This window comes from Cynocephalus volans, chromosome 3 (genome assembly GCF_027409185.1).
Source record: "Cynocephalus volans isolate mCynVol1 chromosome 3, mCynVol1.pri, whole genome shotgun sequence".
NCBI classification, from domain to species: Eukaryota; Metazoa; Chordata; class Mammalia; order Dermoptera; family Cynocephalidae; genus Cynocephalus; species Cynocephalus volans.
In genome coordinates this window covers 86,908,520-87,196,877 of record NC_084462.1, presented here as the reverse complement: position 1 = coordinate 87,196,877, position 288,358 = coordinate 86,908,520, and the positions used below count along the sequence as shown (strand labels likewise).

The following is a 288,358-nucleotide window of genomic DNA, read 5'->3' as shown; positions in this document are numbered from 1 at the left end:
TTTGTTAGTGGATCACTTAAATTGCCTTATGGAATGTCACTTTGTTTTACTGAATGTCACCAGCCTATACTGTTAAACTATAACCCCACCTGTGTTCTCTTCCTGTAACTTCCTGGTCTGGAGAATAAATGCAGGAAGAGAACCTCAATTCATGGTTAATTTCCCAAATGAAAGGAACGCCTCTCTCTTGAAGGTTTTGAGAGATTAACCACTTTGGGGCTTCTCACTGCTCGGAAGAGATGGGCTTTGAGTAATCCTTTCTGGCTCTGTCACCCAGGGGAAAAGGGGTGACAAATCCATGGGAGGCAAAGCAACAAAATGGTGCCCCATGTGAGGAAGTTCTCAACGGATCAGAGACTGACCTGCCAAGCATTGGAGAGGAAAAGGACATCTGACTCATCCCAGCAAGGGAGTCCTGTTAAAGGGAGACACATCCTGGAAAGGGAACACTGGTGGCTTTTGATTAATGATTGCATGCCTGCGGCAGGTCAAAGTTAGGTCTTTTCAACCCCAAAGATATTTTTCCCTTCTCTTTACTTTTAAAATATGGATAATTCGTTAACAAAAGGGGAGACTGAATATACATTACAACTCCAATGTCTCCTTAAAGCAGCAGGCTGTAAGTAACTGAACGGCAGCTTGTAACACTGTTAGTGGATATTAAACAACCATGTCCTTGATACCTCAAGGAAGGGAGCCTTAATGTAAGAATTTGGGAACAAATTGGTCACTGGTTAATTATGCAATGGGTCTCATTAAGGCTTCCCCACCTAACAACTAGGAATCTACGTCAAGTCACTCTGAGACCTATTCAAGACCTTAACAAAAAACTAAGATGTGTTTATGACACCAAAAAAGGATAAAACTTAATCTTTGCTAGTGATTGAGAGAACTTTAAATTGGACAATCTAAAGTAAAAGAAGTTAATATTTCTTTGCAGTGTTGGTATTGTTTGAGCATGTTTTTCTTTCTTATCTGCACAATGTTTCTCTCCTCTCTTAAAAGCAGTGGTTCTTTTCTTAACTGCATGTACTACTCTTTTTCGCTGAATACTCTAGGGTTTTATGAAAAAAGGCAGTCATGGTACCAACCAGAACCCTTTTAGGTCTACTGCTCTTCTCCTACAAACCTCAAAAATCAAATGGTTTCATCTCCGATTGGTGGCTCAGCTCTGGAGCTCAGTAACCCATTTGAGAAACAAAAACTAGACTAAAATCTACCTGTTTAACTAGATGGTCTCAAATTTCATGACATCCAGCTGGTTATCTTAAACAGACTTCTAAATTCTCTTCTAGTCTCATCTATGTATTTCTTCACAAAATCCATTGGTAGAATTCTATGCTATTTTCTTAAAAGGAAGAAAATCTTCTCTGCATCTTCTTGAAAAGGCTTGCATACTTTGCTTTACAATGTAAATTTGTTACCTTGCTTTCTTTAAAACAGGGTCGCAATCTAAACCTGATTGTCCTTTTTACTAGTGAGCTTTTTTTATTACATTTTAAACAAAACCTATAAGATCCTTATTTGTTCTTGTTGTTTATGTCTGCATATGTGCATATGTAAGCTGTATGTTAGGTCTATATGTTCATGTCTGCATGTGTATTTGTGTATCTGCATGGTACCAAATTGGCTTATAATTAATGCACACTCATTAAATAAATAAGCATACTTTTCAAGTTCACATGACAAATTTTCTAAAGTTTTAACAAAATAAATATATTTTCAAAATTTGATTTAAACCTTTTACCTAAATCTGTCTCTAGGTCAATATGTCTCCTTGTTATCTCAGCTCTGCCTCCTGGCCATGCTGGGAGAAGCGATATCTTTTAGACATTATCTTTGTGAATACTGCCTTCCCCCTCTCTGGATTCCACTTGGCTCTAAATGCCACTTGGAAACCTGGGACCCAAAATGGCTAGTGAAAGAAAACCTATGCCCAATATTGCATAGGCCCTAGTAAACATTAACTGATAAGGGTATAGATATAATACATCAAGTTTTTTGGCTGGAAAACCATAAATATTTATTTGGTAAAAATAGCTAAAACTCAAACTGGGTTTTGTGTAATCTGCTGTGACAAATGGATGCCTTTTTACTAACCTGTAAAAATGTTCTTATCAGCACACATTGCTGACTGGGTTTACTAATCACACAGGATTACTAAAGGCCTTTTCACTTAACTGCTCTTAATACAAACTTGTAGAAGGTTTTCTTTGTCCTTTAGATAACTGCTTTAAAAAACTTATTTCATGATAAGTTCTTTTGCTCTCTGCCTTTGAAACCCTTTTTCATTTTGGTTTTATTTTTTGTAGCTATTTGTGATCTTATTCAACTAAATGTTTTAAACCTTTTATTATTTGACAAAACTTTCCGAAACCAAATTCTGAAAGCTCAACATTTTGACTTAAACTAACTTCGAGGAGTTATAAAGTCCAAGGGCCCTGGAGCTTCTCAAAGGATATATAAAAGATGGATCAAAACTAATTGGCTTATTTGATAAATTAAACTATATGGGAAAGCATTGTCAATACTAAAATGTTATTAATATGTGTTCCAAAATCTTGTAAGGTTCTTAAAAATCTGGGTCTTTATATAAATGCTACTGGTCATAATCTTGGCTCAATTATAATTTTAAAATGTTATGTCTTCAAATATTTCATAAAAAAAACTTTGATAGGTACAGTTTCCTGACAAACTTTAAGTTCATAGCTTTAAACTAAATTTCCAAAATTCTAATGAAGAAACTGATGGGTTTGTAAAATTGTTCAAAGGTCAAAACAACAAGATTCTAGTTAAAAAGAATTAAGGGTTTTAGCAATTTCCTTACTTTGAAACACTGCTGGTTCTCTAAATGTTTAATTTTCCAGATTTAAGAAAACTCTCTCTCTGAACTATCTATAACTGACAACAGTTTGGTAAAATATCATTTAAAACAGAAATAAAGCATTGGTTTTCGCCCTATTTGATCCCCCAAAAAGTTTAATAACTTTAAGTATCTTCATGATTATTATGACAATGTGGCTATTTTTATAAGTTTAATGAAAATTCACTCTCTTTCTCTTTATAACAGGATATAATTTAAAACTTTGGTTATAAGATAGCACGTCTCATTTCTAAGCTGCTGACCCCTCTTTTATGTTACCCTAATTTGGCCTAACTACTGCTTCATCTTGCTGCTTCATCTTTCCCCCCAATGTGTGATCAGACAACCTAAAAATCAGCTTTCCTAGCACTGAGAGATCTATACAAAGAAAAGTAAGACCTTTTCAATCAAGATATTGATCATCAATGCTTTTATGAGGAATGCCTTGATCATTAAGGGGGAAATAACATCTTCTCTACAAAAGCAGTTCTCTAAATTTTCTTGTCCTTAAGGAGGGTGTTTGTAACTTGGATGAGACATCCTGTTATTAAACAAAAGATTTGTAATTAATCAAAAATTTTACAAAAGACTAAATGCTTTGAATACAGTAATGTCCTGGACAGGTGAACACTGACAAACTCTCTGGACTCAATCAATTATTATATGGAACAAAATCCCATTCTGGAGTTTCAACAACTGGTAATTACACCTCAATTCACAGCACCTGGAATGATGCCGATGTAACAGCTCTGGGAGACAATGCCATCATCAGTCCCCACCTGAAAGAAATTAAAAGGACTTGCCATGCTAAATGATACTAACTTTGCTTTAACAAAATGCTTTTTGTCTTAACTGTAAAATCCTGATCTACAGCTTTTGCTTTTTCTTTTAAATAAACAAAATGGGGAAGATGTGGAGTATACTATAAAGCAAATATATTTCACAGGGCCTAGTTTCTTGTACTTTCAGTTTTAGTCTAACTTCTTAAAAGTACATATAAAATGTTGACCTTGCAAAAAATAGGAAGTTTTCCCCAGGCTATAGTCTCTGTTGTAAGGTAAAGAATTGTAACACAGCAAGGTTGCTGGTTCAAAGACAGACAAGTTACTGATTGATATGTAAACATACTGGGAAGCTGCTGTAGGGAGAATGAATGTTTGCTAAGATCAAGCTTTTGTTGGTGGATCACTTAAATTGCCTTATGGAATGTCACTTTGTTTTACTGAATGTCACCAGCCTATACTGTTAAACTATAACCCCACCTGTGTTCTCTTCCTGTAACTTCCTGGTCTGGAGAATAAATGCAGGAAGAGAACCTCAATTCATGGTTAATTTCCCAAATGAAAGGAACGCCTCTCTCTTGAGGGTTTTGAGAGATTAACCACTTTGGGGCTTCTCACTGCTCAGAAGAGATGGGTTTTGAGTAATCCTTTGCAGCTCCATCACCCAGGGGAAAAGGGGTGACAAATCAGTGGGAGGCAAAGCAACAGCCAAGTCTGCATTAAGTTTTTGGAATATAATGATGAGCAGGGTGTAAGCCTGTCCTCAAGGAGCTCACAGCCTGGCAGGAAGATAGATAGGTAAAAATGCAATTATAAAATGATGGGATGGACACCAGGATGGGTACACACAATAACAGTGGGAACACAGAGCCAGGGCAGCTAATCCTCCCAGGGAGAAGGGGCTAGGGCTCAGGAGGGCTTCCCTGAAGGGATACCAGAGGTGTGTTTTGAAGACTAAATTAAAGTTAGCCAGGCAGAGAAGGGGAGAGGGGAAAACAGAGAGATGAGCGCTGCAATGGCATGAAGCAGGGAGGGAGTAGGCACCTGCTGGAAGCCAGAAGAAGGAACACAAGGCACGAGTGTGGGATGGTGAGAAATAGGCCAGAGAGGGTTGGCAGGGTTCAATTCATGAAGCGCCCAGTGTGAGCCATGCCAGTGGTCTTGGCTTTCACTCTGAAGGCAATAGGAAGTCATTGAACTATCTTAAGCAAGGGAGGGCAATGTACATGTCACACAAACTGAAGAATAGAGTCTGGGTGCACAAACAAGCAGACTAGGAGCAGGAGGAGCACTTGGGAAAGTGTTGCAGTCATCTAGTTGCGTGTGGTGGGAACCCAAATTAAGGTGCAGGACAGCACAGACGGGGAGGAAGGAAGGGGCATAAGGAATATCAAGTGGGGAAAGAATTCACACACACACACACAAAACGGATCAGAAAACATGACAGAAAATCTTGCCTTAGCTAATAAAGCAATAAATAAAATGACATGGTACTTTCTTTCATCAATTTGATAAGGTTTGTTCGTTTTCTTTTCCTTTGGGGGGGGGAGAATACAAGAAGGTTTTACATGTGTGAGTCTGAAGTCCTCATGGGCCTCCAAGTGGAGCCACACCATTGGTAGTTGGCCCTGGGTGGCAGACGGGACTTGGGTAGATGGTGGGCAGAAGCTTCAAGAGTACAGAGAAAGAACAGAGAGAGGATGTGGGGAAGCCTCCTGGAGAACACTAGCAGTTGAGGTGAATAGAGGTTGAAGAACAGCCAAAGGAAGGCTGAGAAGGAACAGTCCGAGAAGTAGGAGGTTACGAGAGAAAGTAATGCCATAGCAGCCAAGAGAGGAAGGCGTGCCAAGAAGGAGGAAGTGATGAAGAAAGGAAAGGATGCAGGAAGTTCAAAGAAGATTGACCTTTAGACTGAAAATTGTTCATTGTGTTTAGCAAATAAGTCATCAGTGACCTTGGCAGGATGGGTTCCATGTCTGGGGGGAGTAGGAGCTACATGGCTCTGCTCTGAGGAGTGACTGAGGGGGGGTGAGGCAGTGGAGATAAGAAGCATAGCCACACTCAAGATAGCTGGTTGACATTTAGAAGCATAAGAGGATGTTGGAGTTTCAAGGAGGCCCCCCAAATTCAGCTCCTGTCTTCCTACCAAAATTCTAAACCAATTGAGTGGTAGGACAAAAGAGCAAGGCAGGTGGACATCAAAATGTCACCTTCATTAGGAATAAAGCTGATGTGGGAGAAAAGGGCATTAAGTGTCCACCAACAATTTTCCAGAATTAGAAAGACCCACTGATTACAGGCAGCACCGGACACCCCACACCTTCCTGCATAGAGGCCGCCCCCAGAGAGCTTACACCATGTGAGAGTGGACCAGTATGAGAGCTCGCTGGGGCAGGCTGGCTACCCAGAGGAAGGAAGAGAGGGGAAGAAGATGCTAAGATATTCCTCCTTTCTGGGGAGAAGCAAGGGAGGGAGGGGGCAAGAGGACAGAGGTATTTTAGGAAAATCCTTCCTCATGGAAATAAGGAATGGGGGAAGACTTCAACAGGCAAATCTATACACACCAGCCCAGAAGTATGTAAGTATTGCACGATTGCATCTTTGCAAGAGTGTACGTATGTATATGACCATGAATGTTTATTTATGGGGTGGAATTGGACGGAATGGGGGAGCATGTCCAGGGGGCACAATTTCTTGCTATATGTAAAGGAAAAAGGTACTGGAATCATGCGTGGTTTTACTGTTTTTCACATTTGATTTTTATCACGTAATGGCTAATGACTTCTTTGTAAATTATCTTATCATTACATAGCAACTCTATCTTATTTCGTGTGTTTTTTTAAAAAATTTTGTCGGGTAGTAATATATAGTAATCCTTTCCTGCTCTGTTATTTGCATTTACCTGGTATCTTCCCCCCCCCCCCTTATTTTCAACCCTTCTTTATCACGTTTGTTAAATGTATTTCTTTTTTTTTCCCTTTGTTTTCCCAATCTGATAGTGTCTCTTTTAAAGACTAATTCTGTCTATTCACATTTAGTATAGCAAACAATACACTTAACTTAATTTCTTCTATTTTACTTAGTGATTATTTTGCATTTAACTCCCTTTCCCGCGTCCTCTGTGTTACGTAGCTGAAGCTGTGACTCAGTTCTTCTACTTCTCTTGTTAATTTGAGATCTCTGCACCATTCTTCCATTCTACCAGCTGCCCCTGCCTTTCTGTCACTTGGGCTGAAACTCATTCTTTTCTTCCATTATACGGAGAGGCGAGGCCAGCTGTTTCCCCAGCGTCTCTCTTCTCCCGCCGTTCTCCCCGCAGGAGGAAACCTTGCACCTCCCACTCTCACACGCCAGCGGGAGACCTGTGGAAAACGTTAACTTCCCCTCTTTCCCTTTTCGTACTTTTAATTCCAGGCTATTATTAACACTTCCCTTGAAATACGTCTCTTCTGTTTTCAGCACTTATATTGCACACTCCTAAATGGTCTATTATTATCTGTCCGAATTTAACTAATGATGAGGATCCTTGCTTACTATAATTTTTTTTTTTCCTTTCCATCCTCCATCCTGAAGCCTTTAAGCTGATTTGTTTATGGTTTAGTTAGATCTTGTCTTAACCTATCTTTCTGTGATGGAAGACGTGGGTGACGTGTCCTCTGAATCTGTGCACTTCACCCTGACAGGCCAGGGGGGGACTTGTAACAGGATTCTTGGTATTTGTCTCTCAGTAATAGTCACACAATTTGCCTCAATCTTCTCTGCTTCGAGTGTTATAGAAGAGAAGGTTGTTGCCCCACGATCCTTCTTCCTCTGTAAGTAACTTGTACTTTCTTTCTGGACGCTTGTAAGATTTTCTTTTTATCCTTAGAATTCAGGAATTTCCCAAGCTATGAATCATTTGTCCTGCCCAGAACTTGCCAAAACCTTCTGATCAGCAGACTCGGGGCTTTTCTTTAGCTTGGGAAATTTATTTCCTATTACTTATTACCTCCTTTTCTTCCATCTACCGAATTTGTCTGCAGACAATGCCTTTGGGTTCCAGAAAATCTTTCTGTGCTCTACCGGAATCTTCATGCCCTAATGTTACTATTTTTCAAACTTGTCACTGTTCTCTAGTGGCTTGGTTCCATGTGAGCCTCTTCTAAGAGCATTGCTGAGCTCCTCAGGTATAATGGCTGTTTCCTTTTGTCTGCTCTCTGGGCTCAGTGCCAGAAGCTTAGGTACCTTAAAAGGGACAGACCCACAAATGGTGGCTGTCAGTTGGCGGACAAGGTACCAAGAGGAAGACTCTCATTCACCTGTATTCTCACATCTCCCAGCCCCAGGAGTGGAGACAGACTCAACACACCTGTACAACAACTCTCTCCCTCTCCTCCAGCCAGGTCCTTTTGCCAGGATCCCCACTGGTGCCCAGATACTGGTATTCCCTTATGATTACAGGATCAGGGGTGGTTCGGAGACCAGGTGTTTTAAGGAAGTAGCACAGGTCCCACTCAATAAGTCATCTCAGTTCACGGGCCACAGTCTGAGCTGGGCTCCCCCTTGCTGGCTTGGATCTCCAGGCTCTGCCGACGGAAGGGCATCTTCTCCAGGCTTGATATTGGCAGGAATTTCTTTTGGTTCCTCCCACCCAGCCTCTGGAGAGCTGAGGCATATCTAATCTTGCCTGTCACTCCAGCTTCTGAACACAGGGAGGAAAGGTCTCAGGCTCTCGGGCCCCAAATTCACCTTTCTTTCAGGACCCATATCCATCTATGAGCTACAGAGATGAGGGCTCCTCAACCCACTCTCTAGGAAGTCATGTTCTTACATCGCTGTTCTCTCAATACCCTCCACAAAGTGCTAGACCCAGCCCGGCTTTCTCTCTGGCCCAGCTCACACATTCTAGTGTTCAGTGCTTGCCTTGCCTTTGTGTTTAAGCCCTGAAGTCCAGGGCTGCTCTGAGCTCTTTCACACTTCATCAGTTTGAATCCTTTCCCTGCCCCATTCTTCCACTTCCTGTCCATCATTGGTTCCTGACTGGCCCAAGAAGCTTCCTACTTTCTGTGAACAGGGCATGGGTGAACGCTGCTGAAGTTTCAACAGTAGGACCCTGGGCAAGTCACTCAACCTTCCTGAGCCTTGGCTTCCTCACCTGTGAAACGGTTATAAGACCTGCCCTGCCCACTCACAGGCTTATGATGGGACTCAAATGACATGAGAAAGTACTTTGAAAACTGAAGCGCTCAACACAGGTAAGGATTTGTTTTATCCTTTCACAACAGGGGTTCAAGTTTCCTCAGTGGGGCTTTGCAGTATTAACTTACTTCTGTGGAGTTGGCAGTTTCAAATCCATGAATAATTCTCAGGATCTCACAGAATCCACTCTTAGAGCTTCTCTTTATATTTTCACTGTTTCTGAGGATAATCACTTTTTTATTTACTGAAAAGCCATAATTCCAGGTGAAAAAGGGAAAGGCCTCTCTTCGCAGTCTGATGTGGTTACTTATGATTTAAAGTCTACTAATGTTGGAATTGGCAGACTGTATCCAACACTAATCAGGTGGTTGATGTGGTAATCATGGAGGTGTGCCCCAGTTCCCCCCTTCAAGAAAGAATTTGCTGTCCAGCTGCATGGATCAAGGTTAGGGTGTGCCTCAGGTGCACAGAGCCACCTGGCCCAAGGTCACACCCTTGCGGGTGAACCCACATCTGCTCTGTGACTGAGTGAGACGGGGTAAAAGCCCAGCCATTCCAGCCTGACATGGGACACTCTGATGGGAAATACACAATCAAGAGCTCCTCAGTGGGTTGGCCAAGGCTTTGCAGAGCTGCATTAAGTTGGAATTCTCCCTCTGCCCAATCCTGCCTCCACTACGTTTCCTTCACAGGTGCTGATATCTAATAAACATCTTACACTCCAAATTCCATCTCAGCCTCTGCTTCCAGAGAACCCAACCTGTGACAATTGGCTAGCTACAATGCACTAGAAAGGTAGGGTGGGGTGGGAGTGTATCCCTGTTGCAAAGAAAGAAAGAACAGAATGGGTAGGGGGTATTTGAAATGGCACAATTGCTACAACCATGGACAGCTCCACATCTAACAATAAATGGGTGACTCCAAGGTCTAAGAGATTATAATGATGATAGGTGGAAATCAGTTATCACCTGCCCAACTTAGACCAAAATCTCACAAGGGAAGCAACATCATCTATTCTTATCCCTAACCCTAGAGATAACCTGATTTTGTGCTATCACCTTGAAGCACCAACGGCTGACTTCTAAGAAAAACCCCAGCAAGTATCAGGATTACCCAGATAATCTAAATGTTAGTCACAGCTCTGTTTTTCAACAATCTTCATATGTGCAACTGAAAGACAAAGTGGCATTCTCTAGAACCCAACACCCTTATTTCATTCGGAAAGGTGAGTTTAAAGGCTAAGGTTGAGGCTTCCAGTCAAGATAGCAGAACAGATAGTCCCCAGCATCACTCTCTCCCACAAATCAGCCAATTTACAGCTATAAAAAAGCAACAACAGCCAAGCTGGGGCTGCTAGAGTTCAGGGGAAGAGGAGGAGAGACCTACAGAGTTCACGAAGGTGGGAGAAGCCATGATGAGAGAAAGAAGAAACTGCTTGGAGTGTTTCGGGCTGCAGCCACATTAAGGCTCAAGCTGCTGAGCACATGGAGCAGGAGCCGGCAGAAGCTGCAGCTGTGCCCTTCAGATGGAGTTGCTTAGAGACAGCAGGGAGAAGAGGGATTTGGTGGCCCCCAGGGCAGCAAGACCACTAATAGGGTTCCCGTGGGCCCACGCAGGAGCAAGGAGCCAGAACAACTGAAAAAATGGAGCCACTCAGAGGCCGGTGAGTCATCACAAGGGACCTGTGCATGGCCTGTTCCATGGGAAATGTTTGGAGCATGGGCAGTGAGGGAGACAGGCCCACCAAGGGAACACTGGGGCACAGCAAGGACAGCTGATCTGCCCCCCAATCAGCACAGGACCACTCAGAGGAGACTGGTCAGGAATGCAGAATTGCAGGGAGTGCAGTTTGATGAAAAGACTCAGGCCCAGATCAGAGTTTCTACACAACCCAGGTGCACCTGGTCTCTGGAGAGCTGGAAGTATCTATAAGGTCAACCATTACACCCTGAGCTGCACAAAAAGCCTTCCCTAGGGAAACAGCAGCAAAGCAGCAATTTAGCTCAATCACAGAGCTCAAATACTGTTTCCCACAGGAAATTCCCCCATTTTAGGAGTAAGCAAAAGGACAATTAGATCCTGCCCAGGCATACCACCAGTGCCTTGGAGCCTTCCAGGGGACCTGAAGTATGGAGCTGGGGATCGGACCCCCACCCACAACCAGGCACACTGCCAGTGCCAAGAAGCATGACAAAAACATCACCTCCATGTGGGTGGCCCACCACAGCCACCACAGTAACCATGGCTGCTGTGAAAGTGGCTAGACGTCACAACCACCACTCAGATGGTCCACCAGCCACTGGAGTGCATTGACACAAGGAGAATCACCAGCAGAGACCAAAGGAAAGAGGAGGATGTCTCTCTCCACAAAGCCCATTCCAGAGTGACAGAAGAAGCATCTGCTCTACAATAATATTGGGAGACCTGAACACACATCTCAGCATTGGACAGATCATTTAGGCAACAAATCAACAGAGTAACCATTGCTCTTTCAGAAGGAGAGAAGAAATCTAGGGTAATTAGAGGGGGGAGGGGGAAGAAGAGGGGGATGGGGAGAGATTGGACAAGGGGCATAAAGAATAATTGTGATTTGTAACAACATATATGCTAGTAATATTGATTTGATCAACATATGTCAACATTGAACCTCAAAAATACATACAATCAATTATGATCCAATTTAAAAAAAAAAGGCTGAGGTTGACCCTGGTGCAGTCATATGTCGTTTCTGTAGTGACAGCACCACTGCACTCGTGGCAACTGTCATCTACTCACCTAACACCCCCACACACATAAAACTCCTCATTGGTTTCCCATTGCTTTTACAGTAAAGATCCCAACCCTACAATGTCCCACCCACAGAATCTGGCCCTGGGCTTGGCCCCAGCCTCACTTCCCTCCCTTCTCTTTGCTCCTGATGCTCTCTACAGTACCGCAGTGCTCTTCTCCTGGCTCTCAAATAAGCCATGGTCCCTCTGCCTGCAACTCTCCCACTCTCACCTCTGCCTTGTTAACAACTGCTCATCTTCAGATTCCAGTTCAAGCCTCATTTCCTCAGGAAAACCTTCCCTGACTCCACACCCCAAGTCTAGGACAGGTTCGTCAGTGATGTGATCTCACAGAATCATGGTCCTTTCCTTCAGAGCATTTATCTCATGGTTTCATTTAGAATTATACCCTTACTTGGTCAATCTCTGTCTCCCACTTAGACTATAACCTTCAGGGAGGCAGGGATGTGTCTGGTTTCACTCTCCATTCTATTCCTAGTTCCCAGCACAGTTCCTGGCAGATAGTAGGTACCCAATTACCATGTGTTAAATAAATGGATAAATGAACTAACAAATGAAAGAAAAAGAGAAAGTTTCAGACTTTGGTTGGGTGGTTTGACGTTTCTTGGGGTTAAAAAGTAGGCATGGGCAATTGAGATCTTTAAAAAAAAATGTAGGCATGGGTAGGAGGTCAAGTGGAATCTGTACACAGCGGCAACTTTTAGGAAGACTTTCTCCCTCATCACCTGCAGGGAGGAACGGCAGGGGTGAGAAGATAGCAAAGTACCCTCAGAAGTCACAGCAGAGCTGCCAGCCACGACACCGAAGACCACAGTACCCAGTGCCAGTCTCAGAGTAAACGAAAATTATTCACTTCACGATCAGGAGGAAATGCTGTGGAATTAAAGCTGGAGTATATTCTGGAATTGGATTTTGTTCTCCAGAACCCTAAAGTTAACCAGCCGGAATCTTTTTTTAAGGACTTCTCTATTTAACCTTTGGAAATGAAGCATCTACCTTTTAATGGAAAAACTTCTTCTCATTGTAAAGATAGCACACAATGTTCTTGGCTTCTGCGGTCTCCACAAAGGGGATTTCAGATATCTCCCTGTGTCTCCACTGAATCTTGAGCCCCCTGTGTCAACAAAACAGTCCAGATTGATAGCTAACTTTAAAAAAATAATAATAAGTAAAAAGTACCAGCCCATCCTGAGAAGTACCAGGCAGAGCAAACTATGTAGATATATCTGCCTTTCAAGAAGTCTCAGGAGGCGTAAGAATCCACAGACTGAAGGGCCCCCATAACCAACCACAAAGCCACAAGAACCCAAGTTTACCATGCATTCAAAAGTTCTGTTATTCAAAAAGCGTGAACGAAGTATGATTAGCTAATCGATCAGTTAATCAAATGTTCCTACTTGGCACAAATCACTGCTGTGAAGAACACAGTGAAGATAGGTCCCTGCCTTAAGCATACCATAACGCAACTGAAGAACTACAATGTGGAAGAACTAACGTGTTAGTCAACAGCACAAGGCACAGTTTAAGTGTCAGCAAGTTCACACAGCCCATAGCCAACAATACTAACTTACACTGGACCTTTCCTATATGCCAAGTGCTTAAAATGTATTTTCCCAATAAATCTTCACAACCCTATGAAATAGATACAATCTCTTGAGAGAAGATGCATAATGTACCTAAAGTCACACAGTTAAAAAGCAGCTTCGAGCTCAGGTCTAACTGATTCCAAAACCCGTGTTCATAACCACAGTCCCTGGGACTTGCAGAGTCCAGGGAGAGGGAGCACTTGGGGCTTGCATAGGAAGCAAAGTTTGATGAAGACAGAGGAGACACGGAGCCAGGCCAGAGAAGAGTCAATGTGTGGCAATGTGGTGGAAAAAGGGTTGTAGACAGAGAAGAAAGGGGAAGGAGAAATGAGCAAGGCAGCTGCTTGAATACAGCCACTCTGGGGTGAGGGGTGAGGGATGAGTGAGAATACCTACCTTGTAGGCCTAACCAACATGTCCCACTCTTTTTCCTTGTAAAATGCCATAATCCTACACAGAGACTTGGGGAGGGCTCTGAGAGAGGGATCAAGTGGGAAAGGAGTCTGGCCTTTCCTCTGCCTTCCTTCTGTCCCTCTCTTGGCCCCAATGCAATATCCCAGGTGTTCCACCCTCCCCACCCCCACCCCCCAGTCAACTGGGTGGCCATGACACAAGCCTTCTGTGAAAATACCTACAGAGGGACAGCTTCTTGGCCTGAAGTTGTCTGATTGAGCCTGGCTGGCTCCAGGTAAAATCTACACTCTGTCTATTGCCTCTGGGCTCTGAACTCTGGGTGGGGGGTGGGGTGGGGGTTCCAGGCTACCACTCTCCTAACAATTGGACAGTCAGCCTTGCAAGGGGCGGAGGGGCAGTTCTGTGGCATAAGAATAGTTTAGTTCTTAAGCCCCACCACGACCATACACACACATTATTCTACATAGAAATGCCCTCACTAATAAGAACAATGAATCTGACCAAGCTGTTAGATCCTGAGGTCAGGATCTCATATATATTATATATCTCTATATATCCAAGGCCTATATATGGTAGACATCCAACACCCAATTGTTGATGAAAGATAAAATTTTTTAAAAAATGCCCTCACTATACAGTCTTTCATTCATTCACTCACTCATTCAACAAGTAGTAATTGAATGCCCATTTTGAGCCAGGAACTCTGCTATGTGATGAAGGTGACAGGGTCAAACAAGATGTGGTCCCCAACTTCAGGAGCCTTATGTTCTGCTGTCAATGGTGCATATTGGTGACAGATAGTCAGTCAACAGTAACTGTAATGACTGTTAGGTTAAAGAGAAGCCCAGAAGGCTCCATGGAGTTCCAACTGCTCACACTGTAAGCCACTTTCCTTGTTCATTCCTGTATCTCCAATGCCCATCACAGCACCTGACACACAGTAAGTGTTCAGTATTTACTAAATTAAATGAAGATCTTACTGGTGCTGAGCTCAACTCTGCCTCTCAGGGGCTTCTCCCCACTGGCCCTAAACCTGAAATCCACATGAAAAGAGATAAGGATACATGACAATTCAAACAGGTCACAGCATGTTTGAGTTGGGAGGAATCTGACACAGTTGTCTACCTCACTGCCATCCCCTCCCAAGCACCGTGTCTCCATGGTTGGGGTCCTTCATACATCACTTGTACTTTCATTCTTTTCTAATTCCTCCTTATCCTGGATGCTCTTCTAAGAGTACTCAAGGTGATCACTGTTTTTATTAAAACTCAGGAATCCAGACCTTGACAGAACTTCTGACTGAGATGTCACTTCAATGTTCTTGTGCTTTCTCAGAGGCTCTACTCTGGCTCACCCCAGAGAGTAGGGGCAAGAAGTCTCACACCGCCCGGGCTTTCTCTCCTGTGCCAAAAAACCTACCTGCCAGAACTGGAATGCAGATCTTTGGGAAGCAGATGGTTACAGAGCTCCTATCATTAAGTTAAAAGGTGCTTGCTCCCCTCATCATCCTACTGGTCTCCCGCAGCGCTAAACAGTTGTGGCCCTAGAGGAAGTCATTTTTCCTTGACTACTGCCTTGGTGGCAGGGAGCCACCTCCTCCTTGAGTTATTGGACTGTGAAAACAGCAATCTTGGCTTCTGGTTGGGTCTTCCCATACCATCAGGGAAGCAGAGCCACTGGAAAAAGATAAGATCATGAGGTCCTCCGACCGAGGAGGCTCAGAAATGACAGCATTTGAGGGACAGTGGCCCTTGAGGCAAAGCAGGTTTCTGAGTTGACAGGAAAGCAAGGGTGATATGAAGGGGTAAATAAGAGGCAAGGGACAACTGCAAGGCAGGCTAAGTAGGGTCCCAGCCCTGGCCAGGCACTCCAACTCTTTGTCCAAAAAGCATTGCTCTTGGTCTTGGGACATGCTCAAAGCCTCCCAGCTGGGTACTGGAGAGTGGCTTTAGAACCAGGTCTCCTGATTCCTGAGTTTCGTTCTCATCACCCTGCCACCTCCCATGTATGGCTCTCATGGGAGAACTCTTGGCTTGTCAAATACTGGAAGTCTCCCTTCAGGGGTCACTCCTGCTTCCCAGGTAAGCCTGGGCTTTTCTGGTTTTGATGAGTGGCCTTTTTAACTCTCTAATGCCAACCGTCTCCCTGTCTGTGACCATCTCTTTCCTGGGAAAGATCTCGTGGGGATCTCGTGGGGACCCTTGGCCATGGGTCGGAGTGATGGGCAGCCTGGAGCTGGGTCCAGCAGCCGATCTTCCAGGGACAGTGGGCAGTGCCTCGGCATCTGGGCAGGCTGATCCTTTTCTCCAAAGAGGGTAGTGGGGGGGGGGGGGTTGGAATCCAGAGACTGCTCAGGCCAAAGGAATTCCTTTCTCCCCCTCAATCTGACCGTCGCTCTGCCCGTCTGGGCCCACGGCAGAGAGCGGGAAAGGGGGGCAGAGGCGGCTTTGCTCGGCCGGCTGGGCTCTGGGGACTTGAGCTCTGCCCGCCCCTCCTTGGAGGGCTGTCTCCCCTGGCTCCTGTCCCCCTCTCTGCCCGCCTGTCCCTCTGGGCTACCCGGGCGCCACCAGTGCTGTCCCCAACCCGCCCTGCCAGCCAGGCCAAATGGTGACGTGACTCACGGCGCTGCCACCAGCCCACGGCTTGCCCGGGACGTATAAAGGCTGCCCAGGCGGGAGGCGGCCGAGCCCTGCCCTGCCCGAGACCGCACAGCCAGCATGGCCCGAGGCGCGGAGCGAGGCCGCGGGGACGCGGGCTGGGGGCTGCGCGGCGCCCTGGCGGCCGTGGCGCTGCTGTCGGCGCTCAGCGCGGCGGGCACGGTGTTCGCGCTGTGCCAGTGGCGCGGGCTGAGCGCGGCGCTGCGAGCGCTGGAGGCGCAGCGGGGTCGGGAGCAGCGCGAGGACAGCGCCCTGCGCGCCTTCCTGGCCGAGCTGAGCCGCGCGCCGCGCCGGCCGCCCGCGCCACCCCCGGACCCTGCGAGCGCCGCGCGCAACAAGCGCAGCCACGGCGGGGAGCCCGCGCCGCACATCCGCGCCGAGAGCCAGGACATGCTGATGATGATGACCTACTCCCTCGTGCCGGTAGGCGGGGGCTCGGCTTCCCGTGGCGCCCCCGCGGGGTGGGCGCCCGGGCTGCGGAGAGAGAGGCCCTTGTAACGCTGGAATGTTTAGAGTTGGTATGAGTCTGACTAGGGTGTCGCCTCGCCAAGCACCTTAACCCTCGCAGTCAGTTCCCTCATTCATTTAACGGGGAGCGTAAATAAGGGGCATAGGTCGTATTTTTAAAAGTCCGCTTTGCTTCCTAACATTCGACACAAGTTTTAGCCTCCTGGTGCGAACAGAGGCACCGCGGCCTCGGGGCTCTGCCTGTGCCACTCGCCTGTGGCGGCGGCCCTCTGAGAGGATGGCGGCGGCTTTTCCGAAAGAACGCGGTCTGCTACAATAAAGAGATTCTTTCCCTGGCAGAATCTGGTGGTCTGGCTTTTCATCTGCCTCGGCTCGTCCGCACGAGATTGCTGGTCTCCGTTTAAGCCAAGACAGTCAGCTCTAATTTTACCGCCCACCTGGGACCTAGATGCCGAGAAAAGTTGCTCCTCGGTCTCAAGCGGTTCCAAATGGGAGAAATCAATACAGAGCAATATTTCTTAAAATGCAAAGTCGAGACTGAAGTTGTTAATATGGGGCCAGCGAATTGCTCTCCACGTGGGCTCCGGGGAGTCTGTGAAACTCCCTGGAAAATCGCCAGTGTGTGCACGCGCGCATCTGGCGGAGGGTCCATAGTTTTTCACTAGATTTTCAATGTCCCCCGCCCCCCTCCTCCCCGACCAAGAGGTTTAAGAAACACTGCTCTGAAGAAGGTCTTTAAAGCAAAGCCTCAAAAGTATTTTTTTCCAGTCTTAAGTTTCTTTGCTTTTGCTGATTTTAACCCAATAGTTATTTAACAAATATATTTAGATCACGTTGCAGTTCCGCATTCCATTATCCATTACAATTGCTATGGGCTTATTTTACTTTATAATTAGGAAGATTTCAGTTCTGTCACCACTGGTCAAGTGTGAGCCATACTTTGGAAGCTGAGGTATTTGAAGATAAATACACCTAAAACTTCTGTTATCACAGAAGCTTTTAAATCTCTTACATGAGCTGAAATGCTTTTTAAGATACATGGAAATACTACACACTTCAAAGTACATCTTTTGAGAGAGATCAAGTTTTCCATTCCTGGGTTCATTTTTTATCCATGTTAGTATTTAAAAATCTGGGCCTAAATGACCACTGTTATTATTTAAAAGTCTGGGCTGAAAAACCTCTGTGAAATGAAGACATCTCCATAGGGGAATTTGCTCTTGCTTTCTTGGCTCTCTACTCTGCATTTTAAGGGGTTCTTAAAAACCTCAAAGAGGGATGCATCTGAGCATCAGCATTTTATATTTTTAATCCTGCTTTTAAGGCTGAATTTTTAGTATCCAAATTGCAGCCTGTTCAGTCACTAACAAGTTGAATGCAGAGACTCATTTCTGTGTCAGTCTGAAACCTAGATTTAACTCTAGGTGACCTAGTAGTGCCACCACCAGCTCTGCTACAGGTCAGAGAGCAGAAACATGACGTTTGTCAGGAAGCATTTGTAGATTGTCACCAACTCATTCCCCACCTGCAATGGGAATGTTTTGACCTTTTAGAGTCACTGAGGGAATTTCCATGAGGCCAGGTGAAGGCAACCATCATACCACTGGCTCCTCTTGGGAGTAGTTCTCAAACAGTAGGCTTAGGAATCACCTGGAAGCACATTTAAAAATCCAGATTCCAGAGCATCAGCCTCAGACCTACAGAATCATCATCTCCAGAATCTGCTTTAAGTCCCCTGACCCCCATTCTCCCACCCTCCCATCCCAAACCCACACTTTAAGAAACACTACTCTAGAACACTGCGTCTCTAACTTTATTGTGCACATGAATATCTTGGGGATCTTGATAAAATGCAGATTCTGATTCAGGAGGTCTAAGGTGGAGCCTAAGATTCTGCATTTCCAACAAGCTCCCACTGATACCAGTGCTACTGGTCTGAATACCACACTTTGAGTAGCAAGGTTCTAGAGCACTGGTTGCACACTGAAATCATCTGGGGAGCTTTGAAAATTGCTGATGCCTGAATCCCACGCCCAGAGATCCTGAATTAATTGGTTTGGGGTGGGGCTTAGGGGTGGGGTGCTCACTCACCAGCTGAAAGAACCTTGGCATGACCTAATGAAAGTCAGGTGTGTTAAGCATCACACTCTCACTGTGTCCCCATCAAGGCCTTTACTTCAGGCAGAGGAGTGAATTTTATTACTGAAAAGCCTTTTATTTTATTCTAGCAATGTTTTCACCATTCATCTTTGAAAATTTTCTCATCTTTGCTATCTGCTTTTCTCAGAGAATTAGTCACATAAGAAAACAATTTAAAAAACCACATCATTGGGCACCTCTAGTACAGAAGTGGTTAAGAGAACAATCTACCATATATTGTGGAGATAGGTGTGCACACTTCTTATGGCTGAAATCTACATCTTCCCCAGCCTTTTTATACCGCACCAGATCTTGAGTGAGAGTGAGATCTGAGGTCCTATGTCCTTTGAGATCTAGGAACAAGGAAATGAGCTCTATACGACATATGTTAGGATTTCAAAATGCTTTCCAGAATGGTTCCTCTATCCAAGATGAGCCTCTTCAAGCTGACACTTCAAGTTTCTGTGCTTTTGGCTGACGGTACATCAACTCAGCATGGTAACTCTGATTAGTACATTCTGACCAGAAGCTGGTTGGCAGCTGTAAATGACTTTGATAAAAAGACAAGATAATTAATTATGACTTAAGTATGGTTACTTTGGTACAGCCAAGCACGGTAAACCTTTAAAAGCAGTGGGTAGCTTGGGAGAAAAGTAATAAAATGGGCCCTGGGTGGGGCTTGGGGACCACTAAGCTAGGCCAATAATGGGAACAAGGACCTGGGGAAGGGTGGGGAAGAGAGAAAATTTGACCTATCTGCCACTGACTCCTGCAGGAGATGTACTTCTGTTTACTCTTTTTCTCCTGACCTAGTATTCTTCTTCTCTTTCCATCAACTGTTCTCTCATTCCACTCTTCATATCTCACCTTTACTGATGTTCTGGTAGCTTTATAGTCCTATCTTTACTTGCCCAAAATCTAGAGTCTAGTACCCAGAAGGAATTTCATAAATATCACATTAAACAAACATAGGGAAGATACAATGAACTGAGACTGGTGAATATGTATGTATCCACAGTAATCGCTGTCCTTAAGGGACCATACACATTTCTTTTCCAAGGACGTTATTCAAAATGTCCTGGGTACCTCTCTAATGAGAATATCAATCTCACTATTTTAAAGTAAGTCCGCAAATTGAAATGATTTATTCAGGGAAGGCAAATATGATTCAGTGACTGTCAATATTGAAAAGGCATTTAACAAATTTAACACCTATGCTTGATTTTTAAAATATGCAGTAAAATGGGAATCAGTGGATTCTTCCTTAACATGATAAAATACAATTTTTGTCTCTCACTCCCATAAACCAGCTTTCCACTTAACAGAGAAACCCTGGAGATGGGCCTACTAAAGTCAATATTAAGTCAGGGATGCCCGCTGTTACCGCTAGTATCTTAGATTGTCTGAGAAGGATTAGCCAGAGCAATTAGTCAGAGGAAGTGGAAGTCTGATTATATGCACATCACATGATTACATACCTGAAAAATGCAAGAGAATCTGTTGATACCCTACTGCAAACAAAAACAGAATGTAGTGGGGAACAAGATACAAAAATATTGCAAAGAAATCAATGGACTTCTTATATCCAAACAACAATATGTTGAAAGATATAAAGGAACCTGTGTGCGTGTTTATATCTTTATCTTTTGTGTTAAGAAAGGGCTGGGGAACAGTCTCGAAGATCAAAAAAGATTCAAACAAATGGAAAGAAATAACATGGTTTTGGATAGAAACTTAGCATCATAATGAGTTAACTCTACTTAAGTTAATATATCAGTCTAATGGCACCCCAACACAAAAATATCCATAGGTTTTGTTTTTCTTCTGAGACTAGACAAACCAATCCTAAATTCATGGAAAAATAAACATGCATGCATGGCAAGGAAATTTCTGAAATAGAAGAGCAAAGAGAAGAACTAGTTCTACCAGATATTAAAATATAATTAAAGCCTGAATAATTAAAACAGTGTAGGATATGAATAGACAGACAAATAGGACAGAATAGAAAGTCCAGAAATAGTCTCAAACACATTGCAATTTAGTACATGATAAAGACAGCATCTCACATCAATGGGAAAGAATGGATTTAATAAGTGATGTTGAGACAATGGACCAGCCCTCTGGAAAAAGGTAAAGATTAAGAAAGGGTAATGTTATTCTCACAATGTGCACCTTAACGAGCTGTAAATGAATCAAATTTACAACCATTAAAAAGCAAAGACTGGGCCGAGCCCGGGGCACACTGGGGAGAGTGCGGCGCTGGGAGCGCAGCGACGCTCCCGCTGCGGGTTCGGATCCTATATAGGAATGGCCAGTGCACTCACTGGCTGAGTACCGGTCACGAAACAGACAACAAAAAAAAAAGCAAAGACTGCCAACCTGGGACCCCTGGACCTTGGCAGAAGACGAGGAGAGACCCACGGAGTTTGTGAAGACAGAAGCTACAGCAAGAAGAGGAAGGAGCGGCTCTTCAGGGCCCATCCAGTGAGCACCCAGAGCAGAAGCTGGCAAACACCACAGCTGAGTCCTTTGTGTGAAGTTGCTTGGAGTCTGCAGGTGAGAAGAGGGCCTTGGAGAGCACCACACCAGCTCCCAGGCCAGTGAGAGAAGACACAGGGTTCCCGTGGAGCCACTTAAGAGCAAAGGGTCCAGCCAATGAAGACAGGAGCCTCCCAGAGGCCAGCGAGTCATCGCAAGGGACCTGCCCATGGCCCACCCCACGGAAAGTGTTCAGAGTGCAGGAGGAGGTTGGCCCCCAGGGGGAACATTGAGGCACAGTGTAGCTAGCTGATCTGCCCTCCAATGGCACAGGCCCACTCAGTGGAGACTGGTCAGGGCAATAGAACTGCAGGGAGCACATTTTGCTGGTAAGACTAAGTCCTGGGCCAGAATTTCCACACAGCCCAGGTGTATCTGGCCTCACAAGACCAAGAAGTGATTAAAAAGCCAACAATTAAAACTGATATGCACAAAAAGCCTTCCCCAGAGAATTATATGAGTATATCTGATATACTTATATCAGATAAAATATGAAATAGACTTCAAGCCAAGGAAAGTAAAAAAACATAAGGATGGTCATTATATAATGATAAAGGAACAAATTCAACCAGAGTATACAACAATCCTAAATATATATGCACCCAACTCTGGAGCACCCAGTTATATAAATCATTTACTATTAGATTTAATGGTAGAAATAGACTCTAACACAGTAATAGTTGGGGACTTTAATACCCCACTTTCATCAAAGGACACATCATCAAGACAGAAAATTAACCAGGAAACATCAGAATTAATCTCTACTATAGGCCGTCTAGCCCTAACAGACGTTTATAGAACATTTCATCCAACAGCTTCAAAATACACATTCTTCTCAGCAGCACGTGGAACATTCTCTAGAATTGATCATTACATTAGGTCACAGAACCAGTCTCAACAAATTTTTAAAACTTGAAATCATATTGACTATCTTGTCTGACCACAATGGAATAAAACTAAAAATCAACAACAAAAGGGACACTAGAAACCATACAAATACATAGATATTAAACAATATGCTCCTAACCAACAAATGGGTCAAAGAAGAAATCAAAAAGGAAATTAAAAAATTCCTGGAGACAAATGAAAATGTAAACAGAACATACCAGAACCTATGGAACACAATGAAAGCAGGTTCTAGGAGGGAAGTTTATAGCAATAAATGCTTACATCAAGAAAGAAGAATGGGCTGGCTGGTTAGCTCAGTTGGTTAGAATGCAATGTTATAAACTAAGGTTAAGGGTTCAGATCCCCGTACCAGCCAGCTGCCAAAAAATTAACCACCTAACATTACACCTCAAGGAACTAGAAAAACAAGAACAAACCAAACCCAAAATGAGTAAAAGGAGAGAACTAACAAAGATCAGAGCAGAAATAAATGAATTAGAAATTTTAAAACAATACAAAAGATCTGTGAGGAAAAGGGTTGGTTTTTGGAAAAGATAAACAAAATTGATAAACCTTTGGCTAGACTAACAAAGAAAAAAGAGAGAAGACTCAAAAACATAAAATCAGAAATGAAAAAGGAAACACTACAACTGATACCATAGAAATAGAAAGGATCATAAGAGAGTACTATGAACAACTATACCTAGAAGAAATGGATAAATTCCGGGACGCATACAACTTACCAAGGCCGAATCATGAAGAACTACAAAACTTAAACGGCAATAATGAGTAATGAGATTGAAGAAGTAATCTCCCAACAATGAAAACGCCAGGACCAGATGGCTTTACTGCCAAATTCTACCAAACATTTAAAGAATTAATACCAGTTCTTCTCAAGCTCTTTCAGAAAATTGAAGAGGAGGGAGTACTTCCAAACTCATTCTATGAGGCCAGCCTTATACCAAAACTAACAACACTTTTAAAAGATCATTCACCATGACTGAGTGGGTTTCATTTCAGGGATTCAAAGATGGTTCAAAATGCACAAATCAATAAACATGATACATTGCATCAACAGAATGAAGGAAAAACAACATGATCATTTTAATAAATGCAGAAAAAGCATTTGGTAAAATCCAACACCATTTCATGATTAAAAACACTCAACAAACTAGATATAGAAAGAATGTACCTCAACACAATAAAGGCCATATATGACAAACCCACAGCTAATATCATATTGAATGGACAAAAATTGGAGGCTTTTCCTCTAAGATCTGGAAAAAGACAAGATTCCCACTTTCCCCATGCTTATTTAACACAGTACTAGAAGTTTTAGCCAGTGCAATAAAGCAAGAGGAAGCAATAAAGGGCATCCAAATCAGAAAGGAGGAAGTCAGACTTCCATATTTGCAGATGACATGATCAAATATGTAGAAAATCCTGAAGACTCCACCAGAAAACTACTAATACTAATGAATTCAGTACAGTAGCAAGATACAAAATTAACACACAAAAATTCAGTGGCCTTTCTATACTCCAGTAACAAAATAGCTGAAGAAGAAATCAAGAAAATATCATTCATGATAGCTACCAAAATACAAAATACCCAGGCGTAAATTTAAGAAGGAGATGAAAGACCTCTACAATGAAAATATAATACATTACTGAAAAAATTTGAAGAGGACAAACATAAATTGAAAGATAGCCCATGTTCATGGGTCAGAAGAATTAACATCATCAAAATGTCCATGTTATACAAAGCAATCTACATATTCATCAAAATCCCTATCAAAATACCAATGACATTCTTCACAGAAATAGAAAAAATGATCTTAAAATTTGTATGGAACCACAAAAGACCTCTATAGCTAAAGCAATCTTAAACAAAAAGATCAAAGTTGAGTTATCACAATTCCTTACCTCAAAATATACTATAAAGCTATAATAACCAAAACAGCATGGTACTGGCATAAAAATAGACAAATAGACCAGTGGAACAGAATAGAGAGCCCAGAAATAAATCATGCACTTACAGCCAACTGATTTTTGACAAATGTGCCAAGAATATACAGTGGGGATAGGACAGTGTCTCTAATAAGTGGTGCTGGGAAAACAGTATTCTACATGCAGAAGATTGAAATTAGACCCCTATCTCTCACCATACACAAAGATCAACTCAAAATGAATTAAAGAAAATTTAAGACCTGAAACTATGAAACTATTAGAAGAAAACATAGGGGAGAGACCGGCCCATGACACACTTGGGAGAGTGTGGTGCTGATAACACCAAGGCCATGGGTTCAGATCCCTGTATAAGGATGGCCGGTTAGCTCACTTGGGAGAGCGTGGTGCTGACAACACCAAGTCAAGAGTTAAGATCCCCTTACCGGTCATCTTTTAAAAAAATAAGAAGAAAATATAAGGGAAATACTATAAGAGATGGGAGTGGGCAGCACTTTTTTGAGTGAGACTACAAAAGGCACAGGCAACTAAAGTAAAAATACACAAATGAGACTACATCAAACTAAAAAGCTTCTGCACAGCAAGTGAAGAGATAACCTACAGAATGGGAGAGAGTGTTTGCAAACTACACATCAGACATGGGCTTAATATCCAGAATATATAAGGAACTCAAACAGCTCAACAGCAAAAAAACAAATAACCCAATTAAAAAATGGGCAAAGGACCTGAACAGATACTTCTCAAAAGAAGACATGCAAATGGCCAACAAGCACATGAAAAAACACTCAAAATCACTAATCATCAGGGAAATGCAAATTAAAACCATGATAAGATAACATCTCACTCCAGTTAAAATGGCTATTATCAACAACACAGGAATTAACAAATGCTGGAGAGGAAATGGAGAAAGGGAAACCTCCTACAGTGTTGGTGGGAATGGAAATTGGTACAGCCATTGTGGAAAACAGTATGGAGAGTCCTCAGAGAACTAAAAATAGATCTATCTTACAACCCAGCTGTCCCACTACTATATACCCAAAGAAAATAAAATCAATAAATTGAAGAGAAACCTGCGCTCCCATGTTCATTGCAACACTATTCACAATAGCTAAGAAATGGAACCAATCTAAATGTCCATCAATGGATAAATGGATAAAAATGAACTGTGGTGTATGGAATACTATTCAGCTGTAAAAAGAAATGATATCCTATCATTTACAGCAACATGGATGGAACTGGAAACCATCATGTTAAGTGAAATAAGTCAGGCAGAGAAAGACAAATACCACAAGATCTCACCCATATGTGGAATCTAAAAAAAAAAGTGGTTGTCATAGAAGTAGAGAGGCCAGGAGGGGAGAGGAGTGGGTGGGAGGAGAAATGGTGGATTAATGGGTACAAAACTGCTGTCTACCCTAAGTGAATCATTGTGTGGTGTATTCATGTACTGAAACAACACACTGTATCCCACAGAAAATAAATGTAAATAAAATGGGAAAAAAGTGAATAAAAAAATAAAAGCACATGAAACAACAAAACTTCTACATGTCAAACAACAACAAAAACAATCAACACTATAAACAAAGGCAAAAAATAAATGACAAACTGGAAAAAAAGTATCTGCAACACATTTCATAGATACATAATTTTATAAGGGTACTTCAAAAAGTTCATGGAAAAATAGAATTAAAAGATAATATGAATCTCTCCATGAACTTTTTGAAGTGCCCTTGTAGCCCTCCTAAAAGTTGATCAGAAAAAAATAAAAATTCAAGGAAAATCAGCAACAGAAATAAGAACGATACAGGAAAATGGAACAAAGTTCTCAGGAAAAGAAATACAAATGCCTCAAACACATGGGAAAAGATTTCAATTTAAAAGTATACATTATGACTACCCTGAATTATAATTTTCACTTGTCAAAATGAGAAAACTACAAAAGTTCGATGACATACTCTGTTGGGGAAGCTGAAGAGAACCAGACATGCTCTTGCATTGCTGCTTGTAGTGCAGAATGGTATAATCCATGTGGAAGGCAATTTAGCAAAATCTAGAAAAAATAAAAATTTACTCTTTGACCCAGCAATCTCACTTGTACATAGTCATTCATTGCATAATATTTGTAAAAGCAAAAGATTACAAATAACCTGTGTTGATGAGTCCAGGACTGGTTAAATAAACTAATCTATACTCTGCCCCCATCCCCAAAATACTAAGTAGCTATGAAACAAGAATGAGGAAATTCTCTATCTACCACTTGAATAATCCCCAGGATATATTCTAAGTGGAAAAAGCAAGGCAGAGAAATGCGTATGTTGTATGACCTTGTGCAAGCAGAAGGGGAAAAGAAATGAAGAAACTAACAAAAACGCTTACTTATGGAGGGCGGGGATAAGGTGGGAATGTGCCTCTTGCTGTATAGCTTTTTGCATTGTTTTTGACTTTGAAACCATGTGACTGTGTTACAGACTTCTTGATATGAGTGAAAAGGCCCATAAGCCGCAGGTTACATGGCAGCTGCTGCTGGGCTGAGGAGCAACAGGGCATGGTAGGGATTGTGCCAACCCGAGGTTCATTTTTTTCTGTCTAAAGGGGAGGCTCTCGCTGGTTGTTACTGTACAAGAACCAGAGCCCAGTTTGTGTGATCTTTTGATTTTTTTTTCAAGAGAAGTAAAAAATCTGACTTTTTATGTGAAATCTCTGGGCTTTTAAATATTGGCAACAATTCAAAAAAAAGTTTTCAAATTAGCTGACAGTGTGTGAACCATACAACGCTCACATTGTTAGGTGCCATGTTAGGACTTCCAATCATATGTTTGTAGCAGTCTCATCTCATAATCATGAGTGGTTTTTAACAAAAACAGCTTTATTTAGCTTGACCATAACCTCTTTATTCACCAGCCTGATTCTGAAAGGACAGTAGTAGTTAGGCACTGTTACTGTTATTACTGGTTGAGGTAGAAGTGACATTTTGCGTTAGGTTTGGTTTGGCTTTTGTTTTGTTTTGTTTTTTTGTTATCTCTAAAAATAAACTCCATCTTCAGTGGATGGAGATTTCCTGTCACTGTGGCTTTCCAAAAGAATGTGCACCCAGTTCTGAGGGAAGTTCTCAAGGAGGAGATTCCAGCTAGTTTAAGTGGTAACACATTATTGTAGCAAACATAAAGCTTTTCATGAAAACTGCTATAAAGTACATTTACATGGATCTAAGTGCCTCTCCACTGTGGGGAGACAGCAGAACTCCACAGACCAGCCAGCCAGCCCGTCACTGAGCTAGACCACAGGCTGAGAGATCTTTGGGCAAAGGGCCCTTTCTGGGTGAGTTCCAGCACAACTCTGATCCTCTAACACCAAGGTCCTACCAAGGGCTGGTTCATGCTTCCCAGTGTCCTTGTCCTTGGATCTTGCTATGGTGGGCCCAGGCTCACCTCCACATGAGCAGCACGATGGTTGATCCTTTGGAGAGCCTAAGCTACTAAATCAGGGTTGTTCCAGCCTTGGTTAACTCTTGGGTCTAAGACTTCCCTCAAGGAGACTGAATGTAGGCCAGAGATACCCTGAGAATGTAGTTCCACTCTACAGGGAGGCTGTAGGCTACTGGCTTCCGAAATCAAGAGCAGTCAGTGTTAGGGCAGCTTTTAATCACTCTTTAACCTTCTAGGCCTTGTTTCAAACTCTGTTCTCTTCCATTGATGGGGAGAGACACCCCATTAGGTCCTGCAGTATGGAGAGGGCCTAATGAGAGATTAGAGGCCTAATAAAGGAGGAAAAAAAAAACAGGGTAGCCAAAGTCACAGACACACATGCAGAGCCTGAGAGGTGGGTTTCTGGGTCCTTCCTCACAGCAGCAAGTGCACACGTGCACTTGGGATGTCAGGGTCATGCACTCAGCACACCTAACACTGAGTGGTTGGTTTGTATGTCAGAAATCATCTTTAGGTATCAGTCAGGGGTGGGGAGGGAATCCCTCAGACCAGCCCATCATTTAGCCTCTAAGCCTAGACCTCAGACCAGCCCATCATTTAGCCTCTAAGCCTAGATTGGGATCACACCAACCTAAATTATCTAGTCATTTACAGCAAAACAGAGTTACCCTTGATGTGACAACAGGCTTCTTTAGCCATTCAGGATTTTCTGGCTCCCCTCCCTCTGTAGAGCCACTGGTTTGAACCCACTGAAAGGGAGTCCATCTTCATCCCCTTCTGACTGGCTTGGCTATTGTTAACTTCTGTTGGTTCCTGTTGGTGGAATTCCTGAAAAAAGTTTTGCATGCATTTATTTGGAAAATTGAGAAAATGTGACTGGAAGGTAGAGCAAAAACAATTTCTAAGAAAGGATAACAATTTACTCCTCAAGGATCTTGTGTCCTCCACGATATGGCTACCTATGTGGGAACTATTAGAATAGTCCTTGGATTAGATAAAAACACATTTACATGATTTAAAAAAAAAAAGATATTTTTTCTCTGCATTCCTGAAACACCCCACTACCACCAAAAAAAAAAAAAAAAAAAATTCTCAGCAAAATCTAGTTGACATTCAAGCTTAATTTACATGCATTTTATCTACAGACTAAAGGTCATGTTGTGTGAAACAAGCTGAAACAAGTTGAAATTCAGCTACAAGGGAGCATTTTTCAACCCATCAGTTGCTTTTATGTAGATTTTTGCATTCTAACAGCTCTATATTTTAAATAGATCAAATTTACCTCTAGTTTAACTAAAGATCAAGACAATTTTCTTTCTACTGAAAGGTAGAGTTAAAACAAGACCAACTAAAGGTCATTCAAAATGCAATTTGGGGAATTTGTTCTGAATGTAGTAGATTGAGTAACCCCTTCATCTACCACTAAGTTTCTTGTGCTGATCAAAGTACTGGGGACTTTGGAGGCCCTGCCTGGGCTCCATATAAAAACTGTCAAGTACTCCGTAGTGAGTTGTGAATAACTGCACCCAAGCTAAAATGTTGAGCTGATGACCACAAAATAATTCCCCAGGTTTTCAGTAACTCAGCAGGTGAGTGTTGGAGTCTGGAATCCTTTTCACTAGAAGATGGAAACTGCCCTCTCCCCATAGGCAACACTTGAGGACCTTGGACTCAATCCGTCTGAACAGGAGGACCTTAGAGGAAAATCCTTTATAGTAAGTTGTGTGATGAGCATAGGGCAGTGGAGAAGAGAGAAAATCAATCCTCACTAAAGTGATGGAGGAAGGCTTCAAGAGGGGACTGAACTGGCAACAGGCAATGTGGAGTTGGTGAGCTTTCGACAGGCAAGAAGGGTGAATCATTCCAAGCACAGGTAATCACTTGAGCCAAGGTCTAGGGACTGGAGTGGAAATAGTGTTAGTCTGGAAGAGCAAGCAGCCAGGCCGGCCTTCCTACACTGGAGCAATTGAGGTGGAGAGAGGGCAACTAAGGTTGGCTAGGTTAGAGAGAGCCTTGAATTTCCAGTTTGGAGAAGTTGAGAATGAACTAATGAGCAAGTGGGAGCCACTGTAGACCCATTACCAAGGGGTAGTCACAAAGAAAGCTGTTATACAGGAGGACTGACGTGGAGGTACAGTGCAGAGAAAGGTGGAGAGGAGAGAGACTAGAGGCAAGAAGACAGGAAGTCATTGCATTAATCCAGGTGAGAAGTGACTCATGCCTGGCCAAGGGGTTGGCATCAGGAATATATCCTAGAAATATCAAGAGAGAAGACTGAATTGAACTTAGTAGCTAACTGGACATAAGGAAAAGGAGCCACCTGGTCCAGATCCATTCAACACTGAGAGCGATGGTGGCATCATGGACAGAAATGAGGAAACACAGAAGCAGGTTCATTTAGAAGTGAGGATGTGAGGGGACTGAATAGGACATGAAAAAAAAAAGAGGAAAGGAAAACTGAGACAAGAAACAGTATTCAGGGAAAGGAGAACATCCTATTTCCAAGAACTCTGTCTTCTCTGTGAGAGGCCTTTACAAAATCTAAAAAGTAAAAGGCAGACTCCAAAATGATCTAAGCCTTTATAATGGTTAAGAGCATGAGCACTGGAATCAGACTGCGCGTTTACTCCTGGCTCCTCTGTTAGCTGTGTGACCTTCAACAGGTCACTCAACCTCTCTGTATCCCAGTCCCCTCATCCTTAAAAAGATGGCGATAGCAGTGTCTAACCTAAGTGTTGCCATAAAAATTCAATTCAATAATCTGTGTAAAGACCTTAGCATGGTAAACTCAGTTATGTGTTTATTCACTGTTACTGTTATTTTAGTATTTCTCAAATGCTCCCTTTCTGTGCTTTAGGGAACTTCAGAGCCTTGTAATAAAAAGAATTTGGAGATAGAATCAAAAGAACTTGCCAGAGGGTTGGCTGGTTAGATCAGTTGGTTAGAATGCGGTGTTATAACAGCACAGCCAAGGGTTGGACCCCTATCGGCCAGCTGCCAAAAAAAGAACTTGCCAGACAAAGGTCAGATTCTAGAGTGATTCTAAAGTTTGGAATCTCAGGCAATTGGGGCAGTGGGGCAACACACAGACCTCTAGAAAAAGTGCTGTTTCCCAGATAGCTGCTTTGACGGTAAATGGGTTCGGAAAGAAAAGATGTATTTTAAATATTGGATTTAGGGAGGTTAATGATACCAAGCATAATTTGCAGATATGTTTATTCATTAGGGCCAATGTGAACTCATGCATTCATTCTTTCATTGACAAAATCTGCATTCTCGTTGGACCAATAGTCCCATCCAGCTAGTGTTGCAATGATAACAGCATCAACAATTGTTTTGTGGGTGAGCAACTCACTACACCCCTAAGGATCTCATCCAAATGTTTTCTGGAGTATCCACTTGTAGGTATTCCCTGTGCCAGGGGAGGAGGGGCTGAGCAGGGAGTAGGTTAACAAAACATCTTCACAAATGTTTTTGCTATGTACGAAGAATGCCGCAGGGAAGAGTTTGGGGATAATGGTTCGATTCTTTGACCATTCCCCCTAACATCAAACAAATTGCTTAACTATGAGTATAAGAATGCTTAGATAAAAATCAAAAATTATCTGAAGATGCTTCTTGAAGGGAACAATGTGAGCACAAAACATTGTTTTTAGTGGTTAGTGAAAGATTTTTCCAGCAGCGCTCCTGTTTCAGAAACTCCATTAGAGGCCTTGGGGAGACAAGTGATTCTTGGCTCACTTCAAAACAGTCATCTCTTCCTACCCTAACTCCTTCTGCACTTATTTGTCTGTATCATACAACTAAAACTTTGTGTACAGTCTCTACTTTGTCGCTGTTGGTCACCTTGTCTCTTTAAATGTACTTCATAGTTATTTATTATGCCTTTAGTGGGGTATTGGATGGATACCTCTTGACTGATAGATTGATCCAGAATTCAGTGAATGCAAAAATAAACTCAGGTATTTGCCAGTTTTTGAACCTACTTCCTTGCCATACTAAGAGTTTTAGAAATGGGTCCTGGAGCATTTTAAAATTTCTTCCTAGAAATTTATGCTACCCACCAAATAGGGGATAACATCAGTTACTGGTAAGACTGACTTAGAGACCTGCTTACCTGTCAGAGATTCATTCATTCATTTGATATGTAATCACTGAGCTACTGTCCCAGCTGCTGTTGTAGGTGCACAAGAAACAGTATGAACAGAACGTATGAATGGCAGTTCACTGCAAAATAACTTCTTAAAAATAAAGTATGGGCAATGATTTGAGATTAGTAACTTGATTTATAGCTGCTGCTTTTTTTTTTATTACTGTGAGATGCTGTCTCAGAGTCAGATGTGGTATTTTAGCAGATAATAAAGTCAAGTTTTCTCTGTGTCTGTATCCCATTTGGAGGAAGAAAGATCCAAGCACAGGAATACAGGGAAAACACGGTCTGAGACCTCCTTTGAAAGAGGCCCAGCATTTCTGGTTCCGGAGCTGAGTCAGCCAGTTAGTGTAAGCAGGAGTCCTTGCCACAACTGCCAACTAACCAGGCAACAGGGGAAGAGCAAAAGGACTTGTTGTTACTGTTGCTTGAACTGAAGACAAGATGAGGCTGAGAACCTGGGACTTGATCGAGCCTGTGGGGCTCTAGGTGGAAGAAGAGAAAGGTTTAGGAAGGAGGTTATAATGGCCAATGACAGCCTCGTATGTAGTGGGTTAAGGCACTTACCCATTTGTGCCTGGCTGTTTCTATAAATTTTACTCTGTCTTACATTTTGAACTCAATTGATAAACTGAGATAGTAATTAGACTTTAATGAAATGTCTCTATTAAATAAACAGTATGAGTTGATGATTTTTCAGAAAGCACAATCAGCTAATTTACATTCAAGTCATGACCAAATAGGTTTCTATAACACCAGTACAAACATGCAAGGTTGTTTTTATGAGGACTTCATTTAATTCTCACAACCACCCCCTGGGTAAGTATTGTCATTTTTCCTGTTCTGTTACCTATTTTGTCAGAGAGGCTGGGGCACCTGTCCAGGGTCCTACTGCAGTCAATAGAAAAAACAACCAGGTTGGAGAGTTAGCTCAGTTGACTAGAGCACCATGTTATAACACCAAAGTCAAGGGTTTAGATTCCCACATTCGCCAGCTGCCAAAGAAAAAGAAAAAGAAATAACCAGGCCATCTGCTTCCCCAGCCAAGCTTGACCCACCTCCCCTTTGGCCTGGGGTCACACCCTGCAGAAGGCCTTGAAGGACCAGGTGGGGGAGGGAGAGGGACTTCAACTTCCAGGACTTCAGCCATGCATTTTCAGATGTTCCCAGTGTTAGTCAATGTCACACAATTTTTCCCAAGGTCCTGCTCTCAGCTGAAAGTAATTTTGCCAGAGACAAAATGGTATGCAGGCATTTGCTGAAACTGCTCCTCTCAACTGAGATTGTTGACAAGACCTGAGCAGAGCCTGAGCTGCTCCAGTTCCTGTGACTCCACAGCCCTTGCATATGAGAAGGCTGGCTAAGGCTCGTGGGTGGACTTTCAAACCAACGCTTGATAATTACTTGTTCACCATTTTGCTAGAGAATCCAGGCAATTACTGAGACAGAGGGGGAAGGAGACCGTTCCTTTCCACCCTGAAGTTCTGAAGGCTGCACTCAGTCTTAGCAATTCAGTCCAGCTCTAGGGACTTGACTCAGCAAAATAAATGCCTTGGAGAAAAGCCTTACCCTTTGGGAAAGGCAGGCTAGCCTACACCCCCATCCCACTCCACTTACCAAAACAGAAAGATCTGGTGAATCCCATGTTTTCCCCTTGCCATTGCATTTCCAGTGATGTCTTAGCCTCCTCCACACATCAACACCCCAGGCTCTGCCTGGCCAACCCGGCCCTCACGTGTCCTAGGTGCAGAATTCCTAATGGTGTGAAAGGTTCATATATTATTATTGTATTAGTCTGTTTCCATTGCTTATAACAGGAATACGTAAAACTGGGTAATTTATAGAGAAATAATATTTATTGCTTACCATTTTGGAGGCTTGGAAGTCCAAAGTCGAGAGAACACATCTGACGAGGGCTTTGTTCGTGTTGGTGGCTCTATTCCGTGATTTGGGGTGTCACACAGAAAACTGGCAGAAGCAGTTTTAAAGCCCTCAGAACCACTCCCATGACCACAACTAAACCATTAATTTATCCATTTACTAGGGCATGGTCCTCACAATATAATCACCTCTTCAATACAATCACCTTTAAATTACCTTAATAGGATTCCCCATCCTCTTAACACTGTCACAGTGGGGGTTAAGTTTCTAATACATGGATTTGGGAGGACACAATTCAATCCATATCAGTTACCCTCCAGACCAGGGCATATGGAAGGTTTCTGGTTTTGCCGTGATATTAATAAGGCGGAAGTGGGACAGCCATGTCTCAGGACCCAAACTAGATAACCCTAGCATCTCCAAGGTCCTGTTTTCTAGGGATTATTGGAGTATCTGCAAAAAAATAAAATTATCCTAAACAAGGAGGCACAAAGAGAAACAGGTAACCACATGCTAGATTTTCAGTTTCAGAGGCCGGCCAGTTAGCTCAGTTGATTAGAGCATGGTATTGATAACACCAAAGTCCAGGGTGCAATCCCTGCACTAGCCAGCATCCAAAAAAAAAAAAAAAGATAGATTTTCAGTTCCTGTAAACAATACAATATTACTGCCAGTCGGAAAGGAATAATATCATTGGTTGAAGAGCACACGCTCCTCCCAGTTGAGCAAGTAATCAACACTGAAGTACTTGTTGTGTACCTAAGATGTGCTTGATGCCATTCTAATGCCAGTAAAGAGAGTGGATGAGTTAATGGGGCAAACAGAAAAAAGATGAAATAGTCCCTACCAGTAAGAGCTTGGTTGAGAATCCAGAGTAACAGTGAAAAGGGAGGCGACAGATGACCGCACCTGATGCTGTTGGCTTCGGAAGGGGGCAGTCAGTGGGAAGGCTGAGCAGGTTTCAGCGGGGCTCTGAGATCCCAGGCAGGATGAACTGACAGCAACACTTGCCCCCCAGGCCACTGATATGGGATGGCAGAAGATGCCCATGATGTGCTCACTTGATCTTAAAAATAAATGCCTGGCCCTCGAGCCACTGGCAGATCTTCCTGTGAGGCTGTAGCTCAGCACTAGGTGGGGCCTAAGAGATCATGCCCCAGAATCTCATTGTTGTGATCAAGTTAGAGTTGACTGTGCCTACAAAGATCTGTTTACAAAACTGGGAGATCTCAAACCAAAAAATGACACAAAGCCTCATTTTTACAGCAGTTATAGCATAGTTTTTAGAGCATAAAGGAGGAATTATTTTGAGCTTTTTTCATATATTCTTTTTTAAGGCAAACAGCTATTTAAGCTGATTTGTCTATAGTTGATTGGTTTGATTTCATTGAGCCATGCTGATAAGGACGAAAAGCTTTACTTTATGTTTTGATTAGGGTTAGGGTTAGTGTTTGTGGTGAAGGAACCAGGAAGACTTAAGTTTTGGTTATGTGACTATGGGTGTTTGGACTTGGATATCTTAACTGCGGCCTCTATTTTTATTTATTTATGTTTAACAAAGTCAAAGTCCACATTCCTGTTGAGGTTTGCAGATTTCATCAACCACATCATGGCCCCAGTGTGAACAGTGTGAATGAATTCCTGCCTTTCCCAGGGATGAGTCCAGGGTGTCTGACCCCAGCCTCCCACCCCCATGAGAGATTTCTGAAGCATCTATGGTCTAACCCTCCAGGGACATGTAGCTGGGCTATCACCTTCCCAGCCCAGTCTCTCCAGTCCAAGGAATCTCAGTCAACTGCAGGCTGATTATCAGCTCCCTGGAGCTTTTTCTAACAGGATCATTTGCATGCACATAATAACAGTAATTTGCATAATTAAGGAGAACCATAAAGAGTATTCAGTTGTCTAAGAGAGATGGAATTTAAGTTACAAAATAGGTCAGATCTGGAAGGTGACTTTGAATTTAAATAGCGTTCCAGCTAGCAAACTGGAGCTTGTTCTTGGGCAAATTCAGAGACAACAGGACAGGACACATTGTTTTAGCAGCATACAAACCAGAACAAGCTGGTGAGGTTGTGCAGATTTGCTCTCTTTTGCATGAATTAGTCCTGGGAGTAAAAGATGAGAGGGAGGGAGTTCAAGAGGGCAGCCAACTAACCACTGTGAGGTTTTGAGTTCGGATGAGCAGTGGCAGCTCTCATCATTTTGTTCTATTTATTTTGATAAGAAAGACACACTTTTGATCAAACCTTTCACTTTTACGTAGACATTGACACGTTTTCAATTACACATTTATTAGCAAAAACCTAATATCCTGTTCATGTGCAAAGTCAACTAAAGCAAAAGTTTGCCTTTCAAGTTGAATTAAGACCATTTCTTTTGCAAAGGCTAAGCAGTATGAAAGAGTAGATGAGGCGAAAATAGTCTCAGCTCTGGAGGCCAGCTGGGTGAGCCTGAGTCAGCTACCCCACTCGTTCTCAGGCTCAGCTTTCTCCTCCTTCCTCCACTCACTCCAGGGCCTCTGAGTGTCCCTCCCCACCTCCTACCTTGAATCCCCCATGGGAGCAGAGTTTGAAACTCATCTATCTAAACCAACCTTCTCATTTTACAGATAAGGAACTAAGGTCAACCGCACCTCAGTTCACCGAGAGCAGCTCCATTTTTATTTGTTTTATACTTTGAGGTTTGGCAATTTATTTAAGAAAAAGAAAATCATGGCTAATGAATAATTTGAAAATTACTGGACTAGACAACTGTACTAGTTCATCCTGTTCATTTGTCTACAAGCAACAAAGCTCTGTCCAAGTTATTTCAAGTGATGGGGGTGATTTTGAGGGCATGATGCCTAGGTTCACAGAGAAAGTTTTGTCATTAGACCCATCATTTGGGTTTGCTTAATACTCACATGCCCCCACCTCCTGAATTACTAAAAACCTCTGAATTGTTATAGGCGTCGGGAGAAAAATACACCCTTGGAGACCAATATAGAAAAAGAGAAAAAGATTTTTACTTCCAGCAGCCGGACTGCACCAGCCAATTCAAGGTGCGGCCCCTAACCGTCTTTGTTCTCGGTTTTTAAAGCTACAAGCGCGGCAACTCGGTCGCCTGACCACCGCACCAAGAGGTATTAGCCAATTGCAAGCAAGCCAACAGTACATGAGCTAATTTTACAGTTAGCGGAGCTCCTCTCGTCCCACCCTTTCCCGCCTAACATTCACACAATGGAGGGGCTATCTTAAGTGGCGTCAGTCCTGCTCTTAGAAAAGAGGGCATTACTTCAGCATTACTAAAAATACAGCAAAGCAAAAATCACTCATTATCCCAATATATCTTTTAAAACTGTAGAAACTAAGAAATGGAAAAAAAAAATCCCTTTTTAATCCCCTAGTCTTAGTCGGGGGTGGGAGTAGGGGGGCGGTGACATTCTTAGTTAATGGTTGGATTCATGACCCTCCCAACTCTTCTCTGTGTTTATAGACATCTAGATATTCATTTTCAACCAAAAAGGCTGTACTTTGCTTTTATCACTTAGCAGCATGCCAAGGCTGTCTTTCCAAATAGTACATGTTACTGGCAGGCCAGGCTCGGCTTGCCCTCTCGCATTAAACAAATGACTCAAAAGTCCAGAAGTTGGTGCAAGGATTGGAAGGTTTATTCAAATAACTGGCATCTGGGGGATGACCAGGCCAAAATCATCCCTCCTTCTGATGCCTGTTCTGGGGTTTATACAGGGGAAGAGGCGGGAAGATGAGGTAAGGGTCTTTGAGGGATTGGGAACTTCAGCATCACAGAGTCTGTGGTCAGCTTCAAGTCCTTAATGTTCCCTTAGGGCTTGGAGTTCTTATCTACTAGGGAGAGCTCAAGGATAATAACCTCAGTCAAACACCATAAAAATACCCGGCTTGGATTTCTAATTAACATGGTTGTAGTTTTCATTAAGAGGGCGAGTTTACAATCAGCTAGGTTGTCTTGCCTCTCTCTTATAGCTCCTCTTGTTTGCAGCTGATTAGAGAGGTAAGAAACTTAGTTTTAGTCCTTAATTGTAGGTGCACAACCTCTGAGGTAAATCAACTTAAGGGGGTGATTTCATCTCCGGGCAATCTCAGCCATATGGTCAGTCTCTCAATTCCTCTGCTAACTTCAAGAAATTGATTATTATCAGTTCCCAAGTTAATGGCTGACCGAAACTGTCTGCTTGGTCTTAGTAACCCCAAAGATTTTTTTGGCTAGGGTCCCTTTCACATGTATAAATCTACCTCATCCTTTTTAATCTGTTTAACAAGTCCCTTGTTGATGAACATTTAGCTTGTTTGCATATTTTCACCACACAATGCTTCAATGAGCATTCTTGTCCAGATATCTGGGTATACTCTTCCTGCAAGTGAGACTCCTAATTTGTAGCATTTTGTTTCTAGTAGATACTGCTGAATTATGTCCCACTCTATTTAGATTGAATTAAAGGCAGCTCAAGCCATCTGATGGTTGAGGAGCAAGGAGTTTGCAATTTTTCTCCTTCCTTTCCCAAGATCCCCATGAGTTCTAATAATCCAGTAAGACCAGTTCTCTTGCCTGAGAGAAAACTTTGGAGAAAGGAGGTCTGGTCGGGCCCACTAGCAGGACCCCTGCTGGCTGTCTTTTCTTCAGTCATTACCACGTGTTGTCAATGCTGAAAGCAAGTCCCCATGCAACATGATGTGTCCCCGTCTATTGCTGCGTTGATCTTCTCAATTCATCAGGAAGTGAATCCGATGGGCCACAGTATTTCTTCTGGGGAGATGATTTCACCTCCTCAGTGATGCTTGTGGTCAAGGGTGTGCTAAGCCTTAGCTCTGAGGGATACCATTCTTCATTTCTCACTCAGGGTGATAGCCATCATTTCCACAAAGCACGTTCTCTATGCTTGGCTAAGTCAGGAGAGACCTTTTCCTGTGTCTCACCCTCCCGCCTCCCAACACATCAGATTCTGTATCATAAATCAATTCATAATTAATTGTCACCTCCTCTCAAGGCAGTTGTCCCTGGGAGACCATTGATATGCTTTCCCACTTGAACTGTTTCTCCCAATGGAGAAGTTCTAGACTTGCAACCAGGCACTGTTCTAGACACACGGGATACAGACAAAACAGAGTGAGTTCTCCTGCTCTCGGAATGCTCCCATTCTTTGGGGAGTGGGGGCAGGTAATAAATAAATACATACAGAAGAAAGATGATGTTGGATAATGATAAGTGCTAAAAAGACAAAAGCCAGGCGAGGTCACGGGGAGTGGCTTCTTGGTCTCCTTTCAGCTAGGAGTCAGCGAAAGCCTGACATGAGGCCTCAGTGGAGCCAACCAGGTAAAGATGCAGGGGAACGGCAAGGACCCATGATGGCGGCCAGTGCGATAGGGGGAGGGGCAGGAGATGGCTTCTGAGAGGGGACAGGGCCACATCATGGGCGGATCATACACATGACAATGACCTCTAAGGCCTCTTCCAGGTTCAACGTTCTCAAATCCTAAATCAAGATTTAAGAAGCCCTCTATGCCAAATGCAACTCCTAAATTTGATAATCTAGATTTTGTGACTTTCAAGTTTGAATTTGCTTATTTTCATCCAAATTCTTCATCATTAAGATCAGAAAAGGGCTGGCCCCGTGGCTCACTCAGGAGAGTGCGGTGCTGGTAGCACCGAGGCCACAGGTTCGGATCCTATACAGGGATGGCCAGTGCGCTCACTGGCTGAACGTGGTGCAGACCACACCATAATGAGGGTTGCGATCCTCTTACCGGTCAAAAAATTTTTTTTTAAAAAAAGATCAGAAAAAAAAGTTTCTGACTTTGTGGCCACACCTTTTCATATCATATGTTTTACCTCAATACAATCATATAGCTCAAGTTTGTTAAAGGAATATTCCTGAAGATTAATGTAATTTACTGGTAAATATCTAAATTGACATTCAGCATATAAACAAAATGTTAGGAAATGAAAACTCCTTCATAGCTTTTACAGAAATTACTCCCACCCCAGACCAGAGATGGGTATGAAAGAGAAAAGCTAATTTTCCCTATTGACGCTTCTGTTGTTTCAAACCAGCCCTTCTTCTGTGATCCCCTAGGCAACAAATGAAGCCATTGTGAAGTCTTTTGTCGTCCTCTCAATAGGCAATTATACATTTTTAAAGACAATAAATTTTGTCCCTAGTGCAGCTGATTACATTCATTTAGGAAAATGACTAAAAATAGTGAATCAAAATTTCTTCTGTCTGATTACATTAAGATAATCATCAGAGCCATAATAGAAAGTGCAGTGGACCTGGAATCAGGAAACCAGGCACTGAGCCCAGCTGTACCCACTAGCTCTTTCACTAGCAGACCACTGTGTGACTTTGAGTAAATGAGTCATCTCTCTAAGCCTGTGTTTTCTTATATGTATAAAAGGGAGTATAACATTGCCCAGTATACTGCAGCTCAGAGTTGTTGGGGATGGGGAAGGATACCCAGTACGATTCCAAGGCATTGGTAAGTTTCCAGTTCTCAAGCTAGGGTGGTGTGTACATGTTTATTATATTATTCACTTTTAAATGGTTTGAGCACATTTTATATAGCATTTGTGATATCTATGATATATTTCACAATAAGTTCCTAAAACAGTCAATACCTGTTTGCATACTTGACAAGAAGTAAATACAATAGGAGTTTTTCTCTGGATCTCCTAGCAAATGGAATAAACCTAGATAGAAGACAAAATCATTTTCCCTCTCAAATCAAAACACATTCTTTTTAAAAAATAGTTTAATTGAAATAGTACTCGGTGAAAATGTTGAATGAGGCAAAGGGCCTATTATGCTTGTACAGCTCCCTTCCATCCTGACTCCCCCTCACTTGAGGTTTTGTAGATCTGTTCAGATATATTCTAGAAAGCCAGAGACAGCATATTTTAAAAGCAGCAAGAGAGAAACACGTAGAAGCATCTGTGTGTGTGTACCACTGTTTCACACTAACAGAAGAAGCATGTTATAAGTGCTTCTCTGTACTTGGCATGTTTTCATTTCTCTTAGGGATCTTCCAGTATCAGCCTATGGATTTAACATGGTCAGATCTGGTTTTTGTGAAGCTCATTGGGAGCAGCACAGAGAAGGGGAAGGAGTTGTAGGGGCCTTGAGATAAACTTACCTTCTGGCCTCTGAAGGTTGCTGAAGAATCAACTGATAATAAGTTTTAATAAGACGGATTAATAGGAGGAAAAGGATAACAAATTTTATTGAATGTGAACAGGGGAAAATCATAGGAGAATGATTATGCAAACTCCCAGTGAGATCCAGAGGACTGTATACACATCTTTGTAGGGGAGGCGAGAAGGCAAATGTAGGGAAGGAGAATGTAGGCAATTCTTTCGAGGGGGTAGTAAAATGTTTCAGTAGGGAGATTAAATGAACCCAGGGACAGGGATTAGTTTGCGATTGATTCTCTTTGGAATTTGATATTAGCTTGTGAAGTTCTCCTGATATAATCAAATTCCTGGGAGGGAATTGTAAAGCCATTGTATTCTCTTAGCAGGACTGTTCTTAAGGTAAATAAGAGAAATATCAGTTAAGCCTCTTCCAGCATCTGGTGACCTTCAAGGGCCGTTAATTTAAAATAATCAAGACATGACAGGAGCGGGCCTGTGAACTGCACCGACTCCATTTTCCCTACAGGAGACATTTTGTTGCAAGGTAGCTGCGCTTTTCCACTCACTTAGTGGAAAAGGTCTGCAGAGCTCATGATTACCCCTTAGCCCAGAAAAAAAAAAAAAAAAAAAGATGAAACTAGTTATTCTTACAAAAACTAAGATAAGGGAAAAATGGTATTTGCTGAACTACAAAATACCCATCCCGAAGCTTGTTAAAGTGTAACTGCTACTTTTGTTTAAACCATATCATTATGTGTTCATCCTTTCTTTTCCTGTAGTTGTAGAGATTGAGTTACAGATTAATGTTAAGACCCCTTTAGGAGTTACACACAAGATTCCTGGATCTGACCTCCCTTGCAACCACTGACACTGTAAAAATACCAGAAATCACAAAGCAAGATGCTGACATCAATTGAGGAACTGCTTGCCTTTGAAAACCCTTCCCCAACTTCTTTTGGGGAGACAGCTTCTCCACTGCTTCCTCCTGTACGCATAAGCTTTCCTTCTTTTAATAAAGTGTTGTTTGCTTGACACGCTGGTGGGTTCATAACTTATTTCTGTAACACTGAGACCAATAACATGGATTGGTATCAAAACCACTGTACCAGGGTGCTATATTTTGTAATGAAATTTTCTGGGTTCCTTTGGGGTGCACAGTAGGTGTGGGGGATATTGTAACCAAGTGTATGGTGGGAGCCCCACATCTGAGAGGGCACTCGTATAGTGTTTGCCTATTCCAGAGAACTCACCCAGTGTTACAATATGTAGAGACATCGGGGTTTGTTTGGTTTTTTTTTTTTTGCTCCGGCCATTCCTATATAGGATCCGAACCCGTGGCAGGAGCGTCGCTGCACTCCCAGCGCCGCACTCTCCTGAGTGCGCCACGGGCTCGGCCGGAGACATCGGTTTATTAGACTTACTGGAGTCGCTGACAGTGGCCAGCCAGCTAGATATCCGCACTACCAGGGGGTATATACAACAGTATATAGTGAAGAGATCAAAGTAGCGGTATAAATCATTTGCAAGCTTATGCGCAGACCTTCACCCAGATCACATAACTCGGAGTGCGGAGATCTGGCTGAGTAGATAAGTTAATCTACTCGCTACTCTCCTGGCATCAGTGTTCTAGCACCAGCATGCTAATTCATTTACTTAGGGTCCCTGCTTCCTCCAGTCTTCTGTTTGTCTTAAAGGGGGCATGCCTTTCCTTGGGTAAAGACCTTGGTCAGGGGTTGTTTCCTGGGGGAGAGAGGGAACTCTGGTATGCATGGGAAGGGGGTATAGGGCTATGTCCAGGATTTGCCGTACACCCAGCCAAAGAGATCTAATTGAATTTGGTTGCTCGTCACTCCAAGAGCCAATCAGAGAGACAAAAATAGTGCCAGAAGAAGGAATTTATTTACAGCCAGGAGAACAACAGATGAGCAGAGTAACAATGTCAGCCCACATCTCAGACTAACTTTTAAAGGAAACAAAAGGAACGTAGGGGCATGCAGGGAGGTTGTGGGGGAGAAGGGGATCATGGGGCTTGCTGGTGACTTGAGTCAGAGGTCAGGATTCCATGATGAGCAAAGTTCCTTGATGTCATGTGGTGTGCAGCCAGTGTTCTGGTGAGCCTCAAGTTCCTGTTGTTATCTTGAAGATGGAAAATTCAAAGACAATGACTTCAGCCATCACTGGATCTTTAAAGCACCTGACTCAGACTCTTGACTAATGTACATGCCTAACACAATCTGCATCAGCCTGGCGCTTCTTTGGAATGCCTTTACTGAAAAAGATTGATCAGGAAAGCAAGAGAAGAGGAGGGAGACTCGGCTCTGGTTCATTACATTTAAGCATATGGAAACTAAGTAAATGGGCAAAGGAAGGAAAAAGAAAACTTTTAAGAGAAATCCCTATGCAGGCTCAGTTTCAAGATCAGTCTAACTAACCCTTCGCTGCAGCAACCCCCACCACAGGGGGGTCATCCAGTGGTGAGTGGATAGTGTCCACATGGCATGAGAGTCGCTACCATCTAGGGGCAGTTTCTATGTGCCAGGTCCTGAGTTGGCATGTGCTTGTATTATTCACATTTCCAGGGAAGGAAACCAACATGTCTAGAGGTCAGGTACCTCACTGGTGCTCACCCAGTGAGCAAGTGCTCACTCCTGGCCACTAGGCTCACCCCCACACTTTATTCAGGCCCACAGGTATTATAAAGAAATATTCTCTAAAGCCAAAGACAAAGCTTGTGTCTTAAAAGCAGCAAGAGAGAAAACATAGAAGCCTTTGTACGTGCACCACTTTTTCACATGATCAGAAGCCTTCAGAGGCTGAGGGCGGGGGAGCTCATTACTACGGTGAAAACTGAATTTGGCGATTACCTCACCATCATTTATCTTATCAGAATTCAATGTGTTACCGAACTCAGGTCCGGCTGTCTGTGCCCTTGAGAAAAAAAAAAAAAACAACAACAACCAAAAAAAACATCAGAAGTCAAATGGTTCATGTTAGAAAAGCAGGTATTTCAGCCGAAGGAGATGGTAGGCTATCCCATCTCAATGGCTTAGATTTACTGGGAGGGTTTTAAAGGGGGATGAGGGGATGGAACGTGGGAAAATGAAAAGCAGGAGGGAGAGGCACATGAGCAGCGAGGGCTTCATGCAAAGTCTCAGGTGCGAGGTCTCGTCAAGACTCTGTCTGGTTTCTGCTCCCATCTTTATCTCAGGGTCTGGGTAGTATATGCAACTCTGAAGGTTCAAGCTGAGTGAGCTACGAGGAGTCCGCCTCCACGAGTCAGGTACAAGGTCTCGCCAAGGCTTCTTCTGGTTTCTGTTCTCATCTCTGCTGTTATCTCAGGACCCTGCAAGAATTTGATTTGCTCTGGAGTAGAATCATCTTTTCCGCAGTCTTTTGCATAGTTTTGCTTCGCAGAGCTCTGGTTGATTTAGCTGGTGCCCAAGGTCAGCTTCCAGTCATTTGGCCTTGATCACTTCTCAAAACTCTATGAGTCTCAAGAAAAGAACTGTTAGCTTTGCAAAGTACTGATTAACTTCTCAGCCTTGTTTTCCTATTTAGCAAGCAAGATAAGAAAGTTGGGGATGTTGGGGATGGGAAGAAAGAGTGGAGAGAAAAAAAAAACTGTCCTTTTGAAAATCTGCCCTCTGCAGCCCAGGTGGTTTTAGGTCCCAACATGGCTTCAATCCTGCTCACTCCAACAGATAGAAATCAAGGAAGTTCTGTTGATGATGTTGTTGGATGAGCTGCTGATACCAAATATCCTTAGATCTTTTAAGGATTTCTTTTCAGTGTTAACTATTTTCTTGGGACTTCTGCATATTCTCCCGAAGTTACTTGGTGAATTTTTCTGATTGCTTTCTGCTGGTCTGAATAGAGGGCAAGTTCAGGGCCCGCTGCCTCCGGTCTGCTGTTCACGCCCCTCTCTCCCCTGCAGGTCCGGGTGATGGTGGACCTGTGCAACAGCACCAAGGGCATCTGCCTGACAGGTAGGCCACCAAGAGTTGCTCCCACAGTGAAAGCGTGAACTAGCCAAAGGCCGGTGGCAGAATGCACACCTCGGAGTACTTTATGTTATTAAAATACATGTTGGTTTACTTTCACCGGATGTTTTTAATGGACTGAAACCAATTGCAATATAATTATGAAAAATGTTTTAGGTATTCCCATAGAAATATAGCCATGGATAATAACTAGGACTTGGGTAATTAGAAATGGGTGAGATCTTGAACCAGGGCCATAGATGTTTTCCTTATTCCCGTTAGTTTTAAAAAAGGGGAAAGAAAGAAGGGAAAAGACCTTGCTAAGAGGTAGAGTTCTTTGACTAGAGAAGTAGAGTTTTCAGAAGTAATTTTTTCCCTACATCATGTATATAGCATGAACAGGAAGCTCTGGAAGCAGATTGCTAAGTAGTCAAGAAAATACTTTTCATGAAGAGTGCTCCACATGGTGCTTACCATGTGCCAGGTGGGATGGAGGTTGGTCTCACCCTGTTCCCCTCCACTCAATGGATCAAGACACAGAAAGGAGGAAAGGAACTAAGCAGGAGGCCCAGCAAGCCTTATGGCAGGAATTTTATCTGTACCCATGTGTGACAGAGTTCTGAGCCTCGCCTGGGGGGAGGGACATCTGCCTCCTGCCTTCAGAAAGTGAGCACAAGGGAGGACACAGACCCCAGAGCAGTCACCCCATCGTTGTTCCCCAAGCTATGGAAGGCTCTGGCCAAGGCTGATTTCAGACACTGCATTTCCTGCCTCACCAAAAGGCCATGGCATTCTGAGGACACGGGGGAGGGGGAAATTATTTTTCATGAGAACAGTATATTACGGAGTAAAAGCACGGCCCCTTGTGCTTTAGAAGATAACCCCAAGAGTTTGAAGCCATCTGAAGCTTTTGTCAGTCAGTGGCCTAGCACATCACAGGGCTGAGAAACCCTGCGCAGCAAGTACTGGGTTGTAAGGAACCTTGCCCTTTTCTGCAGTATTCTCCCCAGTCCCTCTCATTATCTGCTGTGCATTAGGAGCACAATGTAAGTTTGCTGGATCCATAAACCTGTGGTATATGTGAGTGAGTGAATGGAGGTGGTGAGCTGGTAAGAAAGAATCTTCCCTCATGAACCCCAAAGCCAAGTCTGATTCTCTTTCACTTATTTTGGCCTCCAAGAGAAAAACTGTAATTCTGTGGCTTCTTGGGAAATGCTACTTGAATTACTCAAGTCACATTTTGGCCCTCACAGAAAATTAAACATCTTCAGAACAGCTTGGTCCTTTATTCTATAACTCTTGTGGCTTAAGCACCTTTCTTCCATCTCTGGAAGTCCCTTTTCAGAGTTCCCACATATGACAGTAATGAGTGCTGGAGAAATGCTCAGATGGATGGAATCACAGGCACAAAAGCCTTGTTGAAGCGTTTAGGAAAAGCCTCTTCCTTTTTGATTTGTATAGTGATGGACCTGAGAGCCAGGCTGTGCGGTGAATGCTCAGGACAGAGCTATTGAAACCACTCAGGGGAGATTGACGGGGAGCGGGGGACCGCATCTGCTCTGGAAATGGGTTGATTAGGTTATTCTTTGGCACCTCAAAATGCTTTTCAAAAGCCAGCACTTTCTCCTTTCATGCCAGCTTGAAATTAGGCCTCCTTCTGCACAGAGAGCTCTTCCATTAAAACTTAGGTGTGAAAAGTAGAAGTTGTAAAGCAGGAAGGAGCCTTGGGATAGACCACACTGCCTGGACTGGGGGCAGAAGGGTGAGTGGCAGGACATAGGACTGAACTGGGCAACTTCAAGGGGTAGGCAGAGAGCCTTGGTCTAGAGCCCTAAGAAGATGCCGGGTAGGAGGGTTCACCAGGGCAGAGCCTGGGCTTGGAACCTGAGAACAGGACCTGGCTGTATGCTGGATTCATCTTTGAAGAGGCAGGCACTTATACCTTCAGGCTAGTCAAGCTGTGACTATGAAATTCTGTTCCTGCTTCTTTTCCTTGGCTTAACTGTGGTTGCTATGTAGAGCAGGACAGATGCTACATAGTTGTGTGCAGCCTTTAACATCTCAGGTGAATAGTGAGGGTAATTCCCTCGTTAGAGTAGTTAGGTGTTTTTGTTAGTGCAGAATTTGTCAAACAACATATGCTTCTCTGGATACATTTTATTCCTGAGCCCAGATTTCCTTGGGAACCCAGAAGCATATCTTCTGCAGGAGCAGGTATCTTGAAGAAGGGCTATTCTTCACTTACAGTGGCCTCTACGTATGGACTTGTTGGAAAATGTGTAAACCATCACGTTGCTGAGCTGCTTTTTGGGGCAGAGGCACTTCAAATCTACAGTGCCCATTCTCCTTGCAGCCAAGTGACCCTAACCCAGTGATAGCACTTCTCCCTACTCCCTTATCATACACCAAGGCAAACATCAGTAGTCTGTCTCAGTTCCTGCTGAGCATGGCCTCATGTCATTCTTTTCTGGTGTTCTAGAAAACCACTACTAATTGATTGGAACTGTCACTTGAAGCAAAACGTATCTGCCATCCCTACTCTAATTTTTTATTATTACCACGGTCATATAAAGTTGAAATGCACCCTGTAAATAGGGTTGAACTGAAGCTGTGGTTTAATGGGGACATGAGGAAAAATACCTTTCCAAGTCAGGTGCCTTAGGGTGACTGGCCCAATAGCTGGTGGCAAGGGTGGCTACAGAGGGTATACCAGTGCAGATAGGTGAGAAGTTAGGCCTCAAAGCTGCAGCCAGTGCCATCTTGGTAAACGAATGCATGGGCTGTACTCAGCAACAGCTGGTGCAACTGATCATGTTTTCACTCAGTTGTATGCACTGACCAAACTAGCTGGTTGTTTTAGTGTTGGTGGATTCAGTCTCCAAGTGTGAGAACTTGGCCCCTCTCAGGCCATCCCTGAAGGAGAGCCAAGCATTCCTGACTCTCACGGGAAAGGGGGGACCACTGCCCCTTTGGCCAGAGCTCCTGTCTGGCTCTGAAGCTGTGGCCACCAGGAAGCCTGGGCCCTAGGGAGTCCCTGCTCGGAGGCGGAGTGAGGGAGACTCAGGCCTACAGACCCCCGGTCTGGGCAGCATCAGGTTTATGGAGAGCACCTTCAGTGCTTTCTAAGGCAGCAGAACCAGGCCTCACTTTCTGAAGTGCTTCTGTTTGGTTTGGTTTGGCTTCTTTGATTTTTCTATCAACAAGGCTTTGGGAAATGTGTAGCCATTTCTTTTATGGTCATTGCTGTGCTGTGCAGGTGCCTTGGGTCAGGCCACACTTGTTTTGACACCATCCCAGGGGGAAAGAGGAGGCTACTGGGGGAAATTAGAGCTTCCTGGAGGTGATTTTCTTCCCTTTGATTTGGAATGGCAGGAGATGCCAGGTCGTCAGGTTGTCCAGAGGCCTGCAGCATCAGCCACCGACCAGTGCCACTCTTGAGGATAGGGAGTGAGCTTTATACTTCTTTATTATTAATTCCCCATAACTGCAGGGTCTGTATGTCCTGTCTCAATTAAGATTCTTCTGTTTGCTAGTAGTAGGAACTCACCAGAGCTTACCTGGGAAAAAAGGTGGGGGGAGATGTGATAAATTATCATGAAGATAGAGGGGTGTATTTGTCAGGAAATGTTAGGCCATGCTTGGGTAACAAACTAAAATATCCGTGGCTTAACACAGCAAAGGCTTATTTCTCACTCCACAAAGTCCAGTGGAGTATGGATGACTCTCCAAGGCAGTACTGCTTCCCCTGGAGATTCAGGGATGCGGGCTGCTGCCATGCTGTGGTTCCATCATCTCAACACCAGGCACCAACGTCTCCCCCAAAGATCAGAGAGCAAAGGACAGCACTCAGTGCTTTTAAAGGCCAGGCCTGGAAGGGTCTCACTTCCCCAAGATGGATCCCCCTGGCCAGACCCCATCTTTCACCTGCCCCACCCTATCTGCAAGAAGAGCTGGGAAGTATAGTCTTTCTGTGGGTCCAGGAAGAGGACCATGACACCGAGTTTGGAGAACACAAAGCCTTGCCTCACCAGAGGGTGTGATAACCAAGGCTCCACTGCATGCGCCACTGTCCCATGCACTTCACTTACTAAACATACATGCAAAGATAAAATTGTTAAGAATTTCTACACGGCAGCCACAGAGCATTAAACCCAAGCACAGAGCCCCCTTCTGAGGTGAGCCCTGTGCACCTGCACCAGTGGCAGGCCCAGGACACCAGCCCTACATGCAGTATTAGCGTGAATGTGGATTCGTAGAGGGTCTGGCACTCAAGAAGGGGAGACGGGTCAGGAAGTGAGGAAATATGCTGGAAGACGTTTTTTTAAATGCACAGTTAGCACACATCATGACATTTGATATTATTTGACGCAGTTTTGGGTTTCTTCTGTTACCTGCAGAATTCCCTCCTGCATGTCTTCTGACTACTCTCTCTCTTTCCTGCTTCCTCTTCCCTCACCTGCCTCCCTCAAGCTGGGGTGTGGCCCTCCGCCCTTCCATCCCGAAATCTGGCCTGAACATTTTACTCTTCCCTTGAGAATAGCAGCTCTGAACCTATTTAGGTTCAGGGACCCCTTGAAGGCTCTGCTATTTGTGACTGATTCTTTTCCCAGAAAATTTTCACATCACTTTGGGGGCCCATGACCATCTGCAGCCAAGTCACCTGTGGTGCTTGGTAAAAACACAGGTTCCTGGGCCGCACTGTAAATCCAGACTGCATTCCAATTTCCAGATGGGGCCCAGGTATCTGCATTTAACAAACATTGCAGGTGATTCTGTGGATTTCTCTGATAGGACTGTAGCCATAGGGTGTCAGTAGAGCTCTTTCAGGAAACCCTAATCTAAGCATTTCACCATAGTGAGGCCCTTGGCCATGGCTAATGGATCCTAAATATCCAGCTCCAGCAGGAGTTCTCACCAGTAGTCCCGCTGCAAGGACATGTTTATTGAACTGTCCTGGGAACTCTTGAAGCCTGCTCTATACAATCAATTCTTGCTTCTTACGGTCAGATTGTCCTTCCACCGGTCTGTACATCTGAATCTGGCTCCATCTGTAGTCAGGAACGATGATCGATGGGTTTCCCCCAACCTCTATTCACAGTCACATCACCCCCTTTCCAGCACATGTGCGCCATCTGGTGGTAAAGTTGTGTAGCCACAGGCTGTAGGGACTCTAGAGAATGTGATGATGCCATTTTCACCAAGTCATTTTTGCCCAAAGTAGGACTGTGCGTACTGAAAGCACACCCTCAAACACCTGTTCTTCCAATAGTCCCCTCATCTATCTGGCGGTATCCCATGCCCTCAGTTGTCTTCCTTTGCCCCCTACCCAATCAGACATGTAGTCTTGCTCATTCTGTGAAATACTTCTTGAATTTCTACCTTTCTCTACGACTCTAGAGCCCCCACATTTATCGAAAACCTTGTTACTGGTTTAAACTACAGAGCTCTTCTAGGTACTTTCTCCACTTCCCCTCACCCTCCCCCGCCCCTGCCACGTTTTATCTCTCTGTGCCTCTCTCATCTCGTTCCACCTAGTTCTATTCAACTTCCAGCTTCAAAGAGGATCTCAAACCTCACTGATTTCACAGTGTCATCCCCCTGATTAAGAATCTACTATCGCCCCTACTGCCTTGCAGATATGGTCTATACCCCTTGGCTTGGCATTCAAGTCCACCCCACCTAAGACCCTATTCAATCTCATCTCTACACACTCCAGCTTGGCCAATCCTCTTTCTTTCTCCTGCCCTGACTTCCAAGTTCCCATCGTGTACCTTTGTTCCTGCTGGTCCCCTGCATGGAATGCCTGGCCTTCATCTGCAGCCATCTAAAGGTTATCATTTCTTCAGCGCCACAGCTCAAGGCTCACCTTCTTGGGAAGCCTTCTCTGACTGCTGTGTGCCCAGCCTGCCCCAGTACTCCTTTGGGTGGCTGTTTTTTGTAGCTCTCTCATATTGCATTGTGGTTTCAAAGAGTCCATCTACTGTGCATAGACTGTGAACACAACAGACATGGGGACTGAGATTTCTTGGTCAAGTAGGTGCAGATAGTCAGTGCTTAGTAAATTCTTGTTTTTTGAATGGTCATAGGCTTGGATTTATGGAAAGACCTTTCCACTCCTATACTGGTAATCATTATATGTGGTTTAGAGAAACAAAAGGAACTCAACTCTCATGTGGCAACCTCATTAGCTTGTCTGAGTGCTCAAATAGAATAGTGCACAATAAGAAACTCCTGTCTGTGGAAGCAAGACCATTTTGCTAGACTATGTGTAAATGATTCATCTGTACTCTTTAGATCCTTGGGTGATTACACGCTAAGGAAAGTATTTGTTACCTGATCTGGGCCCTCAGTTTTTCTCAGGCTCTTTCAGGCAACAAAACAGAGACCCAGCGAGCCAGCTTCTGCTCTCAGCTCCCCTTGGCAGCCCAGAGGAGACAAGCTGGCTGCATGTGAGCACTGAGGACTCCCTTCGTGACAGACAGGTCCCAGCCTGCGATAACAGCACCTCCATTTGCTGCACCTAGCCTACACCAGGGCCACACTAGTGCCCCCCTTTCTATCAATGACCCGCAGTTAATTAGGTTGACTGCTTGAGAGATGACTAATTTCATGAATTCATAGTGAAGCCAGCTCAGGAATTATTCTTGGTCCCTTGAATCTTAAGTGTTTTGGTTGGCAAGTGGGTCTTTGTGGAATTATTTTTAAGGATCTTTTGGCCAAATATAATGAGTTCTAAATAAAAGATGTGGATTGGTTCCTTAGGGTCAGTAGATGATTTGAGGTGGGGAGGGAGCTCTCTGTTTTTTGGGTGTGGTGCCGATTTTGCTTTCTCCCGCCTGTGTGATTTATCATCTGAATTTCTTTTTCTGTTGTAGGACCACCTGGCCCACCAGGTAAGAGACCATGGACTTTTCTAGTTTAAGGGGAGGCTATGAGTGGCTTGATCCCCAGGATCCCTCAGAAGGGACAGACGGGATTGGGGAGGAGCCTGGAGGCAGCCCTGGCTAGGAACCCTTCCTTCCTGCCCCTCTCACTTGAGAACCTGCCATCCCCATCCCCCTACCTGTTACTGCTTCAGATGGAGAAGGAAGGGAAGGAGCAGGAGAGGATGTGGGCAGTCCTGCTCAGTTTCACCAGCTAAAGGAAATCACATTAACTTCAGTGAAGATTTTTAAAGATTTTAAGATTTTTCCATGTTTTGATGCAGGACCTCCAGGAGTTGGTGGGCAACCAGGACACAATGGATCAGATGGACAGCCTGGTCCCCAGGGCCCAAAAGGCGAAAAAGGAGCAAATGGAAGAAAAGGAAAAATGGGTATTTGGCAGCTCCTCTCATTAATTTCCTTGTTGCTTGTCTCTGTGATTGCACTGGGGATGGGCTAAAGCTGCATGCTTCGGGCTAAGGTGTTTGATCTCTGCATGAAGAACTGGTTTAACTCTCACCTGCAAGCCATACATTCTGGAATGCCAAGAGCATTCTTTTTGGTCCAACTCTGACAAATGTTTATTTCCAACTGATTCCACCCTTCTGCTGGCTCTGATGCAGCCAGAAAGGTGGAAAGGGAGGGGTGCTCATGGGCTGCATGACAGCCACAGGTGCCAATGCTCCACGTTCTTTTGAGGTTCAGCCCCTGTCTTGCCCTCTATTGCCTCCTCCTGCAAAGCAAATCCATGTGTGGTTGAAAATTAATGAACTGGTGTTGGCCCCTGAAGAAGATTTTCCTCGCTAGAGGAAAGGCAGCACCTGGGCCTCCCTGAGGCTCGTCTCAGGTCAGAGGGTCCCTTCTTTGGAGATCACAGCGTGATTACAAAGTTGTGGCTGGGGTCTCAGAGGGACTTCCTCTGCCATGTTGTGAGTGAGGGCATTGCCACCACCTAGCAAAGGCCCAGAAGCACCAAGGTGTCAGATGTGTCTCGGGAGCAGTGAGAAGCGGGGACTGGTGCAGAGCTTAGCAGGAGGCTGGGGGACAGGTATGGCAGCTTCTGAAGGGCTCTGAGCCCCAGTCTTGGGGACTTCATGGAGCAGGACAGGGCAGATTCACATGAAGGAAGCGGGTACATGGCATGGTGGGGGCTCAAGTGCATGGGCAAAAGACTACACAGGAGGCCTCTAGGAAGGCCTGACTCCTGGCCACCAGTCAAGGCCACTGCTGAGGGGCAGGGAGAGGTTGCTTGTAGCTAGAGACTCCACTACATCCTCTTATATTCAGTCTCCTGGTTCTGCTACCCAAACTCACCTGGACAGGCCCTAGACTAGAAGAAATACTAGAAAATTCTTCCAGACAGCATCATTACCTCTTTTAGTACCTCTGCTTTTATTCCCATAAGCAGTTGAAGTGAGAGCCAGTGGAGAGGAAGAGAACTGCTGAGCACCTCTGCCACTTGGCAAGGCCTGCCTGCTCACGTGTCTGGGGGCAGCCCCTGTGAAAATGGGCACACAGTCCAAGCTGGCCCAGTCCTCAGAAGGCCAGCAATTACAACTGGAATCACAGAGCAGTAATGAATCATTACACGTAGAATAATAATTATAAATGAGGATTGGAGAAGAATAATCATGACTGTCAGTGTGCAGACATTTGTTTATCCTAGGAGGACTCCAAAAATGTGATCAAGTCCTGAGGATTCAGCATGAGGGCAGACTTTGGGGGGCCCCATGCTAGAAATGGGTTTGGGGCAGGAGGGAAAGGAGTGGTCTTGGCAAGGCCTGAGGCAGATCCCTGATCTTGAGCAGACAGGCTCAGCATGCAGCCCACACCCAGGGAAGGCAGAAGAGCATTGTTCCTTCATTGTGGAGCACAGATTCATGCAGCAGGCACTGTTCTAGGCATGGCAGATCAGAAACAAGAAAGCTGACAAAGCCCCTGCCTTCATGAGGTTTATGTTCTATTGGGAAGGGATGATCATAAATGAGATCAATATGTAGAATATATGGTCTGTTGCATGGTGATAAGTGCTAAAGAGAAAAAACAGAGCTGAGAGAGGGGATAGGAGGTGTGGGGAGGGGGTGATTTCAGATTGGGAGGCCAGGTAAGATGTCCCCGAGAAGGGGCCTTTGAGCAAATCCCTGGAGGAAGTGAGAGAGGGAATCCTGGGCTATCTGGGGAGGCTCTAGGCAGAGCTTGTAAGTTCAATGCTCCTGTAGAGCTGAGGAACAGCAAGCAGCCAGACGGCTGACAGAGAGGGCGAGGGGTTAACATAGTCCAGTTGAGACCAGAGAGTTAACGAGGCCAAATCAGGTCGGCCCTGGGTATGTTAAGAACTGTGGTTTGTACTCAGAGGAAGAAGGGGAGCATTTGAAGCGGAGCAGAGCCATGCCCTGACATCTCGGTGACAGGACAGCTCTGGCAGCTGTGCTGAGGGAGGCTGCATGAGGGGAGGGCAGAGGCTTGGGGCAGGGGACAGCAGCAGAAGAGTGACAAGGTGTTGGATCCTGTTTATCAGTGGAGGTGGACCCCAATCCTTGGCTTCTGAGAGATCCCATAGGAACCGCAGTAACGATGCAGACCGTCCTCTGCGTCAGTCTCCAAATGAGGAGGCCTCCTGGTGTCAGCAACACTAGACTGAGAAGCCCCCACTAATACTGAGGACAGAAGTTGAGTCAGCGAGGGCCCCAGCAGGGGAAGTGGGAGACAGACCCATATTCTAGATGTATAAAGACAAAGGTTATTTGAAGAGCCTGGCTCTATGGAAAGAGGTCATTGAAAGCATTGCTTAGCCCTGGGCCAGCTCAGACTCCAGAGAAAGCGCCACACTGTCCTCAGCCACCCTGCTGAAGGCCCCAAGGCTGTGCTTCTCTCCTGTATCCATCCTGAGACCTAGGATGGATTCCCACCCAGCACTTGCAGGAAGAGGGAGGAAGGACCGGCTGGCAGGGCCACAGAGGGGAATTGGCTTTATTCTGAGAGCAATGAGAAGCCTCTGAGGGACTTCAGGTAGGAGCGACTCGATCAGATGAGCCTGAGCATGGCTGTGGCTGTCGTGGAGAACACATCAGAGCCAGCACACGGCGGGCAAGAGTGGAGTCGAGGAGACGGGTCGGACACCACGCGACGGTGCAGGTGGAGGGCATGGCGAGTGCGGGGTGGGAAGACTGATGCAGTTAAGTGGTATTTAGGGGTGAAATCACGAGTACCCCATGCGGGGGGATATAAGGTGTGTGGGGGCGGGAGGCACCAAGACTGACACTAAGGTTTCTGTCCTGCCTGACTGGATGGATGGGGGAGCCCTGCACTCGACTCAGGTTTAGGGAGACAATTGTGGGCTCAGCATGGGATGTGCTGAGTTTGAGAGGCCTTGAGACATCCGCGGGGAGGCGTCGGGGCCTTGGAGATACAGGTCTGCAGCTGGGGGAGAGCCGGGGCTGGAGGTGTACTTAGGGAGTCGTGGAGGCCAGTGGGCATGTGGGTGAGGGTGTGGCCACTTAGGGAGGGAGATGACAGGAGAGGAGGGCTGGGGTCGGGCCCTGAGAAGCGCTAACATCTAGTGACCAAAGAGAAGGGATGAGCCAGCAAAGGAGGCTGAGGAGGGACTGAGCAGCGGGAGGAGCACCTCAGAGAGGGTGGCGACATTCGTCAACAAATATTTACTGAGTAGGTTTCAAGTGCCAGTGGGAAACAAAACAGATGCGGTCCCTGTTCTGGAGCTTTCCATCTTTAGTGGGGAGGCTGACGTTAATAGTAGCCATCACACACATCTAGAACCACAATGTGAGATGCATGTTTGAAGGGAGAGCTGGGTGCTATAAGATACAGTAGTAGAGAGGGGGTGGGGAGGTAAGGTCTGAGGTCAGACCTGAAGGATGAGAGCAGAGGAGGGCGCAGCCCAGGGGAGGGCACAGCACACAAAGGCCCTGCATTTGTGGCTTGGGGGCTGGGGTGGTGAACGCGGCCAGGTGAAGTTGGGGGCAGGGGCCAGGTCCTTCCAGAGCCTTCCGTGGCTAAGCATTCCGGGTCTTGCTGTCAGCCCTCAGGAAGGCGCTGCAGGACTTCACTCAGGGAGGTGACCTGCCAGGCCAGCGTGGTGGCTGCGCTGAAACAAGCTGAGAGCTGAAGGATTGTTAGTGGTTTGCCAGACAGGCTGGGGGAGGGAAGGTGGGGTAGTGCATCCCATAAAGAGGGAACAGCAAGTGCTGTTGCCAAAACAGGGAAACGGGGACTGTGTCCCACAGAGATAGGGTCTCAGTTAGGGTGGGATGTGCCCTCTAGCAACAATCTTCTGAACAATAATAAACAGCTAACATCTACTGCTAGGCACTCTGCTAAGGGCTCTGTGTACTTAGCTCATGAAGTCCAAAGGGGAGAGAGATTTTCGTTACCATATGTTTTCCATATGAAGAAACCTTATCCTCTGTTTCACAAGCAGGCCAAGCCCTCCCTTGCCCCAGGACACTGCTGTGACCACTGCCCTGATGCCCTCTCCCTGCCCTTCCCATGGCTGGTCCTTCCCATGATGCAGGACTCAGCTCAGATGTCAGCTCCTCTGCAAGTATCCCTGGCCCCTGCCTCACCCACTCAGTCACAACCCCTGCTTCCTTCCAAAACATTCATCCCTCCCTGAGGATACGTCATGGTGTTTATTTGCTGATGTGCTGATGATCTGACTCCCTGGGTAGAATGTGAGGTCCCTGAGAGCCGGGCCTTGTCTGTCCTGCCTCCAGGGCCTGGAACACCCAGCGAAGGAGCTCAGTGAATTCAAAGTTGAATGAAGAGACAAGCCTTGTCTAATGTTAAAAGGCTAGTAAGCAGGGGCCGGCCCGTGGCTCACTCGGGAGAGTGCGGTGCTGATAACACCAAGGCCCCGGGTTCGGATCCCATATACGGATGGCCGGTTCGCTCACTGGGTGAGCGTGGTGCTGACCACACCAAGTCAAGGGTTAAGATCCCCTTACCGGTCATCTTTAAAAAAAAAAAAAAAAAAAGGCTAGTAAGCAGAGGAAGCAGGCTTGAATCCAGGTCTCTCTGACTTCTGGATCCCTGCTGTTAACCGTGACAACACTCAACTTCCATGCTCAAGAGACTTGGGCCCAAGTTGAGAGCACAGGGTGATTGGAGGCACCACAGAGCAGGAGCACACAGGAGGGAAACCCGGGCCTTGAGATCTGGCGCCGGTCACTGTTGGAGGATACAGGGCTTCAGACACCCTCCACCCTGAGCCCTTATGCTGAATCTCACCAGGAGGGCTGGGAGGGTTCCATCCTTTCAGACAGGTCTGCAGGGCATTTGTGAGAACACGCAGTTCAGTGAGTAATAATCTACCAGTCCGACAATTGCTTTCATACCGTGTGTCCCTTGCTTTCAAGGCAGCGGGGAACAGCAGAAGGAGCTCTAGGAGCACCTGCCTCAAAGCCCAACTGGCCCTGATGCCTCAGGCAAGTCACTTCACCACTGGGGCCTTGACCTCCTCGTGTGTAGACTGAGGAGGTTGGGTTACAACTCTGCCATGGTTTCCAGTTTTAAATACTCTGCTATCGTGTTTGTCTATGAAGTCAGGGACCATGTCTTATAGATTTTATTATTGTCACAGCTCTTAGCCAGGGCCCAGCTGAGGCTCATAAATAATTGATGAGTGAAGAAAGAATGAATGAATCAATGCATGAATGAATGAATGCATGTATGAGAAGAACAGAACATGGTGTCTGTCTATCTGGACTTGCAGTCCAGTTGAAAGAGAAGATATGTCTTACAGGCAGCATGTATTACACAGCTATTCATTCTGGTTGGAATACTGCTTTATATGTCACAGTACACAATACTGCCTGAAGAAAAAGCTGGATTTCCCTGTGCAGATAATGAACAAATAGGACCCTGTGCAAAGGACGGGTTCTGCAGTAGAAGTGAGTGCACAGGACGAGAGACATGCGATCAACATCTTGGAAATAAGAAAAGGGAAGGAGGGAGGCATTGCAGGGAGAGAGCAGAAAGGCCTAGGCTAACAGGTAATGAGGCCACACTGGGGTGTTAGTGGGGACCCAGGCTATATTGGGGTGGAGCTGGGGGATAATGGCCTTCAACATAGGTCCAGGGGCTTCAGCTCTAAGTGTGCAGGAGGCAACTGGGAGCCACTGGGGGCTGTTGAGAAGAAGACTGCCCCGATGAATCCAGAGCTTAAGATCTCTAGCTTCATAGTTGTCTCCAGGAGACTGAAGTAAAAGATTCTGTTTCTGACCTTCGAAACACTAAGAATGCTGGCGGAAGAGCAGGGAGCCAGAGCCGGAGCCAGATGGCTTGGTTTGGGACCTGGCTCTTCTGTGCACTAGCTGTGTGCCCTTGGGCAAGTTACTTAACCACTCTGTGCCAGTTTCCTCATTTGTAAAATGGAAACAATAATAGCATCAACCTCATAGTGTTGTTAGGAAGATTAAATGAGTTACTATGTATAAAGTGCTAAGAATAGGGCCTGACACATAGTAAATGCTACATCAGTGTTAGCTATTAGTATTGCTGTTGTTTCCAAAAATGAGGAAGGAGAAACTTGGTTTTAGACTAAAAGGGAATCTAAGTGAAAAATGTTCTGTATTCATTTGAAAACAGACTTAGACTTGGAGAGAAGGTTTGGAACTGAAAGGAACTTGAATGTGGTCGGTGGTGCAACTAGCATCTTCTATAAAGTGTGATGTTCTGTTGCCTCAAAATCAAGCATTTTCTTTCCCATCAGTCTCTCATTTTCTCACTTAAAAGAGTTAAGGCAGCAGTGTCTTCTCTAAAAATTAAATCCTCATAAAAAACAAAAAACAAACAAAAAAACCCAGAAATAAATTCCCTCCTCCTTATTTGTGTCTTGGGACTGGGTTTTGTGTGACACCCTCTGGCCCCCATTCCCCCCCACCCTAGTCGGCGACAGATGGTACTGCCAAAAATAAGACGTCCTCCCTCACCCCCCATTGTGCAGATGACGGAGTTGACCCCAGCCCAGAGATATCGCACACCCCAAACTCTAATGCTGGCGAAACTGGTTGTTTTGAGTGGGCGACACTGCAGAAGTAAAACAGCAGAGAGCCACTTCTAGGACACAAGTGAGGCAGGCAGAATCTGGACTTGATTCTCTGGCAGAATGTGCTGACTCAAAGCCAGCCAGGAGTCATGGGACAAACAATGCCAGGGTCCAGATCCCATGGCATTGCAGTGTCACTGTGCACGGCTTGCACCCTGACCTTCCCTACCTTCCCTGAGTCAGGCAGAGTAGAAGATGCCACACACAGGTCCTCTGCTGGTGAATTGCGATAAGGTGGTGTTTTATTTCTGACACACCACGGCCAATGCACGGCCAGGGTGATTTTACCAACGAAGACAAGGGGGTGCTTTGTCAGAGGTGACGGTTGACAAGAGGGCAAAGGCAGACTGTACAGAGACAAAATGCCCCAACCCTTTCTTACTGAAAGCTTATTGTCATGCACAACCCAGGTAAAAGTCAACATACATCCTCAAGAAAAGGCCTTTAATAGCTTTAAATACCTGCCCCTGTGGGGGCTGCATTACAACAGCTACATTACAATATGGACATTTTCTTATTGCACATATGGCCTTTTTGAGAAAGAAAATAAAGGCATAAGAGGAAGGAATAAAAGAAAGTAAGGGGAAATTGGATGATGATACAGAAAGGCTCTTTGTGACTAGAATAAATGGCTGAAAAAGAAAACTCTCTCTCAGGTAGCTAGCAGATACCATTTCCCTGAGCACTGCTAAATCTGGGTTATGTGAAACTTATAGAATGTATCAGTTACACTTGGCGCATTGTGCTGGCTGGACTCTATGGCAACGTTCTCATCTTTTGTTTCCTTCAGATAATGTGCCAAATTGCCTGTTTAAAATGCTAACAAAAGAACATCTTCTCATGCAGAGGGCTCTGCATAAGGGCTCCTCTCAAGTGAGTGAACTATTTTCCAGTCGGATGTCCAGGTGGCCTTGGGCAGAGATGACCCAGAGCGATGGGTTTTCAGTGCTGTTGTGAGAGATGCATTATGAGCCATGACCCCCCACCACCAAGAGACACGATGTGACTCACTCTCCCCTGTATTACTGGACCCATGGCAGAGCAAGTGTTGACAATGGAGGAGCTCCCCCTGCCCCTCTTTAGAATCTCTGCCACTGTGTCCCCCCAACTTCACCAGGGCAGGCTGCCCGAAGTTTACCACCAACAGAGGTGAGGGTGCCAGGCTTCTGCCTCCCAGAGGCAGCTATAGATGAATTTCAGTTATTCACTGAGTTTTTTTATGGTTGGCTGAAATCTAGCAGACGTTTCTTTGTTCTCTACATTTTATAACAGTGTTCAGCACTTTGAGGTTCTTTCATTCACTGATATCTTCCTTGAGATGGTTTTGCATGGACAATCCCTTGTATATGGAAGAGCAGAAACCATTCTGAATGCTTATCACTCCTTCAGGGTAAATGAAAAGTGCTAAGAGCTCCAGATTTATGTTTCAGAGAACACTTGACTGGTATGGCAGCATGTGTTATTATGTGATAACCTTCTCATCACTGAAAGGGCTTGAGAAGAGGCAATTGAGTAGTGTAGAAAGGGTTGTAGGACTGGGTGGGAGGTTGATCTAAAAGACCTTTAAGGTCCTTCTGATCTGGAATGCTATGATTCTCTTGGGATGATTACATTGTAATCTAATGGGGCTGGCAGTTGGTGGTGGGGGGGTCCAGATATGGTTTTAAATCTGGAGGGAGGACATTTGCAATGCCAGAAGGATGACGAGTGGAGAATGAGGATTGGCCAAGTTGATGAGGCATAAGAGAGGGATAAATGGGCAGTCACTTAGCCAAGGCCCAGAAGGAGTGGCATGGGGGCTGGCAGTGTAATTAGAAAAGGCAAGAGATCTAAGTCCTCTTGGCTATGAACATTAAGAGGAACTAAAGATTTGCTTGCACTAAAACATGCCTCTGGCTCTTCTCTGTTGCCTGAAATGTCTGCAGTATCTCTGTTGAGCTGTATCTCCAGGAAGCTGTTGTCAAAATGAGCAAATATTCTCTGAAATAGAGTATTGTATTAATTAATCCATATCTGGCAATATGTTTGCACAATATTAGGCAATTACTTCCCCTCTGAAAGCCCCAGTAGACCTGTGTACTGATGAGTTCCAGATTTTCTACATGAACAATCATGTCATCTGCAAATAAAAGGTTTAAATTCTTCCCTTCCAACCTGTGTGCCTTTCATTTCTTTTTCCTTGCCTTATTGCTCTGGCTAGAACCTCTAGTAGAATGCTAAATAAAAGCAATGAGAATTGATACCCTCACCTTGTTCCTGATATTAGATGGAAAGCACTAAGTCTTTCACCGTTAGGAGTGATGTTTGCTGTAGGTTTTTCATAGATGCCTTTTTTCACATTGTGAAAGTTCCCTTCTATTCCTGCTTTGATGAGAATTTTTATTAAGAATAGGTATTGAATTTTATCTAATGCTTTTTCTGCATCTGTTGAGATAATCATACAATTTTTCTTGCTTAAATTGTTAATATGCTAAATTACATTGACTGAATAGTTTAAATTTTGGACTCTTCTGGCAGACGGTTAAATTACTTGCAGAACAGTTTGATCCTTTCAAAGCTTGTTTTTAAGCTTTGTAATGATGGGTCCACAGCAGCCTTTACCCTAATTTAGCCCTGCTACTAAAACAAGACTTTTCCAAGGGCTCTACCCAATATCCCATTATTTTATGAGATCTCTCCACATTGACTGATGGGAATGAAAACTTCTTGCTGGGTGAGCTCTGAGAATTGTATAGTGAACTGTCCGTGAATTCTCTCTGGCCTTGTAGAGTTCCACCCTGCATAGGTCAACACTCAGCCAGAGATTCATCTGCAGATCTCCAGGGCTCTTTCTACATAGCTCTCTCCTCTCTGCTCTTCTATCTCACAAATTCTAGCCACCTCCACCTTCCCAAACTCTGATTTTTGGCTCCTCAACTCCATGAGATTGCCAGGCTCTTTGAGTTCTCCCTCCCCAAGCTTCTGGGAACTACCTCCCAACAGTAAGCAGAGATAATCAAGGGTGCCCTGTGCTGACCGCAGTCCAGTGCTGAGAAGAGTTGTTGCTTAGACCTTGACTGGTTCTAGTGGTGTGTGGGAGGAAAGTAATTCCTGGAGTCACGGCTCCACATGAAGCAGAAATTTCACTCACTACCTTTTGTTCACACTATCACCGTCCCTGTTAATGGTTGTCCTAAAGCAACTTTACTTGTTTTGCTATTGGGATTTAAAGTATTTTGCACTAGAATGTCACAGAAAAGGGCATTAGAGATGCAATCAGAGGCCCTTTGTTGTTCATTTAACAGCATTAGTTACAGCCAATGTAGCCTTAGTTTCAACCTCTGTAGAATGAGAGTAAGAATAGCTGCCCAGCCTACCGCTCCAATATGCCGTGAGGAATAAGCTAAATAACATAGATGACACCCACTATTCTAGCACCAAACAGCCCTCTGAGTGTCCCGTTTATCCTTTGAGAGGATGGTGCCAGGCTTCTAATTAGGCTTTTCTTATCCTCTTTATGCTGTTGCCTGTGATCATCCGTTCTGTGGTTCACTTCTCTCTCCAACCTGTTGGCTCAGCCAGATTTCCCTGAAAATATTCCAGCAGAGCCACCTGGAAATGAATTCACTCTTCTTTAATGAATTCATGGCCACATTGCTTCCCTAAAATGGTTATGAAGGGTTATGTGTTTGGTTTGTAAAGCTGCTTTATCCCAAAGTACAAAGTACAATACAGTCGTCCCTCAGTATCTGCAAGGGATTGGTTATAGGACCTCCATGGATACCAAAATTCACAAATGTTAAAGTTTCTGATATAAAATGGTATAGCATTTGCATATGACCTATGCATATCCTCTGAATACTTTGTCATCTCTAGATTACCTATAACATCTAATACAATGTAAATGCTATGTAAATAGCTGTTTTACTATATTGTGTTTTATTTGTATTACTTTTTATTGTCATGTTGTTATTTTCCTTTTTTTTTTTTTTCTTGAATATTTTTGATCCTTGGTTGACTTGGCAAATATGGAACATGCGGATGAGAGCCGACTGTATTACAAAATGACAAAATGGTAGACCAGAACTTCTTGCACAACAGGCTAATGTCATTTTTTTCTCAGGCTTACCTGGAGCCACAGGAAGTCCAGGGGAAAAGGGAGACCCTGGTGAACTGGGCTCGACTGGAAACGAGGGCCCACCAGGGCAGAAGGGTGAGAAGGGAGACAAAGGAGATGTGTCCAACGATGTGCTTCTGGCAGGTAGGGGGCGCTCCTGGGTGCAGACAGCTGCCTGGTTTTCAACACAAGGGCTGCACTGCATCTTCTCTCCGTATTGGCTTTATGTGGCCATCTGTTTTGCAGTATGTTTTAGTGGCTGTGGTTTCAAAAAGGAGAAATCTGTGCATGTTACTCCATGTGGGCAAGACCAGATCTGGGATCTAAGCATGTGTTAAATAATTCAGGTCTAAAAGCCTGGTTGGATTGACTGGGGTGAAGGGAGCTTCCTTTTCTGAGTATCTATTGAAATCCAGCACAATTCAGAGCAAGACAAGTAAGCAAGCAACTTAAGACACCTCAGAGGATGACGGACAGGAGCACAAGCATTTTCTTCATGGTTGAGGTAGTGCTATCCTCAGGCTCTGATCCTAAGCCTTTTGACACAGGATTGGGGCAGGATAACAGGGGCTGATATTCCAGCCCAGGGTGAGAGCAGACAGTTGGTTTTTGTTGGGGAGGAGCCACACAAAGGGGCAGCGATCCACACAAAGACAATCACGTGGTGAAAAGAGTAAGTGACAGCTGATTGTTATGCAGAAAGGGGCAGCAGAAGAATTTTAAAAGCATGGTACTTTGGAGACCCCATATATCATAAAAACATAACTATTCTATGAATACACTCAGTGAACATTTATTGAATACCTGAGAGCAGAAACCAGAAACCATGCAGAAAAGCACCATTCCTGAGTGTACCCCAATTCAAGAGACTGTGTCCTCTGGTGGAGAGTGGAGAAGTGTAGGAGTGCCGGACCATGTCCGCTCTGCCCCTTCTGAAGTGAACGTAAACCTACCATCAGCCCCTGTGTCCCCTGCTTGCCCCGTCTAGAAAGACCAAAAAGGCTTATTTGGTCTGGCTGGGAAGAGGCAGCTACAGAGACCTTAGCTCACCAGTTTCAGCCCAGGATAGAAGGATAGAATCAAAGGCTGAACAGCCCAGCAAATGTCATCTTTACAAAAGCTCCAGAACTAACAGCTCTTGCAAAGGGCTGCAGCCACATTGGCTACCTAAACTTAAAGGAGTGGCTGCCTGCAGCTGTGTAGGGATCACAGCTGTCAAAGCATTATAGCAATGGCCTCGGTGGTTTTCACAGGGCAGGGCAGAGATTATGAGACTCAACTTGGAGATAAAGAAACAGGCTCAGAGGGGTCACGTTCTCTGCCCAAGGTCACAAAGCTGAATAGAACCAGAACCTAATGGAGCTCCTGATTTCTTCTACCAGTGCTTCTCATACCTGGCTGCATACCAGGAAGTTTTAAAAGGTACAGATGACCAACCTCCCCACCAAGATTCTGACTTAATTGGGCTGGGATGGGGTCCAGGCATTCAAATTTTATTAAAGTTCCTTAGGAGATTCAAATAAGCAGTGGGGTTGAGACCCACTGACACTGGCCAATGAAGAAAGGAGGAGCTTTGGAGTGAGACACACCTGAACTTGAGCTCCAACTCTCTTCAGGTTCTGACCCTGGGCAAATCACTTAACTTCTCTAAGACTCAGTTTCCTGAAGGGATAGTGCTACTACCTCACAGAGTACTTTGGAAGAATGATTGGAGATTTGTAAAACTGTCAGCACAGTTTCCGGCGTGTAGTTGGTACTCAGCGCCTGCTGTGGGCTGTCCCTCAGCTCAGCATAGACAAGTTGAGTCTGGGAAGGCATAAGCTCAGTGAAGCTACCTGGAGCTGCTCATTATTGCTTTACCCTCACGTGACCCAATCTCTGTTTATAGCACTTTAATCAATCTTTCTCCCCCTCCTCTTCCCTCTTTCCCTTTTTCTCTCTCTCTCCAGGTGCCAAAGGTGACCAAGGCCCACCTGGCCCACCTGGGCCTCCAGGCCCTCCAGGACCCCCTGGAAGAAGAGCCAAAGGCCCTCGGCAGCCAAACATGTTCAACGGCCAGTGCCCAGGTCACGAACCCCTGCCTCACCAACACACCTCCTCCACTAATGATCCCAAACTCTTGGTCTGCACCCTAGGCTTTGTGACCAGATTTTTTAAAACACTGGGAGGAGATTTTATCCAAAATGGAAGATCTCCCTTGCAACAGGCTCATAGAAGGTCTGAGCAATTTGCCCTAGGGATGAGGACTGGGGGCAAGTGTAGAATTGGGCCTCCCACCCCCTTCCCTCATCCCTTCATTTATCACTAGACTATCCCTCCTCCTTGCCATATCCACAATCCCTCTCTTTTGCTAAGTGGCTAACTCTTCACAGCGATGCACTCTTGGGAGGGCGAAGGGTGTGACCCATGCTCAGGAGAAGAAGCAGGGGTTCATGTCAGTGACCTCCCCACAAATAGTCACCACAGTACCACCATCACCACCACTAATTTGAGTGCTGACGATGTGCTAAATACTTAGCTCATTTAATTCTCAGAACAATCCTGTGATCATCCAGCTTAGAGATACAAAACTGACACCCTGAGGAGCCACGTAACTTGCTCAAGATCACTCAGTTAGCAGCAGAGCTAGGATTCAAATCCAGGTATACCTGACAACACTGTGCTGGCTCTTAAAGCATCTTCCTTTTAGAGATGGAAATTCACCCTCTGAGACCTGACCCAAGCCAATCAGAGCAAGGAACACCTGATCTCTCGTGGGCCAAGAGGACTTGTTCTTTAGCCAGTTTGTGGCAGGGGTGGGCAGGGGATTGAAAGCTAAGTAGAAATCAAGGGTCATATTAATGGAAAGTACTTCTATGGTAATAATAGAACTTCTCCCCAAAAGAGGTGAGCCAGGACCTATCACCTAACTCAAACCATGAGAAGGCACAACTTGGTGCCATTGGGAAACATAGAGGAGGATCCTGACTGGGATTTCTCCCAGACTTGCTGTGAATGTTACTGCCACTTTCCTAACAGTCCTTAGTTCTGTCTGGTGCACTGTTCTTTCTGGATGACATTTGGGTGCATGCACTCAGCTGTCAGAGTGGGTGAACATGTGCTTTCAAAGATGTCACACACACCACCCCATCAATAAACAAGCCAAGGAGGATGAATTACAGCACAGGTATAGCCTCCCATCACCTAAATCAGACACTTGGTCAAGGACTTTATTTACCTCCAGGCTTTCAAGCAAAGACAGGTGGGAAAATGGTGGTAAGGGGACTCCCCATTTGGGGGCCATGCTGTCTCCAGGTTTCTTCTTCTGATTACAGTTCTGCCCAGAAGTTAGCGTGATGTCAAGTCACAGCAGAGCTGCTTCTTTGCTGCCACCCACTCCATCCATTAGCATCAGCTCTTTGTTCACCTTCCCTTGGAGAATGAACTGAGCGGGCAACCTTCACCTGAGATGAGGGGGGTCTGACTTGGGCTTCTGCAGAATTCTAATTTGTCAAAGGCTCTGTCAGCCAGTGACAGTCAGTGTCTGGAGAAGCAGTCTCTTCTGCTTAGCTGATCTCCTAAGAGGCTGGGTCGGCAGGGGTTGGGCCCAGAGTTGTGAAAAGTGTTTTAAATGAGAGGCAATTATCTTCCACTCTGCCTCCTCGAAATGAGTTCTTGATGGTCTTTGCATCTGAACTTGGCACTCTCCCCTGTTCCAATTCCAATTCTTGAACACCCTTTAATTTCCTAAGCAGAAACCCCAGATCAAATACAAGGCAGCAAGATTGCATGTGGGGGAGTTGTAACAGCTTCTGGGACTGCTCTTGTCAGGTTACGGAAGGACTTCAGAGAGACACAGGCTTATCCAACTAGAGAGAAGCTTAGAGATTACATAGGGCCTGGCCTCCTTAGTTTACTGATAAACCCCTTCAAATCATTCAGTGAGCTTCTCTAGTGACGACGAAGAGGCTACCCTTCTGTCTAGCCACCACAAGGTGATTTGAACCCCTCAGAATTTGTCTAGGTGAGTGTGGCTGTCCTTTCCCCCAAAGCCGGACTTGTCCCAACCTGCCCCAGACCATGGTTTCACCTCCAGTCCAGTCCACTGACTATATCACCTTTGCACTGGCCGTTTTCCATCCCCTCCTCCACCTGGCTTCTGCCACCCCAAAGGCACCTTTTCACCAAAGGTCAGAATTAAGCCCCATTCACTAGGGAGAACGTTGACAAACCAAGGAGGATGAACTACAGCTCAGGTGTAGCCTCCAGCCAACCATGAATCAGGCACCTGGTCAAGGACCTTGTCTCCTTCCCCACCAGGCCTTCAAGCAAGGACAGGTGGGGAAATAATAGTAAGGGGACTACCCATTTCTGGGCCATACTGTCTCCAGGTTTCTTCTTCTTCTGAGGCTCTGTGCTTCCTTTCCCGGTGCCTTTGCAAGGAAGACCTGTGTGAAGTGGGCCACCCCATCTCTGAGGCTGCTTCTTCACATGTCCCCACCAACTTCCCTGTGTAGGGGCTAAGGGAAGACATCCCTTCCACCCCTGATGAAAAATCACCTGATAAACAGATTAATTGGAAGAAAAGGCGTAACAAATTTTTATTATTTCATAGTTTTATGTGACACAGGAGTCTTCAGAATGAAGATCCAAAGATATAGGGAAAATTGTCCATGTCTATGCTTAGGTTCTATGAAGCAAGCATAGCTGTGTAGAAATGTGTCTGGACAAGAAGAGTGTGATCTGATGATAACAGACTGAGTAGGGAAACACAGCAAAGCCTGTCTGTTCAGATTCTTCTTGGCCTTGCTTGTAGCATTCCTTGCTCCATGGTATGGGGCAGGAGCCTTTCTGGAATGGGGGTTTTATGACCAACAATCAGACAAGGTAAGTAGGTCAGAGGATTTCTTTATGGCCAGCTCCAAGACAGGGGTGAAGATTAGAGACTACCTGTGACCCACCTTGGGGAAGGGGGAATTCCAGTTTCTATGACTTGCCTCAGGGGAGAATGAGGTTGAGGGACAGGAGGGCAGGAGAAGGTCAGAGGAAAACTTTGCTTTTGAGGTTGCTTCTAAGGCCTTCACATTGGGGTATTGCTTTCGGGGCCCCAACACCTGAAAGTGAGAGTCTTTCCAGAACAATGCAATAGTGATACCACTTGCCAGAGAAGTCAGGGGTGTCAAGTCTCTCTTCCCCCCAGATTGCTGAGAGCTTGAACGAGCTAGCTCAGGCCACCTTTTCTCTTTTACTGACATCTTCTTAGAATTGTATCATCTTAGCAACTATGGTCATGGAAAGCTTGTAGGGAACACCAAGCAGAGGGGGAAATTTTAGAAGAGTATGGTTTGGGGTTGCTTAAAAGCAAGCAACCAAGAAACTTGGTGGGACTAGAATCTGGAACGAGGTAGGGGAAAGCAGCAGTTACGAGGTCACACAAATCTCACTGTGCCAACTGTATTTGCTCTGATTATTATTGTTGTCACTTTAGGTGAGACCTGTGCCACACCAAATGATGATACCTTGGTTGGAAAAGCTGATGAGAAAGTCAATGAACACCATTCCCCACAAGCAGGTACAGAAACAAAGCATCCTGTTTTGAAATTCAGAAATTGGAATGCCTTAGAGCAATAATTGGCAGGTGATTAATATTCCTTTCTCTTTTTTTGGCAGAATCTATGATTGCTTCCATTGGAAACCCAATGCAAGTATTAAAAGTTACAGAGACATTTGGGACTTGGATAAGAGAGTCTGCTAACAAGACCGATGACCGTATTTGGATGACTGAACATTTTTCAGGTACTTTCACTTGGCAGATGGTCCGTATCTGTGTTGTAGTTGTATTTTTGATCTGTTGTCTACCTTCGGGCTTATTCTAATTCTGTGTGTCTAAATCCCTGCTAATTGGTGTCATAAATTGCTCTTTGTTTTAGAAAGCACAAATGAGTAGGCAGAACTTCCTCCTTTGAACATGCTGGTGGCAAGCCTTGCAGTTCAGGTCACAGGGACATGACTAGGGCACCCCCCAATGCAGCCTATCCAATTTTAGGTAAAGTATCCAGAAGAAAACAAATAGCATATGGCTGCAGGCCTTATAAACCCCCAACCACAACGTGGAAGAAATGTCAGGGACAAACTATGTGCAGTCTTTCTCTAAGGTTGGCACCCTCCCTGGAGCATACTTTTGGCCATCTTTCTCACACATTGTTGGACAGAGAACCCAGGAGAGATGGTGAAGTGCCACCTTGAGTTACACTGTATCTAAACATGACCCTCATCGCACTGTCCCAAAGGGATGTGGTCAGGAATTGCCAGTGATGATAACAGTGGCCTTGTTCCAGAAGAGGTGGCCACAGTCATTGGTTGAAAAAATAGCACAGAAGAAATAGCTTCTTTATTTCATCAAAGTTAACTGGTCAGCTGGTAGTAAGTTCCTAGATTACCAGGTAAGAAGGATGTTGTGGCTTGAAGGGAAAGAGTAATATTGTGCACTAGCAGTGACTGCTGTAGAGTGCAGGAAGGGCAGGAGGAGGCAAGCAGTGACTGCACAAGGGCCAGGTACTTGCTGTTCCTGGTATAGGCCTACGCTGCTCTATGGAAAATTTTTAAACACTACAGAGTGGGGTGGGGAGGGGCTGCTACATAGTTCTCTTGGGAGGAGCACAGCCAATTCTGTGGCTTTCAAAAACATTTCAAGAATCCATGGGGAGAACTGATTTTGTGTTTGGGAGTCATGGACCCTTCAAAGTGGACCTTAGTAAACAACTTGCTTTTGACTTCGTTCCTTGTAAATTCCTCTCCGATTCACTCCCAAGCTGATTGCTGGATGGCAGGTAACAGCCTTTCCCTGACTTCCCTCCTACAGGCATCATGGTGAAGGAATTCAAAGACCAGCCCTCACTTCTGAATGGCAGCTACACATTCATCCACCTCCCGTATTACTTCCATGGCTGTGGGCATGCCGTTTACAACAACTCTCTCTACTACCACAAAGGAGGCTCCAACACCATAGTGAGGTGAGGCTGTCTGGATCCAGTCCCTCCTCATGCATCTCAGACAGCGCCTACTATGTGGTGCTTTCCTGAGCTACTTAGGGGGAGGGACTGTGTTTTCATCATCTTTATGTCCTCAGGGCTGGCAGACAGATGTCAATCACGGTTTGTTGACCAAATGAATCACAGGCTACAGTGAGTGAGCCCCACGGTCCAAACCCTGCCAGGGTATGTGTTTACTACTGGTCTGGACACCATGAGAAGGTCAGAGCCAGGAAGAAGCAGACGTGGAGTGTAAGGGCTGCAGCTTTCTCATCCTTTGAGAAGGGAAGCAGCCAGAACCCAGAGCTCCCTCTAGCAATGGGAAGTTCTCACTCTATGATATGGGTTGTTTTTTTAAAAAAAACTTTGGGCGTGAGGATTTTTGCATCACAACTGAGACCATTAACAGTAGGGACTGCAACCCAAAGTCAGGTGTCTCTGCCTTCAGAGTGATCTGTCATCCTGATGGAGCTCTCCTTGGGCCAGCTCTCCTCCTCCCTCTGCTTTCCCAAGGCGACCAGAGGGGGTCACCTGGGGAGGCTGAGCCTTCCTGCCTCCCCACAAAAACTGCTTAAATTTTGTCTTTATAGTTGAAGAAGAAATCAAACCCTGGCTCTAGAGGCAGAAGCAGGGGGTCCCGGGCAAATCAAAAGCGATGAACTCTAAGTCAGGACACCTGGTTTCTGGTTCCAGCTCTTCCGCCTGCTCATTGTCTGGCCTTGGACTACAGACCGCCTCCTGTGGTCTCCACTAAAAATAAAAAGAGGCACTACAGCCTTTGAGTCCCTCCAGCTCTACCCCTATGAGAAACAATAATCCCAGTATTGCATTACAAATGCTATGGTCCTAATCATTCAAAACAAAAGACAATGACCTTGAGGGAGGACTGGGCCCCTTTTCTCCTTCTTCCTGATCCTCCTCCTACCCATTGTGAGCTCTAGCCTTAACAATCGTTTTGACATTTGAGTGTTCATGTTAGGATGGGGATGGGACCCCTAGTATAATGTGCAATTAGATCAGCCACATTAGACACAGGTGTCAGCCATGGCAGGAAGCGTCCGCTCCTTTGCCTCTCACTCCGCTCTACCCGACTCCCCCACCATCTCTACGTCTCCCTGGCCACCCAATTTGGGCAGAGTCTCTTGCTAGTAGAAAAGGACAACTGACTCATCTCCTGCTTGGAAGGCAAGACACACACCTTCCTGTGAGCTTCTCATTTAATCTTGTAGCTCCCTGCTGCCATGTCATATAGGGCTATCATTACATGGAGGTTGGGAGTTGTAGGGGAGTTCTGGCATGAATGGGCCCTGTATTAGTCCATTTTGTGTTACTATAACAATACCTGAGACTGGGTAATTTATAAAGAAAAGAAGTTTATTTGGCTTAGGATTCTGTGACAGCTGCATTTGGCATGGCCTTCAGGCTGCTTCTACTCATGGCAGAAAGTGACAGCAGACAGTGTGTAAAAGCAGATCACATGGTGAGAGAAAATAAGACGGGGGGGGGAGGTGCCAGGGTCTTTTAAACAAGCAGCTCTCATGCGAATGAATAGAGCGACAACTCACTCACTACCCACCCCCCCAGTAACAGCACTAATCCATTCATGAGAGATCCACCCTCATGACTGAAACAGCTCCCAACACTGCCACACTGAAGATCAGACTTCCACGTGAGTTTTGGCAGGGACGGCACGTCCAAACTCTATCAGGCCCCGGATAAGGATTGGCCTCTTTAGGAAAGTGTGTCTTCCAATGAAGCCAAGTTTGTGATGCACTGGTTAGGAGGCCTGCACTGAGCCCTGCTCTATGCCAGGCCATAGGCTGGGAGCTGAGGAAGAGGTAGACTTGAATTAGACCTGTTCTTGCTGGGAGAGACAAGTCTCACCAAGGAATGCAGCTGCTGGGGGCCAAATTGCAGTACTAAATTCCAGGCATTCAGAGGAAGGAGAATTCTCATGAGCTGAGGTGGGCAGGGACTTTCCCAAGCCCTTACTCTTCTCTAGTTTCTTTTCAAACAGACTTAAAGTTGGTTACGCTCGAATGCATATCCACAGGTTCACACAGTGTACATTTCTTGTGCTGCTCAATGGCACCCTCTGGTGTTTTCCTATTCTTCTAGCCTGATGTCCCTGAATTTCCATTCTTGGAGTTAGGTACCATTTGAATCATAATTCACTTTTTTGATATGATTCAGATTTGGAGGCTGCCAAATCACACAGCCTCCAGGAGCTAAGGGGCATGGGATTCCATGCCACGGTTTAATTCATCCAGCCACTTACCAGACAAGAAAACTGTCTTCAGAGCCATGACTTTGCTGTGTCTCCTCTCAGCTGGTGACTTTCTTAATTTAGAATGCTGTGAAATTTTTTTCCAAAAATTTTCTTTTTAAAATCCCCACCTGGAGTGAAGGAATAACCCCCAAACTTAGAAAGTTAGAAAACCTAAGTTCAAACTCTGACTCGGACACTTATTCATATTCATGAACTAGTCACTTCTTTTTCACTTGTAAAATAAGAGGACTGGACTAGATCATCTTTTACAGCCTCTCGCAGCTCTAAGAATCTTTGAGAGGGCATTTCAAGAGATCAACAACTACCTGAAAATTAGTGAGGCTAAGCAATTTTCCCAGGGTCACATGGCTAGTAAGTGGTCACTTAGACATGAATTCCTTCTGACCCCCAGGAGTATTCTCTTCAACACCACACAACTGCCTCCTTGTTTCCTCTGCTAGCAGGAGTCACTGGCATTTACACTGCAGAACAGGCATTATCAGGGAGCTTGTTAGAAATGCACAATCCCAGGCCTCACCCAGACCTACTAGCTCAGTTTAATAGAAGAGCCTAACGAATCACCTTTGTCCACAAATATGGTGACTCATATCTTTTTTTCTTTTTTATACTCTTCAGATTTGAATTTGGCAAAAAAACATCCCAAACTCTGAAGCTTGAAAATGCCTTGTATTTTGATCGAAAATACCTTTTTGCAAATTCCAAGACTTACTTCAATCTAGCTGTAGATGAAAAGGGCCTTTGGATTATCTATGCTTCAAGCGTGGATGGCTCAAGCATTCTCGTCGCACAACTGGATGAGAGGACATTCTCTGTGGTGCAGCACATCAATACCACGTACCCCAAATCCAAGGCCGGCAACGCCTTCATTGCCCAAGGAATCCTCTATGTCACAGACACCAAAGATATGAGGATAACATTTGCCTTTGATTTGTTAGGAGGGAAACAGATCAATGCAAGCTTTGATTTAAGAACTTCCCAGTCTGTTCTTGCCATGTTATCGTACAACATGAGAGAACAGCATTTATATTCATGGGAAGATGGCCATTTAATGCTTTATCCTGTGCACTTTTTGTCAGCTACATTAAACCAGTGATGTGCTAGATTCTGTTTCCCTCAGCAAATTTTGGATGTTCTAGGACCATTTCTATCCCAACAGAAAACTCGTCTTTAAGGGTAGCCGGGTACTTACAACACAATCTTGTGACACGAGCATTTATATGATCAGTGAGCCTCCTTTCAAATCACATTGCTTAGTGAAATAGCAATGGATTGGAAGTTTAAATGGCGGAGATTTGGTGATTCCTTCACAAACTAAATGGGCAAGTTACTTCTCCTTCCTTGGGCCTTAGGTTCCCCACTGGTAATATGAAATAGCTGGCTAAGATGACTGGTAGGATTTCCTCTACCTGTGGGAAATTCTGTGATTCTTGGCTATTGCTACTCTCACAACTTTTATATATCTGGTTCTGTTTTTTGTTTTAGGGTTTTTTTTTTTTTTAGCCACATGCTGAGCAAATTTACCTTGAGTTGATGAGTCCTGTTGCTTAAGCGGTGAATTCCTCAGTGCTGACTTATATTGGGTGCTTTGGGAAGATGCATTGACCCTTTAAGATTTCTAAGGTACCATGTTATGCATAATTTGTTACTTTGCTCTGCTTCTGCATCTGCTGCCACAGAACAGATATTATCCTCAGCTCCTGATTGCAGCTCCAAGATTAGGAAAAGCAAGGAAGGACTATGTTCTCAGGCTTCCTAATGAAACAGAATCAGGCCATCCAGGTTCCTATCAATTTCTGATCATGTTGCTTTGTGGCTTTGGATCATAAACACTGAATCCTCAGGTCTCTCTGGCTTCTTCTGCCACAGCTGTGGATCCACTATCAGTGTACTAAGTACTGTGTGGATAGGCATTAATCTGGCTAGAAGCATGGGAAGCACTTTTTACTGTTCAGAAGAGAGGCACCATTTGCAGTTATTATATAGAACTGGGGTGGCCAAACTATGGCCCAAGGGCCACAGACCGCCCATTGCCTATTTTTGTAAATAACATTTTATTGGATAGAGTCATGCTCATTTGTTTATGTATTGTGGTAGCCATGGACAAGGACTCTATGTTCGCTGTACAGCAGCAGAGTTGAGTAGTTGGAACAGACACTGTACGGCCCACAAAGCCTAAAACATTCACAGTGTGGCTCTTTACAGAAAAAGTTTGCTGACCCCGGACTGAGAATGTAAAGTGAGAGCCTGAATGTTGGAAGGTCTTATTCACCAGAGCCTGTTGTGTTTTAGACTAAGAAGTGGCATTTAAATGGTTTGAGGTTTTGGTAGAGGGGAAAGGTGATAAAAACATAAAATGAAGTGGCCCGCCACAAAAGGCAGTCAAGGAACAATTCTTTCTCTAACATAGTTTTAAAAGATGTGATCTGGTCTCCTTGGACGCTGCAGAGAATCCAGTTTAATTTTCTCCTAAATGCCCTTACATATGCATATTTTCTGCCAACTCACTTCTTCAAACATCCTTCAGCCCAGCACTGAGGTCCAAACAGGGCCACTGAGAATAGACAGGAAGCTGGAAAAAGTTACTATGGCCCTGCAGCCAAGAAAAGGACCTAGAGAAAATCTTATGAAAAGATTATTCAGCAATTTGCCCTAATTTGTGTGTGTTCTGAAACTTTTTCTCTGCACCCAAATCCATTCTCAGTGGCCCTGAGTCCTGGTTTTATACCTTATTAATAGAAGCATTTTAAAACTTAGGAGATGTACAGATTTAAATATTTAAATCTCCCCACCCCCAGAAAATACCCAGGCAGCTTTCAGTGATTGTTTGTTGTTGTGTTCTCAAGATAATAGGTATTTGAAACTTCCCCCAACTTTTTCATTAGATTGGTCCTGTCATGTCACCACAGCATTTAAAAACTACTCTTCAGGGCCGGCCCGTGGCTCACTCGGTAGAGTGCGGTGCTGATAACACCAAGGCCGCGGGTTCGGATCCAGAAAAAAAAAAAAAAAAAAAGATAAAAACTACTCTTCAGATTCATGTTTTGTGACTAAGTAAGAGTTTCATGTTCAAGACCAATGTGTCTAATGAATGCTAGCATTCTTTTAAATATACGGGATGTTGTTTCTGAACACAGGAGATCTGGATATGAATATAATTTCATAGTAATATATATAATGCTAACTGTATGTATGGTAGCAACCAAAAAAGGTTAGTAATTGAATTAGCACATACTCCATTTAGAAAAATGTTTTAGAAGCCCCAAGTCTTGATATCGGACCTATCTTGGCTCTCTTAATTGTAGGTAAAGAATCATATACTCACTATTAGAGTCCTCGTACTGGGATTTTTTTTTTTTTCCTGCTATGTTAGAGTAATATAGGGACAATTCAGTTTGACCGATGTTTAATGGCAATGGGTATTTTGTAATCTGGCTAACAGTTTGTCTTTATAGGGTGAAAAAAATTAAGAATTAATTTATTCTTTCCTGTACTTGACTTTTAAAAAAGTTCTGTGCTCACTGCTAAAATAGAATGTAAAACTTAATGTTAAGTCAAGACATTGTTTTAGCAGTTTATACTCTCACTTATAAACAAAGTTGCTTTAAAGCACTTTCCAAAATCTGCACTTCTGATGTCAGAATCAAACCAGATAATTCTCTAATTCTTCTTTAATCTACAGTAGATATTTTCCTGCTGGGAAGTAAATAAAACCATCCCTCCCAACCGCAAAGCTAGGCTGGACCCTATTACAAAGCATTTTCTTTCAACTGATAAAGTGTCCTACTGAAGCTGTGCAGGTGGTTCTGGTCTCAACGTATCACTCAGCACAGGTGTTATGACAGAGGAAAAGTTCTGGGGTGAAAGTTTTAAAATGATGAGTTCTGATCTTTGGCACTTTCACAGTTTCATTACCTTCAAGGTCGCAAGGCAAAAAGTCAAATGAAGAGTTGGGTGTCATTTTCCAACCGCACAGAGTATATTTTGGCCATGACTATCTGATGTCAAACCATCTGAAGGAGTGAGTGATAGGGCTTTTCAGTTTTCAACCAGCTGCTGTGACCTTCTGAATTACATCATTAAGAGCTATAATTTCTCATCTGTAACCACAGATTCTGAACAACAAATGAATAATGACAAATGTCTTTTTGACTGTAATTTATTTAACTTTAGTCAAATAAAATAATCATTGCTGAGTACAATCACATGTTGAAACAAGTGTATTGTCATTCCTACCTCTTGTTAATTTATATGTAACAATTAAAAGGAAAAAATAACCACCCTAAACAATATTGTGGTACAACTACAAGTATGTTGACTGCCTCTCTGTGGAAACTCTCACAATTTGCTAGCTTCTTCTGAATACTGAAAAGTCATTGATACAGACTAAGTTTTCTCTATAGGAAAACATGAAGAGTTAAAATCTAGTAATTAGATCTGGGTATACATAAACATAAATTCTATGAAGACTTTATTATCGGCATGGGCAAGGCAACTGAGTACATAATATTTGGGGCTAAAAAGAAAAAGAACAAATTTTTAAAACTGGATTTGTGTGAATTTGGGCAAGTCTCTTAATCCTTCCCTCAGAGCCTCTGTTTCATTTGTAAAATGTGGATAATAGTGTTACTTATCTCCTTTGATTTTTCTATGTGAAATAGTCTGAAAATTATGATTCTTGACTGTAGGGAAAATATAAGAAAATGGTCAGGACTCCCTCAGATGTTCAGAATCTTGCCGAGCACTTGATGTAAATATGCACGTGCACCCAGGTGTTACTTGCTTATTGTCTAATGTAATTACACATGGGGACCCATGTTCCTGGGTTGTCTGACTCACACCCAGGTGTCCTGGACTAACGGACTTAAACATAAAGGACAAGTGGCTCTGTTACACAGTGCCTCCCTGCCCCCAGGATACCCCTGGGGGAGGGGGGGTGGTCACAGGGAGTCTGCTACTGCTGCTGGAGACCATTGCTGCAAGCTGTTGCTGCCAGGGACCCCGGGACCCTCCGAGAGGCCACCACTGCTGCCGCTATAGGCTGCTGTAAGCTGCTGCTGGATCAATAAACTGCTGCTGCTGCTGCTAAGGAAGCTGAGAACTGAGCTCATGGCATCTGCCAATGGCTCCCAGGATCTTTCCCAATTACCCAGCTCATGTAATTGAGACCCCCTGTGTATGAGGGGTCTGGTGACCCAGTCTGGCATGTGAGGGGTCTGTGGTCCAGTCTGTACAGCAGGTTTGAAGGGTGTGTGAGCCCTAGCCCTTAGCTATACATTGACAAATTGTAATTGTTACCTTTGTAGTTCATCCCTACAGGGCACCAAAGTGACCCTGTTGTTCTTACAGCCTTATCTACAGCTGCAGAAATGATCAGGGAGAGTGTCAGTAATTTCCATGTGCTAGGCTGTTTGATCAGGTAGATAACACTGTCACACCACCAAAAAATTGTCCCTTAGTTTTACAACAAATTTACAATAAAACTGCCCCCAAATAATGAAAAAGAGGTTCAAGAACCTGCTGCCTTGACCTTTATTTATTCATTTTTTATGATTGCAAAAATTCTTTTATTTTTAATGTTTACATTTAATTTTATTTTGTCATTATACAATGTGGTTGATTATCGTGGCCCATTACCGAAACCTCTCTCCCGCCTCCCTCCCAACAAACTCCTTTCTGTTCGCTTGTCACATCAACTTCAAGGAGGTGTAATTGTTGTGTCTTCTTCCCTCCCCCTCCCCAGTTTATTTGTGTATTTATTTATTTAGTTTTAGCTCCCACAAATAAGTGAGAACATGTGATATTTTTCTTTCTGTTCCTGACTAGTTTCACTTAATATAATTCTCTGTAGGTCCATCCATGTCGTTGCAAATGGCAGTATTTCATTCTTTTTTATAGCAGAGTAGTATTCCATTGTGTAGATATACCACATTTTCCATATCCACTCATCTGATGGTGGACATTTGGGCTGGTTCCAACTATTAGCTATTGTAAAGAGTGCTGCAATGAACACTGGAGAACAGGTATACCTTCAACTTGATGATTTCCATTCCTCTGGGTATATTCCCAGCAGAGGGATAGCTCGGTCATATGGTAGATCTATCTGCAATTGTTTGAGGAACCTCCATATCATTTTCCATAGAGGCTGAACCATTTTGCAGTCCCACCAACAATGTATGAGAGTTCCTTTTTCTCTGCAACCTCGCCAGCGTTTATCATTCAGTCTTTTGGATATTAGCTATCCTAACTGGGGTGAGATGGTATCTCAGTGTGGTTTTGATTTGCATTTCCCAAATGCTGAGTGATGTTGAGCATTTTTTTCATGTGTCTGTGGCCATTCATATAACTTCCTTTGAGAAAAGCCTATTTAGCTCTTTTGCCCATTTCTTAATTGGGTTACTTGTTTTTTTCTTGTAAAGTTGTTTCAGTTCCTTGTATATTCTGGATATTAATCCTTTGTCAGATGTATATTTTGCAAATATTTTCTCCCACTCTGTTGGTTGTCTTTTAACTCTGTTAATTGTTTCTTTTGCTGAACAGAAGCTTTTTAGTTTGATATAATCCCATTTATTTATTTTTCCATTGGTTGCCCATGCTTTTGGAGTCGTATACATGAAGTCTGTGCCCAGTCCTATTTCCTGAAGTGTTTCTCCTATATTTTCTTTAAGAAGTTTTATTGTTTCAGGATGTATATTTCTTTAATCCATTTTGAGTTGATTTTGGTATATGGTGAGAGGTATGGATCTAGTTTCATTCTCCTGCATATGGAAATCGAGTTATCCCAGCACCATTTGCTGAAGAGGCAGTCTCTTCCCCAGTGTATAGGCTTGGTGCCTTTGTCAAAGATCAGATGGCTGTAGGTGTATGGGTTGATTTCTGGATTCTCTATTCTATTCCATTGATCAGTGTGTCTGTTTTTATTTCAGTACCATGCTGTTTTGGTTATTATAGCTTTGTAGTATAGCTTAAAGTCAGGTAGTGTTATGCCTCCAGCTTTATTTTTTTTTCCTCAGAATTGCTTTGGCTATGCATGGTCTTTTGTTATTCCATATAAATGTCTAGATTTTCCATTTCTGAGAAAAATGTCAATGGAATTTTGATGGGGATTGCATTGAATTTGTAGATCACTTTGGGTAGAATGGACATTTTCACAAAGTTGATTCTTCCAATCCAAGAGCATGGGATATCTTTCCATCTTCTTGTATCCTCTTTAATTTCTCTCAGCAGTGGTTTGTAGTTCTCATTATAGAGATTCTTCACATCCTTGGTTAACTCTATTCCTAAGTATTTTATTTTTGGGGTGGCTATTGTAAATGGGCAGGCTTTCTTGATTTCTCTTTCTGCACATTCACTGTGGGAGAATAGAAATGCTACTGATTTTTGTGTCTTGATTTTGTATCCTGCTACTGTGCTGAAAACATTTATCAACTCCAAGAGTTTTTTTGTAGAGGCTTTAGGCTGTACGATATATAGGATCATGTCATCTGCACACAGGGACAGTTTGACTTCATCTTTTCCAATCTGGATGCCCTTTATTTCTTTCTCTTCTCTGATTGCTCTGGCTAGTACTTCCAACACTATGTTGAATAGCAGTGGTGAGAGTGGGCATCCTTGTCTAGTTCCTGTTCTTAAATGAAAAGTTTTCAGCTTTTCCCCATTCAGGATGATATTGGCAGTGGGTTTGTCATATATGGTTTTAATTATGTTGAGATTCTTTCCATCTATACCTAACTTGTAGAGAGTCTCTATCATGAATGAGTGAATTTTATCAAATGCTTTTTCAGCATCTATAGAGATGATCATATGGTACTTGTGTTTGATTTTATTGATATGGTGTATCACATTTATTGATTTCTGTAGGTTGAACCAACCTTGCATCCCTGGGATGAATCCCACTTGATCATGGTGTATAATTTTGCATATGTGTTGCTGTATTCTGTTAGCTATTATTTTATTGAGGATTTTTGCATCTATATTCATCAAGGATATTGGCCTGTAGCTTTCTTTTTTCTTTCTTCTTCATAGAATGAGTTTGGGAGAATTGCCTCTGTTTCAATCTTTTGGAATAGTTTGTAGAGAATTGGTGTCCATTCCTCTTTGAATGTTTGGTAGAATTCTGCTGTGAATCCATCTGGTCCTGGGCTTTTCTTTGTTGGGAGCTTTCTGATAACAGCTTCAATCTCTTTTATTGTTATTGGCCTGTTCAGATTTTCTACATCTTCTTAGCTCAGTTTTGGTAGTTTGTGTGTGTCCAGAAATTTATCCGTTTCCTCCAGATTTTCAAATTTGATGGCATACAGTTGTTTATAGTAGTCTCGAATGAATCCTTATATTTCAGAGTTATCAGTTGTAATGTCACCTTTTTATTTCTAATTTTTGTTATTTGAATCTTCTCTCTTCTTTTTTTAGTTAGCCATGGTAATGGTTTGTCAATTTTATTTATCTTTCCAAAAAACCAACTTTTTAATTCATTGATCATTTGTGTCATTTTTTGGGTTTCAATTTCATTAAGTTCTGCTCTGATCTTACTGATTTCTTTCCATCTGCTAAATTTAGGTTTGGATTGTTCTTGTTTTTCTAGTTCTTTAAGGTGAAGTATTAGGTTTCATTCTTCTGAAGTAAGCATTTAATGTGATAAATTTCCCTCTTAGTACTGCTTTTGCAGTATCCCCCAAGTTTTGGTATGATGTATCATTGTTTTCATTAGTTTCAATAAATTCTTGATTTCCTGTTTGATTTCTTCTTGGACCCATATGTCATTAAGTAGAACGCTGTTTAGTTTCTATGTGTATAGTTTCCAGAATTTCATTTGTTATTGATTTCCAATTTTAATCCATTGTGGTCTGAACTTGTTCAGACTTGATTTGTGACGTAACATGTGCTCTATCCTGGAGAATGATCCATGTGCTGATGAGAAGCATGAATATTCTGAGGTTGGTGGATGGAATGTTCTATAGATATCTGCCAAATCCAATTGGTCTAGGGTGTTGTTTAGATCTTGTGTTTCTCTGTTGATTCTTTGCCTAGATGATCTGTCCAATATTGATAGTGGGGTGTTCAGGTCCCCTGCTATTATGGTATTAGTGTCTATTTCCTTCTTTAGGTCTAATAGAGTTTGCTTTATAAATCTGGCTGCTCCAACATTGGGTGCGTATATATTTATGATTGTCATGTCTTCCTGATGTGGTGGCCCTCCTTATCTCTTTTCATGGTTTTTAGTTTAACGTCTATTTTATCAGAAATAAGAATAGCTACTCCAGCTCGTTTTCCATTTCTATTTACATGGTAAATCTTTTTCCATCCTTTCACTCTTAATCTATGTGAGTTCATAGGTGAGGTGGGTCTCTTGAAGGAAACATATAGTTGGGTCCTCCTTTTTAATCCAGTCAGCCAGTCTGTGTCTTTTGATTGGGGAATTTAATACTTTTACATTGAGTTGTTATTGAAAAGTGTTGATTTACTCCTAGCATTTTATTGATTTTTGTTTGGATGTCTTACGTGCCTTTTGTTCCTTTCTTTCTGATTTACTGCTTGTCTTCTGTATTTGTTGGTTCCTTGGGTTGTAGATAAACTTTTTTTTTCTCTTCATTGTTGCCTTTTTGTTTTACTAGTAGGGTTTGATTTTTCTTGAATTTTTATGGCAGTGGTAGTTATATTTCAGGTACCAAACCCAGTACTCCCTTGAGAATTTCTTGTAAGGGTGGTCATGTGGTAGTGAACTCCCGCAGTTTTTGTTTGTCTGAGAAATATACTATTTGACCTTCATTTCAGAAGGATATCCTTGCAGGGTAGAGTATTCTTGGCTGGCAATCTCTGTCTTTTAGTATTTTGAATATATCATCCCATTCCTTTCTGGCTTTTAGGGTTTGTGATGAAAAGTCTGATGTTAGTCTGATTAGGGCTCCCTTATAGGTGATTTGACACTTCTCTCTTGCAGCTTTTAAGATTCTCACTTTGTCTTTGAATTTTGCAATTTGACTATAACATTTCTTGGAGAAGATCTTTTTGGGTTGAATACATTTGGGGATCTTTGAGCTTCCTGAATCTGAAGATCTGTGTCTTTTCCTATACCTGGGAAGTTTTCTGCCACTATTTTGTTGAATATGTTTTCAATGCAATCTCTTTTTTCCTCCCCTTCTGGAATACCCATGACTCGGATATTTGAGCGCTTAAGGGTGTCCGATATATCTCTTAGACTTTCTTCAATGTTTTTAATTCTTTTTTCTTATTTTTTGTCTGCCTGTGTTATTTAAACAGCCCAACTTCAAGGTCACAAGGTCTCTCTTCTGCTTCTGTAAGCCTCCTGGTTAAACTCTCTGTTGTTTTTTATTTCGTTGAATTCTTCAATGAAATTCTTGGCAAGCTCTGGTACATTCTTTGTCAGGGCATTGTTTTCCTTGCACATTTCTTCTTTCAGGTCCTGTATACTTTTCCTCGTTTCATCATGTTGTCTAGCTGAGTTTTCTTGTATTTCATTTAGTTTCCTTAGAATTATCCCTCAAAATTCCTTGTCAGATATTTCAAGGGCTTCTTGTTCTACAGGATCTAGAGGTTGAGAGTTATTACCCTTTGGTGGTGTACTTTCTTGATTTTTCATATTTCTGGTATCTTGAAAACAATGCAGTATAAGTGTCTTCCGTAGAAGTGTCTCTGCTACTGGGAATCCAAGCAAGCACTACTGATGGATTTTGTAATTGAAATGTTACAAAGCAAAATACGGCCTTGTGGGCTGCCTGTTTTTATAAATGTTTTCCTTGTGCATCATCTGTGACTGCTTTTGTGCTTACAATTGTAGAGTTATATAGTTGCAGCAGAGACAATGTGGCCAACAGACTTAAAATATTTACTATCAGACCCTTTAAGAAAAAAGTTGAAGGCCCATGGTTTAGTTTATTTACATTTACTGTAATTCTTCTATTGCTCCATCTGTTCTTTGTTCCTTTTTCCCCCCTTTTACTACTGCCTTTTGGATTGATGGAAACTTCTAATAATTTCACCTTATTTCCTTTCTTGGCTTATTAGTTATTATTTATTGTGTCATTTTAGAGTTATTTAACTTTAGGTTTATAGCATGTATATATTTTTTGGAGATTTTTAGAAAAATTATTTTTTTTTAATGGACAAAAAAAATTGTATATATTTATCATGTACAACATCGTGTTTTAAAATACATATACAAAAATAAAATAAAATATGTATACAATGTGGAATGGCTAAATCAAGCCAATTAACATATGCATTACCTCACTTTTTTTGTGGTGAGAATTAACTTCCTCTGTTGATTTGTTTTCTAGATGCTCTGTCTAGTACTGAGACAGGTGTGATCAAGTCCTCCCCTATTATCGTAAAAGAGATGCTTCTTCTATTACTCTGGAATGTGCTTTGTGGAGAGAGAGGACCCCTTCTACTTTTTTTCTTTTTGGTGTCCACTGGTGCCTCTCCTTATGTCAATGCAGTTGGGAGTCTGGCATGCCATCTGCATGGTGGCTGTGACTGCAGCTTTTGCGTCAGCCATGGCAATTGTGGCTGTGGTGGGCTACCTGTGTGGAAATGGTGTTTTGGGTGTGCTCTTTATCTAGTTGCAGCCCCTGGCTTCGTATCTCAGGACCCTATCAAGGCCCAGGGCAGTGGCAGAAGCATGCTTAGTTGCAGCTGGGCTTGGCGTCTCCAGGCTCCATGCCTCAAGCCCCCAGCTGGGCCCCAGGTCAGAGATGGCAGTGTGCTTAGTTGCAGCTGGGTTTGGCTTCTCCCAGATCAATACCTCAGGACCCCAGCAGGGCCCTAGGGTGGTGGTGGCAGCTTGCCTAGTTACAGGTGGATTTGGTTTCTCCCAGCTCCATGACTCAGGCCCCTGGTTGGGCCCTGGGGTGGTGACCGCAGCGTACTTAATTGAGGCTGGGCTTGGCTTCCCAAGCTCCATACCTCTGGACCCCAGAAAGGCCCCAGGATTGTGGGAACAGCTTGCCTACTTGTGGTTGTGTTAGCTTCTCTGGGCCCCATGCCTCAGGCCCCCAGCTGAGCCCCAGGGTGGAAGTGGAAGCTTGCCTAGTTGCAGCTGGCTTTAGCTTCACCTGGCTCCTTGCATCAGGCCCCCAGCTGGGTCTCAGGGCAGCAGCAGCAGCAGCAGGCCTAGTTGCAGCTGGGTTCAGCTTCTCCTGGCTCCATGCCTCAAAACCCTGGCTGGGCCCTGGGTCCATGGCAGCAGCTTGCCTAATTATGGCAGGATTCAACTTCTTCTTAAGAAATCATTGTAGCTATTATTAATAGTTTTCTCTTTTTTAATAACTTTTTTATAGTTTTATACCTTCATGCTAAAGATATAAGTAATTTGCACACCACCATTACAGTATTGAAGTATTCCCAATTTCCCTATATATTTACTTTTTTCAGTGAGTTTTCTTGCTTATGCTTTCATGTTACTAATTAGAATTATTTTCTTTTAGATTGAAGAACTCCTTTTGGCATATTTGGTAAGGCAGGTCTAGTGGCGATGAACTCTCTCAGTTTTTGTTTGTTTGAGAAAGGCTTTATCTCTCCTTCATTTCTGAAGAATGGCTTTGCAGGATAAAGTATTCTTGATTGGCAGTGTTTTCCTTTTTGCACTTTGAATATATCACCTCATTCTCTCCTTGCCTGTAAGGTTTTTGCTGAGAAATCTGATGAAAGATATATTGGAGTTCCCCTGTATGTGACATGCTTCTTTTCTCTTGCTGCTTTCAAGATTCTCTCTCTGTCTTTGATTTTCAACAGTGTATTAGTCCATTTTCTGTTGCTTACAACAGCATACCTGAAACTTGGAAATTTATAAAGGAATAAAATTTATTTCTTAGAGTTTCTGAGGCTGGAAAGCCCATAGTCCAGGGAGCATATGTGGTGAGGGCCTTCTTCTGGGTGGGAACAATCTACAGGGTCCTGTGACAGCAAGGGTCTCACATGGAGAGGATGGCATGATCAAGAAAGTTAATGTGCTCACCTGATCTCCCTATGAAGCCATAAGAACCACTCCCTGATAACCCATTAAACCATTAATCCATTACTCCATGAATGGATTAATCTATTCATGAGGGCACAGTCCTCATGATCCAATCACCTCTTAAAGGCCCCACCTTCCAAATACCATAATAGGATTTACCACCCTCTTAACACTGTTACACTGGGGATCAGGTTTCCAGCACATGAATTTGGGGGGACACATTCAGCCTATGGCAGACAGTTTGATTATGATATGCCTTGTAGAGTTGGCCTTCTACCCGCAGATTCTGCATCCATGGATTCAACTAACCATAGCTCAAAAATATTCAAACAATGAAGTGTTTAAAAATTAAAAACAATGAAAAAACCAAAACTAGTACAAATAAAAAGCATATGCAGTATAACAATGATTTACAAAGCATTTACATGTATTAGGTATTATAAGTAATCTAGCAATGATTTAAAATATACAGGAGAATGTGTGTAGGTTACATGCAAATGTTAAGCCATTTATGTAAGGGATTTGAGCATCTGCAAATTTTGTTAACTACAGAAGTTTCTGGAACCAGTCTTCTGGATACCAAGGAACTGCCATAGCTCTGTCTGGATTGAACCTGATTGGAAACCTTTGAGCTTTTGTACCTGGATATTTATATCTTTCTCCAGATTTGGGAAATTTTTTTGTCATTGCTTTTTTAAGTAAGCTTTCTGCCTCTATTTTTTCCTCTACTCCGTCTAAGACAATAATGTATAAAATGGCTTGCTTGATCATGTCCTATAATTCCCACAGGCATTCTTCACTCTTTTCCATTCTTTGTTGTTGTTCCTGATTGGATAATTTTAAATGACCTATCTTTAAGCTCCTTGATTCTTTCTTCTGCTTGATTGAGTCTGCTGTTTTAGCTCTCTAAGAATTTTCAATTTAGTCATTGTATTTTTTAGCTCCAGAATTTCTTTTTGGTTCTTTTTTATGGTTTCTCTTTGTTGAACTTCTCATTTTGTTAATGTATTGTTTTTCTGATTTTATTGTTTATCTGTACTCTATTGTAGTTCACTGAAATGTATTTTCACTGGGTAAAAAATCCTAGGTTGACAGGTTTTTCTTTCAGGACTTTAAAGATGTTGTTCCCCTATCTTTTGGATTGCATTATTTCCAGAAGAAATCTGCTCTTCCTCTGTATGTGTCTATTTTTCTATTGCTGCTCCTAAGATTTTTCTTATCACTGATTTTAAGCAATTTGATGATACGCATTGGTGAAGTTTCCTTCATGCTTCCTGTGCTTGGGTTTCTTCAAAGTTCTTGGATCTGTAGTTAATTATTTTCTTCAAAATTGGAGAATATTTGGACATTATTTCTTCAATTATATCTTTTTCACCCTTCTCCCTCAATGACTCCAATTACACGTATATTAGGATTCCTAAATTTGTTCCACCGTTCATTGGTGCTGTTTATTTTGTTCTAGTGTTTTCTGTTTGTTTCATTTACAATAGTGTATATATACACACATACATTATATATATGTATACAAACACACAATATACATACATCTACATATGGAGAGAGAGAGGCGCAGCTGGCCAGCACAGGGCATTGAACCCTTGACCTTGCTGTTACAAAGCCGCACTCTAACCAACTGAGCTAACTGGCCAGCCCCTCATTTTGAGTAGTTTCTATTGTCTTCATATTCACTATTCTTTCCTGCAATGTCTAATCTGCTGTGAATATCATCCAGTGTATTTTTCATCTCAGACATTACAGTTTTTATCTTTAGAAGTTTAATTTGGGTCTTTTTTACATCTTCTATGTCTCTACTTAACATATTTGGACATATGGAATAAAATCATGTGGCTATTTTAATATCCTTATCTAATGATTTTATCATCTATTATTTCTGGATCATTTTTTGATGGATCTTTTTTTTCTCATTATGGCTCATATTTTCCTACTTCTTTTTATGCCTGGTAATTTTTATTGAATGCCGAACATTGTGAATTTCACCTTGTTGAGTGCTGGATATTTTTCTATTCCTATAAATATTCTGGAACTTTGGTCTGACATGCAATATAGTTATTTGGGAAATAGTTTGATCCTCTCGTTTTTAGCTTTCATATGTGGAATCAGGGCAGTGTTGAGCCTAGGACTAATTCTGTCCCACTACTGCATTAAAACCCTTCTGAGTACTCTACCTAATGCCCCATAAACTATAAGTTTGGTTGGTGAGAATATAAACCTCCCCCAGCTTTGTGTGATCATATTGTTATCTCTAATCCCTTTATGTAGTGCTTTTCTTAGACACTAGTAGTTTTATCACACACATGAACTGATCCATGTCTGGCTGAATATTGACCAGGACCTTTAGCACACCTCTCCCTATGAAACTCTCTCCTCTTTGGCCTGAAAACTCTAGCCACCTTATACTCCCCAGAATCCCAGTTTTATCTTGGCAACTCAGAAAGACTACTAGGCTCTGCTTGGGTTCCCTCCCTACCTGTGGCCTAGAAACTTCCTCCAGGTAGTAAGTTGAGGCAATTAAAATACTCACCTCTCAGGGATCACTGTCCTTCCCTACCTGATGTCTAATGTCTTTTTTTTTTTTTTTTTTTTAAGGATGACCGGTAAGGGGATCTTAACCCTTGACTTGGTGTTGTCAGCACCACGCTCAGCCAGTGAGCGAACCGGCCATCCCTATATGGGATCCAAACCTGGGGCCTTGGTGTTATCAGCACCACACTCTCCCGAGTGAGCCACGGGTCGGCCCTGATGTCTAATGTCTTAAGAACTATTATTTTATGTATTTTGTCTTTTTTGTTGTTTTTTAGTTGTTTCAAGCAAGCATGTAAATCTGGAACCTCTTGCTGCTGTTTCTAATAGAGCAAGTTCTCTTCCCTCCTTTTGAAAGCTCTCATTGTGGTTTTCTCCTTCATTCTGTTAATGTGGTTTAAAGTATCTTGCCCTGGGTTAGGTAGCTTGGGCCAGTTTTGCTTTAGGGCCTGGGATAATAAAGCCTCTCATAAGCTCATTTCCTCTGGTTTTTTTTGTCATTGGGTACACTCTGACCTCCCTTATTTTGGAGCAAGCTATGAGCCAATACTCAGATTTGAGTTTGTGGTAGGAAGTAGATCAAAAAGGGTTTGTGTTTCGTTTGGATCTGCTTCAGATACTAAGCCCTTGTGTCAAAGGCTAATTCAAAAACTTCATGGAAAAACAGAATTAAAAGATAATACAAATTTTTCCATGAATTTTTTGAAGTACCCTTCATATATAGCTTAAGATAGTTAATGAAACCAACATGGGGCCTGATGGAGTTTGAATGTGTTGTCCCCTCCAAAACTCGTGGAAATTCAATCTCCAATGTGACAGTGTTGGAAACTGACTGAGTCATGGGGGCGGATCTACTGGGTGTCCGGAGAGAATAAAAGACAGAGGAAAGAGGTGAAGTTTTCTCTCGATCCGCTGGAGCTGGGATACCCTCTTCTCTCCTGTCTGTGGACATCAGAGCTTGAGACTCTTCAGCTTTTGGGTTCCAGAACTTACACCAAGAACACCATCAGCTTCTCTGGTTCTGAGGCCTTTGGACTTGGACTGAGTCACGCCACCGGTATCCAGTTTATATACAGCCTATCATGGGACTTTTCTTCATAGCCACATGAGCTAATTCCCCTAATAAATCCCTCTCATATAATTATAACATATCCTATTGATTCTGTCTCTCTGGAGAACCCTGACTAATACAACATGTAATCAAATAAAATAATGATGGAGTTTGGTTGTGTTGTCCCCTCCAAAACTCATGTGCAAATTTGATCTCCAATGTGGCAGTGTTGGAAACCGATTGAGTCATGGGGGCAGATCCCTCATGAGCCAATTAATGCTCTCCCTGGGCTCTCTCTATTAGTTCCCGCGAGAGCTTGCTGCTTAAAAAAGACCCTGGCACCTTCTCTCTTTCTCTTGCTTCCTCTCGCTATGTGATCTACTTGTACCTGCTGGCTGCCTGCCACTTTCCACCATGAGTAGAAGCAGCCTGAGGGCTGTGCCAGATGCAACTGTCCCAGAATCGTAAGCCAAACAAACCTCTCTTCTTTATAAATTACCCAGTCTCAGGTATTTCTGCTATAGCAACACAAAACGGACTAAAACAGAAAATTGGTACCAAGGAGTGGGGCGTTGCTATACAGATAGTTGAAAATGTGGATGCAGCTTTGGAACTGGGTAATGGACAAAGGTTGGAGGAGTTTGGAGGACTTAGAAGAAGAGAAAAAGATGAGGGAAAGTTTGGAATGTCTTAGAGACTTATGTGGTGGAGAGCAGAATGCTGATAGAAATGCAGACAGTAAAGGCCATGCAGATGATGAGGTCTCGGATAGAAATGAGGGACTTATCAGGAATTGGACAAAAGATAACCCTTGCTACACCATAGCAAGGAACCTGGCTGCATTGTGTCCATGCTCTTGGACTTTGTGGAAGATGGAACTTAAGAGTTGTGAACCAGAGCATTTGGCCAAAGAAATTTCTAAGCAGCAAAGCATTAAGAATGCTGCATGGCTACTTCTAATAGCCTACTCTGAGTTATGGCGGCAAAGGCATGATGTAAATCCAGAATTCAAAATGGAAGCAGAGCGTAAAGATTTGGAAACTTTGCAGCCTAGCCATGTTGGTAAAGAAGCAGAGAGCCGGAGAACAATGCAAGGGTGAAGCAGATAAACTGGTTGCTAAAGAACAATGCAAGGGTGAAGCAGATAAACTGGTTGCTAGAGAACAATGCAAGGGTGAAGCAGATAAACTGGTTGCTAAAGACATTATCTTGGCAGTGAAGCAGCCAGATGCTAAGAGCCAAGACAATGAGAGGAAAGTCCTGAAGGCATTTCAGAAGTCTGGAAGGGGGCCCCACCCATCACAAGCCCTGAGGCCTAGAAGGACTGAGTTGTGCCAGAGGACAGACCTGAGGCACAGCTGCCCTACTGATCCTGCTCCCTTGATCCCAGCTGCTCCTGCTGGAGCAGCCCCAAGTGTGGTTTGTGCAGCAGCCCTGGAGAGTAGAGGCCCAAAACCTCAGTGGCATCCACGTTGTGTTAAGTCTGCAGGCCAGCAGGGCGTGAGAGCAGTAGAGGCATGGCAGCCTCTACCCAGATTCCAGAGGATATATGGAAAAGCCTGGAAGCCCAGGCAGAGACCTGCCACAGGGGCAGAGCCACCACAGAGGTCATCTACTACAGCAATGCTGAGCAGAATAGTGGGGTCAGAGTCCCCACAGAAAGCCCCCACCAGGGAAATGTCTAGTAGAGCCAAGGCAGCGGGACCACCATGGAGTCCCCAGACTTATGGAGCTACCAGAGTGGAACACTGGCCTGGAAAAACCACAGGCACCAGCGCAGCCCACTGGGCTGCACCTGGCAGAGCTGTGGGAATGAGGCTGCCTGATGCTTTGGGGGCCCAGATGCCCAATTGTGCCCAGGATGTAGGATGTGGAGTCAAAGAACATTATTTTGGAGCTTTAAGACATAATGTCTGCCCTGCTGGGTTTCGGACTTGTTTGGGGCCTGTTTTTCCTTTCTTCTGGCCTATTCCTCCCTTTTGGAATGGGAATGTGCACCCAATATCTGTTCCATCAATGTATCTTGGCAGTAGATAAATTTGGTTTTCACTTTTACAGGTTCATAGTTGGAAGGACTTTTGCTTTTGGTCTCAGAGGAGACTTTGGACTTTGGACTTTTAAGTTGGTGATGGAACATGAAAGGACGAGTCGACACCAGTTGACGATCCACCGGAGAGAGCTTGTTTATTAGGCGGCACACACACATATATATATAGGGCTTTTAGGGGAGGCTGATTGGCTTAAAATACAATCCCTACTTAGCATACCGCATGGGGCTTGGGGTGAGCTGATTGGTGTGCAATTCGTGCTGCCGAGAAGGAGAGTACGGAAGAGAAGGGCAACCAGCGCCATGATGGGGTGTGGCCAAGAAGGACTTATGTGATCAGGGTGTGATCCCTTGGGGCATTTGGGTTCTTACATTCCTCGGTGTGATCCCTTGGGGCATTTGGGTCCCTACATTCCTCCCTTTTTCTTGTTTTAGGAAAGGGGACGTTGAAGTCATCGAGCTACTTCCTGCTGAACTGGGGCGTTGTGGGGGGGGGCAAAGGGAGGAAGGTACATAAATACCCATTATGAAACCCCAAAGGAGGGTGGAGAAACAAGTAATTTCAAAAGGGGAAAAGTCCATAAACGTTCCTTGAAGCCACAAGTCGAATATGCACCGGTTCCATTGTTCGTAGTTGGAGACTGGAGGGAGCAGCCAGGCGTCAGTGGCAAGGGCGTGTAGGAATGCGTTTCCTCTGTAAGGTGGTGTCTCTTCAGCATTGGCTGAGGCGCTCACGAGATGAGGCGGCGGGTTCATCGGTACTTAGAAGCTGGTAGTTTCTAAGCAAAAGCTGGTTAAAGGCCTGATTAGAGATTTTTCCCACTTGGGTTTGAAGAAACCTAATGATGCAGGGCAAGAAAAGGCAGGTTATGAGGATAATGATTAGAGGTCCCAAAATGGGCCAAATCCAAGTTAGGATAGGGTTTAAGATAAAAGAAGAAAAGGGGTTAGAACTGGATGTGGTTCGTAGGCTGGAAGCTAAGTCGGTGAGTTTGATGATGTTTGTTTCTACTAGACCGGATTCATTGATATAATAACAGCATTCTTCCCCAAGGAAGATGCAAGTACCTCCTTTTTCTGTGGTGAGGAGGTCTAGTGCTCTACGGTTTTGGAGGGTGACCTGAGCTAAAGAGGTGATCTGTCTCTGTAGAGAGGAAAGAGATTCGGCAGTGGAAGTCAGAGCCCCTTCAAGTTTAGCATTGATGTCTTTGACCGCCCATCCTAAGGCTCCTCCCAACAGGCCCGCTCCGACCGCTGATGTTGTTAGGGAAATACCAACCATGATCGGGAGGAAGGCGGCCCTTTTTTGCCTTGAGGGGGGATGAAGAAGATGGAACAGTTCTGAACTGGTGTACAGAGTGAGTTGAGGGACGATGGTGACAAGAAGGCATGGGGCAGTAAGATTAGGCAGGATGGAGGTAGAGAGGGTTCCATTGCACCAGAAGAAAGAGCCTGGTGGGGCAACTGTGTGGTTATAAATGGTTGAGGAAGGGAAGCGTTTAAGGGGATGGCCGCCAGGAGCGGTCACATGAGAGAAAACAATTTCCGGGAGAGAGAGAGAAAGATGAGTGTTTCAGAAATGATCTGTTGCCAGGTGTAAATGGGTGACCCTGGGGGGCTAGCAGAAAAGGAAGAGGATTGTTCTAGGGCAGAGGAAAGTTGTTCTTCCTGATGTGAGATGTCCGTGGAGACATGGGACATTGGATTGTCGACAGGAACGTATTTTCGGGAAATTTCTAGACTTCCGCATAGAGAGGCATAGAGTATTGCTGTGTCCCGCTGTTGAATGCAAACAACCTGCCGCCCACACCAATGAGTGGGTCATGGATCTTGCAGGACCAATATGGGCAGCCTCCGTAAGTGTCCGGCCACCATTTACAGTGGTCGGCAGTTTGGTCATAGAGAAAACATAGGTAGGGGCAGGTGGCTTGTTTGATTAACTGGGACATAGAATACTAATTGGCCTGGGCTGAGTGAAAGGTTATTTTTGGAAAGTGACGGATCTGGAAGTAGCCAGTCCTGGTACTTCCATAATTCGGTGCCAAGGTGGAAGAGCAAGGGTAAGGCCATGGTGGGTGGTATGGGTCCTTCAGTTGCTGTGATCCCCGGGGGTAGAAGGGGCCTACCATACATGACTTCAAAGGGGAAAGATTGGAGGGCCTTTTTGGGAGAGCTCTGGTCTTGAGTAGAGCGAGAGGTAGAAGATGGACCCAATCAAGGTGTAATTCCAGAGACAATTTAGTTAGTATGTCCTGTAAGGTTCTGTTGGTTCTCTCTACCTTTCCAGATGCCTGAGGTCGGTAAGGGCGATGTAGGTGCCAGGGGAGAGAGAGTGACTGGGAGACTTTTTGCATTATCTGGGCGGTAAATTCAGGTCCATTGTCAGATTGAATGGAAGTGGGCATCCCAAATCATGGGATGATTTGGGAAAGGAGAGTCTGGGCTACAGTGGAGGCCTTTTTATTGGATGATGGGAATGCCTCTACCCATCCTGAAAAGGTATCAACAAACACCAAGAGGTATTTGAGGTGCCGGACGGAAGGCATGTGTGTAAAATCGACTTGCCAGTCGGCCGTGGGTGTGAGACCTCTGGCCTGGTGGGAGGGGTATGGCCCAGGTTTGAGAGGGGTGTTAGGATTGGTACGCTGGCAGATTGTGCATGAGGAGGAAATTTTTTGTAAGAGGGCTTTGTCAGATGGGGTGACTGAGAAGAAGGCTTGTAAAAACTGGGATAAAGTTTGGGGGCTAGAGTGAAACAGGTCATGGAGCAAGCGAAAGAGAGAGGACTTATCATCATTAGGCGGTTGGGGCTGAGAGGGTGTCTGTGAACCTTGGGAGCCGTATGGAAGGATGGGAAGTTGGTTTTGTGTCTGTGGGTGCATTGCCACAGTGCGTGCGGCAAGGTCAGCCTTACAATTCCCACGAGTGATTGGGGAATCGTCCCTCTGGTGGGATCTGCAATGAATGACTCCTAATTCACAAGGTAAATGGGATGCCTCAATTAATGTGGAGATTAAAGCTGAGTTGGTGATTGTGTTACCCTTGGTGTTAAGCAGACCACGTTCTTTATATGGCGGCATGAGAGAGAAGTATATGAAAGACATATTTGGAGTCAGTGTATAAGTTAAGAGTTCTTCCTTCAGCTACAACGCAGGCTCGCATGGCGGCGATAAGTTTGGCCTACTGGTTGGTAGTACCCTTGGGTAAAGGTTGGGCTTCTATAACCTAATCAAGGGAGACTATGGCATACCCTGAGTAATGAGTGTTTCCTTCTTTGAATGAGAACGCATCCGTGAACCATGTGAGATCAGTGTGAGACAGGGGCCCCTCAGTGATGGAAGAGCAGTAAGGTATAAAATTTTGCAGGCTTTATACGCAGCTGTGCAAAGGGGTGTTGGGGGAATCTGGTATAGGCAGTAGGGTAGCCGGATTTAGGGGTGGGCAGGTAGTGAAGGATAGGGTGCAGGATTTTCCAGAAACGAGGATAGGAGGGTTAGGATTCTGGAAGGTGGGAGGGATTGGAAAGCCTTATAGGTAAGGAGGTCTTTAAGGTGATGTGGTGAGAGAATGGTGAGAGGTGCCCCAAATGTTAATTTGGATGCCTCCTTATGCAGTAACTACCCCGCTGCTAGGGCTCTTAGGGTGCCCAGCCTCGTACAGTGGGGTCCAACTCTTTTGATAGATACAAGGGGGTGAATGGGAATGACAGCGGCGTTAACAAGGCGGAGATCTTGGACGAGACGAAAGGCGCCATTAGGTTTTTTTACAGCGAGTATGGGAGTATTGAAAGGGGAGCGCCTGAATGATGGGGCTAGGGCTGTTGTGGTTAATGGATACTGAGCCTGACAAATATATTTGGAGGGGTCTTTTAGTTTTATGTGTACAGGGGAACACTGGGCCTGAGCGGGGCTGGCAGTGTCCCAAACTGTGGGGTTAACAGGGTGCGTTAGCATGGGTAAGGACTTCTTTGGAGGGGTGGAATTAGTAGGATCTTGGGCTTGAACTAGTGCTAGGAGGAAGGAAACGGGAGAAGAGGAAGAGGACAGGGGCAAAGTAAAGGAGACTTGAAGCCGTGATAGAATGTCCCGACCCAACAAGGGGACGGGGCATTGTGGCATGACTAGAAAGGAATGGGAGAAAACGGATTGAGTGCCTTGAAGGCAGCAGGTTAAAAGAGGGGTTTTTTGGGGAAAGATTTGTTTACCTCCTACCCCGACTATAGGAGAGCTGCTGGAGGTGGTGGGGCCTTTATATTCCTTTAAGACCAAAAAGGTGGCTCCAATGGTCCAGGAGGAAAGATATTGGGTGGCCGTCCACAACCATGGATACCCTGGGCTCTTGCTTTGTTATAGAGATGGTCGGGAAGGGCCCAAGGCTCCTTCAGTCCTCCTCAGCGAGGCCCACCATAGGTGGTGTCCGCGGTTTGGGGGACTGTGGGGCAGTTGGTCCCTCACCCCTTTGGGTGAGGGGGCAATCAGATCCCCAATGTCCCTTTTTGCATTTTGGACAAGGAGTGGTGGGCGGCTTGGGGGTGGGGCAAGCCTTTGCCCAATGCCCTTCCTTTCTACATTTAAAGCAGGCTCCAGGTGGAGGCTTAGAGGTGGAGGCTGTGGGAGGGCGCCTGGGGGGTTTGATAAGCCGGGCCAACATCTGGAAGTTGGCGTGGTCAGCCTTTTGTTTTTGACACTTTTTCCTCCTCCCGATTATGAAAAACCTTGAAGGCCACTGACAGGATTTCGGTCTGAGGGGTTGCAGGACCCTGCTCTAATTTTTTAAGTTTAGTTTTAATGTCGGGGTAGGATTGGGCCAGGAAATAGGTCATAAGGACACACCGGCCGTCTTCTGAGTTGGGGTCTAAGTTAGTGTATTGTTGTCAGCACCACGCTCAGCCAGTGAGCGAACCGGCCATCCCTATATGGGATCCGAACCCGGGACCTTGGTGTTATCAGCACCGCACTCTCCCGAGTGAGCCACGGGCCGGCCCCTAAGTTAGTGTATTGTTGAAAGGCCTGAGTTAATCTATTAAGGAACTCGGAGGGAGTTTCCTCCTTTTTTTGGACAATTTCTTGAATTTTTTGGAAATTGACAACCTTGGGAGCCAGTTTTTTGAGACCAATTATTAAGCAAGAGGCAAAACGATCTCGAGCCTGGATTCCCTGGGCTGTGTTATAATCCCAATTAGGTTCCTGTTCTGGGACTGCTTGGGGGCCTGGCGGGTGATCTGGATTGGTACGATGGGTGTCAGTGGCATGGGTTTGGGCTGTATCCCAGACCCTGCGGCGTTCCTCGGGGAGGAGGGTATTGGCTAGGAGCATGAAGATGTCATGATGTGTGAGGCTGTAGGCCTGCAGGATCCATTGGAATTCTTTAATGTAGGTGGTAGGGTCGGTAGAGAAAGAGCCTAGTCTTTTTTCTAATTCTGTAAGGCCAGCTAGGGAAAAGGGAACATGGACCCTACCTACTCCTTCAGCCCCAGCTACCTCACGTAGTGGGGCGACTGTTAAAGGGGTGGGGGGAGGTCCTCGGGAACGGGTGAAATGGGGGCTTAGTGGGTCAGGAGTAGGTGAGGGTAAAGACGGGGGAGTGGATGGCGCAGGAGGTGCAGAAGGTGACGCGGATGACGGGGGAGGAGGAGCGGACGCCGGAGGCACTGGGGGAGGAGGAGGTCGGTAGGGTGGGGGTTCATCAGCAGGGTCAAAGGTGGAAGAATCGAGGGGTGACTGTGAAGAGGGTTTATAGGCTAAAAGGACTTGAGAGGGAGCACAGGAGGAGCAGAGGGAGGGGTTCTGAGCCAAGAGGCGAAAAGCCTCGATGTAGGGGATCTCCTTCCATTTTTTTAGGCGCTGGCAATAGTTAAAGAGGTCTTGTAGAATGTTAGGATCTAGTGTGCCCTCAGGGGGCCATGTGTTCTGATTATCTAGAGGATAATAAGGCCAATCTTGTGTGCAGAATTTGGTGAGGATTTTGGGCTTGATATCTGGCCTGAGGGAAAGGTTGATGAGGTTTTTCAGAAGGCACTGAAGTGGAGAGTCCCCTAGGGAGGAGGAGGAAGCGCCCATTCTGGTCTCTTAATGGGAATTTAGACAGAAAGGACAGAGGTTAGTGATAAGACAGATCCTTCAGCCGGTTGGGAAAGGCGGGATCCTAGAGGGCGTCCCAGTAGGTCACGTCAGTCCCGCAGGTTCAGGTACAAACCAGGAGGAGAGAAGGGAGGTGTGGGTCGTTACTCAGACCTTCACTTCTCTAGGGCAAAAGCCCGGTGCCTGAAGGAAACCTAGCGCTAGGAATTTCTGGTTGGGTCCTGGACCCGGAAAGTGGAGAGAAGAGAGTGGTGGACAGGAGGGTGAAAGAGAGAACAGAATGGGGCTTTTAACCTCCAAAAATGAAAGGAAAAGTTTACCAGGGCTTTGGAACCTATTACAGTTTGGGAATTTATGGTGGTCGTGAAGACCGTGGTGGGGTGGGGTATGGGCGTTAGGGGCTACCAGACGATCTAGACTTCCTGTGGTAGCCTGAAAAAGGGCTGGTGCCCTTTAGGAAAGGAGGCTTACCTAATGATGAGCCGGTGGTGAGTGGAAGGAGCCAGCACCGAAAAGAATGGACAAGGGTGGACCATCAATGGTGAGCAGTGGAAGGGAGGCCAGTCCTGGCGGGATGGAGTTCCCGAGGGGCGACTTGGAAAGTGCTGCCGCTGCGATTCGAAAAGTGTTACAGCTCGAGGGAGCCCTGAGGGGCGACTTGGAAGATGTTGCCGCTGCGATCCAAAAAGTGTCCCCGCCAAAAAGTGTCCCCGCTCGAGAGAAGCTCCGTCCTGGGTTTCAGCACCAAATGAAAGGACGAGTCGACAACAGTTGACGATCCACCGGAGAGGGCTCGTTTATTAGGCGGCACACACACACATATATATAGGGCTTTTAGGGAAGGCTGATTGGCTTAAAATACAATCCTTACTTAGCATACCGCATGGGGCTTGGGGTGAGCTGATTGGTGTGTGATTCGCGCTGGCGGGAAGGAGAGTACGGAAGAGAAGGGCAACCAGCGCCATGATGGGGTGTGGCCGAGAAGGACTTTATGTGATCGGGGTGTGATCCCTTGGGGCATTTGGGTTCTTACATTCCTTGGTGTGATACCTTGGGGCATTTGGGTTCTTACAGAACAAGCTAAGACTTTTGGGAATGTTGGGATAGAATTTTGGGATAGTATTTTGTATGTGAGAGTGACATGAGTTTTGGGGGGCCAGGGGCAGAATGATGGAGTTTGGATGTGTTGTCCTCTCCAAAACTCATGTGGAAATTTGATCTCCAATGTGGCAGAGTTGGAAACTGACTGAGTCATGGGGGCGGATCCCTAATGAATGGATTAATGCTCTCCCTGGGAGAGGGGGGATTAATGAGTGAGTTCTCGCTCTATTAGTTCCCGTGAGAGCTCATTGCTTAAAAAGACCCTGGCACCTCCTCTCTCTCTCTCTTGCTTCCTCTCTCTTGCTTCCTGTCACCATGTGATCTGCTTGTACCCACCAGCTGCCTGCCACTTTCTGCCATGAGTAGAAGCAGCCTGAGGCCCATGCCAGACACAGCTGTCCCAGAATTGTAAGCCAAATAAACCTCTTTCCTTTATAAATTACCCAGTCTCAGGTATTTCTGTTATAGCAACACAAAACAGACTAAAACAGGGCCTAAAGATCCATCTAGTGATATACAAAGGTTCATGGAAAGATTCATATTATCTTTAATTCTATTTTTCCACGAACTTTTTAAAGTACCCTCATATGCACAGGATATATGTTTCTCAGCGTTGGGAAAATGGAATAATTTAATCAGGCCCCTCATCTGCCCATTCGGTCGGGGGTGGTGCGGTGCATTCCTTGTAACCAAATTGTGTATGGGTGGATGGAGTTAGTCTGCCCACACAGCACCGCCACCTTGGCTGATATCTGCTTTGGGCATCAGCCCCACACGCGGCCATGCTCTCCAACCTATGGCTTCCAAGGACCCGTTTGCCAGTTACCTAGCTCATAGACCTGCGTGTGAGGGGTCTGGTGACCCAGCCTGGCATGTGAGGGGTCTGGGGATCCAGCTGGCGTGTGAAGGGTTTGTGATCCAGTCTGTGAACAGGCTAGAGGGTGAGCTCCAGACCCAGCCAAGCCCAGCAATTGGCCCAGTCAGCAGGATTACAGGCAGGTAAAAGAGCCCGACACTCAGGGACTTCATGGGAACTTGTGAATAGGATTTAAATATCTGCAGGATAATATTTACAATATAATATAGGGATAAGATGGTGAACTCTGGAGTCAAAGTAAATTAGAATTCTTATACTGGTGTGTCATATTAACTTCTCTAAGCCTCAACTTCTTTACCTGCAAAACAGGGATTTTTATTTATTATTCTAGCAATAGAGATAATGCCTCAAAGGTTTGTTCTGGGGATTGAGACAGATAAATCAATGTAAATTGCTTACCCAAGTGCTAGTACACAGTAAGAACTCAATAAATGACCCTCCTCATCATCATAATTTTCAAGGAGAAAATACCATCATAGTTCCATCTGGGTCTCATCTAAAACTTCCAGTGGCGTCCAAATATGTAAGTACCCTTCAGGTACATAACAATGACTTATGCAAATATAACTTTATGTAAATTATACCATAAGATGTACTAAAATTTTCGTTACAGAAATAGTTTATCATGCTTATTAAAACACAAAACTTCTAGCTTCAGCTCTGACATAAAAAGACCTCTAATTCCATCCTTTCCATAAGAAAAAAGCTGAACAAAATGGAACTCAACAACTCTTCTTAGATCCATCAGAAAACTGAGAGCACAGGAAACCCACCATTCCAAAAACTGAAGAGACAGGCAAATACAGAGAATCACAGCTTTCTGGGAGCAAAAGGATAAAAAAAGGTAATTGACAAATTGCTGGAGGAGGAGAGTGGGCCAGTGTGAGAATTTAAAACTCCTGGGGCCCGGTCTTAGGGGACCCCCACGCTGTTTTTGGTTTTACCCCCAGAAGTTCATCTAGTTCTCATGATAAAGATGGGAGAAATATTCCCTCGTGTTTTGGGCAGGAAAGGGGAAAAGTAACCATTTCAAAATATGCCCAGAGCGTTTTGTTCTCTATAATAATAGATGTGCTCTCAAAGATAACTACTTTACCAGAGCCTTATCAGACCTAGGGGGAGGGCAATTAGATAATTCTAATCCCTTTTAGCCTTCCTATCTCATTTAAGGGAATAAGAAGAAGGAAACAAACAAACAAAAAAGGCTAAGAAATGCCTCTGAAGTTCACAACCCATGGATTCAGGCCCACTAAAAACAATTTGAGATTTGAGATTTGATCTTAAGATTATGGAATCCTTTTCCCCACCACATCAATAGCACTCCAGTATAATAATAGTAGAATATAATTACAACTGAGAGAGCTGCAAGACTCAGACTCTAAAAAGGAGTTCTTAGAAAAACCCGAAGACAAATGAGGGGGGCAATAAAACTGATCTCTCTGGCATGTGCAGCTACATCAAACATAACCCAGCTCCTGGCCACTAACATAAGATAATAACATAAATAACTGAATCCCTGATTTCCTGTTACCAGATACATCATGCCCAGCTTCCAACAAAAAAACTACAAGTTATGCTAAAAGGCAAGAAAAAAAACACTCTGAAGAGATAAAGCAGGCATCACAGTCAGACTCACATATAACACAGATTTAGGAATTATCAGATAGTGAAGTTAAACTGTGATTAGTACATTAATAGCTTTAACAGAAAAGTAGAAAACAAGCAAGAAAACAGACAATGTAAGCAAAGATGGAACTTAAGAAATGGTCAAAAGGAAATGTTAGAAATAAAAAAAACACTGTAACATAAATGAAGAATGGTTTTATTGACTCATTAGCAGACTAGACATAGCCAGATAAATAATCAGTGACCTGGAAGATATATCAATAAAAACTTCCCAAACTGAAATGCAAAGAGAAAAAAGAATGAAAAAGATGGGACAGAATAGTGAAGAAATGTGGGACAATTACAAAAGGTGTAATTATGTATCAGAAGGAGAAGACGGAGTGAAAAAAGCAGAAGTATTTTCCAAAATTAATGATGGGCCCCAAAACATAGATCCAGAAAGCTCAGAGAATACCAAGCAGGATAAATACCAAAAATACACACCTAGGTGTGTAATATTTAAACCGCAGAAAATCAAAGACAAAGAGAAAATCTTGAAAGAAGCTGGGGTAACAAAAACACCTTCCCTGAAGAGGAACAAGGAAAAGAATGATATCAGATTACCCTTCAGAAACCATGCAAGCAAGAGAGAATGAAGTAAAATATTTAAAGGGTTGAAAGAAAAAACCACCAACCTAGAATTCTACATCCAATGAAATTATCCTTCAAGTGAAGAAAAAAGGCTTTCTCAGATAGCCAAAAACTGAGGAACTCTGTCACCAGTAGACCTGCCTTACAAGAAATACTAAAAGAAGTTCTTCAGAGAGGTGGAAAATTATATAGGCCAAAACTCAGTCTACATATAGTAAGAGTATTAAAAAAAAAGGAAAAAGAAAGAAATTAAGCTAATAAATCTTTTATTTTTCTTATTCACACTTGATCTAATAGTAATAATAAAAGCAGCAATGTATTGGGATTACAGATAAGTAAACTGAAAGACGGCAGTGTTATAAGAAGTGGAAGGGAAGAATTGGGAATACTGTTTTATAAGGTATGTGACACCCCCTGTGAAACAGTATAGTGTTATTTGAAAGTGGACTTAAATTAATTGTAAATGTATATATCAAACTCTAGAGCAACCACTTAAAATATTTGTAAGCATAATTGACATGGTAAGAGAGTAGACAAGTAGAATCATATAAAATGCTCAATTAAAACCAGAGAAGACAGAAAAAGAGAGGAAGACTTTTTTTAAAAAAAGAAACAAAGAACAAGTACAACAAATAAAAAATAGTTATGAATGTGGTAAATATTAATACACTGTATCAATAACTAACTGTAAATGGTCTAAATACACCAGTAAAAGATAGACAATCAGTTAGGATTTAAAAAAACAACAACAGTAACAAAAAACAGGATCCAACTATATGTTGTTAAAAGGAACCCACTTTATTGGATCCCCACACTGGCCAGCAGCACACAGCCTCCACCCCCACAAATATTTATATATATATATAAAAGAACCCACTCTAAATATAAAAACAAATATAGACTAAAAGTAAAGGAACGGAAAAAAATAAACTAACAGGAATCAAAAGACAGCTGGAGTAGCTATATTAATTTCAAATAAATCAAACTAAGAGAATGAAAAATAAGCCCAGACATGGAGAAAATATTTGGAAAACCACATATCTGATAAAAAAAAAAAAAAAAAAGAATCCTAAATATACAAAGAACTGTTAAAATTCAACAGTTAAGAAAACAACCCAATTAAGAAATGGGCAAAACTTCTGAACAGTTACCTCACTAAAGATGTACAGATGTCAAGTAAGCACATGAAAAGATGTTAAACATCATATGGTATCAGGAAATTGCAAACTAAAACAATAAGAAACCACCACACACCCTTTAGAATGGATAAATTTTAAAAACTGACAATACCAAATGCTGCCATGGAGGTGGAATAACAGGAGCTCGCATTCATTGCTGGTGGGAATACAAAATGGTACAGCCACTTTGGAAGACAGTTTGGCAGTTTTTCACAGAGCTAAAAACAGTCTTACATAAAAATGGATCCAACAATCTCACTCAGGTATTTACCCAACTGAGCTGAAAACTTATATCCACACAAAAACCTGCAGATGAATGTTTATAGCAGCTTTATTCATACTGCCAAAAGCTGGAAGCAACCAAGATATCTTTCAATAGGTGAACGGACAAATAAACTGTGGTATACCCATGGAATATTATTCAGCAACAGAAAAGAAATGAGCTATCAAACACTGAGAAGATATGAAGGAATTTTAATGCATATTGCTAAGCAAAAGAAATTACTCTGAAAAGACTATATAGTATATGATTCTAACTACATGAAATTCTGGAAAAGACACAACTATCAAGATGGTAAAAAGGCCAGTGATTGCTAGTCACTGGGGGAAGAAGGGGAGGAATGAAGCACACGGACTTTTAGGGCAATTAAACTATTCTTCATGATACTGTCATGGTGGATATACGATATTATGCATTCGTCAAAACCCACAGAACCTTACAACACAGTGACCCTTAATATAAACCATGAACTTTAGCTATAATAATACATCAGTACTGGTTCATTAATTGTAACAAATGTTTCACATAATGCAAGATGTTAATAATCAAGGAAACTGTGGAGGGCGGGGGAGTAAATGGAAACTCCGTGTAGTATTGGCTCAATTTTTTTGTATACCTAAAGCTGTTTTTTAAAAAGCCTATTAATTTTTTAAAAACATAAAAATTAGTGTGACATATGACAGATTATTGTAAAGCAAGAGCTCAAAGAAGGCAGCAGCTACCACAAAGAGTCTTTCAATTTCAGTTTCAAATTTCTATTATTTTGCAGATTCTGACTGACTCAGCTAGAATTATTTTAATTACAGTGATAGAGAGAATGCAACATAAACAGCTTACTGTATACTAAACCGTGGTTAAGTGTATGTACATGTTTGCAACTTTTGTCAAATTTTTGTTCCTATATATTCAGACATCCTCCCTCCTTCTCTTTCTCTCACCACTATAACAAAACACTATTCCCGGCTCAGCTTCTTCACCAGTGTCAGCACCAAAAACAGCCCTTTATTCAATAAACTTTAAATCTGTTTGGAGAAGGTACAGTGAAGTTAGTTCTTACCCAACTAAATCCCAATGTTGAGTGACTTCTCTGTCTGGCTCACCCACTGTATCCCATTCTGGTGTATAAGGTTCTCAGTAAATATTTGTGAATGAATAAACTGCCTAATACCTTAAAAATTCTTTAACACTTAAATATTTTATCAAATTCAAAATCATCTCAACTGTTAAAAACAGTATCGAAGAACGCCAGACCAGTCTATTTAAACAGACCAAACTAAGATAAAACTCTAACAAATAACATTTATTTTTCTTTTGCATATGTATTTCATAGCCTGAACATCACATCGCCTTCAAGAAAGGTACTTTTAGGCCATTATATTTTACTATTTACTGCACAGGCATTAAACATTCTCATTAACATGATGAGACAATTTGCTGGTAAACATTTAAACACAGAGACATTGTTCTGAATATCTCCAGAACACATTTTTTGGTCATAACCAAGGAAATACACCAAAATATGACAACATTGGCTAATATTTTACAAGCAAATAATATTTAATTCTGCATAGTTTATACAATAGGCTGTGGCAATAAATAATAACACCAATTTCATCAACTATTAACTGGCCACAAAAAAGCCTAACATTCATTTTAATTATAATATGAAATGCTCTATTGGTGTAGTTTTGACATAGCCTTAAATGTTGTAGGTGTTTAACCTTGAATACGTGAAATGAAAAAGTACTAAACTGGACTAAGAAGGTATGTTTTGGTTAACTACAAATATGTCTTGTTCACATATTACATTCCTAACATGAAGGCAAATATTTAAATAGAAAAACTAGCAGTCCAAAAAATGTGAATGTGCAAATTGTGAGAAAAACATTGCATTTAAATTTGCACTCATTTGCAAGTTACAGTACTAGGCTCAGTATAAACACTAACAGGAAAAATATTCAGCAGAAAAGAATGGAAATAACCTCTCACAGCAGAGAACTGGTCACTGTGCACTGCTCCACAGCTAAGAAAGTTTTTCTGGTGGTTTAGAGCTTTTCATACCTTATGACTATCCTTTATTCAACACAGGAGACTGCAGGCATGCTTCAATCAGTGGTAAGAACAGGAAGAAAAACCTGAATCAGCAACATTTTCTTCCTTAATTTGGTATTAAGGTCCTTCTCATTATTTCAACTTATTAATCTGCTATAACCTCAAATGTTCTCTGAATCAGGTTGCTAAATGCTGTATAGAATAGCTTTCCTTCATACAATGCTAGGTTTGATTTTATTTTTATTAGTACATCAGCATTATAGCAAGGTACATGCACATTCATTCTACCAACCTGTATAGGCAATACTCAGCATGACACTCAGCTTGGATCAGATTTAAATTCTACAGAGATTCTCTGTGTTGTTTTCAACGTGTTTACAGACTGCTTAGAAAGCAGAATTGTCTAATAATTACTGAAGTTTTTTTTAAATTGAAATGTATACAAAAATAAAGTCCAAATTTTTAAGTCTATAGAATGTCAAGAATTCTGTTAGAGATGTTAAAAGCACTGGGCAAAACCCTGGTTTTCAGTGTTCCATCTGCACCACAGGAGAAGATCCGATTTCCCTGGGTGATGTCAATCTGCATGACTCCAGCCCCAATGTTTCTGAATATGGACTGCTTAGCATGTTCATTTTTAAATGAATGAATTAGGCCACGGCCTGTCAATCTCCAAACCTAGTTTAAGCAAAAACAAAGAGTAAAGACAAAAATTATAAGTCACTGAGGAGAGAGAGACCAAAGACAAAAAAACATGGCCTCACTCCTGCTCCTGGGGCCCAACTGATCCCGTTAAATCTCACCTTTCCCATCCACTGCCTCTTTCCTAACATCTTACGTGACTAAGAAATCACTCACAATTGATTTACTTGCTGTCCTTACACCACCATTGTTTAAAATTTCTCTCTTCACATCTTTTTGTAGTTTCATATTAACCATATGTATCCAATCTCTAATTCAATTAAATATTTGTTAATTCAATTAAATATGTTCCTAATGCTAAGTTAGGCCCTAGGGTAAAAGAAGTACAGTCTTATTTCACTCATCTGGAAAGCTCACTTCAACCATACACAAGAGCCAGGTACTGAGGGTAGAGATGGGGAGAGGGGACAAGGTTCTGAGGGGCCAAACTGATGTCACAAAAGATCCGTGTATTAATTAAACTCAAGCACTTAAAACAGAGTTCTTTAAACCTCTTTAATGACCTTAGAATCCAATGAGCTTGATTATCTGGTTTTCCAGGCCGTAACAGTTTAGAAACAGCCACGCAGAAGCAGGGTTGGGGTGGGGGCAGGATATTGAGAGATCTCCAATATCCCCATAATGCTTTACTTCATGCCTTCATTTCAAAGAGTGCAGCGTTTTTTTTTTTTTTTTCTTTTCTTTTCCAATCAGTATTGACAACAGATAAAGATAGTACATAGCATATTCTAACCTCTTGTACTGACTCACCTTTATGTTACCTTCTGCTGAACCTGTAGTAAAATATTCCTCACAGGGATCCAGAGCCAGAGCTTTAATAGCTGAGTCATGTGCCTGGAATGTGTGAATTAGCTGTCTCTGCCTGATGTCAAAAATGCAAATATATCCTTTTCTACCTCCAGAGATTAGGAGTTGCTGTTTAGGGGCATACTGAAGTACCGTGGCACCATGATCATGGCATGTGAAACCTGAAGAAGAAAAACACCAAGAAACTTTCCCAAAACAATTTCTACATTGGCACTTCCGATAATGTCTAAATGCACATTTAAATAAAATAGAAATTACACATTTTTCATTTTAAGGTACATTTATTTTTATGAGTCATTGAATTTCTGTAATCATATGATTAAAGTATAAAGAAAAATGCTAAGCAATGTCACAAAAAATGTTTTTATCTATAATTTCAATACGAACACCCCCTCCCCACTCACAGAAAAAGGACTTTTAAACCTTAAGCCCTAACTGATGCTGTCTCATAAGATGTAGAAGCAAGAGTGCAGAGAAAACCAAGCTTCTCAATGGTACACTTAGTCACCTCATTACTATCCACCAGTGTTAAGTATTTACTGTAGCCTAGTGCTGCCCCACATATCCTCATCAAAAGTTCTTCACAGGTAAGTAACTGAAACTCAACTATACTAGTGTGAACATTTTCAGTTACAAGTTAAAGAGTTATCCTTCCCAGGATTCTTTGCATTTTAATATGAGTAAAGATTCAAATGAATATGTAGAAAATCTTTTAAGTAATAAACAACTATTCACAGAAAAAAGAATTTTGTAATCAAATAAAATTGGGAAATAACTACATCTTTCAAAATGTACATAAGCATATTAAAAGGCAGGAAAATCATTCTGTAAAAAATTTTACTTTAATGTCGTTTAACCCAAACTTATTTCAACATAAAGTAATTTGGGGGGAGCAGCATGTGAAAGAGATATCAATTTGGCAAATACTGTCTTAAACAAAGGAATGATACTTAAATTGTATTGTTCATATATCTAGCTGTTATCATAAGTGAAAGCTTTGTTTTACTTTATGGTTAGGTTTAATTATTTAAAATATGATCTCATTTCTACCAGATTCGATAAATATTTTGCAATTAGTTTCTTATGTAGCCTTGTTAGTAGCACCACTACTCTCCATAACATATTTTCTAAATAGAATACAACATAAAAACTATTCTAAGCTAGCTAGACTTCTATGACCATACACACTTACCTCAGCAAGGCAGCCAAACATCCTAATTAATTTTGAGAATTTTCAGTCATTCACTCTAAATATTTCTCTATTTTCAACCTGTCAATAAACACTCACTGGATTCACTAATTAAAATAAAACCAGGAAAGCATTCTTTCATAGTATATTAAAAATCATAGACCTTAACTTACCATGAATGAGGCTGTTTGCAGGTGATATTAATGTGTCCCAGAGGCATACATTTCTTATAAAGAAACAGCAATAACAAAAACACATAATAAACAATTGTTGCAAATCATCACTAGGGACCGATTTTGTCTTCGAGTCATATATTTTTACTTATTCAATCTTCTTATCTTTTTTATTCACTCACATTGATAGAGCAGTGATTCTCAACTTGGATGAGGGTAGGGACTGGGACTGGGGGTATATCTCTCCTAAGAGTTCATCCTTTTCAAACTACATAGTTCTGTCTCACATGGTCCCACCTGTCTGCATTTCCTAGACTCATCTCTTTTCCATTACCACTCCAGAGAAACTATGATATGACTTCCTGAGTAGAAGAGGAGATGCTTCTATACCCCCAGGTGTTAACCACTGCAGGGAAAGGAGAGATGTTATTCATGGGCATGTGTTGCCAGTGAAAACAGTGTGAGGTCAAAGAAAATGTTGAGAATGATGGCTACAGAGTGTCAAATTTTTGTTAGTTCTGAAGAACTCAACAGTATTAACAGCAATTAAAAAAAAAAAGACTCAACACGAGGGTACTTCAACAAGTTCATGGAAAAATTTGTATTATCTTTTAATTATTTTTCCATGAACTTTTTGAAGTACCGTCCTAGTTTTAATATAAAAATTGCACATGCATATCTCTTTTTGGTAAGGAAAATTACTCTGAGACAAGAATTATATAACAAAGTATTTTTATTCTTGGGGTGGAAAAACTCTACTAAATAGAAATCCATACTTTCTAGCAAGAACACCTTTCTGCCTAAAATTTTCTTACATCTTATTTTGATTTTCTGTCAACCTACCTATTATCATTGGACTGTCCACATGTAGCAACTAGACTTGAAGAGGTAATAAATGCAAAGTCACTTGTGGCTTTACTGTGGCACTGCCAACTCTATGGAAAACAAAGTAAAAATGATGTTATCTAAAAATCCAATAACATTTAGTTCAGTACAAATACACAGTTCTGCTAATAATTACATTACATGCATAAGCTAAGAACAGTTTTTAAAAACAGTCTAGAATAAAGAATAACTGAGAGTAAGAGGATTAACTGTCAACTGCATATTATTTAGCTAATATCCAATAATTTTTTTAAAACTGGAAAGAGGTTAAAACATGAAATTAAAGGTTGTATTTTTTAGATTATGTAAGAATAGGGTATCAGAGTACATGAATTTACCCGTCATCCAATTATATTAAAAGCTTAATGAATTTTAGTGCTAATGACTTCAAATACATTTAACAAACTTTAAATAATATCATAAACCATAATAACAACAATCCAATGAGAAAAATATTTACACGCCCATCTATTCTTAGGCTGCACTATGAGAGACTCAAGTCAAATTAACTCTGTAACCTAAAAACAAATATCCATGTTCTTTGCCACCTCCATGCCCCCTGACCCTACCCCCAAATGTTTTACCAATAATAAAGACACTGTCAAAAGTGGTCCTGCAAATAATCCATAGGACTTCAGCTGCCCAAAAAGGCTCCTAAATGATGTTCCAGCAATGTGGGAAACTATATCCGAGCCAGGTATGACTTTTCTCGTTGGATCAGATGAAAGAATAGAAATTTGGAAGTGAGGGCCCAAAAAGAGGATGTCAGGGTATTTAAAATAAAATGAACATTTTTTCATCTGGAATTATCATAGTGTGGATCTGACTGAAGGCAAAAGGATAAATTTAAGATTACTTCCATTTCTGTGAAGACATGAGGGTACCATATGTACAGTGTACTAATTTACGAGAAATATCTTGTCTCATATACATAATTAAGAACATGCAGACAGTCTTGAAAAGAAAATTTAAAAGTATCTGAGTAATCTATCTGGACCCAGGAGGTTCAAGGCTTTCTGAACCTCCATATGTATGAAGCTGGGAATTCCACACAGGACAGCCTCACCTTCTACCCCCACCCCTTGCTACTCCTCTACCAAATGAAAATATGCTTGTGTTCATCACCAAGTATTTTTAAATGATTCAGATTAATGAATAAAGTGGGCTAACTGGATTGGTTATTTTATAATCTGGTCAGCAAAATTCTGGAGCAAATTGGAATAGATGTTCAGAATCTATTTGATTCTTAATATACACACTATAAAATTCTATCATTAAGAAGGTTAAAGTTTTCAAACTAGATAAAAGCGAACCACAGACAGAGAAAGCCCCTGAAGTTTTTCAATTATAATGGCTGCCCTTCAAAGGGAAAAACAAGGTTTTTTTGCTTCTTATGTCATTTCAGTCTAAAAACTAGTGTAAAGATGTGTGCTGCTCCTAGGTTGTAATTACTGGACAGAACTGTCCCTTTCTCAACAGAACCACCAATGAAATTCACTGTCTGAAACAAATATTTAAAGTGTTCTTTGTACGCACTCTGGGAATGTGAGTAATACTTACCATGTAAGGTTTAGGATTTGATGCAGCTTGGTTAACTTGCCAGATACTCATAAAACCCTCTCCATCTGCAACACCACACTGTAAGAATGGTGTAAATATTAAATACAGCCTCTTAGTATCTATAGCAAAGATAAAAACATTTATGGAAAGGAGAGTCACTCAGACCCCACTAAACTAACATTCTGCCTACAGAATTCTATCTATAAAATTTCTGTTTCTGTAGTTCCCAAGAAAGGCCAGATACTATAAATTTCCTGTCACCTTTTAACTATTTTCCATACTGATTTCACTGTTTTCCTCCATACCTCTATAATGGAATTTAGTAAGAAACTAGAAGGTTTCTCTCAAGTACTTAACTGTGCTTACAGGCACCATGAACACATTCAACAGAAGCCACTAAAAATCTATTAAATTTTGTAGATTTATGCTTCTGTTGGAGGAAAAGGGTATATAAACAGACTTCAACAGACTGCCTCCTCAACTTAAATCCAGGGTCACTGAATTCTTTTTAGATGTAGTTTTATTAACTATTTACTTCCAAATATCCACAATAATTTTTGGATGAATTTAGCAGTAACCCCCAAGAACTAACCTTGTTGCCTTGTGAATTAAAATATAATCTGGTAACTCTTGCATTGCCAGCTTGACGGAAACAGACAAGTTGCTGAGGTCGTGTCCATTCAAACATTCGCACACTGCCATCCTGAGCACCTGTAAGATCTGAAACACAAGAGATAAAGCAGAAAGTAAGAAATTATAAAGTTAAAGAGTTCCAAATTTTCTATTTGATAAATCAGCCTCAAAATGATAAAGGACATTTAGAATCCTTAGGGCATAAATAAAATACTTACAGTATTGATGGACTGGGTGTGAGGTCATTCTCTTAACATTATGTAGATTCCTTTTCATAAGCTTTAAAAGAAGATATTTTAAAAATTAATTTATTTTGTATATTCAGAAGAGATGAGGACGATCACCTAATGGGCAACTCTAATTCTGATAACATTTATTCTCTTACAACATTATTATTACTGAGATAAACCCTGTTATGAATTTTCAGAATCACTTAACATAGAACATTTGTCTGAACAGGTTTAGGAAGCATAGTACTTACTGGTACAGCCCTGGCCTGTATGGACTGTGAGATTACCAAGCAGATTCACCTAGTGATAAAGGGAACTCTCCTCCAAGTGCCCATCCCCGAGGACAATCAGGAATATCTCCAGATTCTTCACAGCAGAACATGAGAATGGGACCCCTTCAACTACAGTGACTAACGAGAATGTTATTGACATACTTTCAAACACTTATAAGTAGACATGAATTCCTCTTTAACTTTGCTCTACTATTTTGTGTCTAAGTTTGCTCATCTATAAAATGATAATAGAGGATAATAATAGCACCTATCACCTGGGGTTGTTGTGAAAAAAAAATCACACACCTGGGACTAAGAAACTCACAACTGTTACCTGTTATTACCATGGTGTATCTACTGGTCATTGCCCTGATATTTAGGATCGTTCCTACGTCAAAGTGATTTCAACTTATTTTTTCAAGGAGTCCATATCCAGAAACCATACCTAATAATGAATAACATACCACACTAGCTCCAGTGCTAGTCTGTCCACTGCCCAGCCATGGCAGAGATGAAGGTGGATGCACCTGACTTGCTGAATAGGATGTTGCACTGGGTTGATAAAGAGTTGTAGTGGAACCACGATAATCAATATCATCTGAACTGTGAAAAACATTTGTGCATTACTGTGAAAATTCCATTTTCTCTAAACACAAATTCCAACTACAGAACTTCTTATGTACCCATACGACATTCTTTATTTGAGAAACTGAATAAATATCCATAAGAAAAACTTACGTACAAGACTTAATCATAGCTAATTTTAGTACTCGTTAACTTTTTCCCTTTAAGCAAAATATAAATTTAGTCTAGTGTTGTTTGGGGGCAACTTTATTGCTGCACAAGCTAGAACAAATGTTTGTTTTAAAGTATTTAAAGTATTTAACATAGGTATTCTTTCAATCATATATAGAAAAAGATTATATGTTCTCTTCAAGTACAGGTATTCCATATATCAAATTAATACATTTTAAAGAAATTTAAGTTTAAAGATTTCTTAGAGTAAGGTATCAACTTATCGTCACATCAAAATGTGAAAATAATTTTTATGACGGACCATTTCACACTACACGGTCGTTTTTACTTTGAAGTGTGATACTGAAGCCCAGTTATATTATATACTAACAAAAGAGAGAATTCACAAAACAAGAGGAGAAGCATCATGGCACCATTCCTAAGCACATAAAATTTCTAAGAGTCTGGAGAAAAGCAAGAGGGAGAGCAAAAATTGAGGAGAAACCCCAAAATAAGAAAGCGTTGCATGACACTCTTTGTGCAGTGTCCATAGCTTTAATAAAAGCCATCTACGTTTGTATCTGTACAAAAAGTAAGCTCATCAAATGATAATCAAGAAGAAACAATGCAAAATTACTAAGTAAATATGACTCATCAATCAATCTAACATACTTGTGTATACTACTTTTTGCTTTAATTGTCCAGATCAGCTGATTTTACTGACATTTCTTTGGAGTTAATTCCTGACATTTCTTTGGAGTTAAATGTCAAAGTGGCAGTTGTTAGCATTAGGTTTTGGTGTTAGCAATTACCTAAACACTATGAACAGTGCAGAATGTAATGGAACAAGTATGAGTAATTTAGTCATTAATGTAGACAAAGCTTTTTATTGGCAGCTAAAACAATGTTTTTCTCCTACCCAAATGGAGAGAGACAGAGACAGAGACTTTTCAAGATAATTCAAATGATGTGCATAACCATTTAGCAGGTACTTCTTGATGAAAACTACATTTAAAATCAACTATGAGGCAAACCTTTTGGATTCTCTATCATATTCTTCTCCAATCCATATATATGATTGACAGGCCAGTAGGGAAGTAACATCAAGTTCTTGCACATCGTGTGTTGAAGCCAAAACAATTTCATTACAGTTTGTCTGTAAAGCAAAGGCAGTCAATGATTTAAGCTATTTCACTAAAAATAAGTACATTCTTTATAATAACTAAATCTTTTACCTTATTAACAGAAAATGCCATGATCATATCAGATTCCTTATGAATGATTTTCGCCTTTCCACCTGGATAGCCCAGATCAGCTTCAACCTATAAAACATTTGTCAGCAGTTTTAGTTGCTGCAGCACAGCTCTATATAGAAATATGCACATCCCATGAAATTTGAAAGTAGAAGAAGAAGAAAATGTAGCAGCAGCAAGAAATAAAGGTGAGTAACTTTAGTGTGTTGAAAATTAGCTTAGGAGAATTTGTTTAAATTCTCTGATGCCCTGCAAGCAGTCAAATTATAAACATTTCCATTGTGATATAAGATACTGATTAACTGTCACAAAAGATAGCTAATATATTTTCATTCCTGATTTATAACAGTATATGTAACTCTTTTTTTGTTTTTTGTTTTTGGCAGCAGGCTGGTACAGGATGCAAACCCTTGACGTTGGTGTTATCAGCAACACACTCTAACCAAATGAGCTAACCGGCCAGCCCTGAAATATGTCTCTTAGTTTTTCTAAAAGTATGCAAATATTCTGCAATAAGAATGTGTATACATTAAGAGGCACAGAGTAGAGGAGAAAGACAAAGAAGTCACATAAGACATGAAGCACTTTGAAATAAGTGATGAGAAAGGAGTAAGAAATTGCAAAGCAGGCTAGTTAGAAAGAAATGAAGTAGATTGGTGAGAGGAATTGAGGTCTGAGGTGATGGGAAGGAAAGAAGAGGCAGAATCAAGAAGAAGGAAAGATGAAACAGCCATGCTTAAGAACAGATAGGAAGAAGTGACAGAAGTGAAGATGGAACAGGGAGCAAATAGAGAAGAACCAATAGCAAGGGAGAGCAAGCCAGACACAGTAAAGCATCTCAAAACCTACACCACTGAGATGGCATGAAGGCAAAGAGTTCTCTGATCAGTTAGCCAGTTGGGCAGGTCATGGTTAGTACTAGAGATGAGGCATTAGCTCCTTGAGCTTTAAAGAAGCAGCTAAGTACAAGAGCTCAGAATACTACCTTGATGTAATCTTCTGCTACGTAGTTTTGTTTGACCTGCTCCACATGTTCTTCTACAGACTAAGTAACACCACACCGTCACAAACACAAAACACATGCATGAAACGAAATTATAAAGAGAATGAAACATTTCAAGCTAAAATGGCCACTCCATCACTTAAAGAAGATAAAAATGAATTTTGCAAAATCAAGAAAAAAATTAAACTGAATAAAACATAATATCTTCAGGTAAACACAACACAAAGCAAAAAGGGCAAAACTAAAGTTAATGAGACTATTATATACACAGGAAAACATAAAAGCTATTTCAAAATAAAAATTAGTTACTTGAATACCAGTTACGTAACTTAAAATTCTTAAAACCGTAATCTCTAAAAATAAAAGCCACCTGCATGAGCAGATGCATTGCATTCTATAATACATAGATTTCTATTCTACCGGAGTTCATTTCCAATACATATTAAATTTATTTATTTCTAAACAAAGATTCAAAGTACTGATAATTGTTTCGCTCATTCTCATAAGGAATATGAGTAACCACATGCTTTTTCTCCTTATAAGTAAATAAATGATTGATAAAATGAGGCATGGGAAAGAAATCACACAAACAACGTGCCCCTGGCTAATGAGAGGGTCATAAAGGATGCTATAATCAGAAGTAATATTTCTGCCCTGTTGTGGAAGCCTCTGAACACAGCAATAACTCCTCCTCATACCTCGAGGTGACTGCTTCCCTTTCAGCATAAAGGGCCATTCAAGTCCTCCGACCATGCCATAAATGCATTCCCTACGGCTGCTGCAGCTGATAACAAAACACTCGAGAATGGTCAATGTGTGGAATGGCTAACTCAGTGAAAGCCAAATTGCTGAAGAATCTATTTGCCTTTAATCAATTAGTTGAGTTTGCCACATTTATGAATTTCATAAGAACTTGTCTGGTAGAATATTTTTCTTTAATATATTCAATGAGTTAAAATATCTTCTTCTTATGAATGTATCTAAAATTTCAGTATTTCTCAGGAAAAATTTAAGTAATTTTTAAAAATCAGCCAACATTTCAGCATTTTTAGAATTAGTCTGCCAATTTCACTAATTAATTAATTCACTGAATTTACCAAATTTATCGATTACTAAAATCCTATTTAACAATTTATAAAGATAAATCACTCTTATTGGATGGGTAGTTTCAATAAATTTTGCATATTTCTGAGCCTAGTAACCAGTTTTTATTTTGTCGTAACAGCTTTAACATTTTTTCATAATTTTTTTCTAGTGAAAATAATTTTTCAGCAGATCTGCACTATTCAACACAGCAGCCACCAACCATGTGTGACTACTTAATAGATTAATTAAAATTAAATAAGATAAAAATTTCAGGTCCAGAGTCACATTTCAAGTGTTCAGTAATCACATGTGGATGGTGACTACTACATTGGATTGCACAGATATAAATTTCCATCACAAAAAGTTCTACTGGACAGCACTGGAAAAGATAGTAATTTCACTTAATGTTTAAAATTCAAAAGAGTACATGATAAAAATTTTTTCACCCCAACTCCCAGCCATGTACCTCCCTTCCCTAGAGCCAACTAGGCTTATATATAGCACTTTAAGAAATGTTCAATTTATCTCTGTCCCACTTCCCTGTTCATGAAGATCCCCTGCTCAAAGAAAACAGAAGAGAATACACTGCTTAGGCTGCTGATCCCAAGAGCACAGAGGCTCAGGGGCAGAGAGAGGGAGAGACTTAGTTAAGGAAGAGGCAAACTGGAGAGGAGAGAAAAGATACTGAAGGGCAAGACAAGAATGTGAGGGTCCAAGAAACCTAGATAGCTCGCTTCTCCCAGAACTCCAAGGCTCTGCCAGTCCAACCAAGGCAAACTGCTACAAACCTTATGAGTAGTTAAAACATATTTTTGATACATCACTCAGTTGTATAATTTGAAGAACTAAACACTCAGAAAACTGATCCTTCAATGAAGTGGCTTTCTGTAAATAACAGCCCTAATTAGAGCAAATATCTTTTTAAATCCATTTTTTAAGTACCTATATCTTATTTTATGAAATTTAGACTCAGCAGCACTACAGGAAATGCTGTGTACATAGCAGTTTAAATAAAAGAGACAAATAGTTTGGCTCTATGATATTCTTAACAAACCCTACATCAATAATACCATCAGGGTCTTTTATTTTTTATCAAAAAGCTTGTAATATAGGACTCAAAATAATCTCTTTAGTTCAATCTCCTACTTCCTCATATAAATAGATAATTTTTAAATCCATAGAGAAAATAAATGACTAATTACAAGGGCTGACCACAATTACCATCCAGGTAAGGGGGTGATTAGTAGTAAAATAAGTATGGTAAGTTCTGCTGCCCTAGGTATGGGGAAACACTGAGAAACAATTCTATACTTTACCAGGGAACATGAGCCGTATGAACTGTCCCTCTCAGTTTTCACTTTTCTAAGTGAAATATAATTCATCTTTCTTTTCTGATAGTTTGCCAAATCTTTAATTACATCAGGCATTCTACTCTGAAAACTCTCCAAACTGCCTTATTAAATGGCCAAATGGACTGACATGCTCATATAAAAAGGCCTATGTGTAATAACTCTTCTTTTATAAAGAAGAGATCATTTGCCAGTCTCCCAAACTCTTGATTCTTCTTGAACCCTGTATGACATTACATTACTAATTATGTTAACTTAAAAATCACCATGCACTATACAGAACCTCTGCCTCAATTTGTAAGAGCACTCTTCCTTCATCCTGTATTTGGTATTTCTGTAGTTCATTCTCTCACAAAATTATCCTGAATTTGTTGCTTCTCAAGTTTATCCTGCTCATTTCGAAATGCTAAATAAAATGCTTTTAAAGAGCCATGTTGTATTTTCAATTAAATGATATGCAGAGAATACTATAGAGTACAATCATTTATTAATTAAATCCCCCAAACTATCCACTACAATGTTTATTACATGTAAAAGCCCAACAAAAATACTATAAAGGAAGTACCAACTTTCAGTTGATTATATGTGATTTATCAAGGAATCTATGTTGTTTCACTGCTATGAAATAAAAATTATAAGGTTTTACCTTAAAAGAAGTTCACTGTAGATTAGTAAAATCTATTACCCAAGAGGCATGAAAGATGATAAGTTTCAACCAAAAACAAAATTTCAAAATAAACCAAGCACTAACTTCATTATAAATGTAAAGAAAACTAAAGAAAAATTATAACAGAAAATATATTTTCTCAAAATACCTCACTCTGCTTTCTTTTCTTAGTGAAAATATATCTAATAAATGTTTCTTGAAGGACGTCTTGTTTAACAAGGAAATGCCAAAGTCGTTTCACTGGAAGTGCAGAAGAATCCCGGGATCTATTAAAAAAATTAACATATCACACTATTTTAGTCTATAAAAGTTTCATACTTGCAGATACTTTTTAAAAACTACCACAATCTATTGCAAAGAAGACACAGCATTAAGCACAACAAATTTTAATTTATTTTAATGTTAATTTTTAGTTATCCTAAAATTCATTCCTTCATCTAGCAATTCTCTAATTACACTGAATAAACTGGTTGAGCTGAGAGTCAAATGAATCTCTTATTATTCTCTATTTTAAACTACACTTTAGGCTGATCCTGTTGGTTAAAGCATTTCACCAAAGAATAAAAAGTCACAGATTTCATTTCTGAGCAGAACTTTTAATCATGGCCAGCTGCCTCGAAAAAAGCATGCTACTTATCAAAAGGGGCCTAGATGGGCAAGTAGAAGATCAAAATATCAATAAAAACCCTTAATGTGTTTACTGTCAAATTACTGACAAAAAGTCAGTAGCACCTTGCTTGCATATATATAATTATCCAAAAAGTTTTCTGTAAGAGTTCTGAAAATTAAAAAAAAAAAAATACAGAAGTTAATACAATAAAGGTTTTTCCTTGATTATAAAAGTAATGTCTATGAAATTCTTGATAATGCTGGGAAAAATAATTTTCTATCCAGATTTGTGATGTTTTCCTTAGAGTATACTCCTAAAAACAGGATTGCTGGTTCAAAATTATGAATGTTTTGAAGGCTATTGGCATATTTTGCCAAACTGTCTTCCAGAAAAGTTAAACCAAACTACACTCTCATCACCATTATAAGAACTTTCTTACTTGAATGGAGTATTTTCAGGTTCTAACATTGCTTTATTTCGAAGAATAGCTGGCCCAGCTCCTACTGAAAGGTCAGTTGGATATGTGTTGATATAGTTAGGAGGTGGACCTTCAAACTGATTCATTTTCTCTTGCAGGATCTGTTCCCAGTTCTCCAAGTTTTTAATCACAGCAATACCTAATGGTGATGTTACAGGCAGCTCTAAAAGATGATAGAATATGTCATTTTATTTTTATAAAAAATATTAATCATCCACATTATTTACAAAATCTGAATTCTTAGAGCCAAGACTTCTGAGAATACAATTAAATCTGAAAATTTAAATCTAATAACATTTGGATTCTTAATACTTTCAACAAAACAGAAGGTCAGCTCTCTAAAAGCTGGGAAAATGTCTAGCTTCCCCAGTTTGATTTCCTGCTATTTCAGTCTTCTATAGACAGTGATTCTTGCTATGAATTAAAGCCATAGATTGAAGCCTAAAATGTTTAAACAAGACCTCATAAATCTCCAATGCAGTATTTTGAAAGTTCCAAATGGCCTTCTATATAGATTTTATAAAGAGAAATTTGATGGTAATTTATATTTAATAACATTAATTTCAAGTTCCAAACTCACCGGAGAATTCTAGTCCAGCAATGGGAAAGAAATTCTTGACATTGTGAAGTACTAGCTTAACCATTGTCAAATGCAGAAGAGCCCAGCTGTCCAATGGGGGCAAAAAAAAAAAAATTCTCCTTAATCAAAAAATAAAATTATGGAAGAAGCACAATGATGTTCCCTGTCAACTGTTAGCCCAATCTCCAACCCAGGAAACAAGCTGTCATTGACATTTACTATACAAAAATGGCACTTTTGAGGGTCTTTGAAAATAAAAGCCATGCAACAATATATCACACTTTCAATATCTGAAAATTACCTAGTGGAAAAATATTTACCACACGGTTACATGGAATCTAATAGCACATTAATAAATTATATATTAATTTCTAATAGCATGTCAATAAGTTACATATTTTTTCCTCACTAAAAATGTTTATGTTTGCATGAAAGCTATTCTATAAGGATGTGAAGGAAATACTCTACTAACTAGAAATTGACCTCCAAGGTGCAGAATTCTTAACCTGAAAACATGTCAGTTCTTATATAAACTCATGATAATAATGTTATTTAAAACTATTAACATGAGGACTTTCCACAAAATAATGGCAAAAAGAAAAAAAAAAGGGAAAAAAAAAAGCCTTATTTACCTATAGGAATTTGGATCTTGATGCTCCTGTATTTGTGTATCTGAAAAAAAGGCATCATCATCGTCATCTTCACTATGAATGCTTTCATCAGAATCATATATAACGCCACTATCAGACAAAGGGAGAAATGGCTGCAATAAAAGGTAAAGTTATTTTTAAGATATACAATTTTATACATATATAAAATATATTAAAATATATATTTAAATGCATAAATATGTAATTTACATATTACATACTTTGATATATAATATATAAAAATATTTTAAAATATATATTATTGTTCTAACTTAAAACTAAACATTTTAAATGGTGTCAATCTAAGTAAAAATTTTCTTTTACAGATTATTCTAGACCCACAAAAGTCAAGAAAACCAGGTAAAACTCTCACATTCAATAAAATAATTGAGTAGCTTGACACAACATAAATATTTTTAAGAATCAATTTTCTTCTTATATATCAGCAATAAAAGGTCAGAAAAGTCTAAAGATACATTGAAAAACATAAAATACAAAAAAAAAAAACTATGAAAAATGTGAGAGAGCTACAGTGAAGAAAATTACAAGCCATTATAAAGTTATACAAAAACCGTAATTCTTAATTCTTTTTTTGTTTGTTTGTTTTTGGTGGCTGGCTGGTATGGGGATTCAAACCCTTGACCTTGGTGTTATAAACACAAAACTGTAATTCCTTACAAGTTAATGTACATAGGTTTTAAATAATTTCAATAAAATCTCCATGAGAATTTCTATTTCGTTTTTGGAACTTGATAATGATTCTAAAGTTCATAGGGAAGAAAAAATAGACAAGATTATCTGAGAAAAAATTTTTAAGTGATATTAATTATATTCCTTTCTATGGGAAATATTTATTTATTTATTTTTATTGAAACATAGTTGGTTGTATATATCTGTGCAGTACAGAGTTGAATATGTGCAATATGTGATGTTCAAATCAGGACAATTAGTATATTCAGCTTTATACAATGTAATTGTTTTTCATGGCCTTTTTTCAATTCCTCCCTTGGAAGGAATACTAATTTTTCCAATTCCTCCCTTGGAAGGAATAATAATAATTTTTATTTCCTGTTAGTGACATTAAAATTTTAATGAGTTTATTTGCCCTTTGATTTTTCACAGTCAATAAAGGTATTGACTGTTCATATTCTTAAGTGAATTTCCTATTGGGATTGTGGTATTTTACCTTATTTTTTATGGATTCTTTATTTAGTAAGGATATTATCAATTTCTCTTACTTGACACTTTTACCAGTTTGCTATTTGCTTTTAAATATTTTTAATGATGCTTTTGATGCACAGTTTTTAAGTTTAATCATTCTTTCTGTACTTTTCCTTATGACTTATTACATTGTTTTTAAGCAAAGTCCTTTCCACTAATAAATTTGTTTACTTTTATTATTTTTTCTTTTCCTCTGTTTTCTCCTGCTCTTTTTCTTCCTTCTCTTTCTTAACTTTTAACTCTCTTATTTATCTAGAATAAAGTGAGGATCAGATTTCATCTCCCTCTTTATCTCCTGTCCCAAACACAGCTAACTAGTTGTTCTAGCATCATTCATTAATTAATCCTTCCTTCCCCCCTCCCACCCTGACTTATGATATTATCTTTGTCATAGACTAAATCCTTATACATATATTATTTTTGGACTATATTTTTGCATTAGTCAATTGCTAGACTGCACTTCTCTTTACTTATTTTAATATCCACTAAGAAAAAATTTTTTAAAATGTGATATTAATCTCAGCAATATTTGTAAAAATGAAAGAACGAGTACAGCAAATCTCTGATAGGCAAATACTAAATATAATATAGTCAACAAATCAAACAGTTACGTGGTCATTAGAAATGATGCTTATCTAGAAACAATGACAACCCAGTTAGAATGAGCATCCCTAGCACCTGACTGTGGTTTCTAAATATAATTTCCCAGTTCCTCAAACAACTACAGATGGAACTGCCATATGATCTAGCAATTTCACTGTGGGGTATATACCCAAAGGAATGGAAATCATCATGTTGAAGGGATACCTGCCTTCCCATGTTTATTGCAGCTCTGTTTACAATAGCCACGAAGTGGAACCAACCAAAATGTCCAACATCAGATGACTGGATAAGGAAAATGTGCTATATTTACACAATTGAATACTCCTCTGCTATAAGAAAGAATCAAATACTGCCGTTCACAGAAACATGCATGAATTTGGAGAAAATTACGTTAAGTGAAATAAGCCAGGCACAGAAAGAAAAATACTGCACGTCTTCACTCATAAGTGGGAACTAAAAAAGATAAACAAAGGAAAGACAGACACAGGGTGCCAAAAAGGAAAGGAAGGAAAGGAAAGCAGGAAAAAAGGGAGGGAGGAAGGGAAGAAGGAAAGACAGACGGACCATAACAATACGTTGAACTTTCAGAAGGAGAGAACAAACCTAAGGATACTAGAGATGGAGGGGAGGAAGGGAAGGGGTTTGAGGAGTGATAGATCGGGTAAAGGACATAAAGAAAAATCATGATTTGTAATAATGAATATGCTAATAATAAAAAGATAAGTAAATAAATAAATGTTATATCAATTTTTTAAAAAGGATACAACAATCACAATAATACATTGAACTTTCGAAAGGAGAAAACAGAACTGAGGTTACCAGAGGTGGGAAAGAGGGAGGGAGGGGTAAGGGAGGAATTGGAAAAAGGCCATGAAAAACAATTACATTGTATAAAGCTGAATATACTAATTGTCCTGATTTGAACATCACGTATTGCACATATTCAACTCTGTATCTGCACGGATATATACAACCAACTATGTTTCAATAAAAATAAATAAATAAATATTTCCCATAGAAAGGAACCAGGTTCTGTGGATAAATGATTGTTCTCAGTCTGGAGTAGAAAATGCTCATGATTGTCCTACACTAACTTATACTAGTAGTCTCAAAAAGATTCAGGAGCTAACTGGAAGTGGGTCTTACTGGCAAAGATAGAATACTCTGAGTACTCCAGGAATAATAACTGCAATGGACTGAAACACAAAAAACATGTTTAAATCTGTATGGTCATAACAAAACTAAATGCAAAACAACATTCACTGGCCTCCTCTGAAGGATGCTAGAGAATTAATTCATCATTTTGAAAACTCATATATATAGGCAAAGAGTAATGCATTTATTTATCCTGTCTTTCCAATTCAAAATGTATTTCAGGGCAACCAAATAGGTTGATGAAGGAACATATTTCAGCAAATAAATGAACAATGAAGAACAAGATTATATTATCATAATTTAAAACTCTCACTGAAATAATGGATTTAGGAAAAGATCAACCAACATCACAAAAAGAGTGATTTTTAGTGGAAATACAGGAAAACCACCTATGAAGTTATTTAATCCTGCGCTCCCCTTCCCTACCCAGTCTGAATGGAATCAGATCCAACTTTCACTTCACATAATATACAGGATTGAGTGCAACAAAATATGAGGATGGCATTAGCAAAATCCACTGACCCCCACAGGACAAATTCTTTTGGGGACTAAAAAGGGTAAGTTTTTAAAAAAGAGAGATAAAGGTAGAACCTATAGATTAGTAAAGACTTACAAACAGCAACCAATTGCAATGTATAAATCTTACTTTGGATCCTGATTTGAACAAACCAAATCGTACAAAAACATTTGAGATACAATTAGGAAAATGTGAACACTGTGTGGATACTTGATGATATTAAAGAATTGTGTGTACCTGGAATGCGTGTGTGTGTGTGTGTGTGTGTGTGTGTGTTAGATAACACTAGTGCAGTTCTGTTCAAAATCCTTCTTTTTAAAAAATAAATACTGAAATACTATGAATGAAATTTCATGATGTCTAGATTTGCTCCCAAACAATCTAGGGAGTGGGTAGAGGTATAAATGAAACAAGACTGTCCATGAGTTGATACTTTTTGAAGCAAGATGATGGTAATAGACAAAAATTCATATGCTACTATCTCTCCTTTTGAATATGTTTGAAGTTTTCCACAATAAATGTGTTTTTTAAAATGATAGCTATATGAGAACACGTTTTTAATGGTGTGCCAAATTGCTTACCTTATAATGTTAATTGAAAAAATCAAATATAAAATTCCATATACCTATCCAATTATATATATTTTTTTAATCTGAGGAAAAAAGATTAGAAGCGAATTTGCCCAAGTGTTAACAGTTATCTTTCGGTAGATGTGTGCTATTTTTCTTCCTCATACTTTTTTGCATTTTCTAAATTTTCAGAACTTTATACTAATCAGTGGAAAACATTTTTGAAAAATAAAAATTAAGGTGGCACATTATAATTTACAAATCTTAGTGTTGTTATTCACATTAACGATGCAATGGGCTTTCAAAACAGCAAAGAAAAAAATTTTTAATTAGAAAGGAAGGGGTGGGAACTGCCTATCTGTTTTTAAGAGTACTTTATTAATCCTCTGGTGTATTACCTAAATACAATTAAATGCAATTCAATCAACAGCCTCAAGTAACAAACCAGAATGATACTAGAGGTATAAACTGGAATACTGATGGAGAGTAAACCTGGAAAGGTGAATTTACAATTTGCCTAACTCAGTGGTTCTCACACTTTAGCACACATCAGAACCACCTAGAAGACTTATTAAAACACAGATTGTTGGTTCTCACTCCCAGAGTTTGAGATGGGACCCAAGAATCTGCATTTCTCACAAGCTCCCAGGTCATGCTAATGCTGCTGGTTCTGGGACCACACTTTGAGAACCACTAGCACAACCAGAGTTTTTAGATTAAAAAAAACAAAGCTTCAAAACTCACCTTGAAAGACTTTTTAAAGATCAGTTTAGCCCACCAAAAACAGAGTGGGATCATTACCTCAAGAACTGTAAGATGAGATCTAATAAAAATTTTAAAATAAGAAGAGGCATGGCAAGAGATGTATGCCCTCATGCACATGTACAGCCAGGTGACAACAGTGTTAAAACACATAAAGAGGGAAATATATCAATAGAAGGAGGGTGATGAGCTCAAAAAAGCAAAGTGCAAAAAAGCAAGCATTAGCATGCAGCCAGTATGAAATGCAATGAAACTACAATGGATCTAGTCGCCATGAGTATTCTGATCCCCAGAGAAGTTTCTCTGCTTTGGGGAAACAGATATTTCAGGCCTCACCATGACCTGATAAAATCTCCAAATGTCTATCCATCTCCTCCTCTAACTCCATGCTGACCAAGGGAACTACTAATAATCAGAGGGGTGCCTAGATAGTAGATACAAGTATTCCAGGCACTAGAAAAAGATCCTGCTGATTATATATTAATAAACTGACTTCTGGTTTACATTAAGTTCCATATGATTTGTCTCATCCATCATCAAGTATTTGATCATCCTTGAATTCACTATGACTATTCGGTTTCTGAACTTGACAGATTAAATGTCTAAACTATGGTGATTCAATCCAAAAGCTCCCCACCATTCCTATGTGATACATACACAAGATTAAATAAAATAGATACACTTAAATTCAAGCTTGCATTCCTCACTCCCCTTACCTTTGCAACAAAATAATCCCACATACTAAGTTCAGGAGGAATAAATTTTTCTTTGTAAGATGGTCTTTCTGCAGGCACTGGTGGTGGGGTAGCATCTTTTACAGGCCTTCCAGGGACAAGCATTCGCATGTTAAATCTCCTGCGATGTTTATCTATGTCTTCAGAAGGAACAGGAGGTGCTGAATAAAGATAGTAAAAAGAAAATCAGTATTTATTTTCCATTATTAACTCACAGAGTTAAACTTTTTTTTCATCCTACTCTTGCCATGTTTTAGTCTAGACTGAATTACTTATATCTGTGCTTCTAAACTTTTCTAGTTACTATCAGTTTTCTAGCAGCCATGGCAGAGAGGTGCAAATAGGGATAGAGGCATTAAAGGCTTTCTTGTCATGAAGTGGTTTATGTGCTGCATAAAATAAGGATCAAAGTAATTCTTGATAAAGATGTCTTAAATTGTATATTCAGTAAGTAGTAAAAAGTATGATTGAGTGATTATTTCTGACTATGTGGTTCAAGAAAGATTCATTGAACATGTAGGATGTAAAGAATGCCTTAAAAGGGCAGAAGCTCAATGGGAAAAGGGGATTGGACAACAGAAGCAAATGACCAAAGAAAGTTTGGGGAAATGAGGAGTGAACTACTTTTGCTAGACAGCAGTCAGGGAGGGGAGTAATAACAACAACAAAGTCTAGAATTAAGCTATGACCAGTCTTTGGATATGATCTGGGAACTTATGGGCATTTCTCACTGAAGCTTAAGCTAGTCACAATGAGGTATGGTGGTTTGATCAATTAGAGAGGACAATGGCATAGGAAGGGCTTGAACTAGTACGGCAAACAGTTAAAACTAAAGGAAGGGTTAGATATGAGGGACAGATAAAAGAAGTATCAAAAAACTCAGGAACTAATTGGACATAGGAGGTCCAGTAAGTAGAAGGCAACCTGCACCTTTCCTAAACCTTCAGTCACAGAAAATGATAATTCTATCTAGATTCTTTCTCCCATACCACAAACACAATTCATAAACAAATCCATCAGCTCTAACCTCAAATTATATCCAGAATATGACCACTTTTCATTCTGTCCATGACTACCACCCTAGACTAAACGACCGTTATATTTTTGTTGAGATGAAATTTACATAACATAAAATTAACCATTTTAAAGTGTACAATTCAGTGGCATTTGGTACGTTTGTAATATTATAAGACCACTGCTTTTCTTTAATTCCAAAGCAATCTCGTCACCCCAAAAGGAAACTCTGTATCCATTAGGCAGTCACTCCTTCCTCCTAGCCCATGGCAACCACCAATCTGCTTTCTGCCTCCACAGACTTACCTATTTTGAATATTTCATATAAATGGAGTCATATGATATGTGACATTTTGTGCCTGGCTTTTTTGACTTAGCATAGTATTTTCAAAGTTCATGCAGATTTATAGCATGTATTAGTATTTCACTCCTTTATATGGTTGAGTAATACTCCACCATATGTATATACCACATTTTATTTATCCATTCATCCTTGATGGTAACCCACAACTATTTTCTAAGTGGATTATTACAATAGCCTCCCACCCAGGCTCTCTACTTTTATTCTTCTTGCATAGTTCATTTGCCACAAAGCAGCCAGAGTGGTTCTTTTAAAAACCTAAATCAGATTATGTCACTCCTCTGCTTAAAATCCTCCAGTAGTTTTCCTATCTTTCTTTAGAACAACAACTAAAGTCTTTCCATGATCTATGAAACCCTAAATGAACTTGTCCCCAGGTACTTCTCTAACCTCATCTCCTACAACACTCCCTCTATTCAAGATAGCCATTTAGACCTCCTTATAATTCTTGGAAAAGGCCAAACTCAGCCCTACTTCAGGATGTTTGCACTCACTGTTCTAATTGCCTGGAATGCTCTGGCTCCAGATATTTGCATGCTGTGATTCTTGACTCCCCTGGGCTCTGCTCAAATGCTATTTCATCAGAAACATGTCTTCTGACCTCCTAACTAAACTGGTCCCATCCTCATTCCCTCATCATTCTCTTTCCACTTACCCTGCTTTATTTTTTATCATAGTTCTTACCATACCTGAAATAATATTTATTTGTTAGTTTGTTTATTGTATGAACACCTGCACTAGATGTAAGCTTCATGAAGGTAAGGGATTTGCCTATTTTGTTCACTCCCTTATCCCCACAGTCTAGAACACTGCCTGGCATGTAGAAGGTGTTAAGTGAATGAATACAAACATAAATGTGTACTCGGAGGTTTCAAGCATGGATGACTTGATAGACAGAATTACCACAAACAAAAATAGAAAATTCAGGAAGAGAATGAAGTGATTTGGGAGGAAAATTTCTGAATTTAAGGTGACAATACAATCAAGTAGGAAGAAAAAGATTAAGAGGCATCCTCATATAATGAGAATGGAAGCAATGGGAGTTGGTGAGATCACCTCCCTTACTTTGACTTATACAGGAACCCATTCATTTAACTCAACCTTAGGAGTAGAGACAGAAGTTACAACTGTGTCATTTAAACTCTCTGTGCCACTGACTCCTTGATGTAATATGACCATTTCTAAGGATGAATTAAGATAATTTCTATGTTTCAGCACTAAGATTGAAACATTTCCTGTGGCATCAGTCCATACTTCACATATCCAACCACCTTAAAAAGTGAGATGAAAAATATATTCTGGTCCATAAGGGAAGAAAAAAAAAATACAGAAAATAGAATTTTAAAAAACTTGTGCTGATTGGAACAGCTATCTGGTACACTACCGTAAACTTAATCTGAAGCCAATTGCTGTTATGCTCTGTAAAGATTTTGAGGATTTATTTAAATCTTCTTTCTCTAATTATGAACTATCCTTTTTCCATGGCCTTGTTCCTTGACATTATCTGCTCACTTACCTTTACCTTTCCTCTGTTTCTTTTTTTATCCTCTTCAAACATGTCCTGCTTTATCAACCTCAAAAATGTTACTTCTATAAAAATAAAAGTAACCAACTATATTTTTGCTCTAACATGGGTTTAGTTATTTACTGTCCTAACATGAGTGATTATGCTTTAAACAGCACTTATTTTCAAAATAACATTTCTTAAACATTAAAAAATCTTTTGCTTTAACATTAGAAATTATTTACATTTACATACATTACTGGTATCAAACTTATATTACCTGAAATATTTTCTGATTGTCTTCGAGGTTTCACAACAAGTTTTACACCCCCTCCAAAAACAGCAGCCCACATTCGATTATTTAAAGGGTGGGCTGCAAGCCGAAACAATTCATTGGAGGAATTTGTGGCAAGAGCATGTATCAATAAACTTAAGTAAACAGCAACAACAGCTTCACACAACAAAATGTTCAATTTTGGCTGGTCTTCATCTTGGGCTGAACTCAAGAGATTAACAAGTGAGCTCACACCTGTAAAGGTATATAATATCATATCAGCATGAAATACCAGAAGGAAAAAAAAATCCAAATTTTCAGTTTAACCAAAATTATGTATCTATAGTCTATAAAATAAATAACAATAATTTGAGCAACAAAATAAACAACAGTAGGAATGGATTATAACCTACAGAATAAAATAAGAATCCACTAGTCCATACTGATATAACAAATGAGTGAAGAAATAAATAAAAAAGAGAGAAGGAAAGTTCTTGCTCAAGGTGGAATTTTAGCTAATAAGTAGGAGGAATGATAGAATTAGAAAATCACCATTTAGTAACCCCACAGTAATAATCTGATTCAAGCATCAATCATTACTAGATGCTAAAATTAGCAGGTGAAAGTATATTACACACAGTCTCAAACTATCTCTTCAAAAGATACTAATTGATTACAAAGGTAAAAATAGTAATTTTACAAAGGAGAAATCTGGCAGAAACCACCTTATCAAGTGATCAAAGTTAATAGCACCAGTAATGTAACAAATTGACACCCTGTGCCTCTTGATATTTTGCACTGAGAAGGGCACATATATCTGTGGTATCTCTGCCAAAAATACATAACCTTAATCTAATATTAAGAAAAATCATAAAAAACCAAATTAAGGGACATTCTAAAAAAATAACTTGCCAGTGCACTTCAAAAGTGTCAGTCACCAAAGACAAGGAAAGAAGGGAAACTTTACTCCATATAAGAGGAGACCAACAAGATATTACAACTAAATGTTCAGTAGACCAGAAAAAGGACATTATTGGGACAACTGGAAAAATTTTAAAAAGGTCTATAGATTAGAAACCAGTATTGCATCAACGTTAAAATATTAAATTTGATCAACTGTGTTGTGGTTACGTAAGAGAATGTCTGTTTTTAGAAAATACACACCAAAATATTTAGATGAAAAAGGATATCATGTCTGTAATTTACTCTCAAATATTTCAGAAAAAATACACTTAGATATATACACACACACACATAATAAGTGAGTGAGAGAAAGAGAGAAGGAATGAATCATAAGTATGGTAAAATGTTAAAATTTGGGGAATCTGAGTGAAGGTTATACAAAAATTCTTTGTACTATGAGTACTTTTGCAACTTTTTTGTAAGTCTGAAATTATCTCAAAATAAGAGGTTAAAATTAAAAACAGTATGTTTCTAGAAACCTATGCTTAAAATTAATTTTAAATACACACTTAGGGTACCGAAGAAAGTGGATAAGGTTTAAAATAACTAATGTGCAGAATAAGAAAGAGAGTTAACCAGAGGAAGTGAAGGACTGACAACATGATAGCATCCCATGGAATGGTCACTCCTATCCTAACATATATATTCATACTCTTGATAATAATGGTAATTTCTCTGACATATCTGTGAAAATATATCTATGATATTGCTTTTTAAGACTCAAATTCAGACTTGAACATGTGGACGGAGGGAGCCTGCTTTTTTGTGCTGGTTAACACGGGTAGTTTTTGAAGCCTTGAGTTTCTCAGTCTTCAGACAATATTCTAGTACTTAAGAATTCCTAACCTATAGCAGGAAACATCATCAAAAACAAACAAAAAAAGCTACTCACCAAATCCACAAACAGCGACAATCAGGAAACTGGTCAGTAGCTTTTTTTAAAAAAGGAATTGTCAAGTAGAAGATTGAAAAACAAATAAACCACTTTAATTCTCACCAGGCCACTGAGCAGGAGATGAATTTGGTGTTGCATGTTCTTCAATGCTTTCTGTCCTTAATCTTCGACGATCACTTAAAAGAAGTCCTTGATAAGCCATTCCTGTAAACTGATTTCCTTCTGTTTGACTGCTAAAACAAATAGATTGAGTTATTTATCATCCTAAGAGAGGTGGTAAGCAATTTCACTTCATACACATCACCTATTTTAGATGATGATTTTTAAAAATCCTTAAAACTGAATTCTCTGTTGTGATGAGAATTTATTTTAGAAAGTTCTTGAAATTAGTTACAAATGTTTACTGATAGTTTTTTAAAACAAAATACTATTGGGCAAATGACATTTAGTCTTTCAAAATATTTTCCAGATGCCACTGATTACTTTAAAATCTTTTCTACCTGCATTTTTTTTTCAAAGTCTGAGGTAAGAAGACTAATTTTAGTACTAGGATATAGTAAGCATAAAGTTTCAGGGTACCAGTTTGTTGTATTTCTTAGCTCTGCAAAGTTGTGCTGCATAACCCTGATTTAAAATATAAACTACGATCAGGAGAATCACATTTTAGAAATGCCTAAATCTAAAGCCAATGTCCCTAAATATTTACTTCCCTCTCCATAATGGCTATTGTTGTGGAGTTAGGGAAAATACAAAAGAAGAAAGTAATGCTGAGTCACTGAGAGTAAATCATAGCTTAAGACTGGAAAACACACATTTAAAAACAATGTATTTGAATTCTCATTTGGTGCCATTTTAACCAGTGACTAATATCAAAAAAGCTGTCTTTGATCATTTAGATGACCACAACCAACTAAATCAACTTTTTCTTCCTTATTTACATTTCCAAATCTTTGCAGTCATTTAGGCTAAAAGTAGAGTACTACAGGCCATTTTGAGACACCAATTCCTTATTTGATATCAAATGTTCCCACAAAGGGCTGTTAAATGTACAAGGAAAAAAATCTAGACATATATTTAATGTAAATTTCGTGTGGATCTGTTTCTTTCACAAATGTTATGTATTAATATCAATCATTTAAATCTAGGTCATCTTTCCAAGTGATTCAATTTCTTACTATTTACACTACTCTAAGTCATTAAAATGTATAGTATGCCCTGATAAAGGCAATTTGACATTTAGAAAAATTCAAACCATTACTTCTAATTGATACCACTTTCAAAGAATTTTACATCATTCATAAACGGATAAGTAAAATTAATTTTAATAATTCAAATTTAGGAATGTACTTTTTGTTTTTCAAAAGTATTTTTTCTTTCAACTGAAAATCAATTAAACAAATAGAAGCTAAGCCAATGCAAAAAGAAATAGTTCCTAAGGTAAATAAAATTAGAAAAAATTTTTATAAATTGTTTTCTTTCTTGAGAACAAAAAAGATGGTAATGATGATGATCTACATTTACTATTTGTCTTTTTCTACATTGTTACTAGTTATAGCTAAACTAAACAAATAATTACTTCTGTTTGTCATTTACGAAAGTATACAGGGCAGTCGTATTTGGGGATTTTTCAGTCTCTAGGACATAGAACTTTAATATAACTCTGTCTGGAACAGTTTAATGTTTTTGCTGTATTAATACTATTTGGGTTTTTTTTTTTTTTTTTTTTACCTGTAGCTATGACTGTCACATAATGCTTGGTAAATTGATGCAGAAAGTGATGCTGCTAGTGAATGAAGTGTGTGCACCTAAAACCAAAACAGCCACAATTACATTTTGTACTAACATTTCTATACAACAGTAATATCTTAAAAATTAGAAAATACCCGGGAAACTACAACATCATAAATAAGACTGGATCCTATATGAGACTCCTAACTTTGCTTTAAAACTTCTAAAATAACTCCCACCCACCTTTATATGCATGCCCACAACAAAGCTGACTGAGTCAGACACCTTTATCAAATATTTAGTTATAGTAAGCCTGCCATTTACCAGGTCCTTAGTGAAGTGCGAATGTTGGTATTACCAGGACTTGTCCTAGCCTACTAATAATTAGATTAAATAGTAATATTCCGCCCCACCCACCCCAAAAGAATTGAAATAAGTATAGAATTAACAGCTTTTATTTAAGCTTGCCTTATGAAATTCCCCTTGATAAAATAAAGACAATTTCATCAATAACAACAATTTAAGTCTGTTCAATAAATATATCAATCACTGTGTGAAATGTCTGATTTTCCAATAAGTAATTTACTTAGTACTCAGGAGTAGGGAATAGTCTTAGAATTTCACATTTAGAAAGTTTAAAATTTATCCATATAGTATTAAAAAAAAAAATCTGGAAATGCCATACTAAATCAACATTTTCAGACTCATAAAATCTTAAAATTTGAAGGAAACTTAGAAACACTTTTGTACTCTTAGAAAGTCTTATCCAGATTACTTTTTGAAAGCCTTATTCAATTTTCTAGGAACTGGAAACTTTTAAAATTTACATGCATTTTATGCCTTCTCTACATGTTCTTATTCACCTAAAAAGTAATTGAAATAGTCTCTGCTAAAATACTGATATGGATTAATTCACGCTATGGATTAGAAGCATGAATTACATGGACTAGAAGTGTGACTATGAATTAGAAGTCTCTAATAGGTTGATGTGATCACTAAATCTCTAATAAAATACTGACAGATTCACATGGTGGATTTTAGAAGTCTCTACTAGGTTTTTGTGACCAGACCTTCAGAAGAATGTACAAGCAGAGATCAAATATGCTTGTCAAACAAAAGAAATAAAAAAAAATACTGGGGACCTAAAATGTGCACCAGCCACTGGAATTGGAAAAAGCATAGCACAAATACACTTAGGCTGACACACTGGAAGTCTGATCAACTTCCCAGATCCTGCCAAGCTGCCTAGTGTTTCCTAGAATGTATCAGTTTTTAAGTTCTCAGCACAGGGTGTGTGTATATATATATAAATATTACTTGGGGGTAGTAACTGTGCCAAAACTCAGATTGCCCCTAACTATTGCACAGCCTCCAATAAACACAATTACCTAGAAAATTGAAATAAGGACACTTTCTCTGCGACCATTTCTAATCAATCATGGTTCTCTCCCAGTTACTCCCCAATTTATATTTTCACAATATCTTGGCATATAAACAAATAGTCATAAATATTTCTAATTTAATGGTTCATTTAAAGGAATAATAAGTGGCAAATACCGTTTAGAAAATTACTTTTATTACCAAAAAAGTATTTGCTTGTCTTAAAGGATGACAATAACTTTTCCAGAAGTAAGAAGAATGCTTACTTTTAAATTACATTCTTTGGCTTCTGATCAAGATGGCAGAATACAGTCCCCAACGTCATTCTCTCCCACAAATCAACCAATTTACAACTATTAAAAAGCAACAACAGCCAAACTGGGGCCACTAGAGATCAGGGGAGGAGGAGGAGAGACCTACAGAGTGCATGAAGGTGGGAGAAGCCACAATGAGAGAAAGAAAGAACTGCTCCGAACATTTCAAGCCCCGGTCGCTTTAAAGCTGGAGCTGGTGTGCTCACAGAGCAGGAGCTGGCAAAAGCTGCAGCTGTGCCCTTCGGATGAAGTTACTTGGAGGCTGCAGGAGAGAAGAGGGCCTTAGTGGCCCCCAGGCCAACAAGACCACTAATAGGGTTCCTATGGACCCACATAGGTGTGAGGAGTCACAACAACTGATAAAAAGGAGCCACTCAGAGGCTGGTGAGTCATCGCAAGGGACTGGCGCAAGGCCCATCCCATGGGAAGTGTTTGCAGCATGGGCAGTAGGGGAGACAGGCCCACTGGGAGAAGACGGGGGCACAGCAAAGACAGGTGATCTGCCCCCCAATCAGCACAGGACCACTCAGTGGAGACTGGTCAGGAATATAGAACTGCAGAGGTGCAGTTTGATGAAAAGACTCAGGCCCAGACCAGAGTTTCTACACAGGTGTACCGGATCTTACAAGACCGGAAAGTACCTATAAAGTCAACCATTAAAACCTGAGCTGCACAAAAAGCCTTCCTCAGGGAATCAGCAACAAAGCAACAATTTAGCTCAACCACAGAGCTCAAGTACTGGTCCCCACAGGAAGTTCCCCCATTTTAGAAGTAAGCAAAGGACAACAAATTAGTTCCAGTGCAGAGTTTAAGTGGTAGGAACAGCAAATAATCCAACACAGAACTGAAAGAAAAAGCCAAATACCCACAACCAGAGACAAAGTTTGATATTAACTAGTAAAAGTCTCACATCACCAAAGAACACCTATAAAACCTAGAAGGAATGGAAGTCCCCTGGACTACCAAGCCAGGGTGGGAGGAGGGCTGGGAGCCTCATCCATGCCCTCTGACACCCATAACCAGTCCCAAGGGTGGGGGGCCAAGGGCCTCAACCACACACCCCCAATACCCACAACCACCCCAGTGATGCCCACTGAGCTGCCACGGGAAGCGCCCCAGGCTCTCCCAAGATGGATTGGTGGGGAGCAGAGGTCCTCTGCCACACCCCAACATCAGCAACCAGCCCAGCAACAACCACCAAGCTGCTGCAGGAAGCGCCCTGGGCTCTCCCGAGTTGGGGCAGTGGGGGGCCTCAGGCCTCGGCCATGACCCCCGACACCTGCAACTAGCCCAGCGATGACCACCCAGCTTCAAAAGGAAGCACTCCAGGCTCCTAAGCTGAGGTGGTGGGGGTACAAGGGCTTCAGCCACACCTCCCTGACATCTGCACCCAGACCAGCAATGACCAAGCCACTGCCAGAAGCCACTGGTCTCCCCTCCAGGAATGAGGGGAGTGCCACAGGCATCAACCCTGTCCCTCCTCCTTCCTCCTTCTCCCACCCTATTTCCTTCCCGCTTCCCTTCTCCCCCTCCCCAACTGCTGCACAACATCATAGAATGTAAAAAAGAATAATAATATTAATAAAGAAACTTTAAAAAAAATTTTTTTTAATTACATTATTTGGACAAATAGTCTTAAACTAATCAGGAGTGAGAAGGTAGCACGTAAGAGCACATTAAAATATTTCTTCTAAGTTCAAACTGGGAGACAAATATAAAATATTTACCCTCTCAGTATGTACAATATCAAATGATCATAAACTTTACATTACCTTCACATCTTCAATAGTGGGATTAGGTGGTGTTTTCATCTGAACGATAGTATAAAGTATATCATGGATGTGATTATTTAAGTACAATACAGGATTAGCTATGACTGTTTTTGTCGAAGCAATGCTTGCTGAAAGGAGAGGTAGAGTAGTAGGCAATGGTAGTGGAGACTGGAGTTGCTTTACTGTAGTTTCCTGCAGGTGACAGTGAATTATTTTTTTCAAAGTAGTTAAAATGAAGGAGTAAAAACAACAGTTTTCTCGTTAAAATACTGGTAATAAAGACTTGTATAAAAGCAGTATGTTTAGTTACCTATTAACTCATTCTACAAACTGTATTGAGCACCCAGTACGTACAGGTACTATGCTAGATGCTGAAGATATAAAGATGAGTATGACATGGCTATGCTCTCAACCTTTTAAGCCTACTCCTAATTACCAAAACTTTAGTCAAAGAAGACCCATGCAAAGTATAAATATCTGCCTCCTATGAATAGAGGAGCTGAACATATTTAGATTAATTAGTGAAAAGAGCTTCATAACTATAACTGAAATTATCGAAATAACCAAGATTGAAAACAAAAGTGATGTTCATACCTGCTGTGATTCTTGTAGCAAAAATTTGAGTTCCATCCTTACTGAGGCCAGACCACCACCTTGGGCCCCATGAAGGCTACAGTAACTAAGAAACACTCTCAGGAGATCTTGGTTTTTCTGCAACCACAATTTTCGTCTTTCTGCATGCTCTCTTTTAGCCTGCAATCTTCGTCTTTCTATTTGGTGGCGCTCATAGGAACCAATATCTGGTTTGTCCACTACTTCTTGACCCAGAAGATCACTCTCAACTTTGGGATGCATTTTACTGGAATATTCTTTAATAACTGATTCGTGATTACATATCTCATGCAAGGCAGCAATTTCCTTTTCAAGCCAGTTATAGAGTTGAAATCTGAGTTTTCCTCCGTCTACTTCATAACCTGTAGCCAATGTTCTTAGTTCAGTCATGAGGATCTTTAAACAAGCTCTGAATTTTAGTTGCTCAGCAATCACATCAACTTCAGTGTCACCTTCAAGGCAATCATCTTCCTGAGAAGTCAATAACATATTAAGGTCTGAAGCTTTCTGATCTTCTTGTCTATCTTTTTCCCTGGCATCTGTACTTTTCATTACTAAACCAACAGCATCTTCCTCCTCTTCTTCCAATGCACTATCATGATCTTCACCCCAATCAAGATTAAGAGGTTCTTCATCAACTTTCACTACTGGCTGACTCCAGTCAAACTCTGAAGAAGTTACATTTGACCAACCAATGCCAGAACTTCCATTGCCATTGCTCAGAGTTTTTGATTCTGAAGGTGCATCACTTATCTTTTTAGAAATGAAGTCAGGTTGATCTTTTTTTGCAGGTAAGGCAGATTTTTTGGTTACTTTTGGGATTTTGGAGAGTACCTCCAAGGCTAAAACAGGGCATCCAACTTTAAAATGAGCATTAGCTGTGGTGAAGAATAATTTCCTTTCTATGAGATTAATTTTATCAACAAAGTTTTTCTCAGTTTTGAGTCCTAAGGTTGCCAAAGTTCCTTCAGGGGAGGCAAGGTTTCTTCGAATAAGCAAAGGATGAGTTCGTAGGTAGTTGTAAAAACTAAACACAACTGGGTTACAAGATTTGACGATAACTACGAAAATCAAATAGATATAATTACAAGGTATTGGGTTAATTTGAACTTATACTACAGAAGAATAAAATATGTCAGCAGTTCTTCAAAATAATAAATATTATCCTAGTATAGGTTAAACTGTGGTACATACAATCATTAAAACTGTGCAGCTGAAATAGAAAGAATTTCACTGTATTCTATAAAGTGATCCTCATCACTATAAAGTGATGTCTAGGATACATTAAGTGAAAGAAGTTACAGTAAGTGCATATAGTAAATTACCTTTTAACTAAGAAAGTAGAGAGGGAATACAAACACACACATGTATATTTGCTTACATTTTTTAAATGAAAGGAAAACACACAAAATTTTTTTTTACCCAAAAAGGGAAGGTAAAATGCGGGGAAAAAAGCTCTATTTATCTGAAAACACCTTGGTTTTATATATTTTATTTCAAAACCATGTCGAATTTTTATATAATTAAAAGAAAATTAAACTTAAAAAAGCAATTCATGAAAAGCAAAAGCAAAATTAAACAAATGAATCTGTGCATCAATTTGGTAGAACACAGAGAAAAACTATAAAAGGTGACTTTAAAACAAGTAATTTGACTGAATATCCTTAGTGAGATACACCATGAAAATAAAAATACCTGCAAAAGAAAACTTCAGCTGTTCTTAATAATCATGTTGTTATGAAAAATATTTATTATCCCAAAACTAGTATATGCATACAAAATATCAAATAATTATGCTAATGCTATGAAAATCCAAGCCTTTCATTATAAGACACAAATTTAGTGTAAACTCCTAAATTCTCAGGAAAAAAAAAAATCCTAGCTCCATTCATTGAAATAGTCTAGAAACAATGACCCCTGTGCCCAGACTGTAGTCTCTAAACATTATTCCCCACTAAAAGAAAGCAGAATTCTTTGGAGGAGTGGTCATTTCCAGGTCTGGGGCAGGAAATGTATAAGATGAGCCTGTAACATTTTTCCATATAAGAAAGCAAGACAATTATCAATAAACAATGCCAAAAGGATTCAAGAACACGAAGAAGGACAATCCGAGCACCCATAAAAGAAAACTGCAAAGGATTCAAACACAAATCTATCTAAATTTGTAAGTTCAAGATAACCTTTAAAGAAAAAAAAAAAAAAGTTTATTGGTCATCTTAGTAGGATGCTAAGGAACCAATCTATTACTTTGAAAAAATGGCAACTAAAGAGAGAGAGTCAAGTATTTATGTTCCCTTTACTATGCATAAGACTGGATCTCAGAGTGCTAAGAAAAACGGCACTCTAGAGATGTATTCCAGCTCATAAGGAAAAGATAAAATGACATAATTAGAATATAATTATTTTACAAACACTAATGAAATAAAGGATCTGATCACTGATGGCTGTTAATACCACAAAAAGCAAAACAATCCAACATTACAAGTCTCCTGAGAAAAGTACTCCACACCACCTATGAAATATTTCAGCTGAAAAATGAGTCTCTAGAATCTTAATTACCAACTTAAAGTAAGCATAGAGAACACGGAAAAAAATAAAAATGTTAAACAACAGGAACACTGATCATCAAAATCCAAAATTCAATAAACTACAGGATAAAAAACTTAACTTCTTTAACAAATAAATAGTGGGGGGGGGGAGAATGAAGAAGAAGGAAACTATGGATTCAAGTTGACGTAAGAGACATCTCAACCAATCACAACACACAGGCCTTATTTGGATCCTGATTCAAACAAATTAATTGTATATGATTTTATGAGAAAACCAGGGAAATCTGAACATGACTGTGTATTTGATGATTACTAATACAATGATATGTGATTATGTTTTTTTAAAGAGGTTTTTTTTCTGTAGATAAACATATTAAAATATTTACAGATGAAATGCTATGATGAAATCTGCTTCAAAATAAATCTATGCTAAGAATGGAAGGGGGTGGAATGGATGGGATTATATATGACACAGGTTGGTTATCAGCTGATAACTATCAAAGCTGGGTAATAAATTCACAGACTTTCATTATACAAAGGTATTTCAAAAAGTTTGTGGAAAAACAAAATTGAAAGAATATAACTCTTTCCATGAACTTTTTGAAGTACTCTCATATTATTCTGTTTTAAAAATATTTGAAATTTTCCATAATAAGTTTTTTTAAATTAACCTGGAAAACATTAGAAAATAAATAGAACCTTCCTTCTATAAAAATGTGCGTATCTTATTAAAATTACCTGAGTAACTTAGATACTTTTCTTCTAAAAGCTTCTTCTTAGAAATAATAGATTTTTATGGTGATGGATAAAATTATTAAAATTTAACTCTGTATTTCATAAATATGTACAACTATTATGTGTCACTTAGAAAAAATAAAAGTTTGCTAAAAATTTCCTTTCCTTTAAGTTTTTAAGAACTTCTATTAAGATGTATTTCTCCTTTATAAAGAAGAAAGTAAAAATTGGGCCCTACTCTCTTTACCTATGTAATCCCTTTCAACATTTAAAAATAATAAAAGTAATAAAAAATATACGGTTAGAAAATTATAACTATAGAAAATACAAAATGAAAAGTAAAAGCTTACAACTTCTCACTGCTATTCCCCAAAGGTAGCCAGTGACCAGTATTTAGTTTCTTGTGATTTGTTCCAGGGAACCACCAAAGGAGAGAAACACAACATGCATGCATGCTCTCGTGTGTATGTACAACATATATAAATATATAATGCAACAAGAATCACACTGCATCTTACTTTTTTCACTTAATAATACAGTGCATATTAACACATAGATCTACCCCATTTCCTAATAGCACAGTGTTTCTATAGTATGGATATATTAAAATTTATTTAACTATTCTATTGAAAAAAACTTAGAATGTTCTACATTTTTATGATTGCAAACAATGCTGATCCAGGTGCTTAAAAATCTATATTATTTCCACTAACCAAGAGCAAAGAAAATTTCCCACACAAGAATAAAGTTTCTCTAGGCCCACGCACCAAACCAATATGTGTAACAACCAAAATTTCTACTTTAAAAAAAAATGGAAAGAGCTATAGAATGTGGCAAATATTCTTTATGCTTATGGAATATATATGTTCTAAAATCCTACCTTAAATACCTCAATATGTAACTGTGAGAGTAAAAAATGTGTGAAGTCATCTTAGTACTACTCAAACTATGACAAGAAAATGCTAGAGTCTATTACAAATAGTGACTAATCCTTTAGCCACACAAGAAATTTTGATAATAACCTCTCAAAGTTGAAAAGTAAATCTGGTAATGATTTTTTTTTTAAATCTAAGTGAACATTAGTTCAGAAACTGTCTTCTTCTAAAAAAGAAAAACAGAAACCCAAAAAATGTCCTACCTTGATGTTTATCATCCTCCTTTGGAGTTTGTTCCAGTAATGTGTCCAAGGCTCGGGTATAATCTTTCATTACCCAATAGGCAAGACTACGCAGGAAAGGATCAGGATGTAATCTTTTGCAACTGAATCCTGAGCCATCCTTTAGGCAACCCAAAATCTTCTGATTTAGGATGGATAGATAAGTGGATGAAGTCTCAAATTCAGATTCATATAAACGGGCAATAACCATGGCCAGCTGAATATCTTCCATTTTTTCAAGACAAACCTGCAAATTTAAATATTAAGAAATACTTACCTTATTTAATGATAATTATTTACAGATACGAAACATCCCACCAATACCCTATAATGATCTACCATTTATATTCCCATGTTGAGGGAAAGGAGTCCAGAGGTTGAGACAGTGAAGGGTAGTTAAATGATTGTTTGACAGGTAATTAAAGAATAACAAAAAACAAGAGAAAGAGAAAAGAACTTAAGCAGCTTCCAGTCTACAAAGATCATTTACAGAAAAAGTAAAAACAAAACATATCATCATCACTCTCAGACTTAGGTCAATTTAAATTAATAACATTCATTTAAAACTTAAATACCACTTAATGACCTTTGAATTTATATATCAGTTCCTCTTAAATTTCCAACTATATTTCCATATAAATATAATTATTACTATTTTAAAAGAACCTCCTACTTACATAGCAAACAGCTTACAAAATAAAGCCACATATTCTATTCTTACTCTCTTGGAGCCTATATTCTAATATAACTACTGATCTTGAGAATTTGAAGTCAATAATTTTGATCTTGAGAATTTGAGGTCAGTAATTTTGTTCAGGCAATATGAGCATCTCTCACTCAATCAACACTTCTCTTCTTCACTTGAATATCTTTTAAGCTAAAGTTCCCATTTTAAAATTATAAGCATTTGTTATTTTTAAAAATCATATACCTGAGATAATTGAAAAAATGACTGATTCTAAATTTAAAGTAACTTCACTGTGTTGGATATTTCCTATTTCTTCTATCATGTATTATTTGCAATTCTATTTTTCCTTCACTTATTTATTCATAATGATAATAAGTAACCAAAAAGGAACATATCATAAATAAACAGAAACATTTGTAATTACACTCATAATCACCTGCCAGGATTATACATCAAAAAACGATGCAGTTTTACCACCTCACATTCATTTGCCAATATCTATGGCAACTACATTTCAAAATCATACAAATTCAAATTTCAGCTCCTTATCTCTGAATTTCACTTAGAAGAAAAAGAACTTAAAGTATCTGCCTTATTGCACAGGATAAGGAGGTTGCAACCTATTCATTTTAAATAGTTCAAAAGAACAAAATGGCATTCATAAGCCTTTTTTTTTTTTTTTTTTTTGACGGTAAGGGGATCGCAACCCTTGGCAAGGTGTGGTCTGCACCACGCACAGCCAGTGAGCGCACCAGCCATCCCTATATAGGATCTGAACCCGCAGCCTCAGCACTACCAGCGCCGCACCCTCCTGAGTGAGCCACAGGGCTGGCCCCATAAGCCATTTTTGGACATTTTTCATACATTTAACTCATTATCTTGAAATGCAATATGCCATATGTGAAATTTTTCATTTGTGTTTCTCTCTTGAATTTATTTATAATTTTGTCAATCACAGTGCCACTACTTTAAGTTCAACAATCTCTGTAGTTATTCTCTGTCCTTACAAACACATATAAAACATATATAAAAAGGAAATTAATTTCCTTTACGACCTTTTCAGGTTTTAACTCTATTACAAATATTTCATAGTATGTTTCCTCATGTATACCTCTATAGCATCTTTCAAGGAACCAGCTAACAAGAAAAAAGCAGCAGACTGTTCAAAGCGTTGTTTTCCAAGTAAAGAAAAAGCATTTTTCAAAGCAGCTTTACGCCATCTATCTTCATTAAAGTTGTGGCTAAAAAATGTTGTCATTTTTTCATCATGCTGTGACCTGGGAACCAGAGCACAAACATCAGTAGTTAAACCAAATTTAAAATGTTTTTAATCTTTTACAGAATGTGTGAAAATAGAAAATAAAAAATTCAAATCTAAAAGAACAATAACTTCAGAGATAGGTATTTGTTATCATACATCTCTTTACTTCTAATAAAAAAAGCTAATGTCTTATGTACACATAAATAGGAAGCAAGAACATTTTTTAATTTCCAAAGTACTTTTATCAACTTTTTTTTTTTTTTAACAACATCCCCACCCTTTAGGTTAAGTTGAAAAGATATTCTCCTCATTTTTTGCAGATAAAGGAACCAACTTACAAATAAGTTGATATGACCAAGCTCATACACGTCATTATTTTCAAAAGCATTAGGTTTCTGATTCTCAGTATAATCTTCATTCCATTAAATCATGTTAAAGTTGAGGCATATTACCTAAACAGACCCCATACTACTGCTTTCTTCTTCATTGAAAGGTAGAATAATGCAGCATCTAAAGCATCATTGTTTCTTTGAAAAGCAGCTTTGGCGACCTAAATGGTAAATAAAATATAATATTAAGTTAACAATTTGACAAAAGAATTACAATTAATTAATCAACAGTTAATGCTTCCCTGCTACTTCCATGGCTGACAGAAACTATGGAGATGGGACAAGTTGGTTCTATTCCACAACCTTCAATAGCTTATAATACATGCTTCTTGATACAACCTTTTGCATGCTAGTGATTATAATAAAAATAATTGCAGCTAGCATTTATTGACTACTTATCATGTACCAGGGACCAGTCTAAGCACCTGTCATTTACCTTACTGAAACACCACAAGCCATGAGGTACTATTATTATCCCCATTTTACAGATGAGGTAACTGAGACAGAGTTAGTGAATTGCCTAAAATCACACCGTAAGAGGTGAAAAAAGGATTAGAAGTCAGGTAATAATAAAACTACCACAGAGAACAATAAAGAAGGCAGAATATTCAGTAGATGTGACCTTTTTCTTAAAAGTTCAACATATTACATTTCTTAATGATTTATCAAAGTTAAAATGCTAATGTCTATGGTATATGTGATTTCACAATTTAAGGCTCTCTCAACACAGTCATCTGTGAATAAATATCAATTAAACACACCCACATGCATTGACACACATTTAAAAAAAACTACAAAATGTAAATGTTCAACAAAAATATATATTGAGTATTTTTTTAAACATACTTTTTAAAAAACATAATTTTCTGGTATTTTTCAATCCAATTTTGACAATTCTGAAGAACTGACACATTCTTTCTGGCATGTAATTAAAATACAGAAGATTGGAGCCCCTTTATTTTGAAGGGCCTACAAATTATAGCTTTTGGTAATTCCATGGAAAAAGGTTTGAGTGAGTAATAATAATTCTCCATGTATTATAATTGGTAATATCCTTTGGGCCATATAACCAAAGTTGCTGAATTTATACAGAACCAATCAACTTTGTATAAGTTTAAAAATTATTAAGCCTATAATATTATTGTATGTAATTATATTGTTTTGAACACATAGCATACAGAGCATTATCTTATTTCTCAAAGATGCTGAAATTCTCTCTGCAAATTACTAAGTGGAAATGCATAACAATAAAAAGCAGTGTATGTTTTATTAGCTCACATTAACTGATAGCCGGAAGCTACTGAAGTATGGGAGAAAGATACTTAAAATTACCTAATGAAAAGGCTTTACTCTCAAAACTGTTTTATTTCCCTTTCTCTTTTTTAGTATTTTCTCTGCTCTCCATCATTTAACTTAGTGCTTCAACATGTTCTTTTTAGAGGAATTTTTACTCATATTTAGCTAAGATTTGTAATACATTATTTCAACGCAAAAAATGCACAAATACCTCCGATTTAAGAAATAAATTGCTTGAGGAAATAAATTACATGAATATATCAGAAATACTCAATTATAATGACAAAACACATTGTTGACAAGAAAGTAAAGAGATCTTTCTAGGATACATTTGAAACATTTCAGATAAGATGATGAGTTGGTTTTTTTTAACCACTGCTTTTGGACATAAAAATTTGATATAGCTATTATATGGGCATATCTCAAAAAGTTTGTGGGAAAATAGAATTAGAGAATAATACAAATATTTCCAAGAACTTTCTGAAGACCATACATATTATTTCCATGCTGTAACAATTAACTTTCTCAGTATACTAGAAACTACATTCCTTGGGAACAAATTCCTTCTTATCTGTCTATTTTGAGAACAGAAATGCTGGTATCTTGTTGACTGCCTTACATACACTCACATTTCAAACTGTGATCTGAGAAACATGTACACCAAAATCATAGGATGCTAATTAAGATGATGGGGCCACCAACCTACCAAATTAAAATCTCTGGAAGTGAGATGGGGGATATGCATTTTAAGTTTGCCAGTTGATTCTTCTGACACTAAAATTTGAGAACTACTATTGTAGAGGAATAAAATAGGGAAGGGTCTCTGCATCCTTGGGAGAAATAAATTTATAATTCCCAAATATAGCAGCAGTGATTGTACTCCAAGGAATTCCAATGGATTCCTAAAAGTAAAATATGAATAAGAATTCCACTTTCTTACCCTTATAGAATAGAAAGGACACAGACTAAATCTAACACCCATTGGGCTGGTTACCTAACCTCTCTGAGACTTAGTTCCATCATTTATAAGGTGGAGATGATAACATAGGTTTGATAAAAAGATGGTATAAAATGATTTATTAAAAACAAGTAGAACCAAACTTTAGTATGTAGCAGGTGCTCAGCAAAGGTTAATTTCTACAACACTCAAAGAACTTTCAGTTTCTACTAATAAATAAAATTTAAAATTTTTTTCTAAAAGAAATCTACCAGAAAACTGATTCCAAAGAACTGTCTTAAAAAATTTGCAGCATATTTTACTTGCTGCCACACCATATGTTCTTCAAGTGCACACTAATCAAAACTTCTTAGTATATTTTAAGTGTGCAAAGGAAGTTTGCTACTTATTAAACTCACCATGCAGAGATTTCCTTAAATCCTTTACATAAAAAAAGATTTTTTCTATGTAGTGTAAATAATGAAGAACTTAAGTTTGCTTTCTAAATTTAGATTTTTATATTTTCTTAAACTAGGATACACCTCAACTAAAATCAGAAAATATTCCTGTTCCATAGATATATTATGAATTCAGTATATATAGCAAGAGACAACTGATATCATACTGCATGGACATTTTATAAAGGTCAAGTTTTTGGAATATCCAAAGAATTTTATCTAAAACATTCTCAAGATCTCAAGATGTACATATTAAATTCCCCACTACAGGTTTTCTGGAAGATAATATCTTTTTTCCCTTAAGAAATGACTTTTTTTTGTAACTCAAAGTCCAATGAAGTCATTACCTTTTCAATGCATCTTCGAAGTGTGTTAATATTCCTCACCCACCAGCCTATTCCCATAGCTCTTAATTCAGACCACTGAGGGTCCCCTCTCTGAATTGCTGGAATCATATTAATCAGTTCTTCCTCAGCCTCAGAATGGAAAGCCCAGGCAAAATGGCATGTAGACACACCTAAATTGGAAATATGAAATAATAACCTTCAGAACTATATCAAGAAAGATCAAAAACAACCTTTCAGGTAGTCCTATATGCATTTATTTTGGAAAGAATTTTCAAATCATTCAGAATGTTATACTACACGTGTCTGAATACAGGATCAGAGACAGGAATACACAAAACCCAAATCTCTCTCTTTAACCAAACTTGTTTGTTTTTTTTTTTTCCTCCTACAAAAATAGGGACACTAAAACTTAATCATTGGGAAGAAAGATATTTGAATGTTGAGCCATTCACAGATACACACACCAGTCAGGTCAAAAGCATTTGGCCTACATACTTGGGTGTGGTTTCACAGCCACTTGCTTGAGGACTACATCCTTTAGTACTGAGTATTGAAAACTGCCCCAATCTTCCCTCTGGCGATGGAGCTAAATATCACTTTGAAGCAAACTCTAAGCTTCATAAGAGTTCCAGGGAATATCAGGGATAAGTAAGCGTCAAAAGGTACATTCCTCTGCCTTTAGTGCCTGGGGTTAAAAGTATTTTAAAGCTGCCTAATACTGATGCTATACGGCAAACCTTTTTTTGCTCTGGGAGAAGACTAACAGGGATCAAGGCTGAATTTTAGAGGCAACAAAATGTTTAGTGATGCCATCAGACATGCAAATACAAGTGGGATTATCAACAGTTTAACTACTAATAACGCTCTACTCCACTTAGAGCAGGTGAAGAGGACACATGATGGAAGTGAATCACACAGAGTGGTAACGGATAATGCGAATGCTGGGAAGAACCCTAAGGAACCTGAAAGAAGCCAGACTAGTCTAAGCAGCCATCTATATGAACCCATTTCGGAAACAAAGAAATGTCTGTGGTCAATGATAGTCACATTACAACACAGGCTTCTCATTGCTATAAGGATCAGTATTGTTACATATAATTTTTTCATTATCATCTACTGTATAGATTTCATACATAGTTTAAAGCTTTTCTAATAATTACTGTTTCACAATAATTCCTCTAGAAAGTATAAAAGGAAAAACTTTGATGATCCTTTTGAATAAGAATCTTAAATCTTTTAAATTTCTCATTGCTAACATTTATATACAACTGTGTTTGAAATTATACCACAAAATTAATACAAGCCTTGACTGCCACTACAAATTTAGGAAAAAAATGGACAAAATATAATAACATCAATTTATAATTTTTCAGAACCTATAAGGAAGATTAATTTTCTCACTATTTAAATCTTTAATGTAAGAATTACTATATCAAATAACCGATATTCTGCTTCAGAAACTTCTATTATATAACAATGCAAAATGCATGCTTTTCTGAATATAAAATTTATAATATAAAAGAACAATATAAAGCATATTACATTCTATACCCTTAAATTAATTTTAATTAATTAAAATCTTGGTCTGATTAAGAAACAAAAATGCACACAGGTATGTCAGAAGAATTAGGTTCAGAAAGCAAGATTCAGAGAGCAGTGAATGTATCTGGATACCTATTAGAGGTGAAAAAGGTTATTAGGGATGAAAAAGAACAGGGGCACCAACAGGCACTTATTTTTAAATACCTACCAATGGCAGGCTATTCTTTGCAGTTTATCTCTGCTCTTCTTAGCTTTTCTATCCATGTACTGGCTACTTAACTTTTTCCCTGAAAACTGCTCCCAGGACTACCTACAACACCAGACCTTCTCATCTCCAATGTTTTAACTATAGTACAAGGGAAAATGGAATTGGACAAAGCGTTAAACTTTAAAATGTTTTAGATCTCCCTATGCAAAATGCATAACTGTCAATAATTAATTATCATTTGACTATGATTTAAAACGAAAATTTAAAATAACATTGAGATATTTTAAAAATCTATCCAAATGGCATAGATTGTTTAAAATGATAAATATCAAATGTCAGCAACAGGCTGAGTTTTGTCATCATCAAACACTGCTTCTGGGAATGTAAATAAGCAAAGTCTTTCTGAAGGGCATTTTGGCAATACTCATCAAGAGTTAAGAATTTTCATGCCCTTTGACTCAGTAATTCCACTGCTGGAAAACTAACATGAGGACATAATCAGAAATATACATAAACATTTATATGTAAGGTTATAAGGTCATTCATATAATTCAAGGTCATTCAGTGATAATTCAAATAGAAAAAAAACCAAAATCGATGTTTCAAAAATAAAGGATTGAGTAGATGAAATATAGTTCAGATACATGACAAAATATTAGCTGTTTAAAATCATGTTTTCAAAGATCATTTATAGAATAAAGGACAAGTGCCATGAGTAAGAATAAAAGGCTATCAAGCCTGGTATTCTAGGTCATACAATATTAATGCATATTTCTTGGGATTATGTACAGGATGCTGGTTTCAAAAGGAATATAGTCTGATGAATTGAGCACTAAACTGGGATTCTAACTCCAACTCTACTAACAAATAGTCCTGTATCCTGGGCAGGTCACGTTAAATTACAGAGGTTCCATTTTTTAATCGGTAAGTAAAAGGGTTGACATAAGTCCTTATATCTCACATCGGGATGTGGCAGTATGCTGGAAGTACATAAATCTACTTATCAATATGATCTTACTGGAACATCAACTTTACTTGCTGGTAAATAACTTAGAACATAATTCTTACATTAAAATAAATACAACAATAACACATAAAGGAAAATTTACATAATTTTTAAAGAAAAGACATCAGACAAAGAAATTCAGGACCACTTTGTAGAGAACCACTCTACTCTGGGTTACAACCTCGAGTATACTACATTTACTCCCTAAGCTACTACAACTTTAGAGAATAAAGTCTGAGAAACTGAGTTAGATGAGCAAAAGTCTCAGAATGGAGCTGAAGGATACAGAGAAAAATGGGAAGTGGGTACTATGTGACAGAAAGATCTTAAGGCCAGTGATAGGTATGCAAATAATGATTTACTTAAAGCTTACACACAAACATGAACACACTACTTTGGTACTAAATAAAAGTTGTGCAAAGGTTCAAATAATGAGTGGAATACCTTGATGAAGTAGCTGTACTCGGTATAAAGGAGGCAGTGATGTCAAAAGGCATGTGTGCAAGCGCATAGCTAATAAGTATCTCAAACCACACTCATCTAATGTGTCTCTTCCTGTAATTTAAACAGAAAATATGTTTAAGGAAAAAGGACTGTAAGAGACCACAAACCGATAAAAAGTTATAAAATTAAACATTAAGCTTAGTAATAATTTACACAAAATATATAAGTTTTTTTAGTGTATTCCTTCCTGAACACTTTAACACCATTACGAAAAATATGTGAACACTAAAGCTCATCAATGAAAAATGATTTGGGAAAATACAATTACCTATTAGCACAGATAACAACAGCACTTGTACTTATGTATAATAGATGAAAGAAATCTTGAAATCCAATAAAATTATATTAACTATAGTAAGTTAGGTATAACTTTAAAACATATTTCCTACATGAATTAAGAAGAGATTTAAAGACAGGAATTACATAACTAACGCGAAATCATTTGTTATATAATTAAACTGGTAATATTTTCTACACTGGTTAGCTTAACTGAAACAGGTACTACTAAAGATTTGAAATTTGATTCCCCAGGCTAATTAGTATCAAAAAGTTAAGTTGAACCTTAACCTTGATTCCAAAAACGTGTACAAATTTGATTCCACTCAGTCAAAAGTTGAACAAAGGTATCAAAGTGTGGAAAGTTTAATCAAAACTATAGCCACTGCTGGATAAAAGCTATGCAAAAATATTGACAGCACCTAGCCCAATAACTGACACTTAGGAAGTACTCCAAAAATGTAGAATCAGATATTTTCTAGAAGAAAACAATGTTTTTAAATTGCCAAAGTTCAAGTTCTAGCTCTGCTTCCCGTTACCTATATTCATTAATCCATTTATTCACTCAACAAATTAAGCATCTAGTAAGTGTGAGGCACAGTTTAGGTACTGAGGATATGGCAGTGAATAAGGCAAAGTCACTATGCTCATGGAGTTTATACTTTAGGAGGCAGAGATAGTATGTGAAGAAGAAAGGGAATAACCCATGCATAAATCTTGAAGAGTATTCTAGCAGAACAGAAAAAAGCACAGAACATGTGAGGCCTTGTAGACCACTGTAAGGATCTTGACATTTATTCTAAAGTGAGATGGGAAACCACTGGCATATGCTGAGCAGAGGAGAGATTTAATGGGATTTTATTTTAAAAGAATCACTGGTTCCTATGTGAAGGACAGATTCACTGAAGTAACAAGAATGAAGTAGTTAGGAGACTTTGTCAACACTTAGGCAGAGGTGACAGTGACTTGGACCAGAGTAGTAACTGCAGAAGTAATGAGAAATGATAGGATTCTGGATTCAATAGAACTTGAATAGCATTTGCCAATTGACTGGATATGGGGTATGAAAGAAAGTAGAGTCAAGAATCCCTGCTTAGGTTGTCTCACCTGAACGAAGGGAAGAATTCATTTACTTAGAATCCATTCACTGAGATATGCAACTCATTTAATCTCTGAGCTTCAGTTTCCCACCTGTGAAATGGAGACATTCATTCCTGCCTTATCTACCTCATCAATGTCCACTGTACCCAGGATAAGCTATTTTTACACTGCCTAGCCAATTATACAGTTTTGTATCAGAAAGTTTAAACTATTTTTCACAAATTATGGCACGCCTACTTTCTTAATGTCCCAGAGTAAAAACTAATATATTGTAAGTATGCAACAAAGGCTGATAGCTATTCTGAGGAGAATCTCATTCTATTGCACACAATCTTACAATGGTTAGGTGTGCTTTTTTTCCCTTAATTAACATAGTTAGAAAATAGGTCATAGGCAAAACTCTCTAAGGTCTCTAGTTATTTTAATCTACAAGAGAAAATTTTGGAAATATAAGAATGTAAACTTATATGAAGAGATATTTTCCAGCTGGCTTTGAGGAAGTCTTTTTCTCAAATTTGGAAATCTTGTGAAATAGCTAAAAGAGTACATTCTTGTAGACAACAATTTAACTACATATGAACCCCCCAGTTCTGCCCCTTAATGCCTATATGTACTTAGATGAATCACTTAACTCCCTAAGGATCAGTGTCCTTATCCATAAAACTAAATATAATAGTAGCTACCTACAGGAAGACTGTTGTGATAATTAAATATGATAAAGTAGAAAAAGTGCCTAGCACATAGAAATTTCTCACTTCTCCACAATATTCATTGAATGAATAATGAAAGAGCAATAATTTTCCATTTCCTATGCTAATGCCATTATTTACAATCAACACCATTACCTTAAACTCTCTGTATAAAAGAGAATGGAATCTAGTTTCAAGAGGAAGCCAAAATTTTTCTATTTATAAAATGAACAAGGCAAGACATATATGACATTAAATGTATGAAAATCTTTTTCTCTAGAGATTTTCTGGAGAAAATTAAGTAGTTGTAAAAAATTATTTATGACTAGAAATGGGAAGATGAACAAGTTGAACCCATGAGTTCCCTTATAAGCCTTGTGATTCTATAGTAAAACAAATGGGTCATTATCATCACTCAAATTTAAAAAAAAAAAAAAAACCATAGAAATCAATCTGTTAGAGAAAACAAGACACTCTATATCCAAAATCATGCAAAGTTTTCAGTGTAAAAACTCATGTGATAATGCACACTGATATCACAAATCCATGAAGTCATATGGCTGCCTCACCTGTCTTTTCTTTCACAACTAAAGCATATTATATGATAGTAATTGTCTATTAGAGAGGTCTTTTCCCTGCAAAGTCTGAAAGTAAGACTGCAATTCAATATGTGAGTTATTATACAGATAATACAAATATTTACATTAATAATAACTTTATAAATTTTAGTGAGAATATTTACCTGAGTAACTCTTATCTCTGTTTTCATCAAGCTCAGTACTGGTGGTAGCCACTGTATCAGCCAAAGCTACAAGAAACATCTGCTCCAAACGGGTAAGGCCTGGTAGACTTGAGTGCATAAGATGACTTGAAAGTACTCTAGCATGTTCTTGGCCAAAGTAAGCTGGTCCATACTGAGAAAGATTTATTACTTTTGATTTGTTTTCTCTCTTTTCTGGCTCTAAATCAATATCATCTGTTGTTATATCCTGGACTTGGAACAGCTCTGAATACTGATCCTCTGGTTGACTTTCAGTATGGTCTTCATAGCTCTGTGGTATTTTCGTACTTTCTTCTGAAATTCTGTAGGATGGATCTTGATCAGCAGCAAGCAATGCATAAAGTGGTAGTGGAGGAATAGAATCTATCTCAGTATAATCTCGAGTACCGTCTTTTCCTATTGTGACTGTATCCTTTGCTGTACTGCCACTTACACTAATGGTTCGAGAAAGGTGTCGCTTAGTTCCTTCTCCAGCATCAGGATCTCTAACTATTGCAACTTCACCCGCAATACATTTTACTAAATGAGAGAGAATGGCTTTTGCTCTTCGAACTTTTCCTAAATCCATCAATTCTAACAGTTGAGTTGGATGATATTGCGGGAGAGTAGGGGAAAGTACATGTGCAGCCTCAAATAAGCCACCATCTTGAACTATAGTTGGTGAACAAAAAACATCATCGGCAATAGCTGTTCCTTCAACAATACTTTTTCTTGCCAACATAGTAGATTTAAACGCAGAATGATCTTGTATTGCTGTCTCTTCTGTGTCAGGACTATCAGCTTCAATGTCTCCAAATTTGACAGCATGCTTCCACTGTGCATACACATGCATTTCACAGTCCATTCCTACCACCAATATTCCATCTCTTACCCAAGAAAGAGAAACAGGCAGTGAAGGTGTACCATCAACAGAGGACACCAAGTCTATAGATCTAAGAAGAACCCATCTTGACCTAACTCCTTGCTTGATACTACCACCTAGTGGTAAAGTAATGACAGCTACTCCATCCTTACTATTGGTTTGCTCAGTCACAATTCCTGAAAGCCTCCCATACATGAAGATATTAGCACCGACCCCCACTGTGAGAATGTGAGAGCCATCTTCTTTTGATACCCAGTCCAAATGTACTAAATGCTTGATGTTCGGAATAAGGTATCTATCCTTGCTCAAAAGTGCATCTGATTTGCTATATACAAACAGATTACTGTCAACACTGACTCTTGAATCAAGTACACTCCCAACCTTAACCAAATCATCAAGATGAATTGTTTGTTCCAAAACCCATTCTGACCCTCCAGTAGATTCACATTCAAATATACAAACATGCATGGAAAATTCTTTAGAAACAAAACCATTGTGGTGGATAGGTTGCTTGTAAGCCACTGCAAGGCGGCCTGTGTATGAACAGCTAACAGCAACTGGTCTTCCCACAATGCTCACTGTACTGCTATTATCTTCTCCTTCATCATTCATCAAGGGCCATCTCCTCCAATGATAGGTTTCTTTCTCATCACTTTTATTACATTCTGAGTTGGTTTCCATACAACATTTCCAGAAGCGTACTTTATTGTCAGAACAAGTTGTAACCACTAAATAAGGTGCAAGGCACACTGGATAAATTGAAGAGGAACTCAGATGACCTTTAAAAAGAAAAAAAAAAGATAGTCATAATAATAGAACCACAAAATAATATGCTAATAATCAAATTCTAGAATGTGAAAAATTCAAAGCCACTATGAGCTTCTTCAGAATAACTCTACAGTTCCCCTCTTAACTAGTGTCCTACACTAAATGTCCATTGGCCAAGGTATCTATAGAAGTCTTGAACAGCCCATTGGTGAAATCAAAATATAGAATGACAGGGCCGACCCCGTGGCGCACTCAGGAGAGTGCGGCGCTGGGAGCGCAGCAGTGCTCCCGCCACGGATTTGGATCCTATATAGGAATGGCCGGTGCGCTCACTGGCTGAGTGCGGTACGGCCGGTCACAAAAAGACAAAAAAAAAAAATATATATATATATATATATATATATACACACACACACACACACACACACACACACACACAATGATAATCACTTAATTTGTTTTTAAGTAATTAAGTTTAAAGGAGGCAAAAATTTAATTAAAATAAAACTCAAAAGCAATGAAACAAGTCAACCTTTAGTCAATAATGTGTTATCTGCCATATATGCCTTCACCACAATATGCCTCACTGGACTTTCATTCTATGTATTTTATCATTCTCACCATAGACACTTAAGTGGTCTTTACAATTTGCCCTTCAATGCCCCTAACCTGCTCTCAAATAATCCATACCCCAGATTTACCCCTACCATCAAATTTTTTTCAGACAGCTAAACAGACCAATAAATCTCATCCTTTTTATAGGGTTTACTTCTCTTAATACTGAACCAGAACCCTCATATTTATTCTTGACTGCCAAAGACTAACTGCCTGTCTGTTGTCAATTACAAAATAAGGGGTAACAGCAATTATGATTTGGGGTCAGAAGACATGGATTCAAGTTCTAGTTCATCAATACCTTCATAACAGTGGGAAAGCAAATTAAAAATCTGAGCCTGTTCCATCTAGGAATACAGGGATCAGTTACTACTTCTCTTGGAATGCTATTGCCAAATAAGACATTTAAAGGCATTCTATAAAGCTCTTGCAAAACATAATTATTATGAGCTTCAGTAAACTTATTTGAATATACTCCAAACCTTCCAAATATTTTGATTCAAAAACTGGCCTAATGCCACCACCACCCCAGGGCCTCAACTGGGGTCCTGAGGCATGGAGCTGGGGGAACTGAACCCAGCTGCAACTAGGCAAGCTGCTGTTACCACCCTGAGGCCCCACCGAGGTCCTGAAGCGTGGAGCCAGGAGAACCTGAACCCAGCCGCAACCAGATAAAGAGCACACCAAAGTCACCATTTCCACGCAGGTAGCCCACTGATAGAGTTTGGATGTGTTGTCCCCACCAAAACTCATGTGGAAATTTGATCCCCAACATGGCAGTGTTGGAAACTAATTGAGTCATGGGGGTGGATCCCTCATGAATGGATTAATGCTCCCTGGGGGAGGGGGGAATTAATGAGTAAGTTCTCGCTCTATTAGTTCCTGCGAGAGCTGGTTGTTTAAAAAGACCCTGGCACCTCCTCTCTCTCTCTCTCTCTTGCTTCCTGTCACCATGTGATTGGCTTGTACCTGCCGGCTGCCTGCTGCTTTCTGCCATGAGTAGAAGCAGCCTGAGGCCCATGCCAGATGCAGCTGTCCCAGAATCGTAAGCTAAATAAACCTCTGTTCTTTATAAATTACCCAGTCTCAGATATTTCTGTCACAGCAACACAAAATGGACTAATACACCCACCATAGCCACCGCAATTGCCATGATTGCTGCAAAAGCAGCTAGTCTCTATAGTAGCGGCCACAGCCACCAAGCAGACGGCGTACCAGACTCTCAACTACATTGATAAAAGGAGAGGCACGAGTAGAAACCAAAAAAAAAAGAGGTCCTCTCTCTCCACAGGGCACACTCCAGAGCAATAGAAGAAGCATCTGATTTACGATAATATACAATAATAGGGGAGGACTTGATCACACCTGTCTCAGTATGGGACAGATCATCTAGGCCATAAATCAACAGAGGAACAGTTAACCTATCAGATGAAGAGAACAAATCTATGGTTATTAGAGGGGGACGGGGATGGGTGCCTAGTAAGGGGCATAAAGAATAACTATGATTTGTAACAATGACTATGCTAAGAAAAAATAAATTTAAAAAAAACTTAAAAAACAAAAATAAAAACAAAAAAAACAAAAACTGGCCTAGATATACACCTGCCACAAAAGCCCAGAGTAAGCTCTTCTCAACGTGATCTTTCCAGCTATGAATGCAAAACTGTCTTAGGGTTGAGTAAGAGAACACCTATACTCAATACCATTCACTAGTAATTGGAACAGTCTTGAACCTCCAATTGGTTCCCCAGAAAACACTATTCTTAGAACTCCCCAATTAGTATTCCACAAGTAGCAGATCATTTTAAATACAGTTGCCAGTCTTGCCCTCTAAATTATCTTAGATGATACCCACCTTGCTAAGGTCAGTATCATTCTAGCCAGCCATACTACAGTATTTTATCCTACATTTTCCCCCAAAGTACCTGCCAACCCTTGTTCAAACCTACTTAATAATACCGAGACATGATTAGCACAACACAGATTAAAAGAATTAAAAAAATAAGCTTCCGTGATTTGCAAATGAACATATTTGTCCTTTGAAATTTTACTATCATAGTATTCAAAAGTGTAGGTAAGACACCTCACATTAAAATATTTACACTACATTCTGTCATGCTGATTACATTTATCACAAGAAATTATTTCTTACAAAGACATGTTTCTAAGCAGATATATCATTACTAGAAAATAAAATTTTCTTTCAATGTCAACATAGCACATATTTCAGAAGAGTTCATCTATTTTATCTACAAAAGAGTTCATTCATTTTAATGACTCTGGGCTACCACTGCCTAGTCTTAAAGTAACCTTACCTGCTGAAGGTGTTGCTCTTATTACTTCAACTGCTTCTGGGAGATCAAGAGGTTGGCTATATACCAGTCTTGAACTCAGAATAAGTTTACTAGCAGTCTGAAGATTGGCAATCGATGAAGAATGTGGCATGCGGCTCACGCTAGGAGAGGTTTCTGGAGAAGAATCTACATTCTTCTGTCCAGGGACTGAAAGTAGACTCTCAGATGAAGCACCTTCTGAAGCTTTAGCTTTAAAAATAAATTATGAAATTATAAAATGCATTATTATCATCACTATACACACGAGCTAGAATAGTATTTCTTATAATTTAAGAAACATGGCTTCTTAAAAGTACTTTTGGAGACAAAGCCAATTTTCAGACATTTTTTCAACTCCATCACAGGGGTATGGTCAGGGAACAACCACAACATATAAGAGCTAGAAAAAAAAAAAAAAGCTTAAATTATTAAGGTTAACACTTTAAACATTTTAAATGCTTGAGAAATTTGTTAACATGCAAATTTCCAGGCCTAACCATAGAGACAGGCCTAACCATAGCTGACTTGGGGTAGATCTGCATTTTTAACTAGCAGCCCACGTGTTTTTGAAACAGATGAGTGATGAATCAGACTTTGAGAAATAAAAATGTACTGTCTCACTAACTAGATGAAGAAATTTAAACTTGGAGAGCTTAATAATTTTCCTAAGGTCATATAATTAGCTAGTGGCAAAGACAGCACTAGAACACCAGCCTCTTAATTATCAAATGCTCAAAGAGAATGATTTCAAGGACAAATACAAAAAATAAAAGTTCCAAAGAAATTTAAGACAGTATTAGTTGACTGGTTTTGTAAGGCCAGTCTTACAAAGATTGACTTGATCTTCTTCCGAAGTGTTTCCAGATTTCATATTAGTGTGGAGTATAAATCTCTAAGCAGATTCAGTTACCTATGCTTCTGTTAAACATAAGGGATACTTTGTATTACATTTATTTATTTGCGTGTCTGTCTCCCCCATTAGACTATGAATTCATCAAGGGCAGGGATGAGGTCTTACTGCTTTTTACATCTCAAGGTGTACCAGAATATCCAAGAGATAATAAATAATCAATTCCCTTTTGCTTCTGGTGAATGTTAAACATGTCAAACTATCTTATAATGGCAGTCCATTCAATAAGAAATATGAAAATTTTTTCATAAAATGGAATAAGACTACAGTCTTGAACCAGAAATCAGAGACAGAAGTCCTAACCCTGCCTCTATCACTGACTAGATGTGTTTCCTTAAGCAGGGTATTTCACCATCTCTGGCTATTTTCTTATCTGCAAAATAAGGCTGAATTATATCATTTCTCTTCCTGTAAACTGGGCAATTTTCTAATATAGATCTCATGGTAAGAGCAGGAGATAAAGCAAAGACTGCAGGGCCAACAAGGTCTGATTTTGAAACTTGGTTCTGTGGCAAACTATATAATGGGACTTGGTCAAGTTACTTAACCATACTCAATTATCAAACTGGGAATAATATCTATCTCACATACATAAAGCATCTATATCAGTGCCTGGTACCCAAATGGTATTCAACATGTTTCCTTCTCCATATAAATCTAAGCTGATCATTTCACCCTCTGACAGAATATTCAACACTGGTAAATTCAAGTGTTAGCTGTGAATGGCAACATACACTATGTTAAAGCTTCAGTGAATGTTAGAACCAAAAGATAGATGCTTCTATCATCCCTGAAGAGAGAATATTCTGTTTGCTTCTACTAAAATTTCATTGTCTGTGACCTTCTAGTGCTATCACAAACAGGGTAGAAAAGCAACTCTACCCTAGCCCTGGCTTTATGGGAAGAGCAGTGGGACAGTCCACTATAAGCAGTGAGAAGATAAGATACCACATAGTTCCTGTCCTATCACAAGGATCTGTTACTACCTCTATAAATCTCTTCAGAGGGATTCCAGGCTCTGTGCCCAATTCTAGAAAATACTATTTTCAGTGGTGGGTTAAGAGTCTCTTCTTAATGAGCTGGTTTTAGATCCCCTATTCTTAGATTACTGTGAAACAACAAAAAATGCCAAGAATTAGCTCCAAAGACTTTGAAAGAATTGTCTAATTCCTGGTGCCTCAAGAATATTTGGCTCACATAGGCAAAGGTAAAGATTCTAGCAAATGATTTGGGTTTTCTTTTTTATTTATTTATTTGTTTATTTATTTTAACTTCTCAATGTACACTGTAGTTGATTTTCATGACCCTTTACCTGTTCCTCTTCCCCCCTCCCTCTCTCCCCTCCTCACCTACATCATATCTGTTCACTTGTCTTAAGTCCAAAGGAATTGTTGTGATTGTTGTATCTTCTCCCCCCCCTTTATTTGTTTGTGTGTTTATTTATTTATTTATTTTTAGCTCCCATGAATAAGTGAGAACATGTGGTATTTCTCTTTCTGTGCCTGACTTGTTTCACTTAACACAATTTTCTCTAAGTCCATCCATGTTGTTGTGAATGGCAGTACTTCATTCTTTTTTATAGCAGAATTCCATTATGTAGATATACCACAGTTTCCCTGTCCTCTCATGTGATGATGGACATTTGGGCTGGTTCTAACTCATGGCTATTGTAAATAGAGCTGCAATAAACACTGGAGTACAGGTATCCCTTTGGCATGATGATTTCCATTCCTCTGGGTATATTCCCAGCCGTGGAATAGCTGGGTCACATAGTAGATCTATCTGTAATTTTTGAGGAACCTCCATGTCATTTTCCATAAAGGCTGAACCATTTTGCAGTCCCACCAACAGTGCATGAGAGTTCCTTTTTCTCTGCAACCTCTCCAGCACTTATCGTTCTCAGTCTTTTAGATAGTAGTCATCCTGACTGGAGTGAGATGGTATCTCAAAGTGGTTTTGATTTGCATTTCCCAGATGCTTAGTGATGTTGAGCATTTTTTCAAGTGCCTGTTGGCCATTCATATATCTTCCTTTGAGAAATGCCTATTCAGCTCCTTTGCCCATTTTTTAACTGGATTATTTGTTTTTTGCTGTAAAGTTATTTGAGTTCCTTGTGTACTCTGGATATTAATCCTTTGTCAGATGTATATTTTGCAAATATTTTCTCCCAATCTGTTGTTTGTCTTTTCACTCTGTTATTGTTTCTTTTGCTGTGCAGCTTTTTAGTCTGACATAATCCCATTTGTTTATTTTTCCTTTAGTTGCCTGGGCTTTGGGGGTCATATTCATGAAGTCTGTACCCACTCCTACTTCCTGCAGTGTTTCCACTGTGTTTTCTTTAAGGAGTCTCATTGTTTCAGGATGTATATTTCAGGATGTATGTTTGATTTTTTAATTCATTTTGAGTTGATTTTGGTATATGGTAAGAGGTACGGATCTAGCTTCATTCTCCTACATATGAATAATCCAGTTTTCCCAGCACCATTTGCTGAAGAGGCAGTCTCTTCACCAGTGTGTAGACTTGGTGCCTTTGTCAAAAGGTGCCTTTGTCAAAAGGTGCCTTTGTCAAAAGGTGCCTTTGTAGGTGTACAGGTTGATTTCTGGGTTCTCTATTCTATTCCATTAATCCATGTGTCTGTTTTTATGCTAGCACCATGCTGTTTTGGTTATTATAGTTTTGTAATATAGTTTAAAGTTAGGTAGTGTTATGGTTCCAGCTTTATTTATTTATTTTTTTGCTGCTCAGGATTGCTTTGACTGTGTGGTCTTTTGTTATTCTACATAAATGTCTGGATAGTTTTTTCCATTTCTGAGAAAAATGTCATTGGAATTTTGATGGGGATTGCATTGAATCTGGACATTTTCACAATGTTAATTCTTCCAATCCAAGAGCGTAGGATATCCTTCCATCTTCTTGTGTCCTCTTTAATTTCTCTCAACAGTGATTTGTGGTTCTCTTCATAGAGATTTTTCACATCTCTGGTTACCTTTATTCCTAAGTATTTTACTTTTTTGGTGACTATTATAAATGGGCTAGCTTTTTTGATTACTTTTTCTGCATGTTCACTGTTGAAGTATAGAAATGCTACTGATATTTGCATGTTGATTTTGTATCCTGCAACTTTGCTGAAATCACTTATCAACTCTAAGAGTTTTTTTGTAGAGGCTTTAGGCTGTTGGATATATAGGATCATATCACCCACAAAGAGGGACAGTTTGACTTCATCTTTTCCAGTCCAGATGCCCTTTATTTCCTTCTCTTCTCTGACTGCTCTGGCTAGTATTTCCAACACTATGTTGAATAGGAGTGGTGAAAATGGGCATCCTTGTCTAGTTCCTGTTCTTAAGATAAAAGCTTTCAGCTTTCCCTGTTCAGGATGATATTGGCAGTGGGCTTATCATATATGGCTTTAATTGTGTTGAGATACTTTCCATCTATACCTTACTTGTAGAGAGTCTTTATCATGAATGAATGTTGAATTTTATAAAATGCTTTTTCAGCGTCTATAGAGATGATCATGTGGTTTTTGTCTTTGCTTTTATTGATGTGGTGTACCACATTTATTGATTTGCATATGTTGAACCAACCTTGCATCCAAGGGATGAATCCCACTTGATGATGGTGTATAGTTTTGTGTATGTGTTGCTGTATTCTGTTAACTAGTATTTGATTGAAGATTTTTGCATCTATATTCATCAAGGATATTGGCCTGTAGTTTTCTATTTTTGATGTATCTTTGTCTGGTTTTGGTATCAGGGTGATGATTGCCTCATAGAATGAGTTTGGGAGAGTGGCCTCTGTTTCAATCTTTTGGAACCAGTTTGTAGTGAACTGGTATCAGTTCCTCTTTGAAGGTTTGGTAGAACTCTGCGGTGAACGTGTCCGGTCCTGGGCTTTTCTTTGTTGGGAGCCTTCTGATAACAGCTTCAATCTCTTTTATTGTTATTGGTCTGTTCAGATTTTCTATATCTTCTGGGCTCAACTTTGGTAGTTTGTATGTGTCCAGAAATTTATCCAATTCCTCTAGATTTTCAAATTTGTTGGCATATAGTTGTTTATAGTTAGTCACTAATGATTCCTTGTATTTCTGAGTTATCAGTTGTAACGTCACCTTTTTCATTTCTAATTTTTGTTATGTGGGTCTTCTCTCTTCTTAATTAACCTTGCTAAACGTTTGTCAATTTTATTTATCTTTTCAAAAAACCAACTTTTTGTTTCACTGATCTTTTGTATCATTTTGGGGGTTTCTATTGCATTTAGTTCTGCTCTGATCTTAATTATTTCTTTCCATCTAACTTCGGGTTTTGTTTGTTCTTGTTTTTCTAGATCTTTAAGGTGAAGTGCTGTTGTTTATTTTACTTCTGAAGTAAGCATTTAATTTGATAAATTTCCCCCTTAATACTGCTTTTGCAGTATCCTACAGGTTTTGGTATGATGTGTCCTCACTTTCATTAGTTTCAAGGAATTCTTTTATTTCCTGTTTAATTTCTTCTTGGACACAAATGTCATTAAGTAGAATGTTGTTTAATTTCCATGTGTTTGTATAGTTTCCAGAGTTTTATTTGTTATTGATCTCTAATTTTAATCCACTGTGATCTGAAAAAATACATGGAATAATTCCAATTTTTTTGAATTTGTTGAGACTTGCTTTGTGACCTAACATGCGGTCTATCCTGGAGAATGTTTCATGAGCTGATGAGAAGAATGAATATTCTGAGGTTGTTTGATGGAATGTTCTGTAGATATCTGCCAATCCAATTGGTCTAAAGTGTTGTTGTGATCTTGTGTTTCTCTACTGATTTTTTGCCTAGATAATCCATCCATCATTGAGAGTGGGGTGTTCGGGTCTCCTGCTATTATGGTGTTAGTGTCTATCTCATTCTTTAGATCTAACAGTGTTTGCTTTATAAATCTGGCTGCTCTGACATTGGGTGCATATATATTTATGATTGTTATGTTGTCTTGATGGACAGATCCTTTTATCATTAGATAGTTGCCTTCTTTATCTCTTTTTATGGTTTTTGCTTTAAAATCTATTTTATCTGATATAAGAATAGCTACTCCAGCTCATTTTTCATTTCTATTTGCATGGTATATCTGTTTCCATCCTTTCACTCTTAGTCTATGTGTGTCTTTACAGGTGAGGTGAGTCTCTTGAAGGCAGCATATAGTTGGGTCCACTTTTTGAATCCAGTCAGTCAGTCTGTGTCTTTTGGGTGGGGAATTTAATCCTCTTACATTCAGAGTTATTATTGAATGGTGCTGATTTACTCCTAGCATTTTATTGATTTTGGTTTAGATGTCTTAAGTATCTTTTGTTCCTTTATTTCTGATTTTCTGTTTGTCTTCTCTATTTGTTGGTTTCTTGAGGTGATAAACTTTTTTTTTCTTCATTGTTAGCATTTTTGCTTTACTCATAGGTTTTGCTCTTTCTTGAGTATTCATGGCAGTGATGGTTGTTTTTGTGGTATCAAACCCAGTACTTCCTTGAGAATTTCTTGTAAGGCTGGTCATGTGGTAGTAAACTCCAGCAGTTTTTGTTTGTCTGAGAAATATACTATTTGTCCTTCATTTCAGAATGATAGCCTTGCTGGGTAAAGTATTCTTGCCTGGCAATTTTTGTCCTTTACTATTCTGAATATATCATCCCTTTCTTTTCTGGCTTTTAGGGTTTCTGATGAAAAGTCTGAGGTTAGTCTGTTTGGGGCTCCCTTATAGGTGACTTGCCACTTCTCTCTTGCAGCTTTTAAGATTCTCTCTTTGTCTTTGAGTTTTGCCAGTTTGACTATAACATGTCTTGGAAAGGACCTTTTTGGGTTGAATATGTTTGGGGATCTTTGGGCCTCCTGTATCTGAAGATCTGTGACTTTCCCTATATCTAGTTTTCTGCTATTATTTCATTGAATATGTTTTCAATGCCATTTCCTTTTTCCTCCCCTTGTGGAATACCCAGGATTCGGATATTTGAGCGCTTAAGATTGTCTGTCATCTCTCTTCGATTTTGTCCAATTTTTAAAATTCTTTTTTTGTTTTTCTGGTCTGCCTGTGTTAATTCAAAGAGCTTGTCTTCAAGATCAGAAATTCTCTCTTCTGCTTGTTCCAGCCTGCTGGTTAGACTCTCTGTGGTGTTTTTTATTTTGTTGAATGAATACTTTAGCTCCACAAACTCTGCTACATTCTTTTTCAAGGCATTGATTTTTTGTACATATATTCTTTCAGATCCTGTATAGCTTTTCCCATTTCATTGTGTTGTCTAACTGAGTCTTCTTGTATATCATTTAGTTTCCTTTGAATTGTTTCATGAAATTCCTTGTCAGTCATTTCAAGGACTTCCTGTTCTATAGGATCTAGAGCTTGAGAGTTATTATTTTCCTTTGGTGGTGATGTACTTTCTTGATTTTTCATATTTCTGGTATCTTTCCTTTGGTGTTTAGTCATTGTGGGAGGGGATATCACAGTCCACTCATTCCACACTGATGTCTGGCCTGGATCCTGAAGGGAACTGCCAATTCTGGGCAGCAGGCACTAGCCTTGGCTAGGGGTCCCATGATGCCTGCCTTTTCCAGCATGGCTGACTTGGAGCATGTGGGCCCAGCAGCTCCCAGGCCTCTTGGGGCGGTAGGCACTGGCCTGGGGGTTCCGAGCGCACAGCTCTTGCCTGTTACAGCGCAGATCTCGGGCCTCCTATTGCTGTTTTTCAATAGTAGCAAATTGGTTGATTTGCGGGAGAGAGCAATGCTAGGAACTGTCTACTCCACCATCTTGACAGGAAGCCCTCATTTGGTTTTTCTAATGCTAGCTCGTGGCCCAATTAGAACTGCTACTTACAAAGTTATGTGATATATAACGTTTTTAGTTTAGAGTGTTTAATACAAAGGGAAAAAATGCATATAATTGTTTCAGTGTATTAAATGTTTAATGTATATAAAATTGGTTAAATTATATAATTACCAGAAATAATAAAATCTTTTTACAACTCTCTTAAATATTCTAATTTAACTGGTTTAAAGTAGATTCAGTCTGATATAGCTATTGTGTAGTTCTTCATTTTAAAAATTATCTCTCAGAAAGTAAAAGTTTGTTTAAAAAAAAGACCTATGATTAATTTTTTGTTTCATACTTCAGATTTCCTAATTTATTAAGAGATTAATATGAATGTATATAACAAAAGCATGGTTGAAATGATTTTTTTTTTTAATACTTGCTGCTTTTTTTTGGTGGGGGGCAGCTAGCCAGTACAGGGATCAAACCCTGGACCTTGGTGTTATCAGCACCACGCTCTAACCAACTGAGCTAACTGACCAGCCCACTGTTGCATTTCTTAATCTTCTATGAAAATAGTTCTGCTTATAAGCTTCAGATGCTCAGTCATATTTTACCAAACAGCAAATCTGCTTCTCTCAGTGATGCTAAAGCTTATGTACACTGCATCAGATCGCAATGCGTATAAATCAACAAAAAAGGACAATATTAATACTATGGATAGAACTGATCTAAAACAGAGTCATAATAGGTACTTAATAAATATTATTTGAAAAAATAAATCAAGCTTTTATTTTTTTCAATATGTCTAATGTGTCCATAGACTGGTTTGTTTTTAGGATTAGCCTATTTCATTAATGATTTATGACCTTGTAATTAAAAGTCTGGCAGAGACATATTTCAATTCAGCAACTCACTTTATAGTTCATCAGAACTTCATTTTAAAGAATTAACCAACCTAAAGCACATTCTAAAGAATAAATTTATTTCACATCACCTCTGTAAAAAAATATTACTTACCTAAACATGCTTGTACAGATTTAAGATGAAGGTGCCACATATGGAGAATAGAGTAATTATTGCTGTCCTTTTCAATTACTACTAAAAAGAACTTTTCTGAAAATTGTGGTGGGCGATATCCTATTGTTCAAAGGAAAGGATATTTAGATTAATATGTTTCTATAGGGTTGAAAAAACACTTTTTAAAAGCTAAAAACACCCCTTGAGGGGGGAGAATAGACTTTAAGGAGGAGTTGTAAACAATTTTTGTGCCAAAAGTTAGGCAGATATCAAAGACTAATGGGGCTATGTCAAAAGTACACAAAAGCCAACATGAATGGATACCTGGTTGTCAAAGATGGGACAACTTGAACAACAAAGAATAAAAATAAATACAATTTATTAAAACACATTGACTATGTAAAAAACTATGAGTTCACAAAAATACCGAACAGAAAAAATTGGCACATAAGAAAGCAAGGAAAGGAAGAAAAAGAAGGACCAGAGGAAGGAATGGAAGGAGAGGAAGGAAGGGAGAGTGTGAGTGCACAGAGCCCAGGCCAGCCTCACTGGATGCCCCCTGAAGTAAGTGGGGCACTGACTCCTATTTGAAAAATTGGAAATTAAAAGTAAAGAGTGAAATAAACATTAATGCTGGTTTTCCTGTATGAAAACAGCATTTAAAAAAATTTTTAAATGTCATGGTGGGAGGGGCAGTGGTAGAGTGCAGAAAAGACTTTGCAGAAATTTCATGCATTTTTTTAAGAAAAGACATCATTTGTGGGAATAATTTTCCCTGTTGATGACTAAATTATTCACATAAAGAAATGAGATCTAAACAGGACAACAAAAATTTTCCTTAAAAATGAAAACTCATTGACAGCGAACACTGCTAGAGTTCAAATTATGGTCTCTAAATAGCATTCCTCATTAAAAGGGACATTTTGAAGGAATGATTCCATTCTCACAAAGGATAACTATAAGATAAGCCTGAGATATCTTGTGCTTGAAGGAAAGTAAACTATCAGAATAATCAGGTGATGCCAAAAGGACTCAAGACTAACTTGAAATGATTCTTACTAGCCTAATATAGGACAATGTGAGGATTAAAAAGAATAATGACTACAAATGGATTGAAATATGCTAAATATGTAAAAATACAGAGTTATATGAGTGCTTGTATGTATATTATTGTTCAATAAATAGTTATTTTTTAATGGGATAATAATGATACTCAAAAGACAAAACCAAACAATAAATTCATCAATAACCACTGGAGGTAACTACGGCACAAACTCCTGATCACAAAATTGTCAATTAAAAGGAAACAGCCAAGCACTTAACCTGACTTTCCTAAAATAACTGTTTTTCAAAGTAAACCAAGAACCCTAGTTAATAAGGGAATACCTTTTCTACAGATACTTTCTAGCTAATAAGTGACAACTGGTAAAATTAGAAAATCATAACTTTGCAATCCCTAATGAAATAACTTATTCAAAATCAATAATATTCAATGGAAGAAACCATAAGATAAAAGACTGCTGGCAAATTACAATGGAGCCACCAACTGAATCTCCTCAATCTTAGTATTGCTAAAAGTGAGACGTTCTAACATTATGTTCTCTCTGGTGTATACATATGAGTACACAATATCACCTAGGAAGCTGAAGCTAGATCTAATCAAGTACACAGAGCTAACTTCCATTTTACTGGAAATATAGTAGACAAGAAAAATTTTAAATGACATCACAAGTAAGTAGTCAAAGAAATTCCTAAAAAATAACTTGCTCTAAAGCAAGTCAGTGAAATAATGAGTACATGGGGGATTCACTTTAGATTAAAGGACTCTTAATAGACAATGAAAACACAATGTATAAGCCTTGTTTGGATATGGATTCAAACAAATTAAAAACATACAAACAAACCAAAAAATCCCCAAACTTTTGAGGCAACTGAATGAAGTAAATATGGACTAATTACATGATTCTGAGAAATTTTGTTATTTTATCAATCTGATAATAACAAACATGTAAGAAAATCATTTTTAGAAATGCATATTAAGTACACAGGAGTGAAACAACACAATGGATGATTTGCTCTAAAATATTTCAGGAAAAAAGGAAAAGAAAATAGGGTAGATAAAGCAAGTGTGATAAAATTTTTAAATTGTCAATCTACATTATTGGCATATGGATATTCATTTAATTATGTACTTTTATCTATATTTGGCATTTTCCCTAATTAAAAAAGTAATTAAGTTTTAATTAAAACTTACAATGTATAAAATAAAGCAAACGGCAGAGAAGAGGAGAAATATACACATCAAGTCATTTAAGAAAATAGCTATAAAATTAGGAAGAATATCACAGAGAAATTTCACAGAAAAACTAAAGGAAAACCAAGAAAGCACTGAGAAAATCCTTTGGCCTGATTTAGCAGTGGCATAAAGAAATATCAAGAGATAAATTTTTAAAAAATTTTTAATGCAAGTCTATTAACTGAAAATATTATAAAGAAAAATACCAATAAGCATCATTATCTAGTAGGTTGGCATGTTTTCCCTGTTAGAAATAGTGAGATAAATGGTAGCTAGATTTGTTGAAAAGCATATAAAAAAGTTTAACCCAGATAAAGGTAAAAATACTACACAAAAGCAAATTTTAAAACTATAAAGCAGTACTGTTATGCTATAGTAATAGTGAAATAAAACTGAACATAACAACTGAATAATTTATGAATTAAAAAAGTTCTATATATGAAGAAAGACACGAAAGAAAAAAAATGACTAGTCTGAGGAGTGAAAAAGATGTTTGAGCTAAGCTTCATAGAAGATGGGAACTCATTCTGATTTTTCACTAAACCAAAAAAAATTATTTGTACAAATTCAGTGGAAATAGTTTCCTTAGGTGTCTATACATAATTCTGTGATAAAAACTGTACTAAGAAAATTAAATATATCTGTCTAGGTAGTCACAATTTATAACCAAGTGAGATAAAGTATCTGGAAATCCTTTATTAACTAAAAATGTATTTATCATAGAAAATTAATTCTTAAAGCAGAACAGAGTTTTATAATCACAAAGTTATACATACATAATGTTATCTGTCAATTTAAAAAATAAAATAAAATAAAACATAGTTAAACCTAAACATAATACTGTTTGTTTTTGAAAGGGCTTATAGAGAAACTACTTTCTTTCACAAGACAGAAAAAGAAATACTACACTCCGAGGGGAAAACTATGAGATGGTACCTTTAATTCACAGTGTTCATGAGGTTTGTAGTATACTATACAACATAATGTCTTACATTCTACACTCATCAATGGTCTGTAGCAATTTACTCGGAACTTTTTAAAATCTACACTAAAATTAACTGGTTTCCTTAAGATACCACGGGGAAATCAAAATAATTTAATTGTAGAGTTAAATAACTAAAATTACTTTCAAAACAAACTAATTTTCATAAGTATTATTTCTTGGCAAAACTCTATGACACCGGTGAACAATCTTTCAAAATGTGATTTTCACCCACATGCCTTCTTCTTCTACAGACAAGCAATCTGACAGAACTAATTGGTATATCTGCCAAAAATTATGAGAGTGATGACTTATGAAGATCCATACTCAGTGAAAGCTTGGCTATCTTTTTTTTAGGATTAACATAAGCAAACAGACTATTTTTAAAATGTACCTTGTGATGGCTGAAAAAATATTTCTGTTTCCTTTCTCTCCATATCTTCCTTATGTGGTTTATAACCTATAATGAAGTCTTCTTGAAACACATGAAGCAACTGTGTATTTGAGCCACACTATGAATATGAAAAGAAAAATGGAGTTTTTATCTTTGAAATTCTCTCTCTCACCCATCACCTCCCCAACACTAATACAGAAGAAATAAATCTAACAATGTCTATTCTTTATTTATTAACCAATTAGAGAGAAAAAAGCAACAGAAAAAAATCATTAAAATTATCATGGTCAGAGAGAAATTACTTTCCAAGATGCCACAGCCAACAGCAGAACAGAAGAGCACTACTAAAAACAAATCAACAGACTTACATATCAAAAAGAGCCCCCAAAAGAACAAAATCATAAAAACAGGTAAGTGATCTGTACTACTTTGAGCCCCAAAGCATCAGGTCTCATGACTGGCTGGGGAAGGCTATCCTAACTATATAAGGCACACTAGACTAATAACAGAACTAGTAATTTTTCCAATTCCACTTGAAAACAAAACAAAACAAAAAACCACAAAAACAACAACAAAAGCCCAGAAAGTTCCTAAAAATACCCCAAGAGGTCTGTCTAGTGGGAATTATGAGGGATCCTATAACAGTCAGCAGGACATGTCTCTGGATAAATATACTTACACCTAAGTATCTAGGATCTCTAGAAGAATGGCTGAAAGAAACATCACTGTCAACTGCTATGTTTCTGAACCACAAAGAAAAGAGAGTACTGAAATTTCAGTTCACCAAAGGTGAACTGAAATTCAAGGAAAGGCTAGATCCAAACTAAAGCTTACTGTGCAAGTGTGTCAAGGCATTCAGATGGCTGCCCCACAGATTTTAAGAAAGAGAAGCAGCTATAGTTATCTTGGCACTGGATGGATAGGTTATAATCTTAAAGAATAGAGCAAAATCAAACTCCTTACATAGACAAGGAAATAAAAGGAGTATATTAGGTTGAGCCACAGAATTTTAATGAAAATTATAGGGTATTTTTATGTCCCTCCTGGCAGAAACATTAAAAAGTCTCTTCATACTCATAATACAAACAGGAGATCACCTTTCCAAGGGAAAAAGAATGAATGAAAGAAAAAGGAAGGGTGATGTTTTCATGGATATAGAAATCATAACACACACTGGGAAAACACCTAGAATTGACTTTTAAACTTTGTCATATATAAGCCTATGTCATTTATTAGTGCTTACAATTTACCAGCCTTATGTTAAAGATAGCCACAAGCAGGAGGGGAAAAAAGTATTCAGAAAATATGAAGTAAAAATAATGCTACGTAAGAGTGGACCATATTAACATCCCATGGTAAAGAGTCAGAGGGACTAAAATGGGGGAAGAATTTAACATCCAGTCCATAAAAAAGTAAGGTATCTATGAGAAAGAAGACAACCCACTCTTCCATCCCTATGGAGTAGAAAAAAGGAAATCACAGGTTAAATTTGAAGCAAAGGCATGGTGTTTGGGGATAAAAAAGTTAAAAACTTCCTAGATGGCATAAGTAATTTGAGTCTGGCAGCCCCACTTCTGTTACCAAGAGCTGATGTGGTAATTTCTCTACATAAATGGAAATGATTACATTTTCCCTAACAGAATATACAGGGTACCCTGGAAAAATTATGACATAATTCTATACTTGTTTTCAAATATAGTTGGCTCTTTATTCATTTCCTTATTTAAAAATATGGGTAACTCCCTCACCAAACTAATCTTTCTTTTATATTTGGAATGAATATGTTAGTTCTAGCCCTTAGTCTATAAACATGATCCTGAAAAAACAAATATCCTAAGAGCTAAAATGAGTTTACAAACTCCCTATAGAAAGAAGGGTTCTCTTTCTTTCCTAGGTAGTAGCTAGGGAGAAATACTAACTACACAAAGGACGTATGATTAAAAAGTAAATGTGTACTTTGATACTACTTTCATCTGCATTTTAATGCATCTCATAAAAATACCCCACATGCAGCTTAACAAAGGAAACACTCTGAAGCTGAGGTTACCCTCTATTGAGTTGAAATGAGTAGTAACATAAAAAGAGAAACCACAACCTGAGCCTCTATGCAGCTGCAATGTATTTTCCCTCAGCATGTCTAGATCAGGGTCATGATTTCCTCAATTTAATCAAATTTCCTTTAAACAGGAAATAAAGCTACAGATAAAATTCAACTGGAGAAAAATAATTTCTAAATCATTAGTAGATTTTCACTATGGGAATCAACAGAAGTTGGCTGTATTTAGTACCAAACAAGAGAATTTTTCTGAGAATGAAAGATATATATGTATAAAACACTTTGGCTTAAGGTATATTAATATCACCAATTCACAAGCATATTTTTTACTTGGTTGGTTATTGCATCAAGTTCAATAATGCAGCCAGGACGAGCAGTAGACTGTTGGCTTACAATATTAAACACTTCTCCAATGAGTTTCTGTAAATAAAAAACAAAAAATATTAATGATAAACAATTTCTGAATCTACTATTAATATGATACAGCACGTTAGACATTAAAGGCCCTCTCTATTCACTGATTGACAATGTCAATTAATACTTGTACATTCAAAGAAATATTTCAACTTTCTATACTCATTCTTATTCTCATGTTAAAGTTAACCAAGCATTTGGAAAAATCTACAGTGTCTAAATAAGCAGCAAATAACTTCAATGTATATAGTTCTTTTAACATGTCCTCTTCATCTTTGCAAACTTAAAGCCCAAGACAGACATGGCTGAAGATCTGGCCCAATCAATGCCTTAGTGTGTGGTTTACAGATGTGCAATGCCATGTAAAACTATAACTCTGACAGATCAAAGGTCAGGGAAATGGTTGAGACGTGGAACTCTGTGTCTTGGGATGAAGATATTTGAACTAACACACAAAGCCTAACTTTGGATCTCCAAAACCCCCAAATGCTAAAAAGTAGTCTCCTCCCCCCACCTTCCAACCAACCTTCTCTTGCATAAAAACCTTTCAGTAACTTCATAGGAAGCAGTTGCCTCAGAAAGGAATGCCCATTCTCCTCAGCGCCCACCTCTGCTACACCTTTTGCTACTGCCAGGTCAATAAAAAGGATTAAATTCCAGCTTAGCTTAAGAATATAAGAACTGGGTCTGCTCTGGGAGGAAAAAGCATATATGAGGGTACTTCAAAAAGTTCACGGAAAAACAGAATTAAAAGATAATATGAATGTTTCCATGAACTTTTACTGGAGTTGTGGGAACTTTCCAATTTGTACAGTAGGATTCCAGAAAGCATGTATGGGAATAGATTCTAGGGTTATTAGATCAAGAGGGATAAAATATGTGGTTGGGTAGGGCTGAATTTATTAGTATGGGTACATTCACCCAAGATTTAAAGTGTAAGCTCAGACATTGAGAAGTGGTGTTAACAGTCTGCTGGGTCTATTAATTGAAATCTGGACTCAACTGTGACCTATACTTGGTGACGCTACAATGCCAGAATTTCTCCAGCACACAATAAATAAATCTTTGCTACTCAATGGACCAGCAGGAACTGGAAGCTTCTTATAAATGCTTTCTCAGGCCCCAAAACGAAGACACCAGCATTTTACAAGATCTCCAGATGATTCACGTGCATACTAAAGTTTAAGAAGTACTGCTATAGATAAATGGTTGTCAACCATGGCTGCACGCTGAATCACCTGGAGAGCTTTCACAATCACTGATGCTTAGGTCCCAGCCACAGAGACTGATTTATTGGTCTGGGGTACAATCCGATCATCAGGAATTTTACAAGTCCCTCAGGTGATTCCACTATGCAGCCAAGGTTGAAACCCCCTCACAAAAAATGATACATATTCCAGCTAAGGATTTGCCTTCACTGCCCACAACTCTGCCAGCACTATAACTAAGAGACTTAACGAATGTCTGTTTAGCACTACAGAATCCCACTCAACTTCACCTCCAACCAAGGAACTCATTTTACAGTAGAAGATAATACCAGAATTAGGGTGAAGGGAGTGAAGAACTCACTCTGGGTGCAAAATTTAAGGGAACACCAAAAAACTCAATAATCAAGACAAACAATATTTTAACGTAATATTTTTTAAAGATCAAAACTAATGCAAAAAATCCATAATGAATAAAGTATCAAAAATTTAAATACAGGATCCAATAGTATCTTGTTTTTACATATTTTTTGAATGGTTATTTTTTTTCCAGAACATTAAATTAATTGAAAAATATTGAAAAATTAAAAAGTAGATGTATTAAAATGCACATTATTATAAGTTTAAATTTATTTATATCAGAAATGGGATTAATTATAATTTTACATTCCTGGCTTTAATGGAGCAAACTTATCAAAAATATTTTCAAAATCTACTTCTTTGCTTACAGAGAACTGCCCTGTTTGACAATGTTTCTTGACCAAGTGGCAATCTTAAATAACTTTCAATTAAATTCAGCTTATTGAAACTTCTTTCGCAGGACCACATTGTGACTGGAATTGTTTTTTTATAAAAAATTCTCAAGTCCACTTCTAACTTTGGGTAAGACTATACTAAGAAAAAATTATGAAACAGTTTTAGAAGATCCAAACACAATGCAGATTTTATATTACTAATTATTGACATTGTGTGCCACCAAAACTATTTTAAGTGGAATTTCTATAGGACTTAAATTCTCAGAATGTTTAAGAGCCAAGTCAGTGGCCACTTTTTGTAAACCAGATGTATCCACAAAAATATAACCTTTTCTCCACTTAAAAATTCAAAATCTAAAGATATTTCAGTAAATTTTTCATATTTCTATTTCAAGTGTGAAATTAGTATGCTGTGGTAGTCAGAATAATAGCTTCCTCCCACCCCCAAATATGTGCACATCCTAATTCCTAGAACCTGTGAATATGTCATCTTACAGGGCAAAAGGGACTTCAAAGATGTGATTAAATTAAGGATCCTGAGATGGGAGATTATCCTGGATTATTTGGGTGTGCCCAATGTCATCACAATGGTCCTTAAAAGAGGGAGGCAGAAGGATCAGATTCAGAGAAAGAATGTGACAAAGGAAGCAGAGGCCAGGGTGAGAAAGATTTGACAATGCTATGCTGCTGGCTTTAAAGATGGAGGAAGGGGCCATGAACCAAGAAATGCAAGTGGCCTGTAGAAGCTACAAAAGGCAAGGAAGCAAATTCTCCTCTAGGGCTTCCAGAGGAAAGTCAGTCCTGCCAACACTTGAGTTTAGAAATTTCGACCTCCAGAACTGTAAGATAAATTTGTGTTGTTTTAAGTCACCAAGTTTGTGGTAATTTGTTATAGCAGTAGTAGGAAACAAATATAGATGCCTATAATCTCCTTAATTTTTATTTGATACGCCCTTTTCCCAATAATTATTAATACTATATCTGGTAATTTGTACATTTCCTTTTTCTTTCTTTTTTCATTTATTTTCAGATTCAGGAAATATATTCATACCTCTTGCTGAAGTTTTATATTCATCAAACATACTTTCTTTTTAAAAATTTTTTTATTTTTTCATGCTAAAATAAAACGTTATCATATGGATTTGGTATTAAATTATGCAGATTCAGTCATTCAATAAATGAACACTGTTGGGGACCAGGCACATTTCTAGACTCTGATGACACAGCTGTGAACAAAACAAAAAAAGAAACCTGTCCTCATAACACTTACATTTAGGAAAGACCAATATTCTCTAATGTAAATTACTACTGCATTATATGTAATATCTACATTTTAACTGGAAATATTCCTGTCCATTACTTCAAAACACTTTTGAGAAAACACTTAAAAGCAAAAGGATATTTTATTTCTAAAATTTTGCCTTTAAGACAGAAATATGTCAAAAAGCACCGCCAGTTGATGGACTATAATTTCAAATTATTCTGATAACTTCTGGTAATCTTTAAAAATGGAGGTGCAGACTAATTCATTTATGTTATCAGGTGCTAGGCTCCTAGTTACACTGGTTTTTGAGATGGGAAGTATCATCTATAGATGATTCACAGTGTTAATTATGATACCTCATTTAGTGAACTAACTTTGCTTTCTCTCATTTATTGTAACTCACAACTCTCAACTGAAAATGAGATATGCAAATAAATAAATCTTGATAATATTATCGAAGAGTTTGCTTCCATTAAATCCAGGAAAGAAAAATCATAATAAATTCTAGTTTTGGTATAAATAAGATACTTAAACTTAATGTGAGTTTTAATATACTTACTTTTCAATTCTCAATATTTTTCACTATTTTGATGTCCTGGGAAAAAATTAACTACAGAAAAAAATTCAGAAAAATACGTTTATATAGGTGCACATTTTTCCTTGTTCCTCAGGCTCACCACATCGTAGCACTGTTGGATCCCATCTTTATTCAAAATTTTGCATGTTATTCATCATGGGCTTTTTGCACTAATTTTGATTGTTTAAAATATTATTTATCTTAATTACTAAGTTTCTTAGTGCCCCCTTAAGTGTTGCAAACCAAGGTAAGCACCTCCCTAGAAGAGGTATAGCAATAGATCTACTCTGACAAAACTTACTGGGCTTAGCAAGTGGCTCTTCACCCAGCAGCAGCCGGCTTAACAGCAGAATTCCTCCTGAAGTTATAGCACCAGCTTGAGGATAATCCCCTATGTGACTGGAGTGCTGTCCTCCATGCTGCAGTATATGTCTAAACTAATGACCAGTAAAGATGCTGTTTCCCCCACAGCTAAATATCCAGGTCTTCGAACCAAAGGGTGGAGGTAGGAGTAACCCCTCCCACTATTACACCTAGTAACTCACCTATAAAATTTCTCATTCCTGTCCCCATAATCTTGGGCTCAATGTGTCTGGAGGGTACTAGTGCTCAAGGAAGAAGTATTTCCATCAAAGAACACAGTCAAAGTTCCATTAGATTGGCAGCTGAGACTGACCCTTGACTATTCTGAACTCAAGCTGTTTAACCAATATGCAGAGAAGAGTGACTGGTCAGGGTGATTGATACTGATTTGTTACTACAAAATGAGGGCCAGGAAGACTATGTCTGGAACCCACAAAAATTTTGTTACTTCCATAACCTATAAAAAGTTAGTGGGAAAGAGCAGCAATCCAAAAAAGACAGGACTTAAATCCTGTGAGAACATTTCGGCCATTCTACCAGGATTAAAAAGAAAAAAAAGCAAACAGCAAGGTGCTGGTAAAGTGTGAGGGAATGTGGAATTTGGTGGAGGAAGAAGAAAGCTATGTTTACAGAACTTAAGCTTTGTGATCATCTATAGCAGCAAGGGCTATAACAACTTTCCTTTATGTTAACTGTTTTTTTTTTTACCACTTTCCCTGATGTGAGAAGTACTGATGATAGCAATAACTACAATGCAGGTTCCAAGTGGGATTACGATCTATTCGGCATCATTACACAATGACACACTGCCTAATGAGAATCTGTGTTTCCTGTGTTGGGTAAAAAGTTCTTCATCTAAATAAAGAAAAGAAATAGATGCAAAGAGGCAGAAAGAGCAGACTTTGCTAGCTATTCTTTATCTGCATCCTAATCTTAATCCATTCTCTACCCTCTCTGCCTTACTTTATGTCCCAGGAGGTTGACCTCTTGACTCTATCACCCAGCTCCCATGCCCTCATGAGCTTTATGGGGACTTCAGTCAATGGGAGGCACTGGCCAGCGACTAGAGAGATGAAAGAGAGAGAAGTCGGGATATTTATTCCCCCTCCTCCCCACAGTTCTGGCAGCGGCCCTGTTCTTCCATGGTTACCTCTCCCAACAAGCAGCTCCTTTTCCATTGCCTGAGCTCTCACCAGGCTCTGGTAAACTAACTTTTCTGTTATCCCTTCAGGTATAAGGATGTGTAAGTTTTCTATTGCTGCTGCAACAAATTACCACCAACTTAGTGGCTTAAAACAACACAAATGCAGGGCTGGCCAATTAACTCACTCAGTAGAGGGTGGTGCTGATAATACCAAGGTCAAGAGTTCAGGCCAGCCACGAAACACACCACCACCACAAATGTATTATGTTACAGATGATACACCTGTAAGTCTGTAAATCTGTCCTGGAAGCTGTCCATATTCATTGGCTCATGGCCCACTTCCTCCACCTTCAAAGCTAGCAACATTATTTCTGACCATTCTTTTGTTACAGCTCTCTATTACCACATCCAGGAAGGGTTCTCTGCTTTTAAGCACCCATATGATTAGACTGGGCCTGCCCAAATAGTCCAGGATAATCTCCTCATTTCAAGGTACTTAATTTATTCACATCTGCAAAGTCTCTTTATCATGTGAGGTAATATATTCACAGGTTCTGGGGATTGGTATATGGACATCTTTGGGAAGGGGCCATTATTCTGCCTACCACAGAGTGATAATGGCTTCATCCCATTGCTAGAATCTGAGCATTGAGTGGTAACAGCCCATATGGGTTAACCATGCACACACCTCTGTTCACTAAACTCTCTTCACTTAAACCTCTATGACTGTGTTATCTATTTCCCACCCACACTGACCCAGAGACTAAGTCAAGGTAGTACTGATGGTCTCTCCCTAAGAAAGTGCAACCCTTAATAGTGCTTTTCCTCACAAAATGCAAAGATCTTCGTGCTGTTTCTCCTAGTATAGTCTTGCTTTTCAATTAAATACTATATTCTCAGATAGGACATGAACAAGCAGTTCAAAAAGGAAATACAAATAGCCAATAAAAATGGGAAAAACCATTCAATCTCTGCAGTAATCAAAAACACAAATCAAAATAGAGAACCCAGAAATCACCCCTCAAGCTTACAGCCATCTGATATTTGACAAAGGCAACAAAAACATACACTGGGGAAAAGACTGTCTCTGCAATAAGTGGAGCTGGGAAAATTGGATATCTATATGCAGAAGAATGAAACTAGACATGTATCTCTCACCATATACTAAAATCAACTTATAATGGATTAAAGACTTAAGTATGAGACATGAAACTATAAAACTACTAAGGGAAAATATAGGTGAAACACTTCAGGAACTAGGTCTGGGCACAGACTTTATGAACAAGAGCCTGAAAGCATAAGCAACAAAAGAAAAAATAAACAAATGGGACTATATCAAACAAAAAAGCTTCTGCACAGCAAAGGAAACAATCAGAGTGAAACGACAACCTATAGAGTGGGAGAAAAATTTTGCAACTATGCATCTGACAAGGGATTAAAATCCAGAATATACAAGGAACTCAAGCAATTTCACAGTAAACATCCCAAGTAACCCAATTTTTAAAAAATGGGCCTAAATAGGAATTTTTTAAAGGAAGACATACAAATGGAGAACAGATACATGAAAAAATGCTTAACTTCACTAGTCATCAGGGAAATGCAAATTAAAACCACATTGAGATATCACCTCACCCCAGTTAGACTGGCTATAATCAAAAAGACAGAGAATAACAAATGCTGGTGAGGATGTGGAGAGAAGGGAATGCTCCTATGCTGCTGGTGGGACTGTAAATTACTACAACCACTATGGAAAACAGCATGGAGGTTTCTCAAACAACTACAGATAGATCTTCCATACGATCCAGGAATCCCACTTCTAAGTATATACCCAAAGGAATGGACATCATCATGTTGAAGGGATAGCCGCACTTCCGTGTTCATTGCAGCTCTATTTAGAATAGCCAAAATATGGAACCAACCTAAATGTCCATCAACGGACAACTGGATAAGGGAATTGTGGTATATATACACAATAAAATACTACTCAGCCATAAAAAGAATGAAATTCTGCCATTCACAACAACATGGATGAGCTTGGAGAAACTTACGTTGAGTGAAATAAGCAAAGCACACCTCATGTGATCACTCATAAGTGGGAGCTAAAAGAGAAAGAAGGAAGGAAAGAAAGACCACAGTGGTGCGTTGGACTTGCACAGGGAGAGAGCAGACCTAGGGATACAAAGTGGAGTGGGGGAAGGAGAAGGGGGAGGCAGGGCAGGGATTAACTGGCGGGGGACACGGGATATAATTGCAATTTGTGGTAATAGGCATGCTGCCAGTATGGATCTGGCCATCACATCGTGGGAACGAGTGGTGACAGTCAGCTTTGTGCCCCACGAATATTCATAACTAATTGAAAAAAAAAAAAACAACTAGATATCAGCTCACAACAGCGAAGATGTTAGAAGCAAGAAAAAGAAGGTGAGGAAAACCCATACTCACAGATTTTGCTGACAAAATACAAATCAGTATCATAGCTTCTATTCCCTTCAGTTGGTAATAAAACTCTTCAGCACAATATTCATTTATTTATGCATTTACTAAAAAAATATCTACCATTACTAGCTGACTAAACTGGCACAAGTAATTATGTTTCTTTGTATTTCAGTGTCTTCATCTTTAAAGTATGGATGATAACATTACTTTTTTCTTAGGGTCAGTGGTAGTAAATGAGTTAATACATGTAAAGCGTTTAGAAGAAAGCCTGGCACACAATAAACATAGATAAGAGTTTCCTATTATTATTAAGGTTACAACTTGTGGAATCAACAAGGCCTTATATACTACTTTCTAGCAGCATCCATCTTATGTTTTATAAAGGAAATAGCATCAATTAATCCAGTGAGCTGGTTAAGTGGAGGTCAATTAAATGAGTTTCAAATCCTGTGGAAGCCTTTTCTTCCCTTTAATATAGCACTTTACTATATGTACATCTTTATATCACCCAATAGATATAAGGTCCTTACAGGTGGGAACTATGTTTATCCATTTTAACACTATTAACATCTGGTACAATATGCACATTTCTTTCATGTACCACTGCTTATCTGGTCAAGTCTTAAATAAAAGATTGAGTAAATTAACGAATTGAGTGAAAAAAAATACACTTTAGATTGTTCCTACTTTAAAAGTTTGTTTTTAGTAATGGCAGTACATACTAAACCACCTATCTTTCAGTACAAGACTTCTTTCCTCCCTTATTTAATTGTAGAATACCTCAATAGGTACTCACTAAATACTTGTCAAATGAACAGATCTCACTGATATAGCATCAATGAGCAAAGACATTCAAAAGTTTACTTTTTCAGGCACCAAAACAACTGTTCTTTACGGTTTTAAATGGAAAATTTTTTTAAGTCTTCATTCATCCCTGTCTTCACAAACAGTTTGCTAAACAAATCTCTTCTTGATGACCGAGGGTCACATGTATGAACATTAATTATTACTAATGCCTTTATAGGTCTAATGACTTCAAGTACCATCTTTGCAATAATAAATCCCAAATGTACACTGGTACCTAATGTGGAATGTTCAGTATTTCTTTCCAATTGCCTGTAAAACAGTTATCTAAACCACACTTAGGAATGTAAAACCACAATAACCTCATACTCAACATGTCCCAAATTCAAGTCATCATAAATACCTCACAAATACCTTGCCACAGCTAGTAGAACCGGTATTAGTCCACTTCTGTTGCTTATAACAGAAATACCTGAAAGTGAGTAATTTATAAAGAAACAATATCTATTGCTGACAGTTTCAGAGGCTGGGAAGTCCAGAGTCCAGGGAACACGTGTGGTGAGGGTTTTGTTCTTGTTGATGACTCTATTCAGTGACTCAGGGTGTCACATGGCCAAATGGCAGTAGCAAGAGAGAGAGCTAACTCCTCACTTCTCCTTTTAAAGCTCTCAGAACCACACCCATGACCATTAAACCATCAATGGATTAATCCATTTACTTGGGCATGGTCCTCACAAACTAATCACCTCTTCAAGCCCCACCTTTCAACTACCATAATAGGATTCCCCACCCTCTTAACACTGTCACTGTGGAGACAAAGCCTCAGTGAGTTTGGGGGCAGATATCCAATTCAAGCAGAACCACTATCACAAACTAGAAACCTTAAAATCATCTCTTTTTGTATCCATATTCAAGCAACTACTAAGTCCAGTGTCTACCAAATCCCACTCTAACTCAGGTTTGTTTTATCACATGCTTAGTTGGCCTCAGTAGATGCCTCACTGTCTCTGTGCTATAGTTAGTACCTACCAACTGTACTCTATCCTGCAAGTTAATCGCCTTACTTCCCTGTCCAAAAACTTTCAGTGTCCCCTAAATCCACCTCTCCATCCACAGAATAAAATTCAATTCTTTTCAGATGTCTGCCATGGAATTAAAAAATAAAATAAAATCTGATCTTTCCTCAGTAACTGCTAAAAATCTCATTTGAGGAATAGGAGAGCACATGACAACTTCTTGTTACATTTTGACTCACAACTAATAGAGAAAGTAATGAGGAAAACTGCTGCTCTAACTTACAAGAAAACAAAAAGGATAAGCAACATGGATAGACCTTGAGAGAATTATATTAAGTGAAACAAGTCAGGCACAGAAAGAGAAATACCACATGTTCTCACTTATTGGAGGGAGCTAAAAATTAATATATAAATTCACACACACACATACACACATACACACACAAACCGGGGGGCGGGGAGGAAGAAGATATAACAACCACAATTATTTGAAGTTGATACAACAAACAAACAGAAAGGACATTGTTGGGGGGGAGGGGGGTAGGGGGGAGGGAGGGAGGTTTTGGTGATGGGGAGCATTAATCAGCTACAATGTATATCGACAAAATAAAAAAAAATAAATAAATAAATAAATAAATTAAAAAAAAAAAAAAAAAAAAAAAAAAGAAACAATGGGAACTTAACGAAGTAATATGTCATCTTAAGAGTTTAAGATCAAAAATAAGGGCAAGACTCTATGTTTTAGAAAGGCAAAATCCCAGAATTCCTTATAGCATGGGGTTCTGGAAGTCAAATGGCTCAAGAAAGTCTGGAGGCTCAAGAGACTTGGAAGTTCCTGACTATACAGCTACACATATAATTGATGGGGAAAAAAGTTGGTTAATGTAGTGGGTTGAATAGTGTCCACCAGAATCTTAGAATCTAATCTCACTTGGAAATTGGGTCTCTCAAGATATAATTAGTTTAAGATAAGGTCATGCTGAATTACAGTGGGAGCTAAATCCAATAACTGTGTCCTTATAAGAAGAAAAGAGGACACACAGAGACACACAGAGAGAAGGTCATGCAAAGACAGGAGCAGAGACAGGAGTGATGCAGCGACAAGCCAAGGAACACAAAGGTTTGCCAGGAGCCACCAGAAACTAGGAAGAGGCAAGAAAGAACCCACCCCTTGAGCATCAGAAAGAGCATGGACTTGACCACACCTTGATTTTGAACAAAATGTATATGCAACAAACAGAGCTACAAAGTATGTGAAGCAAAAACTTATAGGATTAAAAGGAAAAATGGACAAACTCACAATTATAGCTAGAGACAGTGATGGTTAAATAGGTGTCAACTTGACTGGATTAAGGGATGCCTAAATGACTGATGAAGCATTGTTTTGGGGTGTGTCTATAAGGGTGTTTCCAGAGGAGACTGACTAGTAAGTCAGTGAACTGAGAGAGGAAGACCTACCCTCAATAGGGCTGAGGGCCCAGCTGGGACAAAGCAGACACAAGAAGGGGGATCCTGGACTCTCACTCTTCTCTCCCTCTCTTTCCCTTACAGAGCAGATGCTTCTCCTCCTGCTTTAGGATATCAGATTCCAGGTTCTTTGACTTTTGGACTTTGATACTTGCACCAGAGGCCTCCCAGGGACTCTTGGGCCTAACTAGGGGGTGCACTGTCAGTTTCCCTGGTTCTAAGGCTTCCAGGGTAGGACTGAGCCACACTACTGATTTCGAGCCACACTACCAGCTTTTCTGGTTCTCTAGCTTACAGATGGCCTGCTGTGGGACTTCTCTGCCTCTATGATTGTATGAGCCAATTCCCCCTAATTATTCTCCTTCCATATATCCTACTGATTCGGTCTCTCTGGAGAACCTTGAATAATACAGAGACTTCAACACCCCTCTCTCAACATTTGATAGAACAATTACACAGAAAATTAGCAGATACAGAAGAATTCAACAACACCATCAATCAAAACAAGATCTGACATTTATAGAACACTCTACCCAACAACAACAAAATATGCATGCTCATGGAACATTTACTAAGATAGACCATGTTCTGGGCCATAAAACAAACCTCAACAAATTTAAAAAAACTGAAATCGTATAGTGTGTTCTCCTATCATGATGGAATCAAACTAGAAATCAGTAACAGGAAAATCTCCAAGCACATGGAAACTAAATAAAACATTTCAAAATAATCCAGGGGTTAAATAGAAATTTTCGATGGAAATTAAAAAATACATTAAACTGAATTAAAATGAAAATACTTCATATAAAAATATTAAAGCAGTTTTTAGAGGGAAATTTATAGCACTAAACGCATCCACTAGAAAATAAGAAAAGTGTCAAATCAATAAGCTAAGCTCTTACTTCATTAACCTAGGAAAAAAACAACAAAAAGAAAAAGAAAAACCCAAAGCAAGTAAAAGGAAGAAAATAATAAAGATGAGAGCAGAAATAAATGAAAATAAAAACAAGAAAACAACAGAGAACAAAGAGCTCAATGAACCAAAGAGCTGGTTTTTTGAAAATATTAAGAAAATTAACAAACCTGGAGGAGAACTTCCTCATCTTGATAAAGAGCATCTACAAAAAGCCTATGGCTAACATTACATGTAATGGTAGAAACTGAATGCTTTCCCTCTAAAAATGAAAACAAGGCAAGGACATCCAATCTCATCACTCTTATTCAACATATTGCTGAAAGTTCTAGTCACTGTAATAAAATAAGAAAAATAAATAAAAGCCATACAGATTAGAAAGAATGAGATAAAACTGTTCCCATTTACAATGAGCTGATTATCTACAAAGAAAATCCCAAGGAATCTTCAAAAAGAAACTCCTACAATTAATATATGAGTTCATCAAGGTTGCAGGATACAAGATAAACATACAAAAACCAACTGTATTTCTGTATTCTGGCAATAAATACCTGAACACCAAAATTAAAAATGCAATAACATTTACAATCACTAGGATAAATATTTACGTGTAAACCTAACAAAACACATACAGGACTTGTATGCTGAAAACTACATGAGAAAGAGAGAGGGGTTAATGGAAAGATACTGTGGTAAGTTGTTTACATTATATTTGAAGTAGTTTTTTGAAGTATTATTTGAAGTACTGAAGAAGTATTATTTGAAGGTAGACTGTGAGAGGTTAAAGATGCATATTGTAAAACCTACAGGAACCACTAAAAAAAGAGTGTAGCTAATAAACCCACAATGGAGACTAAATAGAACCATAAGAAAATACTAAATCCCCCATATCATGGGGAATGCCATAGATGGCAAAAAACTGAAAAGAGGAAAATGTTCTAATTTTCAAAAAGGAAAACAACATACTTCTGTAAGCCAGACCAAGGAGCTTGATGTCTATCTAGTGAAATGTTTTGGCCATCAAAACATGTCAAGGTGCATACATTAAACCTATTATATATTAAAACAAATCATCTCATACAAATCTGACTTCCTTCTTTGACTGCAGAAGATTTTGTAGACAGGGTGTATTTTATTTCAGTAAAATACATGACAAGCTGCCTCACAGAAATCCTTGCGACAAGATGGAAAATATTCTAGACAATAAAAATGGAGAAAGATTTCAAATGTATTCTGCTTGGCTCTTTTTTCAGACCTGTCCTGTTTATTTTTATAATTAACTTAGAAGAAGATATAAAAGCAATACTCATCAAATAGCCTGATAACATAAGTCATAAAGCAACAACAAATATATTGAATAACAGAACCCAGATTTTAAAAAATACTGAAAAGATGGACTGTTAATTTGAGCCTAGCAAGGCAAAATGTAATAGGGAAAACAGGCCTACATTTAAGCCCCAAACTCAAATATACAATGTAGGAAACATAGCTTATAGGCAAAAAAAAAAAAAAGGCTTTGGGATATTTAATTGAGAGTCAGTTCAGTATGAATCAATGACATACAAAGATTGCAAAGTTACTGCCAAAACATTATAATATTTAATAAGAGGCCATAATACCAATAAAGTCTAGTCATCATCACAATACCCAGAATATAGACAAACTGAAACCTGCTCATAAGAGTAAACAGGGTCAAATGTAAAACAGTCAGAGAAACTTGATGGATTGAGAAAGAACAGTTTGGCCTGAGAAAAAAAGGTACAAGGGTTACAAGCTAGCTGTCTACAAATATCTGAGGTGTTCTCAACTCAAGGAATATTAGACTTATTCGAAGTGGAACTAGGACTAACAAGTAGAATTTATGGCAAACAAATTGAATTTAAATATAATAGTGAGGGTAATTCAAAGACAAAATGAGCTGCATTTAGAGTTGAGTTTCCCTCACTGGTGTTCGTATGACAAACTGGCAGAAATGTAGTAGACAGGAGTAAAGCATCAGATGGCCGGTTAGACTAGGTGACCTTTAAGCTATCTTCCAATTCTCATTCTAAAATGATACTTTTCTAGACTTTCTCTCTGCCAAATCTTTGACTCCAGTCCAGATGGTTTTCCCACTGTTACTGGAACAAGCTTTTCAATATACTTTCCTGTATCCACACTTACTTTTAGGCCATTCTGTCACTCAGGCAAAGACAAAGGATTTGTTTTTCTAGATCTTATCCATCCATCAAGAATGAACCCAAATACTGTCCTTAATAAAACTTCTATGCCTATCTTAATCTGATCTCTCTCTCCTGACTTATAAAATCCTTCCAGTGCCATCCTTTTGGCAATAATTATATATCACCCTTAGATGCCTCTTCTGCTTTAAACTATCATTTAACTTTTTTATTAATAATAATTAAATACATTTATTAATAATAATAATTTTTAAAAGATGTTTTATAGCTAAATGGAAAATTCACTGTTCACATCTAGATAATTAACTAATATATATGACTTCCAGTTCAGACACAGAACTACCAGAAGGAGAGAGTACAAACCACTGATAACATATTCTAATCATATGATTTTTTAAAATAATGAACAGAGCTTGGAAAAATTCAAATTTTCCAACCAAAACACATAGCTTGGCAAAGATGTCTTATCTTTTTTGAGCAAAGCAAAATTAATAGAACCAAACTAGAGAGTGAAAAATGTCAAGAAAAAATAGCATTTTAGGGAAAAAAAAAGTCATTTATTTCTTTATATGTAAAATGTATTGATGTGTGATATGTATGTAGAATGAAATTTTGATTCACATACCTTGAACACAAATTAAGAAAAAATAAATTTGTCATATGTATGTCATAGAGAGCCCAGAACATATCTTCACTCCCTAAATACCAACGAACAAATAGGTCCTACGCAAAGTAAAAAAAAGAATTCCTTATCAGCTTAGATATATTAGTAAACATTAGTAAATACTTACTGATGATTCTGGGTCTGACAGTTCATCTAACAGTTTCCTTGCATCTACCACAGCTTGATAGAGTCTCAGATTTCTGCCATCAGAAGCAACAAAGCAAGCACTTGCAGAATTGCAATATGTACCTGAGAAAGGAAAATAAAGGTTTTGGGTTATAATGTGTAGTCTATTTTTATTATTAGCTGAAGTATGAGAAGCAAATATTCACACTTTTCTTTTTAGTCATAACCATGGTCCCGAATCATAATTAAACAGATATAACTAATGGATATAAAATTATTAACAAAAAATTCAATAGAAAAATAGATTATGAGAGAGGTTAAAAACAAACTTCTAAAAATTCTAAAAGTAAGTCTCATGCCTATATTCTGAATACTTATTAAAAATCATCTTAATAATGACAAATATAAACCATTTTGTGCATAACAAATTATAGTTTAAAAGCTTTTGTTAATTTCACAATTAAAATAAACGCTTACCAAGACAATAACTGGGAATAAGAGTTGGAAGCCAAGCCACATTAGAGAAGGCTGAGGTATGTAAAGAGTTAATTCGAGCCAGTTCTGACACTCCTCCAGTGTATGACAAAGGTCCTATTGGGTCTACACGCCATAGAATAAGTTCACTGTAAATTGCATTTGGGTCATGAAATGTACGGGTTGCTGCATTTCTAAGAGGTTGTTTGGAGGAACCTTTCATATGTTTTATAGGATCTATTAATCTACTTAATTTATTGTCTGAGTCCCACTGATAATTTGATTCTGGAGTCAACAAAGCATTATGATGAGAAGATGTCAATAACAATGGTAAAACTGAATGACATGCCAGGTCATTGAGGTGAAATCGATGACCACAATATCTAAATTTGTGAGATACAGTTAGAACCGTGGTAAAGGCAGACTTGTCAGCAAAAGTGACAGCCCACTGATTTAAAGAACCATCTATATGTTTAGAGACCATCATGACAGTGGGAGCTAAAATGTTCATATTTGTACTTTGGGATCTAGAGTGTGGCTGTGATCCATGAGGACTGCCTACAGACATCATCTCTTGCTGTAACAGAGTGTGGTGAGAACTTTTTGTAGAATTTAGACAGGCATACATCACGATATTTTTACTAAGAGAGCTTGCATCACCAGAGGGAAATGCAACAGGAATCCGAGAAGAAAAAGAAACCTGAAAAACACAATTATATGATTCAAGGTAAGTAGTATGCTTACTCCTCCTCTCAAAAATAGTCTTCCAAAACCACTTCCATTTGCAAAATGCGAAATCTCAACTTCCTAGCAAAAAATATCATTTTCAACCTCTTTATGGTCTAATCCCTCTCTTCTACTTATATAATACTATATCTCTATTCATGGCCTAAACCTAAGAGAAGACTGAAGAGAAAAAAAAGTTTCAAGTGACTTGCTTGTACATCAAAATGACTACAACCACAAATCTAAACAGCAATAAAGCTGGAAAAGGTAACAGATAAAGGCAGCCTAATTTAGCTAATTAACAGGGAGTAGGGGGGACCTTGTCCTAAGTTATACTTTTAGTATACATTCTTAATTTTATTCAAAATATTATGAATTCCCTGAAAAATCAACACACATACATTCAAATATTCAGTACTGCATTTCAAAGCTAAATTCGTTTTCCTTGAACTCACTGGGTTTGCAAAATTTACGGTCCCTGATCCCTTTTGGAAGCAAGAATAAGTATTCTTTTCTCAGTTGCTTATCAAAAATAAAATTTTTTAGTAATTCCAAAAACCTGCTAAATCTACACAGCATGCATTTCTTTTTTTTTTTTTTTTTAAGAAACATAATAATTGCTTCATCAGTAAAATATACCTGAACTTGTCTAAATATTCCAGGATTATATTCATCCAAATACTTTATGTGCCACACTAGAAAGGTACCATCTACAGGGTGTATCGTAAAAAGCATGTCAGGATTCTTATTCCATTCAGTTAGCAGCATTTCAATCTTCCGATCAAGCAGGACAGTAGGCAGTGGCATTGGTATGCTTTGATGTGAACAGGTTCTAGGACTTCCCTCTCTCTCTCCATCTTCATGTTCTGATGATCCTGTACCTGCCTCAGATTCTCTATCCAGGGATAAGTCTGAACCAGAAAATAAATATATCAGTACATATTTGTCAATATTAAATAGTACTATAAAATTCATTTACATACTAAACTATAAATAGCATAGTATCTGTAGAAACAATAAATCCCTTTTTCAATTTATGGTCAGGGAAAAAACAAAAAAGGCAACTTATTTTCTTGTCTGTATTGAAAGTTACTATATTTCTTACTTTTAGATAAATCAAAACTTCACTCACATTACCATTATTATCACCATTAGTGAAACACCTGTTCTCTAAAAAGGATATGGCTTCCAATGTAATACGTTACTCAAAGCAATATGTTTTAACAAAACATGGAATTAGATGATGTTTGTAGGACCTGGCACAGCACCTGGTCCCTGTAGATGGTCAATAAATACATTTGGAATGAAGAGATAAGTAAAAAGGAGAAAGAGCAGGAACGAAGGATTCTAAACTAAAAGTGGTACCACAAAAAGGTGTTAACTTTAGAGAAATAAAAATCTGAACATGGGATACTAACCATGATCTAATTTCATATGTAAACCCCTCTCTCTTTCTTCCTGTGAATGTTCCTCATCTTCTCTCTCTGCTTCATCACTTTCATGATCTACCTGCTTTTCAGAAAGTTTTCGTAATTGATGTATAAATATTTCAGCAGATGATGTAAAATGAAATTCCTTGTTGTTTAACCAATGAACTACAAAGCCCCCGTTTCCATCATCAATGTTAAATGCAGTGCCAATCAACACATTTGGAATATCTATGGAAACCAAAAAGATAAGATTTTATGAATTTTTAATTTCTTTAAAAATATGACAAGGGCTTATAATGACTAATTATATAGTACTCACACAGAAAAGGTACTAATAACAAGACAATGTAATTCTAGCAGAACTTGTAAAAATTTTAATTGAACTTAATGGTAAATGTAAATATTAAGAACTAATGGCATAAACTTATATGAAATTAAATTACTGATCTAAAAACCAAATACACCAATGCATGAACCTGTACTGAATCCTGGTTTGGCAACAGGGGGATGAAAAGATAAAGCAGAAAAGCAGCTATAAAAGAGATAACTGGAGAAGTTTAAACATGAACTAGATACTAGATATTATAGAATTACTCATAATTTTCTTAGGTATGATAATAACACTGTGATGATGTGAGAAAATGTCTTTGTTCTTAGGATATATTTGCTAAAGTATGTAAGGGTGATGTACCACAATATGTGCAACTTACTTTAAAAAGATAAGAAAAATTTTCATTCATGCGCACATGCACACACACACACACTTGTACACAAAGAGAAAATAAAGCAACTGTGACGATGTTAACAACTGTTGAATCTAAGTGGAGGATATAAAAGTATTCACTAACATTCTGGGGGAGGGGAGGCTGCTGGCCCAAAGGAAAAAGGAATGGAGGGAGGAAACAACAAACACAATAATATATTGAACTTTCAGAAGAAAACAGAACAGAATTGTGGTTATTAGGGTGGGAAAGCGGGAGGGAGAAGAGGGATTAGGGAGAAACTGGTTAATGGACACAAAGAATGAATATGTTTTGTAATGATGAATATGCCAACTATCCTGATTTGATCATCACACATTGTGCACAAATACTGATAGTCAACTCTATACCCCACAAACATGTACAATTGTTTCAATAAAAAAATAAGTGTTCACTGCACTATTCTTCCAACTTTTCTGAATGTTTGAAACTTTCCTAAAAAGTTGGGGAAAATAATGCCAAAAAAGAACATAGGAAAGCAGGCAAACTACTAAGTATAGCAGAACTTCTCCATTCGGATAACTGAAATTCGTGGTATAGATTAGTTCATGTAAAATAGTATAAATCAAAAAATTAATCTCCTTAGTTTTGATCAATATTATAAATGAATCAATGGAAAGAAAAAAATGTCCTTTGCAAAAAGAAGTGAAAAGTCTAAAGATAAAATGCACAGGATAGTCTACTAGTGTTCTATTGTAATAAATATCAATGTTAAATAATGCTCTAAATTTTTCTTTCTTTCCAATTCCTGGATGACAGTCTTGGTTTTGTGATAAAAGTGAAGTAAATTATATAAAACAGGATTTGCAAATTAACAATCCTATAAAATACTACATCACCTATGTACCTATGTAGTATTCTTGAAAAAAATGTTGAACCTAAATCTTATCATAAACAAATATTTAGACTGCAAGACATTCTAAAAGACAACTGAGTGTCAACTGTTAGAGACTGAGAGACTTTTTTGACAATTGAGGGACAGAGGGACTGTTCTAGATTAGAGGAATTTTTAAAAAATTGACAAGCATTTAAAAAATCCATATTTGAATATAAACTATATATTACATATTATTTTACCCATGTTCCTTGCATGCGATAACAGTATTGTGGTTATGAAGGCAAATCCCCTTTTTATTGGAAGACACATTCTGAAATATTTAGATAATGTAAAACTTAGGAGGTGAAGGGTAACGTCATCAACCACTTTACTTCCAAATAGGGAGCAAAGACATAAAGGTAGAGGGAGGGAGAACAAAAGTATACATGACAAGATGTTTACACATGGGGAATCTGTGTAAATGGTACATGGGTATTCACCTCACTATTCTTTCAGCTTTACCGTAGGTTCAAAAATTTTCCTGAAAAAAAGGTGAGGAGGAAGGGTCCTAACAATACAAAATTATTTCCATTTATCAATAAATTTAGTCAACCTAAATGTCGTATTTACGTGCAGTACCTATGGTGTTAAATATTTTTAACACAATGATTCGTAAATCAGACTGAATATGGATAAAATTGGTTAAAAAGTGAAGGTTAATGAAGATGCTGGAAAACAAGGCCCAATGGATACAAGAACATATCAAGTCCTTAGACTCAAATGATGGGACAGAATGCTTATCCAGCGGGAACATTCTGTGATCCTATTCCATCTGATTAGGAGAATGTATAGAGTTAAAAAGCCAAGCTTTCTAATATGTATTGAATTTACTTCACTCACTAGCTGCATTTTGTTTTGAAGTTAGATTGACTTCATTACAGTCAATAACTCAAGAAAAGGTTCTTTTAAAAAGGTTAAAAATTTACAAAAATCTAAAACCACCATTTTGAAAACAAGTTAATATTATAAAGACATTCTTAGAACACAATATGCTAGATCAGAAAGGATAATATAATCCAAATAACATTTAATCAGCCATTACAGCACCATCCAATAGAAATATAATGCAAACCACAAATGGAAGGCATATACAGGCACACAGCCCAGCAGCCGCCAAGGTGAGCCAAAACCCACATGGCACCAGGGCTCAGTCCAAGTCCCGGAGGGAAGTGCTCACAGTCCAGCAGCCACCGAGGTGGAAGGCATATACATAATCTAAAATATTTTAGTAGCCGCATTGCAAAAGGCAAAAAGTAACAAGTAAAATTAATTTTAATAATATATTGTATTTGAACCAATATATGCAAAATATTATTTCAACAAGTAATCAATATGAAATAAAGTTACTAATATTTTATATTCTTTTTTATACTAAGTCTTAGAAATCCTGTGTGTATAGCACATTTCAATTCAAACCAGCCACATTTCAAGTGCTCAAATAGATTCATGGGGGCTAGTGGCTATGTATTGGACAGCACATATTGACAGACAATGCTAAATATCACCCTTTTGGGATTGTATTTACTGAGTAACATCTGCGTATAAATAAACATTTAAAAATAAAACCCTCTTCACTCTGAAGCAACAGACCTCTATTTCAATAAAATATGACTGTAACATTATATAAATATAGTTCTACTAGCAATATAATATGAAATTTATAGTTTTTCTCATATGTTTTCATGCAGAAAGAAAATAAAATGCTCTTAAATAGAGGCTCTCAAATATGCTTTTGCCAACACAGAACTGCCTTAAAATACTTCTCCGCCACATAGAGGGAAAGCAAAAAGAAAATATCAAGGTTAGAAGAAAAAATATCTTTCCCTTAGTATATAGGACAAGAAAGTGTTCAGGGGTAGAAAACAAGATATGCTTAGATATAAGGAAAACTTTTAAAAAATATACTTATATTTCAATTAAGAAGTATTTTAAAAGGCAACAAGGAATAATGACATAAAATAAAAAACAGTTTATAAAAGTAGCCCCACTTTTCTATTTATTTACCTTATTTCAGTGTATTTGTAAGAAAACTTTATTATCCTTTACCTGTGGTAGGGTTGATGCTTGCTGCAATGTGAAAATGACACAGTGCATTTGCATGATGGGAAATGTGTCTCTGAACTTCATGTGTTGCCATCTGGTCAGACATTAATTCAGTGTGAGTCACAAGAACAGAAGACCTCCTCTGTCCTTTCCTTAAATTTTTCAAATGGTGTATTGTCTAAAATAGAAAAATAACTGCTGAATCCAACTCTGGAAGGTCTAATAAATAATATTAACCAAAAGTACTCTGGATTATTAAGGATTTTGTAAAACTTGACCATTTTAAAGGAAACTTCCTTAATTACAGTAGAACAATTCCAGATATGTTCTCTACAGTTCTTGTAAATTTTATAGTTCAAAGCAAAAAGTAGCTGCTGAAAAACACTTATTCATGGTATCTGCAAAACATGAATAAAAACCCCTATTAAGACTAGGAGGTCCAAAGATTGGTTTTTTCAGGATATCCTAGGATTTACTAGCCATAACAGCAAAAAAAAAAAAAATTCCCAAATCTTCCTCCCAGGAAGAAGAATGTCTCACAAAATTCTCACTTAGAACTAAACAGCCAGCTAAACAATTAAATGTGTGATCTCTATTAACGAGGTACAAAAATACAGAATAACAAGGGTAAACAACTTAGGTAAGCATAGACAGTAAAGGCCTTGTTAAAGTGTCTGACCTATGGGATTTGTTTAAATTGGGATATGTCTATATGATAAATATTCTTCACTAGTATACCTGATCATGTGGAGTATCTTGAACATGGGGCCATGTCATTCTTGGCATGATCTTTTCTCTACATAATATCCCCTCCTCACAGTGATTCCTTATTTTGTAATATAATCCACCCTTAATCCCATGCTTTACAATAATTTCCCATTCATTTCCTTTGTTCCCCACATACAATTAAATAAAGTGTAATATGCTATCGATTATTTCTCCATTAAAGTAACACATCTGGTCTTTCCTTTCAATTTCTACAGCCCTTATCTCGCTTTGCATAGGGAAAACAGTATCAGTTTAACAGTGTGTCCCCTGACTCAGGTCTCCTTGCTACAGAGTTGCTAATTTCTTTGATAAGGTTAAGAAGCATACTGGAGACTCTCTGGTCCAAACTGCCTAGCTGATTATTTTCACTAGATCTTTGGCATTTTTAATTATTTCAAATTAGATTGACAAGACTGATCTGATACTGGCTGGTTATATTCTCTTAGGAACAAAAAGTATAATTTAATATATACAATTATACAAACCTAACAGGAGTCCTGTAGGAAAAGATATCAGAAGGCAAAATAGTTCATAAGTCAGACAATTAGGCTTTTAAAAACTATTTTAACATTTTTAATTAATAAGATTATTAAAAGATAGCAAAATTTATCAAATCATTGATTACTTATGTTTACTTGTATTTTTGTTTTATTTTATGTAGCAGCTGGTAATTCATTTTAACAAACACTTGAAAAGCAATATATTTGGTACCACGGAGGATACAAAGATGTCTAAAAGCCCTTAGTCCCCAAAGATAAAATTAGTTATGTATATATAAATGATCATTAGCATTTAGTTAAAAATTAAGTACTTTATCCCACTAAATTTCAACATCAAAACAAAAGATAACTTTAACTATTCTGACATCCACTTTTAATTTCATTTATGCTTTGAATATTGAAAAAAATGTATAAATAGCTCCCAATCACAGACAGTATAAGAGCAGGCCTATTTTATATAAAACTTTCAAGTACTATACCCTTTCTATCAAACTCATAAAATATTTCTGCTTGATAAACAGCAAAGCCTATGCAACCACTGGCTTTGCAACTATTAAACTACTAACGTTAATACATAATGTAAAAATACAATCAGTAATATAGAGAGATGTTCACAACATATTAAGTATAAAAAACAAGGAATAAACATTACTGTATAATACAATCTCAACCTTGTAAATAAAGAAAAATACATATACACACGACTGGAATAGTACGATTATAAATTCCACATTTTTTTTCCTTTCTTAATCTAATTTTAGAATAACCATGTATTTCTTGCATAATAAAAATAGTCACAAGAAAAACAGTAATCTAGGTTTAATATAATAAATTTCTAGCAAATTTTTAATAATGTGTATATCTCATTTTATTCCCTAATCATATGGAAAACAATAATTTACACTATTGTATTATTATTACACTAGGATTATAATCTAATTTCTTATAAAGCACTTTTATTTTGTACTTTATTTAAATGCTGAAAAAATTATTTCACTTTCAAAATATTCAATTGGGAACAGTAAAGCAAATATATGAGTTAACTTGTGTCTAATATCTTAATAAACAATATCTTTATTCTTAAAGAACAAAATAATCATTTTTAGTTAAATAAAAGTAAAATTTAATCCTCATGAAACAAAAGCAAAATATTTTTAGTTACAACTAATTTCAAGGACCTTTACATGCTTTACTAATCAAAGCTACTTACTTCTAGGTTTTCACATTCGACATGAAAAATGAAAGAATTAATATTATATTATTTACCTGTACCATATGTATTTGGCTTCTTAATGGCATAAAATGAGAAGTCTTACAATGATTAAAAAAAGAGAGAATTTACTGCTACTAATTTCATCATTACATGTATCACATGTACCATCTGCAACTTAGCTCATGAATTTTCACCAGATTTACATATCTTCAAAATTCATCTACCATTTTAAATAATATAATACCTCAAGAGCATGTTGTATTCTGTCTTTGTGTCTTCCAACATGAGAAAGGTTGCTGACAATGCTGGAAATGGTAGTCTCACAAATCTGCTCACCCAAAAGACAGTCTTCTGGTAGTAAGGTTTCTGCCCAGAGTCGGCACACACCATCATGGCATGAAGTTAATAACACATTACAGACAGAACCCCTAAAAACAAAGAGAAATAAACAAATGTACTATAAATATTAATGCTATCAATTAATTAAAGGCTATTAATATTTGGTTCTTCATGCATAAAGATGGCATTGGTGCAACACACTGTATGGAGAAAAAGTAATCAACCTAAGAGCCTGAAATCATATATAGTATCACTGTGAACATCACAAAAACCCGGAAATGGTCTTGAAAAAGGAAATCAAAATTAATGCCAGATTACACACGTGCTGCTCGAAAGTTAGGCTCTGGAGGAATATTAGTATCTTCTAAATAAAACAAACAAACTCAACAGCAAAAGAAAACCCAATCATTGTAAGCTACAAAATGACCATTAAATGAAAAATGACCATTAATAAAAGGTCATTAAATGTAATTAAACCATCTGGCTTATGACAATAGTTCCATCATTTTATGTCATCCTTTTTATAATCTAACATTTACAAATTGGTAAACAAATAAGCATCTTCATAATGAAACTGTAAGGAGAATATCATTTCAAACTACAAATCAATTTCCATTAAGTTAAAATAAGCAAAAATGTCACACTATTAAGTAGCTCAAGTGACTTAACTACTAGTTATGAAAAAAACAAAAAGAAAAAAACATTCCCCCTTTAAAAAACTGCTTACATAGAATCTGACTCAGTCAAAAGTAATTTGCAAATGTTTTCAACAGATGCAAACTTAAGCAGAATAAATGTTTTATTTAGATTCCAAAAATGTACAAATTTCCCATGCTATTTACTGAGCACCTCTATAATATCTGCTACTATCAGGTGTATATAGTTCTCAGATGTATTTAGTAGGTGAAATAACCCTCCCTCAAGAATGAATATAGATTTTTAAGTAAGCTTCTGAGTGCCCAACAGCTTTCCTTAGACCTGTATATATAATACAGGAATCATTTATATGAGTTGTTTTATAGTTTATCTAATCTTCCAAATACCTTTAAGAGATGATATAACTAACAGTAAAGAAAAACTTACAATAAAAAATCTTTTGAGAAAGTTCTGCTGATAGCCCTAAGATAAAAATACGAAAACACAACTTGGCCATTTTATTCACTGTATATTAAATGTTTTACCAGAATGTATATTATTGACAGTTTATTAATATGCTGTATTTCCCCTCAATGTGTGCTTTCCTGCTACTTGCAAACATTTTCTTCCTAGAATCTTCTAGTACTGCAGTTACTATTGACAATGCCAGCTAACATTGCTGGGTACATACATAGTATGTGCAAAGGCCTTTACTAAGCACTTCACACACATAAACACATTTTAGTCTCACAACAGCTCTCTGAGGTAGGTATATTACTACCCTCATTCTATAGAGAGAAAAAGTAAGGAATAGAGAGCTTAAGACATTCAGTCAAAAGCTCACAAAGCTAGTGACAGCAACAGGATTTTAATTCAGGCAGCCTGACTCCAGAGTCTATGGTGTTAATTGCCACCATGTCAATACAGGAAAAGGACTTTATTTTCATTATTTTTAAAAACATATAAGCATATAAATTAAAGTTATATGACAGATTTATCTAACCTGGGCATATACTTGCTAGTTTTACGCCATGAAAAACCTGTCACAGCTCGAGGATGTGCCAAGTAAACAAAGGAAAATTGAGTAGAAACCTGTCTCCTTTTCACTTCATGATGATCCTGAGGTATAATTGAAGACTTCCAACCAGTCATAGGATACCATACTTTCAAAAGACAATCATCCTGCAAAATATATAGGTCAATATAAAATTAATCTGTACATACACATTTCAAAATTTAAGTGGCTTGAAGAAGTCTTCAAAAATTAAGGTGTATCTAAAAACTTAATGTGCAACCTATACATAATACAAAACCAAAACTAAAATGGTGTTTATCACTCTAAAGAATAAAATACTTGCAAAAAAAAAAAAATGGACAGTATGCTCACTATGAATCTTCTCTATGTAACAGTGTTTTTCAAATGAAGACATATCAAATTTCCCCTTTTAAATATGCATGGGTTACTGTAGAGAAAAGGTTGTGATGCTAGCTCCTTGGACAAGTTAAGGAAGGATAAGAATGATGCCATGTTATCTTGTTAGTCACTGTTATCATCCTTTCCTTTTTTGAATAGGTCTAGAAGGATGAAACTCTTAAATATAAATTGTTTCTTGCTCTAAATCAGGAATCAGCAATTTTTTCCTACAAAGAGCCAGACAGTAAATACGTCTGGGCCACACAGGTCTGTGACAGAGATTCTTTTTTCCTTTTATCTTACAACCCTCTAAAAAATGTAAAAAACAGTCTTAGCTCATGGGCCACACTTTTCTGATCTGTACTACAAATGGTGAGAAAGCATTTAGGCAGCTGTCAGGAACCATCTCTATGTTCACTTAAAATATTTATGAGATATAACAGGTACCAGCTTTATCATTTTACTCAATTCTATCAATTTTGTTAAAAGCCTAAATAATTCTATCTTCTTTAACAGAAACTATCTGCTTTATAGTGTCTTATCCTCAATAGTGAGAAGCCCGTTAAGGGAAATAATAAATGTTATTAACATTTATGCAAAAATCACAATCTCTAAGAAACACTGAAATTATGTATTCCTGAAAAGTATATATAGTTCCAAATAATTTCATCTGGACTAGACAAACTTCTGTTTTTTCCATCTTGGTACTCACTCAATTTATACTGCATAATGAAATGTAGGTTTTCATTAATGTCTCACTTGTTTAGATATTTTAATTATACAGCAAATCTTTTAAGTGATTACTCTGAGACAACCACTTAACAATGTACTAGTTGCTTTTCTATACCTTCTTCATCTCAGCATCATTTTCACATAGCCAAATTTACAGCACAATCTATGGCAGTGGCTTCAGGCTATGTACCACAAAATCCTTAGAGATACCTCAGAGTCCCTCAGAAGTCACAAAGAAAAGGCAAAGAGTCCCACAAGCAGGTGGTACCCTAACCCATTCTCATATTCCCACCAGTCTTCCCCTCAAATGCAGCAGTCTCACTTTCATCTGTTACTGTCTGAAACTCTAAAGCCACAACAGAATTAAATTAGTAATCAATAACAGAAAGATATCTAGAAAATTCCAAAATATTTGCAAACTAAACACTTCTAAATTACACTTCTAAATGAAATTTTAAAATATGTTGAACTGAAATATTTTCAATGAAAGCACAGCATATCAAAATGTCGGAGGTGCAGCTACATTAGTTCTTAGAAGGAAATTTATAGTTTTAAATGCTTATATTAGAAAAGAAAAATGGTCTAAATACAAGGTCTAAGTTTCACCTTAAGCATCTATAAAAGAAGTAAACTTTTACCAGAACCACTGTAAACAGATATAAGGAACCCACTGTAAGTGAACTCACTGTAAATAAATGTAAGGAAGAATGGAAAAGAGAAATGAATGAATCCAAAAGCTATTTTGGGGGAAAAAAAAATCAATAAAATTGATAATCCTCTAGCCAGAGTTATCAAAAAATATTTACAGAGAAAAACAAATTACCCATACCAGGAATGAAAGAGGAGATGTGACTACAGATCCCACAAATATTGAAATAATAATGAGGAAATATTATAAACAATTTTATGCCAATAAACTCAACAATTGAGGTATAACAGACAAATTTCTTGAAAGACACAATTTCCAGAACTGACAAAGGAAAAAACAGAAAACCCTAATAGCCTTCTATCTATTAAAGATGCTGAATTCATAATCTGAAACCTACCTCTCTCTCTCTCTCTCTCTCTCTCTCACGCACACACACACACACACACACACACATACACACAGACAATCCCTGAAACTAAAACTAAAACCCTAGACTCAGAAGGCTTTACTGATGAATTTTACCAAACACTTGAGGAAAAAACAGCACATATCCTACACAAATCGTTTCAGAAAACTGAGAAAAAGGTCTCATTATATAAGGCTATTGTCCAGATACCAAAACCAGGCAAAGACATAATAAATCTACAAATGGCTATCTTTCATAAACACAGATTCAAAAAAAAATTTAATAAATTTTTAGCAAACCTAATTCAGCAATATATTAAAACAACAAATCACGACCAAGTAGAGTTTATTTTCTTTGCAAAACAAGGTGGGTTTAACATTTGAAAAATCAAAAACTAATTCACCATATTAACATAATAAGAAAGAAAACTCAAACGATCACCTCAATATATGCAGAAAAAGCATTTGACAAAATTAAACATTTACTCATAGGAAAAAAAAAAAGCTCTCTAGGAATAGAAAGAATAGAAGGGAACATCCTCAACCAGATCAAGGACATCTACAGTAAACCTACAACTCATATTACATATAATAGTGAAAGACTAAATTGCTTTTCCCATAAAATTGGAAGCAATACAAGGACATCTGCTCTCATCAATTCTATTCAACATTGTACTAGTACTTGCAATAAATTAGGTAAGGGAAAAATAAAAGGTGTACAGATTAGAAAGAAAGAAGTAAAGTTTACTTTATTCACATGATTGTGTATATAAAAAATCCTAAGAACTCTATGGAAAAAAAAAAGCTGTTAGAACTAATAATCAAGGCCACAAGACAAAAGATCAAAATTTAAAACTCAATTGTACTTTCATATGTTAGCAAAACTGGAAACACAATTTTTTAAGAAGACCTTTTACATTAAGAAGATAAACAAATTATGTGCAAGACATGTACACTGAAAACTACAAAACGTTGTTAAATGAAATTAAAGAAGCTCTAAATAAAGAGAGAAATATACCATTTTCATGGATCTGAAGACCAAATATTACTAAGATGTCAATTCTTTCCAAACAAATCTATAGAGATTCAATGTAAACATAATCAAAATCTCAGCAGGCTTTTTTGTAGAAACTGATAACCAAAGGCTGACAATATTAATATTAAGAAGGCTAACAATACCAAATGTTGGCAAAAAAGTGGAGCAAATCAAACTATTCAATTGCTGGTGGGCATGCAACAAGTTACAACTTTGGAAAGGGTTTTGCATTTTTTTGTAAAGTACCAAATGACCCACCAATTCCACTCCTAGATATTTTTTACCCATGAGAAAAATTTTTAAAATGTCTACCAAAGAACTGCAAATGAATGGTCACAGTACTTTATTCGTTTCAGCCTAAAACTCCAAACAATCCAAATGTCCATCAACAGGTGAATGAATAAGCAAATTGTGGTATAGCCATAAAATGGAATACAACCCAGCAAGAAAAAGAACTACTGATACAGACAATGTAGATATCTCAAAAACATTTCTGTAAGTGCAAGAAGCCAGACATAAAAGAGTACATACTATGTAATTTCATTTATATGAAAATCCAGGAATGACAAATCCAATCAATAGTAATAGAAAGGAGAGCAGCTACTACCTGGGACAGGGGATGCCAGTGAGGGACATGGTGAAAGGAAACCTGAGATGATGGAAATGTCCTTTAACTTGATGGTGGTGATGATTACATGGGTTTTTAAATTTCTCAAAACTCACTGTACCATACACTTAAAATATGTACTTTATTTTATGTAAATTATACCTCATAACATTAATTCTAAAAAGAAAAACACAGGACAAGATTTTCAAACAAGGGTGTTCATTTTTAACAGCAATAGAAAAAATTAGATTCACTTAATATTCATTAATAGTTAAGCTGATGATTAAATTAATGGTTAAGTTAAATTACTGTACATTTATTCATATAATGAAAAATTACATCACCTTTAAAAAGACTACAGATATATGAACATACTTCAAAAAGTTCATGGAGAAAAAGAATTAAAAGATAACACAAATCTTTCCATAAACTTTCTAAAGTACTCTTGTATGTGCATTGACATGGCAATCTATCTATGATACATCAAGTTAGAAAATCAGGTTAAGAAAACAATCTTATTTGAGTATGTATGTATGCATGCATACACACACTTCTGTGTGGTTTACAATGGCATCAAAAAGTCTGAAAGAACATATATTAAATAGAAAACATGATCTTTTTTATTGGGGGTTGGGCTATTTGGCAGGGGAATTTCATTTTTTCTGCATTTTTTAAAATACTAAATCTATATTATGTTAAAAGTAAGTAAAAGTATTTCTATTTTGAAGGGGGGAAAAGGTTGATAAGTCAATCCTTAAATAACCAAAGCATTTAATCTAGAAACAGAGAAGCACTCTGAAGAAGACAAAAAGCTTCTGGGAATACTCTGTAGCCCTCTGTTTCTTTCCTGCCAAAATCACTCTCAAAAAAAATCTCACCCTAGCATTTGGAAAGCTCAATTTTTCACTCAAAGGCATAATCCTCTGTTAAAGGAAATGCTGTTTTGAAGAAAACAGAGAATTTTAAATCACTTGCAAATTTTACAAAATAATCAATTGTTATAAAAAAAAGTTTAGATATAAACCTTATGAACATAAACAAATAGAACTTCAATAAAGATCTCCTAATAAGCCAACCAAATAAAACCAATTCTCAATCTAAAGATTTAATCAGGTCATGTCTTGTAGGGAGAAAAGGCTCTTTAACAGGTAAGATTTTACTTTAAACTCAGATAAAAAATTTTAAATATTCTTAAGCCCAACAGAAATTTAATTTACCATATTTATAAAAAAACAGAGCTTACCAGCAAAAATACTCAATGAACTACAATATTAAAAATCCTGAAAGAATTGGATTTGAGTCCCATACCACCTGAACTGAAATCCTGTCATGTGTAGCAGAGGCGGTAGAAAATGACTTCTAGTGGGAGATACATACAGTGTCCATCTGTTTTATCAAGTCAGACAGACTAGGCTTTATTAACAGAAGCAGAACAGACTGTGCAAAACACACACACACACAAACTGCCCAACATTTCAACGTTAGTTTCTGTATTTCTTATCAAGAGAATCTTAATTTGATGTGTTATCTTCTAAAAAATGTGAGGAAATAAACTTTAAATCCAAGACACATTTGCTTAACCCCAAAGGATTCTTAATAGTAAAGCATTCTTGTTTTTCCATATGAATTATGAAACACTTAACTCTTAGGAGAACTGAATATAAGAAGCTTAGGGAGGCATGACATACAAAGAAAAACATACTCAGTAATCAATTTCTAAGGCTGTGTGCAATAAAAAATTCAAAGAAAGAAGATATTGAGCATTTTGGAGTATATAAACAGAAAGAAAACCACCTTTGAGTAGTTTAAAATCTAGTTGCCCCACTTAAGAGGAATGTGCTTTTTACTCTTATTACTTATTCCTATTTGATGCATCAAGGCATCTTTCAGATTCACTAGGGATGCAAGTTCAAATATTCAGACAATGAATACTGATCATTTTACATCAGTCATTAATAGTTTTTAAAGTTATCAAGTGACTTTGTCAAAAGACCATACACCCTAAAATAGTCCCATAGTTTAGGCAGTAGTGACACACAGCTGAGACAAACATCACACACAAGGTAAGCAAAGACTAGGTAAGCAAAGAAAGATAATCGGACACACAAAGAATATATGAGGAAAATCATCTACAAAAAGCAAATAATCTGGAAAATAAATAACACTTTCTGTATTTTAACAGTTCATTTGTCTTTTTTAGGTTAAGGGATAGGCATCCTGTAATTTGTATCAGTGTACTATTCTTAATTCAATCTAATTACATCTTTTAATATATTTCATAAAAACCAATTATTATACAGGTTGAGCATCCCTAATCCAAAATGCTCTAAAATCCGAAACTTTTTAAATGCCAACATGATGTCACAAGTGGAAAATTCCACACCTCACCTTATGTGAAGGGTGGAAGACGAAACACATGGGATGGGCTTATTTTGGACTAGAGCAGCGTGCATTTATGACAGAACAAGAATCATGTCAGTTGTAAAAGCAAAGAGACTTCTAAGACAAAAACCATTGTTAATGAGGCAGATGACTCCACAGGAAACATTTTAAAAAGCCACCCAGCAGAATGCCTCCTCATCCGTCGAGGACCCACTTCCCCATCCCTCAACTGCTTCTGATGTTTCTTCTCATCTAAAAAAATAAAATACAGTGTACCAATAACCTTTTAATCAAAACACAGCATCACAGGTGGAGAATGAAAGCCTGCCATTTGTTGTTGTTTAACGGCCAATACAGGTATTCTGGTGCTGCTTAGTTATCCTGAACACATCATTTTTTCACTATATTAATGGTATGTCTTATTTTTTACTATTAAGTACATATGTATGATTAAGTGTAAGAAAATGATTGCTTATCAGTAGCATGTAAATTCAGTCAGAAATGATGGTGATACCAAACAACCACAGACTGTCCACATGGGTGGCTGAGATAGTGACATCTTTGCTTTCTGATGGTTCAATACACACAAACTTTGTTTCACGCACAAAATTATGAAAAATATTGTATAAAATTACCTTCAGGTTACATGGAAGGTATGTATGACACATAAATGAATTCTGTGTTGAGACTTGGGTCCCATCCCCAAGATATCTCATTATGTAAATGCAAATATCACAAAATCAAAAAAAAAAAAATCTTAAGTCTAAAACACTTTTGATCCCAAGCATTTCAGATAGGGGATACTCAACCTGTACTACATTCATGCTCAGCTACAGATTTACTAAAGAGCCAAATTTCACCCAGAACAAATTCAACAGCTGTCAGACCATCATAGACTTAAAAATAAAACCAGTCTGCAGCATACAAATGAATGATGATGATGTGCTATTAAATGCCTGTGCAACTATAGAATACTTACAAGATTCATGCAAACAGCAAATATTAATTGAATGCAGACACTGTGTGAACTTGCGGGGATATAGTTAGGGCAGGGGAGGAGACAGAAACAATAAAATATATTTCCTATGATTAGCATCCTCTAGAATGGAAGACAACATAAAATAAGGAAACAAATTATTGTTTTAATTAAATTGTGGTAAGTACTACAAATAAGCAGAGGACACTAGGAAAGTTTTTAATTCAGAGACTTGACCTTGTCTAGGAGATCAGAGGCTCCTTAAGGAAGTAATGTTTAAACTGGGAATTAAAGGATTTGTAGAAAATGGCCAGGGAAATACGAGCATTCTGTACAGAGACAACGGCACATAAAAACGGCCTGAAAGAACTAAAGAGCTTGGCAAAGTCAAGGCCCTAAAAGGTCATAGTTGTGGTAGGCATTATGGTGGGAATGAAGTTGGAGAGGCATGCAAGGGCCAGATCACAGAGCAGAGCCTCACAGACTGCGGTAAGGATTTGTGATCTTCATATTATGAGCAACAGGAGTCATTAAAGAATTACGATCAAGAGCGGTATGTTCAGGTGACTGGCTACTGTGAGGAGACTGGATTAGATGATAGTTAGGACTACTATAAAGGTCTAGAGCCAAGAAGATGCTAACTTGGGTAGTGGCAGTGGAGGGAGGGGCAGAGAAATAGACTTTATCCCTAAAAACTTCAGCTTCCTCTACAACCACTAAGATCACTAAAATCCTATGATTCTAAAATAGTTTAAATTTGTATTTTAATTTATGCAGTTAGGCCTACACTATCAACAAATGTTCAAACTGTTCTCCCATGTGTTCTAGGTCATTTAACATAATTAAGACTATTCCCTCCTTCCTCAATCTTTTTCTTGACTTCTCTAATGTCACGTTCTACTGGTTTTCCTTCTATCTTAGTGACCATTCCCTCTCAGCATCCTTTGTATTTCTTCTTCCCTTTTTCCCCCACTTATTAATGTTCGAGGATCCTGGGATTTGATCCTGAATCTCATTCTCTTCCACATCATACAGTTTTTCCCTAGTTAATTACACCTAAGCCCATAACTTTAAACACCATCTTTTGGTTAATTCAAACCTCCTATCTCTAACGCTAACCTCTCCAGGGAACTCCTGACTATCTTACTGTATTTGACATCTTAACCTGAACGTATCTCAAACTTTGATCTAACCACAACATCCCAACTTTCTGTTGTTCTTTAATAAGCCCTTCTAATTCCTTTCTCAGAGCATTTACACTTGGTGTTCCCATGGCCAGAAATACTCTTTCCCCTGAACATCACACAGTTGTCTCCTTTGTATTTTTCAATTCCCAGTTTAAAGTTATCTCCCTCAAAAATCTTTCTCCTACGATTACCCACTATAACAGATACCCCGTCACACTGTTACATCATCTCATCTTAATTTTTTCAACAGTATTTGCTGGTCCTATATTAAATTATCCATGGCTTCACCTACTACGGACTCATTTCTTTGACTTACTTTACTAATCATTCATCAGTATATGGTAACCCTAAGAAATATAAGTTACAAATTTTAGGAGTACTGGGGCACAAGTTTTTAAAGATCCAAAACTATAAAGGTGACTGCCTAGCTTTCGACATCAAAGGCATCAATTATATTATTTTTCAAACTATCTTTTCCTGTGATTCCAGTAAGTTTTCCCTTTATTAGCTATGCTTCTCAGACATTGTGTAAAATTCTTCATAAATCTCTAAACTCTATCCAGAAATATTAAGTAGTTTGTTTGTTTTTTTTTAATTTGTAGGCGATTGAACAGGTTTACCAAACTTTTCAGTGTTTTATTTTTAAAATTTAGTTTATGGCTTTTTCTTCTCATTTATTTTAGCTATATTTATTTTTTTCTGTTTTCCTTTGGCTCCTTACTTTCTGCTTAGCCAAATTGTTTAGGCAGCAATATAATTTGGGAGGGAGGGAAGGAAAGGGAGCCCACATGGAAAGGAACTACAGGCAGCCTCTAGGGCCTGAGGGACACATCTGGCCAACAGCCAGCAAAAAGCCAAGCCCTCAGTCATACAGCCACAAAGAAATAAATTCTTCCTACAACCTGTGTGAGCTTGGAAACTTTTTCTTCCCTAGTCAAGCTTCCAGATGAGAACTCAACCCATGTGACAACTTTATTACAACCTTCAGAGTCCCTGATCAGAACACCCAGCCAAGCCATGCCAGGACTCCTAAACCATAGATGCTAAGATAATAAATGTGTAGTATTAAGCTGCTCCTTTTGTGGGAATTTGTTACAAAATAAAAGAAAATACAGACTCCTACCGATAAAAGTTATGATTAAAATTCCAGGCAGGCAAAGGGAATAGGGAATACAGGGGAAGGTCGGCTGCAAGTTTAAAAGGGGTCCTTAGGGAGAGGCTCACTGAGAAGGTGACATTTAAGAAGTTAAGGGGGAAAGCCTGCAGGTCTCTAGGGAAGGAGTTTTACAGGTAGAGGGAACACAAGTATAAAAACTGAGATGGGAACATGCCTAGCCTGTTTAGAAAAGGCAATGAGGCTTACAGGCTGCAGTCGAGTGTGCAAGGGGGAGAGTAACAGAAGATAAGGTCAAAGGAGTGATGGGGGACCTGGTAAGATATCATAAAGACTTGAGCTTCTAGTAAATGAAATGGAAAACATTTTGACAGTTTTAAACAGAAGAGTAACATGATCTGACTTACATTTTAAAAAGGTTACCACAGCTGTTTGAAAGTAGACTATACAGGAGCACAGCAAAACTTGGGAGACCAATTAATAATTTAATACAATAATACAAGTGATAAATGATGATGGTGTGAACCAAATTACAGCAGTGGAAGTGGTAAAGAAGTGAGCAGACTGTGGATATATTCTGAAGGTAGTGCCATCAGGGAAGTAGACTGGTGGTGAGGGGGAGTGGAGACCAGGGGAGATGTACAAGTAAAAGATACGAATCTGAATGTCATCAGCATACAAAAATGGCATTTAAATGGCATTTGAAAACATGAGATGAGATAAGATATCTGCAAGGAAATGAGTCAAAGGAGATGTCCAAGAAATAAGTCCTGGGTACCCCAACAAGGTAAGGTGATACCAGCAAACTAAGGAGGGGCAACCAGAGATAAAAATAGGCAGAGCACAGAGGATTTTTAGGGCAGTGAAAATAGTTTGTATGATGCTATAATGATGGATACATGTCAACACAAATTTGTCCAAACCCACGTAATGTACACACTAATGTAATATACTGACTCTGGGTGATTATGATGTGTCAATGTAGGTCTATCAATTATGCATATGAGGGTACTTCAAAAAGTTCATGGAAACATAGAATTAAAAGATAATAAGAATTATTACTAGAACTTTCTGAAGTACCCTTGTATTTGGGGAACCTAAAACTGCTCTAAAAAAAATTAAGTCTTGGAGAGAAAAAAAAAAACAACACAGAATTGAGAGATTGTGCTGTGTCCTGGAAGCTAAGTGAAGAAAGTGTTTCAAGGTGCAGCAAGTAATCAATCGATGGTGTTAAGTCATGCTGAGGTTAAGCAAGAACCACAGGATTCAGTAACAGGAAGTCTCTGATGACAGTTTCAGAGGAGTGGTGGTGGGTGAGCTCAATTGAAACTGAGAAAAACATGGAGACAGCAACTATAAGCAACCTTTTTAAGGTGCTATAGGAGAGCAGGAAAATGTGGTAGAAGCAGAGAGGGAAAGTCAAGAGAGCATTTTTGTTACTGTTATTTGTTTTACAATGGGCAAGATTATAGCACATTTGGTATGCTATGCTGGATTAGTCAACTCCAGCTGCCATAACAAAATACCATGGACTGGGTGGCTTAAACAACAGAAATTTATTTTCTTTGGAATGGCAAATACTACACAAGTGCCCTTTCATAACTGGGGCTCCCGCAATGTAGTGGCTTAAACAACAGAAATTTATTTTCTCACATTTATTTTTCTTTATTTTATTTTAGTTTTGGAAGCTGAAAGTTCAAGATCACGGTGCCAACATGGTCAGATTCTGGTGAGTGCTTTCTTCCTGGCTTGCAGACAACTGTGTGCTCATATGGCAGAAAGAGAGGAAGCTCTCGTGTCTCTTCTTATAAGGGCACAAGTCTCATCATGAGAGCCCCACCCTCATGAACTCATCCAACCCTAATCACCTCCCAAAGGCTCCATCTCCAAATACCATTACATTGGAGGTTAGGACTTCAACAAATATTCAATCTATGACATATGCTAATGACCCAGTGAAGAAAGGAAAACTGATTTGAAGAGAGATGACAGAAATAGTAAGCAAGAGCAAATGGGATCTAGTACATAAGTGAAGGAATTTGCCCTATATGAAAGCACAGACAGTTCATCCATGGTAACACAAGGAAAGGCAGAATAAATAGGCACAGATGTAGGGAGCTGAATAAATGTAGGCAGGTGGTGGAGCTTATCAAAGTTCTCATCCGATTGCATCTATTTTCTCAGGCGAGAATCTATAGTAAACAAATGCTGAAGCAGTTGACTCAACTGTCATAACGGAATACCAATATCGAGTGGCACAGAACTTCTCTTTTAAATACCTACACAGAACACAAAGCATAGGGCCCATGCAACATGAAGAGTCAGATCAAAAGTACCTACATAAAGACAAAAAAAAAAAAAAAAAAAAAAAACCCTAAGGATTATCCCTAAATGAAAGGGTGAAATCAGTTTTAAAAAAAAAAAACTCTCAGAAACGGGAGATGGCAAGGAAAAGTATCAGTTTGTATCTGGACTGAGGGGAGAAAAAAGTCTCCCTGGAAATTTATAAAAACAACAAGCCTCGTGAGAACCAAATTCATATTCTACATTTGGCACAACTAAGTTCAAGCTGAAAATTTACTTTGAGCTGGGAGTGCTGCCGGGTGCACTCAACTGAAGCCTCAAAGAATCCCTACAAATACACCTCAATAAGTATCTTCTCAGTGAAATACACAGCCAGCTGATTACGGTGCTCTGATATCCAACACCTCTGGGTTAAGAAACCCAGCTGTACCTTTATAGTAGCTCTGTATTCTTGGGGAAATCCTTGAGCTTCAGTTTCCTCTTCTGTAGAACAAAAAAAATACTTCCTGTCCCATGTGGTTTTGTGAAAGCATAGAAACTAGTACATAATTCTCAATCACTGGTAGTTGTTATTATAAAAGTACTGAAAGTTACTATTCTAACTACACAGTATAAGTTCTGAAATGCCTGGGCCTGGCCACAGTGACCAAGCCAGGCCAAATTGCAGAGTCTTCTGGGAGTGCTCACTCACCCTCAGAGTACAGGGGCTTCACGCACTGAGTGGCCACTTTGGTCTTTGTCCCTGGAGTATCTCTACAGTAGATTGCTACAAGTGGAATTGCCCAGTGGGGCTGCTTCCTTGTGCAACCTTAGAAACTGCACCTTCCTCAGCCTTCAGGGCTCAGCCTGAGTTCTAGGATGGCACTTTAGCCCCAGCACGAACAGTGCAGTGCTGTGTCACTTCCCCCATAGCAAGTTCTAAGGTGGCCACATTGTATGTGATGCTCCGTTGAAGCAAGAAGATAAACTGGATGCTAGAGAAAGAAATGGAAAGAAAGTCTGTCCAGAAGAAGCCTGAGAAGATGAGCAGATAGTCAACAAGACTTGGGAGGCAAGTTGCACCCACCTCCAAAAAAGTACAGACTGAGGAAAAAAGCTGTGAATATAAGAAAATTGGAAAAATACTTCCTCTGATCTCAGATCTTATTTCTTTTAAAGCAACACCTTTTTGAAGTTTTGAGTTTGAAACACAATTTAGGCTATGTAATCATAAGGGAAGTTGTGTAGGAAAGAATCATCAGTCACAGATTAAATCTCACTAAGCATGAGCATTTTCATTCTAGAGAGAAACCTTCCAAATGTAACAAATGTGGAAAAGCCTTTAGCCAAAAGCAGTATGTCATTAAACATCAGACCATCCATACTGGAGAGAAGCTTCCTGAATGTAATGAATGTGGAAAATACTTTAGCCAGAAACAAAACTTCCTTACCCATCAGAAAATTCACACTGGAGAGAAAGCTTTTCAGTGTAAAGACTGTGGGAAAGCTTTCATTCTGAAGTCAAATCTCATCAGACACCAGAGAACTCACACAGGAGAGAAGCCCTTTGCGTGTAAGGAGCATGGGAAAACCTTTAGTGGCAAATCAAACCTTACTGAGAATGAGAAAATTCACATTGGATCTCTCCCTTTAAATACAGTGAATATGGAACAGCTTTTGGACAAAAGTACCACCTTATAAAACATCAAAACATTCGCAATGGAGAAAAACCCTATGAACATAATGAATGTGGAAAAGCCTTAACTCAGTGAACATCACTCATTGTAAATGTGAAAATTCATTCAGGTGATAAACGTTACAAATGCAATATCTGGGGAAAAGCCTTCTCTCAGAGTTCATTTCTTATTGTGCATATGAGAAGCCTGATGATTGTAATGAATATGGGAAAGCTTTCACTCAATTCTCAACTCTTGCTCTACATTCAAGAATGCATACAGGTAAGAAGCCTTATCAACGTAGTGAATGCAGGAAAGCTTTCAGCTGGAATTCACATCACATTAGACACCACAAAATTCACACTCATTAAAAACCGTGTCTATATCATGAAAACAGGAAAGCTTTCATCAGGAATTTACACCTCACAGCACATCAGAAATAGTTATTCTGAGAGTTCCAGTCAAGATGGCGGAATAGTCGATCCCCTTCGTCACTCTCTCCCACAAATCAACCAATTTACAACTACAAAAATAAAACATCAGCCAAGCAGGGGCCGCTGGAGCTCAGGGGAAGAGGAGGAGAGACCTATGGAGTTCATGAAGGTGGGAGAAGCCACAATGACAGAAAGAAAAAACTGCTCTGAGTGTTTCAGGCTGTGGCCGCTTTAAGACTCCAGCTGCTGAGCACATGGAGCAGGAGCTGGCAAAAGCCGCAGCTGTGAACTTCAGATGGAGATTCTTGGAGGCAGCAGGGGAGGAGAGGACTTTGATGGCCCCCAGGACAGCAAGACCACTAATAGGGTTCCCATGGACCCATGCAGGAGTGAGGAGCCAGAACAGCTGAAAAAGGGGAGCCACTCAGAGGCTGGTGAGTCATCACAAGGGACTGGCACAGGGCCCATCCCATGGGAAGTGTTTGGAGCATGGTGGTGGTGGGGAGACAGGCCCTCCAAGAGAACACTGGGACACAGCAAGGACAGCTAATCCACCCCTCATTCAGCGCAGGGCCACTAAGAGGAAACTGGTCAGAAATGCAGAATTGCACGGGGTGCAGTTTGATGAAAAAACTCAGGACCAGATCAGAGTTTCTACACAATCTAGGTGCACCGAGTCTCTGGAGAGGCAGAAGTACCTATAAGGGCAACCATTAAACCCCGAGCTGCACAAAAAGCCTTCCCTAGGGAAACAGCAGCAAAGCAGCAATTTAGTTCAATAACACAGCTCAAGTACTGGTTCCCACAGGAAGTTCCCCCGTTAGAAGTAAGCAAAGGACAAAAAATTAGTTCTGGCCCAGGCACACCACCAGAGCCTCGGGGCCTACTAGGGGACATGAGGCATGGAGTCGAGGCCAGGACCCCCGCTCACAACCACTCACACCACCAGCACCTCAGAGCGCACCTGGGGCCTGAGGCATGGAGAAGAGGACTGGACCCCCCCAACCAGGCATATGGGCACATGGGGCATGGAGAAGAGGACTGGGCCCCCCTCCCACAACCAGGCACACTGCACCAGTGCCACAGAGCCCACCCGGGGACCTGAGGCATGGAGAAGACACTGGACCCCCTTCCCACAACCAGGCACACCACGCCAGCGCCTCGGGGCCCACCCGGGGGCCCAGGGCATGGAGCCGCACGCACACAGACTGGACCCCTCTCCCACAACCAGGCAAACCGCACCAAGGCCACAAGGCCTGCCCAAGAACCCAAGGCATGGAGAAGAGGACCGGACCCCCTCCCACAATCAGGCACACTGCACCAGCACCTCAGGGCCCACCCAGGGACCCAAGGCATGGAGAAGGGGACCAGACCCCCCTCCCACAACCAGGCATACCACATTAGCACCTCGGGGCCCACCCAGGGACCTGAGGTATGGAGTGGGAACTGGATACCCCTTCCCACAATCAGGCACAATGCCAGCACCAAGGAGCATGCCAAAAACATCACCTCCATGTGGGTGGCCCACCACAGCCATCACAATAACCATGGCGGCTGTGAAAGCAGCTAGATGCCACAACCACCACTCAGCCACTGGAGTACATTGACACAAGGAGAGTCACCAGCAGAGGTAAAGAAAAGAAGAAGATGTCTCTCTCCACAAAGCCCATTTCAGAGTGACAGAAGAAGTATCTGCTCTATGATAATATTGGGGGACCAGATCACACCTCTCAGCATTGGACAGATCATCCAGGTGACAAATCAACAAAATAACCATTAGTCTTTCATAAGGAGAGAAGAAATCTAGGGTAATTAGAGGGTGGAGGGGAGAGGGAGAGAGTGATGGGGAGAGATTGGTCAAGGGGCATAAAGAATAATTATAATTTGTAACAATATGTATGCTAGTAATATTGATTTGATCAACATATCTCAATGTTGAACCCCAAAAATACGTATAATCAATTTTGACTCAATAAAAATTTTTTTGAAAAAAAGAAATAGTTATTCTGCAGCAAAGCATCACAAATGAGGTAAACTTTAACAAATGCTAAAAAAAAAAAACAACTATGGGACACCAGAGAATTCATACTAAAGAGAAAGATATTTACATAATAAAAAGCCTGTGCCCAGCAAAACCTACAACAAACAGCAAGGGTAATGCTGAAACTTAAGACACATTTCCACTGAAATTGTGAACAGAAAACAGATGCTTGTTATCATTGCTGTCAGTATAGATCTGGAGATCTTCACCACTATAAGAAGAAAAAAAGTTGTAAGTATTGTGAAGGAAGAAACAAAAAGATGATTTGGTCATCTACAACTAATACAAAATCCTTGTAGTTTTGACCTGGTAGAGCTGAAGTGATTCCAGAAAGAGACTTATGCATGTATTAGATTTGGAATATGATAGAAGTGGCATCAAGAGGTGAGGAAATGGGACTATATTAAAAGTGATTTGGAGGTAATTTGTTGTCCAAGGGGAAAAAAACAGACCATGAACTATACATAAAAGTAAAATCCACGGGGATTAAAAACAGGAATATGAAAAAGCTATCTACTAAAATAGTTATGACCCTGGGAGAAAATAAACATTCCTTGTAACAAACTGAAAAATACTTATCACTTCTACTTGTGAGTATGTATGCTCGGGAAATACATACCATGATTTTTAGTATGGCCTGATTTATAGTAGCCAAAAATTGGAAACAAATGCCCATAAGGAACAAAAGAGCAAATTCTTATGATGGAATACCATGTATCTATAAAATACAACAAACGAGATCCACATGTATTATCAGAAAGATCTCAAAAATCATGTTGAGGGAGAAAAACCAAATTGCAGAATGACGTATATAGTACAGTGACTTTTGTAAATATGAATTAAAACTTCACTCACAAAATTTAGTACTATATATTGGCAATGGATACATATATGAATGTTTTTGTAATAAATTACAAGGATAAAGGCCAAACTCTTGATAGTGGTTGCCTGTGAAGAGTGGAGAAGGGAGAGAATGAATGGGAGGTGTGGTGAGGATTTCTTAAAGGGGACTCAGCTTTTTATATAAACTCAATTTCTCTTTTAAAAAAAAAACCTGCAAGTAAATATATGAAGATACCAGTTAATTCTGGATTGTGGTATATGGATATGTTACCTTGTTTTTTTTGTATTTTTCTGTATTTTTAAAATTTCTCAAAATTAATAAGAATGGGGGTAAGAATGGGAATGTTATACCTGTACAAGTCATGCTATGGATTCATTCCCAAATACTAATCTTTTTACAGAAAATATTTCTAAGATTTTATCAACAATGAGCAGTGAACTTGTTCTCTGTGTAATATGAAATTATCTATTTTATTAAAATTAAAAATTACAGCATAAAAAATTATGTTGTACTTAATACAAAGTAAAAGTTGTCACTACCAATAAAGAACTCCTGCACCATAAACCCTTCACCCCAAAATAACTGAACTGGACTCTAATCCAGTCTAACTGTGGTGAGATGATATCTCATTGTGGTTTTGATTTGCATTTCCTGGATGCTGAGTGAGGTTGAACACTTTTTCATGTGTCTATTAGCTATTTGTATATCTTCCTTTGAGAAATGCTGATGCACTTCTTTGCTCATTTTTTCATTGGGTTACTTGATTTTTGGTTTTTTTTACTGTTAAGTTGTCTGAGTTCCTTGTATATTCTGGATATTAACCCTTTGTCAGATGCATAGTTTGCATATATTTTCTCCCACAATGTAGGTTGTCTTTTCACTCTGTTCTTTCTTTTGCTGTGCAGAAGCTTTTTAGTTTTATATAATTATATTTGTTTATTTTTCCTTTTGTTGCTTGTGCTTTAGCACTCTTATTCATTAAGCTCTTGCATAGAACTACATCCTGAAGCATTTCCCCTATGTTTACTTTTAAGAGTTTCAAGTTTTAGGTCTTACAGTTAAGTCTTTAATCCATTCTGAATTGATCTGGTATATGGCAAGAGGTAACTAGTTTCATTCTATTTATGGATTGTGACCTAATACGTGGTCTATCCTGGAGAACATTCCATGTGCTGATGAGAAAAATGTATATTCTGTAGTTGTTGGATGAAATGTTCTGTAGATAACTGCCAAGTCTGACTGGTCTGAGGTACATTGTTTTTTTGTTTTTTGGCTGGTAAGGGGATCGCAACCCTCGGCATGGTGCGATCCACACCACGCTCAACCAATGAGCACACCAGCCATCCCTATATAGGATCTGAACCCGCGGCCACGGTGCTACCAGCACTGCACTCTCCCGAGTGAGCCACAGGGCCGGCCCCTAAGGTGTGGTTTAAATCCTGTGTTTTTCGGTTGCTGTGTTGCCTAAATGTTGAAAGAGGGGTTTTCAGGTCCCCAATTGTCATCATATTGGAGTCTATCTCTTTGTTTCGGTCCAATAGTGTTTGCTTTATATATCTGGGTGCTCTAGTGTTGGGTGAATATATATTTATGATTGTTATATCTCTTGCTGGATAGATTCCTTTATCATTATATAATGGCCTTGTCTCTTTTTATGGTTTTTGGTTTAAAGTCTATTTTTATCCAATATAAGAATAGCTACTCCTGCTCACTTTTTATTTCCATTTGTGTGGTATATCTTCTTCCATCTCTTCACTATTAGTCTATGTGTGTATTTACAGGTAAGGTGAGTCTCTTGTAGATAGCATATAGTTGGGTCTAGCTTTTCAATCCAATCAGCCAGTCTGTGTCTTTTGAGTGGGGAATTTGATCCATTTACATTTAGGGTTGTTATTGAAAGATACTATCTTACTCCTGGTATTTTATCAATTTTCATTTGGATATTTTAAATATCTTTTGTTCCTTTCTCTTTTATTGTTTGTCTTTGGTGTCTGTTGGTTTTTTGAGGTGGTAAGATATAGTTTCTCTTTCTCATTTGCATTTTTGTTCTACCAGTGGGTTTTGTTCTTTCTTGTGTATTCATGGTAGTGATAGTCATTTTTTGAATTCCAGATTCACTACTCCCCTGAGGATTTCTTGTAGGGCTGGACGAGTGGTGGTGAACTCCCACAGTTTTTGTCTGGGAAATACAATATTCCTCCCTCATTTCTATAGATAGCCTTGCTGGGTACAGTATTCTTGGCTGACAGTTTTTTTCTTTTAGTATTTTGAATACATCATCCCATTCTCTTCTGGCCTGCAGAGTTTCTGTTGAGAAGTCTGCCATTAATCTGATGGGAACTCCTTTATAGGTGACTTGATGCTTTTCTCTTGCTGTTTTTAGGATTCTATGTCTTTGAGTTTTGATTGACTTTAATGTGTCTCAGAGTGGATCTTTTTGTAATGAATCTGTTTGGGGATCTTTGAGCCTCCTGAATCTGAAAGTCTGCATCTCTCCCTATACCTGGGAAGTTTTCCACTATTATTTCATTGAGAATGTTTTCAGTGCCTTTTCCTTTCTCCTCCACTTCCAGAACACCCATGATTCAGATGTTTGCATGCTTAAATTTGTCTAATTCTTTTCCTTTTTTTTTTTTTTTTTTGTCCACCTAATTTATTTCAAAAAGACTGTCTTCAAGATCAGAAATTCTTTCTTCTGCTTGCTCTAGCCTGCAGCTTAAGTTCTTGGTTGTGTTTTTTATTTTGTTGAATGACTCATTCAGTTCCATGAGTTCTGCTATATTCTTTTTTACAAAATTAATTTCTTTGTAAATGTCCTCCTTCATATCCTGGATAATTTTGCTCTGTTCATTGTATCGTCTGAGTTTTCTTGTATCTCATTGAGTTTCCTTAAGGCTGTTACTTGAAATTCCTTTTCAGTCATTTGAAGGGTTTCCTGTTCTATGGGGTCTGGTACTTGAGTTATTGTATTGCCTCAGTGGACTCACATTTTCCTGTTTTTTCCTTATTTCTAGTACCTCTACATTGATATCTGGTCATATGGTAGAGCAGCTGCTTCTTGCATTACTCTGGAGTGGGCTCTGGGGAGACAGACTTCCTCCTCTAGATGTGTTTTATATTTACCACTGAGTAGGATGTTTTAGTATTGGTTCCGAGTAGACACAATAGTGTAGTCTCTATGTGTGTACTTTGGCTGTATTCAATGTTGGAGTTGTATGTGGGTGCCTCTATGGACTAGGTACTGTTAGTCATTCCTTGCTGAGGTTACTGATATTCTTTCCCCGGCTGGTGACTCTTCTTTGTCAATGTAGTTGAGTGGTCTGTGGGACTCCTGCACAGCGATGGTAGCTGTTGCTTTGGCCACAAGCCATTCTTGTAGAAGTGGCTATGGCAGTGGTATGGGGTACCACCTGTGTGGCAGCAGTGTCTGTAGCAGTGGCAGGGGATGTCCATGGCTGCTGACATCCCCAGAAGTGTTTTCTGCCTTCTGCCAGTCTAGCAGAGGGTTGCACACAGCTGCTGTGGTCCCTGGACACACTTCCTGACTTCTGCTAGTCTTTAATAGCATTTCTATATTCCACTAAAAATTATAAAATAAAATTTACATTATGATGCCACTTATAACATCATCAAAAACATCAAATACCTAGGGATGAATCTAACAAAAGATGTTTAGGATCTCTGCACAAAAAACTATAAAATATTATTGAGAAAAATAAAGATCTGAAATAAATGAAAGGTTATGCCTTGTTCACAGATGAAAAGACTAAATATTGTAAAGATGTCAATTCTCCTCAAACTGACCTATGGTCAATGCAATACCAATCAAAAATTGAAATTTTACCTCTTCCTCAAACCACACCTAAAAATTATTCCACATAGCTTATTTGACCTAAATGTGAAACACAAAAAAATAAAATGTCTAGATTCTAGACCTGGGTTCTTAGCCTGAGGTCCTCTGACCCAAAGGTCCTGTGGTTAGAATTCAAGATATAAAAGACACTTTTGATACATCATCTGTATCCCATCATGTCTTAGCATTTTGGTGTTCCAGTTTAAACTGACATCACCTACATCTCTTTGCCTGAGGTTTTCTAGGAGTTGGTTATGAGTGCTGAGAATTGTTGCCCTGCCCTCACCAACCGTCAACCAATAACTGATGTGCATGAAGAACACATGTGAAGAGTATGATGTGTGTAAAAAACATTAGCTCCCAGACTGCCCAGAGATTTAAGCTTGTTAATGCAATTAATAAAGGCTATATTATCATGCAATATGCCCTTTATTAAGCCCTTTTCTTCCCTGCCTCAAATCCAGTATATTTCTTATGATCATTCCCCATATTAATTACATACACTTGAATCCTCATCTCAGGTTCTGCGTCTGGAGAAACCAAGAGAACTAAGACTCAGAGATACCAGGAACTTGAATGGGAATAAACAATTACTTCTCTATTTTCATAACTGCTAACTGAAAGAAATGCTTCAACAAACAAAGTAGTATTAGCAATACATGTGACTCTGTCTCTAACAGAAATCACAAATGTCTTCATGTCACATGAGAGCTGCATATCTCAAAATATTTTTTATTCTCATCTCTACTTCAAAATTGTTACTTATTGGAACCACTACTAAACTGCATGATTGCAGTCTTCCTGCCTATAATGTTGTGCAGTTTTCCTGTCTATAATGTTCACATAACTGTTGAGCAACTAACTCTGTGTTAAGCAATTAATTATTCAGCCACAAAACAGCAAAGTTGAATGTTCTTATCACTACAGATTAACTTTAAAAGCTTTGGGTGACTTCTGGTGTTCTTGGAAAGTAAGACATAGATGAATACAATAGATGCCTATTAAAGTAAGACATATATAATTCTATATATGACAATTAAATACGATTACATTTTAACTTGCCCATATTTTAAATGTAACTTTTTGCTACTGAATGTATTAATTAAAAAGTACATAATGTCTATTATCACAAATTTCTTTTTAATATCTTGAAGCTATATTTCAATAATTTATTTCCTTTGTAATACTATGCATTTTATTTTAGGCATTTAAAAACATCATACTGCTGAAGAAGATTATAGGATTCACTAGATTTCTAAGAGATTCACAGCACAAAAAACTTTAAGAAACTTTGGTCTAGAAGATTATATAATATAGGAAAATCTTCAGACTCTCAGGGTAGGAAAAACTTAAAGTAGGCCTCAGAAAAGAAAACAGAACTGAAGTTACCAGAGGTGGGAAGGGCGGTGAGGGAGGAGCTGATAAAGGGCCATGAATATCGATTACACTGTATAATGAAGAATATGCAAATTATCCTTATTTGACATCATATATTGTACACTGTTATTGATAGTCAATGCTGTACCCCACAGATATGTACAATAAACTATGTTCCAATAAAAAATAAATTAATTAAAAAAAAAAAACTCAGAAAGCCCAACCCTATCAGAAAAACATCAAAAGATACCATTAAGAGATTGAATGAGCAAGTAATAGAGTGGAAGAAGATCTTTGCAAAACATTTAATTGACAAAGAGCTCATATCCAGAACAAAGAACTCCTACAAATCAATAAGAAAAACAACCATCAACCATTTAAAAAATGGGCAAGAAACTTCACCAGTTATTTTCTTTAAATGGGTCATCCAAATACCCAATAAACATATGCAAAAACATTTAACCTTATTCCAGGGAAATACACTTTAAAATTACAATGAGGTAGTACTCTCTGAATCCATCAAATTTACAAAAGTTTAAAAGTCTGCCCATATCAGCATTCTCAAGGAGCAAGAGGAACTATCATACACTATTAGTGAGCGTGTAAATTAATCTACTAACTTTGAAAAACTGATTGGAATTACCTACTGAGGTTAAATTCATATAACCTATGTTACAGATGAATGACATCAGGGATTTGAGCCAAAATAACCCACTGAGAGAGAGGTGATACGGACGAAACAAAACTGGCTGCGTAATAACCATGAAGCTGGACAATGGGTGCACAGGAGTTCATCATACTTTTCTTTCTACTTCTGTTCATGCTTGAAAAAAAAAATTTTTTTTAATTTAAGGCATCACAAAGAAAGGAAAAAGACAAGCCACAACTAAGAAAAAATATCTGCAACACATGTAACTGACAAGGGATTATAATCAGAACTCCCTCAAATCAAAAAGAATCTAAAAGAAAACAGCAAGGATATATAAACAAAGGAAAAGATATTCATAACCAGTAGTAATGAGGAAAATGTAAATTAAGCCATACTATTGTGAGAATACAGTATTGTGAGAATATATAGTGCAATCATAACTTAATTCATATACTGCTGGTGGAAGTGTAAACTGGTACAAACACTTTGAAAAACAATTTAGAATTATTTAGTGAAGGTGAAAATGCACAATTCACTTTTTTTTTTTTTTTTTGTCTTTTTCGTGACTGGTGCTCAGCCAGTGAGTGCACCGGCCATTCCTATATAGGATCCGAACCCGTGGCGGGAGTGTCCGCACGCTCCCAGCGCTGCACTCTCCCGAGTGCGCCACGGGCTCGGCCCCACAATTCACTTTTAAATATACATCCAGAAAAATTTTGCTGAGGTGCACCAACAGAGACACATGAACGTTCACTGCAGCATCATTTGTTGTAGCAAAAAATTTTTTTTCTAAATCCATGTCTACCATCAAAATAATGGATGAATAAATTGTGGTATACACATACAATGGAATAGTATACACCAGTAAAGATGAATGAACTACAGCATCAACACAAATGACTCCCACAAATATAAAGTTGAGTGCAAAAAGTAAAAACACACTCTATGGTGTAAGTTCAAAACAGTGGGAAACTAAACACTATATTATTTGGGAACTTATACATATAAACCTATTTTTTTTAAATAGCAATGAAAGAATAAACATAAAATTCAGGATTCTGGTTGCCTGGGGTGAGAAGGTAAGGAGAAGATACAAGGAGGAAGATGAGGGACCCATTAGTCTTATTTTCTTTGTCTCAAGTTGAGCAGTGGGTATATGTGTATTTGTTTTGTATTTACTATATCTTATATATGTTTCTTAAGTACTTTTTCTACTCATGAAACATTTGATAATTTAAAAAGGAACAGTCAGAAAATAAGAAAAAAAGCCTTGGAAATTAAAAATGTGATAACAGGAGAAAATTATTTCAAACTTAAAGCTGAAAAATCCCCCAGAAATTAAACAAAAAGTTAAAGAGACAGAAAATAGGAAAGAGGAAAAACAGTAAATTAGAAGATCAGGGTAAAAGGACCCATATCTGAATAAGAGATCCAGAAAGACAGAGAAGGAAATAACACAAAAGAAATAACATAAAATAATCACACAGAACTGAAAAAAGTTTTCAGATTGAACAGGTCCACCAAATAGCATGCACAAAAAGTCTTTATGCCTTCAAGACAGATACTAAAATATTTCTAAATGACTGACCCATCATCACGAAATTTCAGAATGCCAGGTATAAGGAGAAGATCTTAAAATGTCTATAGCTGGAGATGGGGAAGAAGTGTGGTCATACTAGCACCAGATTTTTCAAAAGCAACACAGGAAGCTAGAAGGCAATAAAAACATGACTTAAAAAATTCTGAGAGATGATGATCTTCAAATCAATTCGCTACACAGCCAAATCAAGCACAAGAGCAGAAGACAGAAAATTTCAGACATTCTAGGCCTTGAAAACCTCCAGTAGGTTTACTGGAGGGTATCTCCATGAAAACAAGAAAAGCGGAAAATAAATGATGCTAAGAAACAGGTTATTTAACAAAAGAGAGAGGCAAAGAAAATTTCCCAAGGTTGACAAAAGAAAATCCCAAAATGACAGCTGTGCTATTTTAGAATAGGAGAGCAACTAAGCCAGACTGGAGCACATTTCCAAGATACCTCCTGTGGGGGATTATAATGAGAGAAGATTCATAGCTTGTCAGCAATTCTGGGGATGAATTAGTTAGATACAGAAAACTAAGCAAACAGTAAAACGGAGTAATTATTACCGCAAAGTAATTATTAACTATGAAGAATATTTTATATGGTCTTAACAATGTGAACAAAAAGTACTGATTTACCCAAAAATTATGAGGAGAGAGGAGGAAAGGAAGTGATTATGTGTATGTGTTAGACATGGAGATAGAGCGGGAACATCAGCTAAAGAGCTAAAGTCTCAGCTTCCACAGTAGGAAGGCAAGAAATACTACATAAAATTAGCAGGGGGGGGGCACAGAAAATCAAGAAATGAGAGCTTCAGTAAATTATTATATATGAAAGGAAATATATATGGAAGGAAATAGCAAAATATTCAACCTGACAAGTAGCTGCTTCCAGGACACAAGAATTAAGAATGGCAAGAAAGATGCAGGGAGTACTTCTTTTCACTGTGAATCCAGTAGTGCTATTTCACTTTTTGAATTATGTACATATGCTATTTTTAAACATAAAAATAAGTTTTAAAAACTGTAAATGAGATAAGGTCAAGTATAAGTAATAATAATAGCCATTATTTTCCAAGTACTTACTACCCGTGTGGAACATATCAAGTCTTTTACAAACACTATTACTATTCCTCAGGCCAGCTTTGGAGAAAAGGATTATCCCAGTTTTACAGATGAGAAAACTAAAAATGAAAAACAAACATTTTTAATTGTTTTATTTGTTTCTTTTGTTTGTTTTTTGTTTGGTCCTTTACCTTTCCAGCGGTAGCAAAATATTCACCATCAGGAGACCATTCCATCAAATGTACAGATACAGAGGTTCTAAAAAAAAAAACAAAGTTAAACAGTTAGCATTTTAAAAATCCAGTATACTATATATACAAATGGTCAAGATAAAGTTTTTATAACATCAAATTCACAATCATCAGAACATAAGTATTTTTCCTCCCCAAAAACTAATTAATTAAAACTAATTCACTTCAGGGAAAGAAGAATATAAAAAACAAGCATGCAGGATATATCTACCTACATGTTCCACCAACATCCTAATATAACACATTAAAAACTGAGTTCACCATCATCCCTGGCTAACAGGACCCCCTTCACATAATCCATATTAACAGTATAGCCATCCTTCTACTTGAAAGAGTGGCTAGCAACTTCCACCAATTCTTCCCCCTCCAGATCCATATCTCAACCATTAATGAGTAATTCCTATGTGTCAACTCAGTCAACTCAAGTCCTGAGGCTGTAACAGAGTGTGACAGCTGTGTTACAGCAAACTCTCAAGGAGAAGCAGGACACAGAGGCTTACAGCAGGAAGCAGAGTTTATTGATGCCGGCAACAGCTCAGCGGACTCGTGTCAGAAAGGCTGAGCCCCGAACACAGCAGGGCTGTCTCTTTATATTGTTACACTTCCAGTTTTTACAGTGGGGTAAAAGGGTAAACTTATATGGTTATAATTTCAGTTTAGACGGGAAAAGTTCCAGGTCTGTTAGGAACTTTTTTCTGTTCTGTCCATTACAGCAGGGCGGGAAAGTCAAATGCTGTGTCAGCTGTTGCAGCAGAGTGGGGCACAGCTGGGCATATATGATAGCAGGGCAGGGCACAGTCAGGAGAGCAGGCAGGAGAACACGGGTGCCTCAGGGCTACAACTATGAAAATACTTGTGTCCTTTTTTTAAAACAATTAACTGTAGCACAGATTAAAGACTGACATTATAATGGGTTTTGGTTAGAAAAAGTCTACTTTCTAGGTTTCTAAATGCAATGGTGTCCTCAAAAAATTAAGATCTTTGTGAAAGGGAACCTATTTTAGGAAGCATTTTGTAAGTTAATTAACATAACACAATTAGACACTAACTTGCATTGCCAGACACACTTCCAATCATTTAAAACGGGAGGAATTCTATCATCAATTTCTTCCTCCTCTTCTAGTACATCACCTCCTGGAGGAGCCCACAACTGAATAGAATCAGTTGCTGTCAACAATCTGTTATCTGAAAATTAAAGAATGTTCAGATGAATAACAAGGATTATCCAAGGAAAGAAATGCATATGTGGCTTCTGTTTAGGTCTGCAAACTATTATGTGAAAAATAAGCAATACTATCTATGAAAAACACTTGAGGTATATCTATTTAAAAGAATCCCTTACAAGGAAAAAAAAATGAAGACAAGAAAGAGTAGTTCTTAAGGGAATACTGACGAGAACAAAAAAGAAAAGCTTACTGGCAAAGAGCTATTGTGTATCAGCATGTCTTCAAAAAAAAAATAATAACAAAAGAAAACAAACCCCCAAAACTTTGATAAAGACAATATAAAATGTTCTCAGGATATAAGACATAACCACAAATTAATGAATTTGTTTTTCTACAATGAATATAAAAATAGCCCTCATTAATTGCGAATGTAAAAAGAGAAAACAGCCATTATCATTAGAGCTTTCTAATCTTTCCAAATCAAAGACGGTAATTTCCTGAAATTCAAATGATAACAAAACAAGATAGAGGTGTTTTTTTGGTCCTGTTCTATTTACAGTTTTTTTTCTTAACAAATATAATGAGAATAAAGTGCAGCACAGGTTAACTAAGGAAGCAAGTCATCTCTATTTCTTGAAGTAAAACATTCTAAGGTAGGGGGGAAAAGCATAGAACTAATTAAGCATTGTACAAAGCAGCATATTCCAAGAAGAAAAAATGTATATCCATTCATCAACAACAACAAAAATATATAAAATATAATATATAAAATATATATAATATATAAAAAGTAAAATATAATCATTTTCTTATTATGGGAGACTAAATCACATTGTAATCATAAATTTGAAACAAATACTTAATTTTTATAATTTCTAAATATAATTGCTTAATACCTTGAGGGTCCCATGCTAAGTTGTATGTCACAGAACTTAAAAAAAACTGCCCAGTTTTAAGCCACTGACACTTGAGTTGCTGAAACACACAGAGAGAAAAAACAAAAAAGGCATGTTTAAAAATTAATATCCAAAAACACTATGATTTTATCATTTTCTTCAACTTAAGATCTTATGATCCCAAACTAAGATGCAAATATTTTACTATGTCCCAAATTCTTTTCTAAGTACTTGGGATCAGTGAACAAAAGAAACAAAGTTCCCTACACTTATGAATCTTACATTCTAAACAGTAAACAATAAATAAATAAATAAGTGCTAAGGAAAAAAGTTAAAAATAGATAAGGCAGATAGAAGTAAATTGCAATTTTTAAAAGGATGATCGAGATAGACCTCATTGAGAAGATATCATTGAGCAAAGACCTAAAGAACTGTGGGAGCTAGCCCTGGAGCTATCTGGAGGAAAAACATTCCAGACAAAGAGAATAACCAATGCAAAAGCCCTAACAGTGGAGGATAGCTGAGGAACAGTAAAAATGCCAGTGTGGCTGGAATGGAATCAAAGAGGACAAGAATCATAGGAGATGAGCTCTGAATAAGTGCAGTGTACTCAGGGGAAGGGAGGTTGTAGTCTATTTTAAGGCTTTTTGACTTTTGAGAGAAATATGGAGCCATTACAGAGCTTTAAGCAGAAAACTGTCATGCTCTACTCTGTAGAGAATAAAGATGGTGGGGAAGGAATAGAAAGCCAAATATCAGACAGAGACTAGTATAGTAATCCAGACAAGAAACAAGAATAGTTCAGATGAGGGTAGATCTCAATTAACACAGTAAATCTCAGTTAGTGATTTTCCAGAAACCTGGGTTTCTAAAAGGCCTAGAGATGTATCCCAGGTGAATGTAAAGGACCTTACCATAACGCACCAGACCAACTTTACATTGATATTCCAGCCCACTTTCAGCACCAACTCCTAAAGAGCTTTTTGTTGCTATCAACTAGATTCTAAAGTTAACTACTAGATTTTAAAAGTGTTCTACTACCAGTTAATACTTACACAATTTCTCTTATGAGAATTAATGCCCAGGGGCTCAAAAATACAAACAGCATTACCATATGAAGCTGCAATCTAAAAAAGAATAAACATAGCATTAATATTTAGGAAAAAGTGAAATAAAGATACCTCCTTTTCACAGAATGTATAAACTAATCACATAAAATACAATCCCAAGATGGTATTCATAGTTTTTTCCCCTTCCATAAATACACCTGGAAGTGTAATGAAGTTAAGAATCTCTTTTTGTTATCAAAAAATTCAACAGGCTTTATTTCACATATCAAATACAAAGATGACTTAGTCAAAGAAATCATCTTTTCTATATGAATATTTTTATTTTTAATATAGAAATAACTTTATTAACAAAAATACATTTCAATAGAGCATCACTTTGTCAGAAACTATATTCCAGGGAAAATAATATAAAAACCATGGGAAGTAGAGAAGGATATCAAATAACAACAGTTTTTAAAAACGTATCAAATAAAATGGCATCAATTATACCACAAAATGGAAAATACCAATTGGGAAACCATATGGAAGAGGGAATAGAAAAAAATGGGTCAAGGAGAAATCAAGGAGCCATCCACTGCACCTCGGGGAAAGACCTGATACAACTCCAGAGGACTTAAGCAAGGGATGTGGGGACCAGGAGGCTTTTGTTCCAGGTCACATACCTGATAAGAAGGGACATAAATCCTTCTATTCCTAGAAGTTACCAGAGCCTGTTTTCCAATAATTCCTTTCAGGCCAGTTCCCAATTCATCCTCCTCTTGGCAAGAGGGAATCAACTACAGGGAACAAACCAAAAACCATACCTTCTAACACCTCTGTACCCTGGTTAACCTATAAAACTAAGTTAGGTATATATTCTTTCAAGGCCTGCCAAAAAAGTCTACTGTGATTGTAGGGCACTCTCATGCCAAAAAATGATTTTAACTGTCACCTAATATCTAACATTCTTTCCAAGAAAAAGCTCTAAATCCACAATTGCAGAAGAGGAAGCTACTTCAACTTTTAGGCAAAAAGTGCTGTGAATGATCACATTCAACATGTAATCAGTGAATAACAGATTAACACAAAGTCACAAATGTTGAAGTTATCACCACAAGGTTTGGAGGTAACAGTACTAAAAGAAGACGGCAATAAATACATCACAATTTTGCCTTCTTTACCTTAAACCAGGTAAGGAAAAGTAGAAAAACAAGTTGTTCTGCTCCCCCATGGTTATGAAGACCAATGTCTTATATATTTAAAAAAAAAAAAAAAAAAAAAACTTTACTCCCAGAGAATTTGTTCATTGTGATTAAATAATGTATTAAAATTTATCTCTGACAATTACTGTATGACCACGCAGGCTTAAAGCTACCTTGCTTGGCTTAGAAAGAAGAGCAATGAAAAATTAATGAGAAATCTAACACTCTAGTGTTTTCTAAAATAAGCATAAGCAATGCTTAGGGGGTAAAAAAACCTGAAAAAAATAAATCAGAAAAGCAAGAAACAGGTATCAGGAAACACCAAAAAATTCATTATTTCAATACTAGGTTACTGTATTTCACTGGACTGTCAAGACCACACAAGCAGTAGGATGGGGCAGGAGAAAGGTATGATAAGGTAATCAAAATATATCATTCAGCATAAATTTGTATGATTACTATTTATCATCATAAATATTCTTATTTAACACATCCTTTATAAAATTTGTTACCCAGTCAAGTATAATTTCTAGAAACCAAAGATTACTATTACAATTATTACAGGTAACAACCTTACTTTTATATTCTTATAGAGACCTTCAACTCTGCTATGTAATAGCCATAATTGGCCATACTGAATTGCTACAGTATAGAGCAAACATGCTGTATTTAGTTTATATGTAACCAAAACTTAATGAATATTATGTTTGAAAATTTGGGGGAGAGGTATGTAAGATGAAAGTTTAACTATTTCAAAATAAACTCTCTAATTTAAAGTCTAAATAAATGAACTATGAGATTATTCACTCAACAAATAAACTTTCGTTAAATTAACAGACTTTATAATGTACCTTCCATATGACAAGTATTATATTAGACACTAACAACTTGCTAAATTTCTTGACAAAAATTTGAAATTATAATTTGTGGGAGATAAGGGGTGCTATTAGAGAAAATAACAGTTTACTTCCTACCTACTGGCTAAATGGCTGCTAGAATAATCAACTGGCAGAATATCAATACTCTCAGGAGTGTGAGGCCTACAGATCTATCAAGACAGTATACAATTAACAATTAGCAACTTGTACAGTATACCTGTAGCAATTATCACACTATCATCTTAATGTCACTTTACAATTTGTATACAACCTATAATTTTACAAATCCTATTAATAGCCACCTAAGTAAGATATATTAATAAAAAATTGTAGACAAGCCTTGCATAAAAGGATAAGAATATTCTGAGATTATTAAATACATTTTAAAAATGACATTTAGTAAAGTAATCCCTTACTCTTCCTTGTTGGTTAGAACACTCCACACAGCTAACTTGGATGTTTCCATGCTTAGCACCAGGAATGATCTGCACACATTCGAAGTCATTTGCCAAAATAACAATATCACAGCCTGATCCATACGCCTAAAAAGAAAAGTTTTGAAATATGTGAGATATGTAACTTTTAAATTATTATTATATAATATTTTATCTTAGATTTTGTCGCCATTGTGAAGTATACATTGACACATTTTACAAAACAGTAAATGTAAGAATATCAATTTCCAAATAAGAACATTAAGAGTCACATCAAAAAATAAACTGATGACACTCCAGGCATTATTATTCAACAACTGCTACTAACAGGAAAAGTGTTCTTCCAGTTCTTAAATACTGCAGACTGTCTCTGCAGGTCATAAATCATTCTGTTGAGAGTTTCTCTCCAAAGCTCATCTCATTAAATCCTAAAGAATAAAACTGCCATCTGAAAATAATAAGGCATTAAAGACTGCAACTGTGTTCCCAGGGTTCAACTCAGTCTTGAGAAAGATCAAGACAGAAATCGAACAAGCATTTTCCAATACAATTCCACATGACTTAAAGAGCTAGTTACATAGGCTACCTCTCATAGAATACCTGAGGCAGAATTACATGCACTCATCAACTGCCCAGGTGAATCCATGATGCAGTCTGTCCTCCACCTCCCTACCCAGCCCCCAACTATACCAGGCAAGAGGGAGAAAGGATATCAACCCTCTGTGGTTTTACCAAAAAAAAAAAAAAAAAAAAAAAAAAAAAATGTTAAATAAACTAAAAGAAAATAACTAATTTATATAAAGTATTGGGCAAATATTAAGTACAAGGTCTGGAAAATAATCTATAACACAATTAAATTGTTGGAAAATTCCCTTGTTCAACATAATCATAATGAGTAAAATCACATATTTCTTCCTATTGCCACACTTCTTGGTGTATGCTATTCCTGTTATGCAACTTTGTGAATTTTATGATGACATAAGGGGCGTTCTTCTTTTTCTTCCAAACTCTACTCATGATTAAATATTCAAAACAACCTAACAACCTAATTCTCAACAAAAAAAGCTCTATTAAAAGAAACAAATATAAAATTTGTGAGGTGATATTTTTTTTCCCACTATTTGCACACCCTGAAGCAACCTGGTCCTGTCCTACTAAATATAGAAACTGAATAGCCAGGGCTGATAAATGATGACATCTAAATCAGTGACCTATTCCCTGAAGAGGTCCACATATGATTGCTAATGAAAGAGGAAAGTGAAGATAAAGACAAGACAGAAAGAAAAACATTACTTCTACTGGTTACTAAAACTTCTAACACTACCAAAATCTTGCTATAACAACTATATAAATCATCTTCAACCCATGTATTTACAAATATCAAGAAGTTCACCAAAGAAAAGCAAAGACAGAATATAAGTAAGGGAAATATGAAGAAAATCACTCACAGGAGGAAATGACCACTTATATTGTTATAGACAAGGCAGACTTACTGTACCACGCATTCAGGAAAGCTAAACTAAAAGGGAATATTGAGTAGAGGTAGAAGAAATGTTTATGTCACCATGCTAATCTTTAAAACTATATTATTATAAATAACAAAAGTAATCTTACCCTTTAACAACATTTCACAATCTGCAGAGTGCCTTATATCATTAACTCAGCAAAGTGAATTGATGGGAAAAGCACAGACTTTAGTTTGAAATCACACACACAGAGTTTTTCAATTTTGTTTTTGCCATACTGTGTAATCTTAAGCAAGTTACTTAAGCTCTCTTAGCATTTCCTCATGGTAAAATGGAAGAAATAATACTTATCTCTTACCATAACTGTGAAAATTAGAATTAATATGCATAGTGCTTAACACACATAATTCATTAAAGAAACAGAACAGTGTATCATGTCCCAGGACTGAGCTAGGGACTAGGAATACAAAACTACAAGATTTGGCCCAAGTCAGTCTAATGGGGAGATGACTTGGTGAATCACCAATCACAACTAAATGACAAACTGCCATGACAGAAATATCCACAAAATACTAACAGAAGACAGAAGAGGTATTCAACAAATGTTAAATCACTCCCATTTTAATCTTTGCAACAAACCTGCAAGGTAGGTAAATTATCATTGTATAAAGAAAGATTTAAATTCATTAACTTGCCCAAGATTACACAGTTAGTGTACTGTTAACAACTGTACCACAACTAGTGTTGCAAGATTCCTGGAAGAGCTGTTTTCTACTCCCTCTTTATATCCTTACAATAAATCCCCCATTACTAAGGTAATCTGAGTAATTTCATTTTAACCCTTTAATCAAAAAATATTTATAGCATGATCACTGCTGAGGACTGAAGCCAACAAATGTTTATTGAGTGGTCACTCCAAACCAGGCACACAGGGCATGATGCGGTAGAAAATATCGACAGAGTCCCTGCCATATCAGGTCTACATTTTGCCAGGGTAGGGGAAAGAGAAAGAATTGGACAATATGTTTTTGTTTTTATTTTTTTAATCTGTAAAGAAGCCTTGAGACTGTCATTAAAAATAGAGAAGAAAAGAAATAGTGTACAAATATGCATCTATATCCACTCCCTCATAAAACCTCATAAAACCCCACTAAGCCAATTTAGAAAAATTGAGAGGTGGACATAAAACAAATATATATGATAAACAATAAATTAAATACATGTGTAACCACCATCCAAGAAATGAATATTTCCAGCAACCCAAAAGATCTTGTGTCCCTTCCAAATAACACTTTTCTTCCTCAAGCAGAAGTAGCCACGACCCTGGCTTTTTGAAAAATCACTTCCTTGCTTTTCTTTGTAGTTCTTCTACCTCTGTATGCATGTCTAAACAATATGGTTTAGTTTTGTCTGCCCTCTGAACTTTGTGTAAATGGAATATACTGTATGTATTTTTTTGTGTTGTACTCTTTTCCTGAGCATATGGTCAGAGGTTTATCAATGGTGCATGTACCTGGAATTCATTCATTCATTCATTACTTATTAATATTCCCTTGTATGTACCATAACTTATTCATTCTAATGTTAATGGACATTTTGCCTATTATACACAATGCTGCTCTGAACATTCTTGTAGAGATATCCTGCATATGTGCATGCTTTTCTCTAGAACACACATATAAAGGAGAAACTGATGGATTATAGCATATATATCTTAAATGTTCGTATATAATGTGTAGTGGATTGAATTATGTCTCCCCAAAACTCATTAAAGCTTGAATTATGTCCCCCAAGTTTCATGTATTAGAAACTTAGCCCTCATTATTACTGTTAAGAGGGTAGGAAATCCTATCATGGTAATTGAAAGGTGGAGCTTTGAAGAGGTGATTGGATTGTAGGACTGTGCAGTAGAAAATGGATTAAAAATGGTGGTCAAAGGCATGGTTCTGAAGGTTTTTAAAGAAGAGTCTTTCTCCCTCTCTTCTCTCTGTTTCCAAAATCTTGCAATGAGACCCCTAGGTCACTGTAGCCACCACCAGATGGACTTTGGACTTCCCAGCCTCAGAAACTGTAAGCAATAAATTCTGTTTTCTTTATAAATCAACCAGTTCCAACTATTTTGTTATAAGTAATGGAAATGGACTAATACATAATACTAAATTCTCTTCCAAAGTAGTTGCACCAATTTATATCCTCTCTAGCAGTGTGTGAGAATTCTCCTTACTGGATGCCCCTGTCATCAACAAACATGTGAGACTTATTAATTTTGTGCAAATTTGGTAGGTATGCAATGGTATCTCCTGATTTCAATTTTTGTTTCTGTGATTATTAATGAGGTGGAGCCCCTTTTCATATGTTTATTGATCATTTAGATTTTCTCTTGTGAAGTACCTGTTGCAGTCTTTCACCTATGTTTCTATTATCAGTCATTTCCTTATTGATTTGTAGACATTTTTATATTTTGAATACTAGACCTCTGTCAAATATATGTGTTGCAATTATCTTCTCCAACTCCATGGCTTTCATTTTCACTCAATATCATTTCTGAGGAAGTTCCTAATTTTAAAGTAGTCCAATTTATCATTAATCTCTTCCTTTATGGCATGCTATTTTTTTCACTTTAAATTTTTTATTTTGTTGTAATTTAAGGCTTACAAAAGTTGTAAAAATAGTTACAAGGAATTCCTGCATACCGTTTACCCAGCCTTCCCAAATGTTAATATTGTACATCTGCTTTATCCTTTTCTCTCTATATACATATATGTACTTTATTTTGAGTCATTTGAAAGTTGCAGGCATGATTCCTTTTTATTCCTCAATACTTTAGTATTTCCTTCAAAAAAAATATTTATATGACCACCATACAATTATCAAATTCAGGAAACTAATATTGACAAAATGCTATTATCTGTAGAGTTTATTTAGATATCTTCAACTGGTGCAATAGTGTCCTTTATAGTAAAAGAAAATCTCAGATTATGTTTAGTTATCAGTTCCTCATTCTTTCTTTGTCTTTCATGACATCAGCAGTTTTGAAGAGTACAGGCCAGGTATTTTGTAGAATGTCTCAAAATTTGGGTTTGCCTGATGTTTCCTCATGATTAGATTTAGGTTATGCGTTTTGGGCAGAAATATCACAGAAATGTGGCCACATTCTTCTCACCGCATCTACCAGGAGGCACATTTTTCCATTTCTCCCATCTCTGTTGATGTTAACTTTGAGCAGCTGATGCAGGTTGTATCTGCCAGGTTTCTCCTCTCTAAAGTTATTTATTTTCCTTTGAAATTAATAAGTATCTTCTGGGAAGATATTTTGAGGCTATATGAACATCCTATTACTTACCAAACTCATCCACTACTTTTAGTATACGTTGACAATTCTTGCCTAAATCAATTTTTACTATGATGGCTGCCAAACAGTGATTTTTTGATTCTATCATTTCTTCATTTATAAGTTTGCTTCCCTCTGTTAAGAACAGCTTTTCTTATTTGTTTACTTATTTATGTCAGTAAGTACTCAAGGATTCTTATCTTATTCAAAGGGTTATAATCCATTATTACCATTTATTACTCAAACTGTCTCAGATTTGGCCAGTAGGAGCCCTTCAAGCTAGTTTCTGTGTCCTTTTGACAAGTTCTCACATTCTTTGAGCATCTCCTTACTTTCTGGCACAAGAAATTCCAGGGTCATCTTATTTTCCCTGCCCCAGCCTAGAATCAGCTATTTCTCCAAGGAATGCTGGTCCCTTTTAGTGAAGAATGGTATTTAGAAACCACAATCTAGATGCCACTTGTGTTCACTGCTACTGGGATATCATTGCTTACAGGCTTCTCAGCTGACAGAGCTAGGAAACAGGTGTGGGTGTGTGTGTGTTTCTAGGTATGTATATGTAGACACACAGATATACACACACATGCCTATTTTCAACTGTTCACTGAAAGGGCTTGGACACAATGACACCCCGGCACACATATCTCCATCATATCTATATACCTCTACACCTATATACATCACTGCTCTTGTCTCTAAATATATATAAATACATACACACATATATACACATATACTTATAAACACATAACATATACATATATGTACACACACATCTATGAGGTCACACTTATACTTCTAATCCAATTATATCACAGAGTTCATTCCAGCTTTCCAACTTTCTGTATCTGTAACTCCCGTCTTCAATAATGAGAAACCTGGCTCACATCATTCAGAACATATGCGGGTACTTCAAAAAGTTCATGGAGAGATTAATTTTAAAGTATGAATCTTCCCATGAACTTTTTGAAGTACCCTCATATGGATGAATATAGGTTTATGAATGTAAGTTTAACTTTCTCATACCACAGCAGGGCTCAGTCACCCTTGACACAGTTTCCAGTTCTACACCTCCTGCCAGTTCCTCAATGTGGTTGATCCAGACATCTTTCTTATACAACTGCCTTCAGGTGACCACCTCCCTATGGGACAGCTACATACAGCCTATTTGACTCATCCCAGTGACCCTGACAGCCCACACGGACTGTGTGCAGATATGCCACAGTGATCACCTCAGTCATGGTGCAACTACACAGAACTCACGCCTGCTTGCTGTAAACCCACGTTAGAAATCCTTGTGAAAAAACTTCTTGGCTTTTGCCCAGGACCTCAGTAAAGGCTTTAGTCCTACAAGTCCTCTCTCTCTCACTCCCCACCCACTGGTTGGGTGTGCATGTCCCAGATCATTCCCCATTCCTGCTGACCCTGTGAAGTGTGCTGTCCTCTTCTCTCTGAGATCTGTAAGTAATGAAAAATGCTCTGTTAGAACATGTGTTTTGTTTCATGTGCTGCCTCCTCTGTGTTTCATCTGACTGACACACCCAAATCTAACTTCTTTCCTGGTTGGGTATCTCCTAGAGAAAGTGGCTATCTTGGTAGGAATAAACTGCACATAGGTCAGACAAGAGCCAAAAGGGGACCTGCCAGTATAAAAAAGTTTCCTGTGATAGGGACACCTGGTCATGGGTCAGACACTTAGGCATTAGGCCATCCACCAGAATAAAGAAATATCATGAAAGGCACACTGTAAACATACTGCCCTCCTCTCATCAAGGCGGGGCTAGAGTTCATAGCCATTCTCTAGAGAGAAAACTTAAGACCAAATTAGAGGAAAACATAACAGTTTGGAGTTTTATTTAAGAAATTTTTTCCAAATGCAAGGTCATAAATACATTTTCCTCTACTGCCTTCTAAAATTTTTATTGTTCTTTTGCATCCAGATCTATAATCCATCTGGAGTTCATTTTTGTGCATGAGGTGAAATGGGCCCAAGTTTTGTTTCTTTCCTATATAGATAACAAGATATTATCCCAGCACCACTTATTAAAAAGATCAACCATTCTGCACTATTCTACCACATAATCTTTGATATAAATCAAGCATTACTAAATGTGTGTGGGTCTGTTTATGGTGCTGACTAATTTTGATGCCTTTGCCCTCAGGCCACCACATCTTATTTTTTTTAAACAAGGATACGTACATTTATTTGCTTAAAGAACAAATACATAAACTGAATAAGAGATGAATAACAAAATACTCTTTAGAAAGTAGGGCTTCAAATTTTCACAAAAACTGGAGATGCATAACTTCTTAAAATTTACATATTTCGGTCTTCAAGTTTCAGGTTTCAAGATGGCGGCGGCTGCGGTGGCTGGCGCGGAGTAGCTGAGGTGGAAAAGGTGGCCACTGGGCCTCAGGCAGTCGGGAAACTTGTGGACCTTCCTCTGGCCATCTCTTAAGGGAGGACTGCTGCTGCTGGCCGGTCGTGGGGGCTCAACGCCACTTTGCCCCCGGCAGGAGAGGCTGCCTCATTTACAGGCAACAGCTTTGAAGTGTGGAGCAGGAAAAGAACTGATTCTTAGCTGCAAAAGCGAGTCCTGAAACAGGGAACACGGCGCCAGGGCTGCTGTGGATGCAGCCAGGATCCCGGAGGCTGGGGCCGCACTGAAGGCAGCCAGCTGCCCTATTCAGGATTCGAGGTTTCAGGCCGGCATTAAAGAAGATTCCTGGGAGCGCCCGAGCGGCGCCGCGACTGAACAGCCCGAGGCGGCAGCGCCGAGAACACGGAAGGCAACAAACCAGAGACAGAGCGAGCGCCCGACCTGGCACAGCACTGTGAGTGATCCCTGGCACAGCTCTGTTTGGGGGGTGGATGCCCACGCGGCTCCCGCCTGCACCACCAGGCCACTCACTGCCCCGGTGCTGCCTCCATTTTCCCAGGTGCGGGCAGCTCCGCCCTGCTCGGCCATCACTGAGCCCATTTGCTTGGCCTGGCGCGGGGCTTTCCGGACCCTGCGGGCTGGCCTCCTCTCCCACTCCCTCCGCGGTTCTCTGGCGGGGCTGGGGGTGTGGGGCGTCCCGACCAGTGTTGGGAGGGCTAGGAAGTACGGGCGGGCCGACTGTCACTCCACCACACCCTGGACTCCGCCCCGGTAAACTTCCTGTTACTGGGAGGCAGATACCATCTCTGCGACCACCAGTTTGGAAAAAAGCCTAACGAATTTCTGGTTGGGAATAGTGTGGCAGGAGAGTTCCCAGGTCCGCTTGAACCTGCCGGAGAGCAGGCTGCAGGCGGGCACTAGACTCGGTTTATACCGGGGGGATACAAAGGTGAACAAGACCCGAGAAAGATCTACACAGTGCTACAAAGGCACCCAGAGAGACTGGTCATCTGTGCCTAGCAGAAACCTGGTAGACTTCCTGGGCGAGGCGGTGCTGAGCAGGGTCTTGAAGGCCCAGCTGATAGACGAGGGGTGCAGAAGACACACCCCAGCCCAGCACAGTGTGCACAGAGGGGGGAGACGTGCGGCCAGGGAGGCGGAGACTCGACAGAAACCACACACCCGGTGGGGTCGCCACTGCATGATCTAACAGCCTGGGCCAGAGCACACGGAACGGGGAGAAGTCCTGCACAGGAAGTGAAAGCTCAACAGAGATCACACACCCTGTGGTACGTGATCCACCAGCCCAGCAGAGTCCAAGCTGACGAGAAAGGTGGATCCCCGGAGAAGCCCAAGACCCGAGGCAACCACACACACAAGACACTAGAGGCCAACTGAGCAGTCACAGCGGGAGCCATACCAAATTGGCAACCACAGCAACATCCTAGTTAGTCATTAGTCTCAAACCGGTGGACTGTGAAACCCCCTGCCACAATGAATAAACACCAAAAAAAAGACACCAGAAATACAAAAAATCAAGAAAGTACATCACCAAAAGTTAATAAATCTCATACTCTAGATCCTATAGAACAAGAAGCCCTTGAAATAACTGACAAGGAATTTCGAGTGATAATTCTAAGGAAACTGAATGAGATACAAGAAAACTCAGCTAGACATCATGATGAAATGAGGAAAAGTATACAGGATCTGAAAGAGGAAATATACAAGGAAATCAATGTCCTGAAAAAAAATGTAGCAGAACTTGCTGAACTGAAGAAGTTATTCAGCGAAATAAAAAACACAACGGAGAGTTTAACCAGCAGGCTTCTCGAAGTTGAAGAGAGAACCTCTGAACTTGAATATGGGCTGTTTGAAATAACACAAGCAGACAAAAAGAAAGAAAAAAGAATCAAGGACATGGAAGAAAATCTGAGAGAGATATCAGACAACCTCAAGCGTTCAAATATCCGAGTCATGGGTATTCCAGAAGGGGAGGAAAATGGAGATTCCATTGAAAACATATTCAATAAAATAGTGGCAGAAAACTTCCCAGGTATAGGAAAAATCACAGATCTTCAGATCCAGGAAGCTCAACGATCTCCAAACGTATTCAACCCAAAAAGGCCTTCTCCAAGACATGTCATAGTCAAATTGGCAAAACTCAGAGACAAAGAGAGAATCTTAAAAGCTGCAAGAGAGAAGCGTCAAATCACCTATAAGGGAGCCCCGATCAGGTTAATATCAGACTTTTCATCACAAACCCTAAAAGCTAGAAAGGAATGGGATGATATTTTCAAAATACTAAAAGACAAAGATTGCCAGCCAAGAATACTCTACCCTGCAAGGCTATCCTTCCGAAATGAGGGGCAAATAGTATATTTCTCAGACAAACAAAAACTGCGGGAGTTCACTACCACACGACCACCCTTACAAGAAATCCTCAAGGGAGTACTGGGTTTGGTTCCTGAAGAATAACTACCACTGCCATAAAAACCTAAGAAAAATCTAAACCCGCTAGTACAATAAAAATGGCATTCATGAAGAGAAAACAAGCTAACAAAAACACTATCTACAACCTAAGGAACCAACAAACAAAGAAACCAAACAGTAAATCAGAAAGCAAGGAACAAAAGACACCTAAGACAACCAAACAACCAATAAAATGCTAGGAATAAATCAACACCTTTCAATAACAACTCTTAATGTTAAAGGCTTAAATTCTCCAATTAAAAGACACAGACTGGCTGACTGGATCAAAAAGCAGGACCCAACTATATGCTGCCTACAAGAGACCCACCTCACCCATAAAGATTCACACAGACTAAGAGTGAAAGGATGGAAAAAGATTTACCATGCAAACAGAAAAGAAAAACGAGCTGGAGTGGCTATTCTTATATCTGACAAAATAGACTTTAAACTAAAAACCATAAAAAGAGACAATGAGGGACACTAGTTAATGATAAAAGGACTGATCCATCAAGAAGACATAACAATCATAAATATGTACGCACCCAATGTTGGAGCAGCCAGATTTATAAAACAAACTCTATTAGACCTAAAGAAGGAAATAGACACTAATACCATAATAGCAGGGGACCTGAACACTCCACTGTCAATATTAGACAGATCATCTAGGCAAAGAATCAGTAGAGAAACACAAGATCTAAACAAGACTCTAGACCAATTGGAATTGGCAGATATCTACAGAACATTCCACCCAACAACCTCAGAATATTCATTCTTCTCATCAGCACATGGATCATTCTCCAGGATAGATCACATATTAGGTCACAAATCAAGTCTCAATAAATTCAAAAAAATTGGAATTATCCCATGTATCTTCTCAGACCACAATGGATTAAAACTAGAAATTAATAACAAACAAAACTCTGGAAACTATACAAACACATGGAAATTAAACAGCATTCTACTTAATGACATATGGGTCCAAGAAGAAATCAAGCAGGAAATCAAAAAGTTTATTGAAACTAATGAAAACAATGATACATCATACCAAAACCTGTGGGATACTGCAAAAGCAGTATTGAGGGGGAAATTTATTGCATTAAATGCTCACTTCAGAAGAATGGAAAGATGGCAAGTGAACAACCTAACACTTCACCTTAAAGAACTAGAAAAACAAGAACAATCCAATCCTAAAGTTAGCAGATGGAAAGAAATCATTAAGATCACAGCAGAACTGAATGAAATTGAAAACCAAAAAACAATTCAAAAGATCAACGAATCAAAAAGTTGGTTTTTTGAAAAGATAAATAAAATTGACAAACCATTAGCATGGCTAACAAAAAAAAGAAGAGAGAAGACTCAAATAACCAAAATTAGAAATGAAAAAGGCGATATTACAACTGATTCATCTGAAATACAAGGAATCATTCGAGACTACTATAAACAACTATACGCCAACAAATTTGAAAATCTGGAGGAAATGGATAAATTTCTGGACACACACAAGCTCCCAAAACTGAACCATGAAGATGTAGAAAATTTGAACAGACCAATAACAATAAAGGAGATTGAAGCTGTTATCAGAAGGCTCCCAACAAAGAAAAGCCCAGGACCAGATGGATTCACAGCAGAATTTTACCAAACATTCAAAGAGGAATTGACACCGATTCTTTACAAACTATTCCAAAAGATTGAAACGGACGCAAATCTCCCAAACTCATTCTATGAAGCAAACATCATCCTGATACCAAAACCAGGTAAAGATATAACCAAAAAAGAAAACTACAGGCCGATATCCTTGATGAATATAGATGCAAAAATCCTCACTAAAATACTAGCAAACAGAATACAGCAACACATACGAAAAATTATTCATCACGATCAAGTGGGATTCATCCCAGGGATGCAAGGTTGGTTCAACATACGCAAATCAATAAATGTGATACACCATATTAATAAACTCAAACACAAGGACCATATGATCATCTCTATAGATGCTGAAAAGCATTTGATAAAGTTCAGCACTCATTCATGACAAAGACCCTCTATAAGTTAGGTATAGAGGGAAAGTATCTCAACATAATTAAAGCCATATATGACAAACCCACTGCCAATATCATCCTGAATGGGGAAAAGCTGAAAGCTTTTCCTTTAAGAACAGGAACTAAACAAGGATGCCCACTCTCACCACTCCTATTCAACATAGTGTTGGAAGTACTAGCCAGAGCAATCAGAGAAGAGAAGGAAATAAAGGGCATCCAGATTGGAAAAGATGAAGTCAAACTGTCCCTGTTTGCAGATGACATGATCCTATATAGCGAACAGCCTAAAACCTCTACAAAAAAACTCTTGGAATTGATAAATGATTTCAGCACAGTAGCAGGATACAAAATCAACACACAAAAATCAGTAGCATTTCTTTTCTCCAATAGTGAACATGCAGAAGGAGAAATCAAGAAAGCCTGTCCATTTACAATAGCCACCAAAAAAATAAAATACTTAGGAATAGAGTTAACCAAGGAGGTGAAAAATCTCTATAATGAGAACTACAAACCACTGCTGAGAGAAATTAGAGAGGATACAAGAAGATGGAAAGATATTCCATGCTCTTGGATTGGAAGAATCAACATAGTGAAAATGTCCATACTACCCAAAGTGATATACAAATTCAATGCAATCCCCATCAAAATTCCAAAGACATTTTTCTCAGAAATGGAAAAAACTATTCAGACATTTATATGGAACAATAAAAGACCACGAATAGCCAAAGCAATGCTCAGCAAAAAAAATAAAGCTGGAGGCATAACACTACCTGACTTTAAGCTATACTACAAAGCTATAATAACCAAAACAGTATGGTACTGGCATAAAAACAGACACACTGACCAATGGAATAGAATAGAGAATCCAGAAATCAACCCACACACTTACTTCCATCTGATCTTTGACAAAGGCACCAAGCCTATTCACTGGGGAAGGGACTGCCTCTTCAGCAAGTGGTGCTGGGATAACTGGATATCGATATGCAGGAGAATGAAACTAGATCCATACCTCTCACCGTATACTAAAATCAACTCAAAATGGATTAAGGATTTAAATATACACCCTGAGACAATAAAACTTCTTAAAGAAAACATAGGAGAAACACTTCAGGAAATAGGACTGGGCACAGACTTCATGAATACGACCCCAAAAGCACGGGCAACCAAAGGAAAAATAAACAAATGGGATTATATCAAACTAAAAAGCTTCTGCACAGCAAAAGAAACAATTAAAAGAGTTAAAAGACAACCAACAGAGTGGGAGAAAATATTTGCAAAATATACATCTGACAAAGGATTAATATCCAGAATATATAAGGAACTCAAACAACTTTACAAGAAGAAAACAAGCAACCCAATTAAAAAATGGGCAAAAGAGCTAAGTAGGCATTTCTCTAAGGAAGATATCCAAATGGCCAACAGACATATGAAAAAATGCTCAACATCACTCAGCATCCAGGAAATGCAAATCAAAACCACATTGAGATACCATCTAACCCCAGTTAGGATGGCTAAAATCCAAAAGACTATGAACGATAAATGCTGGCGAGGCTGCGGCGAAAAAGGAACTCTCATACATTGTTGGTGGGACTGCAAAATGGTGCAGCCTCTATGGAAAATGGTATGGAGGTTCCTTAAACAATTGCAAATAGATCTACCATACGACCCAGCCATCCCACTGTTGGGAATATACCCAGAGGAATGGAAATCATCAAGTCGAAGGTATACCTGTTCCCCAGTGTTCATCGCAGCACTCTTTACAATAGCGAAGAGTTGGAACCAGCCCAAATGCCCCTCATCAGATGAGTGGATACGGAAAATGTGGTACATCTACACAATGGAATACTACTCAGCTATAAAAACGAATGAAATACTGCCATTTGCAACAACATGGATGGACCTTGAGAGAATTATATTAAGTGAAACAAGTCAGGCACAGAAAGAGAAATACCACATGTTCTCACTTATTGGAGGGAGCTAAACATTAATATATAAATTCACACACACACATACACACACACACACACAAACCGGGGGGGGGGGAAGAAGATATAACAACCACAATTATTTGAAGTTGATACAACAAGCAAACAGAAAGGACATTGTTGGGGGGGAGGGGGGGAGGGAGAAGGGAGGGAGGTTTTGGTGATGGGGAGCAATAATCAGCTACAATGTATATCGACATAATAAAATTAAAAAAAAAAAATTTACATATTTCATTTTATAATCTGTACAATTATTTGAAATAGCTCTCTAAAGTCATCCAAAAGCAAGAAAATATCAAATTAATTGCAACACAGGAAGATGGATAAACTTTTCAAAGGCAAATTAATTTCTAAGCAAATCAAAAAGTCCACTTAATAAAAAGAAATCAAGAACAGAAATTAAATATCTAAGCTTGGCAATTAAATAAATTGCATAAAAATTCAGTAAGACAGAATATAAACACAAGGGCATTTCAAAAAGTTCATGGAAAAACAGAATTGAAAGATAATGGAAATCTTTCCATGAACTTTTTTTGTCATTGTTCAAATTTTTCTTTAAAAAAACCCAAAAAAACTCTAAGGTCATAGAAAATACATTCTCTTACCACACAATAACAGTATGAAACTTAGAAAACTCACAAATGTGTGGAAATTAAATGACACTCTCCTAAAAGAGAATTTCCTAAAAGTTATTTTGAAAAGACTATCTTAAAGATCAGAAATCTTTCATCTGCTTATTCTAGCCTTCTGCTAAAGCTCTCGGTTGTGTTTTTTATTTCGTTGAGTTTTTTATTTCTGTCCTATGAGTTCTACTACATTCTTTTATAAGGTATTAACCTCTTCGTAAATCTCCTCCTTCATATCCTGGATTTTTTTTCTCATTTCATTATGGTGTCTGAGTCTTCTTGTATCTCAGTGAGTTTCCTTAAGATTGTTGTTTGGAATTCCTTTTCAGTCATTTCAAGGGTTTCCTGCTCTTTAGGGTCTGGTATTTGAGAATTACTGTATTCTTTTGGTGGTGGTGTATTTTCTTGGGTTTTCATGTTTCTAGTATCCCTACATAGACGGCTGGTCATCTGGTAGAGCATTGCTTCTTCTATTACTCTGCAGCGAGCTTTGAGAGATATGTCCTCTTCTCTTTCCAGTCTCTGCTGATGACTCTCCTTGTGTTAATGCAGTTGAGTGTCCAGTGGGCCACTTATATGTTGGCTGTGGCTGCTGCTGGGTGTTGAGCCACTTTTTCAGCAGCTGTAGCTGGATTAGCAGCTGTGGTGGACCACCAACACAGAAGTGGTGTTTTCAGCATGCTCTCTTGCCTGCTTTTGGAGAGTGGCACTACCCTTGGCTCCTTGCCTAGGACCCTGGACATGCGCTCTTGCCTACTTCCAGGCAGAAGGGGCTGCAGCCCTTGGCTTCTTGCCTAGGACCCCAAGCATGCTCTCTTGCCTGCTTCTGGATGGAAGAGGCTGCAGCCCATCGCTCCTTGCATACTATCTTAACAACTAAAATTTTTTTAAATCTTGAGCTGTTAGAAGGCATCTCACTTTACTATTCTTAAAGATTGCCTTATCTATTCTTGACCCTATATATTTCCATAAAATTTTAGCATTATTCTGTTAAATTCCATAAAGTCCTCTTGAAATTTTGATTGGGAATGCATCGAATGATTGGAAATAATTTAAATCTTTACAGTAGTGAACCTTCCAGTACATGGCATTTACATCTCTTTAAGTCTCTCGATAAAGTTGTATTAATTTTGCCCATAAAAGTCTTGTGCATGAATCATTAGGTTTATTGCTAGGTCCCTGAAATGTTTTGATGGTATGAAAAAAGGCATCATAGTTCCAGTTCCAAATAAATGCAGCTACAAAACATGGACAGAATGCATAGTACAGCTATTTGAGGGCAATGAAAAGTAAATGGTAATAAGTGGACTAGGAAAGAAGAACAGAGTTTGAAGTCCACTGTACCAGCAGAGAGTTTCCCATTTTACTCTGGCGTCCACAAACCTAGATTCATGTTAGGACAAAACCAAGAAGCAAAAAGAGAGAACTCCAGGAGAAGCCATTTACTTTTTGTTCAAGGAGTGGGAAAATAGGCTCTTAATGTTCAAAGAAAGGGAAGAACTAACCAAAAAATAAAATAACATAAAATAACTCCTAGAGCTAATAAGGTCACAGGATACAAAATCATTACACACAAAAATCAACAGTATTTTTAAATACTAGCCATGAACAAATGGAAAATAAAATTTTTAAAAATACACCATTTAACATAGCTCCAAAAAATTAAATACTCTGGTATATCTAACAAAACATGGGATCTATATGTACAAAACACTGATAAAAAGAAATCACAGAAGATCTAAATAAATAAAGAGACATATTGTTTTCATAATTGGAATATTCAACATTGTAAAGGTGTCTACTGTCCTCAGACCGACCTACAGATTTAACAGAAAGGCAATCAAATTCCAAGCCGGGATTTTTTTATAGATATAGACAAACTGATCCTGAAATTTAAACAGAAAGGTAAAAGAAATTAGAATAGCCAAAACAACTGCAAAAAGGAGAAGAAAACTGAAGGAATACACTACCCGATTATAAGACTTATAAGGTAAGTAACCGAGATAGTGGTATTGTGGCCAAGGAACAGACACACAGATGGAACAAAATACAGATTCCAGAAACAGACCCACACGAATATAGCCAATTAAGTTTTGAACAAATGTGCAAAGGCAATTCAATAGAAAGAATAGCTTTTCAACAAATGGTGTTACAACAACTGGACACGCATATTCGAGAGTACTTCAAAAAGCTTGTGGAAAAACAGAATTGAAAGATAATATGAATTTTCCATGAACTTTCTGAAGTATACTCTCATACAAAAAAACCCACCCTGAATCTAACCTTATATTTCATACAAAAATTCACTCAAAGTGAACCATAGAATCTAAATCTAATACATAAAAAGCTTTGTGAAAACCAGTTGGCCCTCTGCTTCTGCAGGTTCCACATCCATGGGTTCTGCATCTGCAAATGCAACTAGCCATGAATTGAAAATATTCAGGAAAAACAAACAATAAAACATAACAATACAATAAAAAAATCATACAAATAAAAAAACAATAATATAACAACTACAGCTGTCCCTTGGTGTCTATGGAGGATTAGTTCCAAGACCCCCACAGATACCAAAATCCACAAATATTCAAGTCCCATAGCCCTACCCTCTGTCTTCAAGGTCCCACATCCCATGAGTACTGTTTTTCAGCTGCAGTTCTTTGAAAAAAATCCACATATATGTGGACCTGTACAGTTCAAACCCATGCCTTTCAAGGGTCAACTGTATTTACATGGCATTTACACTACATTAAGTATTTAAGTAATCTAGAGATGATTTAAAGTATACAGGAATATATGTGTAGGTTGAATCCAAATATTACATCATTTTCTAAAAGGGATTTGAGCACCCATGGGTTTTGGTATCTGCAGGTGGCCTGGAACCAATCCCCTGAGGATACCAAGGGATGACTGTATATAAAAACATGTTAGCATCAAAGAGCTGAAAAAAAAAACCATAAGGAATTAGTAGACCAAAATCTAGGCAAAAAGGAGAATCTAGAGCCGTGCTCAGCACTCAAAGCCAATTTTATCCTTGTATTTGGCTTTGCATCATCTAGATGAGTTAGAAAATCTCAGGCCTTGAGCTTGGATTAATCTCATCCTAAACCAGTAAAATCTCCAAGGCATGCAACTTAAGTACATTAAAATCCCTTCCCCCACCCCCACCAGCCAGCCATTAAATGAATGAATAAAAATAAAATCCCATTTTGCGGAAGACACCATCATCTTGAGCCTTAAGTTACTCCTAAAAGTCATTTTTCTAATACACATAGTCATCAATATCTAGTTACACAAGGAAATAAGGCTTCATAAGAGAATCAGCATAATTTCCAAAACTAAGAATTTAAGGACAGGCTTAACAGCAAATTAGACATGGATGAAGACAGGATTAGAAAATCGATTAGAAAAAAATATCAGGAGTGCTGTGTAAAAAAGGATAAAAAGACAGAAAATACCAAAGAAAGGATATTAGATATAGAAATAAAGTCAGTCCAATATATATTTAATATATTAGTTTATGAGATCAACATGGCAAAGACAGTATTTAAGAGATAAATGATGAAATTTTTCCAGAATTGATGAAAGACATTAATTCACAGATTTAAAAATCTCAAAAGTCCCAAATGGAATTTTTTTTTAAATGCATACATAAACTCAACATAGCAAAACTTGAGAAACACAAAGAAAAAATCTTAAAAGCAGCTAGAGAAAAAAACACGACTTTCAAAAAGCCAGCAGTTAAATTGACAGCTGACTTCTCAACAGAAACAGTGGAGGTCAGAAGAGAAAAGGAGTGATATCTTCAAGGTGCTGAAAGGAAAATACTGCCATCCTCTACCTAGCAAAACTGTCTTTCAAGAATGAAACAAAATAAAGGCATTTTCAGACAAAAGACATTACAATACCAACAGATCGCACCAAAGAAAATTCTAAAGGAAGTTCTCCAGGAAGAAAAAAAAAATGATCTCAAATGGAATGTGAGAAAGCAGAAAGGAACAAAAAGCAAAATAATAATAAACATGTAATTAAATCTAAACAAGCATTGATTGTGTCTTACAGGGTTTATGAAAATAAACTTAACATAGAAGGATAGATTATAAACAGGAAGAGGATTAAAAATCTGTATAAATCTTGCATTGTCTAGAAGGAATGTAAAGTCTCATCAGAATTTAGTAAATTAAATGGTGAATTAAGAATGCATGCTGTAATTTCTAGGGTAACCATGAGAAGAAAAGAAACAGTGTGTAATTTTATGACTACTAGCGGGGAAAATGGAATGAAAAAGAATACTCATTTCAAAAGACACATGAAAGAAGAAAAAAGGAAACAAAGAACAAAGGGAACAAGTAGAAAGCACATAGTAAAATAGTGGATCTAAACACAAACATGCCAGTAATTATATTAAATATAAATAAACTAAAAGTTCTAGTTAACACAAAAATTGTCAGGCTGGGCTTTAGAAATCCAACTATGTGATATTTAGAAGAGAGCTATGAAACATAACTAGACAGAAGAGTTGAAAGTAAAAGAATGGGAAAAGGTAAACTGCACAAATGAATCAAAAAAAGCCCAATAAAACTATATTAATGCCAGATAACACAGACTACAGAAAATATTGCTAGAGATTAAAAAAAAAAATTATTTCCTAATAATAAACAAGTCATTCACCAGAAAGATATAATAATTCTAAGTTTGTAAGCACAAATAAATAACTCACAAAAATTAACAAAATTACAAAAAGACAGGGATAAATCCATACTCATAGTAGATTTTAATACCTAACTCTCAGTAAAAGAATGAATAAGCAGAGAAGCAGTAAAGTTTTAGAAGATTTAAACGACATAATTAACAAATTTGACCTAAAGGACTAATGTAGAAGACTATACCTAACAACTGCATAACACGTGTTTTCTTTAAGCACATATGGAATATTAATAAAAATTGACCAATTGAAATTTCAACAAATTTAAAAGATTAGAAGTAAATACTGTTTGTTATTTGGAAATAATATGGCTATGCTGGAAATTAGTAATAAGAATTATAACTTAAAAAGTTCAATATACTTGGAAATTTAGAAATATACTTCTAAATTACTTCTGGGTTAGTGATTTAAAAAATAACCTGTGGGATGCAGATAATATAGATCTTAGAGGAAAACTTAAATTTTTAAATGCATATATTAGAAAGACTGAAATGAGCTAGGCATTTATTTCAACAAATTAGGGAAAAAATAGCAAATAATCTAAATAATGTAGAAGAGAATATAAATTAAGAATAAAAGTTAATGAAATAGAAAATAAATATATAATAGAGAAAAATAGTAAAGCTAGAAATGGGTTCTTTAAAAAGATTAATAAAGTTGATAAATCTCTGTTGAAAAAAGAAAGAAGGCACAAATAATGGCAGTAATGAGAAAAGCAATACTACAGAAGCTACAGACCTTTAAAAAATGAGGTGCCTGTGAACATTATACCAATTAATTTGAAAATCTACATAAAAGAAAAATTCCTAGAAAAATACTCTCATTCAAGAAAAAAAAAAAGTATAGGTAAACATTCTCAAATCAAATCAAATAATATGCTTCCTCCGTGAGGTCTCAGTCCAACTTGCCAAAATGTTAAGGGGAGTTATCTCTGGGTTATGCCATTATTGTACAAATGATTTTATCTTTCTTCTGCATTTTTCAAATTATCTACAAGGGCATAAGTTCTTTTTAAGTTTTAAAGAGGGCAAAAAGGGCTAGGAGCTTTGGGTTCCAGTCTTAATTCTGTCACAGTTCTAGCTAGCTATGTAGCCTTCAATAAATCACTTAATTTCTTAAGATATTACTTTCACATCTATAAAATACAGGTACTAGACTAGATTTAAACTGTAAAACAGACTTTATGTCATGCAACAATTTAATATACAATATAGATATTAACCCTACCACTTAAGAAAAATTGCCTGTTTTCTATATACCAACCACATAAAGATGGCACTAATTAAATACTGCTAGAAAGAAAGGTTCGATTATTCTATAGCCAAAATAATTACTTTGGTAAATCCCCAATTTAACTAGTTTAATAACATGATACACCAAGTCTTCTTGTACAACAGTGCACTTTGATAGCTAGTTTTCCTTAGAGGGTATGCACAATGCCTAGGCACTCAAATTTTTTTAAATAGAGAACAACCAGGAAGTTATACTATCAAAATTCTGCTGGGAAATGAAAACTTTTAATTTTACATTCTATATGTCAACATTAAATTATAAGATTTTTTACATACTACATTAATTTTTTAAAACAAAAAACCTGAGTTCTTTATGATTTTTATTTGCTTTTGCTTTTAATGGCCAAATTTGTCTAGCATAAAATTATAACAGCCATGTTTGAACATTTCATTTATCTATTAACACATTCTTAACATTACTTTAAGAGAATCTTGCTTCTATCCAAGAGTACTCCTACTCCCTTGGCCAAGTTCAAATTACCACCATGTAGGGAGGCAACCTCAATCATATGTCTTTGTCAGAATCCTCAATTTTCAATTCCAGGCCCAGCTCAGCTGACTGTTAAAACATGTGTTGTAAACTAAATTGTGTCCCCCCAAAATTCATAGGTTCAATACCTAACCCCCAATGTGAGTGTATTTGGAGATAAGGCCTTTAAGGAGGTAATTAAGGTTAAATGAGGTCACAAGGGTGGGGCCCTATTCTATTAGGACTGGTGTCCTTATAAGAAGAGGAAGGTCACTGAGAGTGCATGTGCACAGAAGAAAAGCCATGTGAGGATATCACAGCAAGAAGGGGGCCAAACATAAGCCAAAGAGAAAGGTCTCAAAAGAAACCAATCCTGCTGACACGTCCACCTTGGGCTTCCAGCCTCCAGAACTGTGAGAAAATAAATTTCTTTTGTTTAAGCTATCCAGTCTGTGGTATTTTGTTATGGCAGCCCTAGCAGGCTAATACAACATGTAACTCTTAAAATACAGAAAACTTGACACACCAGGTATTTGTCAGGTTAATCTCCAATTTAAGTATTGAAGACATTCAAAAGCATAACTGAAAGAAATGTAAGAACTGCTGATGGGTATAGAGTCCGTCAACTCCTCTTGATTCATTAATGCACATTCTTGGATTAAACCAGACCAACATAGTTTTACACCTGGATAATATTATATCAGCTCAACTCTGCCCCCATCCTAAAAAATTGATTTTTCTAACCTGCCCCCATCCTACAAAATTGATTTTTGTACACAATGGCTTAATGCCACCAACCTATATCAATAAGTATTATTAAAAAAAACAGCCTTATGAAAGTGGTCACTGTGTTTACAGTAAGAATGTTGTATATTACATTGTGTCCTTTCCATTTATTAACTTATTAAGTACTTTTTTGTACCTGATTCTAAGTGCTAAAGAAACAGCAGTAAAAGCCACTGAAGGCACTCAGGTTTTTATTCTGAGTAAAAAAGAAAAAAGGATCCATTTGAAAGTTTTGTACAAGAGACTAATAAGATTTTATTTATATTTTAACAGGATCATTCTAGCTACTATGTTGAGAATAATATGAAGGAGGATAGACTAAAGGCAGAAAAGGCAAGAAGACCTACTGTCATAATCTAGAAATAAATGATGGTGTCTTGGACTAGGGTGGCAGGAGTAGAGATGGTAAGAAATAGTCATATTCTGGATGCATCCTGAAGGTACAGCCAACAAAATCTGCTAACATTAGATATGGGGTATAAATGAAAAAGAAATAGCAGATTCCAAGGGAACTGGAAAAAAATGGAGTTGTCAATTTACTGATTTAGGGAAGGCTGGAGGAAGAGAAGGTCATGAGGTTGGGGACTTGATGATGCTATTAGACATTCAGGAAGGAGATGTCAAAGAAACAACTGGATATACAAATCTGGAGTCAGACTGAGAAGGAGCAGTTAAGTTTAGTAAAGGAAAACCAGGAGAACTAAATAAAGAATTTCTAAGTTCCCTTTTTTTTGGCAGCTGGCTAGTACAGGGATCCAAACCTGTGGCCTTGGTGTTACGAGGCTGAGCTCTAACCAAAGAAAGTATTTCAGTAGAGCAGAAAAAGCAATTTTACAGGAGAAAAGGGAAACTACTAGAGCAATGGCTGAGTAGGAAAGATGGATGGGAACCCTAGGGTATATAAATCAAGGTTTCTCACAACTTTGGCACTATTGATATTTTGGGCTGAGTAACTCTTCATTGCCAAGGGCTGTCCTGTGCATTACAGGATGTCTTATCAAGATCTCTGGCCTCTCCTCACTAGATGCCAGTACTAACCCCCCATCCCCAGTCACAGGAATCAAAAATGTCTCCAAACATTTCCAAATGTCAGCTGGGGGGCAAAACTGCCCTTGGTTTACAAAAACTGGCATAAAAGGAGGAAGTGGCCTTTGCTGGAAACACTGGCTATTCACTCACATAAAAGGAATGATAGAAAATGCTATCGGTAGAGCACATAATTTCAATGCCCCCTGCTGATTAAGTTTAGATACAATAAAGGCCAGACGTGATGTGAGAATTTGCTAGCACATCACAAAACCAAAGTCATTACTCCTAGGAAAATGGCATTTTGTTCTTGAACTACAGGTACCATATGAGCTACCTGTAGCTGTAAACTGAAAGTAAGCCAACATTTTTATTTTTTGCATCTGTCTATGACCATTTGTAAAATGTCCTTATGGTCTCAGGTTTCCTAGGTTTCTCCTAAAATTACAAAAGAAAAACATCACCAATGATTTAATGTGAATTAAATTAAATGTGATTTAATTTAATAACGATAAAATTGTTATTTTACTTTTTTCTGAGAGGGCTCAATTTTTAGAAGTGGTGAAGAAAATGGATCTAAAGGAACATATCTCCAATGACAATCCATCTAAGAGGGTATTATTTATGCCCTTCAAGTCATCCCACCAAATTAACAAATTATGCACAATAACTTTACAACAACTGACCTCTATCAAAGGGACATAAGAAAACCACCACATATTTTAGGTATTTAGGACTGGGGATAAGGAGCATTAAAGCAGCCCTCAGCAATCATGAAATGAGGTTTGAGAATAAAAAGTGTAGGTAATTGGTTTCACATACATACATCAACTCCCAGGGTTATATAAGCTATCTCTAAGAGGAAGAAAATAGTCATACCACCTTTGTAAGTTGTACCTATTCCCTCAATAACAGGTCCTATCTTGTTACATCATGAATTAGGGTCCAAAGCAAAAACATAATACCAAAAGATCTTACAAACTCAAAAAGATTGAAAACTCTAAACTTTCTACTAAAATATTTGGCTTCCAAACTTCTTTTTAAAAATAACCAATAAGCTAGAAACACCTTACTATATCTGAATTGCAGATATTCTGTCATTATCCCCCTTTAAATACTGTTTTGCTTTCTATCATAGAAGGAAATTAAATTGGTCAGGCATGACTTATTTTTCCACTAAGCCATTGTGGCTGTTACCCAACATCCTGTGCTCTTTCTGATGAATAAATACTGTGACTCTGATTTGTTCTAAAAATTTCCCAAGATCCAAATTAAGATAATCTGATTATAATTTCTAAAGTAATCTCTTAAATACCCCAAATCCTAAAAACAGAAAGTAAAGGAGTAAAGATATGGGGGGCAGAAGGGCTGCCTAAGGAGAACCTGAGCACCATCACATTGGCCCCATCTCCCACCCATATTGTACTGTGTCAATCCCAGGCAGCTATTACCTGCCAGGTGCTGAGGACATAAGCATAAACAAGAGCTTCTTCCTCAACTGTGAGCCCACAGATGACTTACTCCAAGACCCACTACTTCATAAATGCTCTGAATGGCCTATTTACTAAGCCAGAAAGGAGGCTAGACTTCCTGACAGTGAAGTCTGACCGACAGTCTTATAAATACAACTGGGGAGGCAAAATATACAACAGACTCCAGATCTATAACCTTACTACAAACACTTTATGTTTCTGTTCCATTTTCTCTTTTGGTCCCTAGAAATCTCTAGAGAAGATATAATGTTCATTCAGGGTCTAAATACTTAAAGAGCACCAAATTTAAGAACTTCATTTTACAGATGAAGAAAATAAAAATGTTTAAGTGATTTGGCCAAGATCATAAAAGTAAGTTGGTCTCTGCCATCTTTTGGGAAGGCATTATTCAGAACCCTACCAAAGTTGCTGGGTAGTTGCTAGGAGTCTTCTCATCATAAGCAGGATGGCTAATTAACAATCTACACAGGGACATAAGAACTTATATAACCTCATATTCACATATAGGCTGACAATAAACGCAAGCCCACAAACTTTAAAATATCCATTTAAATAAACAAGAAGCTACACTCTAAGAACAGGCCAAATTCTCTTGGAAAACAGGTCAATTCTAAACTCCTGACTTCTTTCTCTTTACTTTTAGCATAGGTTGTCAACAGGTGTTTGAGTTGTTACACATATTAATAACAAAGCCAGTGCAGAAGCATTTTTCTGTTCAACTCCCTGATTCCTCTGGCCAAAAGTGATCTCTTAATCCCCCTGAATTCCCACAAGAATTTAAGTGCCTCGTAATACCGCGCAGCTGGCCTGCTATGGCTAAGTACATGTTTTAACTCTCCTACTAGATTACCAGGTCCCTACACTTCTTTAATAAACTCCCTGAAATCAGGACTGTGTCTTTCTGTTCTTTCTATTTTTTTTAATCCCCACAAAGCCTAGCACACCTATGTTTTCAACAAACATTGGCTAAATGTATAAACAATTTGATCATTTTCAAAGTTTGGTGTCGCCATAATTCTAGGACTGAAATGTTATACTACAGTAGAGTTAAAACATATCCACGTCAGAAAAAAGGTCATATAGTATTATCTCCTGATTTTTAAATGAATGGTTTTTCACTCATTACCAACCTTTTTGTAATACACAAATAAGACACAAAAATCAACAGCGAAAGTCAAGAAATGTCAGAATACCAGATATGTTTTCCTAAAAAGCTATGGATAATGTTTGCAAATTTTATTTTTCAACATTCTAAGGGTGCTTGCTATTTAATGAAGAAGGCCTGTAGTTTAAAACAAAACCACTCTTGTGAAGAGAAAGTCACCCAATAATTTATCCTTTACACCATTCCTTGGCTTTTGTTGTTCTTGCCACTGGAAGGCCCGGATACCTCTCTCTCTCTTTCCAAATGTCAGTCTTCCTTGAAACCTTCTCTTATCTTCCCAATTACACATGATCTCTTTCATTGGCCTTACACTTATTATTATATACATCATTTTTAATCTCTGTCAATATATTATAAACTCCATAAGAATGGAAATGACTAATTTTGATAAACTTTGATCAATGTGCTACGTTCATGTCAGACTGGAATAACATCAACTGCCCCTATATATCTGAAGATACGGTCTGCATCCTTTAATGCTAAATAGTAAGTTTTAATCATATGAATAACTATCATGTACAATCATTTTAATTAAAATCTTAATATTTACAGAAAAGTAAAAAAACTAGGGACTACTTTTCAGTAAAGTAATAACACAAATAATGAGAAATGTATAATATACGATGCATAAAGCTTCAAAACATTCACTTATCTGAAGGGTAGTTAGAAATGTCTTAAAGGCAAAATAAAGTATAATAAAACTCATACATGATAGAAGATCATCTTCTTGGACTACCTGGGATCTGACTCATTGCAGGATAACAGTATTTCCAGAATTAAGATCTTACATTGAAAAGAACAGAATGAGGGCCGGCCCGTGGCTCACTCGGGAGAGTGTGGTGCTGATAACACCAAGGCCACGGGTTCAGATCCCATATAGGGATGGCCAGTTAGCTCATGGTGCTGATAACACCAAGTCAAGGGTTAAGATCCCCTTACCGGTCATCTTTAAAAAAAAAAGAAAAGAAAAGAACAGAAGGGTCAAACAGTAATGTTTTAAAATATGAAAGATACAACTATATTTACAAAATCTTGATTGTTTTTAAAAATGGCTATTTACCACCAAAACATAAATGAAAACCATCTTAGCTTACATGTTACCAGTAAAACTATACACATCACTGGGACTGTCCATGACAAACTGCACCACTATGTCAATATACCACAAATTAGGACATTGTGACATCACCAAGCAGCCATTCACAGCCCAGCCAATCACACCACCCATCATGCACAGCAAAATATATAGCAGTTTTTCAATTATTACAAGGTCATAAACACTTCAAAATTCTTTAAGAACAATTCCATTCTTCAAAATTTTCAGTTTATAGACTCTGAAATAAATTATCTACCCCATTTTGAAAAGGTTCTCAGGTTATCATGAAACATATCAGCCAAGAACCACTGGCTAGCTGTAAGACAGCCTTTCCTTCAAACACTGACCATGTCTAGAAGATTTTACACACACACACACACACACACACACAACACCCTATTCAGAGCAGGCACTCTGATAGGAAGGAAACATATTACAAAGAAAAGCCCACCAGATGGGAAGTCACAAGATCTTCATTCCAGTCCTGGCTGGTCCCCTTTTTAGTCATCTCACCCTGAAATAAGTTTTCCATCTGATTGCTATAAAAACCAAATGGCATGCTCTAGGTAAAGGAGCTTCACTTTTTATTTTTACTATACAAGTACAGGCATTCAAGTATTTGTTAGTTCATTATAGAGTACCTGAAAACAGCTTGTTCTCTTTTTTTAAGCAAATCTGTTTTTCATAGAGTCCAAAATGTCATTTCTAGTTCATTGCAAAATTATAACTGGATCACAGCATTTAATACTAAAGTATTAAAATGAAACGGTGTGCAAAATGGTTTTGTATTTGTTATTGGCACAGTGTTACAGGCAGGCATCATAAACCAGGTAAACTTTGAGTGGTATTTGGAAAAATGAAAATCAAGGACTTTCTTATTGCAACATAAAAATGTAGGCTACAGTTAAAAGATCAGTATATAACAGAAGGGCCAAGGTGAGGAGTACATATAATCAAATATAAAGTCAAAGATAACAGGAAAATATCGGACAAGTTTAAATTTCCTAACACAGCTATTAGGAACAACTATATGTTCTTTAGCCAAGAGTGATATAGTGAAATGATATTTGAAGAAAATTATCCTAGCAGTTGTGTGGAGGATGACATGAAATGATCAGAGATGACTGCCAGGAAACCCAGTTTGGAAGCTTTTATATTAGGTAATACAAATAACATTCCACAATAAAGTGGTGACTAAGGACATGAAAAGGGGTAAATCTGATGGACACTGCAGACAGTCAGCTAGACTTGGTGACAGACTAAATTTGGGAGGCAGAAAAAGATTTGAAAATGATTCCAAGGATCTGGTCATAGATGGCCTACAGCATAACCAAACCTGCACAGCCCTAACAGTACTTACACTGGCTTTTCCTGACTGTATCTGAACCTGTTTAGCTCCATATACCAGCCCCGCAGTGACACAACACTCCACTTTCCACAGAGGCAGTAAACTACCAACACCAAGATAGTGGGAAAATACCCCAAAACAAAAGTTCTAGATTTGTTTCTTCATGGAAGAAGCCTGCCCTTCTAACCCCAGGGAACTTCCTCCCTATCTACACAATCAGGAAATGGACATTTCTTCTTTCTATCCTCCAAATATTCTCTACACACTTTAAATCCAAGCTCAATTCTATATGGATCTTTTGAGTCACATACACAAAACACAGATGACACCACCGATAGTGACAGGTGTAATAAGTGAGACAAATCCTCTTTTTAAAGGGTTCATTCTAAACCTGGACCAAAGTCAAGTTGATTACATTTTAAAATTTAAAAGGCCAAAAGGCAATCTTGTAGGGTTATTTTTAATGTATCACAAAACATTAAAAGACACATAAACTGTGTTTCAGAATGCACTGCTACATGATTCTGCAGTTTTGTGAAGCTTTATTTCTGCAGTTTTAAAAGCATGCTATTGGAAAGCAGACATCAGATCAAAGTGTTTCCTCTTGTCTAAACGTATACCATTCTGTTATTTCCAATTCTATCAAGCAGAATGGTTATCGATAAGAATGTGTATTTAATCAAGGTCTTGTTGCCTATAGTTCCTTCTAAGGAGGACCATGAATAAATTCAATTTAAAAAAACAGAAAAAAAAAAAAAACCTCGTTAATCCATGGCAGTCTATATATGAGTAAAAGCAGCTCTAGGGCTTGGTTTGAACATCCCACTCTCAAAAAGAACTGATGGGTCCAATCTCGTTGAAAAACATTTCTATCTCATTTAGATTTTTAAAAGGTTCTAAAACGTTATGTTTACATACACTTTTCTCACACAAACAGTAAAAGTCATAAAATTCTCACAATGCCTTAATTTAAAAAAAAAAAAAAAAAAAAAAGCCTAACTTGCAAACAGATTAAAATATTAGCTGGGAAGGTTACCAAACTGCGATCTTGTGATAAATAAGATAGCTCTCCAGGCCACTGTCACTCTAAGTCTTTCGGGGGCACAGGATAAACTTTGCTGTTTTCTTGCTGGAATTAAGATTCTGCACATCAGGAGATACAAAAGGTCCGGTTTAAAGCCACGGGCTCCAGCAGCTGCTAGCTGCCCTACCACAACGGGCAGGGCGAGCCAAGGCGCGGCATTGCCTCCACGCTCCAGACGAAGACCAAGTCTCTTCACCTCCAAGGCGAGAGCAGGTGCGAAACGGACGCTCTGGGTTTCAGTCACTGCAACCACCTTCCTCCGCCGCAGACCCAAGGGCCGCCCTAAGAGGAACCTTCTAGTCCAGTCACCCCGGGCCCCATTGCTGAGGGCGGACAGTGCGGTGGATTCCCAACCCTTTCCTCTAACGGTAATGTCCTACACCAACCGCAGGACACACGGTCCCACCGCCCCTAGAGGAAACTGAACCCCAAGGCTGCAAAAGGAGGCGGGGAGCGGGGGGGCCCACCACCCACAACTCGCAGCCTCCTGAAGAGCAGTGGGCCCCGGAGAGGATATTCCGGCCCCTGGTCTCTCCCTCTCGGGCTCCCGACCGCCGCTCACCGTGAAGGGGACATCCCCGACGCTGCCCACGGAATAGCAGTTGTCTCCAGGGTTGACAGCCCCGGTGAGGACCTGATGTAGATGCATCTCCAGAGCCCGGGCTGGACAGAGGAATGCGCGAGAGGAACGACGAGCCCCGCGCCCGGCCCTCTGGCCGCGAGAGCCGCTTCCCCCTCCGCCTCCCTCGGGACCCACCCCGCGGTGGCTCTGGCTTAACGCCTCGCCCCTCTTGCGCCTTCCCTCCGCCTCGGTCCTGCCATGGGAGCTCCTCCACCGCCGCCACCGCCCGGATCTCCGCTCAGCTGCGGAAATGCCCGGATGCTCCCACCGCCTGCTGCACCGGCGCACAAATGCGGGAGGAGGGCAAGGGTGCGTGTGAGGCGGGGGAGGGCGCCCAAGGGAGCGTGCGAGCCGGGCGCGTGCTAGAAAGGACGCTCCGCCTGAGAGAAAGGGGCGGTGCGCGCGTCCACGATCGGGGAGCAATGGTCTAGCGGCAGGATAAAGCCCTCCTCCCCGAGCTAGGCTCTTAGCTCAGTCCTCCCAGTCCCGCGCTTGCGCGTGCGCGCGCGGTGGTTTCCAGGGCAATTGCGCGCGCCGCGCCGACCCTCCGTCTCGGGATTGCGCGCGCAGACGTGCGGGAGTTCCCTTCGAGTCTGTCGCGCTGCGGTCGCTGGGGGCGGGGCGGGGCGGAGGCCGCGCGATGTCACGCGGCCGGCCCACGCTGGGGACATGCCGCGATCCTCTTTTGCTGTGTGGTTAATCTGTTCCCGAGTATGGTGTGTTATGGTCAGTGCAGTCGGCCTCAGGAGGACAGCGTCACAGGGACATTCTACCTCGGGAAATCTTAGAGCCCTTTGGTCTTTTTTAAAGTACAGTGCATAAGATATTTTATTTTACATTAACAGTAAAGGCATCTTGCACCTATTTAGAGAAGCCGTACTCCCCTAACAGCACATTATTTTGCTCTTACCTTTTGTCACGGTTATTCTAGACAGCAAACGGTCTAGAGATGGGCAACTCCTCCAGGTGACTCCTCTAGACTTTTTTTTTCATGGGTAATGTCACGGATTCGCAGAATCGCCTGGTTTACCATACTGTCTGCTAAACTTCAAGCGTTGATACAGGGATCAGATTCCTGCACCAGGTCAATTCATCGCAAATTTTTGAGCCCATACTGTGTATACGTCACAGGAGCAAGTAGGGAGAAGGGATACCAAGACGCCACTATCTATAAACCCAGGCAGAACGCCAAAAGTGTTATGATTGAGATACAAAAGTCTATGCACCACAGAAGAGGAATAATAATGTTGACTAAGGGTTATGGAGAAATAACTTGACATAAACGCTGGGTAGAATTTTGACAGACTGAGATGGACAAGAAACACGGTATTCGAATAAAGAAGATAGCAAGAGCTAAGGCTTAACGGTGTGAAACGACAGGATGTGTTAGAGGAACAAAGGATGGAGTAATGGTTGAGGCAGATGATATATAGGGTAGGGAGAGGAAACAATAGTTAGCAAGAGATAAAGGTGTACAAGAGGTGTTTATCTCTTGGCCTGCTAGAACATGGAGAGTTTTGAATGCTCCCCTAAGAAGCCCAGATTTCATTCTGCTGCAATGGGGGTCCATCAGATGTTTCTGAGCAGAAATTTATAACGTCAGAGCTGCTTTAGGAAGATGACTTTGTAACACTTTGAAGCATAAAGCGAAGGGTGGGGAAAGTTGGAGGAATATATTTGGCTGGTAGTCTATACAGGGTAAAGGAGCAGGAGGAATCAAAAATAATTCCCAATGACCTAGGGCCTTTTTCTTTTCATCTGTGGCATAACTGTTCCCCCAGTTACCCAGACTAGAATCCTCAGAGCCTTTTTGCTATACACTGGATGCCTCACCCCCCACTTCATTGAAACTTAAATCCCCACTGTAACTGTTGAGGGTGGGAAATCTTATCATGGTAATTGAAAGGTGGGGTCTTGAAGAGGTGATTAGATTGTAGGACCATGCCATTAATGAATGGATTAATAATGGTGGTCAGGGGCATGGTTCTAAGGGCTTTAAAAGAAGAGAAAATGAGACGTTCACTTTTTCTGCTCTGCCATTTTACAGTGTGATACCCTGCCATCACTGATGTCACCGCCAAAGAAAGACTTCACCAGAAGTATTCCCTGGACTTTGGGTTTCTTAGCCTCTGAAACTGTAAGCAACAAGTTTCTCTTTCTTATAAATCACCCAATTCAGGTATTTCTGTTATAAGCAACAGAAACGGACTAATACAGCTCCTTTCTCTCTTTCTCTCTTGCTCATATCCAAGGGTCCTTTTTTGAGGTCCCTAATTCTTATGCCTCATTGTATCTTCTTCCATTTACCTTCGTTCCAGACCTCATCATTTCTCATTTAACTTCCTAACTGGTTTAACTGACTTCTCTCTCTTTGCTCTGTAATCCATCCACACACTGCAGACAGAGAAATTTCTGTGCTTAAAATCCTGTAGTACCTCCCCACTCCCTGTGGGTTAAAGTCCAAATTCAATTTGGCTGACAAACCTGTCCAATCTGGTCTGCCTAATCTTCTTGTCTTATCTCAGGCTGTTTCCTCACACCCACTTGGCTCCAGCCCCACTAAACTAATGCTATCTCCTGAGTATACTATGTTATTTTATGCCTCTTTGCCTTTATTCATGCTCTTTGCTCTGGCTGGAATGAGCTTTCTCCCTTTGTTGACCTGACAGACCGCAATTTAGCTCGAAAGTCATCTATTCAGTAAAACTTCCTTGACTACCCCAAACACCTTGAGACTTCCTCATCTGTTGAACACGCATATCACATATCCCATAGCAATGTGTTTTTATGTCCATTTGTTCTACTAGAGTCTTAGATATTTCAATATATGATTTTCTCTGTTTCCCCAGTACTTGAATCATACTACTTTATTTGCTGACCTAAGAGATTTGAATGTGAATATGAGCAATTTATTTTGGAAGAAAAATGTATTTCATAATACATGTATTTATTTGTATTTGTAAAAGTGGTTAAATTATTTAGGAAATCATTGGTTCTGTATATTTAATTACACACTGCTGACCATGAATAAAGATACTAAGCTACATAGCTAAAAAGAAATATATTGAAAATATAGCAGGCAACAACAACAACAAAAAATGACCAGTAAATGAAGCCTCATTATATTAAGCCTCAATACATTAAAAACCATGAAGGCAAATATGAGTACTGGTGCTATACCTTGGTACTAGCAACTAAAAAAATATGTCACAGTATCAAATAAATTTGACAGAATTTCAACATTGCACATGCAGACACAGCATATTTCAGTAAAAATCTGTATAAAGTGATCAGTCAAATACAAAACGATTTTACTCATGTAGACAAACATTTCAGTAAAAACTGGTATGAAACAACAAAGTAATACATTTGAAGAAATTCCAACGTTATGCTCATACATAGTGTAAAAGCAAATATTTTACCAAATATTAATAAACATCGAATAACAGGAGTAAAATTGAATATGTGTTATAGAACCTAGTGCTTTAGGAGTAATAGCCACATAACAAGAAGTGAAAACTTGCTTCTAAGCGTCATAAAGATTTTAATCTTCACTCTCAAAGAAATATCATTTTTAAAGCCTGAAAACCATTGCCACTACTGCGTTCTAGATGAATCTCTTAATCTTCATTAGAAACTGAGTTAAAACCATCATCAAACAATAAATATTCTCAGGTTGCCAAGAACGTTACTGATTCCACATTATTTAAACCATTTCACAATTGGCTCCTGTTTTACAGCATTCCTTCGAGTTTTGACTCATTCACACAGTTGTGAAATGGTAAGCCTCTTCCTTCTTCCTCCCAGTATCAACTCAAAATCAGAAGCCTGAATCCACCTGTTCCTCTCTTACCTCATGAATCCTTTAAATGGCTTCTTGATAGCTCCAGCTCAAGGTTGCAATTGGCTAGTCTCCTGGAATTACAGCCGAACCTTTTCTTGTCCAGTCTGATCAACCACATTCCAGTCTTAATATGGCAAGTTTCCTTACTAGCCCACCAGGACAACTGGATCCCATTTTTACTTTCTGCAATTTCATTTCTTCCTTGTTCAGCCAGCTTTTTGCATGGACCAAAAAATAAATTTCTGATTTGGAAATGGCTTTCTATTTAAAATTAGAAAAAAGTGGCAGTTTTGAGTCTTTAACAAAACATGCTAGTACAATTATAATTTATAATTTCTCATGTCCACAAGTTTTAATAGTAACAAATGTTGTACCTTTGGGTCAGTTTAAATGGCACATTGAATGTCAGAGAGACTTAGCTTCCCAGCACTAATCACATACCCATGTGTTCTAGTTATCTATTACTGTGTAACAAATTACCCCAAAACTTACTGGCTGAAAATAACAATAAGCATTCATTATCTCACAGTTTCTATGGGTCAAGAATTCAGTAGTATCTTAGCTGGGAGATTCTGGTTCAGAATCTCTCATGAGGCTGCAGTCAAAATGTCAGTTAGATGCTAAGTAAAAGAATCTAGACACAAAAGACTACTTATTGTGTAATTCCATTTGTATAAAATTTTCTGAAAAGGCAACTCTATAGTCTCACAAAATAGATTAGTGGTTGCCTGGGGCTGAAGGTGGAACTGAAAATAACTGCTAATGGACATGGTGTTTCTTTTTGGCATGATATAGATATTCTAAAATTAGATAGTGGTCATGGTTGAGCAGCTCTGTAAATTTACTAGAAATCACTGAATGTACATTTTAAATTAGCGAATTTTATGGTAAATAAATTATAACCTCAGTAAAGCTATCCGAAAAAGAAATGTCAGCCAGAGCTACAGTCATTTGAAGGTTTAACTGAGACTAAAGGACCTGCTTCCAAGATGGCACACTCTCATGGCCAGTAAGTTGATCCTGGGAGTTGGCTGGAGGCCTCGGTTTCTCCATATGCATGTGGTCCTCTCCATAGGGCTATGTGAGTGTCCACAAGACATGGCAGCTGGCTTCTCAGAGAGCAAGTAATCCAAGAGAGAAACCAAGGTGGAAACCACAATATCTTTTATAACCTAGCCTCAGAAGTCACATACCATCACTTTCACCGTATTTTATTGGATATGCAGGCCAGGCATAATTTAGTGTGGGAGAGTATTTCCCAAGAGAGTAAGTAAATGCCAGGAAGTGAGAATCACGGGAAGCCATCTTGGAGGCTATTTATCACACCACAGAACTCAAGGATTTTATCTCCAAGAGTCAAGGGCCATCATTTGGGTCATTCTTAGTCTTACCTATAGAGGTAACTGGAATTTCTACTCATAAATCTAAAATATCATAATGCTGATTTTTGATACATATGTTATCAGTTCTTCATTGGTGAACTATCTATATGATTTAAATATTGAATTTCTCAAGTGACTCCATTTGTTTGAGGGTCTAATGCCCTTTTTTTTTTTTAAATGTTTCTTCTAGTTGTGGGGACCTTACAGTTTTCTTACAGATGTCTAACACCTTAAGTTCCTACTTTCTTCAGCTGGTAGCAGTAGAACTGACTCTCCATTACCAGTTCATTTTGCAATGTCTGTTGCATTAATCCTGAAACTGACGTAGTAATAATGCCTTCAGTGTATTTGAATCATAAGCTATAGTGGTAATGGATTTTAATCTAAAATATCATGGGAATGACCCTATTTCAGTTATCTATTGCTGTGTAAAAAACCACTCTGAAACTTAGTGGCTTAAAACAACAATTATTATTTCTTAAGCTCTCTGAATTGGTTGGAAAGTTCTTCTGCTGGTTTCACTTGGGCTTAGTCATGCAGCCGCATTTAACTGGAGAGGACACCTGGGGTACAGAACGCCAAGATGGCCCCACATCTGGCTGTTGATGCCAATTGTTGTCTGGGGTGCCTCGGTTCCCCTCCATGTGGCCTCTCATCCCCCGTAGACTAAACCAACTTCCTTACATAGCAATCTCAGGCCTAGTCTTGAAGGTCACACACAAAATCACTTCTACCACATTAATTGGTCACAACCAGTCACAGAGCCAGCACAGATTCAAGGAAATCTATTCCAGTTGGGAGGAACCGGAAAATCACATTGCAAAGAGATATAGGAGGAATTATTAGCCATCTTTGCAAGCAATCTTTTTTCCCCTCTTTTTTTTTTTTTCCTGTTGAAATCTCAGCAAAATAAATGTCCTGGGATCCAAGGAAACCAGGTTGAAAGTAATTTTTTTTCAGCTGGCCAAACCCATATCTAACCTAGTAAGCTAACCAGCCAGCCGCTGCAAACAAATTTTATCACAGACCCAAACTCTACCTCTGATCATCTCTCTGGCCTCTGATTTGTTATTTTTGCTTTGTTTTATTTAAGAATGCCACTTATGTGATGGAAAAACTCACATATTTGCTTGCTACAATGTCTTTTTCTGCTAGAGGCAGCATTAAATTTAAATTATTATCTTCTTGGTGGCTACATCTCAGACTCTTAGCCCTTGACTTTTTATCTCTGATATGGGTATACTGGACACAGGGCAATTTTTAAACATCTTTTTCAGGGGCAGGGATGACTCTTTATGAATCTTATGAGGAAGTAAATAAAGTAAGTTTTTATCTAGTTAGATTATTTTGTTGCTGCAATTTAAGTGAAAGCTTAAGTGAGAGCTAATTTTTAAAAATATTTTTTCATTTGATTAATTATTATGTAGAGTAGACCAGACATGACAAGAATTGATCCCTGCTTATCTTTCCAACTTCATCTTTCAACATTTCTAACCTCTAAATCCAACCACACCAAAGTACTGTAATTCCTTTGATCTTTTAAGCCTCTGGACACTGGCTACTTTCCCTGTCTAGAAATTCCCTCAGCATCATTACCACCACCACCACCACACTCTTTGCCTATCTAACTTCTACTCTTCCTTAAAAATTTTAAAATTTAGTTCAGAGGCCCCCGTCTCTGGAAAATTTTGAACAGTGTGAATTAGATTTTTATGTGAAAGAGAAATAAACTGTTTTATTTAAGCCACTATTTTTTGTGTCTCTGTTAGAGTTCTTCTTAATCCTAACTCATACTCTTAGCTGCTGTTTCTTTTGTTTTGTTTTTTCTTTTTTAGTATTCCGAAAGCCTGGCAAAGTGCCTGGAACACAGTAGGAACTCAAGAAATATTTATTAAGCCAAGTAGTTATTAACTGTATTGGGGATACATTATGCAAATTGAGTTAGTAAAAATGTCACAAATACTTTAGAACTCACATACCTTCCCAAGGCCTCAAAAAACAAAATACTACATCCTATGGGGAGGGGCAGATGGTAGCTGTGAGGACAGAAGGCTAGTAGCATTGAGATAAGGGATAAGGACTGAACAGAATTTGAAATTAGTTACTAAAGTAGGCATGGCCTGCTGAGTAGTCAACAGACCATTTGGTGCCTCTGGAGAAATGAATTAATTTTGCTGGCATGGTGCTTGAGCAAAATAAAATTTTAAAGAGGAAGAAACAATTTAATCTGGTAGTAGACTTAGAGAGCACTCCTAAAGGCAAGTGGGAGGGGAAGGTAATCAGTACTTCCTCACGGTGAAGAAATGGTGCCCCCTCCTGTATGAAAGAATTCAGATCCAGGGGCAGAAAAAAGAAAGCAAGTGTGGGAGGGTCTGATTCCAATGTTTGGTTTTTATTGTTGTCTCTAGTGTTGGTGGTGGTGGCCGTGGTATGTATATGCCTGCGTGTGGGAATGTCTACATGCATTAGGTGTTAACAAAAAAAAAATCAAATTATCAATTGATTCTCCTTTTAATCTATTATGAAATACTGCAAGCATATTTATATAGGCATATTCCTGTGACCATTAACACTTCCACATATGAAGAAGGATTATGAAAACCGTTCAGGATATATTAAGGTTTTTATTGCATTTTTTAAAAAGCAGAGTATAAAAAGAAACAGGTGTTCACCAACAGATGAATGGAAAAATTGTGCTACTTATATACAATAGAATATTATTGAGCCATAATGAGGAATGAAATGCTGCTATGTGCTATAACGTGGATGAACCTTGAAAACATGCTCAATGAACGAAGCCACACACTAAAAGGTCACATACTGTACAATTCCATTTATATGAAATTTTCAGAATAGGTAAATCCATAGAGATAGAAAGCAGGTTGGTGGTTGCCAGGGACTGGGGGAAAGAAAGGAATAGGGAGTAACTGCTTAATGGGTATGGGGTCTCCTTACGTAGTAATGAAAATGTTTTGGAACTAGATAAAGGTGATGCTTGCACAACATTGTCAATGTACTAAATACCCCTGAATTGTTCACATTCAAATAATTGCTTTTTTTTTTTTTTTTTTTTTTTTGTCGTTTTTTCGTGACCGGCACTCAGCCAGTGAGTGCACCGATCAGTCCTATATAGGATCCGAACCCGTGGCGGGAGCGTCGCCACGCTGCCAGCGCAGCACTCTACCAAGTGCGCCACGGGCTCGGCCCCACAAATAATTGCTTTTATGTTATGTGAATTTCACTCAAAGAAAAAAAGAAAAAGAGAAACAGCCATATTTTTGTGAAAAAACTCTGTGTGTGTGTATGTGTGTATACAAAGAAAAAGATCTGGAAGGTATATTAATAATTCTCATGTCTAGTTGGTGGAATTATGAACAAGTTTAATATCAATCTTTTTGCACATTTGTTTCCAATTTTTCTACAATGAATATGTATACATTGTTTTTATTTTGAGAAAACATATAATGATTTCAAGTTTTTAAACCAAGAGTGGCCTTTCTTTAAGTCTATAAAGAACTTTAATTAAGAAACTAAGAAACCATACTCAAATTAACATTATGTATTCTATGTCAATTTTCTTGTTGCAGAATTAAATTTTAAATAAGAATATAAGGGTCCTATGGAGTATATTTCACTGCTTTTAAAATGCAATAATTTGCACACACTTATGTGTAAATTTTCAAATATGAAAAAAAAAAAGGCATGTTTAGATTTGTTTAAAAGACAATCATTCCAATGGGTTCCCGAATAAGTCTATGTAAAGTGTGTTCAGTACCTAACAGAGTCAAAGGTTCCTACTGGGCCTTTGATTTTTGAGCACATGACGACTTCCTTAGCCCTACAACATTGTCAGCAGTCTTGCAACCCGGAGATCTCCCCACCTTTGAAAGTGATTGGTAAGGAGCCCATGGTCATTCTAAAGCTTATTCCTGGTATGTGGTGAGTCCAAAAGACCCACTGTATCTGAAGTTTCTTTTACCTAGAGGTCCTTCTCCCTTCTCTCTTCTCCCCCAACCACAGTTCCACTCCAATTCTACTTTTTCATCAAATCCCTGCTTAAAAATCACCTTCTAGGTAAAATCTTCCCTCCCCATGATATCAAATAAATTGATCCCATCTTGTGTCCCCACAAATCTTTGTGCCTCTGCTATAGGATTTGCCACTTTATTTCTGCTAAAATATACCTTTCAAAGAGTTAACAGCACAACTCCCATGCCAATATAAAATGAAATTATGTCAAGATATTATTCAACTCACTCATTAATGAGGAAACCTGTAAGATGTTAAACTAGTTCAAATGAGAATTTGACTTACAGAGATTTATATTCTCTACCTGACAAAGTTCATTTGCATTGCTTATGAAAATGAATTATTTGCATTGTTCTCAGTTCTCTAAAATTTAACTTCTACTCTTACAGTGTTTTAAAATAGCCTAGTCAATAGGAAACCAATCAAATAAGATTAGATAATTATCAAAGTTCCCCTAGACAATGCCCAACACTGCACTGCAAGAACATTCGATCATTTCTTTTGCTTATTTCCAAGTCGTTTTTCTGACACTTCATAGCTTAGATTTCTGTTTACAGTCCTGCTAGAGTATGAGCCCAAAACTAGATCTTCAGATATTGGTTAAATACTGAGAGCTCCTACATGCCAGGCACCAAACAAGACTCTAGGGATACAAACATAATACAAAGGCAGAAAAATATCCTCCTTGGACTTCAGGGATATATTTAGTACATACTAAAAGGTATGTAAACAAATAATTTATATACAGTATGTAAGAACTGTGCCTTAAGATGATAAATCTGTAGCATGTACAAAATGGAATAGTGAGAGAGCACAATTAATTAGGATTATTCTTAGGAAAGAAGTGATTCTACATATCCCTAATGGGAAAACCCACTTATGACTTCCCTACTGAGAATTTAGTTCAACCCTTCTGAGAATTTAGTTGGGAGCCATTCATTCCTCCTAACTGGCATGCAGGGAAAGAAGCTACAAAGAAAAAGAGATAATAATATTGATAGAAAATATTTAGTAAGCACATTATCTTTAATGCTTACAACTACCTAATGGCATAGGTACTTTATAAACTCCTTTTTGAAGATAAAGAAACAGAAGCACATTGAGGTCATACAATGCTAAATCTTGCCCTGTAGGTGCTCAGACTCTAATGTAAAGTAGAAAAAATACAAAACCATACAGTTACATACAATATGATAATGTTATTAAAAACTGCAGAGTAATGTTTAATTATGCCAAATATAGTAGACATATTTTGAGATGCCAATCCAAATCATACCTCCTTTGAAATTGCCTCCTATCATCTCTGCTAAAAGGGTGGACTTAACTGTTCCATCTGACCCCCCAAAGTCTTAGATTAGCTAATTGGGTCAGGGCTGTACACCAATTCAAATGAAACCAACATATAGACTTGGCTGAACCAATCAGATTCTCTGAGCTGGGAATGTGAAACTGGGACACAGATATCCTCAAGTGAACAATGGTAGGTGTAAGACTTCAAAGGACTTGTTAAATTGGGATTAAAGTGAGCCCCAAAGCAGGCCAAACTATGGAGCAAAGGAACCCTAAATGAGCAGACACGGCTGTGCTGCAGAAAGAAGCAGGAAACAAAGTGGAGCACAATTAGAAGCTGAGATCAGAGGCCATTAACAATGGGATTAGTAGATTCTGGTCCTGGTTTTCCAGGTGCAGATCCCATGAGGAACAATTGCCTTTTCTTTTCTGAATGTCCATAAAATGCCTGCTGTATCCTCTTTATAAACCCTCTCCTTGCCCTTCCATTTTATTTGATCAGTCCTGCATTGCCAAAGTCTTGAAGTGTCCACTAGGTAAAGAAGTGTGTGGAGCATATGCAAAAATAAAGGCAAGAAGGTACACAGTGTGTTCAGAGAGGGCCAATCATCTCACAGGGACTGAAGAGCAGGTTACATTGTTATCTCTGTAGGCATCCAGACTGATGTACTGCTCAATTAGTACTTGTTTACCTGAATTGGTTCCTTCTTCCCAAGCCTGCTCCCTGTACTGCCTCTCGTGGTTTCTTCCTGTCTCTCCAACTACTACCGTATGAGTGTACTGCTGCACTTCTATACTCCTTTATTTCAAGCATGATGAGTGAACTCACTGATCTGAGTTGGAGTCATAAGTACCAAGTACACGACACTAACAGACTACACTTAATTTTTTGTTTAGATATTTTATAAACTGTAATTTTACTAACTATTTTTTCCTAACAAATGTTGGATTGTTTTTAAATAACACTAGCTACTTGCACTGAGAAGTTCAGGTATCACCTGGATATTCTGTTAAAATTCAAGATTGTGGATTCTACTCCTAGAGATTCTGATTTAGTAGGCCAGTGTAAGTTTCCTTTGGTGTTTCTAATGAACAAAATCCTGAGTGGGAAGCAGTCCAACAAAGACTAAGGAAATGTGCTACGTTCAAATCCTAGATCTGCCACTTGCTAATTATGTGATCTTGGGCAAATTAACCATGCCACACAATCTAATTTTCTAATCTGTAAAATAGGAGTGATAATAGTACCTACCTCATGGTGTCAAGCTAGGTTTAGGGGTAATTCATAACAAAAGCCAAAATGTTTCATTATTTTAGTTATACTAAGTTTCCATTTGTATTGTCAAGGCTAGGGCTCACAGACTGTTCAAACCCGTTGTACAGACTGGGTCACAAACCCCTCACATGCCAGGCAGACCACACGAGCTCAGTCCTCAGCTTCTTCAGCAATGGCTTACAGATCCAACAGCTTACATGTCCAACAGCTTACACGTCCAGCAGCTTACAGGTCCGGCAGTGGCGGCCTCTCAGAGGGTTCCGGAGGTCCTGCCAGCAACAGCTTGCAGCAACAGCCTCCAGCAGCAGTAGTGGCCTCCTCGTGCCGCCCCCGCCAGGGGCACACCAGGAGGCGGGGGGACAGTGTGCCATGGATCAGAACCACTAGTTCTTTATACTTAAGTCCATAACCCAGGACAACTAGGTGGACATGTGCAATTACATTAGTCAATAGCCAAGGAACACCTGGGCGCACATGCATGTTTACATCAAATACTCCGCAAGGTTCTAAACATCTGAGGGGCCCTGACCATTTTCATATATTTTCCCTGACCTATATATTCCCAACACATGGGTTGTAAGAAGTAAATAAACTAATACATATAAAGCAACTAGGTCATTGCCTGGCACAGAATAAGTCCTATATAGGTGTTGCAGGTCAAAGATAACAATAAAAATTATTATTATTATTATTACATTCCACCTAACAAACACATCTGTATCACTAAGGAGGCACTCTGAAGCCTAGTGAGAGTGCTGGTGGAAATAATCAAAAGACCAATTATTCAACATTTACTATGAACCAAGTGCTCAAAAAATGGCACTCTCTTTTGACTTGCATGTTTGGAGAATTTAATAGAAATTTATAATAAAGATATAATATACTTCCTATATCCTAATGAAATCAGCAGAAAATGTGGCCATGTCACTGAGCCCTCTCAGGCAAACACTATATATTTTTTTTACAATGATAAAATTTCATTTGATAAAGTGTATAATCGGAATGCCTAATTTCAGTCTTTTAAATAAGGGTCAATCCCCAGTACTGGATCCAGGGCTGCTAGAGGGCAAGAGTTTTGTTTTTGGCTTTGAATTGATATTATGTTGGTTTTGCTCACTTTTATTTTGTTTTATTTTATTTTCATTTTATCGTGTTTCCTTTATTTTTTTCTAAATTTACCTCATAAACATCAAGGGGTATCCTTTGATTCTAGTTTGCCATGGCTTAATAAACAAGCCTCCTTTATCCTGTCTTTACTTTGATTTTTACAAGTGCCTTTTATTTATTCTCCCATTAATTCCACAAACTTTGCTTAAGCTCCTCACTTGGCCCAGGACCTCTGTTATCAGCTGGGACTTCACTGAGTTTCTGCCCTCCCTGAGCTTGGAGTCTAGTGGCACCATAAACTGTATTATTGGTGTCTGACACTAAAAGAAGCACTTAATATTCATATTTGCTTGAAGCAGTGAAACTTTCTTTTCTTCTCTCAGTACTTGTAAATTGAGAAATTCCTGCCTGTTCTTGAGTTACCCCTGATCTTCTTTGGATCCTTAATGAACTTCTCTAGGACACCTCTCTCTAATACTATAAAAAAGCAAATACATTTTTTGACTCAAACTTGCCTTTTAGTCAGAGGTGCCAGAAGGTTAAATTCAGGCAAATATTGTCATAATTTTCTAAAGAGAATCGTGTGGATACCAAAAACTACAAACTATTATTTTCTGCAAGCTACTGACACCCATTCTAAAGAATTGAGGCAGATGCATAGGCAACAATGACCAAGTCATGGTGGTTGCCTGACCAACGGTGGCCAGAGGAATCTAGGGCTTTGATTCCCAAATGCCAGTTTATTGACTGGTGCTGGGCTAGCTAGGATTCCCATTGATGCTGCTCCTGCTGCTACTGCTGCTGCTGCTGAGGATGGCTACTATGTGCCACGTGCTTTACAAAAATTTCCTCATGTAATCACCATAGCAATCTCCTTTTACAGGTTAGGAAAATGGAGTTTAGAGAAGTTAAGCAACTTGCCTAAGGTGACACATCTACAAGCTAAGATTCAAACCAGGTTTGTCTAACTTGGGAGCAAAACTACTGGATCACTGTTCTTGATTGCTTACCTCAAAAAAAAAAAGAGATCTTCTTTATCCTTAATGAACTTCTCTAGGACACCTCTCTCTAATACTATAAAAAAGCAATACATTTTTTGACTCAAACTTGCCTTTTAGTGAGAGGTGCCAGAAGGTTTAATTCAGGCAAATATTATCTTAATTTTCTAAAGAGAATACTGTGGATACCAAAAACTACAAACTAGTAAACATGGAAAAATCTTTAATAGAGAATGAAACATAATTTGTAACAATTAAAAAGGATATATATTTATCAGGAGCCAAAAAGTGCTCACTAAGAACAAGTCATGTTGATTTTACTTAATGTCTGTTTTTCAATAACATAAACTAATGCCATAGACAACTTTTATTTTGTTTCCATAAGAAATTTGACAAAATCCCTACTGCATCATTACAACAAAATACGTACATTTACCAAGGTCCCAACAGGCCTCTACATAATGGCAAATCCCTTGGTAAAATTCACTACTGTTCAGACTCTTACCTTAGCCTGGCCAACTCAGAAACTCAATCTCTTCATGCTTAGAAAGCCCACAAGAAACTAGTGATTAAAACCATACACTTTTTAAAAATGTTAACGGTGCTATACTGAAATGTATTTTACATGTAGGAAAAAAAGCACAAATCTTCTGTGTCGTGCTTAGTGAATTTTGCCAAATGTATATACTGATGTGGCCATCGATCAAATTTAGGTATAAATCATTTGCATCATTCCAGAAAATTGCCTCATCTCCTCTTTCCAGTTAATACCTCCACCTCGCAGAGGCAACCACCATTCTGATTTCTACCATCATATATTAACTTTACTTGATCTTGAATTTTGCATAATGGGGATTATATACTACACATTCCTTTGTGTCTGGCTTCTTATGCTCCATATTATGTTTTTGAAATGCATTCATATTGTTTCACACATCAGCAATTTGTTATTTTTACTGCTAAGCAACACTCTGTTCTATGAGTATAGTAGTTTATATGTTTTGCTGATGGACATTGACACAAAACACCATTTTATTAATTTTCAATGAGAAATATAACAGGCTGGTGGCCCAGACAGTGGGGTCAGTCTGGCCAGCCTAATCTCTCCCCAGCAGTTCATTGCATGGGAAGCGGAATCTTCAGAATGTGTCCGTGTGAGTCTGTAATCAGAACAAAGGGAGTTTGTTAGATGATTCAGACATCCAACTCTCAACACATATTCTGTCCAGAGGCTTGACATAAAACTGGATGAGTAAGGCTGACATTTGCCTCAGGGATTGTCCTTTAACTTTGTTTCTCCACAGCTGATTCCACACCCTTAGGATTGAGATATGTTATATCCTTTCTTGAGATATGTTAATATTAATCTTAGGCATTTCCCTCTTGAAGGAAATACTTTGCATATTACAGCTTTTGATTTTTAGTTGAATTATCTGAAATCCTGCCCACCCTGCCACCCCCACAACCATTCCCAGTTCTTACATATAGGACTTCGATGTTACCCTGGCCTAATGGTATACCTACAGGGTTTATCCCACAAATGTAGGTTGGTGGTACGCTGGCCACCTGGAAGAGTCACATAGGAGCCAGTTCCCCTCTCTGCCTTAATCTGATATGTTTAGACAAAGAAAGGTGTAATTGTCAAATCTGTAGATAGCCAGAATAGCTGATGTGGAAGCTAACAGAATCAAAATTCAAAATAATTTAAGCAAACTGAAGCATAAAACCAAACCAAAAATATAAATATAGAAAATTAAATCTAGTTTCCAAAAGCATCAATTACTAGTACAGTTTTGGAGCGATCTGGTTTGCCAAAATTTCAATTTTAATTCAAAATTTTATAAAAACTACTGCTGTAATAGAAGCATCATTTTATTTTACTCTGCTTTGATTCAGACGGTATCCAGAGAATAATTTTCAATTCTGGCTACCACAATTTAAGAGAAATTCTCATTTTAATAAGTAAATTTATAGAGAGATGACCATCACTAATTTATTCATTGAACAAATATTTGAGTATTTACTTTGTGCCAGACCCTGTAATACTGATGGGGACAGAGTAGCAAAGAAAATGACTAAAGCCCTGCCTCATGGTACTTACATTCAAGAAGGAAGACAGAAAATAAGCAAATGAAAATATGTTAGGTCCAGAGAAATCCCATAAAGAAAAATAAAGCAAGATAAAGGAATGGAGAGAGAAGAGAAGGAAAGGGCTTTGGGGAGTGTCCAGAGAAGACCTCTCCTAACAGGTGACATTTGAACAGACACCTAAATGATATAGGCAGGGGGTTGGGAACTACAGACAGAGGGCCAAATTTGACTGAGCACCTGTTTTTGTATGGCTTGAGAGCTAAGAAGGGTTTTTACATTTTTAAGTGGCTGAGAAAATTTTTTAAAAAGAATAATATTTGTGGCATGTGAAAATTATAAGGAATTTAAATTTTAATGCCCCCCAAATAAGGTTTTATTTGAACACTTTCACATCCATTTATTTATTCATTGTCTACAGCTGCTTTTGTGCTATCACAGTAGAGCTGAGTAGTTGCAAGAGAGACCATATGGCCAGCAAAGCCTAAAGTATTTACCAGCTGGCCCTTTATGGAAAACATTGTTGATTTCTGATATAAGGAAGCAAGCCCTACCGATATCTAAGAGAAGAATGTTCTGGCAGAGGTAATGGCAAGAGCAAAGGCCCTGAGTCAGGACTGTGGTTGGCTTGTGTTCAGAGAACTGCATGGAAGCCAGTGTGGCTAGATAACAGGAAGTGAGAGGGAGACTAGTAGGAAATGATAGGAAGTGAAATCAGAAAGGGAACTTCAGACCAGATCTTGGGGTAAGGATTTTGAATTTTAAGTGAGATGGAAAGCCATTTAAGGAGTTTGAAAAAGGAATAACATGATGTGACAGCTTGCTGGATAATAGACTGGAGAGCAAGAATTCTTAACTTACATTCCATGGATAGGAAAAAAATTCGTCTTTATTTTCTCTAAGCTTTTGCTGCAATTTAACATTTACTTCGATCATGAATACAGACAAAACACAGGACTGTGTAACAGTACTTGTGAATTTGTCACAAACAGAAGTCACAAATGTTTTTATATATAATAATTGTTGCACTTATCTCAAAGTATCATTTATGAATCTCTATTTAAAAATTATTAGACCTTCCACTATATCTTGTTATTTAAGGCATTAATAAAGAAATGTGTGTATATATACACCCATATATATAACTATATCACAAATCTCTTTTATAGATATTTTTAATAACTATTTCAATGTAATTGGTTTCCTGTTTAATGCTTTGTATTTTATTTTATGTATTTAAAAACATCCTTCTGGAGTCCATATGCTCTACCAGACTTTCAAAGGGATCCAGGGCCCAAGAAAGGCTAGAAATAGCAGCAGAAGGAAGCATTGAAGGAATAAATTGAAGAAAAGAGGGCTGGGAAGTTTCAAGATAGCTGTTTTAATTTGCCTGGCACATAGTAAGCACCGAATATATGTAAATTGTTATTAATATTATCAACATTTTATATATACCCGTATAGTCTTCCAGCTATCTTATAGTCTTATAGCTGTGTGTGATATATGCTACTTTGTGATCTTCATTTTTCACTCAAAAATATATCATAAACATTATTCCTTATCATTGCACATTTTTAAATATCACTTTAGTGGTCAAAGACTAGTTAATTGTGAAGATGTATTATTATTTATTCAATTAATCCTCAATCGCTGGACACTTACATTCCTGTTGTTATGGAAAAAACCCACTATGATAAACACTAACGTTAAAATCTTTCAAGATCAGTTTTAAGTCTTAGAGCATCCACGATTATTTCCTTCGTATAGATACTAAAATTGGAGTAGGAATGCATTTCCCAGTGTGCTGGATGTACAATTCAGTCTCTCCAAAGTTTCCATTTCAGCTGCCCTCTTAGGTGGGATTTCATCTTTCCACCTTGGCTCACACATAAATGAGCAACTGTCTGAGTTAACCCTCCTGGTTCAATCCAAGCCCTCAGTGTTTCCTCAGACACACACACACACACACACACACACACACACACACACACACACACACACACACACACACACACACCTTTTGTCTGGTCTATTCTGACTTTTGGCATAGAATTAAGGCAACAGGAAGTCTGCATTTAAATCAAGGGACCAAAACTAAATTTCTACCATCCACCTGGTGGCAGTATTTCCTTAATGCTGGCAGAATATTTGGGAGCAAAGAAGTACTTTATGTAATTTCAGGGGTACTTTCCATGTAAATCCAGTCTTATAAAGTGATGTCTAATGTCACATAAGTGGAAAAAATTAGGATTGTTCTAGCAAATACGAGGTCAGTACAGTTGTATGGTAATTATAGAAGTTTTATTTGAGAGTTGCTACAACAAATAGCTTTTTAAAAAGCTTGTAATGTTAATTTTTCTCATTAAAATATTGTCAGACTGCAGAAATTTTTTGAAATAGAGAAAAGAAATCACATATATTTTTATTAACAAAACCTATTAACATACTGTTATATTCTTTTCTGATCCTTTTTTTCTCTAGCTTATTTTTATAGTTACAATCAAACTATACATAAAATTGGCTTCTATTTTTCTCCTAGCATTAATCACATTGAAAAATTAATATACTGAAATAAAATATACTTATGAAATGCACTTATTTCTAGGAGAGACAGTCGTAGGTGATATTTATTTCTTTAGACATTGTATTTTCTACTTCTAAAATTAGAAAAATATTTAATCCTAAAAATTCTATTTGGTTTCATTTATATGCTATATAACCCAACATCTCTACTCTTAGGTGTATCTCCAACAGAAAGGCATAAAAGTGTGCTTCAAAAGGCATGTACTGCCTTCTTCCTATAAATGAAGAGCTCCCATCTATTCATGATCCTAACCCTTCCATCTATTCAAGAACATTGCTCCGACAATTTTTCCCTCTCTGTACTCAAAAATGTTTTGCTTTCTATTGGATTGTTATCAACATACAAATAAATGCTGTATTTCTTCCATCTTAAAAAACCCTCTGTTGACCCAAACTCCTATCCAGCTCCTGCTCCTTTCCCTCCTTCCTTTTACAACAGAACTCCATTGAAGCTGTGTCTATATTTATTGTTTCCAATTTCTCTACTTTCATTCCCTCTTGAACCCATTCCAGTCTGGTTTCACCCCAGCACTCAAACTGAAACTGTTCTTATTAGAGCCCACCACAGCAAATAGTCATAGACAATTAGCCTTATAAGGCCATTTTGTAGAACACATGTTTAAGAAGAATACTAGCCATAAAGAAGTCTTTTCTTTCTTTCTTTCTTTTTTTTTTCTACAAAGCTGACCAGTAAGGGGATCTTAACCCTTGACTTGGTGGTGTCAGCACCACGCTCTCCCAAGTGAGCTAACCCGCCATCCCTATATAGGGATCCAAACCCATGGCCTTGGTGTTATCAGCACCACACTCTCCTAAGTGAGCCACGAGCTGGCCCTAAAGAGGTCTTTTTGGGCCAAGAAGAACCTTGGGCACAGCATAGCTCATGAGAAAATGCTGCAAGACAGTGTTCAGGAAGAGCAAGGTAATAAGAGCTAATAAGGAACTTGGTGAAGTTCTTCCTTTGGAGTCACAGCTGTTTCCAATCTAAACTTCTCCCCTGAGCTCAAGACATAAATATCCCGCAGTTTTCTGGACATTTCCATTTGGATACCTAATAGTCATCTCAAGCTTAATATTTCTAAAACTGAGCTCCTGATAGCTGCTCCTCACTACTACCAAACACACACACACACACACACACACACACACACACACACACACACACCCTCTGTTTTTCTGGCAGTTTTCTCCATCTCAACTAATGACAATGACAATTCCATCCTTCCAATTGCTTACATAACCTTTGACTTCTCTCTCACACCCCACACTGGTTAGTCAGCAAATTCTGTTGGCTCTATCTTCAAAATATATTCAGAATTTGATCACTTCTTATAACCTCTGCTGCTACCACCCTGGACTAGGCCACCATCAGCTCTCTACTAGATTACTACAACAGCCTCCTTTCTCTTCCTCTTTCTACTCTTTCCCCACTTCAATCTGTTCTCAAAATAGCATCTTAAGTGATTCTTTTATTTTGAAATAGTAAGTCAGATTCTGTCACTCCTCTGCTCAAAACTTCCCAATGGCTCCCATATCATTTTGAATAAAACCCCAAATCCTTGCTATGACCTTCAAAATCTTGTCTTTATTAGCTCTCTGACTTCATTTCATCCTCTTCTATTCCTCTTCTCCTTGCTCACTCTACTCCAGCCCTACTGGCCTCTTTGACATTCTTGGAACAGACTAGGCACAATCCCACCCCAGGGCCTTTTCATGTCCCCTTTCCTCTGGAAGCTCTCCCCAGATATCCACAGGGCTGGCTCCCTCATTCCTTTCTCAAGTCTTTACCCAAAAGTCAGCTTCTTATTGAGGCCTCTCAACCCCACCCTTAAATGTCATATCCCTCTTCCCTGCTTTATTTTTTCTCCTAAGCACCTATCACTTTCTAATAATATATATTTTGCTTCTCTGTTTTATCTATTTTCTCTTTCAACTTGCATGTAAGCTCTATGAAGGCAGATTTTTGGTCAGTTTTGTTCACTGATGTTCACTGACTGTTTTGTTAACTGGGGCTTGCTGCAAAGCCCAGAATACAAATGGCACGTGGTATGTGCTCAAGAAATATTTACTGAGAGCACCCAGGGTCCTAGGCAGGAACTGAGGGCAGCTCCGTCTGCCTGGAAGCAGGCAAGACACAGAGCATGCCCAGGGTTCTAGGCAGGAGCCAAGGGTAACCCTCTCCACTCAGAAGCAGACAAGAGACAGAGCATACCCAGGGTCCTAGGCAGGAGCCAATCACAGCATCCCCTGGCCAGAAGAAGGCAAAAAGCATACTAAAAATACCACTTCCATGGGGGTGGCTCACCACAGCCACCACCACATCCACAGCTGCCAAAAAAGTGGCTTGATGCCATAGCAGTAGCCACAACCACCATGCAGGCAGCCCACAAGACACTCAACTCTGGTGACACAAGGAGAGTCACCAGTGGAGACCAGAAAAAGAAGAGGACATCTCTCTCCTCAAAGCCCACTCCAGAGTAATAGAAGAAGCAACTGCTCTACCAGATGATCAGACGTGTACATAGAGATACTAGAAATACAAAAAAAAAAAAAAAAACAAGAAAAGATGACACCACCAAAAAAATAAAGTAATTCTCAAATACCAAACCATAAAGAGCAGGAAACCCTTGAAATGACTGAAAAGGAATTCCAAGCAACAATCTTAAGGAATTCACTGAGATACAAGAAGATTCAGTTAGACAACATAATGAAATAAGAAAGAAAAAACCATGATATGAAAGAGGAAATTTACAAAGAGATTAATACCTTACAAAAGAATGTAGTAGATCTCATGGGACTGAAAGATTCACTTAATGAAATAAAAAACACAACCAAGAGCTTTAGCAGAAGGCTAGAAAAGGCAGAAGAAAGAATTTCTGATCTTGAAGGTAGTCTTTTCAAAATAGCCTAGGTGTACAAAAAAAAGGAAAAAAGAATTTTTAAAAATGAGCCGAGCCCGTGGCGCACTCGGGAGAGTGCGGGCGCTGGGAGCGCAGCGACGCTCCCGCCGCGGGTTCGGATCCTATATAGGACTGGCCGGTGCACTCACTGGCTGAGTACCGGTCATGAAAAAAGAAAAAAAAAAGGCAAAAATGAAGAAAATCTAAGAGAGCTAGCAGGCAGGCAACCTTAAGCACACAAACATTTGAATCATGGGTGTTCCCAAAGGGGAGGAGAAAGGAAAAGGCATGGAAAACCTATTTAACAAAATAATAATGGAAAACTTCCCAGGTAGATGAAGAAACACGGACCTTCAGATCCAGGAGACGCAAGGATCCCCAAACAGATTCAACCCTGAAAGATCCTCTCCAAGACACATTATAGTCAAATTAGCAAAGCTCAAAGGCAAAGAGAGAATCTTAAAAGAAGCAAGAGAAAAGTGTCAAGTCACCTATAAGGGAGTCCCTATCAGACTAACAGCAGACTTAACAGAAACTCTATATGCCAGGAAAAAAAATGGGATGATATATTCAAAATTCTAAAAGAAAAAAACTGCCAGCCAAGAATACTATACCCAGCAAGGCTATCCTTCAGAAATGAGGGAGAAATTGTATATTTTCCAGACAAACAAAAACTGCAGGAGTTCACCATCACACAACCAGCCCTGTAAGAAATCCTCAAGAAAGTCCTGCATCTGGAATCCAAAAAACAATAATCACTCACCTTACTAGCTATAGTTCTATTCAAACTCTCTGTTTTTTCATAATTCAGTCTTGTTAAGTGGCATGTTTCTAGGAATTTATTCATTTCATCTAGATGATCTAATTTGTTGACCAACAATTATTCATAGTATTCTCTTATAACCCTTTTGATTTTTGTAAATTTGGTTGTAATGACCCTTCTTTTATTTCTGATTTTAGTTACTTGAGTCTTCTTTTTTTTTTTCTTAGTCCATCTAGGGAAAGGTTTGTCAACTTTGTGTATCTCCTCAAAGTACCATCTTTTGGTGTCATTGATTCTCTATATTTTTTCTATTTTCTATTTCTTTTATCTGTGCTCTAATTTTTATTATTTACTTCCTTTGCTAGGTCTGGGCTTAGTTTGATCTTCATTTTCCAGTTTCTCAAGGTGCAAAGGTGATTGTTGATTTGATATCTTTCTTTTTTATTAATGTATGCATTTACATTAAATAAATTTCCCTTTTAGCAAAATAAAATAAATAAATAATGAATAAATGAATGAATGATGGTGGCTTGAACTATGGCAGTGTGGGATGAGGAGGGGGAGATGGATTGGACAAACAAAAGAAGAATGATTGGTAATCTCTGGAGTGTGAGCATGGAGTCAAATATGACCCTCAGTGCCTCAGTACATAGTTTGCTGACATCCTCTTGAGATACAGGAGATTAAGGGTGGGAGGAGCTTGATAGTTCCATTTGGGACCCAAGGTGCTTGTGGGTGATCCAGGGAGAGTAGGTGGCTGGAATGAGGTCTGGGGAGTGGTCAGGGGTAAAGATACAAAGGGTGGCCTCAAAGTCTGGAAATATAAATATTATATTATTCATTATAATATTAATAAAGAACATATGACATATTTACCCATGTTTCCATTGTAGAATCTTCATAATTGTTGAGTAATTAATATAATGAAATGAGTTCCTTCTGTGAGATTTCTAAGGATGGCTAATCCTATCTATATAGCTATCAACATAAACTTTCTAAGAATTCACCAAGTATATGCCTATCTTCACAATCTTGTCTTTCTTAATGATGATGTAAATGGTCATAATAAATTTTTGAAGTATAAATAACAGCCTCAGAGACAGTAAAGCAGATTCCAGGCAGACCTCATAAAAGCATACAATACATAGGGTTCTGTATACTAACAAAAGGCTACACAATTCTTTTAATTAACTTTTGCCTATGGAATTAATTTAAAGATAATGGCCATGAATACCATAGAAGATTACATCTCAATTTTGTAATCGTAGTAATATTACCACCTCAGGACTACCTTATGTGTGCATGCTAGGGGAAGGTGTCCTGGTTCCTGATTTTGAAAGCCCTAAAGCCTCACGAATGCCCAAACCATCCCTTTTCTACTACCTTGGTCATATTGACTCCCAATCCCTTCGCCTCTTGAATTTTTCCTGCCTCCTTATCTTAGTAACACCTCTTTCCACCACAGATTCCTGACTTCTGAGGGCAGGTACCATGTTTTGTTTACCATCATGTTTTCAGCACCAACACATAGTGGGTGCTCAATAAATGTTTAGCTATCCAGTGGGGGGGTGGGGGGGGAGAAGTTCTATCTGAAACATAATCCAAATTATTACACAGTGTGACAAACACTATTGGTTGCTTTATGGCATCTATTTATCCCCCAAATTGTTTCCATATTTGTCACTGGGAGCTCTTTCAGTTGGCTCTTATGTCCCCATCAATGTAGATTTTTTTGTTCATTTGTTTTGAGCACTTTCTTACTTTCTGGTGCTACAAGATGCTCGAGGTTCATCTTGTATATCTCCTGCCTCAGTCTTAGAATCACCTGCTTCTCCAAGGCGCCTTGATTCCTTTTATTGAAGAATGGTTTTAGAAACCAAGATTTCTGCATTAGGCATGCTACTGGGGTGAAAAGGCTTCTAGATCTCACATATGTAATTTTAAATGTCCTAGCAGTTCTATTTTTAAAAAATAAAATGTAAAACAAAGTGGATGAAATTGATTTTAATAATATATTTTGTTCAACCCAATATATCCAACATATTATTGTTTCAATATGCAATTAATACAAATAAATGATTAATAAGATTTTAACATTCTTTTTGTTTTTCACAGTCCTTTAAATACAGTGTCTCTTTTACATTTGTAGCCCATCTCAATCTGGACTAACCACATTTCAATTGCTCAGTAGCCACATATGTGGCTAGTGGCTACCGTATAGAACAGTACAGTTCTAACCACTTTTACCATCTGGCCAGTTATCCATCTTGAATTAATTTTTTGTGTATGGACTGAGGTAAGAGTTAAGGTTAATTTAATACTCATATCCAATTCCTTCAATGTCATTTGTTAAAAAGATTTTTCTTTCTCTATCGTCTTAATTTGTTCTCTGCTGCTATAACAGAATACCACAGACCAGGTAATTTATAAAGAAAATAAATTTATTTCTCACAGTTCTGGAAACTGGGAAGTCTTAGAGCATGGTGCTGGCACCAAGTGAGGGTCATTCCATGGCAGAAGGTAGAAGGCGGAAGGTGGAAGGGAGCATGCAAGTCAGAGAGAGAACACAAGGGGCCTGGCTCACTTTATAACAAACCCACCTCCATGATAACAACATTAAGCCATTTATGAATGTAGACCTCCCACGATATAATTACTTTTTAAAGACCCCACTCTTGACACTGTTACAATGGTGATTAAATTTCAACATGAATTTTGTAAGAAACCAACATTGAAACCATAGCATCTATTGAACTAACTTGGCACCTTGTTTCTATTGCTAAATTCTCTATTCTGCTCCATTGATATTTATCTATTCCTAAGGCAATATCACACCATCTTGACTGCATAACTTTACATTAAGTCTCAAACTCAGGTAGTGTGACAACCCCAACTTGGTTCTTTTTCAAGATGGTTTGGCTATTCAATTCCTTTGCATTTCCATATAAATTTTGGAGTCAGCTTGCCAATTTCTTCAAAAGAGCCTGGCACTGGAATTTTGATTAGGACTGCATTGAATCTATAGGTCAATTTGGGGAGAATGGGTATCTTAATATTGAGTCTTCCAACATATGAAGATGACCTTTCCCTATATTTATCTTTTAAAATTTCTCTCTGCAATATGTTGCAGTTTCAGCATAGAAATCTTGCACATTTTGTTAGACATTTGATGTTTTTTGATGCCCATATAAATTATATTTAATTTTTTTTTCATTTTCTAATAGTTGCAAGTATGTAGAAATACAATAAAGTTGTGACTATTGATCTTGTATTCTGTAATCTTGCTAAGTTCATTTATTATTTCCATTTTTTAAAAAATAGAATCCATTGGGGTTTTTTACATATATAATCATGAGTAGGGGAGGAAATATAATTTTTTTCCTCAGCGCTTATAAGTTTTAAGTTAAAATGTACCCCTGTAACAAAAGAGATTAACAAGAGAAAAACAAACAGACATTTATTGATATGTATATTTTCATATTTGCATTGGAGACACCCAGGGAATGAGTAGTTCTCAAAGAGGTGGCTTTGAATTCCAGCTTATATAGCATCTCCAACAAAGAACAGTAAACTTTTAGAGAAGTGACAAAACAATGGAAAAGGTTTTCAAGTCTTTGAGTCTCAAGGGGAAACAACTTGTGGGAAGGCAAATAAATGGCAGATAAACACTAGTTTAGTAAAGCTTGTTAATGTAGATTAACCATTCCAGACCCTCAAACTTGTCTTCAGTGGTTAATCTTTGTTCTCCCTGGTAGAAGAAGGAGTGGGGGCTGCAGATAACTTTTGTTTTTGTAAATTCATGTCCTGCTTTTAGGTAAATGGAGGGCAGAGAGCTTTTCTGCATCTGCTTCTTGTTAATTGTCCTTTAGCTCAACAGTCCTATATGAAAGAGGCATATTTTAAGGTGGCATCTTCTCGTCTCCCACACATGTTATTTATGAATAATACGATTTTATTTACTTTGCCTTTTAATCAGAAATGTTAGCCTAAATTAACTTGTACTTCATGTCAAGGCAGTGGGCAGTTTTTAGGTTGTCTGATACAAATTCTTTGGAAAGAAATTTGGTAATATAAACGTGTCATAAAAATACTATAGTCTTTAATTCAGTAACTCCTCTCCTAGAAGACTACCAAGGAAAATAATCCTTTTAAAAAAAAGTATGATATAGCCACTCAGTGAGCTAATAGTAGACATTAAAATGGGATTACAGAAATGTGACTGCTAAGCTGCTTTCAGATAAGAGTATCAGTACACCCAACAAAAAGTGGCTTAAACTTCAAATAATTAATTTTTTTACATAACAAAAAGACCAGAGGTAAGGCAATTTCAGTTTTACTAAATCATTTTTTAAAAATAACCAAGAGATATGTAACATATTAAAATGTGAGAAACGTTGCAGCATAAGAAACTTCCCCTTAAATCACATTGACCTGGGTTTTTATCAGGAACAGAATTACCAGTGTTCTCAATCCTGGCAGCACAGCAGAATCACCTGGGGAAATCTTTGCCAAATATGATGCCACTAAGATCTTTCTCTATGTTTTCTTCTTGAATTTTTATAGTTTTAGCTTTTGCATTTAGATCTGTTATTCATTTTGAGCTAATTTTTGTATGTGATGTAAGGTTCTGGGGTTTGGGGGGGGTTGTTTGTGTTTGCCTATGAGTATTTTAAATACAACTCAAAAATTACAAACTAAAATAAATAAATAAATACATACATACATACATACATAAATTGGGTTTTATTAAAATTAAGCTATTTTGCTTTTCAAGAGATATTGTTAAGAAAATTAAAAAGCAAGCCATAAACTGGGGAAAAATATTGAGAAAGCAATCAAACAAACCAGAAGGGGATGGTGTATGTGTGTGTGATGGGGGTAATTTTTTAAGACAATTGGCCTGGTTTCTTACAAATCAATGGCATGAAAAAAAGAAGGGGGGGGAGAGGTGGTTATGGATTATGAATGTTAAAAGATATAATAAACAAATGGTTTGAGCAAACCAACTATAAGACATATTGGAAAAATTTAAATATAAGCTGTGTATTAGGTTTCTGTAACTATGGTGAAGGAACAGTTTTTCCTCCCAATTTATTGCAGACAATTTGTAAACTAAAATAAAATAAGAATTAATTAGCAGAAAAATAAAGTAAAAGAAAGATGTACAACAAACAAAGTCCATTGTTTCTATTATTGTTAGAGTTAATAGACATAAAATTATCCCGTGAAATCGTTATACTTACTTATAAATGCCAACTCTCAGTTTCTTTAAGCATTTCTTTACAGACAGGTACCAGTTTACAGACCAGAACCACTCCATGAATCACACTTTATGTAGTACTGTATTGGGTGATATTAAGGAATTACTACTAATTGTGTTGTGTGATAATGGTAGAGAAAAGAAAATGTTCCCACACTTCCAGGAAAAGACTGATTGCACTAAAGCTATTGTAACAATAGCCACTATAACTGGTTTTAAACCTGCTAAATCAATAAATGATAGTTATGTTACTATGGTAACAAATAACCATCAGAGTTGGTTTTAAATCCATTTCCTCAGTAAATGTTACAATTTTCTAAAAATCCATTTAATCAGTCAATAACAGTTTGCCGCAATCCAATCCATTTGTGAGGTCTGTTGCTTCTAAAAGTTGGTCAATGGGAGTTACTCCAGTGAACATGCTTCTGAATGCCAAGCAATCAGAACAGGCTCATTTGAGTAACCTTGCTTCTACAGCTGATGAAAACCCAATCCCACCTCTAAAAATCCACCAATCTCTAAACTATACTTTTCTCAAAAATCCTATATAAGATCAGCAATCTGTTCTATCCAAATAGATTTTCCCTGACACACATCACTCATTTAATTGAGTAATAAATACATCCAACTTTGTGCTTGTGTTTCGGATGTTGAATGGTGGTTTTGTCCTTTGACAGTACATAAGAAACTGTCATTATATTTTAAAGATGCTTACTGAAATATGCAGGTATAATTTATAAGATAACTATAAATTGTAATAAGTGAAGGAAATAGGGCGGTGTGATAGAAACTAGGGAAAAATGACTTTAACTAGGGTGGGCTAAGGGAAGACCTCTTTTAGAGGTAGCATTTCAGCTGAGAACTGAAGGTAGAGAAGCCAGTCAGGCAAAGCACCTATGAAAAAGATTTCTAGTCAGAGGGAAGAGCATGTGCACAGGGCCCTGAGGTGGAAAGCACAATATCTTCTAGGTTCATCCATGCTCTCACAAATGACAAGATTTCCTTCTTTTTTTTAAGGCTGAATAGTATTCCATTGTGTATATATACCACACTTCCTTTATCCATTAATCTGCTGACAGATACTTAGGTTGTTTCCATGTCTTGGCTATTGTGAATAATGGTGCAGTGAACAGAGGGAGGCAGAAATCTCTTCAAGATAGTGATTTTATTTTCTTTGACTATATACCCAGGAGTGGGATTGTTGAATTATGTGGTAGTTTTATGTTTAATTTTTGAGGAACCCCATACTGTTTTCCATAATGGTTGAACCAACTTACATTCCCACCAGCTTCTCTTCTCTTTACATCCTCACCAATACTTGTTATCTTTCAACTTTTTAATGATAGCAGTCCTAACAGGTGTGAGGTGATATCTCATTGTGGTTTGCATTTCCCTGATGATGAGTGATGTTGAACACCTTTTATATGCCTGTTGGCCATTAGTATGTCTTCTCTGGAATAGGTGAATATTTATTTGGATAAGAAAAGAAATCACAGCAAAATATAGATTTTTTTAAAGCTCACAAATACCAAAACATTACAAAAACTTTTTTAAAATAGCATTTTCATTAACTGCCTAACATATCTTTTTCTTTTTTCTTTTTGGCAGCTGGCCAATATGGGATCTGAACCCTCAACCTTGGTGTTACAACACTGTGCTCTAACCAACCAAGCTAACCAGCCAGCACCTAATATCTTTATATCACCTTTCTTCTCCATAATTTTTGGCTGCAAACTTTTTCACATGACACCAATTTTACATTATCAATATCTATAGAGAGAATAGAAAGAAAATTCAATCTTTCCTATATAGCATGTTGATCAAAATTTGTGGGTTTTTTTATTGTTGGGATGCTTAAAACATACAATTTTACACACAGACATACTGTCTGTTTGTAGTATGGCTATAGATTTATGCACCACAAACAGGAATTCTTTTAAAATCGGTTATGTGAGATGCCTATTGAAAAAGACAAGAGGGGCTGGCTGATTCACTCAATCAGTTAGAGCATGGTGTTATAACACCAAGGTCAAGAGTTTGGATCCCCATACTGGCCAGACACAAAAAGAAAAAGAAAAAAGGTGTATGTAGTTTTAAAACTGTTTACACACCATTATCAAGTTTATTCCTGAAAAGAAAATTTTCATTTTGACTAGGAACTGCATCTTCCGCTTGCAATCTTACACTTCTGATGATTAGAAGCATTTTCCACATACCAGGTTAGGCGCAGTGAATCTTTATATGTCTGTATATTTAATGTACCTTATGAGCAGCATATAGTTGGGTTGTTTTTTCATCCAACCTGAAAATCTGAGTCTTCAGATAGGAATGTGTAGTCCATTTGCATGCTCTTCAGGTTGTTCTCTGCAGCAGCATTGATTGACCTCAAGTTACTCCATCACACATTTGGCTTTGTTTTCTCCTCTGCTATTGACACACTTTGGTGCCAGAAGCTGTAGGACACGTTCATGTTGTGATAGGACCTCTAGTCCTGCACCTTCACGCTAAGACACCAGATGATTTGGCACAGTTAGCAGTAGGTGTGTTCCTGAAATACATTCCTATTCAGGAGGACTAGCAATAACTTAACTCTACATGGAAATGACTATGAACCACTTAAATTATCCTACTAAAACGGGTATCCCTAACTTGACTTCCCTTTATCTGACTTCCAGAAATATCCATGGCCATTTACCCATCAACCAACATGAGGAGAAGATTGGTGGGAAGTTATAGAACAAAGACAAAGGTCTTAACCATTTGAGTCTTAAAGATTTACTTCTTTAGATTTTACAGAATTATATGGTGTATGAACAATAGCTAGGGCTTTTCCCTGGGTCTCGGAAGGGGCTTGTATAAGCTTAAGCTTCATTAGCTTCATAGTAAATCTGTCTTTGAGTGTAGCTAATAATGGCTTGACCAGAAGTAGGATAAAATAGCCATTTGATTATGATTTGGCACTGACCCTGATGAGGGAAACTGACTATGTACCTCTACTTCTCCAGATCATCTGAATGATAAGAAATACCATAAATGAAACAGAGATCTTTGAGTAGAAGTATGAGAGAGGCAACTGGACTATGGAACACCAAGACAGTATGTCAGAAAATTTAGAACAAGTTTGTTTCTTCCTACTGTTGTCTGTTGACCTCTGATTTCAAGACTATCATGCTTGTCACTTTTATAAATGACTAAAATTACCATATTTTGTGATCCCAATGTAGGAATCATAATATAAAAGATTTTTCTGATTTATGAATTTATGTGCATGAAAATTTTTATGTAAGTATAGAAATTAAATATTTACTTATATCTATTGTAGATTCCCTTCGTTTTAAAAAAATAACATT

General features: G+C 38.5%; 2 protein-coding genes across 9 annotated transcripts; one reads left to right on the top strand and one right to left on the bottom strand.

The window, feature by feature from the left end:
• The first annotated feature begins 16,329 nt into the window (after positions 1 to 16,329).
• On the top strand, positions 16,330 to 73,330 carry GLDN (gliomedin). Its single transcript, XM_063092265.1, has 10 exons — positions 16,330 to 16,692; positions 44,807 to 44,858; positions 51,728 to 51,745; positions 52,060 to 52,167; positions 62,944 to 63,081; positions 64,887 to 65,003; positions 68,405 to 68,488; positions 68,587 to 68,712; positions 69,779 to 69,929; positions 72,853 to 73,330. Exons 1-10 carry the CDS (start codon positions 16,330 to 16,332, stop codon positions 73,328 to 73,330), a joined length of 1,635 nt encoding a protein of 544 aa, XP_062948335.1.
• Positions 73,331 to 105,138: 31,808 nt separating this feature from the next.
• On the bottom strand, positions 105,139 to 257,515 carry DMXL2 (Dmx like 2). 8 transcript variants are annotated; one of them, XM_063088707.1, is made up of 44 exons: positions 257,429 to 257,515; positions 228,091 to 228,216; positions 225,601 to 225,672; positions 224,546 to 224,624; positions 223,533 to 223,668; positions 222,424 to 222,490; positions 196,931 to 197,109; positions 195,197 to 195,380; positions 192,475 to 192,649; positions 188,779 to 189,018; positions 188,000 to 188,271; positions 186,638 to 187,334; positions 186,162 to 186,283; positions 171,163 to 171,252; positions 168,777 to 168,894; positions 165,105 to 165,224; positions 156,394 to 156,621; positions 151,795 to 153,474; positions 148,927 to 149,037; positions 145,727 to 145,896; positions 142,752 to 142,849; positions 142,150 to 142,315; positions 140,333 to 140,597; positions 135,893 to 136,971; positions 135,299 to 135,490; positions 131,833 to 131,909; positions 130,207 to 130,337; positions 128,253 to 128,501; positions 125,076 to 125,254; positions 119,515 to 119,645; positions 118,883 to 118,968; positions 118,264 to 118,465; positions 117,363 to 117,480; positions 114,095 to 114,154; positions 113,092 to 113,178; positions 112,891 to 113,012; positions 111,586 to 111,724; positions 110,838 to 110,898; positions 110,579 to 110,706; positions 109,987 to 110,064; positions 108,385 to 108,476; positions 107,542 to 107,594; positions 106,123 to 106,340; positions 105,139 to 105,348 (listed from the first exon to the last, which is right to left on the bottom strand). In XM_063088707.1, exons 1-44 carry the CDS (start codon positions 257,513 to 257,515, stop codon positions 105,139 to 105,141), a joined length of 9,174 nt encoding a protein of 3,057 aa, XP_062944777.1. The 8 variants fall into 8 exon arrangements, with proteins under 8 accessions (XP_062944777.1, XP_062944778.1, XP_062944779.1 ...); XM_063088708.1 differs by having other exon boundaries at positions 130,207 to 130,334; XM_063088709.1 differs by lacking the exon at positions 114,095 to 114,154.
• Between the last annotated feature and the right edge of the window lie 30,843 nt (positions 257,516 to 288,358).

Coding starts and splice junctions, on each gene's coding strand:
- GLDN (XM_063092265.1), top strand. CDS start 16,330: ATGGCCCGAGGCGCGGAGCGAGGCCGCGGGGACGCGGGCTGGGGGCTG. Junction 52,168..62,943: donor TGGAAGAAAAGGAAAAATGG/GTATTTGGCAGC, acceptor TTTTTTTCTCAG/GCTTACCTGGAGCCACAGGA. Junction 68,489..68,586: donor ACACCATTCCCCACAAGCAG/GTACAGAAACAA, acceptor TTTTTTTGGCAG/AATCTATGATTGCTTCCATT.
- DMXL2 (XM_063088707.1), bottom strand. CDS start 257,515: ATGCATCTACATCAGGTCCTCACCGGGGCTGTCAACCCTGGAGACAAC. Junction 222,491..223,532: donor AAGTGTGTCTGGCAATGCAA/GTTAGTGTCTAA, acceptor TTTTTTTTTTAG/AACCTCTGTATCTGTACATT. Junction 153,475..156,393: donor AAGAGCAACACCTTCAGCAG/GTAAGGTTACTT, acceptor TTCTTTTTAAAG/GTCATCTGAGTTCCTCTTCA.